The 288,358-nt window shown below is 47.2% G+C and overlaps 5 protein-coding genes, 2 long non-coding RNA genes, 3 other non-coding genes and 1 pseudogene across 40 annotated transcripts; 8 read left to right on the plus strand and 3 right to left on the minus strand.

Annotated features, from left to right (window-relative positions):
- Positions 1–590: 590 nt before the first annotated feature.
- On the plus strand, positions 591–12,230 carry LOC114766403 (glutamine and serine-rich protein 1-like). Its single transcript, XM_028957168.1, is given in 16 exon segments — positions 591–833; positions 4,816–4,916; positions 5,012–5,164; positions 5,252–6,910; positions 6,913–7,919; positions 7,921–8,032; positions 8,035–8,619; positions 8,751–9,007; positions 9,266–9,382; positions 9,498–9,631; positions 9,864–10,066; positions 10,749–10,886; positions 10,980–11,077; positions 11,221–11,367; positions 11,515–11,613; positions 11,714–12,230. Coding segments are annotated over 16 exon segments (5,061 nt in total). The 5' UTR covers positions 591–723; the 3' UTR covers positions 11,855–12,230.
- Positions 12,231–15,982: 3,752 nt separating this feature from the next.
- Positions 15,983–22,229, plus strand: LOC114765925 (DEP domain-containing protein 7-like; annotated as a pseudogene).
- Positions 22,230–22,434: 205 nt separating this feature from the next.
- LOC114765924 (cleavage stimulation factor subunit 3) lies at positions 22,435–34,455 on the minus strand. 2 transcript variants are annotated; one of them, XM_028956454.1, is made up of 21 exons: positions 34,237–34,455; positions 33,317–33,418; positions 33,024–33,119; positions 27,568–27,600; positions 27,208–27,305; positions 27,016–27,082; positions 26,896–26,930; positions 26,685–26,811; positions 26,472–26,549; positions 26,223–26,385; positions 25,860–25,969; positions 25,639–25,755; positions 25,365–25,439; positions 25,115–25,258; positions 24,905–25,007; positions 24,563–24,632; positions 23,991–24,186; positions 23,695–23,845; positions 23,506–23,600; positions 23,219–23,279; positions 22,435–23,126 (listed from the first exon to the last, which is right to left on the minus strand). In XM_028956454.1, exons 1-21 carry the CDS (start codon positions 34,261–34,263, stop codon positions 22,927–22,929), a joined length of 2,148 nt encoding a protein of 715 aa, XP_028812287.1. In that variant the 5' UTR covers positions 34,264–34,455; the 3' UTR covers positions 22,435–22,926. The 2 variants fall into 2 exon arrangements, with proteins under 2 accessions (XP_028812287.1, XP_028812286.1); XM_028956453.1 differs by having other exon boundaries at positions 22,435–23,129.
- A 1,766-nt stretch (positions 34,456–36,221) lies between these two features.
- On the plus strand, positions 36,222–38,569 carry LOC114765801 (40S ribosomal protein S13). Its single transcript, XM_028956257.1, has 6 exons — positions 36,222–36,301; positions 37,207–37,255; positions 37,340–37,418; positions 37,557–37,726; positions 38,056–38,156; positions 38,494–38,569. The coding sequence occupies exons 1-6, from the start codon at positions 36,279–36,281 to the stop codon at positions 38,525–38,527; spliced, it is 456 nt and encodes a 151-aa protein (XP_028812090.1). The 5' UTR covers positions 36,222–36,278; the 3' UTR covers positions 38,528–38,569.
- On the plus strand, positions 36,591–36,813 carry LOC114766466 (small nucleolar RNA SNORA73 family). Its single transcript, XR_003742798.1, has one exon. It is a non-coding gene; the product is annotated as a small nucleolar RNA SNORA73 family (small nucleolar RNA).
- LOC114766463 (small nucleolar RNA SNORA73 family) lies at positions 37,763–37,985 on the plus strand. The gene has a single exon (XR_003742795.1). It is a non-coding gene; the product is annotated as a small nucleolar RNA SNORA73 family (small nucleolar RNA).
- Positions 38,267–38,394, plus strand: LOC114766476 (small nucleolar RNA SNORA19). Its single transcript, XR_003742808.1, has one exon. It is a non-coding gene; the product is annotated as a small nucleolar RNA SNORA19 (small nucleolar RNA).
- A 3,835-nt stretch (positions 38,570–42,404) lies between the features above and the next one.
- LOC114765635 (pleckstrin homology domain-containing family A member 7-like) lies at positions 42,405–140,453 on the plus strand. Of its 18 annotated transcripts, none has more exons than XM_028955880.1 (29): positions 42,405–42,534; positions 42,631–42,707; positions 42,806–42,863; positions 88,935–89,018; positions 97,042–97,153; positions 99,463–99,567; positions 100,518–100,590; positions 101,451–101,551; positions 107,354–107,529; positions 110,776–111,162; positions 114,202–114,736; positions 119,020–119,103; positions 119,548–119,673; positions 120,493–120,546; positions 121,690–121,770; positions 123,731–123,802; positions 125,051–125,131; positions 125,516–125,665; positions 127,927–128,028; positions 128,481–128,646; positions 128,830–128,996; positions 129,358–129,546; positions 130,007–130,112; positions 130,268–130,359; positions 131,316–131,540; positions 134,447–134,623; positions 135,176–135,309; positions 136,812–136,954; positions 139,719–140,453. In XM_028955880.1, the coding sequence occupies exons 1-29, from the start codon at positions 42,452–42,454 to the stop codon at positions 139,739–139,741; spliced, it is 3,963 nt and encodes a 1,320-aa protein (XP_028811713.1). In that variant the 5' UTR covers positions 42,405–42,451; the 3' UTR covers positions 139,742–140,453. The 18 variants fall into 18 exon arrangements, with proteins under 18 accessions (XP_028811713.1, XP_028811710.1, XP_028811711.1 ...); XM_028955877.1 differs by lacking the exon at positions 139,719–140,453 and adding an exon at positions 138,216–138,357 and having other exon boundaries at positions 128,481–128,592; XM_028955878.1 differs by lacking the exon at positions 139,719–140,453 and adding an exon at positions 138,216–138,357 and having other exon boundaries at positions 107,414–107,529.
- LOC114765639 (uncharacterized) lies at positions 109,522–120,638 on the minus strand. The gene is made up of 2 exons (XR_003742693.1): positions 120,508–120,638; positions 109,522–109,845 (listed from the first exon to the last, which is right to left on the minus strand). It is a non-coding gene; the product is annotated as an uncharacterized LOC114765639 (long non-coding RNA).
- Positions 140,454–149,525: 9,072 nt separating the features above from the next.
- Positions 149,526–281,627, plus strand: sox6 (SRY-box transcription factor 6). Of its 12 annotated transcripts, XM_028956128.1 has the most exons (19): positions 149,526–149,618; positions 150,118–150,161; positions 153,757–153,812; positions 170,303–170,376; positions 180,494–180,544; positions 197,488–197,740; positions 200,344–200,557; positions 217,590–217,679; positions 225,857–226,032; positions 227,988–228,056; positions 243,751–243,874; positions 250,006–250,085; positions 259,683–259,832; positions 261,485–261,659; positions 262,106–262,290; positions 270,788–270,893; positions 277,070–277,303; positions 279,153–279,369; positions 280,549–281,627. In XM_028956128.1, the coding sequence occupies exons 5-19, from the start codon at positions 180,510–180,512 to the stop codon at positions 280,859–280,861; spliced, it is 2,421 nt and encodes an 806-aa protein (XP_028811961.1). In that variant the 5' UTR covers positions 149,526–149,618; positions 150,118–150,161; positions 153,757–153,812; positions 170,303–170,376; positions 180,494–180,509; the 3' UTR covers positions 280,862–281,627. The 12 variants fall into 12 exon arrangements, with proteins under 12 accessions (XP_028811961.1, XP_028811963.1, XP_028811962.1 ...); XM_028956130.1 differs by lacking the exon at positions 180,494–180,544 and having other exon boundaries at positions 197,485–197,740; XM_028956129.1 differs by lacking the exon at positions 180,494–180,544.
- On the minus strand, positions 239,820–249,875 carry LOC114765729 (uncharacterized). Of its 2 annotated transcripts, XR_003742706.1 has the most exons (5): positions 249,190–249,875; positions 248,256–248,437; positions 244,846–244,972; positions 243,285–244,019; positions 239,820–240,305 (listed from the first exon to the last, which is right to left on the minus strand). It is a non-coding gene; the product is annotated as an uncharacterized LOC114765729 (long non-coding RNA). The 2 variants fall into 2 exon arrangements; XR_003742705.1 differs by having other exon boundaries at positions 243,285–244,972.
- Positions 281,628–288,358: the final 6,731 nt, after the last annotated feature.

Raw genomic sequence — 288,358 nt, forward strand, 5'->3', positions numbered from 1 at the left:
TGTAAGTCGCTCTGGATAAGGGCGTCTGGTTAATGCTGTAAATTTAAAGGTTTTATGTTAAAAACATACAAGTGTAATATTTGGTTATGTTTGCAATATTTGCATATTGGTTCACTGTATTCTTGCAATACTCTGGTCGCTAAAGCATTTCACCGCTTATCATACCGTGTGTGACTGTGTATGTGACAAGTACATTTCCCATATGCACACAGCGCTGTCGTTCCGCAATTGTCCGACACCTTATTGTGCTTTGTAAAAAAAAAATGGTTGTACTGTCTCCTACATACATGTCCGCCCTGCAGGAGTCGCCTTTTAGCCTCGGCGTGCGTGCGGCGCGTCATTTACGGGCGTCATTGCGGGCGATAGTATTATTTAAAGCGACAGGCCGGCCCGGGGCGCGCTCAGCGGCACCATGACAGAACTCGTCCGGCTCCGGCTGCTCGGAAGTGCATCCTGGGAAACGGTCCAAGAGCCGCGCCAGCACGCGTGCACGACCGAGACGGTGCCCGCGCCCGGAGCCGCGCACGGCGGCGCCCGTCACCGCCAGCCGCCCGTGTCCCGCTAGAAGTCGCCGTCGCGGACCTCGGCGGGACTATTTCTCGCCTCCGCGGTGCGTGGCCCCCGGGAAAATGTGATCGCCGCGGCCGGCCCCCTCGCTTGCATGTGCGGCCGCCTCACAAAGCCGTTTCCGGGACGCGAGTCGCGCCCGGCCGCGATCGGACGATGGACGGGAGCTACCCGAACCCGAGCTTCGCGGACCCGCTGGACCCGGCGCAGCAGCAGCAGCCCGCAGCCTGGGCCTACGAGCGCGGCCCCGCATGCGTGAAGCCAAGGTGAGAGGCGCGGGGGGCGGGCCGCCTTCCCAAGAAAAGTCCGCTGATGGGAGGCCTAGGACGGCGGGACGCGGCGCGACTCCCGCGGCCACGTCGCCGGAGAGAGTGGCGCCCCGGTCCCGGGTCGGGCTCTCGTCGCCGCACTTCCCCACGGGGCTCCGGCTCCCGCTTTAATTCGGCCTCCGAAGAGGGGCCGTGCGGTTGTGTTTTTTTTTTTTTTTTTTTTTTTTGGTGGGGGGGGGGGGTCGCGTCTCTGTGTGGCGCGTGACAGCTCTGCCGGACTGGGACGTAAAAAAAAAAAAAAAAAAAAAACCTGGAACTTTTCTGCGACGAGGCAGCTGCAGTTGCACATTAGCATAGCGGCACCGCAGGCTGTGAAAACGGTGCCATTACTGTGATGGTGCACAACGCACAGTGCTCGGGAATATCCTTAAAATCGTGAAACACTGCAGCACAGCACACGGTGACGCAGTGAAATGTGTCCCCTGCTTTTAACCATCACCCTTGGCGAGCAGCGGGCAGCCATGACAGGCGCCCGGGGAGCAGTGTGTGGGGACGGCGCCTTGCTCAGTGGGGATTCGAACCGGCGACCTTCTGATTAAGCCACCACTACCCCACCAGCACCACCGTCCTGGAAAGTTTCTGGAAATGTAGAAACATCCCGATTTTTGATTAAAAATTTTTTAAAAAAGTCAAAATTCCAGCGTTGATGTGAGATGCAAGTCGCTGCAGTTTAATCAGCAAGTTATTTCCCAACTTCCGGTGGGTCTGTGTTCATCTTCAAATCTCCGCTCTCTCCAGCTACTTTGTGGTGGCATTAATTAACAATAAAACTTGCCCATCTCACGCTGGCACAGGTTTTTCTATTCAAACCCATTCCGTTCCCATTCCGAGATGAATGAAATTTCCACACGGCCCCGTAGTTTAGACCGCGGCACGTTCCAGGATGTCCTGTTAATCCATGTTAACCCCACTTGGTCTCGTTAACTTGCATAGTGTAACTACGGTGAGCCATACGGTGAACCGGCATGCGCGGTTGCCGAGCTCAACCAAGTGGGAGTAAACCGCTCCGCATTTTCCGGATCCCCCTCAAACGGCCTGGCTTACCGAGACCCCCGAGTTGAATACTCAAACTGAGAATTGAGACCGTAACCGGCCCTGAACACGGAAACCCGTAGCAAGCTGACTGCTGGTGGCCCGTGGGATCGGCCAAAGTGCCCCACTCGTTTAGTCCCAGGTCCGTCCTGCAGGAGAACCCCAGCAGGCGTGTGGAGCAGCGTTTAACCCGCCCGTATTCCTCGGGGCAGGACGCTCTTTAGAGAAGCGGGGAAATGCCACGGCGAGCAGACCCGATACGCCCGTAGCTTTTCCATTTCTGGGGGTGTGTGCAACAGCGGGGTACACATTCCATGCAGCTTAACCATCCGCTTTAGTACAGAATAATTTAAAATATGGATATTCCTCTCCCCCTGACCATCACGACCATTTACTTTCCACGTGGTCTATCGGCCTTCTTTTCTTTTGACGAAGTGCGCGGCTTCTCCGGCCCGAATGTTGCACCAAAACTGTAAAAATGTCGCTCTGACGGAGCGGAGCCATTGAACGTTCTAAGTCTGGCTCTTCTGAAACGTTGTCCCGTCATCCTCTTCTGGCGAGCACGTGAATCGCCTGGACAAAATCCCCCTCCAGTTTTATACTGATAGCGCGGCCTCAGAGTAGACATCTTAGGCCTGTAACAGATACCCAACCGACTTGACAAATGGGGTGCTAAAGGTCCCTTATTTCAGGGACATTTCACTCTGTGAGATTATTTAACATTTAATACGACTGGACTGTGTGGTCCTGCAGTGGTTAGAAATGGCGGTAGGTGTAATGTGTGCTTTGGACGTTCTGCTTCGTCATTCAGAGGGCGGCAGGTCAGACGGTCTGATCCGGAACTTCTCCCCTTTTGTTGCCATAAGGGGAAAGGTTACCTCCCGTTTCTTTCCCGCCCCCTCCCCTAAAAATATAAAGCTCCACCGACCATTATGGCTTGAAAATGTCCGAAGCATTGCGGTTGCTCTGTGATTTTTTTTATTTAATTTCCATCCAATGGGCATAAAAAAATAAACAGAAATGCAAAAAATAGTAATAAAATTTGTGATATTTGCACTTTTACTTGTCCTAATATTTAAGATGGGAACTCAGATAATGTGCAACATCATTTAATCTCAACGTATTTAAAAATAACTGCAGGTTTTGCAGACATTTGAAACACCGTTCACTCTTGCGGTGTAAATTTTTTACTAATTTCAATGCAATTCAAGGCAAACGTTATCATAACCCACACAAATGTTACTCTTGGTACTGGCTAACAGCACTCATGTAGCTTTTAGACCAGTGGCATCGCTGTCTCGTGCATCACGTCCTGTGCATCACACCATCTTGGTCATTTTAGTTGCATATGTTGGTATAAACATTATTTTATTGATTGTAGCAAAATTTTGACACCATTATACATCGAAATATTTGGTGCGATAATTTTAGTCCCGTGCATGACTTTATATTGAACTACACAGTAGTAAGGCATGACAAGCACTGCATACGTCACACACCGTTCTGACCACTAGTTATAACAGTACAACAATTAGTAGAACAGTGGTAACCACGATGATTTAAGAAATTCTTAGCAGGGGTAAAGATCAGCCGGCATCGAAATTCACTGCATTGGCCCCCCCTGTGTTTTTGAGAATTGTAATTTGGGATGTGTGCAAACACAGCTAATGGTGTGTCCTGACCATACACGCAACCCGCCGAGGGCTGCCCGGAAACCCGATGCAAATGAATTCGTTACAGCTGTGAATAGTCCCTGGGCGGATGTTAGTATGCTGGCGAGGTATCAAGCTCAGATTGACTATCATTTGCCTCATAAAGAAGGACAACAACAAAAAAAAAAATTTTTTTTTGTTAAATGTATCCCAAGGCCTTCCCTTCCCAAAACATGACCACCACAAATCATTTCACATTTTCTCAGTCCGACCACAGAAATGTGCTGTGAAGAAGAGAGGCAGCTATTGACTGTTTTGTCTCCTCCAACAATAAATTATTTATGCTGTAAACTCTGTTCACGCCCGAGTTATGTCATATTCATAAACCGAAATCAGTACATTGTGCATGAAAGTGCAGGCTGTCGCGGTTCTGCCCCACCTAAACAGCGTTCCGAGAGGAGCCCTCGTTGTTCTCACATGCTAATATTTGCCCTTAATGCTAATAGGATTTAATTGGATTTCGAGAACTGGGCCCGCTGTGAAATATGAAGTACACCAAGTGCAGGTTCTTGGTAGTTCAGACTTTGCAGGTTTTGCCAGGAAGTCCAGACAGACAGAGAAGGTATCTGTTTCAGGGTAAACTGCTGCGTCTGCTGCCCAAACAATTCTATAATGCAGAGGTTTCCTCTCAGTAGATTCTCATCCCACAAATACATCATTTTTAAAAATGAATACTGCGCTACTTGTCTCTAGTGCATTCTGGGATATTTGACTCTGTACGTGTACATTTATAGCACTTTATCTGACGTCCTTATCCAGAGCGACTTGCAATCGGTAGTTACAGGGACAGTCCCTCTGGAGACACTCAGGGTTAAGTGTCTCGCTCAGGGACACAGTGGTGGTAAGTGGGGTTTGAACCTGCGACTTTGTGGTCTTCCAGTTTCATAGGCAGGCGTGTTACCCACTAGGCCACTACCAGGCTTTTTGTAAATCCACACCCGACGCGTCCTCGACAAAGGCAGAGAATCGAAAAACAATTCTGGGTGTTTCATTTGTGCTCGACTGAAGACAAACTTCGTAATGGAGGGGTACTTGGACCAAGACTGATTCACAAGAAAGCAAGTAGAGAGAGAGAGAGAGAGAGAGAACAACATGTATTGAGAAACGCCCCCGAAAAACGTTGTGATGTTGCAAATTTCATTCATGAGATGTTTAAATTCTGTTTTCCTTATTAGTTCCGGTTATGGAGCGACACACCTGGAGACTGAGCTGCTCCAGCGGCAGACCTATGCCTCCAGCCAACTCTCCACGTACACCACCTCACAAACCCCTGCAGGTTCGTACTGATCCAGCTCGTCGGCCGTCTCCAGTCACATTGCATCATCATTCTGGATTCAGTTCTGTTCCACATTGTCCGTTTTCTTTCTCCAGGCCTTTCTGGAGTCTTTGACACCAGCTTGCAGACATCTGGCAGCAACGCTACTGAAACGCCCGTCATGAACTTCCTCTCGGCCATCGAGTCACGAAGCCTTCAGGCTGGCCCTGCAAGTGCTTCTCTTCCCCAGTTTAGGTCATGGCAGACAGGTACAATCAGCAGAATCCTTTTTTCCTTTTTCAGCCAATTGTTTTCTCATAACTACGTCATAAAACGTGTTTTGTTTCATTTTAAAGGTGCAAACTCTTCAAATACAGATCTTTTTCTCGCAGGAGCCTTGCCCTCATCTGGGACATTTCCTACACCTTCTGCTCTGTCATCCTACCAGCACCCCAGCATCTTCTCCACGCGAAGCTTTACGACTTCGCCCGCGTTACCCCTTCAAGATGTCACCTTCAGCAGCTCTAATGGTCTCCTGCCCCCGCAGGACCCTTTACTTCAGATCAAGTCCTCCCAGAGCACTGTGCCTACTGCCCTTGCCTTTGACCGCCTGAGTGCAACCTCCATAGGTCCCGGCCTCCCGCCCCAGTCCTCCACGTATCGCTCGGCCCAGGAGTCCGCCCCCCACCTCCTCCAACCACAGTTCAGCCTGCTGCCGTCTGCCCTGGGCAACCCCCAGCCGGCCCTCCAGCCTTACGGCGCTCCAGCCTTCTCCGGGCCCATGGAGCGAGCGCTTCAGCGCGAATGTAGCGTGATCAAGCACCATCAGCGGCCTTCAAGCACCCAACTGCCTGCAGGCGCGCCGCACCCCCTGCAAACCTTCCTGGCTGGCGAGAGCGGCGTTCCCTTCCCGGCCGAGGCCTCGCGACAGACGTCGGTGCCCTGCAGCCCCGTCGGAGACGCGGCACATCCCATCAACGGTGGACCGCAGCAGACGTCTCTGCAGACTCAGGCCTACCCCTCCTCTGTACCCTCTCCGGGCTTTTCACCCTCCCCTGGGATGAAAGCCAAAGACTGTTCTTCCAGCAACATGGCTCAGCGTTCCAACAAAAGTGCCGAGTCGGAGCCGCGTGCGCAGGCGGGCTCGCCGAAGCCACTGCAGACCTTCTCGTCCCCGGGCCAGAAGCCAAACTCGGCGGCTGCCTCCCAGCCACAGCCGTACGCGCCTGCGCAGATTCCCGATTTGATGTCCATGAGCCCTTCGCACAACTACATCACTTCTCAGAGTCTCTCCGGCACCGTCAGCCACCCGCAGGTGTTCTCCACGGGGCAGACCGAAAAAATGCCTTCTGTCTACAAGTTCTCGTTCGCTGGCCAGTCCGAGAGCGTGACCTCCGCCGGCCTCGCGTACTCGTTGCCTTCGGCGGTGCACGGTGCGGAGTACGGCGCGCAGGTTCAGGGGCTGTGCATGGGGAGCCCCTCTCCGGTCTACTCTCCCGGCCACACTCAGGGTCCACCAAATGCGAGCTACTACGCCGCGGGGCCGGCCGCCGCCGGCGCGTCTCGGAGCTACGCGACAGAACAATCCCTCCCTCCGGCCTCGTCTTTCTCGCCAGCCCGTGCCGGGGTCGAGCCCCTGAAATTCCTGCTTCCTGTTCAGCTGCCTTCTTCCTCCCAAGCCTTACACAGAGGGACGCCATCGGCAGAGTTAAAGCCGGCCTACGGCAAAAGGAAAGAAGATGGGAGCATGTTCCTCGCCAAAGAGGGATGCGGGGAGCTTCCCATTCAGGACGTGCAAGCGTTGCAGAGAGGAACCCTTCAGAGTTCCACTCAGGCTCTTGCTGGTAACGAATCTGGAGGTCAGAACAACGTGGTGTACGTGGTCTCTAAGGCAGATGATCGGTACAACACTCAGAGTGTGATCAGGAGCAACTCCAGATCCGAAGACCATATGATGGGATCTCCCTTAGGGTCCATAAAAGACGAACGTCTCATGCCCACAAATCAGCATGGACAACTAGTAGTAGCAGCGCTCGGGTCGGGCCCGAGCCAAAAAGCTCTTCTGCGCTGATGCAGTCTTCCCACGTCGCCATGAACGCAGAGCAGCTCAAGCCACAATCTCTCCTGCTCAAGGTGCCAGGTTCTCAGCAGCAGAACCATCAAGCACAGACAATCACTATTCAGCAGGACCACAAACAGACAACCCAGGGACAAACCCAGTTTGTCTGCGTCCCAGGTGCCCCAGTCCTCCTTGAACCTTCACAGATGATTGTACTCCAACAGACTTTGCCTCACACAGTCCAAACCTCGAAGGTGACAACTCAAATGCAGCCAGTTCAGTATCTCCAAATGACGAGTGACATCAACCCCCCCACTGTGAGTATTGCGGAGTCCTCCAAGCACAACACGTCCCCAAAAGTCAATTTCAGCCAGACCAGTCAGCATGATGGAAAGCATCACTTTACCCTCGGCTCCATCTGCTTTCCGGACTCCATGCTGATGACGGACGAGAGGACCATCCTGTCCAACGTGGACGACATCCTGGCCGCGACGGTGGCTGCCTGCGGAGTGACGCCGCATGACTTTGTCAAAGCTGCCTCCTCCGAAGGGGAGATGCCTTCACTCGCCAACCCCACGGATTCCAAGTGCCACTTCCAGTCTGCTGAGAGCAGGAACGAACCAACCTTCACCCCTCAGCAAGGGATTATTGCTAATACCCAGACTCTGACTTTGACATTAAACAGTACTCACCTGACGTCAGACATTCAGCATTTTCCCAAAAGTGGAGTTGGGTCGCACCAAGCATATCTATTAGAAAACTTGCATGCACAACACGGGGTGAACAGTATCATCGTCAGCTCCCAACACGAAGTAGACGGACTCACCGCTCAATCGCACGAAACTGGTGACGGGGAAGCTGCAGAAAAGAGTTCTGCGACCCCCAAAAACGTGGCCTCTCTTAGCCCCAGTGACAATAGCGACGGGAGGGTCAGTTCAGACTTCCACCTGACTGGCCAGGAGTATAAACCCAACAGTCATGATGAACCATGTCTCCAAGAGCCAGGAGCAGGTTCCATCCAGTGAAGCCAATGGCATTAAAAAGGAAGATATCCTCCTGCAATGCCCAGCTGATGGCCTGCCAAAGAAAAATCGAGGTCTAAAGGCTCCTCCAGGTTCCCATGTGAAGATGAGAACGGACTTCCTCGGCCCCCGAAGCGAAGTGGCCAAGGGAAGCGGCAGAATGGTAAAGGCAGCGACATCGGTTCATCCTCGGCTTCCGACAGCTGCCAAGATGGCTATCAGCATCAGGAGAGGATACGGCAGAAGATAAAAGAGGTAGAAGAAAAGCAACCGGAGATCAGAACGGGATTCATTGGGTCCTTCTTAGACTTTCTTAAATCAGGTCCAAAGCAAAATTTCTCTTCGCCTCAAATAAGGACACCTAACCGTACACGGAAATCTTCGTCTGTTTCAAAGAAAGCCTCCGGTCTCCTGCCCATGTCTTATAAGCTTCAGCCCCCATTAGCCCCTTTGCCAATGCAGGAAAACCAGCCTCTTAGTTCGACAAGACGCCTGGATGAGGACTTGCAGAAGAACCTGGTGACCCTCCCGTCCTTCTCATCAGATGAAGACGAAGCAGCAGGGAAAAACCAGGCCCTTCAGAATAGCATCACTTCAGCCCTTTCATCTCTAGATGAGCCATCAGACCGGAAGCAAAAGCCAGGTATGGAATTATTAATGACTGATGATGATGATGACTATTTCACACAAACTTCTATTAACAATCAAATTGCATGGCCTAGGTTGTAGATTTCCAGATGAAGCATACTGTGCATTCTCGACTCTTTCACACAGTAGACAGATCAGCAGGTGATTTGCTAAGGCAGCAGCAATACTCAAGCGTGGAACCATCACCCGTGAAGGTGCCTCCGAGGGAAATTTCTGCCGAAGAACTGCTGAAGGACGTTCCTCCTGACCATCTAGCTCTGCAGCTGATGACGGTTGCCATAGAGGGCCTGACTGACGAGGAACTGTCCGACAGCGGAGGGGAGGGGATGTACCGTGAGCGGGACGAGTTTGTGGTGAAAAACGAGGACATTGAAAGCCTGAAGGTAAGCGCTCATATTTAGGGAGCATTATTTTCCCCTTACGTCTGCATTCTTCATCCTTGCCAGACATTTGTTTTCTTTTAGTATCATGACATCGCATACTAAGACGAACCAGACAACGACTTAAAGAATAACCCCACCCCACACAACCCTCTTCCGCATCCAAATTTAGAATGAAGCTTTGTATGGCTAAGCACCATGTCTCAGTTTTGCATGTCTATTTACTCTTATTTACTTTACTTACTCACTGATCCACTGTAGGTGACTTTGAAAGCAGGGTTGGAGCCGCCAGCTATCTGGAAAGTACAAAAGGCACTGCTGCAAAAGTTCATTCCGGAGCTGAGGGACGGCAGACGAGTGTTCTCAGCCACCAACAGTGTGAGTGAAGCTAAGCTTCCAGCTGTATAAAGTGTGTCGTGTCGGATTTAGTCTTTTACATTGTGAAAGTCTGGTTTGGGCAAAATCTGATTTTAGTGTTTTATGCTCGTTTTAGTATTTGGGATACTTTGGAGATGCCAAGACTATGTACCGGAGAGTGTATGTGAAGTTCCTTGACACGGTCAACAAAAGAGAGTATGTCCGCGTCTGCAGCAGGAAACCGAGGTGTAAGCCCATGCACTCCATGAGGTACTGGTTATATTATGCGGATTGATTTTGGAATGTGTTCTTTTAAAACCATGTTTCTGTAAGTAACATCTCTAGCGATGTGTCTGGATGATTACTGGGAATAAGAAAGAAATGTTTGGGGTTTGTTGACTAAAGGAATGGGTCCTGTTAAGAGGCCCTTAAATGCAATTTCTTTATGTGTGTGCTTGTCATGTAAGACCTGTTCATGTTCTCTGTACATTCTTCCCCACAGAGGCTCACAGGCCAAGGCCCTGTTTGGCCACAAGATCCTTCCGGTAAACAGCTCAATCAGACCAGCCTCAAACAAGCTCCTTTCCAAGCTCAAAGCAAAACAGCCAAAGTCCAAGGCAGAGCCGCCACCCAAGAAGAGAAGGAAATGGAAGGAAGCGTTCTCGCCTTCCGACTCATCTCCTGAGGCTTCCAGCGAAGCTGACGGTGAGGGCCTTCATCGCGTTGACTGACTGCATCCATCTTCGAAAGATTGTTGACAAATCACCGATTTACCTTTTGACACCCGTCTTATCCTGACGCCCTGTTACTGATTTTGTAATTCGCTAAACTAAGACAGGACATTCCATTGGCATTTTTTTTCTACCAAACTAAGCTCAATAAAATTGAGCTTATAAATTATTTCTACAGGGGGAAAACCCATTTCCAGGTATTCAACAACATTAACAACTTGTGGTCTGATAAAGGCCATAAATGTAAATGCAAGATTGGCTTTTACAGTCAAGGAAATTACAGATTTATTGCCATTTTCAGTAGAAACAAAACAACGTCTCCCTGGACCTATAAGGTGCTACGTGTGATATGAAAAACTTCAGACTGAAAACATAGTTCGTAGACATCTTTACGTATTCCGCCTTGAGTTAGCACTGCTTACGTGCGTCAAATTCCCAATTTCAAGTCAAGGCTTCATCACGTTGTTTTGCCAGAATGGCTAGGCTAAATTCCTCATGCAAATTGAAGCCGCTGTGCATAGACTTGACCAGTATGCTGATGCATCTTGCCAACTGCCTTGATCCACTGGCTGGCATCAATGTTGGTTCATTTAGATGAATATTAATATAATGTTTATAAGTAGCTTATATTTATGTTTGGCTTTCTTCTGTTTCAGAGTTTACACCCCCTGTTTCCTTTTCTTCACGCTTCCTGAACACCAGAACCATGAAGGAGACCTTCAAGGGCTTTGTGGAGCTTCTGATCAGTGTGACTCTAGATGCAGATGTAATGAGCACGCTGGAGAGGGGAAATGGTGAGAGAGAATTTGATCTGTTGCTGTTGCGTGTTTTTTTTGGTCTTTCTTCTTCCATGCCCGATGTTCAAATGTAGCGTTTTATGATTTTAGACGAGCTGCTGCTGCCTCACATGAAGAGAGTGGATTGCATGATCACCGACAACAGGAGACGCCTGCTGCCCAAGCTCTGTGTGGGACAGCTGTTCAAGGTACGCGGTCTTCTTCTCCCTTCTTTCTTTTCATTACAGATCATAATAAATCGTAATAGTACAGTGCGTGTACGGCATGAGGCACTAGTGGAGGTGCCAAGGTGACAGGCAGGGCTTTGATATTTTCTTGTCCCCACCTGCAGAGCGCGCTGGACACCTTTCCTGAGATTTCAGTGGTGACAGAACTGAAAAAAGATGGCGAGACCCCTGCCTTTAAAGTCTGCTTAAGTGGGAAGGCTTACAACAAAAAAACTATGAAGCCCTCCAAGTCCCCAAGCAAATTACCTTTGGTGAGCAGATCACATCTGTGTGAATGGACGATTATTCCTCGCTTTTTGGGATGAGCACTAACGTGGTTGTGCGTCGCGTGCAAACACTGTTCAGACACTAGGTGGCGTTGCACATTAACACTCTGCTGACACTCTTCATTTGAACAGGAATACACTGTGGATCAGCAGACCAAGACCCGTTGGTTTTCCCTCTATCACTCACTGCAGCATTATAAGTACCACACTTACCTGACGTGTAGGGACGAGGTGAGGCTACATAAATAAGACACCTCTCTCTCTCTCTCTCTCTCTCTCTCTCTCTATATGTGTGTGTGTTTACTCATGAATGTTTTTGCTTTGTACCCAGATTGCCTCTCTGAAGTTGCATGCGCAGGACCTACGGCAGGAGCAGACGGTGCAGATATGCATGAGCAACAGGGCCTGGGTGGAGCGACTCTTTGACCGGTTTGGGGAGCTTCTGACACAAGTGCAGCAGGCCTGCCTGTAGTCATGGGAGCTTCGGACCTGGTCCAGAGAAGAACAGGGCGGGGCTTAATTCATCCCGCTACCATGCATCTTTAAAAGCACTAACAAAGACTGGGGCCAGCGTTGGGGCCCGGAGTGCTGGAGAGCTCTTAACGGTCTGAATATCCAGACTCTAGACAGTTTTTTTTTTTTTTTTTTTTTTTTTTTTATTTAACGTAGTTTGTACGTTACACAGAAATATTTTTACAAGTTAGCTATGAACTGCTTTTATAGTTCGCCTTGTTTCTTAAAATGGTTTTCCTCAACTGATATATTTTTGGATTTCTGTTGATGGACCAGGGATGGTGATACGCATGCACTAGATACAATGCAACTTGCATAGGACTTTGAACACTTCCAATCAGATTTTTTTTTTTCTTTTAGCTGAATGGTTATTATGTGGAGTAGATGTATACATAAATATATGTACAACAATCAATCTTTTTTCTTTTCTTTTTTTTTTGTTACAATTGAGTGCCACATGTGTAAAACTGTACATTTTGTAAAGAGATTCTCTCAAGGAGGAACTTGACATGATAGAGATTACTTACCTTATGTGCTTCATAAACTCTGTTATAACAAATATTATAAATCTGGATATGGAGCTGGTGCAATTCTAATATTACTTTGTAATATTTTATTGTAATAAAATGCAGTTACCTTAACAATTTTCTGCTATAAAAAAAACAATACAATTTTTCTTCTTTCTAAAAGGGTTCGATATTCTTCTTGCGTACATTATATCATGAGAATTGTTTTTTCATTTTATAATATTCTATTTTAAACAAACCTAATGCTGACAGTTTCGGACTAGACATTTACTTTTTATGTGTAGCAGAGTTGCACAGAACAATTATTTTCTGATAGATGAAAAATAAATTTCATACTAAACGAATGCTGGGTTTCCTGTGTGCCTTAGTAAAACCACCACTTTTCTTGTTTTAGACACATGGGGACTTTTTGTTGCTGTCACCATGCATTGATTTGATAAAACATTTATTAACAAAGAATTATCGGAGTATGTTGACATGAGAAAAAATCTAAAGCACCAGAATTTTCAGTATTATTATATGGATTTTGGTTTATATACTCAAGATTATTGTAGGTGTAGTATAATGCAGTAACGTCTATACTGACCCCGTGCATTGCATTGTGTGCAATCATTAGGAAATGTACATAATTTGAATCTGTCCGGCAAGTTCTTTTGGAACATTTATTGAAAATTTGCACGGGTTTGGTGCGAACATTTCAATGTTGAAATGATTGGGGATGCTTTATACATCAAGTAATATGCTTCCTTAATGCTTCCATTTCTATGTGTGTGATGATGTCTGAGACCTTGGCTTAAATTGAATGAAGCCACATCCTGCACACACTGGGAAGGGTGGTGCGCCATGATTTCTTATCAGTGTTGGTGGTGAGATAGATACGCCAAGAAACACCTCTAGTGCGTCAGATGCCATCTTCAGCTTCCTGTTTGGTGACCAGGATGATGCCCTCACAGCATGTTACCTCTGCCCTAAAAACCAGTCTACATCTGGCTTTTATTCTGTTGGTCCTGCATTTTTGTCTCATGCCTGCGGGATGCGCCGTCCCGCCGTTTTACACAATGCAGCCGGCCAAGCCAGCACAACCATCTCAATGACGGACTGTTCAGGGTACAGAAGCCAAGGCCGTGTTCTCTGCAGTCCGAAAGAGTCGGCGGGCTGTTGAATAAAATATGATTGGCGCAGACGACAATGCCGGGAACTTTTCTGCCGCCCGGAACAGAGGCACATCTGTCTTGTGTGTACCCTTGATATAAAAGAGCACTGTCCTCTCTCCTGGGCGGACCAGATTCCGCTGTGCGCATTGCCGGGAGAGCTGGATGTTTGCTCAACGCAGATGTCGGCCGTCGGGAACAAGCTGTATGAATATTGATAATATGCATAGCTGGTCGCCGTAAGTGGGCGTTGCAGTGAGAAGGCCCCTTTGAGATTGGTGAAGTCATGTGCCGCCTTGCTGCCCGGGTGGGGGGGGCCCATAGGCCTCATAGGCCCACGCTTCCCTGACAATTGGCACGCCGGCAGTGAAAAGGTCTCCTTGGGGGTTTACCAGGGCTCCTTTTGCAGGCCCAAAGGATTTTTTTTGGTACTTTTTGTCATGTTTCATTGCAATCCAACTTTTTTTTTTTTTTTACACTCACAGATCAAGTCCTATTGGGGAACAGTTCACAATCTGGTTCGTCAAAAGAACATGAAAAGATCATTTTAATGCCCCATTGTTCCCTCTGAGCAACCACGCTTGACGCTGATAAGCCGTGCCAGGAAATCAATGTGGTGCTTTTTTCTAGGGATAGAGGAATAAACGTAGAGTAAACACTGCTTTGACCTTGCCCGCAGGCTCTCACGTAGGGCTTTGGTATTAACAGCAAAAAAAAAAACCCATCTCTGTGCGCATGACACTAGGCTGCTTTTACGAAACACCCCTATTCCTTATAGCCGAAACGACCACAAGAAAGTGGCAGAACAGGTTGAGCGCGTGCACTGTCACTCTTGCCGAAAGTCTCGTCGCGCTCATTCCGGCTCCATCCGGAAAGTGTTGCGCAGGTAGGCTGGAACCTGAGACACTGACCCGAGAGACACTGAGATGGGGTGAGTCGAGCTCATGTTCCAACTAACACCTGAAATTTTAACCAGTGACATCACAGGCTGATATTATAACACATTGCTCTAATTGCGCATAATATATGAGTTCCTTTGTTTAGTATCTCATCACCAATTGTCTGGCTGGTTTAGACTCTGACCATGACTACACCTTTGGCTGCTTTTTGACCTACTGAGAATTTAAAATAAATCAATATATATATATAATTTTTACGGCATAAAAATTTGCTCTAGACCAACTTCCGTGCCAAAATGTTCATTATTAAGTGTTTACTTTTTTAATGAGCCTAAATTCCCTCTTGGGGTACAAAGACAACCCAACAACCACAATGTAAGTGAAAGTGAAGCGATTGTCATTATGAAACACTGCAGCACAGCACAGGGTAACACAACGAAATGTGTCCTCTGCTTTTAACCATCACCCTTGGTGAGCAGTGGGCAGCCATGACAGGCGCCCGGGGAGCAGTGTGTGGGGACGGTGCTTTGCTCAGTGGCACCTCAGTGGCACCTTGGCGGATTGGGATTCAAACCGGTGACCTCCTGATTTCGGACCCGCTTCCTTAACCGCTAGACCACTGCCCCTCTGCCCCCACAAATAACATAATTTGAAAGGATGATGGTTACTCAGTGTAAAGATAAATGATATAAGACGGTAAATTTTCAATAGTCTTGTTGATGTTACAACTGGTTTGCTAAAGTGTATTGACCCGGCGTATTGTCTATTTTAGTCTTGCAAACTGTCATCTCAGTATAAATTGTATATCGGCATCTTCCAGGATATCATCAACCGTAACTTTAAGCCATAACGCTCCACAAACATGTTCAATGTATGGATACTTGTACCAGTGAGTGTTTTGAGTGGTTGAGCCTGTTGAACGCCAGGAACAATTTGTGATGATGTATTTGGATGATGATGATGAACAACATATAGCCTGCAAAAATCCACTCACAACACCATGCAGCCAGCACACACGTAGGGATTTAATGCTCCGATTTTGAAACATGCAAACACGCCAAACGACCTGCTTTAAATGTCCCCGGAACACAATGGTCCATATCAGCGTTTCTGCTATCAGTGTTTTATGCTTGATAAGGAGAGGCACGCAGGGAAAGAGAGACAGAGGTTAGAGAAATGGCTCTGTAATGGGTGCCTGGAATCTTCATAGGCCTAATGTCTGTATTGAAAAATATATATGAAGCGTGTTGGAGGAATCCGTTTTTTCAGAGTCGCCTCTTTTTACCTTCGCGATGGAGCGATTGATAAGAAATTGTTCAGCATAAACCGCTGTCTCACTTAATCACCGCAAAAGACTCAGATGTCCAACTTTTGAACATGCTTTCTTTGCTACATGTTTTATTTGTAGCATAACCTCAGGTGTGTTATTTCATGGTCCCTTGTCTTTTTTTCATAATGTAAAAAATACAAGGCCAACAAATGACTAGGTGTGTCAAAATTGGATATCCGTGTATCCGTGTAAGTATTAAAATTAAAATGTGAATGAATGAATGAATGCCACATTTGTCCCCATCTTGTGTCCCCACAAGTTTCAGTCCCTCACGCCCCTGGTTTGTCATGCTAATGTGGGCGGGGCGTGTCCCCCCCTCTCTCGCTCTCTTTCTCTCTGACGTCACGCCTCTCTCTCTCTCTCTCTCTGACGTCACGCCTCTCTCCCTCTCTCTCTCCGACGGAATCGCGCGCCCCGCTTCACCTCCACGACCGCTCGCGCGCGCGCGCGCGTCGACGCGATGCACCGACCGCCAGGTACGCAGGGCGCGCTCTTCTTTTTACCTTTTTTGCTTATACCAAAGTCGTCTTGAGTCAAGTAATCTTAATTCATATACGTTAGATTTACGGCATTGATCCAGTAGTGACAGGGACAGGGTTAAGTGTCTTAAGTGTCATCGCTCAGGTGACGCGATGGGAGTAAGTGGGGTTCGAACCTGGGTCTTCTACCATATTGTTTTATTGTTGGCTTTTTCTTTTTTCGCTCGTGTGTAACGTGTTGGTTTTGGCGGTATATTACCACGGGACGGGACGGGACGGGACGGGACGGGTGGGGTGAATCTGCCGAACCTGTCTGTGCACGAAACGCCCCGATTCTGTCTGCTAATGAGCTCCCCCACTGCGGATATTTACACGCGAAATGCTGTCCCCTCGTCCGTCGCTCTCGGCGACATCAGTTTTGTAAAAAAGAAAAAAAAAAAGGCAGATGGTCCCTTAATTGGTTTTAAAGGCTGAAACTCTGGGTCCATTCCGCTCCGCGGGGTACACGAATCGACTTAAAGATAATATATTTTTTTTGCATTAAGACGTTCTTCCCTGGGGCGAATGCCTCGTTTCGTTGCAAAGACAATCGTCTTCAGGGACGCCAGGACATGTTCTGTCAAGGGACAAAAAAAAAAAAAAATCCTTCCCCTGACTCCCCTTCCCAAACCTGGATTGTAGGGTCGGTATTGCTGCTGTAAATCGTCGCCTAATGACTGTGCTAACATTTGCTCTGCGGGCGGCCTTTTATCACATCAGTTTCCTCCTTTCGTCGTCCCCGAACCAAAGTGGCCGGTGCGGTTGTAGAAGTTTTCCCGTTCCACCAAAAAAAAAAAGTTCAAAGATATCATCTGATATTGCTGTTAATCATTTTTTTTTATTTTTTTATTTCTTTATTGCTGTTCGTTACTCGCGGAACAGATCACAAGATGGCTGGAAAACCATTCCGGGCCACCTACATCTGGAGCAGCATCATCACCAACCTTCACGCGGGGTGGAGGTGAAGAGGCGCAGGCACAACCCTGAAGTCCTACCATGACTGCTTCCTGGGCTCCGAGGCCGTGGACGCGGTTGCTGGCCCACATCATCCAGAGCAAGTTCTGCGGCGACGCCGAGGTCCCCCGCGCCAAGGCGGCGCGCCTGTGCCAGGCCCTGATGGACTCGCGGGTGTTCGAGGCCGTCGGCACCAACGTCTTCGGGAAGGAGAAGAAGCGCGCGACGTTCGAGGACAGCAGCTGCAGCCTCTACAGGTTTTTGGACGCGCAGAAGCGCGGCACGGCGAACCCCGACGGCCCTGGACAACGGATACCACACCTCCACCAGCGAAGGGAACGGCGACAGTCCCTCACAGACGAGTGTACGGGCCGCAATTCGAACGTCATCCCACCTCCAGCTCGTGGCCTGTTCTTATAAACATGGGACAATCTCTGCGTGGACTCTTCCACAGCAGTCCAACACGACACACCACCACTCTGCGGACGTCCTGTATAGAAAAATAGGAAATATGGTTCTGCGCACTTTCGTAGAGGTTAAAGCTACATTGTGAGGACTCGTCTCCAGAAACCCTTGATGGCTTGGGCATTTTAATATTTTAAGTCTCATTTATTCGTACCGATGGGTACTGCGGGTGCTCGTCGTGGGTATGAATGCTATGCCGGCTGCCAGGTTCGACCTGACACCAGGAAACTGAGTGTGTTATTAAAACGACTTGGCTTTATCTGTGGATTCACACATTTCAATACGTACGAATTTCACAGCGAAGCTGCAAGTAACGTCCTTTTTTTTGCGCGTGAACCTCTAGGTCCGATGACAAAGTGTATTCAGCCGATTCGCCTGTCAAGACAGACAAGTCTTTAGAGGACGTCCTGGGAAATGTGAACTTGAATTCAACGATTACACCTCAGATGATGAACTTGGGCTTATCACAGGAATGTGAGTACTGTTGACGATATTTTTATAGTAATTATCGTTCTACAGGGTGGGCCATTTATATGGATATATAAACGTCCTGTATGTGGCACATTAGTATATGTGAGGGGGGCAAACTTTTCAAGATGGTGGTGACCATAGTGGCCATTTTCAAGTCGGTCATCTTGGATCCACTTTTGTTTTTTCCAATAGGAAGAGGGTCATGTGACACATCAAATTTTATTGGTAATTTCACAAGAAAAACAATGGTGTGCTTGGTTTTAACGTAACTTTATTCTTTCGTGAGTTATTTACAAGTTTCTGACCACTTATAAAATGTGTTCAATGTCACCAACCATTCCCATTTTATTAAGGTGTATCCATATAAATGGCCCACCCTGTACTACTACTTACCGTTGTCATTATAGTTCGACATTGTCATCGTTGGTGATCATGAAATGAAAAATGATTCACGTTCTTATGATGTGCAGTGGTGGACGAGGTGTGGCGGCAGCAGACGGTGCTGAGGCTGCTGCAGCTGATAGAGCTCCCCCTGCTGGAGAGCCTGCTGGATGGCAAGGAGAGTCCCCGGCCCCCCCTGCACGGCATGGACAGCGACCCCGACCTGCTCTATACCAGCAGCTACGTGGATCGCGAGATCCTCAAAGCCTTCGGTGAAGCCCAGTGAGTGGGCCCGTCTTTGGCCTCAGGGACGGGGTGTTTTGGGTTTCAAAATTTACAGTCTACAGATAATAAGACAGGGATTACATTTTTGTCATTCTTCGGAATTCTTCCAAATAAAGGGCTGCACTCTTCGTCAAAACCTCAAACCTGCCCTATACCCCAGAACAGCCCTCCATAAAATCAGTAACTTTTAGCATAACTGGTAAATTCCATAAAATAATTCCCAGAAACGTAAACAAAAACCCTGGGCTTCTGCCAAATGTAAAAGTTACACAAAACACATTTTAAAAAAATCTCATATTGTTACTCAGTAATTAGCCTGTTTTATGAAATATGATAAAATATGTCCCACAATAATTTGTTTTATTATGCCATATTATGCCAATTCAGCTTTGAAATGTAAAGATGTCTGTGGACAGATTAGGAAATATCTGGCACTATGTCAGTATTTTCAAAGAAGAAAATCATGGGAACACCACTTTTGGCATGCTGGACGGGAGTGAAAGTGAAGTGATTGTCATTGTGATACACAGCAGCACAGCACATGGTGCACACAGTGAATTGTGTCCTCTTCATTTAACCCATCACCCTGAGTGGAAGTAGCCTAGTGGGTAAGACACTTGCCTATGAACCAGAAGACTGCAGAGTCCCACTTCAAATCCCACTTACTACCATTGTGTCCCTGAGCAAGACACTTAACCCTAAGTGTCTCCAGGGGGGACTGTCCCTTTAACTACTGATTGTAAGTCGCTCTGGATAAGGACGTCTGATAAATGCTATAAATGTAAATATAAATGAGTGAGCAGTGGGCGGCCATGACAGGTGCCCGGGGAGCAGTGTGTGGGGATGGTGCTTTGCTCAGTGGCACCTCAGCTCAGGATTCGAACCGGCAACCTTCTGATTACAGGGCCGCTTCCTTAACCACTAGGCCAGTGTCACGCCAATGTTACACATGGTGGACGCCATCTGGCCATAAAGACTGATCAGTCATGCAGAGGTGGATCTAATGGATCTAATCTGACCTAATTCTCCTCTTGCTCCTTTGCACACATTTTGTATCTGTTTTGTGTCTCTCGTACAGTGTTCAGTGTGTTAGTGGGAGCCTAAGTGGTAGTGGCAGCAGTGGTGGCCTGGCGGTTAAGGAAGCGGCCTCGTAATCAGAATGTTGCCGGTTCTAATCCCAAGCCGCCGAGGTGCCACTGAGCAAAGCACTGTCCCCACACACTACTCCCTGGGTGCCTGTCATGGCTGCCCACTGCTCACCAAGGGTGATGGGTTAAATGCAGAGGACACATTTCATTGTGCTGCTGTGTTTCAAAATCATTTCACTGTTATTGTGTCTTATTTTTTTTTTTACAGGGCGGATAACTGGCTTTCGGCTGCGGTCGATTGCCTGGAGTTCCTCCCTGACCAGCTTGTAGTGGATGTGAGCCGAGGGCTGCCGAAATGCTCAGATGAGAGCGACCAATGCAAGCGCTTGATCTACGGCGTGTTGGCGCAGCACTACGGGGAGCCGCAGCACCCGCCTCTGCTCAGCAACCACGTCTTTGACATCCACAGTGGCATTTCTGAGCTGCTGGGTAAGAGTCACGGGCCGTCAGGGGTGGGAAGTGGCTTTACCAATGTTGCTGAGTTACGTGATTCAGGAATGAAGTACACTGAACTGAACATTTTTAGATAGCGCCACCTGCTGGTGTTGTAAGACTTGACTGATTTGAGAACCATTTGTTAGAATGAACCGTTTTAGAATTTCACCAAGCCTGACCCACAGTTAGCATGTCATTGCATGGTCCAAACGTCACTGGGAAGATGCATCACAGCTCCAATGGGAGCACCAGACATTAGCCAACTAAACAAAGCAAGTTTGATCAGCCATTGTGACATTTGTTCAGTTGGCCGCTCTGAACTCCCTTCATCACCAAACATTTGGTGATATTTGGACATCCCAGCCATTGAGCTATTCTGTTCCATGTTATGTAGCCATATTCTCGCATCGAGAGTCCTAGATTGGTGTTTGCTGTAGTATTGTGAGTGTGTAAGTGCCCGTGGTGCCCATGCTGCATCGTGTGTTTAACGCTCTGCAGTGAACGGGAAGCGGGAGCAGGCTCTCGAGGCGCTACAGCTGTGTCTCAAGCTGCAGGACTCCCGCAGCAGGGAGGAGCTGCGAAGGCTGCTGCGCTTCATGGCCACCGCCGCTGACCCGCAGGAGGTCAGAGTTCACAAGGAGGTGAGCGGAGTCTGCCTTTGGACCCACGCAGTCTGTTTGAAGGAGGAGTCGTTTCAGTCGTGCTCTGTGTCCCGTGTGCTGCCGTTTACTTCAGATTGAGAACAGGATGGCTGTGAAGAGGGCGTTCTCCAGCGCAATTGTGTACAGCGCACGGCTTGCCAAGGGAAAGGTGGACCTCATGGTGCTTTTCTTGATGGACAACCACAGTGATGCTTTTAAGGTGTGCCCTGCTTTCCATTGCATGACCACATCAGTCCCTTCACACACAATACTCACTCTGTCTGCCTGAAAATGAATTCTTATTCTTATACACAGCATTGTTTCCCTTTGCTGGCACCCTTGTATGTAGTTCACATTTCTGTCCAGATATGGAATTGTTGTTGAATCATAGATTATCAGTTCTTTTTTTTTTTAACAGATCCCTGGATCATTACACAGGCTTGTTAGTGAAAAGCTGGCCAGCATTATCAAAGGAAAAGATCCCAACTCTGTAACAGGTAGAAAAGTGCTTCACTACTTACCACAAAAAAAAAAAAAAAATCGTTTCCAAGAACAATTGAACATTGTATGTATGATAGTCGAATGGAGACAATAAAAACAGGTCTCTAACAGGTTTCATATGAAACAGTATCCTTTCAAGAGTGACATTCTTTCTCTTGCTTTTAGGTACAACCTTCTGCCAGCGAATCTCAGGTCAGGCGTACACAGAAACGGTTCAAGAGACCACGAAAGAGGAGCTGTGGGCGTTACTGAAGACCATTCACGAGAACGCCAAGCTCTCAGTTAAAGAAAAGAAGCGGCTGCTTGGACAATTCTACAAAGGCCACCCAGAAATCTTTGTGCAGTATTTTGGAACCCGAATAGCAAGTGTTGATGTGTAGACAGAAAGATATTTATTAACCAATGTACATACTGTAAAAAGCAATGTAAATTAATTTTTCATGTGCAAAACATGGAATTGAATATTAACTTTTTTTTCCAATTGTGTGGAATGAATTCAATGTTGGTTAAAGCCTGGATTCAGCAGTAAATATCTGCAAGCGCTTCATCCCATTTTCTCTCTCTGACTTTTACTGATAGTCAGAGGGGGTTGATCATAAAGGTCAAATAAAGCTTTTTTTTCTGATTACAATGTGCTATAGATAACTCTTTAAACGATTAATATGTAAATGTAATGGTATGCATGCAGACTGAACAAGGCAGATTATATTGACATTAACTCTTAGTTTGTATGTGTGTAGCTCTTTAGAGCCTCCTAGTGGTACTACTAGGAAACCCATGCTGAAAAAACAGCAGGTAATAAATAGTCCATTTTTTAGGGTTTTATTGGAGGGAAATGTGTAATCTCCATTTGACTACAAAACAGAATGACAAATACCAGTAATGCACAGGCAAATATGGAATTGTCAAATCAAGGTTCAAGATTAAAAACTTTGTACAGTTTAAGCCACTCAGTTTTTAAAAATAAAACTGTTAAAAAAGGAAAAGAGAAACTCCAGGAAGGAAAAAAAAAATGAGACATGAATCCACAAAAAAACGGCCTCAATCAATTCTGTTTTTTTTTAAAAAGAATCTGCTTACAAGATTTCCAAGACTTCAAATAAGGAAGAACATTCGTTCCTGGCTGTGACGGTCCAGTTGTGTACAAGGGGAGGTGCACCGTTTCACAGAAAATCCACTTGTTTTGGGGGCAAGGCTAGCATTGTAAACCTGTTACAGTGTATGAAAGGGGCGTTTGAGCGTTAATGTCCTCCCATTCGCTCGGGGTCAACAGCAATAAGGGCGCGAGGGTTTCTGTTGGTTTTTGCGAGCATGATCTGGCCTGTTCACCGGATCCTCTTCTGCTGACGTGCCCGGTAGATGTCGTGCACTGGCGGGGCCACGGCTCCCTTGTCCTCCTCTTCATCAGAGTCAGCGTTGGGCCTCTTCAGGGATTTGGTGGCTACTGTGTGGTTCTCCAGCGGGCCGTTGCCCTCCATTGCCATCTCCGGCTGCCTGCCAGTGATGAGTTCCACAGCAGCATCAACTGCTAAGAGGAAACGGGGAACATTTTGAGTTTGGAAAGGCAGGTTAAGGAGGCAGTAGAATTAAACATTGATGGAACATAAAACCACATACTTTCTGGAAGTGTGCATCTCCTAAACGCCTCCATCACCTCATCCACCTGAACAAAGGGACCCTGCAGGGCCATGAAAATACAAAGCAAGAGTCAAAAAATATTTGCCATGCTCTGTGCTTGAATTATAAGATAATGAATTCTTAATTCAGTGGAATCAGGCCATAAACTACACGTGTTGTGTGGAGGGAGGATGGCTGAAGTGAAACATGCTTCACCCCACACACACACACACACACACACACACACACACTGTTAGGAATAGGATGGCAATTTGGTGCATACGGACCATGAAGCAGGTGGGCGGAGGCAGCAGCTTCATAAGAACAACAGCAGCCGGCGGCACAGGGAACACTCCGCCTGGAACAGGGTGCAGTCCTGGAGCTAATGAGAGTGAGGGGAATGATATTAGCATACATTTTTGTTATTGCATGACATTTATTACTTCCTGAAAATCGGCAAGCCGGTTTAAACTCACGGGCCAGATGGCGGGGTTGAAAGGGGATCATTTGATTAGTGTCGGGTTTGGGGTATTCGGGCTTTCGGTCAACTTCGTCCTTCAGTATGGGGACAGTGGGCGTGACCACTGCCTCAGGAATCAGAGCATTCAGTTTGGCACGAGATGCATCCTGGGACAAAAAAAAAAAATACAAAAATCATTAAAAAAAAAAAATACAAAAATTAAGAACACAATGCACAGCACCCACAACCAAAGCCAGTGAGTCAAACCATGAATAAATCTGACCCCACAAGAGGTCAAGACCTGATTCTCACCTTGTAGCCCAGAGCTTTGAGCTCGCTGGGGGAGCATGGGTACAGGTCCATGAACTTGTAGCGGTCCACCAGCAGAGCAGTCTCCTTGCCCTCATACTCGTCCTTGAAAGCGGCAAACCTCCTCCTCTCCACCTTCAGAATACTAGCCAAGTCGCCAATATTGCTCTCAAAGGCGAGGAAACGGGCCCAGATCTCGCTGATGGTGGAACAACCGGTTGAGAAATGTTGCAGAAATGACTCGTTAGAGCGGAGCATGTCAAACTGCATGTCTGTGAGCTACTTTCACGATGAAGTATACACATCACTCTCTATATCCATCTGTCTGTCTGTCTGTATTTGAATCATATGCATTCTTACAGATCTAGATTTGTTCTATTTTTATTTCCACAAAGAACACTTCCTCCCTTTTCAAATTCAGTTTCTATTCAATCTATTAACAGACCGGCCAGACCATCAAGGGCTACTGTGGTTTGAATTGCCCCAGTGCATGGCTCAGTCATATTTAACTCCCGGAACATGAATCACGCATTTGTTTTACGCAATCACCGAACGGAGACAGAAAATTGACCAACCCAGATTTCTCAGGTGATAGGCTGCCCGAAGTGAGAACCCGTTCAAACAGCACTCTTGTGTTGTTGTCCTCTGTAATGGAGCGGGGATAGAAGGCATATAAATCAGTAACGCATTTACCAAGCACTCTGACGACAGATCGCCAGCACTCCAAATAGCAACGTAATGACCTAGCGACCACACAAACGGCCCTCGAACGGATTTGCTCAGAAGGAAGTGCAGATCTGGAGAACATGCTGGATGGTAGTCAAAGTGCAGGGCATGAAAACATGATGGTGGCTTTAACAAGTGAAGATATTCTTCACTTTTACAATGGACAACTAAATTAGACACACAAAGCTCACCATTGAGATGAGAGAGGTAATCGATGTACGCAAGGATGTATTCGGGTATGTCTCCATATTTCTTCAAGCCAAGCTCGAATATCTTGAAGGCCACAGATTTATCCTGCAGAGAAACACAAGAAAGTGGTTTCAGCAGGTTCCATCACACTCACATCCCAATACTCCTTGTACAGCACACTATATTAATAGAACAGAACGGCTGCATGTCACCTTGCTGCAGTAGTACTCCATCAAGGCGGCGGTGACATAGACGTGGTGCCGGGTGCGGGCATCTTCTCTAGCTTTCTTGAAAATTGTGCGGCCCGCCTTAATGCCTTCTGCCCTCCGGGCGAACTTCATGTACTGGATGTAGACCTGAATGGTGAGAAACAAGCATGCGGTTACGGTCGTTTCAGTTTATGTGCACATGATACATATTATGAATAACATTTCAATATGCCAGAATACTCTAGAAACCTACCAGAGTTGGATCAATGTCTTCAATGGCAAGAAGTCTATTATAAATGCTGTGGACCTTCTCATACTTCATTCGGCTCTGCACCATGAATGGGAAACCAATCAAAAACCAACAATACACTTTGGCATACCAGACAGAAAAGACACCCTCTATCTTAGCTTCCTTCTGAAACTGAACTTACAAACAATAATCAGATTTTTGACAAGTTTGTTATTTTTTAGCTACATCTAATAAGCCTCAGGATGCATCCATCCAGTACGGTTATATGAAAGCTCACCTCCTCATAGTCTGCAAATGAGAAGTACAGCAGCATGTTCTTCTTCAGCAAGGTGCCTATGGCCCGCTCATAGATGTTAGCTGCCTCATCACTGAACAGCTTGGCATTGTTCATATCCTGAATAAGACAGACAATGTCTGATGTCATAATGGACATTTAAATGCGACATGACTTTTTTTTTTTTTTTATATTCTGACCCACTGCCCAATGCACACACTCACCCCCTTCTCAGCCAGCAGCTTGCTGGACTGCTCCAGGTACTGAGCAGCTTCGTACCACACGTCAGGGTGATGCCCCAGCACCAGTAGGCACTGTTCATAGGCAAACATTACTGTTGGAAAAAAGCACGGTCAGTATTAGATAATAGATTCTATACAATAATATACAATATTTTATATTGTCATTTTATTTATTACAATAATAAATAAAAGACTTTAATTAGCAGATAAAGTTGATCTAAGCAGTGGAGGCCCTAGCGGGCCATTTCTTCACTGGAACTGGCCCGGTGATTAGTGAACGGAATCCCACGCCACATTAGAGCGTGAACTACAGCAAAGATGACATTTTAATCAAGGTTGCCGGACCTCTCTTGGTGATGAGGGTCTGGTCCTCTGTGCGTAGCGGGTTGCTCTTCTCCCACTGAATGTACTTCTTCCACATCTCCACCTGCTGCGCCTCCTGAGGGGAGTTCTGGGGAGGCACCGAGGGAGCGTTCCTATCCAGGCCCTTCATCACAGTCTCGTACTCCTACAAACGCACAGTCACGCAGAATGAATATGCATTCTTTCATTGTATTTCTGTCATATGGTGTTTAACGGGACCAAAGCACAGACCTTCGCCACTCTCCTGGCATTCATATAGTCCCTGCTTCGATCCTCAATCATCTTTTTGGCCAGATGCACATTGATCCCCTGAAGAGTTCAACAAGTCATTAAAAAAAAATATATATATGGATTTCATAATTTCTTTAGTTCTGGGTTTCCTAGCACAGTTTCATCAAAAATGTTGATCAAAGCTGTAAAACACTTCAGCCAAAGTTGTCGCACCTCTTCATATTTACTGTAGTCCCTCCAGAGCTGTTCGATGTTGATCATCGGGTTAACGCAGCCTCTCTGGTAAACCCGCCGCACCGCTGTGATCCTCTGGTTCTCCGCGTACGAGCCCACAGCCTCGCTGCGGGAGAGAACAGAAACGATCAGCACACCACGATGCATGAAAACAGCTTTCGCGTTGAAACGTGGATATGCAGACACTCACACTCCTTTCAAGAAGTTGATGTAGTCCACCCAGATCTGAGGAAGCGGGACACGGTGAGTGAGGGTGCTTAATTCATCACATACTTAGATGCAGGGAAGAACCTCACTTTTTTCGTTTTACCTGATAAGACATGATCTCCATTCCAATCTTGTCCAGAGCAAAATCATAGGCCTGAGCCATTTTTTCTCTGGGGATCAACAAAGAGTTATTACACAACCGTTTTGTTCGATTTCGAAAAAAAAAAAAAAAAAAAAAAAAAAAAAAGAATAATCATTTTGAAAAAATGGCGTGCACGATGAATTTTAAACACACTTGTAACTGGGCAGCTTTCCTTTGGTTTCTCGGACATAAGACAGATAGCACTTCCACAGGTCAATGTGCAGCACTTTCATCAGGCACCTTTGAAATAACTAGGTTGGAAGAAAACAGAAGGAAAAGGTGGCATTTTCTACACATCTCATGCAGATATTAATGAAGTAGCAGCGCAATAAAGTATTAAGTGCGTATACAGTGTTATTTTAAAGAACTACGTTTGTAAAATGATAACATTCTCTATCTTATTTCCACCATTGAAGTATTATTGGCAACTGTATCTACAGTATCTACAGTCCTTCAGCTGCGTGAAAAAGGGGCAGAAGGTTCCAGATTCACCAATATGTAGAAGCAACTCACCTTCTCAACCTTGTCATAGTTTTTTGCCTTGATCTGCGAACAAATTGCAAATATACTTGTTTGGTTAAAATTGTGCAGGCAAACAATTGTTTTTGTTTTATTTCTTTTATCAAAATGCATGCTCAACAACACTCAACATTGCACCACCCAAACAGATCAACAAAGAGAAGTTCACCCAAACCTTTACAAGCTTTCCATATTATTCTGCAGGGTTTTGGGTTTTTTTGGTTTAGGGGTTAGCCATTATTTAATATTTGTAAGTAAGTGATTCATTTAAGTCTTTCCTGACATCCCAGCTGTAAAGAGTTATTTATGAGGAACGTCCTGAACAATTAGCTCAATGAAAAAGTCCAAAATTTTTTTTTTTTTTTTTAAATGTTGCTGGCCCTTCCAAAGTAATTTTATATTGCGAATTGTGATGCCTTCTGTGTGCCACAATGATTAGTGAAGTGATTCCAAGCAGCCGGCTAAAGGAAATTTTACTTTTCAAAGTTGTGCATGGACACGTTAGTTGAAATTCGTGCACAGCACACACTATGCCAGCTGCATGACAGTAATACACATATGTACATGCTTTATCGCCATATGAGCTGATTTTATCCTTGAACAGTCTCAATCCCTTAACAAATAAAGAATTAATAACATTGTGTCCACTCCTGTGTAGATAAGAATTTCCAACCCATTTTATGGTTTTATGGAACATAAATGTTAAGTGAATTCCATCTTTTTGATACGTAATGTCTTTGGAGATCAGTTGACTTTAATGAACTACTGTCCTTTGTTAGTGAAGTTAGTTCATTATTTTTTGCCCAGTTGCTAAATTATGTCTTGCTCAGTCTTCGTAATTTTTTTTAATTACACAAAACAAAAATGCAGGAGTGCAAAGCGCGGTTTGTGCCTTGAAATGAAGTTGTGTCTTTGAAACACGGGTCGCAGAACTGAGCTTGTCAATATCAACTTAAAACCAATTACCAGCGCAGTGGTTTTAACCCTACTTTTACTCGGAAATTGCCACTTTAGCATAAGGTTATGCCTTACAAATCAATTTCACAACCACCTCGCCCAACTGCATACATAGTCACACAATCAGGAGTGCAGTAAGGTTATGAGGTTGCACAACAAAACTGGGGTTTGCTCTAAAATGTGAAGCAACAGCATGAGAAACAATGATTCAAACTACAGCGCTTCGGACAATAATAAGTTTATTGTTTTACAAACCAAACCATAGACATGAAATTATGCAATCATAAACCAAAATGCTTTCAGCATTTCTTTTATTTGTGACCAAAAAAAAATAAAAATCACAATAAATCAAGAGTTATGTAAGGCATTGCACTAGTTTCAGCAAATTGCCTGCTGTAGATGGGCATGGACATTAAAATGGGAACGGTATCAAATGCTTTTAAACGAAGAAAGGGATTCTCTTTTGGATGCAGAATGGCCACTTGGGCACACTCCAAATACTTCATTTGGAGTATGTTAGCGTGTGAAATTAGGTGAGGCACACACAGATCTACGAGCTTTGTGAAATACAATTGTAAAAAAATTTTTTTTTGCTAAATCCACTGCCATTGTGCAATGAGAGCAGTAAGGTGAAGAGAGACAAGTTGCTGATTGTTGCCCTGAGCAGTAAGAGAATAGTCTGGTTGAAGGGGCAGTGAGGAATTCCAATACAATACACCCTCTTCTCTGGAGGCTGTGGAGGCCATATCACGGTCTTCGTAATTTTGCATGGTAACGTCAAGACATGCCCTGTGGCAGTAGGAAAATCCTCTTAGTGACTAAGAACTCGATGGCTTTGGTTGTTGTAGAGATTTCACTGGGAAATGTCCAAAAAGGTCCCATCCAAGAAAGGGGATTTGAAGTGTTTTCCAATTAGTTAAGGACCATTCTCCCTTACTGCCATATCATATGTTCCAGATAGCAAGGTCTTTTGGTAAACAGTCCTCCCTAGATCAAAGATCAACCACCTAAGAGACTGCCTACTAGAAAAAAGTATCCTAACTGAAAATGGGGGCCACACAAAATGGCAGATTTGCGTTCAAGTTGCCATGCTTCCCATTTGCACATTTTGATAATGTGATTTTGATGTCATGGCTTGCAATTGATCGGTCATGGTGCGCAGAGTAGGAAATATTTAAGGTAACCAATGTCCTCGAAGAACAAAAACAGGGCAGGAAACCACCAAGAGACAATTTAAATCTTTTTGTGAAAAGTAACGTCTTAATAAGCGTAAAGTGGTAGTAGAAAGTAGTGAAAAGGTACAATAAAAGCAAAGCGGTCCAAAGAAAGAGAATCACCAGTGCCACACAGTTTAATCAAGATCAACATTCACCAGAAAGGTCGGTACGTTTTAACTGCTGAAAGTCAAACTACCACACCCAGTAAACACACCGGGAAGCCAAGCTACTCCTGTATGTATATGTTCCACATCACCATATTGCCACTGATCGTAGCAGTCAGACATAAATCAGTCGATAAGACCCTACACTGGGACAAGAAGAGTCAAATGATAAGGCAGTCATTCTCTGTTGAAGACTTTTTGAAGCAATGCAACACTGACTCTCCCAGAGTGCAATGCTCTACATTTCAGTAGAGAAGCGTGCCTGGCGACAGCAAAGTCTCACGGTGTACTCCCAACTCAAAAGTGAATCTGAAACTTCAAATAAAATGAGTGAATTGTAAATTGTAGGGGTGTGTATTGGCAAGGATCTCACGATACGCATCACGATACATGAGCATGACATGATTATATCATGATATTTTACATATTGCGATATTCTACAGTTCATCGGAAAGGTAAAAACAGAACTGAGGTGCTGTTATCGGTCTTCCATGTTTTGCGATTTCACTGCCTGAAATGCTGAGAATTAATCCAAAATACCCAGCTGTACAGCGCCATCTACAGGAGTGGAGGTTGTAGTCTCTGCTGACCTCACATTAGAAAACACTTGACAGCACCACCCCGTGGAGCATGCCTAAGGCGCATGCCTTTGGACAGACAGGAGGAAACTGGAGAACCCAGAAGAAGCCTATTGCCAAACGTAAAGAGTGTGCAAACTCCACACTCAGAATGCCAGGATCCAGATTCAACTTTTATTTTTAGAGGTTTGTGGCCATGAACGCCACGATGTTGCCCAACGAAAAAATTCCCTACAGGCTTCCCAGCTGGTATAAGTGGGGGCTACTCCACACTTGCAGGCTGCATGCCAAATCTGGGTGATGAAAGCAGTCCCTGCAGCCTGAGAAGCAGGCAAATCCACATTAATCAGATCGATTCAACTGAATCTTTGAAGGAATCAACGACTTTTCCTCCTTGGCAATCCCATACATTATTTCGGCGTACATTAAGTGGCATATGTTGGGAGACTGGCATGGGTATCTTGGCACAGCTGGCAAACAAAGAGTCAGTGCTGAAAGGTTTCAGAAGCAGTACACTGCTGAAAAGTGAGGGTGTGGATCAACAGAGGGAAGACTGCCAAGGAAAGGTCATAGTACTTGTGACAGTGTGGTAGGTCCATACTTTTCGTGAAAACAGCAACGACATAACCAAAGAATCATCTAAACAGAAGTGTAATCCATGTTGATCCACAAGACTGAGGGGCAGAGCTTTACTACGGGGGGTTGAGAGAAGATTAGTACACGCACCCTCTAATTCACATAATAAGCACAAGTCAATGGGTTCTAACTCACAGCTGGGGTTCTCCTACCACATGACTGTCTTCCAGCTTGAGTGGGCAGAAACTAGACACAAAAACAGTGCATCTTAACAAAATGCTGAAAAAGATCATATTTTAGAACAAAATGTGTACTCTTCATACATTCACCATCTCCAGACCTGTTAAATGATATGAAGAAGCTGAAGAGGTTTACAAAGGCTTACATTTATTTAGATCCCATCTCTGTGGAAGGTTGTGGAATTGCATTAAAAGTGGGGTTGGCTTATCAATGCTAATTTTACACTTAAACTCATCACGAGGATGCACCTATCCATACAAGCGTTGCATCACTTTTAGATGTAGTACTGTTTGTCATTTATACTATAATGCAGCGTTTTATATATACACTAGTACAATAACTAATACGTTTTATTCCCACTGCATAATGGAAAAAAAGAAAAAAAAGAAAACACACTTCCAAGTTACGGATTAGTTGTTTGTAATTAAACATTTCAGGTACAGTCATTAGCATAACACTACATTTATGGGGAAATTTTAGGTAAAATAATGGGCCGATCTAATCTTCACCCTGTGGCAGCTTCAAAAGCTTGATCAAAATAAACCACAAAATGGAGCTATGGCTACTTCCCGCTGTTACACCATCAAGAGATGATGGTATTTAACGTGTCACAACTCAACCTTGTAGGTAAACCAAAAGTAACCACATAACCACATAACCACAGCGTGCAGATCATAATTTCAGTGCAGCAACTACAGGTAAAGCTGTACACTGCACACTTCAGTTGAGGATTCTTGGCATGGTGAGTAATTACTGCCACATGGGATTTAAAGGAAACAAAAAATATATATATTAAATTCAGGAACAAAAGTATAATGAACCTATTTGTGTATGTAATATCCCCACACCCCAACTGTACTTGATATCAACGTAAATACCTGGAATGGGCAGACACCTAACACATCGCCAGCCTGCCTGGAGTTCCTCACTCACACACAATCATGCGCAAAATGAAAATTATTTTGCGGGAGAAAGAAACGTGTAAGCAGTGCTTGTGAATTACACTTAGCGTTCCCCCAAGCCCATACTACCATTTCCCTAGTTCATTGTGGGGTGGTTAAGATGTGCCAGTGATAATGTACCCAGACCAACCCTTCTCACACCAAAAGTGCACCAGATACTTACCAAAATAGCTGTAGCAAAACTACAAAGTTATTCGGTGTACAACCATTGAATTACAGGCATAACCCAGATGAGTTAAGAACAGAATATGCTACCTTACTCTTAGGTCCATGATGGTTAAAAACCACTTGTTAAAATAAGTAAAAAAATAATAATAATAAAAAAATAAATGCAGCAAATGTGATTGTGTTCTCGCGTGCAAAAAACCCACACACACACAACACAAGGATTCGAAACAAGAAGAGGTTAAATATAATTTCATCAATTGTTTATGAACAAAATGACCTCAAAGAAATGACACAGGAGGCAATAAATTGACACGACAAGTGAATAAAAGGCTAAAGCACTCCAATACTATTAAAATAGTTTTAATGCTGTTGCAGACCAAACATGCAACAATATGCACTTAAACCCCGGAAAAACTGAAGAGCTGGGATTTCGGACGTGGAGGGGAAAAAATTTAATTCTAAAACTGATTCTAGGAACTGACTCCCTGTTTATTTTTGGCAGTTCGGGTCCAATGAAATTCTCGTTGTTGATCTTGTTAGGGTAATGCACATCCATGCAGTAAAATGAACGAAAGAAAGAAAAACCACCTCAGCCTCTATGAACAACTTCCAGAATCTGCCAGAGCTGGGAAACTGGGCGACAAGGCGCTCATAGGTCTTCCTTGCTTTGTCTATAGGCTGGTTCTACAAAAAGGCAGAATGCATGTACACAGACACATTTTTAAAAAAAAAACGAGTGAGTTCAGAATGATTTAATGCAGTAGGCATTGAGATTCACTTCAGGTGACACCCCGCCCAATCGTCCCCCGCCCCACCCTCCATCCCGCCTTGGCCCAGGCAGGTTACCCCGTGTAGAAGAATGCAACCCTGCGTCACTAAACCTGTGCTTCTCGTATCAGAATGCTCCATGCGTCCAGGTCATACGGATTCTCTTCCAACTTCTTCTCTGCCTTTTTCACCTTTTCTGGGATGTACTCTGCAGCCTGCAAAATAAGAAAAATAAACATCACGCTGGGTCAGTCCTCAGTGCATCCAACTCACCAACATCATCCCCACCACCGTATTTTATACAGATGCTTCGACGCTGCAACTAATGTATCGTACCAGGGAGGTAGTAGCCTAGCGGGTAACACACTCGCCTATGAACCAGAAGACCCAGGTTCAAACCCCACTTCCTACCATCGTGTCCCTGAGTGTCTCCAGGGGGGACTGTCCCTGTAACTACTGGATACTCTGGATAAGGGCGTCTGATAAATGCTGTAGACTATGCGTTGTGCTCGTTCAGCAGCAGTAATTGTCTTACTTATGTATAGAAACTGCAACAGAGTGAATCATTAGATTGTATTCATAGTTGGGGGTCCTAGTGAAGCAGAATGGATCACTTCATTCACTAACATGGAAGCACGTTGCAAGTCGCTCTGGATAAGGGCGTCTGCCAAATGGCTTAAATATAAATGTAAATTAAAACCCGGAACGACCAACAATGGGCGGCACAAATTAACATTTATTATCAGAACGACGTTGTGGCGAAATCGGACCAATAACCGTTGGAAAGCTAAAAAAATTTTTTGTGAAATATTAACTTAGTCATGCGGCCGAGCAACCTGCTGCTTCGAAAAACAAGGTCTAAAACCGAGACGATGGGCGTTAAACTACGTCCAAAATGTATTTCTAAACGTTGCACGGCGTATACATATAAATAAAACGACATTACGCCGAATTCGGGACGAAGAGCCACCCTGCCGCAACGCGACCTGACTGCGCGCCGCGGGCCGCACGACGGCGGCTCCGTCCAACTCACCTGGTCGGGCGCTCCCTCCGCGGCCATGATTACACTGAAGGGCTGGGACGTCGACGAGGGGGCCGAGACTACGCCCTCGGCATGTCAGTCGGCGGCGACAGAAGAACAACGGCTGCGGCCAACACGCCTCCCGAGCCTCGACAACTACGAGCCGCTGCTGCTGCTCCTGTTCCTGCTGCTGCCGCTAAAGCTGCTAAAATGGCGGCGCTGCCGCTTCCACCCGCTGCGCCGCGCTTTAAAACATCTCTTCACAGCGCCACCTACCGGCCTGGAAGACTCGATGCCCTTTACTTTCATTGTGCAGTTGCCTGAACAATGGCCGTTTTTCAAGGTGTTATAAATATAATAAAATATTATATATATAGCATATATATGGGGGTGGGGCTGTGGTTAGTAAGAATGGGTGAAACTGAACAAACTATAACTCATTTGCACACCTTCACCCTACCAGTTACACATATTTTATGTTAAAGACGTAAAAGTGTAATACTTGGTTATGTTTGGAATATTTGCATATTGGTTCATTGTTTACTGCCAACATTTGCAATACTGTGGTCTGTAGCAGTTGCAGAAAGCATTTCACTGCACATCATACCGTGTATGACTGTGTATGTGACAAATAAAATTTGAATTTGAATTTGAAATTTGAATTTGAAAACTATTGCACGTTTGCCAAAATCCCAGCTGCCGGATTTTGGGATACCAGTGGGATACTGAGACTGTGGAGAGCTACAGGTACCTTGGTACCAATAAACTGGACTGGACTCACAACTCCAGTGCCCTCTACAGGAAAGGGCAGAACAGGCTTTACCTGCTGCGGAGACTCAGGCCTTTTGGGGTGAAGGGACCACTCTTGAAGTCCTTTTGTGACCCTGAGCAAAAAGAGGCTGACTAGGCTGATCCGGATGGCCAGCTCTGTTCTACACTGTCCTCTGGACACAACGGAGGTGATGAGTGACAGGAGAATAGTGGCTAATCTGTCATCCCTGCTGGACCACATTTCCCACCCCATGCAGGAGAACCTGACAGCACTAAGCAGAGTGCAGCTGCACTCTTCACCCTCCTGCCATCTGGAAAAAGGTACCAAAGCATTCAGGCCCTCACTGCCAGACTCTGCAACAGCTTCATCCCACAGGCCATAAGACACCTGAACACTCTGGGACTTTTAACTCAGTGACTCCACTGACACCAAGACACCGCCGTGAAGGTTTGCAGTGGGCACAAGACCATGTGACCTGAACAATGCAGCAGTGCCGCGTGAGTGCTGGAGAAGGCGAGATGAGCGATACGCTGAGGTCAACATGGTCCCCAGGAGGTGCAACATCAGGCAAGCATCACCAGTCAGCGCATTTGGTTATTGTACATGGCTCAGTCACTGCACGTTCTTATCTCAGAGACATCATAGAACCATAATCATCACCCAGTTCTGCCAGCACACCCCCAACTTTCTGTTCATGGATGATAATGCTCCACCACATCGCGTCAGAATTGTCACAGCTCGACTTCAGCAAGTTGGAGTGCCTCATATGGTACGGCCATCAATGTCCCCTGACCTGAACCCCATAGAGCACGTCTGGGACCAGTTGACGCAGAGACTGAATGAGTGTACCCCACCCCACGTGACCAGGCAGAACTGCGTGTAGCACTTGTGGAAGAGTGGAACGCATTGCCTCGGAACAACATCACCAGGCTAGTGAGGAGCAAGAGGGGTCGCTGCCATTGTGGCAAACGGTGGAAACACCTGTTAGTTTCTTTTATTTGGGTCTATCCTGTTATTGCCTACATTTTTGGGGTAATAAATATTACATACATTCTCATACATTATTAGTAATATCAAAGGGAACATTTACTTATTTCATTAAAATTCAGTAGTGAATTTCAGGACTGTACAGGATTACTTTCAATCTCAATCCCATTTTACTTATTCGGAAACGTTAGCGTTCGCTTGCGCGTTCCTGCGCGACGTCACTTCCCGGTCGACGCCTTACTTCCGCCCGGCCTCGGTCTGGTCTTCCTCTTGCTCTGCTCCGCGGATCGCCATCATGGGTCGCATGCACGCTCCCGGGTAAAGCAGCGTTTCACGGCCGAATTTCGGAGGCTCGGCGTTCTGGGGCCGCCGAGCGCGTTCGTGGCGACGTGGCGTTCGACGCGGCGCCCGACTCAGTGTGCCGGACGCGCGGGGACGCCGGGCTTTTGTACGGCGGCGCGGCCGCCGTCTGCGTCATGGCCGCGGCGCGGCGTGCCACGCTAGCTTAGCTTAGCCTAGCCTGAACGGGAGTTGACGAGCTAGGACGTACTTACTGGGCTCGCCCGCGTGTTAGTTTAGTTTACGGGTCGGTTCTGCTTTGAAATCCCCAACGTGGACACCCTGTGAGGTTGCCCTCGCATGGCTCTGTCTGCGTGGCGTGATGGGAGCTCAGCACCTCGTGCCGTGATGTACAGTCCCGTTCCACGACGTTGGACAGAAGGACGCTCCCCGGCTGCTTTCAGCTGGCGTGGACGTCGCCCTGTATATTCCTACGCTTCCCCAGAGCCTCTGGGCCATGACTGGGGCGGAAAACCATGCAGGGCACAACTCAAAACGTCCTGATATGTCCCACTTCCGACGGCTAATACATTTACAGTATTTATCAGAGCGACTTACAATCAGGGTTAAGTATCTTGCTCAGGGACACAATAACAGTAAGTGGGATTTTGAATCTGGGTTTTCAGGTTCATAGGCGAGTGTGAGTGTTGCCCACTAGGCTACTACCACCCTAATGCCTAGCGGGTAAGGAAGCGGCCCCGTAATCAGAAGGTTGCGGGTTAGAATCCATATCCACCATCCACACACAGCTCCCCGGGCGCCTGTCGTGGCTGCCCACTGCTCAGTGAGGGCGATGGGTTAAAAGCAGAGGACGCGTTTCATTGTTTTCTGTGCTGTGCTGGATAGACCCGGCAGCTGATCTGCTTTGTCGTCCGTGTTTCCAGGAAGGGCTTGTCCCAGTCAGCACTCCCGTACAGGCGCAGTGTGCCCACCGTAAGTTCTCTAATCTCCTTACGTCTTTCATACATCCCTGAATACCGTTCAGCTTATTTATTTATTTATCTTTCCTTCCTGCAGTGGCTTAAACTGACTTCAGATGATGTCAAAGAGCAGATTTTCAAGCTGGCCAAGAAGGGTCTGACCCCCTCTCAGATTGGTAAGATTTAGAATCATCTGCAAGTCATTAGGTTAATAGATCTTTTCGGAGTTGAGGTTCGTTCTGCGTACTAATGTCGACCTTGATGCTAATATAAATGTATGGCCCCTAGTGTCATATTTTTTGTTGGGTTTGTAGGCGTCATCCTGAGGGACTCCCATGGTGTGGCTCAGGTTCGCTTTGTCACCGGAAACAAGATTCTCAGGATCCTGAAGTCCAAGGGTCTGGCCCCTGACCTCCCTGAGGACTTGTACCATCTGATCAAGAAGGCTGTTGCTGTGAGGAAGCACTTGGAAAGGAACAGGAAGGTACGACTGTGAAAGTTACGCTACTGTATTGTTACTCCAACGTGGACACCCTGTGAGGTTGCCCTCGCATGGCTCTGTCTGCGTGGCGTGATGGGAGCTCAGCACCTCGTGCCGTGATGTACAGTCCCGTTCCACGACGTTGGAGAGAAAGACGCTCCCCGGCTGCTTTCAGCTGGTGAGGACGTCGCCCTGTATATTCCTACGCTTCCCCAGAGCCTCTGGGCCATGACTGGGGCGGAAAACCATGCAGGGCACAACTCAAAACCGCAAACGCTCTCAGTGGCTTAGTTAAAACGTTTGAAAGACTGCAAGCGTTTTTCTTTTCCTAGGACAAAGATGCCAAGTTCCGTCTGATTCTTGTTGAGAGCAGGATCCACAGGCTTGCCCGTTACTACAAGACCAAGAGAGTACTGGCGCCCAACTGGAAGTAGTACGTATTGATGCTATTCTGAGAGTTTAGTTTCATGTATTCTCTCTTTATTGCCGTAAAGTGCATATTCCACATATTTCTTTGCCCTGCAGCAGGTCACTCCGTGCCGTTTGCACATTTCATTGTCCCACTTCTTTACCTGTAAGATCTGAGATATTTCTGATGTGCTATAGTAAGTGGAGGTAAATTAGCAGCGTGGCTGTACAGTGTCACCTCTGCCAGTCCCCTTCATACAACCCTCTCGAATGTTGACCTTTTCTGAATCTGCCTCTTCAATTATTTTATTTTTTTTTATTGCTGATTTTAATGGGTTTTTTCCCCCCCTTTTCTCTCACAGCGAATCTTCAACAGCTTCTGCTCTGGTGGCATAAACTTCCATTGCATTTTTCACGAATAAAAGAATATTTGCAGTGGAATGTGTTTTGGTTTTTATTTCACATCATGCAAAGTGGTATGTAGGTCTGTCCTGAAGAGTTCTTTATGTTTAGAGTGTTGTTAAATCAGTAAGTTGCGATGCATCCTCAAGCTGCATTTTACTAGTGAAAAAATCTTGAGCTGCCACCTCCTGGCAGGAACAGAGATTTCCCTCTTAAGTACATTTTACTGCATTTGTCATACTTTTTATTCAGTCACCAACATGTGTTAAACAGACTTTTTTTTTTTTTTTTTTTTCCCCTTTAAATCTTCAAGTCAATACGTACAGCACATATTTGGGTGATTTGAGCATGTAGTTTGTGGAACCGAATTAACTAAAATATAGCATATTTTTACGTGTATTAACACTTACTTACAATAATATTTCCCAGGTGTTTTAATAGTTCATTGTGTGTTTAGGGTTCTTGTAAGGTCATAAGAGTATGAAACACTAGTGTCCAGGTGTGGTTAAATATGTTCACCACTAGAGGCCAGTATTTGAGTAAGTCCCTGCCCACACCTTTCGAACCATGGTGCCTTAATAATTATCCAGATTTAATTAACTTGCCTTCCTAGAGTGTTAAGCAACGGTATTAGACTTCATTAAGCACAAAAGCATGCAGAATAAATGATCTCCGCGTGGTGAAATGTTGAGTAACTCCCTGGTAGCGGACTGACTTCTGCTGGCTGTGAAAGGCGTTCATTATCATGTAAGGACGGTCGCTGGTCCTTCCTGTGTAATGAGTGCATATCCTCCAAAGGTCGGCCTCACCATAACGCCGTTCATTTTCACCTTCGTGAGTGTTCGTATTAATCTTGCCCATCAGTAACGAGTGGACAAGCTTCTGTCAAAGGTCACATTGCCACACTGGGCTCTTTTCCATTTGACTAATAGGCTTATTAAAGTGAAACAATGCTCCACAGAGGCGCTGGCCAGCTAGCCTGATTATTTAATTGCATAAAAGGCACTTCTGTGGGATGGGCAAAAAATGCATTATTAATTGCACATCTGCATAAGATAATGGGCGCACTTCCACGCTGCACCAGCCCTGGGTGGCAAAGTGCAGCGATTAAAGGGAATGGCGACGGGTGGAGAAGGCGGAGAGAGAGGTCCCTGCTGCAGAGTTCTGTCAGGTATCGGCTGCATGCTGCTCCTCTACTAGGAAGGGAGAGTTAACACTGGGTCACCTTGTCTTGCTGCGTCGTGGAGAGGCGGCAATCAACACACACACACACACAGACACTGCGGAGAAGTGGCGTGCGGGACCTGTGTGTGTGCGAGAGAGAGAGAGAGAGGCAGGGCGAGAGGGACACACAAGGAAGGGGGGTTATCAATTAAAAAAAGGTCACACCAAACGATCACACTAATGAAGGGGTAATAACTTGGTGGTTAATTGTTCCATTTCCCGTCGTGCATCTAATCCACCCTCCCTGGTCTGCAGCAGTCGGAATCATCACACGCTGCCTGTGCTGCGTGTGTGAGGTTGTGGTGTTTCTGCAGTGTGGACAGGACAGCTGACAAGACTTTAACACGTGTTCCCGCAGCTTCAGCGGGAACAGAACCCACCTCCCTGCCAAACACCAGGTTTATGATTAAGTGAAGTGATTGTCATTGTGAAACACAGCACACGGTGACACAACGAAACGTGTCCTCTGCTTTTAACCGTCACCCTTGGTGAGCAGTGGGCAGCCATGACCTTGGCGGATCGGGATTTGAACCAGCAACCGTCTGATTATTTTTTTATTTTATTTGAAGTGAAGTGATTGTCACATGTGATACACAGCAGCACAGCACACGGTGCACAGAGTGAAATTTGTCCTCTGCATTTATCGCATCACCCTGAGTGATTACGGGGCTGCTTCCTTAACCGCTAGGCCACCACTGCCCTGGTAAAATTATTACCACAGTAAAAGCAGTAATAACAACATAACTACATCACTGTGTTAAAAAAAAGATACTCCTACTGGTTGTCTTAAGAAAGAAGAAATACGCAGGCCGTTTCATGTCTGTGATGGATGGTCTAGCACGTCTTCTGAGCGACGTTTTTCCTCCCACCGTTTGATGCCCAGATCAACAGGGGGATAAGCGGGAAAAAAAACCCCACAATTTCTTCTCAGAAGGGATTTGCGGTGCATTGAGGTGTGCTGCTGCTTGGAACAAAAAGCATCTCTCTGTATTTACCTTTAAAATGTCAGATAGCATCCCTCCATTTTCAGATGCAGTGGTTCTTTATGTAACACTCGCCTATGAATCGGAAGACCACAAAGTCCCAGGTTCGAACCCCACTTACAATCATCATGTCCCTGAGGAAGACACTTAACCGTGAGTGTCTCCGGTGGGACTGTCCCTGTAAATACTGATTATAAGTCGTTCAGGATAAGGGCTTCTGATAAACGCCATAAATGTAAAATGTTAACGTTTTATAATTATTATTATTTGCTTTCAGTTTCACTTGTGATGAATGATGAATAAACATAAACTGCTGAGTCTAGACTTTTTTTTGGGTACGCAAACAGTTGAAATCTTTGTCTCACGGCATTTATATGAAACCCCCCCCAAAAAAAAAAACGTGTCTCTGACACCAGCTAAATTTACGGACAACATCTGGACAGTCGGAAGCGGGGCATGTGTAATGTCACGCCTGAGAAGGCCTGGTGCTCTTCACACAAGCGGGCCGGAAGGTTCATCTCTCCAGGGAGAGGTTGATGGTACGTGCCGCTTTCAGCATGTCATAAAGAAAACAATAAAACAAACACTCTCTCTCTTTCGCTCTCTCTCTCTCTCTCTCTCTCTCTATATATATATATATAAATATACATTTTTTTTTGCCTCCTGCCTGGGAGTGTTTTCCTTTCCTTTTGTTGTCACCTTGCCCTTGCCCTTCACAGCGTTTTTGTCATTCATCTTCCTGTCCCATCAGTCGTGGCGTCATTCAGGCAGCTCATCGGATCGCGACTGCCTCCGGTCCCTTGCCTTTGTGAGACTTCAGACTTCAAGTGCACCGTGATGCAGTACATATGGAATGCTTCAAAAAAAGAAGCAGCAGCCAGACCGAACACGACAAATCTGCAATGCAGCTACAAACACACACGTGCCTTTGTCTGCGCAACAGCGGCCTTTTTGTTGAGCTTGGCGTGTAGGTTAAATAATTCAAGCGTTCCAAGGATCACACATGGGATATAGACCCCCAATGACTCTAATGGATTCCACGGGGGTCACATATATTTGTGAGAAAACAAGAGAAAACATTCCAAATAACGATTAAATGCATTATTCTGGCCCTTGTTCAGCCATCTCATTGCAAAAATAGAATAAACAGTATTCGCCTCACGTCGCCTATCAGTGGTTTTAATGTTGTGGCTGATTGGCGCCAAGGGTTAGAAACACTTTATTACGTCGAAACCAGACATCCTATTAAAATGTTTGTGGCACAGCGTGCATATTAACAACCCGCGTGGATTATGATTAACCACCGCGCGTTTCCGCGAACGGCGCAACACGTTGCGTCGCGTTGCCATGGTGAGGTGCTCGCGCGCCGCGCGCGACAAAGTTCCGACCTGATCCGAGGGCGGCTACGATCGATAACGAGCCTCGAACCGGGAGCCGGCAGTCCACCGGCCCCGGACGCCCAACAAGCCGCCCGGCGACAATGGCGCGCGTAATTACGCGCCGTGTTCTCTCGCTTTTTTTTTTTCCGTCGGCCGACACCGGGACAAAGGCGGGCGCCGCACTTTCTCCAAGTTTGCTCCTTCCCCTTTAACGCTCAACGCAGCCCTAGCGGTGGGTGTTGGACCGTCGGATTCCCTCCCTGGGAAGTGAGGAGGAGGAGGAGGAGGAGGAGGAGGAGGAGGCAGCCTCGGCTCGCTCCAGACCAGGGATCATGGCGGCTCCGCTCGGCCGGGACACCCTGCCAGACCACTGGTCCTACGGGGTGTGCAGAGATGGCCGCGTGTTCTTCATCAAGTGAGCGCCGCTCCCGTTCCGCGCCACGCGTGGCCCCCCCCCTCGGTCCCGGTAACAGGTGTTTTTTTTCCCCTTCTTTCCCCTCTTCTCTCCCAGCGACAAAACTCGCGGCACCACCTGGCTGCATCCGCGCACCGGGGAGCCTGTCAACTCCGGACACATGATCCGATCCGGTAACGACGAGCCCGCGACCCGGAGTGATGCTCGGTCCCCGCGAACGACGGAGCCCTCACCCCCAACTTCTCTCTCTCTCTCCCCCTGTCCTGTCTAGATCTACCCCGCGGCTGGGAGGAAGGATTTACCGACGAAGGCGCAAGTTACTTTATCAAGTAAGAAAGACTCTCTTTTTTTTAAACCCCGCCCCCCCGGAGTTGTGGAGGGAAACACTGTCGCGTCGCCTCGGTTAAGTGTCTTGCTCAGGGACACAATGGTAGCAAGTGGCATTTGAACCTGGGTCTTCTGGTTCATCGTTATCGAACAGATTCCCATTCCTGCGCACATCTGGGAATTCTGTATCCATCGTGACTCGTGCCCGGTCGCTTGTTGATATCGACCCGCCGTCCACGTGTAATTCTACCGACAAATAAACTACACACCTGTAACGTGATCTGCATGCTCGTCATGATCTGACCTGAAAGACAAAAATAAAGTGTCCCTTTCTTGGCACAGATGTCTGGAAATGGAAGAGTTAAAAAAAAAACGTCCAACATTTCCAACACGTTGTGAGTGTCCTTTTTTTTTTTTTTGGTCGCTGAGCAGCATTTCGCCTCTTGGCACGGGGCGGCTGAATGGTATAGTGAGGTGAGCAGTTCCAGATCGAGGTGAGCCGATAGAATGACGGTGCGAGGGGTCGGGTGGTGGAGAAAGCTGGTGGGCCGCTTTTCCTCCTCTCCGGCTCAGCTTGTAGTCCCAGGAAGGTTTTTTTTTTTCTTTTATATATATATACACACACACACACACACACACATATATATAAAAACTTAGATAACCTTGGCTAAGGGTTTGAGGGTCCAGGGCTGGGTGATAAATCATTGCGAAGTTGTATTGCGATTATGCACATTCACATGGTCCTCAGTTTCAGTATATTCGGCATGGTGAGGCGTCCCACTTATTTAATGAATTGTATTTAATAAACACTTATTAAATACACCAAAGCAAAATATGAATGAATAAACTTATTTTTTCTGGTTTTAACACCAGTGTGAAACTAATCTTATACCTGCCACACAGATCTTGACTATTAAAAGTGAGGTTGTGTGATGTCGGTGTCCTCCAGTGATCATTTGGTGACGAGATCACGGAGAGCCGTGCTAGACACCGTCACCCAGCAGGGGGGCGCTGATGCCGGTTATTACGACTGAACCCCAGTTCGTCCTCACAGGCCAATCACAACCACCGAAACGGGGACCGCGGCACTGGCCAGAGGCTCTTTGATGGAAGCATCGTGGAGATGAAAAGATCCGAATTCGCCAAGCTGGTCACGTGTTGGTGGGCCGCGGTGTCGCGCCCGCCGTCTACCCGTGTAATGGCGGTAATAAAGGGCAGTGCCCAGCAGGGACTGTAGTCCTCGTCCCATTAAAATTCCGCGCAGGACCTTCACGTCTGCCACTTAGCTCCACGTTGTGCCCGCTCTGTGTGTGTGTGTGTGTGTGTGCATGCCGGTGTTTGCCCATGTGAATGTCGGCACGGTGACAGAGATATATGGCACGTTCGCAGACTCAGTTATGGCTGGACCAGGCCTTCCCAGAGCCAGCGCGGCCCAGCACCAAATACGGGTTAAAAATAGCACCGACGTCCGTCTCTTTTTTCATTTTGTCGTGTCTTCTCTATGAAGACCCTCCGTCTCTGTCGTTCACTTTTCTCAGTCACAGTACATTAGCCGGTCGGCGGTTTGCCGTTTTCTGCCACGTTTCACAACCTGTCTGTGTACGCTGTGGGGACGTGGGGACGTGGGCCAGTGGCTGTGGTGGAACAGATGGGTCCCACTGAGACCAAGTGGCGCTAACACTCCACATTACTAACAAACAGATTAAGGCTAACAAGGCACAGTCGCACGAGCCGGGCAGCCCTCCCCCCTTCTGTAGCACAGGAGCCTGCTGGGAAGACATACGTCTTACTGTACTTTTATGGACTGTGAAAATATTGGAAAAACGATCCATCATAATCTGCGATGACGTGTGCCCTCATGCCGAACATTTAAAATCGCTCTTGGTTAGATGTGGACATAAGGGACATTAAGATGAAGCGGCTGTTTTGTAATATGCTCCTCATAACCAGATTTTGCAGTGTTTATCTTTTTTAATTATAGTGTGTGTGTGTGTGTGTGTGTGTGTGTGTGTGTCCTCTGTGTCATCTCCACCAAAAGAGAGAGACTGGACACTCATTTACTGTCTTCTCTCAAGTTGCTTCAAGTTACTTATTTAAATTTTTCGCCAAATAATGGGCCACTTTTAAACAGTGTTTCCTTAACTAACTAATGTCACATCTACAGTAGAAATAATTTGGATTGGTTTGGCTGTTATTTCAATAGGAATGAGTGCAGCTAGAAGCTAAATGTGGTCATTTATATGTGTGTGTGTGTGCATGTATATATAGGGGTGTTAGAAAATATCGATACAGCAATATATTTTACATTTTACAGGGTGATAGTGTATCAATACAGGGATATCAGATAATACATATATTATATATATATATATATATTATTAAATTTTTTTTTTTTTTTGGTATGCAAATTTAGTCCAAAATTTAGTAAAGTTATGTTGTTTTGCCCGAATTTTTTATGTAATGTGATCCACAAAACATCTTGTATATCAGTTCTGTTTTTACATTTTCAGTGAACTATATGTTTGTGTGTGTGTGTGTGTATATATGTTAATGCATGTGTATATGTATGTATGTACATGTATATCAGTAGAAGGCTGGTATAATATCCACCCGCAGCACCCACGTCAGTGTTATACATTCATGTATACAACATTTATTCAGAGAACAGGGACAGTCGCCCTGGAGACACAAGGCACAAGTGTCTTGCTCAGGGACATAATGGTAGTATGTAGGGTTTGAACCTGGGTCTTCTAGTTCATGGGTGGGTGTCTTACCGACTAGGTAACTACTGATTGTAAGTCGCTCTGGATAAGGGCGTCTGATAAATGCTGTAAATGTAGGCTACTAGCACCTTGATACAAGTGTATTACATCTTCTATTAAATTAATTAATTTAGTAAACATTTCTAATTAAATGCCCATATGGATTTCATAAAAATTATTACAAAGTGCTGTGTGTAGATCATGACCTTTCATTTCTGTGGAAAATGCTAATCAATTGAAGCGCTGACCTTTCTGAATGCAGCCGACATTTGTCACACGACTGCTGTGTTAAATGCTCTTCCTAGCGAATGATGGTGAATTTTGAAGTGTTGCAGAAATAGAAAATATGTCACCCACAATGGGCAACCTGCTTCAACAAACGTTATTAAAACGAGCTTATTTGAACCAGCAAACATTAATAAGACGCTTAGCTTTGTTTCAGCAGTTTCGTAACTCAGCGCTGCATCCTGTTGTTGAGTGCTGCACAGTAAGCATTTTTTTTCTGCGTTCTGCTCGGAAGCTGTAGTCATTTTTTGGCCTCGCGCTGAACTCTTGCCCCCCCCGCCCTGAATTGGTTTTTACCATCAGTAGGGTCCCTTCTCCTCAGCTGGAGTATTAAGAGAACGGCAGCAGTCGGCCGGCCCCTCGCTTTGCATATTAACACACCTATTTTGTGACAGTGACGCTCGTCTGTCATTTCGTACCGAAAGCCCGGTGCTGGGTGGGATGCTGGGTCGAGAGGAAAGTGTGTTTTTGGGAATCTGTTGTTGCCGACAGTTTTATAGTGGGCCGCGTGAAGGGGGTCATTGTGCTTCGCTCTTTATTCCACGGGAAGAAGGAACAACAACAGAGCGGCGCGGAGACGTCGTGAAGGCCCAAATGTCAGCGCCGCGGAATAAATCGCTTATCTGCTGCCTAAATGGCTCTGCGGTTCCTGTTTTGGTCGCTGTACATTGTGCCACCGCTGCTTTGTGTCACTGTCAGAGGACGCATGGGACGTACGAGTGAAACAAGACAGCGCAGTGTTATTGGTCCAAGCAGACACACGGTCTGGAGCGTATTTTTGAATTTGCCCGGTGCTGTAACATTTCACGCTGACCCGTGTCAAGTGTTATTAACCCCCATATAAATTAATAATGGATTATTAGGGCAGTGCCACGTTTCGTGGCTCGAGGGGCAAGGAGGCGCAGAAGTGAGGCATCTTCAGAAAAGGGGGTTTATTATAGAAAAGTTTATTATAAAGAAACAGAAACATGGCACAAGGCCCGAAATAAGGAATACAAACCTGAAGGCGCGTGGTATGAAGACCGGGATTCCGGCGTCCACATCAATGTCGCGGCTCCTACTGGGTGCAGCTACACGGCTCGTATGGAGTCCCGGTCCATCAAGCCTAATTGGACCATAATCAGGATCACCCCAGGGTCCCCTGGGCGTCACACTTATTTACTGTGGACTCTGTAGTAGGCATTATTACATGGCATATAGCTTAGACAATGAGCAAGTTTGACTTAACAATAGTAATAATTAGAAAATAATAATAATAATAATAAAGTGCCGGCAATGTGCTCCATGGTTGCACTTATAGTGTTGCAGTAACACTGTTACACAATATTCCAATGTGTGACACTTTGCCTAGATAAATAGGGCTGTGCATTTAACTGATGTTATTGTTTATTATCATTATGCTATCATTTGTGTGTGTTTGTGTGTGTGTGTGTGTGTGTATATGTGTGTGTGTGTGTGTGTGTATATATATATATATATATATACAGACACGCACACACACACATATATATATATATATTCTACAGCTACATTTGTATTTATATTGATATAGCCATATTACTAAAATTTGATTCAGCCATGAATAATTAAGTTTAGTTTAATTTTAGCTCTCTTAATTTAATTTTAGACAGTGGATTAATATGAATAATTATCACATTATCAAGCTCAACATGAATCCAGCAACAGCGAAGCACTGTTATGCGTACATGAGACTTGGCTGTCGCCTTTCTTCCTTGTACGAAAGAAACATTGACATGTTTGGAATCCTATTTGGGAAACTGTAGCCTGTACAGCAAATGCTTTTATTATAACCAAGATGTAATAATGGATATTGAAGTGTGACCATTTGATATGAGGACATTGCAGAGCTCTAACTACACGTTTCCCCAGAAGAAAGGAGGACGGTTCTGAGGAAAGCTGGAAAGCTATTTTTTATGATGCCTCCTCTTCTGGTGTCCAGGTGACAGCCTGCATTCCCTGAATCAACAGCTCTCAGCTAATTTAAGTGATGAATATGGAGTCTGGGGCTTAGTCACTGTCTCCCTATCTCCGGGGCAGAGGATGCTTCAGCGGGAGCTGTGATATTCCAGCGTGCCGAAAGGGTGACATTGAGGACGCCGCGGCTCGACGTTCAAAGGTCGGCAGAGAGCCTGGGGTGAGGCGTTCACGGAACAGCGGTGCCCTGGATCATGAAAGCCTTTGAATGGTAAAAGGAGGCCTGGAAAGCTGAAGGCCGGGTGGCCGCAGCCGGCGGTGCCGTTGCCCGTGGAAGAGGTAAACAGTCAGGGTTCTTTTCAGGGTGCCATCAGTCGGCCGCGCAGCGTTGTCACGCGGATGTTAATTAAAATGGATGTCCTCTCTGTTCACGATTGACTGCAGTGGAGGAACAGGCCCGGGTCCGCGGTTCTGCGCTTCAGCCGATGTTTAAAGGGGAGGATCACCTTCGGAAGGACACACACAGACACACACACACACACGCACACACAACCTACACCCTATGCAGCGGAGCGCAGTGTGAATTCCGGCCTCTGAAATTATAAACAGCGGTGGGCGGTCAGTCCTCCTCCGCAGATTTCTGGTTTCGGGGGGACCCTGCAGCCGCCCACTCTCCTCCTCCGCCCCCCGGACTCTCCAGCGGTCGGGGAACACATGTTGCTGCCGTGACAACAGCCTGTTGCTCGGGCAGCGCGTCGCTGGATCTGAGGGGGCGGGAGCACAAAAGGCCGGATTGTTTGCACAGGGCGCCGTAGTAAAATCACCCTCATTTACATCCCGCCAATGTGGTGATGTCCCGCTCCGGCGGAATTTCACAAGCTGTCTTCGCTCCTCGGCAGCGGCCCTGCGGATATTTGTCTGGCCTCAGTTTTACCCAGAATATATTCAGTTTTGGCCATTTATCAAGTTCTTTTGCATGCCGGTGGATTTAACACAGACTGTAAAAAAAAGAAAAAAGAATTGAGTCTTTCCCTCTCTCTCCCGTTTCCACCTTTTAAGCTCAGGCAGGTGAACAGGCAGCTATAGAAGTCAACGTCCACCGGGACGAGTGCAACTCTATAGCTTCCCGAAGGCACTCGGGCACAATGGCGTCCTACCTGTCAGGACAATGTGCTTTTTGTCTGTCGGCCGTGCATCTCGCAGGACAGGCAGCGGAGGTGTTGGATTTCGGTGAGAATGCGGACCCTCGCGGGCCCGTGACCGGCCGCCTGCGGACGCTCGCAGACCTCAGCTCTCGCCCCTCTCCATCGCAGGAAACATTAGCGGGAGTTCTCCCGAGGTGCCCTAATTGGCTTCGTCTCGCAGGGCGCGGAGATTAGAGATGGAGCGAGTTCGCCGGCACCGTTAATCTGCAGGCCCTGCTAATGGAGAGCTTCATCTGGGAGCACGTGAGGCCGCAGCAGTGCCAGCGCGTCTGCTGTCACTTTGTCTGACCTTTGACCCGTCTTCCCTTCGAAATGTCAACGGGTCGGGGGTCTCTCAGGGAGAATTGTTATATTAAGCCTAACTTCATGGCAAAAAAATTGAAATAATAAGAAGACTAACAAGAAATATATTATAGGCCAGTCATTTTGGCCTACCTTGATATTTAAAAAAAAGAAACTATATCCTCCTCTTTCACAGTTTTTTTACAAGAAATTATTCGAATGTAACTTGACTAGTTTCAAGGGTAATTGAGTTTTGTATCAGTTTCATCAAAACCACACCACTGGTCTTTATGAAAGCAGATTCACAGATTCCCTGCGTGCTTTCGAAAGAACCGTCCCGGCAAGCAGTAAACGGAATGTCGATGTACCGAACACGTGCCTGATATGGCTTATTCAACAAATAATAGTAAATGTCATGTTATTTCAGACCGTCTTGTAATAAGATATTGTAAAGGCAGCTTTTTTTTGGTTGATTTGTTCCCTCCTTTTTAAAACTTGTAGAATTATAGCGTCATTATGGAGTAAACAAGTATGAATCAAAGTTTAAAGGCAGTGTAACTAAGTGAAATATTGTTTGAATGTTGCAGTATGTTATATATAATGGGAAGAATATGATCTGTTGAGGCCGTGTTGAGGAACATAACGTCCTCATAGGTTCTGATCCTATGAACGGCCACGGTGCCATGAGGAGTATTAGGAGAGATGATGAGGAACGTGATGAAGAGCCTGTCACAGATGATCAATCGCCTCAGACCCTCTGTTCTGCACTTCCACATGAGCACAGCACTTCTCTGCTTATTGAGTGTGTGTCCGGTGCTGTGTGTCGATTGTGGTGTGTGTGTGCGACCGTGTGTGTGTGTGTTGAATGTTCAGTACAGCGCGGTGGCTCCTGGGCACCGGTTTTGATGCTGTACTGGGAGGGGAAACAGGATTCTGTTCCGGCTGCTTCCTCTGTCTCTGTGACACACACACACACACACACACACACACACACACACACACACTGCAGAGCTGCTTGTATGCAAGGTGAGATGCAGGTTTTTATGTAGTACATGGTGTTAGAATAGGCTTCTGGCCAGTTTTCATTCCTCAGATGCTCATTTTTCGCGGTTTCCTGGGCTTAGGGACACAAGACTGCCTGAAAATACTGCAATACTGGTAGTTAAGTGGCATAATATTGCATAGAAAGCCATCGCTAACCTGGTGGATTTAAAGATTTGAGGCATTGTGCTATTCCGCTGGGAGAGCTTTAATAATTCAATATCTGCACTAGAATCATTTCCATAGATGCGATTCAAAAAGTTGCAATTTGCACCACTTAGACACTAATCAGTATTCTGATTACTGGATGTGGATTAAACGATGGGAACATTGTAGCTGTTAAATTCAGCTGTAAGTCTGTTTTAAAAATGAAAAACTTCACTGGTTACTAGAAATGCTGAAAACAGTTGAAAACAAATGAACCAATTTAGACTAGATGAGTGTCTGGTACATCATGTTATATTTTAGAGATTCTTTTAACTTTTAAATTATGCTGAACGCTGAATGATAGCGTATGGAGGTTTGTATGGATTTTGAATGTACACAGTGGCATCTGTGTACAGAGAAGCCACTGTGACCTTCACCTGTCCCCCCGCTGCCCACCCACACACTTTTGTGGTCCCCTCTGCCGGAATGATTAGGCTCGGCAAACACTCCTCTAATCTCCCCCCTTTCATGCCAGAGGCCTGTAATCAGTAGATGTGCCCTTCTGCATTGAAGGACGCAGTCTGCCCTCAGCTTTTATGGCACCTCACCGGCTGCGTAAGGGACCACTGCTGCCTCTTTCCGGAAAAGCCTGAGCATCAGTGGTCCAGGCTGGTTTGTTCCAGATTAAGGCTCCTTTTTTTTTTTTTCATTTTATGTGACAGCGCACTCAGTTACATTCTGACGTTTTCAGTCCTTTTTGTTCTAGACGGGACAAAACAATTCTATATTGAATTTTGGGGGTGCTTAGTGGACCTTGGTTCCCCTGGATATGAAACCAGCTTCATCATTATTTGTACCTGTAATTTTAAAAAAAGTGTAAAAAAAAATGATTGGTCTTCTCAGAGTTTAAATTCTATTATTTCCAAATGTCCACTAATCTCCACTAATTAACATAATTCTGTCTGTTACTGTGGTGTCCAGCCATGTGCTGTATTTTAATCTAAGCTGTTATTAAGGAACCTTCGCGGGTGCGAAGGGACTCGGCGCCGTTGAACAGTAATGTTTGCGATATGGATGAACCCAATTGCCTTGTGTGCAAAGGAGCTGGTTTCTTTTAACCTTAACAAAACAACACACACCGGACACGTTCCGTTGTGTCACCGTGTGCTGTGCTGCAGTGTTTCACAGTGACAATCACTTCACTTTCACTTTTCACAAGTAGGAAGCGACGAGCTGAAGGATTCGGAGTCGGGAATCAGTTCGGCGCTGATTAAATGTACCGAGAATCACCTGTCACCGTCTTCCCGTCACGTGACGAGAACTTAATTATGAAGTATTTTTGGTTTTTCAGCGTGTATGTTCATGTTACTTGAACAGGTGTGGCACGCAGAAGAACAATTAGAACTAAAGAACTACAGAACTAGTTTACTAGAACTCTTTTGTCTTTCTGCATGGGCTTTGGAGCTTTGGGATCAGTGTTTCGTCATTTTGGTCCTGGGTCGAATGAGATGTGGATTACATGACTGTGTGTGTGTGTGTCTCAGTGTGTTAACGTTGGCTGTCTGTCGCGGCCAGAAGGGAGCAGGTGTTTGACTGTGGGGGTCTCGTGTGTCTCCTCTTCTCCCCAGGCCTCTGTTCCAGCCCGGCTCGGCGACTGGAATGTGGGATAAAGTGATTATGCAGCATTTTTTTTTTCACCCCCCCCCTCCAGCCCAGGGGGCGGAGCGACAGGTCCTCTCTGTGCCGAGACTCCTTAATGATTTCCTCTGGCTGGGGGGGGGGACGGCAGTGCGCAGTGGAGCCGCAGTGGCCTGGGTCCCTTTCGCCAGAGAAAGGAGCGGGCGGAGAATTCATTACCTGCAGGATGAATCATGCGGCCCCCTGAAGGGCTGTGTGATGCTGTAAATGCACGTACATACACACACACACACACACACACACACACAGAGAGAAGATGGTGCAGTCGTCTCGTTTCTGAGCGCTTGCTCAGTCATGCTGCGCTGTAAATCTGTTCTTGTCCGTGGAACGGAAGCTCTGGGAAGCCTCTGTAAGTGATGAGGCTCGGGCCGCTGAAGACCGCGTTGTTTTAACTCCCGGAGACAAATGAGAACTGGGTGGGAGGCTCGACTGGCCAAACAAAGAGGGGGATTGAGTGGCCGACACAGTGGGCTCCTGTGTGTTGCGTGGGGGGGGGTCAATGTGGCGGACATTCCATCAGATGTTATTTGAATTGTGATATTTAACCCCCCACCCCGGTGGCTTTGGTGACGACACTGACGTTTGTGGGTAAAGATGCGCCCCTTGTAACCATGGTTGAGGCGCAGAATGATAGACCGACCGGCAGAGACAGGACCGTCCCGCCGCGGCGGTGGCGATTCTGACCCCAACATGGGGTCGGGCTGCGGCTGCGTACCGTTCGGCTGCGCGGCCAAGCCGGACGACGAGCGTGAGGGTACGAGGGTGGAGCTGGAGGTCATCGTTGAAGAGAAGGAAGAGACTTTGACAGAGGAGGAAAGGTAAAAACTCACATGGGGAGGAATAGAAAAATTGATAATGACCTCTGAATGACCTCAGGTTGACTTAAGAAGAGCCTGATAAACTTATTCAGATGAAAAATCTGCTGCCAAGTTCAGAAAAAAATTCCAGTTCTGTCTGACCCTCAGCATTGGAAGATGAATATCGAGCGGAGCCTTCCAGGGGTTAACAGCAGGGGGCTTCGCTGGTAAACAATGCGTGTTGTTCTCTACCTCAGACTTTCTACTATTTCGTCTGGATGTGTGGGATTTGGACCATGACTGGAATCCGAGGGTCTGGCCCGCTCGCAGCCGGAGCACAATCTCCATAGGCGATCTCAGCCCCCTCCGCGGAATCTGCTCTCCGTTCACGGAAAAGCTGATTCCCGTTAACGTATTAGAGACTTGCACATGAGACGTTGCAGCTAATGCGGTAATGGCGCCTACCTGAAATGCTGTATTGTAGTCCGCTCTTCTCAGCCTCACACTCTGGGCCGTCGTCTGGAATCTGGACTCCCGGGTTCCGAGATGCGGCCTGAGATATGGGTGGTAAATGAAAGTAGACTGTGCGTCACTGCACCCCAAGGCCTCCGAGAGTTCCAATTTACTCCTCATTTTCCAGCCACTAATGGCTTATCTGGACCAAGCTTTGGGCACAGGGCTTGTTCCTGGAAGCGTCTGAATCATGTCTTTAAAAGTTTCCATAAAAGGTCCGGTGTTACAAAAGACAGGAACGTGAAATGGTATTCAGTTCCATATTCTGATTATTGTTGATGATCTTGAGTGTTAATCTTCTGCACTATCAGCATTCACATCCATATCCATCCATTCCACACACACACACACACACACACACACACACAAGAGGAGACAAGAATGTGTTTAATTACTTTATTCCTCTCTTCTTTTTTTCAAGGTGGTTACAAAGATCAGAGAGTAACTTCTGTTAATCCTTAACACTGGAATATACTGTAATCTCGGGATCTTAAATTATAGGGAACCTAATGGCTACTTGCCGTGTGATGAGTGAGATTGGTGCACACATCAAATTACGGGTGAATTATTGATGGTTATTGTCTGGTGAAATAAGATATGGCGAAAGAGGTCGATGGCGCTATAAAATGATTGGCTCGTGATACACAAATTATTGTGCTAGAAGGAGACAAGCGGCAAGCGCGCGCTCCCATGAGAACATTGGTTCTACGTAGTTTTGATAATCTTGTCTGATTCTTCATAGGTGGCCATTCATTCACCCCCGCACACAAACAACACACACACACACACAGGCCGTTTCAACTTTTCAACATGGGAGAATAACTTGCAGAAGGACAATGAGGGAGCGACGGGAGACAGAACAAAGCAGACGTCAAGTTTTATTGCCGGTCGGCCTGTTTTACTGGAGTTCAAAAGGGTACAGACGTGAAGAGTGAAACTCACTCGACCTGCCTGTACTTTTCTTTTATTTAGTTTTGTTGCTGTACCTTCCGCCTGTTACGCGTCTCTGTATTTTACACTCAGTTTTTATCAATAGAAAAAAGAACAATCTAAATATGTGAATCAATAGTTAACATGTTTTATTAGTATCCAGAACTATACCGACTATAGTAAGTAATTTTTTTTGGTTTCTCAAATCTGTATGCACATAGTGAGGCTATATTCATACTATATCATACATTCTCTTGATTTAAGAATGCAATATGTATAATATTGCAAAATATCTTGATACATATATCATGATAATGAAATGCATTCTCCGTACCGCGATACTGCGCCTGGAAAGGCTCTGTCATGTAGAGTACAGTATATTGTGATATCTGTGCAGATGTAAGCTGCCACGGCCTCACCGGCCGCACTAATTTACGAGTGTGATTATGGCCATGTGACGCATGTTGTCTGTTGCTTTTCCAGGCCCGGCACCGCAGCCCGGGACAAATCTTTAATTCACAGAGACAGGGCCTATCACAGGACAAATGGCCCGAGGCTGCGGCCGTGGCAGTCCCTCGCCTCGCATTAAAGCCCCGTGAAATATCTGTGGCGAGGGGATGAAGTAATCTCTGTCTAAATGAATCAACTGCCAAGATGCTCCCAGCCGGAGTGTGTGTACGCGCAGGCTTGTGCATGTGTGCGTTTGTGTGACAGAGAGATAAATCTATATGCTTGGCTTTGCTGTTCGCAGCTCTTCCAGCAGGGACTGCTGTTGAATCTTTAACGCTCTCGGCTGCCCTTTGTTACATCAGCGGCCCTCCGTCTCTCTCAGCTGCTCTGACGCCTTCATCCTGTGTTCCCTCTCAGCCCTCCAGGTTGCGTTTTCATCTCTGATCATCTCTGATCAGTTCACGTCCCGTTTAGGAACAAAGGCCAATTGATAACCTTTAGGTTTAGTAGGTATGTTTCTTATAGACAACGCTTTCCGAAACATGCTGGGCTGTGGTTTCTATCCCTCCACTGTACTGCATTAAGCCGGGCTACCTTTAATTCAGGGGCCGTCCTGTTAAACAAGGCATTACAGTATTGTTGAGGCAACTGGATTATTAAACTAACTAATTCTTCTAGGCGGGGTTACATTATGGATAGACAAAGCCATGAAATTGTCTGGTATGAAGGGTATGTTGACAGTGTGTAGAGTGTTGTGTAGTATTAGATGACTGGTTTGGCCAGGGTGATGGAAACTGGTTCTGTTTATTTACAGTATTCAAATTGAAGACTAAACTATTGAGAATTATCATTATACAGTGTCTGTATATAGATTTTTTTTCATAAATGACATTGGTGGTAGTAGACAGGGTGGTAGTAGCCTAGTGGGTAACACACTTGCCTATGAACCAGAAGACCCGGGTTCGAATCCCACTTACTACCATTGTGTCCCTGAGCAAGACACTTAACCCTAAATTGCTCCGGGGAGACTGTCCCTGCAACTACTGATTGTAAGTCGCTCTGGATAAGGGCGTCTGTTAAATGCTGTAAATGTAAATGTAAATTGTGGAAATTTCAAATTGGCCCTCAAATATGTCTTCATTGACCCCCTTTTAATGGACTGAATGATTTATGGGTGAACATTGTATTTATTCCCTTTTGTGCAAATTAATCACATCCATTGGAAATGATATGAAATCAGCTGTGTTTGCTACTAATAAGCAAAAACCTAACATTTAGCCAGCGATAAAGTTGAATATCATGTTATCCAACGGTACTCAATAAGATGTACGCCACCTGCTATTGATGAACATCTGGTATATAGGAGCACCCATAGGGTGCCGCATCCATGTCGGCCACTGTAGTCTAGGCTGTTGTAAATCTTTAGTTGTGCTGGTCTGTCACTGATCAGCTACTCTATCCGATCCGGATCCGATCCGGAGACAGTGGTAGAGCACCGGAAAGGTTCGGGTTGTATCCTGAGTGCAAGGTCATCTTTGACTGCTGATCTGCCCAGACGGGTGCGTGGTGAGTGCGGTAACCCGAGACGTCTGAGAGGGTCTCTTCAGCCCTTCCTCCTCATCCTCTTCTTTCCATTACCCTCCTCTTCCTCGGCGAACAGGCCAAGCTGCGCACAAGGCCCGGGAAAGCACTGGGTCACTTGGGAGGAGAACGTGCTGACTGGATTAGTCCAGGTGATGGTGCCGAGGGGGGGTGTTGTGGCACCATGTGGGCTGAAGCAGCACTAATTTCTCCAGCCTGACGGCGCACTCGGCACCGGTGCAGAAGCACTTCAAGGGGAAGTGATCTTTCTGTACGGTTCAGTCCTCGCTCCCTCCTCGGCGTGGCTGAAGCTGACCCCCCTCCAGGATATTTTTGGGCATATGATGCGGTAAAGTTGGCATCCGGCTCCAGACACATTCCTCCGAGGTCTGACTGGATATTTTTTGTGAGGGGGACGTTTTTTTTTTTATCTTTTATCCCAGGGATGGTCCCCTGCCACGAAGAGCAGATCGCACTGGGGGAAGGCATTTGCGGTTGTTTAGAGACATTTCTATAGCTGTCAGCTCTGCTCTACAGCATTTGGGGAGGTAGAGAGAAAGAAAGACAGAGAGAGAGAGAGAGAGCGGACAGATAAAAAACAGACTGGAAGATTCTGTTTTATGTTTTCCCTCCCTGGTGCTCTTGAGTCAGGTAAGAAGTTCTGTAACTTTGTCTCTGATGTTTCTGTTGATTCCTGCACTGATTGTATAATATAGATATGCAACTTTTTGGACACAAAGGACACTTGCCCAACTACATTTTTTATTTTGTCAGGTGTAATAAATGTGTATCTGGAAGTGGCTTTTGATCGGCATGCCTCTCAGGAAAAGGGTCTTTCATCTTTCCTTGGCTCTGTGTGCCGTTCTGAAATGTATCTCCCCTTGGCTGCAGTCCTCTGGCGTTTAAGGCCCGTTTCAGGAATGCGGAGCGGACAGTGTGTGCAGGACGTTATCTGATCCACTGACAGCTCTTAATTTGAAAAGGATGGCTAATGGCTTTTCCAAAAGTAGAGGGTTTTAAAAAGGCGTTCTGGCTTCATGTCAAGCTCTGTCCATGAACAATAGTTTTTTTTCCCATTTCGATACTTGAATATAGAAGTAAACCTGCAAACATTTCTGACGTAGTCAATTGGTGCTGTCGGCTTCTTGTGAGCCATTTTGTGATGGAGAGAGTTTGCGAGATTGGAGTGAGTTTTTTTTCCCACCACAAATTTTGAACTGTTTAGCTTGGCACCTAACATAGAGCTAAGTATGAATTCGAGTATCGAAACCCATTATTAAATTAGACTTGTGGCTAAATTATTGCAGATTATTGGCAGTATTGATTAACTCCATCATCAATGGTACAATGGTACTTATTTTACACATTGCAGCCTCGGATAAGCCTCAAGAGCTCCTACTATTGAGTTCCATTAATATAAGCATGAAAAAAAACTTCCTGTACATTCTCAGGATTACTGTTACAATGATTGAAATATTGTTGACTTTGCAGAACACTCCGGTTACATGTTCCAGTTTGGAGTTTGGGGTGGACTGTGGGTGTTCCTGATTTCCAGACTGTGTGCACCTAAATTGCTCTGTATTAATCCACCCTGGTTGTGTCTTGTCCCTGTCAGGTCATTGTGCCTTTTACCCTGTCCTGTGTGCTATGTGTCCTCTCATGGAATATTCTCCTGTCTGTGTAAGTCATGCAGAGTCACGTGTCCTCTGATTCCTGCTGGGATGGGTCCATGACAAGTATGTTTATTTGTATTTATATTGTTTATTGCTTTATGGCATTAACAGGCCAAATGAACCGTACGACATAAGAACCATACAGCATATCACATCCATTTTTATCCATAGTCATAAGTTGCGCATCATAACAGATAAGCAAATGTTAAAAAGTATGAGCATTTGTGTTAATTTACGAGTTATGCCCACCACATGATGTCACAGGTCAGAGTTCTGTAAAGAGACTTGAGTGCATGCTCTATTTAGTTCTTTGTGTGCTTTTGAATGGATGTGAATGTGAAGTGTGACCGGGCCTTTATTCTCCTTCGGAAAACACATGACTGCCTAGGCTGAAGTACAGGAACACCCAGCTGAAGAGTAAATTCTGAGGGAAATGGCTGGGATGGGGATGGGGAAGCTTGGCTGACTGTGGTGAATAGATGAGATGAAGATGGCTCTTGCTTTTGCCCCATTTGTCAAACGCTGGGACCATGTACTCAGGCAATGCTACTGCATCTGAAATCAAGTTTAGGTGAAGGTCTCCACCTTCTCTCCACCTTTAACAGCCTGGAGGTTGTTAAAGCCTGAACTCCATCATTTATGTGTAAACTCCATCATTTATGTGTTAACATTTGAGGCAGACGATAATCTGCGAAAATTATTAGTTTAACATCAACATTTTGTTCACAGCATCCTATTTATATTCATACAAATTTCCATTTCTTTTGTAAAACATTCATGGACTTCGAAATTGGTGACTATTTTTGAATGAAAACTGACAGATTAATAATGAAGACAAAGATAAATATAGGCATAAGAAAAGCCATAGCAGAAATGAAATATAGTGTAACTACATTAGATTTTCCTCAAGCAATTAAATAAAAAATGAATTAAGTTCAGTCCAGTTTTGCTGCCACATTTCTTTCTTCTTAGATACAAAAAAATATTAATCTATACACACACACACACATATATATATATATATATATATATATATATATATATACACACACACACACACACACACACACACACACACACACGTTAATGATGTGTGGATCACGGTTATATCCACAGGCAAGTCGTTTGGTCAGTGGAATGGGCATAATGTAGTAAAAATTTTAATTTTGATAATAGTTAATGAATGTAATGATATGCCATGTATGAGATCTCCTGTAGCTGGTAATTACACACAGTACTAACTATGGCCAAAGTTGTCAGAGTGTGAATAACAGTGAATTAGCGGCCAAACTAATTTGGTAAGAAGATAATGGCCAACAGCTTGAAGCCCTTTTGCATGGGCGGCCATTATGGCTCCGATGTGCTGCTTTAATGATCTGAACCTTTAATTATCCAATTATGGTTCGGTCAGCTATTAAATTAACTGGACCGACTTTCCCAACCTTGCTTTTCTCATGGTTTCTTCTCCATCTCCATGCTTGGCGACGCTTTGTTTCTCACGGTGTAGTAGTTCGGGAAATGCTTGTGGTGTTTTGGGACCCGCTAGTGAGCTGAATGGATTGACTGGTGGGGATGAGGGTCCGGGGGAAGCCTGTGACCCCGCCTCCTCCACTTCCTCTTTTCCCCATCCCTCTGGGAAGTGGGAGTCATCATTCACCTGCAGCCTCAGGAGTCATCATGTGATGGTGCTGCTATTTGGAGCCGTATGATCAGTGTTTTTCGGCCTGCTGGAGACGTGCCAACACCACCGCTGTTCCCGGCCCAGGCGGGGGGGTGTTCTCCCGCCCTCGCTCGGCTATTTTTCTCTCTCCCTCACTGCTGCAGACCCATCATTGGCAGATCCTCTTACATCATGAGGCTACCGACAGAGCAGTGCGCTTCTGAGCAGGTTCAGGGAGCGTAACCCCGCCCCCTCTTTTTTTCTTGTGTGTGTGCGTGAGAGAGAGTGCGTGTATGGCTTTAAGTGTTGTTATTCTCTCTCTCTCTCTCTCTCTCTCTGTCTCTCTCTCACTGAGCCTGTGGCTTCGCTCATGCCTCTCAGAGGGTTGGGCGCCGGTGGGAAGCGAAGAGGAGCTGGTCAGGTGAGGGAGCGCGTCACTCTGCCCTCCCCTCCGGAGTGGGAGAGTCGGGAGCGGGAAGCACGTTTCAAATGAAAGTCTGGCGGCTGAGGGGAGGACGTCTGCGGCGCTAGAGACAACCGCCGCAGCCATGTGGAACCAGTCGGGCTACTCTGAGTACCTCATCAGCCCTAACCAGCCCTTCTACCGCGTGTCGTACAGGTGTGTATGCCTTGGCCGAACGACCGGCCAGAAGGGCTGGTGCGGTGGGGGTGTCGCTGTATAGGCTGTTTACCGGCTGGCGCAGGGAACTTTGCGGCTGCATTGCCATTGTGCTGTGATGGGTGCTGCCGTGGAACCGGACAATTAAACCAGGCTTTTGATGGAGAGCGGCGCTTCTTGTTTTTCCCGCAGGGCTGTTAATGTTCGTCAGCGGCGCGGTAGTGTGGCGTCCTCGTCTGCGTCTGTTGGTTGGAATACGTGGGTGTGCGCTAGACTTTTTGTCAGCCTGTGTGTGTGTGTGTGTGTGTGTGTGTTGATCTAATGGTATCTGATGTGAGAGGAGTGGTGAGCTGAGGACACACAGCCTGCGCCGGCATCGTCCACAGACTGCGCTTGAACGGATGTATGTGTGTAAATACTTTACCGAGACCAACCCATGAGGTCAGGGGTCACCTGCACATGCCCTGAGAGAACAGTGCGCATTTAGCGTAGTAACCCTCCACATTGTGGCTCATTAATTATGCAAACGTCTGTCATCACGTCTCGTTGGCCCGGTTTTAATCACGCTTGTTTACTTGTTGTGCATGTTTACGGTGAAGTGCTGATTACCTCGGTGCAAAAAAATCTGTTCATGGTTCATTATAGGTCTTAATACAGCACATGTCACTTACTTGCAATTCACCAGCATGTGCAAATTGGCCTGTGTGGTCGTGGAAAAACGAATGTGTTAGAGCGCCTGAAACCGAGCGTTGTGTCCCTCGTTTTTTTTTTTTTGTGAAGTGATTGTCATTGTGAAACACTGCAGCACAGCACACGGTGACACAACGAAATGTGTCATCTGCTTTTAACCATCACCCTTGGTGAGCAGTGGGCAACCATGACAGGCAGTGTGTGGGGACGGTGCTGTGCTCAGTGGCACCTCGGTGGCACCTTTGCAGTTCGGGATTCGAACCTTCCAGTTATGGGTCCGCTTCCTTAATCGCTAGGCCACCACTGCCCCACATCAAGATACTTAACTCCAAATGACTGTCCCTTGCACTAGTGATTCAATCAGTAGCATCAGTAATGTGATTGTCATGATAAATGGAGAGAATATAGCAGTTATGAGTTTGTTGAGTACAGTACATATGTGGCCATGGATGCACCCATGCAGTATCAGCGACTGTTTATTTTAGATCAATTAAATTTGATTTGATTTGATTTGATTCAGATTGTGCAATCATAAAGCACAGTGACCATTACAAGATACGCCCAAACAGAGATAAACTAATAATGAATAATATGATAGTTGGTGCTTTGTCCATCTTTCTTCCGGTGCACCCTGCAGCACCATCAGACACGGTGCCTTGGTGCCTTAGCCGAGCAACTTGCTTGCAATAATAATAAGACTGCAGGTAGGGATATTTTTACAATACTTTCACTAGTTTGCTTGGAAACCATTATGCAGATTATGTAAAAAGTAATATGCTTGTAAAATTATATGGCATATTGTTGGAAAGGTTCGGCATACTTTATTTTATTGCCGTTATCCATTTTTTATGATTGCAGCAGAAGGTCGAAAAGCTTTCTGGTTTTTGACCTGACATTATTTAAGTAGTGCATGTGCAATATATGTCCATTTTTTTTTACAATAAACGAAGACACAATGATAGATTCAAGATTGGTTTATTGTCAGTACAACAGTATACACAGTAAACTGTGTATTGAAATAATGTTTCACACAGACCCCCCCCCCCCCATAGTGCAATCATAAAAAAAAAGAAAAATCTGTGTATATACATAGTTGATTGTAGTGGATTGGAAACATTTTTCATATGTGCCTTGAAACCAGAAACCAGCTCGTGTGGAGTCAGCATGTTCACACAGGCGCAGAGTGTCCCCTCGATATATTCACACCCTCACCCTGTCCAGATCGGTCCCGCTCCTCACGGGCCCGCTGGGACGCGGGGCAGGGTCATCTCTTTGTGCTGAGCTGAATTTAGATATAGCTGCGCCCGTCCCATCCCCTCAGAGGGGAGCTTAAAGGTAAACAGGAACAATACCTTTCATATTGTGTTGCCATGGCATTCCTCCATGAGGCCGAACTCTCAGGAAATCATCTGGATTCCGTTGTGCCGAGGCAGCCCGTGGCTACTTTACAAAACTACAGCACTAGTTATTCTCGCACTATCAGTCATCCTTCATCTTGCCTCTTTTTTGTCAGGGTCCGGCTTACATAAGGCCTTTAACTCTGGCGGTGCCAGAATGCGTTTATGGATTTCCTCTTAAATGGCATCACACCCTCCTTCACTGCAGAGTCATGCTGCCCCACCTCACCCTGAATGAGGCAGATGGGCCTTCAGGCTACGGGCTAATATGGCTTTCAGTTTAATGTGCCGTCTGTGACCTTACGTTGCCGCTAACTTGCGGCCCTTGAGCTGTTGACCGGATTTGGCAGCTCAGGAGGCGGTGACATGCACAGAGGCAATAGTTTTATCTACATTTAAAAATGTTTGTTCATCCAAGCAGACTTCCTTCTAAGGTATGTGGCATGACTTGGTGTAACACATAGGACCTTTATTTTATTGCATTCATCTATTTGACTTTGTAATGGTCATTTTGTGTTTGTACACCATGCATTAAAAAGGGGGTGACCCAAAACAAGGTGCTTCAATGCAAAATATCTGCATCATTCGGAATGTTGTTGATTTCACCAACGATAACTAACAGTGTGCATAATAGTTATGACAATAATGGAACAGAAGGATGCAGTCACTAGAGGATTTTAGAACTTGCATTCTTTATTACCACAGTCAATGGCCTATTTAATTTACATGCAGTGAGCCATAACTGCGCAGCCCCGTTGTCTGATGTAAGCAAAAATGCACCACTGCGTTTAGCGAGCAGCAAGAAATAATGTCGGGCACAGATATGCGTCATTTGTCTTGTTTTCTTCTATTGTTCTTTTATCGCAGGGTTTTTGGTGTCTCCAGCTGTTTGTACGGGATTTAATAGACTGAGAGATGTACCGGCGCCTGTATGAATGATGATTGGATACACCCTCATGCCTTTGCGATTTCAGGATTCAGTCTTAACAATGGCAGTGAAGTGGTGGCCTAGCGGGTAAGGAAACAGTCATGTAATCGGAAGGTTGCAGGTTCGAATCCTGAAACCGTCAAGGCGCCACTGAGCAAAGTACCATCCCCACACACTACTCCCCGGGCGCCTTTCACTGCTCACCAAGGGTGATGTTTAAATACAGCGGACACATTTCGTTGTGTGCACCGTGTGCATTGCTGCAGTGTTTCACAATGACAATCACTTCACTTTCTCTTTCTTAATGGGAAATGTGTAGTGCCCTGCAGTGATTAATGAAAAAAATGTCAATTAATTACAAGAACTGCCTGTTGACATGATTTTCACGAACCTGCTATTGATCAAAAACGTTTATATTATAATGTGGATGAATTCCGATGGGTGGGATCTTAGGTCAATCCTGTGCATCCCAATTGCCATTCTGTACTAAAGTGTGTCTGTGTAGAAAAAACATTAAAATATCATGTTTATATACAGCCTTATGCACCTATCCCCAAATATCATATTAATTATACCTGGTTATATATTATCTCTGTCTCGGAGCTGTGATTATGGGAGCACAGGCCGATAGGCAGTGTTTTCCGACGTGACTGTGACTCAACCAATGATTTCACTCGGGAAAAATGGCGCCGCTGATAGCACCACCAGGTTCCTCCACCCCGTGACTGATGAGCCTGAATCGACCTGTCCTATGTCTGTGACTTCTGAGTGAAGGTCTAATGAAGCGGGCGTCAGGTTGATGGCGGGTTTTTGTTTTTGTCAGTGGGGGTGTGTACCGGCCCAGGCCGCACTGCCTCCAGTGGCTAATGAGAGAGAGAGAGAGAGGGGGGGGGGGCTATCTTGCCCTGATGTGAGTGGCCAGCGCTCACCAATTAGCTGAGGCCACAACATCCTGGAGAGCTGACTCAGGCTCCAGAGAGAGGGAGAGCGGGAAGTGGGAGGAGTCAGTCTGCTTTGCGTCACGCAAGATCCTAAAAATCAGCACCCGTATCTCCACGTCCCTTCTGGGATTAAAAGTGTGTGCCGTGTGTTCTGTATGTAAACAGTCCCCAACCTTGACCTTTCTGAGTAATTATCTCCTCCCTGCAAATTCTATTATTGGTGGATCTGCTGAGAATTAACCGCGCCTGCCTCATTAGGGAAATTTATTGTTGCCTAATCGCAGGTAATTGAGTGTCTGGTGTTGCTGTGTGTCTTACAGAACCTCTGCCCCCTCCAGCCACCCTGAGTCATGTCAGTGTTCTGGTTCCTGTTGAGCCCTGAATGGATCGCCCTGTCTCTTGGTGTGCTGTGAGAGATGTTCACATAAAAAAAGCGACCAGGAATGTTTTACAGTGTGGACATTGTTGAGATGGATTGTCCCTGGATCCGGATTTGTTTTGGCCGAGGGGGCAGCTGGACACCCTTAACAGGACGGGAACTGCCAAAGGGGGATTAACCCTCATAACCCAGCGCGTCCTGCAGTGAGTCGAATTGTAAATCCTCCCTTTCAGTAAATCGCTCGTATGAAAGGTGCAGAGCGTCTCTGGAACATGGTGCAGTGCAAGGCAGGGAGCTCCTTCACGAGGTGAAGAAGACCCAGTCTGGCAGAGAAAGAGGAAAGCACATAGTACAACACCCGGGCTCGGAAAATAATACAGTTGCAGGAGCTGCTAAAGCAGAACTGGCCCCGCTTGTCAGTCACTGCTGCCCTTTGCTGCTCGCTCCCTGCGCTAGAGAATCCCAGCCGACAGCAGTCCCGCGTGTCTCTGTCTCTCACTTTTCTTTCTGGCTCTTCCTCTCACCTTTACCCTTCCTCTATATAGCCTCCGTCTCCATGGGGTCTCTTGCTATATATTTTTCTTTTAATAGAGCTTATGGACCTTTTTATGTACAATGAGGAATTTAAGTGTATGATTCAGAATAACATGCGTAGTGAATATGCTTATTGCATAGAGCTGCACCTTGCAGCACCTTGAAAACAGGGCCTTTAGGGTTTGAGGGAAACGATAGTAGCTTTTATATATATATGGGGATTAGTAGCTTTTATATTTATATATATGGGGATTAATAAATGAAATGAAATGTGGGATAATTCTGTTTTTTATGTGGGCTGTAATGATTTAAATAAATAAAATTCCATTGATGTTTCAAACTGGAGACTAATTCCATAAGATAATAATTAGATGGAATAATAATAATAATGGAATTAGTTATTTATTATTATCTAACACTACATGTGGCAGTATGTACATGTGGCAGGTCATTTACATTTATCACCTTACAGTGTAGTTACAGGGACAGTCCCCACTGGAGACACTCAGGGTCTTGCTCAGGGACACAATGGTAGTAAGTGGGGTTTGAACCTGTGACTTTGTGGTCTTCTGGTTCATAGGCCAGTGTCCGGCCACTACCAGCCTGTTCAGTGGTCACCCCCGAAGCCACAGCCAGGGGAACGCTCTCCTCATGCTCCTCTTAGTTAGTTTCTTAAGTCATGCAGTGAGCTGTTTATTGATCATCATCAGGGATGAATGAACATTCTGCATTTATGGTGGACGTGGTTCTTCTGTGTGGGGTGGACTGTGAGCTTTGGGCGCATGCAGTATGCATGAGTGAATGTTTGCACTGCAGTGCCTCCTTGCTGAAATGTGTTATTGGGAACAACATTTTGTTGTTTGACTGGATGGGAAGCTTAACAGCAGAAATGAGGCTGAGATGTGATGCAGCCCGAAGCCTCTCATCTTCTCTGTCTGCCAGAATCTATCTATCTATCTATCTATCTATCTATCTATCTATCTATCTATCTATCTATCTATCTATCTATCTATCTATCTATCTATCTATCTATCTATCTATCTATCTATCTATCTATCTATCTATCTATCTATCTATCTATCTATCTATCTATCTATCTATCTATCTATCTACTGACATTTTGTACTTATTTGCTATATATAAAATAACCCAAGATCATTTCAAAATTTGTAACATTTTGGCAGAAGTTATGAAAGAAGCTCGATTCCGTGCCTGCTAGATTTAACAGATAATCCAGATGTGAACATATGCAATTTGGCTTAGTATGTGATCATTTATCAAATCAGAGCAGAGTTCGGCAGTCCAACCTCTCCTTAGATGATTCATTTAGCAGAGAAAAGGGAACCTGCGGCAGCAGAATGACTGACAGCCATGCAGAAGACGACTTGTGCTCCTGTGTGGGACTCGGTCTGAAATTATGCAGGTAGGTCAACTCCTGCTGCTGCCGCCGTTCTCCTGTGCTTTTACCAAACATCTGTGGGATGGTTATAGTTGCGCTGGGGAACCTGATCATTTACTGGACGAGCTTTTGTCTAATGGGTTGTGACAGCCTCACCAATTGCAGAACAAAAAGCCTGAGAGCTGAGACGATGGATGGATTGGCTGACGCTGCCTGTCTTTATGTAAAGATCTGCCCCTTTCTTGCCAGATCTCTGTTCACCGCTGCGTGAGATTAAACTGCCTGTTTGATCAAAGCGAAACGCTGACATCTCAGCGATGAACTCCGTGTTCAAAGCTTTCCATCAGCTGTTTGTTGGAGGTTTGTGTGTGATGGTTTATGTGGGTGAATATTATTTTACTTGTACTCTGTCCCACTATGCAGGACCATTATTACTGCATTCAACCTTGCATAAATCTCTTTTATGGCAAAGTGGACCCCTAAAGGGGGGGGTCAGTGATAAATGTAGTTTTTAGCAGCACGCATGTGGGCTTAGGTATGGCCGCTTTTAATACTTTACATGTTGGAATAACCATAATCATTATTGTTATAATAGTGTTCTGTGATTCTGTGATGACACATTTACATTTAATAACACATGAACCCTAACCAAGATTCAGTGTTATATAAGGAAGCACCACCAGATGGAGCTGCCTCATTCTTTTTAGAGCTGTAATCTGGCCAAAAAGGCCAGAATCGCAATGTGAAACGACCCAAGACGACCCGACCTGACCCAAATTTACAACATGGGAAACACAAAATCATCGAATTTAATTTACACAAAGAAAGCATACTTTAGACCAGAAGTTCGTGCTTGCTAGAGATTAATCCCGAACACGACCCGACCAAGATCCAATCAAGGGATCTTGGTATACATTGCGTATAGATTTTATAGGAACCTCTTGTGGTCTTTATAATTATTCTAGTCTCCATATCTGCACCATTAATCATAAAAGATAGGCCACCCAGATTAAATTAGGTTATGCTTTTTCCTTTTTGTGTGTTGGATAAACATGTATTTTGGTTTCGGTTCTGAAAGACAGACCTCCAAAGCCCATTGGTTTGTTTGCTTGTAAAACGCTGAACAAGTCGATTTCTGCATGTACTGCTTGTCTGGATAAAATAATCTGTTGACATGAGTGGGAAAAAAAAAAAATTGTGAGATCTTGTAAGCTTGGAAGCAGCAGTCTGAAGATAATCCTCTCTGCTGTATGGGAACACTGATGACGAGTTGCCTTCACATGCAAGGAGAAATGTCAGATTCATTTTGGCTTTATTTATCATCTGCCGGTGCTGAACTTCTTTCCATAGTCTTCTACTTTTGGTTAGTTTTATAGCTTAAACACTAAAATGCTCCCCTCCCCCTACAAGTTCCCTATGGAGCGGTTTTATTCCATTTATTACATTTTTTACATTTGTAGCATTTCTCAAACGCCCTTATCCAGAGCAACTTACAATAAGTAGGGGCAGTAAAGGGACAGTCCCCCCCTGGAGACACTCAGGGTTAAGTGTCTTGCTCAGGGACACAGTGGTAGTAAGTGGGATTTGAACCTGGGACTTCTGGTTCAAAGGCGAGTGTGTTACCCACTAGGCTACTACCACCCTATATAAAGTATTTATATAAATACTTTAAAGACATCCCATTCAGGCAGCCAAACTCAGTTGAAGGAATGGAATACCTCGCTCTGGAGATGCGATAGGACCCCGTATTTCTGAAAGACTTCAACCCAGTTCACCCATGGACATATTTACTATAATTGTGCTAAAAAAGGATTTAATTTGAGAAGTGAAGTTGATGGAGTGGGTCTTAATGTCTGTAAAGGGCAAGGATCTGGAGGTGAACTGTCAGCAGATTAGTTTTGGCAGTGAAGGGCGATGCGTCGGTCTGCTCTGTTTTCCATTAGCCATTGCCGGTCATTTCCTGTTGTTAAAGATTAATCCAGGTTAATATTCTCAGCTCTGTGTGTGGGGACGGTACCTTCATCAAGGGGACCTCAGTGGCACCTCGGCATTTCGGGATTCGAACCCGCAAGTCCGCCTCTCTCCCGCTAGGCCACCACTGCCTTATGCCAGTTATGGACTGACATAAAGTGCACGTGGGTGAACATGTGCAAACATGGGACACAGACAGTGCAAGAACAGTCAAGAAAAAAAATACTGTTATGTTCTGGCCTTGGTGGGCCAGGCTGGGCCACAGGAAGTCTGTGACCCCTCTGGAATGTCTGACTTCCCATGCGGCCACCGGTCCTGCGGCACGTCAGACTGCGGCCTTTGATGTGCGCTGTGCTGGGATGCATTAGGGCCATGTCGGGGGTTGTGTTTGTTGGATGCCACGTGTCCCCCAAATGCTGACCTGTAGTGACGCGAGATGGAATTCGTCCGCGTTCCTCTGACAAACGGATCTGAGATCAAAGTGTGTGTTTATCCTCTCTCTCTCTCTCTCTCTCTCTCTCTCTCTCTCACGTCCCCTCTCTTTTTACCACAAACTCTTGTAAACACACAACTGAGGGTATCACCACATTGCTGACTATACCTGGGTGTCATCTTGCAGGTCCTCGTCCCCGGTCTCTTCGTCGACGTCCTCTGCTCTTCCTGTTAGTCTTTAGGCTCTGTGGATCTTGCAGAGAAATAAGGGAGCGAGACAAATAGCCACATTTTTTAACAGTGTCCATCAATTTGAGCAGAGAGGCTTCGTAGCCCCTCTGCCAGCTTCACGAAAACGTTCCTTACGGCACCCAGGCCATCGCTTGTACCTGAAGATATTAAAGTGAATGGTCTCTGCATTGCAAGATGTGTCCCTTCACATGCCTCTGTTTTTTTTTTTTCAATGTCAGTCTTCATTTCAAGACACCGGTGATAAGTGCTGCTTACGACTGCAGTTCTGAAAACTGCATAAAACTTTAATGTATAATTTGTTTATTTAACAGTATGTACAGTATGCAAACCTGCAAAAATTCAGCGTTTCTTTTTTGAGGAATTGGGGAAAAACACACACACACACACACACACACACACAGCTGGAGTCGGATTAAAGTGGCCAGGCGCTCTTCACCTACCTTCCAGGCAGTGTTTTCTTGGGGGCTGATCCATTCGATATTCCCGAAGTGATAACAGAACTTTGACCTTCTGTTCTGTTCATTATCCGATACTGTTTAAATCAGGTCAGAGTACCAGAATTTTCCATTCCATTCATTCATCCATTCATTCATTCATTCATTCATTCGGCACCGCTGTTAAAATTGTAAAGATGCAGTATCGGGAAATGCCACAACCGCCGCAAAATAACATTCTTGAAACAAGTGCAAATCTACAAGCCCAGACCATAAACGAGAAGGACGAGGCTTTTAGTCTGTACCCAGGCGAGAGAAAAAACAGTCTTTCCCCCGCTTTTTATAACTGCAAATATAATTGTGGTGGGTGGTTGGATGTAAACAGCTCTCTTTGGCCTTTCTAATCAATATCCATTCACTTCACTTCCTGCAAGTATAACAGGCCCATTGTGTGAAATGGAGGCTTTTCATTGTTCTCCTCGCTCCGTCTTTATCTCGCATCAGTGTTTTGCCAGGTTTCACACATGCACAACACCCACATCACTGTTCTGCGTTCCGTTGCTTAGTTCTGTTTGTCTGTTATTAGGTGCTTAGGGTGCTGAGGGTTCTAAGCGCAGGGTAAAGTCTACAGGCTTTCAGTTCTGGCTCGGCAAACTCATTACAAACCCAAGCGACTGCGGACAGACAAACACGCATACGGTGGCCATTTCCGCCATCATCGTCTCCAGGGGCTGAGCACCAAGACCGGAACCAAGATGGAAAGAAATCCACCTGTTTGTTGTATCTTCATTTTAAGGGAAAAATATTCTGTAAATTATTTGTTAAAGATTTTTCTTTCCAGATATATGAAAAAATCATATATTTAGAGGTTTAACATATATGTTATGAAAAAAAAAATAATGTGAAGGATTGGGTAATTTTAATTTCATTTATGTTTTTGGCTTCCAACACTTACAAAAAGAAGTAAAATTAAACAGCAATGACACCCCCCTTTTGCCACATGACCTTTTTTTCAGTGGTGAAATTACATATAAAAAAATCCTGTTATACAGTTAAAATGTTAAAATTGTTTAAACTGCTCAGTAAAGATAGAACGTTGCAAAAGTCAAAGAGAAATCATTTTAATTTTGGCCAGTATAATAATGATTACCATGATCTTTGCCGCTATTGAGTAGCCCTATGTAAGATTACGTATGTAATGTACCTCCAGTGGAAAGTAGGAAGGGGTATCAGTAGGCCTTTATTGATTGTACTTTAATTGTGTTTGTGATGTATTGTGTTTGTGATATAAATCCATGCTTTTTGCTGTCTGTGAGTCCTGAAGAACTGATGTAACATTTGTGTAAATTACACCTCGTATTGTCATCATGACTGAATATCACTCCTTGCTGTGAAATTAAACTTTACTAATTTCGAAATCAAGTGAGCTTTATTGTCGCTTGAGCTATATACAGGTTAAACAGTACATAGTGAAACGAAACGACCAGGTGCTACATGTAACATTTATATGTAGATGTTACTGACTGACAAAAAGTGCACGTGTGAATATGTAATTGTCATTTCCGCTGGGTCGGGTCTGTGTGTGTGTTTTTCAATGTAATAAATATCCGCGTTTCTCATTTCCCCATCTTGAAGTCTCATTTGGACGACTGTGGTGGTGTGCTGGAGGCCTGGGGGCTTCTGAGGCCTCATTACTCCACAGTCAACTCCAGAGCTCCTCACCGGTTAACAATGCCAGATCACCATGCCTCGTACTTTTCAATTACGCCTCACACGCCTCACAAGATGCAGTGGCTCATCAGACGAGTGGGAATGAGCGGCTTGCTTCTACAGCTTAATTCTTCTGAAATCTGCGTTGTTCCTCAGTTCCTGCATTTAAGGTGGCTTGTAATGGAGTAAAGCGCCAACATTTTTCTTCTTGAGGACACGGGAAATTGTGAGATTGCGGGCGATTGATTCAAGAAAAATATTTTATTGATTGCACAGGTATATGGTGACATACCATGCACAGCACTTGCAGTCTAGCAAAAAAATTTACAACATTGAAAACAATATATACAAACTGAGACTCTAAATGCTCTCTAAAATTTCTGCCAATCCCGTACATTGTTCTCATCCACATCACAACAGATATCTTCCATTGCAATGCAGCGTGGAAAGAACCTCCTAGAATGTTTTATCCAGCTTCTGCTGTTATATCCCCACACGCAACTTCCATGCAAGCAGTTTCATTTGTGTACAGTATGTGGCTTATGCTCATATACCTTCCACCTCCAAGCTGAGATGAACTGGGGGTAGGAACTCCATCAGCATCCTGGGGTAGTTGGCAATCCATTGTCTGATTAGGTTGGGGTGATGGAAACTCACATTACGCCAAATGAACACTTAATGTGGATCCAGTCTCCTCTTCAGTGAGGACCCCATTGTCTGAAATAGCCGCACACCTAGTGATGTTCCCACCCCACTGGCCTGGCACGTCAGCAGTAGCTCTCTGTCCAATCGGATTATGCCCACGTCTTCTTTCTTTGGCCGAGCCAGCCTCATCCATGAACATGAAAATATGTGGTGGTTCACTTGATTCCAGGTCCATTAATACGCCGTATCAAACAATTACCACAGCAAGCGTGATGTAAAATGAATTTTCATTTTGGAGATAATAGAGTCAAATGTGTCAAGGTGAAATCAGCTGTACTGCATGTCGATTTACAATGTTAGGCTATGTACAGTAGTTTACAGTTACAGTATTACTGCACATGTTCAGTCTTACCTGCATATGCTGGTACTGACGTTCATTTACTATTCCTTTCAAATGGTAAATAGTAGAACTGCGTCATACTCTTTTTGGTTTCTCCTTGGCAGCGTCAGTAGTTGAGATGCTGACAGACTGGACGTTCTCAAACGATTCTCATTGTTTTCAGCAATAATGGCAGTTTCCTGGAGTCTTATGGCATTATTTGCTAAATATTCTCTTCCTGTTGAGGAGTGAAAATAGGCCTCTGCCACCTCTTCGAGGAAGTCACAATGTCCTGTGTGTCACAGTAAAATTACAAGACAACCGTAACATGCATACTGTCTATTGTGGACTGTTGTAAATATATGACATACTGTAACATTATAAAGTAATACCCACAAATACAGAGTAAAATTGATTATTTACACTCCTGCTCTATCTGCGAAATGTCTGAACGATCAATCACACCCCAATTTTGGCTGTAACCTTTGACCTGCTTCAGCCATCAAAAGGCCGTGATTTATAACATGGTCCACAACTGTGGCCCTTATTTCATCAGAAACTGACCTAAGTGTTATTTTCTCCTTACACCATGCACCCCTACTCTTCTTGATCTGGGCTGTTGGACCCGTTCATTTTCTTCCATTTTTCCTGCCTTGTCTTTCATGCTTGTCAGCTGCGGGTTCAGGAGCAATTTTAGGGGACTGCTCAGTGAATAATTGCTTGATTGGTCTAAGTCACACATGAAAACAATGTATGGAGTGTAAGAATATGCAAAAAAGGACTACACAATGCATTTTGATCGTCATGACATAAGCAACCGCTGATGCATGATATAGCTGAGAATTGCACATAAGCATCTGCCTGAGTGGTCTAAAGCAATTGCAAAATGACTAAAACACCCTGAAATTGGGTTGTGGGAGTTGAACGAGCAGTTTTGAGAACTGCAATTCTGTTTTGAGAGATGCAGCCAAGCAACTGAGAAAAACTGCAATATTGGATCAAGGTCAGGACTTTATTCTTCTTAAACATTACTTTGGCTGATGCATTGAATCTTAAACCAGATGATCGCACAGACACAAATGATATTGTCCTCAATAAATAAATGAACAACAATAATGTCTTTGTCTAATTTGTTTAGTGAGACAAAATGGTGCACAATCGATCTTGTTCTTTATTCAAACGGAATAAAGTTTGAAGTTACTTTTTTAATCAATTTAATTAATCATGCCTCTTTTGGTCTAAGGCAGTGCTTCTCAATTATTTTCTTACGCCTCCCCATTGGGTCACGCCCCACTGTTTGAGGAGGACTGGTCTAAGGTAAGATTGTTTATAGCTCCTTAATCCATATTTTACAGTTCTTAAATGTGCAGTCTCGAGGCACCAGTACTGTCAGGATTGCCTGCAGCTGGCCTCCACACCTGACTTTAATCCTGACGCCCCATAAATGCCGGAAGTTTCCACCCGTTCGGGGTCGCTGGCATTTTCGTGAACTCGCTGCACGAACTTGACCTAGTTTTGTTTCATGTGTTTTGAGTTCTGGCAATCGCCACACGCCTACGGGTTAGTTTGTGTTTTTTCCCTTTTATTTCCCGTTTTTGGCCACCGCGCCATTGTTTATTTGTATTTGTTTATATATATATGAATAAAACCCCTTCCCAACATGTCAGACCTCTGCGCTTCCTTCCCCCGTAAGTCCGTAGTCGTGACAGAATGCCAGCGACCCCCCCAAAAGCGCAGAGGTGGAAAGCAGAGGAGAAGAAACGCCGCGAAGGACGCAGCCCGGCGCGGCGAACGCGGACGCCAGGGGAGAGACGCGCCGCCCGTTCTGGTGGAGCGTTTTCTCCCCGAGAAGCCGTGGTACGCGGCGCCGCGTGATGACGTCACCCCCGGGAAACTCCGCGAAACCCGGAAGCGACAACGTCGGCGGGTGAGTGGGCGGAGCGAGGACGTTGGCGTCGGCAGCAGCGAGGAAGTGACGTGGGCAGCGAGCGCAGAAGATGCGACCCCCACGATCTTCGGCATGTCGAGCCAAGAACTCTGCGCTCTGCTGGCAAGGCTCCCCGTGGACTGGGACGACACGGACGACGACGAGAGCACGGGAGACGAGAGTTGGGCTCCGCCCATCGCGCCAGTCTGCGATCGTCGCAAGGTCCGTGGGGACCCACGTCACTTCCAGGGGGGTGAGAAGCGGCAACAACAACAACGGCGGCGTTCCTCCAGCGAGGAGGTGGGCAGCCTCCAGCCCGAATGGCCAGAGTACTGCCCATGGGAGCTTATCGCGCCATGGGTCCAGGATGTCCGCAGGGTGGACGACCCTTGGAGTCACCGGTGGGAGGACACGGATGACGAAAGCGATGATGACGTGGATTTTCGGTGGGCGGTCGGTGCCGGGATGGCTCCGCCCAGCGTGCGCGTCCGAGATCATCGCGGCGTCCGTGATGACCCATGTGACTTCCGGGGGTACGAGGTTGACACGGACGACGACCAGGATGACGCCATTTGGGCAGTCGGTGCCGGGATGGCTCCGCCCATCGCGCCCATCCAGGAGCGTCACGAGGTCCGTGGAGACCCACGTCCCTCCCAGCAGTGTGAGGAAAGCTGGTGGAAGAGGGCGACGGGAGGTCGCCAGCCAGCAACTGCGCTGCCGGGACTGCCTCGCAGGGAATCCTCCATTCCTGCTCCAGTCGCCGACCCGCCTTCCCTCTGCCCGGACGTTCCCCAGCAAAATGGCAGCGCAGCACCAGCGTCCACACCTGCTGGAGAAGACGTCCACCCCCCTCCACACCACACACCTACCACCATCTCCAGCGACGTGCCCAGCCCCGTGTGGGACCGCCCAATTGTCCCGGGACCCTTCAGTGGGGCAGCAGACACAGACGAGATCACTACCATCCTCACGTGTCTGACTGGATCAGCATGGGGCTGGAGCACAACCCTCTGGCAGCAGGGAGAGACAGACAGGAGTTTTCGGGACTTCCAACAGAGACTGAGGGCGGAGTTTGATTGGCCTGAGCCAGGGATCGAACTCTGCCCCTCCACCACATCCAGTGCCAGTCAGGATCCGGGGCAAGAAGACCCAGCACTGGTGGGCGACGAGAAGGTCGCTCCTCCCGAGATCCTGGCTGTGCCCCCTGAGGAGGTCCCGGAGAGCCCAGAGAGGGAATCAGACGACCCTCTCTTCTGTCTGTCTCTGTCTGTGTGTGTCTGTGTGGCATATGTGTCCGTATGTCGCCCCCACTTCCCCTCTTTGTGTCCACCAGATGGCGACCCAGCCGCGGAGCCAAACCCCAGGGAGGAGGTTCCTGACCCGAATGTGCTGGTCCAAGGCGAGGTGGACAAGCCCCAAGGTACCCCTAAGTCCAGCCGGGGGGGGTGCTCCCCCAAAGAATTTTTTGGGGGGGTGCAGTTCGGGTTGGGGACTCCTCCTGAGGGGAGGGGAGGTGGGGAAGCGATGGAGCTGGGTCCTCCGGTAGCCAGTGAGGAGGGCGGGGCAGGCATGGGCCTGCGTCTGCCTCCAGAGGGGTGGAGCGCCATAGAGCCCCCGGGTAGGCATGAGGACCCAGCTGGGACAGGCAGGAAGAGGGCCTGCTTGTCCCAACGGACGCAGAAGGGGCTAGCCGGATGGTCTGGCAATGCCCCCCCCTTGGCACCAGGGCCGGGCAGCGAGAGGGGCTGCATAGTCCCAGAAGGCACCAGCCTGGGGTGCCTGGAACAGTCGCCGGAGGCTCTGGGACAATCTCCCTGCGCGGTGCAGGGGGTGACACAAGATGTGTCAGAGGGGACATGTGGAGAAGGCCCACACGTACCCAGATGGATCGGCCCTGATTATTGTGTGCAGGTACGGGAGTCGGGGCCGCCATGCGGGACCACGCCGGGGAGCCAGGCCGAGGGTCCGGGGCCGCCATGCGGGACCACGCCGGGGAGCCAGGCCGAGGGTCCGGGGCCGCCAAGCGGGACCACGCCGGGGAGCCAGGCCGAGGGTCCGGGGCCGCCAAGCGGGACCACGCCGGGGAGCCAGGCCGAGGGGTCCGGGGCCGCCAAGCGGGACCACGCCGGGGAGGCCAGGCCGAGGGTCCGGGGCCGCCAAGCGGACACGCCGGGGAGCCAGGCCGAGGGTCCGGGGCCGCCAAGCGGGACCACGCCGGGGAGCCAGGCGAGGGTCCGGGGCCGCCAAGCGGGACCACGCCGGGGAGCCAGGCCGAGGGTCCGGGGCCGCCACGCCTGACCACGCCGGGGAGCCAGGCCGAGGGACCGGGGCCGCCACGCCTGACCACGCCGGGGAGCCAGGCCGAGGGACCGGGGCCGCCACCGCCTGACCACGCCGGGGTAGCCAGGGCCGAGGGACCGGGGCCGCCACGCCTGACCACGCCGGGGAGCCAGCCCGAGGGACCGGGGCCGCCACGCCTGACCACGCGGGGAGCCAGCCCGAGGGACCGGGTCCTCCAAGGGGAGGATACAGCAGGGCAGGAGCCCTGTGGTTGCCGCCGTCCACCCCGCCGCCTCCACTGATGGTACTGTTGGGGCTCCGAGGACGTAGCCCTTGGAGGGGGGGCTCTGTCAGGATTGCCTGCAGCTGGCCTCCACACCTGACTTTAATCCTGACGCCCCATAAATGCCGGAAGTTTCCACCCGTTCGGGGTCGCTGGCATTTTCGTGAACTCGCTGCACGAACTTGACCTAGTTTTGTTTCATGTGTTTTGAGTTCTGGCAATCGCCACACGCCTACGGGTTAGTTTGTGTTTTTTCCCTTTTATTTCCCGTTTTTGGCCACCGCGCCATTGTTTATTTGTATTTGTTTATATATATATGAATAAAACCCCTTCCCAACATGTCAGACCTCTGCGCTTCCTTCCCCCGTAAGTCCGTAGTCGTGACAAGTACCCTGCAGATCTATTAAACTTGAAATTAATAGAGAACTTTAAAAAGCCTTTAAAAAAAAAACAGAGTAGCCTCCTTTGGGAACTTCTTTTCTTTTTTGTCCTGTATGCTTTTTATTCATTCTTCTGATAATGTTGATGTTGTGGGTATTATTCATTTATTGTGCTAAATTGCTGTACTATGTGATCATTTATTGCTGTCACGGTTCTGCCACCCCCTCCCCACCACCAGCGCAGAAACCATGATGGACTAAAACGGTCATGTTTTGTGTGTGTTTAAGGGAAAAATATCTATCAGTCTGTGTGTGGGGGGGTCCAATATTGCATTGTGTGGTCTTATATGAGTGATGCTGGCCACAAATGCCTTTGCCAAGCAGACGTTGTCTCCATGAGGCATGATGGAATGCTCAGAATGAAGCTGCGACTGGCTGATGCCTGGGGTTGCATCGGCCCACATGAAGTTGACCCCCCACCTCCCACATTCACTGCCAATCACATTGATCGGGTGTGACGAGGCGAATAGGATTTGATGCATTCATCACTTTTCCCCTCATTTTGCAGGAGCCACTCAGTTTTATGTAACGGCTAACTTTCTTTAGCCAAATTGTTGTCTCTATTGATCCCAGGATAAGTGGCTGTGAAAGTCATTTCCATTGTGCTGCATCAGAGACTGTAAAACAGCCGTTGCTTTGATGAACCGCATCAAAGCGTCCTTTATAAATATTTATCAGTGGGCTCATTTGGTGCCAGCGAAGTAGAGGAAGTGCTGATGCCACCATAAGTCCCATCCTTCCACTCCACAAACTCGGCTAGGACCTCAGCCCCTGGATCTCGATCTCGGGAGTCGATAGCTGTTAATTCTGCATCAGCCTCAGCCAACTAGTTTCCAGGGAGCGCGTTATTAATACGTGGCCGCGGAGGAGTGGGGAGGGTTCTTCTGAAGGAACTGCTGAGCACACCGCTGCAGAGCTTTGAACGTGGTCCTCCTCAAACCTGTCCAGTCTGCACTTCATTTCCTCCCCTAAGATCAAATTATTTTTTCAGCCGTGGACGTGCTGATGTACAAACATCATTTTCTATGCTTTGGAGTCAAGACAAACCGGCTGCTTTATGAAAGTCTGTCAAAGGTTTGAAAAGTATAAAAGTGGGAAATGTAATACTCCTGAGAAGGAGACATGAACCAGATCAGTAGATGATGGATCAAGCTATTTATTCTGTATGTGTTCCATGTATCTTGGGCATATATGGGTTCCTTAATATCAATTATTTATGCATGAAACATCTTAATTATTGATAAAATTGAATTAAGCACCACCACAGCAGCTCAGCACATGAATAATAGTTGACGTTCATAAGACTGAGCTGCTGAACACAAGGCAGGAGGGAGGAAGTGCAAGTGAAAAACAAAAAATTATTAATTTTACACAGACCAAAATGAAGACCTCAGACTTGATTGTGCCTGGCACACTCGTTAATGTTTAACCGTTAGCAATTAGCCTGCTGTTCATTAGTAATAAAATGGCTGTTATTGTGGGAGCTAGTCCTGCCCATCTGTAATGTTAACACACAGTGTTATTTGGTCACACTTCTCATGTCACGATACTGAAATTTCAAGCTCAGTTCTGAGGACTTCATAGTACTATTTTCAATAATAATTTTACGAGAATATTCTTAGAATATACAGTACAGGCCAGACACTCCTTCTTATTCAATGTGTTTTCTTTTTTTTCATGACCATTTACGTTGGTAGATTCTCACTGAAGGCATCAAAACTATGAATAAGCATATGTGGAGTTATGTACTTAACAAAAAGTGGAGACCTGACCTCCACAGTCACCGGACCTGAACCCAATCCAGATGGTTTGGGGTGAGCTGGACCGCAGAGTGAAGGCAAAGACGTCAACAAGGCAACCCTCCAATTAAGGGCCCGCTTCCTTACATGCTAGGCCACCACTGACCGTGTGTAGGGGTGTAGGGCGGGGACTCACCAAGGGCGGGTTTCCAGCCCACTGCAGGGTGCAGGCACACACACACACACACTCACACACACCTGTGGACAATGTAGAGTCATCAATTCACCTAGTGTGCTTGCCTTCGGATGGTGGGAGGAAACCGGAAAACCCTGAGGAAACAGAGAAAGTATGCAAACTCTGCATACTAAAAGCCGGAATCGAGCTCACAGGATGCTAACCACCTCCATTGTGTGGCCCTAGTAGCTGTTGTTCAACTGCCTTTTGGCTGCCAGCATCCCTTTCTACCAGAATAATTTGGGTTCTGGCCAGCTAATGTCAGCTATAAAAAATGTACCGAACGTTTATGTTTGTCTGGTTTTGTTTGATTTGGTAATTTCCCTCTTGCTCTCTGTTCCAGATTTTCTTTACTGAAAGGGTGCTGTCTGTGGTGCTGATGCCTTCTTTTTAATGGGTTAATCCGGTCCTCAAGAATTTCAGAGGCCTCTTTGGTGGGGTCGCAGTGTACAATTCCTGAACTCATGGCACCTGTCTGCAATGCATTTTGGGATATTTTTTTTTTGTAGTGAAATTACAGTAATATTTTTTTAATAATGAATTAAAAATCAGAGCCTACTTGTCTTGAAATGGTAGCTGTTTTAAGTTGCGTTTGTTGTGTTGGTCCAGGAGGGACCTATTTTGTCCCTGTCTCCTGCTTAGCCTGCCCCAAACCTTCCTGGCACTGTTGGAGAGGGGTGTCGGTGGGGTAAACGGAGAACGTTGGACGTCCGGCGGTGTAATGCATTGGCTGCCAAGCGTGGTGAACAAACCCGGCCGGCCTCTGTTCTGTCCCAGGACCCCAGTCCTTTCAGACTAATTAGCTTTCTGCTTGTGCGCCCCTGAGCCGCACGGCTCTGCTGACAGCATGCCTGAGTCGTCTGAATGAGAAGTGCTGTGCGATGGCGAGGTGTGTGTGTGTGTGTGTGTATGAGTAAGCATGTCTGCCACGCATCTGTTGTGTCCTTAATCTGTGACCCAGTGCCAGTCCTTGCAGGGCTGTCTTTGTGTCACTCTCTCTTTCTTGGTGGCCAAGCTCCTTCATGCTCTAGGAGCCTCTGCGGTCGTCCGATCCAGGCTGAATACAGACTGCAGCGAAGCAGAGCTGTTGCCCTGAAGGGACCCCGCTCTGATCGAGAGCCAAGGCTGTTATGTTGCTCAACACTAATTCGCACGTCAGTGATGGAGTCTGACATGCAGCAACAGGAAGTGCGCTGCCTGCTGGGAATGCCAAGATGTTGGAATTAATCATTACATTATTAAAGGAAACATTTGACTCATTTGCAAAGTCAAACTAAATCTACTCGGAGAATGAATTAGAAATTTCGTGGACAAGAACGCTTGTGACCAGGGAACACTGTCACCATGAAGTTTGTGGGTGTTGGTGGTCTGCAGCGGTCTTTAGGTGGGTCGTACGCGAACGCAGGCCTTAGAGTTTCTCGGCTCGTCTTCTTCAGACAGTGCGTCCTGGTCTAAATGAAGGATGTGAAACAAAATGAAAGTAGATTCACCAGAACGGGCCGTCCTTTCGCATTGCTGTCGGTCAATCGTAGGAGCTTTTATTGGTGCGCACGGGTCGGTTTGGTCACGCCGACCTCTCCCCATCTGCACAAGCTGTGCTGCACTGTGTGTTCTAACACCATGGTGAGCTTTATCAGCAGTATATCTGCTCTAGAATGGAACTAAGTGGAGTTGCCTTCTCTAGATTCGAGATTGATTTGTCACATACACAGTCACATACAGTGAAACGTACAGACACGTACAGATACTTATTTTGTAAGTACTATCCCCGGTGACTTCAACCCTTTTCCTTTTCCACTTGCGCTAAAGAACTTGGTACTAATTAGCTGTTGCATAGAACCTGCCGTATTAAGTGACGGTGAACCCCAAAATGGCCTGCAGGAGCAGGGTTGTATAGTACTGCACAACCACACAAGGCCTGTTTATGGACACGATATGACCAGGTTGCCTAGCATTACAATTTCACATAGTTCCCATTTACCCCCTTGTAACACACCAGCTTCAACCAGACAATCTGTGTTATTCACTGCAACCTTCTGTCGGTTTAATGGTGCTACAGTACGTGTTCAGGATGTTAAAGATCTGTATTCAGTCCACGTTTGACATTTACATAACAGGGAATGATGCTGCATTATAAAAAAAAAAGATAAAATAAACATAATGACACAGCACAAAATATTTTTTATGTGTGTGTGAGTGTGTGTGTGTGTGTATGTATATATATATATATATATATATATATGTGTATGTCACTCTTTTTTTGTCTCCATTAACAGAATACATTGCTGAATACATTTTCCACAGTGTATTCAGACCTCACTACTTTTTGCCCAACCCTGTGTATATGAATCAAACTTTTCCTTTTGGCTCAGCTGATCGTGTTTCTTATCTGAATAGAGAAATGCAAATATGTTTTTGCGTTCGTTTCCGCGTATTTCATTTTTTCAATCCCACCTTCATTTGCCTTCAACTCCAATTGTTCCTTCTGATGAAGCATCAGTGTCGGTATTTTTTCCTTCCTGCTGGGAAGTGTTGTAATCCGTGGGTGCGTGTCCGTTACAATTTAAACAGCCTTTTGCCACAACTGCACCTTGTCGGTGACCCTGCTGCTAACAGGGAGGAGACACATTCCACCCCCTTCGCCAACAGAGTGCAAAGAGTGAACGTGGACTCTGATTGGCCCGGGCCGGCTCCAAACCCAAGGGCTCCGCCAATCAGCAGCATCCGGGCTATTTAGCCCGGAACGGGACCTGCTTTCCGAGTCATTCTCACACGGACAGGATGCTTGCGCAACAATAGCGCGGCCAGAAAAATATGCTCGAGTAGCGGACGTCTGACAAATGGGCTGACCCGTGCGGGGTGACGAGGGAGCGGAGCTGCCGCCGCGCCGAGTCCTCGCAGAAGGAGAGGACAGGTGAAGAAGAGGGGATTATCTGGGACACCCGAAGCAGGATTCCCTGTCGGTGACTGGACTTGGGCAGACCTAGTTTGTTGGGAGAGGTAAGCGACTGGGTGAGATGAAAAGTTTGGGTCGGCCGTTCCTCCGGGGAGGGGGTGCCGGTTTCCGTCGCCAGGAGCATCTCTGAAACCTGAGGAGAGCGTTGTGGAGGAAACGGAACATGGACTATGTTGATACGTCTAGACGAGGAGAGATCTTTTGAGGGAAAGATGAGCCTCTGGGTATGTGGTTTTGAATTTTTAGCGGCCGATTCGGTTGATAGTCAGGTTTAGTGGTGGCACTTGATGAAGGATGAGCACGAGCCTGTTGTTTGCTGTGTGATTTGGTGCAGCCGAGTGTGTCCGAACCCAGTTCACTTCGAGGGAGGAACTCCACACAGCTGAGAAAATAGGCCGCAATGAAAAATGGCCCGATCGTGCCGCCGGCTTTTTCTCGGAGGAGTACTCCGGATCAACACGCAGCCGGAGTTTGATTCCGCTTCTTATCTGCACCATCACCAGATGCTCCTTTAGTGTTGCCGTGAAGCACGAATCAATGTTCAGAAGTGAACTGTGGTCTTTATATTACGTCCCACTGAGTAGCTGTAAGGGCCTTCTGGTCACATTCATGCAGTGAAGGCACATCGCAACCGCCAATCAGAATCCAAGTTTCATCTGGTGAGAAAAACGTTCTGAAGGGGAACATTATCCCATCAGTTTCACTTGGACTGGTTATTCCAGGCTTTCAGTCTCCAGTCAGAAAGTCAATTACACAAAGTACACAAAGTTTTAATTTGCCAGAAAGATGAATATGTTGTTCAAACTAATTATTTAAATTAGGTTTTGAGGGGGAGTGAGAGAAGAAAAAAACAATTCTTCTTATCATTATTATTACTATTACTACTACTACTACTACTACTACTACTAATAATAAAGTGATGTGAGTTTATATAAGGGCTCGGCGTGTGGAGTTTGCATGCTCTCCCTGTCACCCCAAGGCACGTACGCATCGCAGACTGGTGACTCTGCATTGGCTTTTGGTATGACTGAGTCATGACCCAGTTTAGAATTAAGTGGTTATGGATAGTGAGTGAGTTATAATAATAATAATAATAATAATAATAGTAATAATTGTCACCATTTTAATAATGAGGACAGTTGACTAGACTGTGACTCCGGTGGAACATTTGGGTTTATGGGGACAGCGGTATTCACCCTGTGCGATTCCTCCATCGCGACTCCTGCCACCTGAGACTGGGAGAGAGAGAGAGACGTTACGTAATGCAGGTTAAAGTTCGGCCGCGCTCGCCTTTGTTTGCCCTTCTTATCCTCGCCTGTTGAATTATGAGGAATGTGCCCACCGGTGATCACGTGGTCTCCACCGGCCGCACAAAGCGTCAGCTGGTGCGTGTGAGCCTCGCTGCGCGGCCGATCTGAAGACGCATAAGAACCCGACGAGTGTCACATGCTCCGGCAGGGGGGACATGCTGCAGGGGGGACATGCTGCTCCGTTCAAGAGTGCGATGATGCTCTTTAAATATTTGTGCGGAAGGTTTGCGATGCAGCTTCGGCGGGGGCTCGGCCGAAGGGCACCGCCGCGTGTTTCCGAGCCAGGGGGCCAAGTTTTAATTTGCGGTTTTCTCATTTACATTTACAGCATTTATCAGATGTCCTTATCCAGAGCACCTAACAATCAGTAGTTACAGGGACAGTCCCCCCCTGGAGAAATTTAGGGTTAAGTGTCTTGCTCAGGGACACAATGGAGGTGAGTGGGCTTTGAACCTGGGTCTTCTGGTTAATATGTGAGTGTGTTACCCACTAGGCCACTACCACCCTGATACGATATGTTAGTTGCATCGAGACCGAGCGCTCGGCAGTTATTTATTTTGTCGTCCTTGATAATGTCACGGCGTCGGACGCGGCTGGGGTCCCCTTTCCGGGGAAAATCCGGCACGACGAAACAAACAGCTCCACTGTTTGCCTGTCGCACGCTCGGTTAATGTGCAGAATTCCTTGACAAGTAGTTCGGAAGTAATCCGGCTCGGAAACAAAGCGGCCAAAGAATGCAGATTCCCAATTAACAGTAGAGGGCCAGTTTTTGAGTGAGTGTGTAACTGTGGAGCAAATTACACGCCCTGCATTCTGGATGGAGGCCCAGGCTTAGGACTGTGTATGTGTGTGTGTGTGTGTGTGTTTGTGTGTGTGTGTGGTGGAGGGAGGTGTGTGTTCTGGGTGGTAGTAGCCTAGTGGGGTGGTAGTAGCCTAGTGGGTAACACACTCGCCTATGAACCAGAAGACCCGGGTTCGAATCCCACTTACTACCATTGTGTCCCTGAGCAAGACACTTAACCCTAAATTGCTCCAGGGAGACTGTCCCTGTAACTACTGATTGTAAGTCGCTCTGGATAAGGGCGTCTGATAAATGCTGTAAATGTAAATGTAAATGTTCTGGGTTCATTTAAACACACATAGATACCGGATCATCTTTCCTTGTCTTATCTTTTGGAGTCTCCCCGGCATGTATGTGTGTTTTTGTTTCTACAATGCATAATGCCTAGAGGCTAAGGAAGCGGCCCCATAATCAGAAGGTTGCCGGTTCGAATGCCGATCCGCCGAGGTGCCACCCAGCAAGGCACCGTCCCAACACACTGCTCCCTGGGCGCCTATCATGGCCGCCCACTGCTCACCAAGGGTGATGGTTAAATACAGAGGACACATTTCACCGTGTCACCCTGCGCTGTGATGCAGTATTGCAGAATGACAATCATGTCACTTTCATATAATTAATATATTGAAATGTATAAATACACATATATGATTATTGTTTTTGTCACACAAGCTTTGCACACAAGAATTTCACTCAAATGCATTGTGTATTAGTGTCATGTGATGTGACAATAAAAGTGATTTGATTTTTGTATATACTTTGATGGTTGATCAAATGATGGTGAATGTGGTTCGGTGTGCGGTGTGCGGTGGGCAACGTGCACTCGAATTGAAGAAATGGTGGTAGTAGCTTAGTGTGTGTGTGTGTCTGTGAGTTTCTGTGATGCATGCATGTATTTATATCTTTGAAAAAAAGTCAATACGGCCACACAGTGGCGTGTCAGTGTCACGCCCTCACACCTCCAAGGACATAAGTTTGAATCCCAGCTCCGGCTTGGTGTGTTTGAATGGGCTCCTCCCACCAACCAAAGGCATCAAAAGACATGACATTGGCCATTGGTGTCAGTGAGTGGCGTGCCAATAGTCCCCTCCCTGCACCCAATGATCTGGAGTGAGTGACAAAAACATAATATTTAGTGAACTATTTTAATTCTCAGAAGAATTCTATCAAAAATGAGGAACATCATTGGAAAATTATACCAGATTTTTGACAGTATTGTGTCAATAAACATTAAGAAAAAGTCTAGCATGTCTGAATTTTTTTACTCTATTGCATTGACAGAAGCCTTGAAATCAATTATCTATACATTTTTGATGTCCGCTTTGTTTGAATGTGTGTGTGTGTGCTCACCTATGTAGGTCAAGCAGCGTTGAGGCCTGAATGATTTCCGATCGTTTGTGATATGCAGCAGAAACAGTGAACTTCAGAGAACTTCTGCTCTATAAAACTCTTGTCCTCCTTCTAGCGGCGGCATGCCTAAAAAGGAGGCTGTCATTTACCTGAAGATGCTTCGCTATTAACTTTCCTGTTGTACAAGTTTTCGTGCTGAAATTGCTTTTAACTACAGAGGCAGTGGAGGGTGGAGCTTTGGACATTTCGGTGTCCTGCTTTTGCCATTTATTTTTAGAGCCTCTCTTATGCAAAGCACCTCATAAGGAAACTGAGGTGTTTGAAGGAGCATTGATAAGGAGAAACATAACAGCACGAAAGCCAGATCATACAGTTTTTATCAGTTTTTTGTTCAAAATAGAAGTCAAATCATAATTTAGTTTTGATCTTAAAAGATAATAGAGTAATTGCTAGTGTTTCGCCTTATTATAAATTTTTTTATTTATTATATCTGACTATTTACCCTGGGTCTTTATAAGAGACATTAAGAAATGAGCGTGTTGCATGTAAATAGTTGAATGTTGCATGTTGAGATGGGTGTTATATGGGGGTTAAACACAGTTTAGTGTAGTTGGACGGTTAGGCGCCGTCTCTTTGTTCTCGCTAGTCAGTAAGTAAAAAATGGCCTTTTTGTACTGTTGACTTTGGCTACCAGCTTGCACAGAGCTCTGATTCCAGCTCTGATCACCGAGCGAAGGCTCGCCACGTTATTCAAATGTGCGCATCACACAGCTTTACTGTGTCAAGATTATGTCATTTACACATTTATTAACATCACGGTCAAAGTTGTCCCAACCCCAGACAACCACAACATAATTGCCAGATTTTAGAGTCCGTTTCAACTCCGCACCTCCTCACCATTTTTGCATCTTTCTCGCTAGTCGAAACTCATCACCTGAGCAATCGTTTACCGTGCAAGTGTAAGTGTAAAAACTTCATCTTCAGCTAATGCACCAGCTGGTGGAACGGCAGGCATTGCAGGACGAGTCCAAACGCGAGACGTCATAATTATGACTTTATTTTGGCAATTCTATACTAATACGCAGAATTAGAAAAAAGACCCAACCACCCCCAGCATTGCACCGTGAACCTGCTTTCCGGTTTGGCACATGCTCCATTGAACGGACCGTGCTACTCGCGGCCCCAGAAACCTGGCCCTGTCAGTAGGGTGCGAATTCTGCCCAGGGCCCCGTGGGCGGCCATGCAGTCCAGAGACAAATTGCTCTGTTTGCTGCATGATGGCCCCCAGGGTCGCGGCCACCGCGCACGCCGCCTTCGTTTCTCCAAATCTGCATGGCTGTACGTACTTTTGCACCTTTTCATCCATGTGATGACTGCATGCCGGATATTAGATGTCCCATATGAGATTGTTCGGACGGAAACGATGCCTGTCCTACATGGGTGAGCAGTGAGCACGTATAATTGCGGTTTTTATGTTAAGCGTGCACTTTCGGCCGACCGCGTGTTAAAATGGGTTAGCGGCGCGTGAAGGTTTAAGGGGATATTTTTATAATTCGCTGAAAGATGAGATACAGGTGCTCATTCATCTGCTCTGCGTAACACACTGTACGTGCGAGTCCCTTCAGTTTCTGCTCGTCTAATTGCACCATTGATGAGCCATTAAAACTTGCCAGCGAGGCACTGACAACGGGCAGCATGGGAGATTTTAATGATCCCCATCTCATGCAATGACCAGATTGGCCCAGAATTTCCCATGGGCTGTTGAATTTGACGGTACAGTGTGAGAACAGTCCGCCGTTCGCTCTGTTGATTTACATCTCAAGGTTATGAGAAGCACTAGGGTAGGGCTATTATATAGTGGACAGTTTACTTTGGTACATTTCAAATATGAAGCTGTTCTGAAAGGAAAGCAGCCCTCTTGTATCATGGGTAATGCCAAAAGAATATATGTAAGGTATAGTTCATTCTGAACTCATTTGTTCCTGAGCAACATACAGCAGCAGCTGTTAAGAATGAAAATATTCAAAGAGAGGCATGAGAGGGCATCTATTGTATGCCCCCCCTCCCCCCCATAGTGCAATCATAAAAGAAAAATCTATATGTTTGTACACACTAAACGAAACTATACTAACTAAAACTAAAGCTTAAATGCTGTACAGGTTTCTCTTTAGGAGAAAAGAAGAACTTTTCTGTACAGTGAACAGGACATAACTGGACAACATCATGTAGGAAGTGGATATGTTGGATATTTCAAACAGGGCACACAAGACAAGACAAACATGTGCAAAATGTGAAGGAATGTGCAAAATGAGTTGAGATGTGTAAAAACCAGGTGCATAAGGCTGGAAGTCTATTGTTGTTGAGTTTATCATGTATTAAGTTTTGGTATAAAAAGATTGCTTCAAACTGTTAATTATTTAGGAAGTTGAACAGCATTATTTCAGTGCACTGCGGGGTCATAGTTTGAATTGTAGTGAATAGCCACCAACGAGAGGGACCCACGCTGCCTTTAGAACTGTGGTGGCGCTCCGTTTAAAAAATGATCCATTGTCGTGGCATTAATCACCTGGAGAGCCAGTCTTGACTGGCGGCACGGTTATTCTGTTGTAGTGACATGGGACACGGCCGACAAAAAGCATACCTGGGATGATGAACAATGCCGCGCGATGCCATATTTCATCTTTTTTTTCACCACGAACACACCTCCCGCCCCTCTCTTATTATAGCCGTTGACAGTCCGCTGCTTTAAAACCCTAGTTAAAGCGACGAATGACCCCATGTAATTGAAATCGATAGACTTCCAGGCCTGGCTTGGGATTGTGCTGAGCTTCACACTTTGCCCGGCGTCTCTGGACCCGCTTCAGCCCAATCACACATTCTGCACCCGTCCGGGAAAGTCGGCGGAACTCTCGAAACTTTGTGTGTCCCTGTAGAATGTAGGAAACGTGAGGCTCCAGCTCCGCGTTATTAAAACAGGTAGGATTGATGACCGTGGCGCTAACTCCCTTCTCCTTTGTCTTCTTTTTCTTCCCCTCAACACGATCAGCCACAACCAGAGGACAACGGCATTCCGGCACCCGGTGACTGGGCAGATATCTTCGGAAAACTCAGACTTCTTCCTGCAGGAGCAGTGAGTAGACTCCACCTCTAGGCCACTACGGCTGCAGAATGTTGGAAAGTTCAAGCTGAAGGACAAGAGTGTCGAAACACAACGCTAAAGGAACAGAACAGGCCTGCCTGTAATGAACGTTGATTTATTCACGACTTTCTTGGAAAAGTTCATGCCACGTCCCTTGCGCAGGTGGAGAAATTCGCCTCTTCGGTTGGAGAATTTGGAGAATCCTGTCTGACCAGTTTTTAGCAAGTTATTGCTGTAATTGAATTTATGGTAATGAGCCCGCCGTTAATCACATAAGCGGTTGGCTGTGGACGCAGCCGGAGCTGTAAATCTGCCCCGATGGAGTAAAATAATGATAACGTGGCAGTCACTACTGCCTCTTAGTAGGTAATAAGGACGTCCCTGTCCCTTAGTTGATGGCTCCATATGTAAAGCTGATTGAAGTATGTCCCTCTTTGGTCCTGTGGTGTGACACACTTCCCTGGGACAGTATCAGATAAACTGAGAGGAGATCAGGGTTGGACTCAGGTAACTTGGTGCATGAGAGGTTCCTTCACAGCTGAGAAGGCCTGTGTTCTTCACGCCACGTTGATTGTAGCGCACATTGCTCCTCTGCATGATGGATTGTCGTGCTCTGTGATGGAGATGTGTGTATGACAGGACTGCCGCTCTTGTTTTGGAGGACCGGCTTTGGTCTCTGCTGAATCCCAATTGAGAGTTCGTGCCCCCACCCATCATTGTAATGTTAAGTCTGTGTCATGGGACGTGTCCAAATTGGGAATTGGGCTGGCGGAACAGGTCGGGTTCTTCAGCGTGAAAATGTACGGCAGAAAAGGGTAAATCAAGGAGAAGAATCAGGGACGAAAAAACAAGGAAAAACGCTGACAGCAACAAACCCCAGAGTCACAATGATGAGTTTGTGACGACCAAGATGGCGGCCTGATGATTACCTTTGCCCTTTGCCCTTCTGGTTAGCCATTCCTTGGTTGACTGTGCGCCCCCTGGTGGCATGGTGGTGGTGCCGGAGTCATGACAGTCTGGGATTCTGGCATTAATGGGGGAGAGATTATTCTGAGCTCGGACTTACGTTCCCTGCTGTGATCCAGCTTGTGCTATTACTCGCTAATTCCAGGCAGGTTCTCCGTGGTCTTGCTGTGCTCACAAATGTCTTGCTGCTGCCGCCCTGTTGTCGGAAGAAGGCCGGGTGCGAGGACTCATTACGACCGAAACGTCTGAAAAAGAAGAATGAAAAAGACGGCAACTTTCGTCCTTGCAATCAGACGGTGTGTGACGTGGAACCCTTGATGATCAAAACAAAGCGATGCGGAGATGACAGAGATTGCCTATTAGCATTTCCAGTGCCCATCAAGACCCCTTTTCACCATCGCTTGGGTGGCCAGTGCTGGCAGGTCCTGATTGATCTGGCTCATTAGAGGCTCTGTGTGTGATGGTCCATGCCAGAGGAGGCTAAACCTATGCACTGAGAAGCGAATGCCTACTTCCACCAGTTCAGCCATGCAGTCAGGCTAAATAGCTGTTATAGCATAAAGTACAACAAGGACCTTAATGTATCATTTTAATTTAATCGCATAAGACACTTGTCAATCATCTTGTTTGACATGAGTTTATTTAGCATATGCTCCATTTAATTAAGATTTTACCTTTGTAGTGTGTTATTAACCAATATTAACCGTAGTAGTTATGACACATAGTCAGGTCCATAATGTTTTTTGCCGCTATACACCACCACAGTTGATTTGAAATGAAACTGCAGAAATTCATCTTTAATTTGAGAGAATTTACATTTAAATCAGGTGTATGGTGTAGGAATTACAGTTACAGTTTGTATATGTGAATCGTACTTTTTAAGGGACCAGAAGTAATGGGACGATTGACTGCTCATTGCTTTTGGCTGCTGAGATGTTCCATGACCAGGTGTGTGTCTAATCTAAAAGATTAGAATAGACCTGACTGTATATAGATTTTTTTGTTTAAAGTAATTTACATGCATTTCATGTCTAGGTTCACTTGCACTTGCAGCACACCTACTCATTTATTGTAGAACAAAAGTAAAGACTCAAAACTATGAACCCTGCATGTTAAGTTATTAAGAATATTTTTTGCTGTGATTAAAGCATTTCACACTCTTGGCCCTGGAAGTAGTCTCCATAGAGAAGGCTATGAAAGAAAGTGAACTGATTGCCATTGTGAAACACTGCAGCACAGCACACGGTGCACAAAATGAAATGTGTCCTCTGCTTTTAACCATCACCCTTGGTGAGCAGTCGGAAGCCATGACAGGCGCCTGGAGACAGTGTGTGGGGACAGTGCTTTGCTCAGTGGCACCACAGTGGTACCTTGGCGGGTCAGGATTTGAAACGGCACGCCTTCCTTGTGGGTCCCTCTAGGCCACCACTGCCCCACTGTGTTAAAACGTTTGACCTGTATTCTGTTAGTATACAATCCCATATTTACACAATGTGACATCCGTTCTATTCGTTATTTCTGTACTTGCTTAATGCGTTATCTACCGGCCTGTATCATTGTAGATTAAGCCTCAACATACCCTCGTCTGGGCTCGGCAACAAGAGGACCTACTTCATCAGCGTCACCTCTTAAAGCCTGGAAAGGACTGTGGGTTGATTGAATGGTGGAACAGGCTGCTCTTATCAGGTTTTTGCCATATTGTGAGGCTATTTTTAAATCCAGTCCTGTCTGGCTCGTTGAACTGAAATGTCCCATCCGAATCTCCTCATCGCCACCCACCCACTAGTTTTGAAACTCCCAACAGCTGAGACAGCCGGAATTGTGATCTCAGGGAGGAGCACGCCATCTATGCATTGATGCTCTGACCAGTGGATCAGTTACTCTCTCACTAATTGTTGCCATGACAGGCGGAGCACTGACACCACGGAGACAGACGGAGAGGAGGGTTCCGTCAGGTGTTCCGTCCTGGGACCAGAGCTCAGCACAAAATAAAACCAGCATAGACCAGCAACACTAGCTTGACACTAAATAACCCTGCTGGAGAACGTTTGGTTAGTGTTGCACGTGCCTGGCCTGTTTGACTGCAGTTTGAAAATTCGGTTTTGTTACTCTTGGCCTCTCATAAATGGATTAGGTCATTATGCTTCATTAAGCATTACAAATGACTAATTTGATGGTATATTAATAACGCATGCATCGGTTGCCTAATCATGCACGTGACTGGCAAGGTCAGTATCCAGTATGCACAGTGTTGGTGCTCTATGCTATTTTCCTTGGTGGTGACCTATTCAACAAGTGAAGTGAAGTGATTGTCACATGTGATACACAGCAGCACAGCACACGGTGCACACAGTGAAATTTGTCCTCTGCATTTATCCCATCACCCTGAGTGAGCAGTCGGCAGCCATGACAGGCGCCCGGGGAGCAGTGTGTGGAGACGGTGCTTTTTGCTCAGTGGCACCTCAGTGGCACCTTGTTGGATCGGGATTAGAACCGGCAACCTACGGGGCTGCATCCTTAACCGCTAGGCCACCACTGCCCCCAACTGTCACTGCCACAGCCAACAGCATATATAGTCTTCTATAAATATGATTTTTTTTTTATTGATTGTTTTCCACACCCTCAACTGTAATGACAGCTCTGCTGCATTAAGGATACAACAGTGATTAATTATACTACATTAAGAAGGAAAAAAAATGTAATTTCTATTCAGTGAAATTATCTTGTGATCATTTTTTTATAATATGCATGTTTTAAGTATTTCATCTTAATATATTTTTACATATAATATATTATAGTGGGAGGTGGGAGGATTACAAAATCTTTTTTGATGGCGCGAGATACTGTGAATAACCTCAAGAAAAAAAACAGCTGACACCCCTGACCCCTGGTCGCAGTGGATTTCTAGCCACTGTTGCTTACGGTTGATGCCCATGATGCTGATGATGACAATAATTAGACGGAATTGTTTTATTGAGTTCGAGGCGCTGGAGCAGTGACTTTGTGATAAGCCTGCCTTTCTTGTCGCAGGTTCAATCACGCGCTGCCACGCCAAAGAACTGCTGTGTAGGAGCGAGAGGGAAATGAATCTCCCAGGAGATCCTTTTATGTGGGTGTGAGGAGGTGAAATATCCGCTCTCTTGTTTGCTTGAAGCGCCGCGCCGCCACTGTAAACTGTTGAGGCGGAAGGGGAACGGAGGGTCACGCGACTCTCCGCCCGCGTGGACAAATAATGGCTTTGCCGTCTAACCGCGCTCGCACGCCTCAATATTTACCTCTTGCTGCGGATGTGTGCCCACAGGAGCCCTCTGTCACGGCGCGAGTTGCGCGTTAGGTGCCAGCGATGGAGGATGTGGCGGTGGCCTGGTTGGCCTGCGGCCTGGAACGCTCACAACTCTCCTCCCCAGAGGTGAAACGCGGCCCCGTCGCGCCACTGGAAGTTTTTCCGAGGGTGTGTGTGTGTGCGCGACCCTCGTACCATTAATAATATTCATCATTTTTAAAAGTTGGGCGGAGGCGGAAAACAGGTCTGCGTCCGGAGGTCAGGTTTTGTTCCACTGTGGAGAGTTTCCTGCTGAGCCCCCGCTCAGACCTCTACCGGGAGCCAGGAACTCCGTGCGCTTCACAGGAAAAACACACTGAAAAGCAGGACTTTAATGTCCAGGCTGAACAATGGGGGCTGAATCGCTCGCGCCCGGCCACGTTCCTACTAGCAAGGCAGCGTGAAGAACTCTGGGAGAAAAGAGCCGAGCGGTAAGTTTCAGCCCTTATTCCCTCTGGTGTCGGTTCTGGGCTCTTGTCTTCTGATGGCACGCAGCGGCGGGTGTCACCGTTTACGCCTGTCTGGTCGTTTCCCGCATGAAGACCCTCCACCCTCACGAGACGCTGCGGCGTCACCAGCAGCGCGACGATGCGTCCTACATGACACTTCAGGGGTATTTGTAACGTTCTGCATACCTGAGGACCCGATGTAGGGTTCTAAGCCGGCCCAGGTGTGTTTTCCACAATCATGCAATAGCCCAACGTGTGCCGAGTGACAATCCTGACACGGATTAGCTGGAAGGGTGCGGTGGAAGGGTACTTTAGAAGACCTGCGTCCAGGTTCCCACGCATATTTAACGGGCTTCGCCGCGGTTCAGAGGGACGTCTGGACGAACCCGCCGCATTTCAGGAATGTCACTGCCGCGCGCCGACGGCCTTGTCACCAAGAGGGCTTCCATTACAGCCGCAAATATCTCTCACGCTCGCACACCCGTTTTAGAGACTGCTGCTGGCTCATATTTGGCTCAAGAAGTGTCCGCTGCGCTGCAGACTAACCTTATTATGACAAATACTGACAACACGTCCCCTTTTCAGGTATTTAAAGCTTTAAAAGTATTTAAAGTTTATTCTTTACGACTGCAGATCTCAGGCTGTTGCGGTTTCAATCAAACATTGATTTAATACCGCAGTGGGATTTGACGTGCATGTACCTGTCGGCACACAAGGTCATGTTCTCTCTGCATGCTTTACGGTTTCAAGATGTGCACGTCGTTGAAAAAGATAACAGCCCCCCAAGTTATTATTGCTGTGGCTGGCCTGTATAGTTCATCCTGCGTCTGATTTATGACGCTTATGTTATGATGTCACAGCGTAGCACCCGCCACGGTTTCCTCCGTTTCACCGCGAACCCACAATCAGGGAACTGCACCTCCGTTTTTATTTCATTATTTCAAAATGTACTACCTGTATTCATAAAAAGGTTCAAGGTGGGAAGACACCACAAACTTTTTCACGTTAATTAGTTGTGTGGCGATTCAGTGTCAATAATCGCGAAAAAAGGGTTATTTCACTGGCAACTGGACTTGGCAACCTTGACCACGTTTCGCCCTTACATTCCAGAGGGTAACCGTGACCTGGACGACAGAGAACCTTCACATATCAAATTTAAATTCAAATTTTATTTGTCACATGCATAGTCATACACGGTATGATATGCAGTGAAATGCTTTTTGCAACTGCTACAGACCACAGTATTGCAAATGTTGCAAGTATACAATGAAAACCAATATGCAAATATTGCAAACATAACCAAATATTACACTTTTACGTCTTTAACATAAAATATGTGTAACTGGTTGGGTGAAGGTGTGCAAATGAGTCAAAGACAATGTTTTAAAAAAAAGAGCAGTACAGTAAAAAGCGCAAAGATTATGTGCAAAGTGATAAAAGATGTGCAAAAGAATCGTGAAACTTGTGACACGTGATGAGAACTGCGCGAGTTGCGTGACGTGCAGGCCCGAGCGGCCCGTGTCTGGACCACGTCAAGTCCCAGGAAGCCCGGATGCGCCGCTATGGGCCACGTGACATGTCATAAGCGACATTTGGCAGGTGGCTTCTTTCTTCCAGCACCTGCTCCATGTCAGTTTCCACCTCCTCACGCAAGGTCATCTCATAAATATGGGTGCAGCTTTAGAGATGTAGGTTTGGGAGCTGATTTGTACGTGCTTTTTCTGGGTCACTGAAGGGGCCGAGGAGTGCGGGGCTGATCCGAGCTGCCTTGGCATCGGAGTCCCAGCGGTTTCTTGGCATTTAGTCAAACATCCAGGTATTCATTTATTATTGAAGGAGTATTGAACATGGCACCCTGAGCTGTTTCCGCAGCTTGTCGAGGACGTGGTACCAGCTTTTCCGTAAAACTTTTTCTAACTTTCTAACGAAATGATTTATAGGAGCAAGCGACATTTCCGTCCTGCGGTGGCCTTGGGATTCTTCCTCCGCCTCGCGGTGAATGCAGTCCTTAGCTGGTCTCGCTTGACCCAGGGATCTCCAAACATGTAAATGTGGCACGACAGTTACAGTCCAAAGAGGAACTTGCTCAGGTTGGGTGGCTGGGCTGAGGGCAGAATGTTTGGCATGTCAGAAATGCGCGCGGTTCGTGACACTCGCCCATGTTGCTTTGCAGCGCTTAGCAGGCGGGACTAACGTGGTGTTTACTCACCTCGGCCATTAACATTCCACATTTTTCCCCGCAGCCACTTCATAGGAACTATTTTGGAAAAAGCCCGCAGGTCAAATGTTTGCAAAGACCAGCATGCCAGAATCATAATATACATTCATTTATATTTATGGGTACATTTCATTATAATCCCACGTTTATTTAGTTGTTCATGTAAGTAAAGTAAACTGTGTCTGTGCATATTTACGTGGTGCGGGGTTTTTAGTATTGGATTTGACTTGCTACGCATGAATTGTAAAGATAAACTTTTTTTCCCATTTTTAATGGCTACATATACGCTGTTATTAGTGAATAGGGAGAGTGAAGTTGCTCCAGGGGGACTGTCCCTGCAACTACTGATTGTAAGTCACTCTGGATAAGAGCGTCTGATAAATGCTGTAAATTTAAATGTAAATGTAAATGTAAATGAAGTGATTGTCATTGAGAAACACTGCAGCAGTGAGCAGTGGGCAGCCGTGAACGGTGCGAGCAGTGTGTGGGGACGCTACCTTGATCAAGGGGACCTCAGTGGCCCCTGCTTGGTTTGGGATTTGAACCGTCAACCTTCTGATTAGGGTCCTACAGTTGACACCCCACACACTTTGACCCTTTCTGCACACAAGGAAAAACTCCACTAAAAACTACAAATTAAAAGGGAGAAACTGGTATTTTTGGTATTGTACCTCTTGATGGTTTCACACGCTATGGACCAAGGCTTTTTAAAGTCACCATGTTAAAGTATTCCCAGACTTACTTTACTTGCTGTGTGGAGGAAGGAAAGCATTTCCATTCCAAAGCTTCTGCAAGGTGTCGGATCTTTTCATAAAAACGTATTTGCCTTTTTATAGATTCAGGAAAAGTATTAATTTCTCTGTCATATTTAATACTGAGACGTTCCAGAGTTTTAAAAAATTTTTCCTCTGTGCGTCACGGCGTGGATGTGAATTGCACCATTTCCTGGGGACTTTGATAAAAATACCTTTTATCATCATTTTAAACACTCTGCGATGCCTGCGTAATGTAAAGTGGAGTGTTCTCGCCAGTCACAGATTTCTTTCTTAACCTTTGTAGGATAAACTCACGCATGTCCAAGCCGCCGCCTGAACACTGGTCACCCGGTATGGTCAGCAAGCCTTCCACCGGCATGACGTCATCCACAGTGGACGTCACCTCAGGTTCGAAGGTGAGAGTTCAGCCCTCTGCTGCTTTGCGTCTCGATTTTTTGGGGGACTGATTCCAAATGTTGCTTAGCAACTAGTTTGCTTTGTCATTGAACTTCAAAGAGTAAAGAGCCCTTACCAATCAATAACCAGTTATTCTGCCAGTTAAAGTGTTGCCAGGTTGAGTTGCTTTTTTGACCAGTACAAAATACTTTTATCTGTATCAAAACTGCCATTAATACTTACTGTTCTATCTACCAGTATTGTTCAATACCCAGTCTTACTGTTCAAAAAATACATGAATTAATAGCTAATAATAGCTAATAATTCTGAACTACTCAGATTGGCAAGAAATCATGTAATTTGGCAACATTAACTGTAACTTTACCTTTAACTTTAACTTTGGACGACTTTAACAGCAGTCATTTCTTTAGGCACCAATGTCCTCTTTTCTGCTCAGGAAGCATGGGAACTAATATGAAAATATATTAAAGAACTGAACATTACTGTTTCATATAGATACCTGCAATTCTCCTACTAAATCTGAACGTACAGGATTGTAATACTCTGTAAAGTCAATATGGTTCAAGATATTGCGTTTAATCGTCTGCCACCCTGCATGTCCTGATTAATGGCCGCAGACTGTAATGGGTTAGTGATTTCATTTTCCCACTTGGTTCCTGCGTCCGAAAACTCAATAATGCTGCTGCAGTTTCACCAACCACAGTCCATATTCACTGCCTTGCTGCGGCGACTGCTCCGGATCACGGCATTAAGATCCATCCGATTAAATCTAAGATGTACCTGTCCGAAACGATCATGTTTCACAACTCAGGAAACCTGTGAAACACTGCGGTCCCCATGCTTCCTGTAATCTGTGGATTTATGTTTTAAAAGTGTTCACTGGGTGAGTCTACGGTGATGTGACGTGGGAGAAGATGTCATCTCTCTGGTGTACTGTTGGCATGACAAATATTACAAGCCGGACGAGTGCAACAAGTTCCTGGATATTTTTTTTTTTTAATGCAAATTCTGAATAGGTTACTGAATTCTTCAAGCCTCTCTGACCTTTTAAACGTGAAGCATTTTCAGGCCCATCCTGTCTTCAGCAGGCATCTTCTCTGCCCTTAAAATGGGCGGAGCACACCCTGCACCCCGAGACAGTGTGATGGGTGAGACAGCAGCTCTGCTGAAGCCAGGTTTCTCTGCCAGGTGTGACTGCTGTCCCCTTTTTTGGCACCTCCTGGCCCTGACTGTAGCAGGGACACCATCTGCCAGACGTGCTGGAGGTGTTGGCACCTGGCAGTAAGGAGGTGCTCTCTGAGCCGAGGTTTCAGAGGGTCTTCGGTTTTGGCTGCTTGCGTCCGAGGGCACAGTGTCAGCGCGATATGAGCTTTCCAAGGCTGGATGATCAATCCAGGCCCTGACAGCATCAGTCAGGGTTCGTTTCAAGAAGCACATTTTCACTTCCACCAAGCCGCTGACAATATCAAGACTGAGTCTCCTTAAATCTAATGTACATTTCAACATGCTTGCATCTGCATTAAGGCTATCAGACGTAACATATTAATTTCTGTGATTAATTTTAAATATTTAAGATGTTAAGATACATAAAAGCGAGATTTGATTATTGTACTCCCACTTTTGTCACCAGATGTAGGTACCACATCTCTGTGAGACACACTCATGGTACATATAAACCGGCCATATGCTCCATATGTTGGTTATTTGAGTGGGAAAGACATTAATTATGTCTGGTTGTCATATATGGGTGACTGAATTTTCATCTGGTTCATTGGAAGTACGGTAGATTGGTAGGTAGTTAATATTGCATTTTCTTTCATTACCTGCAGGGTACGGTGGCATTTGAGCACCGCGCCGCATTCTATGCGCTTGACTTTTTTTTTTTTTTTGCTCGAGGCTGTGGGTTTGTATCGAGCGGCAGAGGAGCTTTGGTGAAGTGGGTTTAATGATCACGCTGCAGTGACAGACACTTCCCGAGACAGACGCCGACGTCCCGGAGCCGATCTTTCATTTTGCTCAGCTGAGCGCTTGCTTGTTCCGAGGGGAGGGGGGCCGCACCAACCTCCGCCGCAGTTATGCAGAACTCCTTCCTCTCCGGCCCTCGTACCGCAATACGTCTAAGCGCTTTGGGGACGCCAGAAGCCAGGTTTATGTTTAATGTCCCCGCCCTGTAAAAGCCCATGAAGTGCTGCCGGTGCCTGATGGGCTTCTTTAAATGCAGAGCATGCGTTTACCGTAGAAACGCCGTGGATTGCAGGGGGCGTGCCGGCTGCCTCGCATTTGCTCAGGAGCTGCCTGCTTGTTTCAGGGTTCCAGGGCCATCGGGAAGGTGCACAGTTTTGGAAAGCGGGAGCAGGCCATCAAGAGGAACCCCAACATGCCGGTGGTGGTCAGGGGCTGGCTGTACAAACAGGTGCGTGGTGGGACTTTTCTTCCATAAACGCCTTCATCAACGCATTCCGTTTAAGTTGAGCAATGGAAGCCCGAGCGTAAACTCGGGGGTCCCCCAGTTATGTCAGCGTGATAAACTAGCAATGCAGCGGCCGGGCCATCCAAACGAAACAGTGGGGTTTTTCATTAGCTCGGCGCGCCAGGGCTCCCCACCAATAAAACTGAGTAAAGGATGGGCCTGGTGAGAGCTGCACAGTGTAATTATGCGTATGCCTGTGTGTGCCCCATCTCTGTGGGTGTTTAATAAAGAGCCGAACAGAGCGTTTATTAATGTAGACAAACTGTTCGCAAATGGGTATTAAACTCACTGGCTTTTCAGGGCTTTTGCGTTCTTCATACGGTTCTTATGTCATGGTGCCGACAGATTTGTTGTTATTTTTATGGAAATCCCTTTTGCTCCATTGAACAATTGGCCAGTCATTGTCAAGAGAGAATGCAAAAACTGTAACGGTGGACGTATGAAGAGGCTACACTGAAATGTTCTTTTCTTCGTAGGTGACCTTGATTTATCGCTGCAGAAGAATAAAAGTATAAACTGACAATAGCAGCTTTTGTGCTGTGACTAATTCATGTGCTGATGATGGTGATGATGGTGATACTGGTGATGCTGGTGCTGCGAGGCATTCGGTAAAAAGTGTGAATGTTCTAATCGTGAACTAGGTTATGCCGGGTGGTCATATCTCTGTGAACATCATATTTCCCATTTAAGGTTAGGATGAATGCAGCCAGGCCTGAACAGAGACTGAGCTAGAACAATTGGCGCTAAAACAGAGCAGAGCCGTAATGACATGCATGAAGAGTGTGTTCTTTATTTGTTCCCTGTAAAAAGCCCTGTTCCCCTGCTAATGCCCGTAATTAAAATACAGTTCCAGCCGAGACGAGCTGAAATAACCTATGCGCCATCCCCTCCAGGACAGTTCCGGAATGAGGCTGTGGAAGCGAAAGTGGTTTGTGTTGTCTGACTACTGCCTCTTCTATTACAAAGGTGAGTCACCACGGCAACAGGGACTCCGATTTAATTTGCTGCAATTAAGTCGGTCCGAAGGGCATGTTGTATTGAGCTATGAAATTAGACTCAGGCGTTTTAATACAGTTATCAGTCGCAAACTCAACTTAGGATCGAGACACTTCTTGTGCTTTGATAACCAGAAAAAGCTTCATCACGATTATCAAAATTTCATCAGCATTAATTCAATAAATAAATATAGGAGCTTTTAATTGCAGAAGTTGCACCGGGTGTGTCATACAAGGAAGCACAACGCTATAATTTCTCAATGTAGCTAATGTGTGGTTCATGAAATCTTATCAATGTGCTTACAACCTACATTAAACAAAGGCCACTTCAATGGCTTGGAAAGGTGCTTATTAAGAGCTGGCAAACACTAGAAAAAATCACACACTTAATGACCAGACAACCAGGCTCGCAACTTGATTCTTGATCATGCTGACCATGCACCGCCTGATTTTGGCCACAGTTGTTTTGGAAAAAGCTACTCTACCCATTTTGCTGCTTCTTGTTTGGTTGTGTAACATTTTTGCATATTGATTATGTTGAAATGTCATGGTTGCAAAGGCAGCATAACTCGAAATGTTATGCATGAAAGAAATATCCACTTGGTCCTTCGTGGGCAGTGCACATATTAAAATGATAGTTTCGTTGAAGTGACCAGATTTCGCATTTGAAATGCACATTTAAAATGGTGCGAGAACATAACCTTGAAGAAGCCTTGTAAAGTGGTCGCCACACAAACTACTTCAGCCACTCTATTTTTGAAAGTGTAAAAATGTCACAGCTGGCGATAAGCCGCTGGCTCTGATGGACCCTTTGTGTCTCTCCCTCCACAGACAGCCGAGAGGAGACGGTTTTGGGCAGCATACCCCTTCCCAGCTACGTCATCACTCCGGTCGACCCTGACGACCACATCAGCCGTAAATACGCCTTTAAGGTGGGCCCTTCAGAAAGTGCCATGTTGTTGTCTCAGAGGTTCTATATAGCTCTTTGTTTGCATATATTGTTGGCTGGTCCATTCATGGTCCGGGATGAACATTTCTTCCATGTTCCATCCTTATATATATCAAATTGTGATGGTAAGATCTTATATGTACCCAGTCATGTAAAATCTGAATTCAGTCTGCACGTTTAACCAATTTTTGTCACTGCTGTTTAAACATCTATCAATGTAATAATCATGAACGTGCATAAATTCTCATATTGTCTAATGACGTCTGTGTCCTACACCAGATATAATAACTCGTCAGGCTTGTTGTCATGAGTTTTTGTCCTTTAATGTGATGTCAGTGTTCGGCTCCCTCTGGGCAGGTGTGTGCGGTGGGCTGAGTGTCGTGGGTGTTCTGCTCTGGGTGTATGTGTGTGTGTGTGTTACTGACCTGTTACCATCTCCCACGTGCTGCCTGCGTTGTTGTTGCTGTGTTTACAACTTGTTTATCTGTCTGCTATCTTTCTGCATGCCTGCTCCAAGACCCCTTTCAGAATTAATCAGTAAGGGCGAGGTGCTCATTCTTAAAAATCCAAGAGATTCTCACTCTTTGTAGGTAATTTCCAAGGTAATTTATTTGGTGGAAACTGTCTCCCCCATAATTTTACAAAAATGGATGCATCTGATCACTGCTCATCAGTCAGCAGCAGAGTACACCAGACATTTCCATTTATGGCATTTATCAGATGCCCTTTTCCCGAGCGCCTTACAATCAGTAGTTACAGGGACAGTCCCCCCCTTGGAGACACTCAGGGTTAAGTGTCTTGCTCAGGGACACAGCGGTAGTAAGCGGGGTTTGAACCTGGGTCTTCTGGTTCATATGCGAGTGTGTTACCCACTAGGCCACTACAACCAGCAGAGCCCCTGTTCTGTTCACGCCTCCTGTTTCCCTGGGCCGGCGTAAGAGCATGATAGTTTCTAGGTTCGGTGGGTGGGCATTTCAGTCCCCCAATTCATCCATTTCGGCTCATGTGACGTCAGGAGGTGGCACAGGTGGCGTGGAAGCTGATCTAAGCCGGGTCTGTGTCACCCATTAAAGGCGGCGCGGCTTCCTCCTGAATCCAGGGCGGTTACTGTATTCCACTTCCTGTTGGTTACATGCCAGGTTCGTGCCCTGTCAGCAGTGCCACTGTCAGTATTTGCCCTGTCAGTATTTGAAGCCGTATCCGGAGGGGGTTTAGCGTTTTTTTTTTTTTAGTTTCACTCCCCCTTGAGTGTATGTCTGTATGCGTGCTGGCCTTGTTTTCCGACCTGTCAACACCCTTTTTACTCCAGATACACAGAATACACAATAAAGACTAATAAGATCCCCTGAAGGTGGAGTCAGTTGAAGTCTGACTTTCCTGTTTGGTACGGAGCAATGAGAGGTGATGGGGTTCAACAGTGGGTAGTAACAGAAAAACTATTCATATTCACACAACCAAGCCAAGCATATCCACGCTTTTTTTTTTTATTCAATGCATTCATGCACAAAGTATTGTTTAGGATTCTATGTAGTTTATTTATTTTAAAAAAATGAGATACATTAGCAGCAATGATTCAAATTCCGTGATTTGTTTCGAGCGTATATTAATAGCGCTGTTGAGTTTCGGTCTGATTACGACAAATTCTCTTTTTCGGACTGTGGCCACTATTTCCAATCTGCTGCACAACACGCTAAGCATATGGCTTATTTGAAGTGAAGTGATAGTCATAGTGAAACACTGCAGCACAGCACATGGTGACAGAATGAAACGTGTCCTCTGCTTTTAACCATCGCCCTTGGTGAGCAGTGGGCAGCCATGACAGGCGCCCCCTGGGGAGCAGCGTGTGGGGACGGTGCTTTGCTCAGTGGCACCTCAGTGGCACCTTGGCGGTTCGGGGATTCAAACTGGGGACTCAGGGATTCAAGGCAAGCAAAAGCATACTTAGGATTTCAATGAAATCATAAATGTATTCATAGTGATCTGTATGGCAAAGAGGACAAACTATCTACCCATTTTATGTAAATATCTTTTCATCCATTTACATTTACATTTACAGCATTTATGAGACGCCCTTATCCAGAGCGACTTACAATCAGTAGTTACAGGGACAGTCCCCCTGGAGCAACTTAGGGTTAAGTGTCTTGCTCAGGGACACAATGGTAGTAAGTGGGATTTGAACCTGGGTCTTCTGGTTCATAGGCAAGTGTGTTACCCACTAGGCTACTACCGCCCCATCCAGAGCGTGATCTTCAATGATAGCTTCTCTTATAGCATTGCCGCGCTTAGCGCCAGTTTGAAGGTGGTGCCCTGCGTCTCTTAAACTGTCAGATTTTTCCCTTCGGGTTCTCCTGTTAGGGGTGACAACAGTGGATCAACTGGTCTGGTTGTCCACACAAAGATTTGGATTTGGCTTGGGACTGGCACCAAGAAACACTGTCACATGCGTCCCCAGTAGCTGGGATTAAACTGCCTGATTTGTAATGCACTGTAAAATTATCATTAATTTTGTCTCTTTTTAACTGCTAAAGTTAAAAAAGTGAGCAAAAGATGAAGCCAAGCCCTGGCACCTTACTTCTAACCATCGTGTGTGTGCTGATTCCCTTTGTTTTCTCCTTACTTTTTGTTGACTTGGTGTCTCTGGTTTGTACCGGCAGTTTGAAAGTTATTTATTACCAGCCTCAGAGCTGGCGAAGGTCCGGCAGATAACCATTGACATACAGGCAGTGATCATTAACTTTCTCTTTTCTCTTTCTCTCATTTATTTTGAGTGAGCCAGCGGCCTTCCTCCACCTGTTCGTTCAACTCACTCTGTTTCTCTCATTCCTATTGGCCGATTGCTTCCCCATGCGACCTGGTGTGTGCACTGTCGGAGCGCGTCCATTCCGTCCGGAGGCCTTTCCTGAGACTCTCAGGCACCCTCTTGCATGAATAGGTATTTTACCACACCTCACCATCATCCCAGGACCACCCTCATCCCCATCATCATCCTCAGCACACCTCTCCCGCACTCTTCTGCTGAAAATGCGCATTTTTGGGGGAATGCGCCTCAGCGGTTTTACAGCACGTTTGCATGCCCTAAACGGACCCCAGGTATAGGTGATGTTGGTGTGCTCCACTCAAAATGGAAAGACTATTGATTATAAAGAACAGTATTCAACATGAGTTAAATTGAAATGTATCCCCAAATTGAAACTGGACTACAACGTCACCTCCTGACCACTCATCTGTTTGGTCCCTTCGTAGAAATGTAGAGCCCTGCCCACTTGCAAGCCCTGGCATTGCAATGTTTCATGGCACCAGTTGTTCTCACCCCGATCATCTTTCCACATGTCTCCATAAGCATCTATAGGCTTTTCACATGCTCACTACCATCATTATGATTGGTCATCGTTGAACTGAGCCCTTAAATAGAATACAAATTGAAAAGAAGGGAACAAAGAAATCTTCAGTTTCCACTTATTGAGCATGTGTGCATTCTATTTGTATGAATAGTGTATTTCTATGTCCTGCTAGTAAATGTGAACTGTTCGGGACTATCAGAGGAACGAGGAACGGTGTAGACTGGCCGCAGACTTCTTACAAAGAAAGCTATATTTAGCTCCGTTCTCAGCACAGACAGGCCAGACAATGAAATCATGCTGTGTGGTACAATGAGCGCAAATCGTATCTTGTGAGCACCTTAAAAATAGCCGGGCTGCAGATAATGCTCTGCTGTTCCAGAATGCCGGAATGGTTAGTCTCTGTTGACGGGTTCCGTTCTGCCCACTTCACTGAGGGGCCTTTGTCGTCCTTTTGATCACTTGACATTGGCGAGGGAGTCCGTTTCTATTCGGTGGCGTGTTGCTGCGGCAGCGAGGCTCCTTCACAGCATGCTGGGACAGATCAAGGAAACCAAGCACTTTATTTCCTGGCCTGACAAGTGCAACAACTGCGAGTTTTTGGGACAAGGACACCTGTGAGTACATCAATGTTGGAGCACAGGCTGCTACTCGCTAGCATCACTAGTTTGGACATCGTTCCCTTTGTGGCAGTGTCTGTAAGCGACCAGACTCTTTCGTTTCCCCATTTAAATCCTTGTTGAGTGTGTTTGCTTGGGAACGTTGGGGATGTGTCCCATAGATCTAGTGTTTATAGAGATCTGCAGTGTGTGTGCGCCAGTGTGTCTGCATTAAGGGCAGGGGAAAAGCTCTGGTGTCAGTGGTGTGTGTGTGTGTGTGTTTCTGTTACCATCAATAAATAATTTCAAAACGTTTCCTATATGCAACCTATAATTCTACAAAACAAATTCATTAGGGGGGAAAATATAAAGAAAAAAATATGCACACCCACGCCTGTGTGCATTAGTCTATGTGTCTGTGTATGGTGTGTGTGTGTGTGTGTGTGTGTGTGATTTTGGGCTAAATAAAATATAAATGTTGGTGTCATTGTTGTTGTGTGTGTAAATCTGTGTTGTTTGTGGGCTGCATCTGTGCATTAGCGTGTATGCTGGAGATTATCTGCACGCATATGTACTTGCGTCGTGTCCCCGTGTGTGAAAAATCTGTGTGCGTAGTGTACTGTGTGTATTCTTGTGTGTGTGTGTGTGATTGTGCGCCGCTCCATGCCCCCCCCCCCCCGCACGTCCACTCAGCGCTTTCCTCTGAACGCCTCAGCTGTGTCCTCGCCGGAGCTGCTGCACCAGATTAGCGGGACTGTGCCTTGTCCAAACAGCCATTGTCACTTCCACAGGCCACAGCGCTCCTATAAAACACCTCACAGGCTACAGTGGATAACGGTGAGCCTAGCCCGCGCAGAGCTGATATTTAACTGGCAGTGGGCTATTATTGACACTGCGTGCCACTATGCTGGGGGTCAAACTGGGCTAAGGAGAGGTCAACGGCCCCAGTTTGGGTGGAGCTGGCCGACACAACACACGTCGCGTGGGACCGGGACGATGTAAAGCGCCGAGCTGGGGCTGCGATTAGTCCACTGGTCGGTCTCGTCAGATCTCATGTTCCCCGCCGGAATGGGGCAGATTAGGCCCAGCGGCCCCTGGGTTTGGCAGGGCGGCAGGGTGAGGCCAGCAGCAGGGGGGTCCTGGGTACGAGCTCCCTGTTCTGTGTGTCTGCGTTAGTAATAGATGTGCGCTTGTCCTCTGTTGCTGCAGCTGGTTCGGTTTACAGCGTTGTGCTTCTCCTACTCGTTCCGGGCCGGTCGGTGCATTTCGCTTCCGTGCATTTAAGGCACGATTTTGGGGTTGTGCTCGCAGTGTTATTCGACGAAAGATAAAGGGTTTTGGAAGAAATGAAGCAGTGATGCCTGAACCACAAACCTTGCATGAGCAACTTATAAAATATATTTTAGGAAGAATTGGCTTTGTTTTTCGGCATACTAATTGCCTTCTTTTTGCAATTAGCAGGAAGGATTGAGCGGTTTCCTGCATGGAAAGTCTCCCTCTCTGATCGTTGCACATCGAATGCACTGAATGTGCTGCACCGTACTTAATGAAGCTTACACAATATAATGGATGCTTCGGTCAAACAGTTGCAAGCGCCGTTTTTTTTGCCACGTCTCAACTTTTCCTAACATGTGCAATACAAAAACAGCATAGCTGCACTGCAGCTTGTTTGTGTCATAACTAGTCCGGAGGCTGTACTGAATATGAATGAGACTGGAAGTGGGAAGAGGAAGGGGGGCTTTGTGACGCAGGACGTGTGACGGTGTCGGATCCGAGTCGACCCCTTGGTTGCGTGCGCTCGCTCGCTCACTCGCTCTCACGTCCCCGCATTTTTTCCTCTCTCCACAGGCCACGCACACAGGGATGCGCTCCTACATTTACAATAAGAACTCTGTGATTGGCTCGCAGGCCGAGCACGGCGGCATGAGGACGTACTACTTCAGCGCCGACACCCAGGAGGACATGAACGGATGGATAAAAGCCATGAACCAGGCTGCTCTGATGCAGAGCCATGGGGTCACAAGGTCAGGACATGCATTCGACACGTAGATACGAATTGTATGGTCTTATTTTGAGAATAACGCCAAGTGAAGGGACATTTATCAACAGACATTTGAAAAACTTTCATGCATCAACAGTCAGAAAATTATCCAGATTGTAAAATTTATCCAGATTGAAAACCAAATATGTGTAGTTAGGTGATATGTCTATTCAGTGTTTTATAAGGAACCTCCACTAGAGAAAGCAACCTGAATTTTTAGGTAGTAAGTCAAGTTTGTTGGGCATTTAACAATTTTATGTCGCCCCCTTGTGGTCTCCAAACCACAGTTCCGCAGTTCCAGACTTAACATAAGCCAACTGGAAAAAATTGTCATAAAATAACTCAGCATTTAGAGAAGGAGCTGTAGAAAAATATGGCTGAATGTACAAAACATATGAAACAGATTCTAATTTTTGGACTTTAGGTATTTTTGACCAGCAAGCCGTATTGTTTTCCTGGTACCTACACCGTGTTACACATTTACTTTTTGGTTGGGCATATTTTATTAATTCAGTTGGTGTGAATTGTCTGATCAGCATATTTCCCACTACTTGTATTCAGATAAATAATGTAATAACTTAAAGTGTAAACACTTATGTTAACGCTCATCTGTGATGGAGTGGGGACACTATACTGTGAAGATGTAACACACAGAATGCTTGCATGCACCACTGGTAACTGCAAAGTCAGCTTTATGGGAGGGGTGATTTACATTCCTGGCCATTTTACTGTCTAGAAAACCCTTTCCTCTTCACAGTTGCACTGATTTCAAGGGGGAAGCTCAATGAAAGCAACTGGTCAGCAAACTATGAAATCTAATAAGGTTTACTTTTTATAAAGTGCTTTTCGAAAGCCCTTCAGGATTTGTGGTGAGGCCGGACATTCTCCACGGTTCTGGATGGTTTGAAGAAAGGCTTTAATTAATCTCAGAGAGGCAACCTGATAGACAGAGAGGGGAATTTTATTGCTTTAACTTCCCCTTGTGGTGTCTTAAATTTCCACAGGTGGTGGTGCCTGTTTAGTGGCTCAGACTCTGAAAGAATTATGACATGATAGGTTACTTGTACTACGTTCTTCATGCATTTTAGAACCATTCGGCTCTTCAGGTTGTAGTCTCTGTTGCCCCTGCAGTTCCAACCCTGACCATGATCAGATATTGTATCGAATTTTTTTTTGTGAAGATTCTGCGCAGCCCTTGCAGGTAGTCTGACTTCTGCATCTGCATTGCGTCTCTGCAATGAAACTTCCTTTTCTCCTGGGTGGTTTCTGTTCTGTTCACACACGTATATTGTGTGGGTATTTTACGTTTATGTTGTTTTTGGCATCATGGGCCTGGTAAGCTCTGCGGTACCATGGTATTGGGTACACTGCGGCAGGCTGCCGGCATCTGTAGCCAGCTGAGTGAAGTCCAAACACCCGAGCTCAGCAACAGCCTGGGGCCGAGCCAGCAGAGCCTCCACTCAGCCTCCCCGTGGGCATCGTCGCCGCATATCAAGCAGGCGGCGCGTTTCGTTCGCAGACACAGCCTGGGATGCGTGACCGTTTCCTCTCACCTTAATTCAATTCTGAAATTAATTGTTGTTCGCGGATCAGCCTGGACAGGACAGTGCAGTAGCTGTTGTGCTGTACCACCGTTGGCAGATACTGCTGATCATGTGTCAGCCCTCTCCTTTATTCCGCAGTTCTTGTTTTCATGTATTTTTTACACGTTAGTGCCATCTTGAGGTTGATTGTCTACATAGCAGGTCTTCCTCTGGACCTCAAATCTTGTTTTCAGTCGTCACATGTGGTTATTGATTGATGATTGGCCATATGATATAGCTGAAGGAGGTCTGGAAACACAGGACTGGGTGGGTCGTGAGTTGGAAATAATATTTAAAATATCTCAATATAATTTGACACGTCTGTACAATCGTTTGGATTATGAAGCCAACGTGAATTGCCTTAAGATTAGTTAAATTAATTTTCAGGTAAAAAAAAAAACAACAACTTTTATATTGATCACACTGAAACCACAAACCAGTAACTGTTGGCCACTAATGTAAACTGTGCCGACTGGTTATGACACAGTGAGGCTGATACCTCCTAGTTTAAGCTCTAAAAAAAAGAAAGGAAGTCAATGTGGCTGTTTCTGTGGAGTGTACATGTCCTTGCTGTGTTTGCGTGGATTTCTTCTGGGTTCTCCGGTTTCCTCCTGCCATCCAAAGGCATGGACTGGTGATTGTGTATATTGTCCATAGGTATGAGTGTGTGAGTGAATGGTGTGTTTGTCCCAGGATTGGCTCTGGCACCCATGACCCTGAGTAGAAAGAAAGGAGTGAGTGAGTGAAACCTTGCTGCTGAAACCTTGTCCAAGACCTGCCTTCCAATCTAATCTATTCTTCTCAAAACTTGTCAAAAACAACTGATGCACACTGAAAAGAGCCTCACTATGATGTAGTGACCCATCTGAAAATGAAATATTGTTCATGAAACTTCATATTCTCCGTTTAGCAGTGATGTTTTGCCGTGAAATAATGGCAACACACTACTAAGGTCTAGCAGTGAACATGATTTATAGGGACGCTTTCACGTAACGGCTTATTGAAAACGCTCCTACTCCTGAATTTTAATGTCCTTCTGTAATATCTCATTCGCAGGCATGCCGGCCTGTCAGACTTGATTGGAAAAATTGCCGTGATTCACAAAGATGCGTCTGATATTGGATTAATGGCTGATATTGAAAAATCACGCAACCATATAACTACACATAGATGTTACAGCAGCTCCATTAATTTCTCCGTGGGTGGAGGATATTAATCAGCGGAGTTTGAGGAAGGATGAGCCACCTTGGGATTTTAGTAGAATTTAAGAAAAAAAATGTCAGCGCGTTGGTGTGTGTCTGGCTGAGAGACTCCCAACAGACCGTCTGTCCTTTTCTGTAATGACTTTTAATGAATTGGCCCTTTTTTTTTTTATATAGGCCTCTCACTGCTGCCGGAGTGGAGCGATTCCGTGCGGAGAATCTCCGGCTCAGCCAAATGCCTCAGCGTCCCTTGGTCTCGCGTGTGTTGTGGAACAGGTGTAGAGAGTGTAGGGAGGGAACATGGGAAGTCATTAGTCAGAGCGAGATTAATTAAAATTTGATCTGAGCCGACTGCTGACCAGCGATGGACGCCACACTCTCGGGGAACGGGTCATGTCTCTTGCTCCTGGTTTGATGATCCGTCTCTTCTCCTCCAACCAACAGGGAGGTGGAGAGGCCAGACAAAATTGAGCAGCACGGCGTCCCGCAAACCAATCACATCAACAGCTGCGGCAAGAGCTCCTCCCAGCCCGAAGGTGTCCGCCAATCAGAGAGAGCGGAGGGGTCAGGCCGGGAAGTTGTCCAGGCGCATATGGAGGTGGAAGTGGATGGCCTCTCCATTGAGTCTGCAGCTCCCTCGAGACCCTCCTCCACCCTCCCTGTGCACAGGAACGGGCTCCCTCTTGGAGCCCCGCCCTCCGACCAGAACGGGAATGTGGTGTACAAGCGGGGCCTGGTGCCCCGCACCGACACAGAGAAACACGTGCAGAGGCAGACAGCGCTGGCTCAGGTGGAGCATTGGGTCAAGGTGCAAAAAGGAGATCCTAAAAGGTCAGCAAGACTCTCGCTTTGTAGCACAAACCTCACATGCTGCGGGCTGAAATGAATATGTAAATTTGAATAATTATAGGAATTAATTAACATAATAATGAGCGGCCTCATGTAGATTCATTATACCAAATTCTGGGTAATGTATATGGAAACTGGGCCAGAAATGTTTTCCTGCCATGTTGTAAACCGAAACAAAGAGTGATGAGTAAATATAATTTCTATATTTCTCAAATAAATAATTGTTGCTATAGTTTGAGAATAATATACATTAAAATATCTGGACTTCAAATGCATATCTGTCATGTTACACAGAGTTAATTTAGCAGCTTTTGTGGTAGACGTCTCACAAACCAAAACAAGCCATGTAAAACAACCCCCCCCTCTCTCTCTCTCTCTCTCTCTCTCTCTCTCTCTCTCTCTCTCTCTCTCTCTCTCTATATATATATATATATATATATATATATATATATATATATATATATATATATAAAGAAGAAGAAATTAAAGTTTATAATAAAAGGTTACAATATGAAAACAATAAAAAAAAAATCTGGTCATTTACAGAAGGTCTCATGCTTTACAGCTGTCTACATAGTAAATAGTTTGTTGTGTAATTGCGCCCTCTGCTGGTTGAAAAGGCAGAAACGTCCCAAGCCAGCAAGCACTGCTGTGAATACTAGTGCACAGAATAATTATGAAATTTGGATACACACCAATCAGTCCCAACACCAATCTGTGTAATAAGTTTGGTAAAAACACTTCCAATAAATACATTTCTTTAATATTGTAAGAAAGATTAGAGTTTCTTTCCTTCATTAAGCTGGTGCTTAAGTTTGAGAATTCAGGTTTGGTTTTAACCTTGGTAAATGCTCAGATTTATTGGACTGCCCACACTTTTGAACAGAGTTCCTTTTCCTTTTCATGTTTCAATTGTACAGTGCAGAAATAATGCACAGCACTTGCATAAAATGCATGGAAGCCCCACCTCAGAACTAACAGGACTGCTGCTGTTGTCTTGGTACCATACACTGCCCTCCATAATTATTGACACCCCTGGTTAAGATGTGTTCTTTAGCTTCTGATAAATTCTAAATATAGGACCACAATGAAAAAAGAGGAAAATCCAACCTTTAATTCAAGTGCATTTATTCAGTGGGAAATATCCCACATTAAGAAATAGTTATTTTACATCAATCACGTGTGCCACAATTATTAGCGGCCCTGATGTTAATACTTTGTACAACCCCCTTTTGCCAACAAACAGCACCTAATCTTGTGCTATAATGTTTTTACAACATGGTAGAATACAGAGAGAGGGATCTTCGACCATTCCTCTTTGAACAACCTCTCTGAACAATCAATCATCCAGCAACCTTGTTCCTCTCCTCTGCACTCTCCTCTTCAGCTCACTCCGCAGGTTTTCAATGGGGTCGAGGTCTGGGGACTGAGCTTCATTCTGTGTCTGGTGAACCATTTCTCTGTATTTTGTGGGTCATTATCTTGCTTCATCTTCAAGATTCGTCTTCAGCTTTTGAGCAGAGGCCACCAGACTTTGCTTTAAAATGTCCTGGTATTTCAAAGCAATCATGATGCTTTGCACCCTAAAAGGGTTCCCAGGGAACCACAGCATCACCGATCCTCCCCCATACTTCACAGTGGCCATGAGGTGCTTTTTTGCATACTCATCTTTGTGTGGTCTCATTTGACCAAAGCACACGGTCCCAGTTGAAGCCCCAGTTCCGCTTAGCAAACTCCATACGTTTGCATTTATGATTGTGAGAAATGTTTTTTCCGTGCATGCCTCCCAAACATCTTGATTGCATGATGGTTGTTTTGGAGACTTTGTGACCCCCAAGAGGCTTCCATTTGTTGCAGTCCTTTAAAAGTCAGCTTTGGAGAACTTTTTGTTTCTCTTACCATCCTCATCTTTGTGTGTGGAGGCGAAATAAACTAGTGAAGGTCGACACACAACTGCCTTACTTGAATGGTGTGTTCCCACATTGAAGAGTGGATAAGAGAAATGGCCTCTGTGTCACGTCTTATTTATACCCCAGGGAAACAGGAAGTGATGAAATTCTAATTAAATGCTTCTAGGTGCTCTGATCAACTTTGTAAACTACTGTAGAAATGACAGAAATACTTAAAATACATTTATTTCCTAGGCATTGTTTGGTGTACCAATAATTGTAAAACTATTGATTGTATGAAAATTATTCATATGTTATATCTACGTTGTTAGTCATAGTTAAATTGAATGTAATTTTTTTTCTACAATTTTCAGTGTTAGAGTAAGCTTCTGCAATAACAATTGAATTTATTTGAAGGCTTTTAACACATATTTCCCTGGGGTGCCAATAATCATGGAGGGCAGTGCATGTGGAGTCTGGTTCTTGAGCTTTTTTATAGGCATATAACAGAACTGCTATATTAGGCAGGTGGTTTTAATGTTGTGGATGATCGGAGTATTTTGCACAGTGCTTGCTGTGTTTACACAGAACATAAAAGTGCTTAAAATTTAATAAAATATAATGTTACATATTCCAAACATAGTTAAAGCTGTGTGTCCTGCTTATTTATTTCTGCTGAAGGTTGGTGTTCAAGGTATCAGTGTTTTGGTGTTCAAGGCTAAAATCTCCAGTAATTGTAACATTAAATCCTCAGCAGAGGTGCACATTGATTTTTAAAGGGCTTTCTAGCCGGGCTTAAATATTTGGAGTCAGTTTCTTGCAGACTTCGGTCTGCAGCTCTGACTTTTCACGCCCCCCTTCCATAAAAGCTGCAACGGGGGATCCAAAACATTCTGGAATTTTTCAAGCTCCTGTTTGAGTCGCTGCCATAATTCAGAATTTTTTATGATAACATGCCAATTTATTATTCATGATGTGAATTGTGTATCTTTTTTCTTTTTTACATTATGAAGCCAAAGTTTGTCTGACAGTTTGACAGGGGGGTGTTAAAGTTTCAAGTCCCATGTGCATTTATTCAGCAGTCAAGGCTTTCTGAAAACTGAAAGTGATGGACCTGCCTTTATCCCCTCAGCCACCCGTCCTCCGAGTACACACTGCCGCGCCGAACCCCCCCTCTGCAGCCGAAAGCTGTCCTCGTGGAAGCCTACCAGTCGCTGCCAAAGACCATCTGGCACCCGTCCCTCGGGGGCTCCCCTCCCATCCCCCGCAACCTGCCCAGCGACTATAAGTACGCCCAGGACCGCCTCAGCCACTTCCGGATGTCCACAGACGAGCGGCTGGCCAACCGCGAGGGGATGGTGTGGCAGCTGTACGAATGGCAGCAGCGGCAGCAGTTCCGGCACGGCAGCCCCACCGCGCCCATCTACTCCGGGCCGGACTACGTGGATGCGTCAGCGTTCCGCATGGCCCTGGAGGTGCCCCGCTCCATCTCGGTGCCCCCGTCCCCCTGTGACATTCCCCCACCGGGGCCCCCCTCCAAGTCACTGTCCCCACGCCGGCCACACACCCCGGCCGACAGGGTGACGGTGCGTCCGCTGGACGAGGTGCCCCCGTCAGAGCTTCCAATGGCCTGTTCTCCACGACGCGCCTGCCCTCAGATCTCGAAGGTACCGTCACACTTCACACATTTCAATTACATTTGTAATTGAACTGCCTCTATTATTGCCTACCTGTACCCCCAAAGCTTAACCTCACTAACCAACAAAGTCATATTTTTCATTCAAATATGATTATTATTAGTATTACTAGTATTTTGTCCCTGACAAAAGTCTTGTGGCTTGTGTACAAATTGACCTCAAGTGCCGCTGAAATATATTTCTAATCAAGATTGGCTCATTTTATTCCCAACAACTTTTGTAATAATGTTTCAGTGCAAAACGAAACTGTCAAAAAGTATTTTAATATTCAAAGCTGGTAAAGCCCATCGAGTCAATTTTGGCAAAGACATAAGTGTTGTCGCCTTGTCATATGAGCTTCACATGTGACTAATAATGGATCAATTAGGTCTCAGGGTCTCAGGTGTGTAAAAAAAGAACCCCAGTACACTAGACCTTCAGATCAAAGTGTTGGTTATTAAGAGGCTGAAGACCAGATCCACTGCTGATGTGGAAGACACCTTCAATGTGTCTCAGCATCAAGTATAGAGGATTAAAATAAAAGATTTGAAGAGACTGGAGACGTTTTTGACAAGACCAGGTCAGGCAGACCCCGCAAGACAACTGCTCTAGAGGAACGTTTGTTGGCTCAAAAATCCAAGGCCAGCGCATTTTCCACTGCAGCAGAGCTCCGCGAGACCTGGTCACCTGAAGTCCCTGTGTCAACCAGAACAGTTTGTCGGATTATGTCTCGAAATGGCCTCCATGGTGGAATCAGTGCCCAGAAGCCAGCACTAAACAAAAGACAATTTAAAAACCGTGTGGCATTTGCCAAGGCCCACGGCCTGCTAATAGGATGGATGCTGGAAAAGTGGCAGAAGGTAGAATTTTCCGACAAATTTTCTGTTGAATTACACCACAGTCGCCGTAAATATTGCAGGAGACCTACTGGAGCTCGTGTTGATCTGAGATTCACCCAGAAAACAGTGGCAGAAAAAACATGGTCTGGGGTTTCATCCAGTATGGGGGTGTGCGAGAGATCTGCAGGGTGGAAGGCAACATCAATAGTCTGAAATACCAAGAAATCTTAGCTACCTTTTATATTCCCAACCATAAAAGAGGCCAAATTCTGCAGCAGGATGGTGCTCCATCACATACTTCCATCTCCACATCAAAGTTCCTCAAGGTGAAGAAGATCAAGATGCTCCAGGATTGGCCAGCCCAGTCACCAGACATGAACATCATTGAGCATGTGTGGGGTTGGATGAAAGAGGAAGCATGGAAGACGAAACCAAAGAATATTGATGAACTCTGGGAGGCATGCAAGACTGCTTTCTTCGCTATTCCTGATGACTTCATCAATAAATTGTATGAATCCTTGCGAAACAGAATGGATGCAGTCCTTCAAGCACATGGAAGTCATACAAGATATTAAATTTGGATCTCACAGCACCACTACTGACATATTTTTGCATTTGCAGTAAATTTGTTCAATTTCTGTATAGGCAACAAAACTTTTGTCCTGCCAAAATCTGACCTTTCTGTCTTGATTAAATGATAAATCTTTTTTCAGTGAAACTAATTCATTTCAATGCATTAAACATCATTTGGTAGGGTTTTAGCTTTGCATACGAGCTATTTCTAACACCAATTGATTGATTTAAAGTGAGGTTAATAGCAGGTGTTTCTACAAAATAGATCAGGGACTGTATATTAGTAGACTGTACATATTTATAGAGAAATTCCATGTATTTTTGTGATCCATTTGGTCCAATGCATCCATTTGGTCATTTCATGGTTTAAGAACATTCATTCTGGTGCTCTCCACACACAAATTGTTAATGCAGCAGCATTTTGTATTCTCTCCCTCTCACAGTCACCCACACTCGTTCACACTCTCTCGGTCTCACTTTTTTTTCTTATTCTCACACACTCTCTGTCTCAGACACCTTTTCATTGACTCCCTTTCCCCCCTCATTTCGTTGTGCTTTTCAAAAAATTGTTTTGATCAGTATATGTTGTACGGTAGCAAAATGGGACACCGAGCAGCACTGTGGCGTCACACATCCAATGCGGGGTTATGTGGGTCACGGCTCCGTGTGTGCGGAGAATCCCCCATGTTGGTTCGGGAGAACACCCGTTTCAGTCCACTGTCCAAATGTGTACATGCTCGATGAATTGCAGCCCCAATATTGGCAGTGGGTCTGAGTAAATGAACAGCGCCTGCAATAAATAATAAAAAATTCATTGCTGAATAGCAAATTCAGAAAGGGTTTGTGGGAGATCACTATACTTAGATCTACCCACCAAATAAATTCCATTTTAGTTAAGTTTTTTTTTTTTTTTTTTACTTTTAATATATTTAGAACACAACTTTCCCTAATGGGAGTTGTCCCCCTGGGAGAAGGTGTTGTCTGTCATTGCCAGTCTTGTGGGGTTTCTCACACACCACCGACTGGGATCTTCTCACAGTGGGGTGAGACAGAGTGCCACGCTGCAGAGTGACCGTTGCCGAGTGGAGCTCTCATGGGAAGCCGGGCCTGAGAAACGTCGGCACTGCTCTTTCCCCTCATCTGGCCTTTCATCCGCGCCAGTCACACAGTCCACGCCCTGCGCCTGCTTTCCAGGTGCCCCAGTGAGTGAAAGTGTGTGTGTGTGTGTGTGTGTGTGTGTGTGTGTGTGTGTGTGTGTTCGCCACAACCCCCTCCACATGAGAACCTCCGCTGTGAACCGCACACACTCCGCGCACAGTGCTCACACACACCCATCATCCATCACACACACTCCCCATTCACAAACGCGCTCGAGCAAAGGAAGTGTCACACGCAGTCCCGTCCCACAGAACTTGTGCAAAGTCACTAATTATGTAGCACTTAGGGAGGACACAGAAGAAACGCTCTGAACTGGCGGAACATGAAACTCCCCCCAAACAAAACCGGCCTTATTCAGTTTAGCCTGTAGTTGTCTTTTGGGTGCATCCACCACTTTGGCTGGCGAGCAATTTTTAAAAAAATGTATTTATAATTACTTTTTTTTTTTTTTTTTTTTTTTTACTGTTGCGCTCAGCGGACCTCTGCGAAACATCATTAACGTCTGTGTTATTAGTGGTTGATGCTCCTTGCCAAAGGGCTTCTTAACACCCCATAAACAGGCCCCATCTCAAACATCAGCGCTGGTCTCTTTCTTCTGATCTCACATTTAAATGAAAAACCTATTATGCAGCAAAAAACAGAGCCCTGGGAATAATCGCGCAAACACGCACACATGCAGCTCCTCTTGCTGGTAGCAAACAAATGTTATTTTAGGATAGCAGGTTGGTGCTAATTTATGTGTAGTTAATTAAATCTCTTGTTGTTTGGAGGCCTTTTAAGGGCCAGTGATGGGCTGTAGCGATTTTGTGTGTTAAGCAAAATTGTCAAATCTTCCGAGCCCTGTGGCAGTTGAGATGAGAAGCACACCTTCTGTCTGCAAATAAACAGCAGTCTCTGCTGGAGAAATGTGCAATTATGAACATTAGTTTTGTGCGAAAACTTCCATAACTGACTTCTGGGTCGACTTTGAACTTGAACTCGAAACTGGGAACTTTGGGTTCTTAACAGAAAGTGCAGGGCCTGTGCAAAACATGGTATTCATAAGGAATTTCTCTTTCAAATGTCAATATATTGATCATTGATCCGCTTATTGGAAGCAGTGTTTAGTTTTTAAAATTAACAACATTTAGAAGGACACCACAGTTGATCTTAAAGGTCCCCTATTGTGAAAATTTCACTTTGTGAGATTTTCCTACTGCTCCCCTAAAACATTACGTACCATCGCTACGTACCGTCATGGCTTCCAAATGAGCGAAGAATTGCAGTTGCTCTGTGACTGGATGTAAAAATTAGGTGGTAGGTGGTAGAAGCCTAGTGGGTAACACCCTCGCCTATGAACCAGAAGACCCAGGTTCAAACCCCACTTACTACCATTGTGTCCCTGAGCAAGACACTTCAAGACACTGTAACTACTGTAACTACTGATTGTAAGTCGCTCTGGATAAGGGCTTCTGATAAATGCTGTAAATGTAAAATGTAAATGTGAATTAGCACAAATGTATATTTTTTAGTTCCGTCACGCAAGATATGTCATGAGACCTTTAACAGACAAGCGTCTCCATCTAGTGGTGCTTTCTCATGTAAAAATATATACCAATAAGCCTCCACCAAGGTTTGTCTCTTCAAGTACTGATGCAAAATAATTTTGCTGAATAAAAAAATATAGTGTAGCATTAATCTCATTTTGTTGATTCCACTCCTCAGACTGCACAAATAGAGAGACGATCAATGCCGAACATGGGCTACATCACGCATACAGTCAGCGCCCCAAGCCTGCATGGGAAAACGGTAAGAACCTAACTTTAGTGTAATTATGGACATGTCTGAAGTGTTTACAAGACCCACAGATCAGCCATAACATTAACACTGATATTGAGGGGGCCCTCGTTTTGCCACCAAAGCAGTCCTGAAATGTCCAGGCGTGCACTCCACTGGACCTCTTTTGCCGTCTAACGGGGCTCGACATGTTCACAGGCTCTCTAATAGATCCCACCCACTGCCGGGTGCAGATTGTAGCCCCTGTGTTTGTTGCTAATGTTATGGTCGATCTGTGTATATACGGCACATTGTTTATCAGTGAGAAAATGTCTATTTCTATTTTTGCAAGATGCACATATATGTTTGTAAGGTCCACAGTAACTAAGACAGAGTGGTTGGCAAAATTCGTCTCTGTCGCCGCCCTGGTGACAAGGTTCTTAAGTGCTGTTTCTGCGCTTATTCGCCACCCTGCAGCCGGAAGAGCTGACCCTGCTTCTGGTCCAGCTCAGGAGGCACCAGGCCCAGATGGCTAGTGTTCGCAACGACACGTTCGCCCACCTCCAGCAGCAGAGCAACGGCCTCTCAGGTTACAGCCTGCAGGTCAGGCACCGTAGCTATGACATCAAGAGCCGCCCCACCATCCTTTGCCTGCGAATGCGTCCCATCATTTCTTTTCCTGTCGATTCCAGAGGCCCCTGCTTTTTTTTGGCTGAGCCCCCACTTCATCTGCGTGATTGTTGTGAATCTTGTGTCCTATGGTGCCATGCTGCCTGCTGGCATGGGTAGATGTGACCGGCTCGGACTGTAGGCGTTGATACATGAACCTGTGCCGTGTTCTGATAGCACATGTTCAATGTCTCCTGCAGTCCTGGCCGCAGAATTTCTCTCTTTTTCTTTTTTTTTTTCTTTTTGCCTTTTTTCGCATGCTCCTTTTGGAATGCAATGCACAATACAAATGCGAAATGTTTACATTCATAGCCTCTATATTTATAAAGTTTTGTGAATATTTTAGACAGTATCGATGCAAAATGTCTGTGATGTATGCTGTTAATAGAATGCATGCCTTCCATCGTTGTTTTAAATGAATTAATGATAAAATATGCGGGAACAATAATTTTCATAAGAAAACTATACAAGTTTCTCAAAAGCTTTTGTGGCTGACAGCATTAATGTAATTAATTACGGTCCTCTGTTAACCGTGAGTTATGGCCGTGGCCCTAAATTATGGAAGTTGGGTTGTACGTCTAATCTCGTGAAGTATGCAGGTATATAGCGAATATCCAGTCTCACAGCTGACTGAATCACAAATCGCTTCCAGTGAACTAGAGGTGCAAACACTGTGCAGGCATGGGGCTACCACTACCAGCCTGCATTGCAGCTTCCTGTCATGTGACCTGTCTTTCCATTCCCCATCCAAAGGCAGATGATACTTACCTGCAGCTGAAGAAGGACCTGGAGTATCTAGATCTGAAGGTGGGCCCATTGAAGCTGATCTGTTTCTTCTGCGTTCTTCGTCCTGTTTTCTCTCCTCCTTGTCTTCTCTCCTTCTAGAAGACTTAAGCTGCTCTCCTGCTTTTCCTGTTTAGTAACATGTTCTCCCCCCCCCCCAACAGCATCATATGATTAACCCAGACAATACAAGTTCTAATGTGATATGTGGGTGCATATCATGGAATTGTACAATTTTCTTGAAATGACTTTATATGTACAATTCATTGTGGGTCCACATCTCAATTAGAACAGCTTATGAAACTGAACTTGCTTGATTGTACTGATTTTTTGAGTACTGTGTAAGGGACACATTTTTCCTGGAAGCATGGCTGAAATCAGTGCAATTTGTCAAACTTACCATTGTCCAGGAGGGTATACCACAAAGCACACCCACCCATTGGGCAATCTGAATTAGTAAGAAGAATTATTTAAATTAATATATTGTAATTATAAGACTAGGTTAGATAACTCGGACAAGGAAATGTTATATTTAAGACTCTGAATTGCCATGTTTCTCAGAAAAAAAGCTTAGAAATAACTGTTGTCTACAGTTACGTGAAATTAGTGCATTACAAAAAATGTTGAATTAATTTTGTGGTGTAACCCCCAGATGGTATAAGCTCCTGTTCTGTGTTGCATCTAATGGGATCTGAAGCTCTCATGGCTAAATCCAGTTAAGATAAAAAACTTCATTTCCCATCAGGCAATTTTAACACTAGGGCTGCGCAGTTGATCGATTAAGAATCAATTACAACAAAGACCTTCATAACTACTTGAACTTCAATAAATGCCTGATGGTTCAAACATGAACTCAAACTACATTATTCCTAAATTATTTATCAGTTTTAGTTCATGTTCTAGTACATGCATATTAGTAAATAAATTACAATCTTATAATGATTAACAGTCATTTTGTTACAATTGTGCAGCCCTACTTTTCCTTAGTTCCTTACAAAGGCTTTTGCTAAAAACTTGCTTATGTGAACCACCACTGCAAAATGTGTTGAATATATATGTAAATAGCACCCCAGGCTCAAATATATATTGTTTCTTTTTCTTCTCCAGGCTTCTTTTAACAGGCAAGAAAGTTGTTAGCCAATAACAGCCTTTTCTGTTTTAATACAGATTAATAGCATTGAACCAGCGATTGCGTTCATTCGCAAAGTCTTACAAAACTCCAGTCGAGGTTACAGGTCCGGTCTGAAAGTAAGAACGGTGTGGGTACTGGACGCCGCGCTGCACTGTGTACATCGGTGGTGTTGGGTGTGGCCTTGTTATCCCGGACGAGTCGGCGCTCGTTGTTGTTTTTTGTGGTGTGGCGTAGCGCCCTGTCAGACTAGTGTGCATGCGATTAGCGGCAAATTTACGTTCCGAGCTTCCGTATTTGTGTGTTTCAGTGCTGAAAGTAAGTGCATCGTTTCGATCCAGAGTTTCGACGCATAGTGCACTGCGCATGACTTGCCGTTTATTTGTACGTTTTCTTGTAAGGCTCCTGTTAAGTGTGCTTTGGCCAAATGTATGACCCACCAGTGCAATGCGTTCATTTTATTTATTGTCTAATTTGATCATAACAGTGACAACAATGCAGCTGCTACTGTTTTTAGAGTAAATGCTTAAAAAAGGGCTTTTACCGAGCAAACATGGGATGCAAAGACAGAAATGTATATTTCTGCAGTGCAATGTAAGTAATAGTTCACAGGGAGTGTCTGCAAACATCTAGAAAGAGGACGTAGGGTGAGTGACAGCTGTCAACTGTGCCTGCAGGCTCCTCCCTTTTACACTTTTTTTTCAAAATCAGTTTATTTTTGTGACATTATCAAGCACTCCCAACATTACGCATCTTTCGTAGTGCTGTAAAAACCAGGCACATAGAACACCTTGGTCTCCAAAAATTAATGAGAACAAAGGAACAGGAGACAGGCCAATTGGGTGTGGTCATGAGAAGAAGCCCAGCCAGGCTGAGACACCAATTCTGGTTAACATTGTCATTAGCCATTACCTTATCTGCTGAAAATGCCTGAAAAGACACAGAACCTCAGATGTTCAGCAAAACATCACGGCTGTCAGAGCTGTTAATAATTTATTAATAACTGCTGATGCGCCTCTTAGAAAATGAGCCACACAAATGCAGGAGCCGCTAAAATCCAGCATCCATAATTGTCACGGCATGTGTCTTGGAGAGGTGATAAAATGTGTATCAGTGTTTAAAAAAATCAGTAAGAAAAAAAAAAATCTACACATGAGCACACACATTTTTACACGCCTAAGTGCAAATGAATGGGGCGGGCCCTGTCAATACTTGCAATGTGACTCGAGCGCTATATATACAGCATATACCATATGATAGTCTATTGTAGGAGTGTTACAAAATATCGATACACCAATATATCACAATATTTTATGTGGTGATATTGTATCGATACACTGACATCAAATATCGATATTTTTGTGTCCAGCTGTCCAGCATTTTCTTTAGTGAGGTCCATAGAGATGAGCGTTATCTGAGCATTACTGCTTGGCATTTCAGGCAGAGAAAAATCACAAAACATGACAGACCGATCACAGCATCTTCAAAACATTTTCATTGAACCGTAGAAAATCGCAATATGTACAGTATTACAATATATCATGGAATAGTAAAGAGACAATATCGATGATTACAATATATCATGAATAGAATCATGACCTGTGAATGGTGATGCATATCATATCGGGAGATCCTTGCCAATACACGTCCCTAGTCTATAGTGTCGGGTCGCTCTTATTCTCTTAGATCGTTCCCTCCGCCAGGATCGACTGTTCCATGGAGCTGCTGTAATTCCGGTGGTTACAATCATTCTCACGCGGTTCATTATAATTATGAAAAGTATTGATTTTCTGTCATAATAAAGAGGGTTGTGTCCCTCAATTCACACATGCTACCCCTTTAATAAACAGCTTCCAAAAGGGCTGTAGCCTCTGGCCGTTGTTTCTTTGCCTGGTTGATGTAAAGTAAAAGTCATGTGATTTGGTAAAGCTTGTTGCTAGTAATGCCTTGCCAACTAGAAAAAAAGAATGCAGACAGCTTGATCTGTTTAGCGTGTGTGTCGTTTGTCTTCCTTTTTTTTTTTTTTTTTACGTGTCTGAAAGGCTGTATGAGTGATTTTTGCCTCATCGGGTTCCGTAGGTCACAGGACGTGACACCCTGAAGAAGGCCAGAGCACTGCGCCCTGTGAAGATAGCCGAGAGCGACGTTGATGTGAGTGCGCTGACGTTGTCCTCATCAGAACACGTTTTATCTGAAGTTGTTACAATAACAAGCGAATGCAATTAAAGCTATTAAATAATTCATTTAATTTATAAAATGAATTATAAAGCTTAGTTTTTGGACGGATCCAGCAGGTAGGCCAGTGGGTTAAGGCCGCAATTCTCTGTGAGATTTGGTGGAATCAGCAGCCACGTTGGAAGGTGGAGAACCGGACGTATTTGTCGGGGAAGTACAGAGGGGAATACACAGGGAGTTGGTGTTAAGTAACGGTCGGGATAAACAGAAGCCTGAGACTAAAATAAAGCGGCTGATGGCCTCTGCTGGGACGGCGTGCTCTGCCAGGGATGGGCAAGATTGAGACTATTGACGAGGGCTTTTATTCCGAAGCTCCCAATTTAAAGGGAAAAATACATGCAATGGGAGTTTTATATTTTGAGCTCTTAAATTTTTCAGTTTGATTTTTCTATTCCAGCATTTTTAAGGCCTTTTTTCTTGTGATTGGAGGTAAATAGGATGGAAGCCCTAGCTTTTCATCATTAACATTGTTCCAGTTCAACAATTTATAAGAATTTGCTGGTGAATTTGTCTGAGCGATGAATAATTAATGCTGTTAAAACAACAATATACTGCAGTAAAATAAAAACAACTTAATAATTAATTGAAGAGCTTGATAAATAATGCTCAGAATAAACACTTGCCGGGTTCAGAAAGCCTGTAAACTAGGCAAGCTGTGGAAAAATATTAAACTTATTTACTCTATATACTGTAACCTATTTTCTGTCTTTTTTTTGGAGGGGATGGGGTGGGTGTTGTGTGTTTTTTCTGAAAGCAAATATGCTCCTTGCACAAAATAAACCAGAAGTGGATATTTACAAGAATGAATGTTCGAAGCCTCCCCTAGGGAAGGCGCTACGGGCAAGATGTGTCAGGTTTCTTAACAAAAGGGGGCAGTTGTGGCCTTAAGGAAGTGGCCCCGTAATCAGAAGGTTGCCGGTTCGAATCCCGATCCGCCAAGGTACCACTGAGGTGCCACTGAGCAAAGCACCGTCCCCACACACTGCTCCCCGGACGCCTGTCATGGCTGCCCACTGCTCACTCAGGGTGATGGGTTAACTGCAGAGGACAAATTTCACTGTGTGCACCATGTGCTGTGCTGCTGTGTCTCACATGTGACAATCACTTCACTTTGACTTTGGAAAAGAACCGACTGGCTCTCCTTTTTTTCAATGTTTGCCACAGGTGAAGCTGAGCAGATTATGTGAACAAGACAAGATCCTTCAGGACCTGGAGACAAGGATCTGTACTTTGAAGGAGGACAAGGTACAAAATGGCCATATTATAACCATATTACAACACCAGGACCGCCTTGACATTAGACACTTTTTAAACGTGTTTGAAAACCCACATTGGCATTTAATAGCGACTGATTTTTTTTTTGGACTAAAGCTATTATTTTACACTTTGCTGTATAAATACATTCGACATCTTAAAAAAATGCTAATGTCCTTAAAATGTGTAAAATGGTGACAGTGCTGCTCAGATGCCCATGGACAGATATACAGCAGACAATTCTTCACCTCCATCACTACCATGTTCCCTGTTTGACTGTTTTTTTAATAGGATCAAACAATGGTAGTTGGGTAGCTTACTTGTGACAAGCTATCAGTGGGCCATCCAAACTCCACCTCTTGCTCCTCTTATCAGGACAAGCTGGAGTCGGTGCTGGACGTGTCTCATCAGCAGATGGAGCAGTACCGGGACCAGCCTGCCCACGCTGAGAAGATCGCCTACCAGCAGAGGCTGCTGCAGGAAGATGTGGTACACATCCGTGCTGAGATCTCCCAGGTCTCAACGGTGCGCTCCCCTCTCCACCATTCAGATATAAACTAAAAACTGTACAGGGAGTGCAGAATTATTAGGCAAATGAGTATTTTGTCCACATCATCCTCTTCATGCATGTTGTCTTACTCCAAGCTGTATAGGCTCGAAAGCCTACTACCAATTAAGCATATTAGGTGATCTCTGTATTGAGAAGGGGTGTGGTCTAATGACATCAACACCCTATATCAGGTGTGCATAATTATTAGGCAACTTCCTTTCCTTTGGCAAAATGGGTCAAAAGAAGGACTTGACAGGCTCAGAAAAGTCAAAAATAGTGAGATATCTTGCAGAGGGATGCAGCACTCTTAAAATTGCAAAGCTTCTGAAGCGTGATCATCGAACAATCAAGCATTTCATTCAAAATAGTCAACAGGGTCGCAAGAAGCATGTGGAAAAACCAAGGCGCAGAATAACTGCCCATGAACTGAGAAAAGTCAAGCGTGCAGCTGCCAAGATGCCACTTGCCACCAGTTTGGCCATATTTCAGAGCTGCAACATCACTGGAGTGCCCAAAAGCACAAGGTGTGCAATACTCAGAGACATGGCCAAGGTAAGAAAGGCTGAAAGACGACCACCACTGAACAAGACACACAAGCTGAAACGTCAAGACTGGGCCAAGAAATATCTCAAGACTGATTTTTCTAAGGTTTTATGGACTGATGAAATGAGAGTGAGTCTTGATGGGCCAGATGGATGGGCCCGTGGCTGGATTGGTAAAGGGCAGAGAGCTCCAGTCCGACTCAGACGCCAGCAAGGAGGAGGTGGAGTACTGGTTTGGGCTGGTATCATCAAAGATGAGCTTGTGGGACCTTTTCGGGTTGAGGATGGAGTCAAGCTCAACTCCCAGTCCTACTGCCAGTTTCTGGAAGACACCTTCTTCAAGCAGTGGTACAGGAAGAAGTCTGCATCCTTCAAGAAAAACATGATTTTCATGCAGGACAATGCTCCATCACACGCGTCCAAGTACTCCACAGCGTGGCTGGCAAGAAAGGGTATAAAAGAAGAAAAACTAATGACATGGCCTCCTTGTTCACCTGATCTGAACCCCATTGAGAACCTGTGGTCCATCATCAAATGTGAGTTTTACAAGGAGGGAAAACAGTACACCTCTCTGAACAGTGTCTGGGAGGCTGTGGTTGCTGCTGCACACAATGTTGATGGTGAACAGATCAAAACACTGACAGAATCCATGGATGGCAGGCTTTTGAGTGTCCTTGCAAAGAAAGGTGGCTATATTGGTCGCTGATTTGTTTTTGTTTTGTTTTTGAATGTCAGAAATGTATATTTGTGAATGTGGAGATGTTATATTGGTTTCACTGGTAAAAATAAATAATTGAAATGGGTATATATTTGTTTTTTGTTAAGTTGCCTAATAATTATGCACAGTAATAGTCACCTGCACACACAGATATCCCCTAAAATAGCTAAAAATAAAATCAAACTAAAAACTACTTCCAAAAACATTCAGCTTTGATATGAATGAGTTTTTTGGGTTCATTGAAAACATGGTTGTTGTTCAATAATAAAAATACAACTTGCCTAATAATTCTGCACTCCCTGTATAATGAATACACTAGTATGCTGGACACTGCAGGCCAGGAACATCTCACAAGAGCTGCAATGCATTTGTTCCTGCTTTCAACAATTAACCCTTTAAAGAAACAAATGTTCACTTACATTTACATTTACGGTATTTGTGAGACGCCATAATCCAGAGCGCCTTACATTCAGTAGTTACAGGGACAGTCCCACTGGAGACACTGCTCACCAAGGGTGATGGTTAAAGGCAGAGGACACATTTCGTTTTGTCACCGTGTGCTGTGCTGTGTATCACAATGACAATAACTTCACTGTCACTTACCATCCCCTCGCCACCACTTGTTGCCTGCCCAGTGCTACATGCCTGAAATCCAACACTTTTTACAGAAATGGTAGTTTACTCGGCATCCTCCCTCACGTGGACTTGGGGGCCACCCTCCCCACATCATTTCTGAATTTATTAAGTAAAATCATTCATTAAAGTGATTAGTCATCATATGTGACAGACCACAGCACCCAGTGCACAGAGCACCCAGTGCTCTCTGAAGGTGAAAGTGAAGTGATTGTCATTGTGAAACACTGCAGCACATAAATTATTTTTGGAACTTGTTATCATTTTATGCCACATTGTATTACCCCTAAAATGACCATTAGTTTGTGCGTGTGTGTGTGTGTGTGTGTGTGTGTGTGTGTAGGAGATGGAACATGCCTGGAGTGATTACAGTCAGTTGGAGCAAGACGTTGTCCGGTTACGCTCAGCACTGCAGGAGCAGATGAACCGCAGCGTTCTCTCTCTGGTCTATAACCCACACACACATACACACAAACCATCTTATTGTCCTACATGGACCACAATATGCCTGCGAAGGTCTTGAAAGTCTTACAAAGTGTGGAATTTTGTTTCCCAGACCATTGTGTGAAAGGCATGGAAAGTTTTAGCTACTACTACAATTTTAGAGTCTGTACAATTGCACAGAAGCATTTTTAAATATGTAATATATCAAGAAAAGCAAGAAAACTTGACCAGTTTGCCTAGTCATAAGTGTTCCTTAATTATATCCAATCAAAGCTTGTTGACTGCCTGGGAGTTTAGAATCTCATGACCTCAGCACTCGATGGTCCTTCGTCTCTCTGCATCTCTCTAGTGTACCTTTACTGGCTCTTTGCTGCCTCTGGGTAATATCTGTCACCGCCGCTGTCGGTGTGGGTGACGTCTGAGCGTTACCTGTATCTCGCTGGTGTCCCGCAGCAGGAGAAAGCCCAGCTGAGGAAGGAGCTGTGGCGGATAGAGGACGTGATGGCCGGCCTCAGCTCCAGCAAGGCCAACTACAAAATCACCATCGACTCTGTGCTGAACCCAGGTGAGAGGGAGCCTGTGTCTGCCCTCACCCGCATGCACTGGAGTACAAACAGAGGTACCCCGCCCTGCTCAGCCCCCCAGCCCTGCCGTAGTGTACACAGAGCCACAGTGGGACTGACCCATCGGTGAATGCTGTGTATCTGTGTGTGCATGTGTCTGTCTGTTTAAACGTACTCTGCGTCTATCTGGTTGTGTGGGGTGTGTGTGTGTGTCTGTGTGTTTTTGTCTCCATCCACAGAAAGGAAACTCGTGCCTTCAGTGTCCCTGTCCTCAGTGCCTTCTATCTCTGCAAGCCCTCCAGGGGGGGAGTTGAAGCCCCTCCAGCACAGCACCCACCTCAGCCCGGTGCAGCCTACCCAGCAGCCCCTGCAGCAGTTGCCTGCATCTCTGCACAATGCAAAATGGGTTTGTGCTTTGCGCCAAGTCATTCTGTCAGGCGGCGATAGGCGTGGCAGGGAAAGGAAGCAGGATGCATTCACACAACTTCACCAAGACAAGGGACAAACATACATCAACATGCCAATACATGGAGACATACAATGACCTGGCAAGGACTTGATACAAAAAGACTACTTATAGACATCAGATGAACACACTTTGGAATTTCAGGCATAAAACATGGACACCACAAACCTTTGATTTTTTTTACTTTTTTTTTTTTTTTTTCAAATTCCTTGAAATGCTGTAATTTTGATCCAGTTAATACTGATCATGGGAACCCTGGCCACTGGATCCACCAGTTTACTCCCGTCTCCCATGTCTGCAGGCAGAGGAAGGTGCTCCCCCCAGACCTCCTCTTCCTCACCTCTATAGCCCAGATGAGCACCCCCCCGCCGTGCCCCCCCTGCCCAAAGAAACGTCCGTCATCAGACACACGTCGGTCCGGGGCCTCAAGCGCCAGTCCGACGAGCGGAAGCGGGATCGCGAGATTGGCCAGTACACCAACGGAGACAAGGTGCATCATGGGATATAGCTGGACTTGTGATTATGTCCATTCTATGTAGTCACTGCCTTTTCGGGCTGCATGCATGAGAGTGGAAGGCCCTGTCCACACAAAAACGCTTTTCTCTAAAACGGGGTTTTTAGGTTTCTAAAAAAAACATGCGCGTTATCTAACATGTTGCCATTGTCGCTGTTTAAGGCCGCCCTCCACACCTGTAAGTGGCGCTGTAACTCCCTGGTCTTTTAGCAAAAAAGCCACTTTGCTGTCCACACGGAGATGCGGAAAAGAGGAACTCACTCTGGAACCTTTCTGGTTCCCCTGAAGCGGCGTCTTTAGAGAAAAACGTTTTCTTGTGCGCGGGGCCTCAATTTGATTGGCTCTGGGGAAAAAAAACGACAGAATTGTAATGGCAGGCCACGCCTCCCGTGGGTGAGGCCCGATGTCTAAGCTGCCATGCCCTGCTGGTGCACAGGTGGAGTTGCGAGCGTTTCTGAGTGAGCCGGAGCTGCTCGGGGTGGCCGCTGTTCATGGGGGCGGCGTGGTGGTTGCCAGCGGCTATCAGACCTTACCCAGCAGAGGTAAACACACACACACACACACACACACACACACACACACACAGGCGGTGTTTAATGATTGGTGCCATTGAATTGTGTCTGAGTCTGGTGCACGCACAGATCGTTGGCTTTGCTGAAGTCTGATCTCAGGTTTTGATGATGGCTCCCTCTGCCAGGAATCAGCGGCTCGTCTTCAAGACCGAATCAGTCCACTAGCATTTCGTCTTATGTCACCGTCAGAAGAGGAGCCTCCGCGCCAGCCTTGAAGGTACGTCTGAACCGGAGTGGCAGCTGAGCTCCAGTCAGAAGAGCTCTTGAAGTTTGGAGGGGTGGCAGAAAACTCCCCCAAAGAAAAACACACACACACACACACACACACACAAATAAAAACACTGTCATGGCGTCCTTTTGTAGCGCTGAGAGGAGCTGCGCTGATTAGATGCAGCACCCAGCACAAAACGCTGAGCACACGAGAAACCGGTCGGAGCGATGCTAATGAATTACCGCTTTAATGTTGGCTCTCCCTTCTCCCCCCCCCCCCCTCTCCCCGGACTCCTACACATACAGCATTCTGAAGAAAGGAAGTAACGAACGCACAAGCAGATCATCCGATTCAACTCAGGAAAATGTCTCTTGTCACTGTCACGTTTCGCTCTGTCCACTGTGCAGCCGATGCTTCCTTTTCAACCCACCATCTGCTTTCTTCGCGCGTCGGTATAATGTCTGTACTAGACCTAAATCAGGCGACCATTGAGAACAATAACTGCACTGAATTTACAATCAAATTAATATTATAATTTTATTCTGATCAGGAGAAAAAGCGGAAAGAAAACTGATAAATAAATAGGCATTAGATGATCACTGGTGAACACGGTTAGCATTTTATTAATTGAAATGATATATATATATATATGGGGCAGTGGTGGCCTAGTGGTTAAGGAAGCGGCCCTGTAATCAGAAGGTTGCCGGTTCGATTCCCGATCCGCCAAGGTGCCACTGAGGTGCCACTGAGCAAAGCACCGTCCCCACACACTGCTCCCCGGGCGCTTGTCATGGCTGCCCACTGCTCACTCAGGGTGATGGGTTAAATGCAGAGGACAAATTTCACTGTGTGCATCGTGTGCTGTGCTGCTGCTGCTGTGTATCACATGTGACAATCACTTCACTTTTATATATATCAATGCAAGGGGAATATTGAAGGCCTCTCCATCTCTGTTTGCCCAGGAGAGGCCGAGGAGCGCCGTGGAGCGCCTGTACGCCGCTGATCCGGGGCATCAGCGGTCGGGGCGGATGAGTGCCGACGAGCAGCTGGAAAGGATGAAGCGCCACCAGAAGGCCCTGGTTCGCCAGCGCAAACGCACCCTCAGCCAGGGAGAGCGGCACGTCCCCACGGCCAGCCACTCCCCGTCCTCGTCAGCCCCGCGTCCCGTGTCTGCAGACCTGGGCTCCGTACGTTAGAAACGGTCCACACACACACACACTCACACATACGGACGCTCTTATTAACAGAACTAATACTAGCTCTGTGGAGCACCGTGTGTGACAGCACACACATGCTGGGGGGGTGGAGTTGAGCTGGGGTCAGCAGGTGAAGCAGGTAAGTGTGTATGTGAAAAAAGCTGAGGGAACTGGGGTGTTGAGAGGCAAAATGAAGTTTGTTGTAAAAAAAAAAGAAAGGAAAAGAGAAGAACGAGTGCCAAAACCACAGAGAGTAAAATGATTTGTGCATTGCGTTGCTGAGTGTAATCATATCCAGCACTGTCATAACCCAATTTCTAAAAAAAAAAAAAAAAAGCATCCTGTGTACATTGACTGTTGACTGTGTGGGAAATGGTTTAGTTTGAGGGGCGTGTAATAATTCAGTGCCAGCGGCACCGTGGGGTTTTAGGGGGCAGAGCCTGTGGATCATGGCGGTAGGAGGGGCCAGTTACTGCCCTGTCCCCTAGCTTGCTCACCCAGACGCCTAATGCAGGGCAGTCTTCATGCACTACTGTACCGCTCGGGCCACATAACGCCATCGCCATAACGTGTTTTTAACGTCAAGAAAGCGCTCATAACGCGGCTAACTGTGGCGACTTGATGTGTTTCAGCCTGACCCTCTCACACACTTTCTCTCTTGACTAAAACCGCATTCCAGCCCCAGCTTTCAGACCTCGCTGCAGTGTTTCATTCCAGCCTCACTCTCTCCCCGCATCATGCTCTGCTGTTGCAACTACGGCGTGTTAACACAAAGCCACGCATCGCATCTCCGATTTCTCCTCTGTTTTATTTCATTTAATTTATTTTCACGTGTTGGAAACGCGTTTGAACAACATGCAAGGCATCAGAGTCTATGTTCCTCTCGACTCCTGCTGTAAGCAGAACAGACAGGTACTAATTAGAATTTTTTTTTTAGTATTTTTATTTTTGATCTTTTTAAATACACGATAAGCCTTGAATGTGCCCACCATAGCTTTGTTCATCTAATCAACTTGGCATCTTTTGCTCACCGCAACGAGTACAAGCAGCAGGGGTGTTAATGGCATGGGGACATGCGCATGCGGTATTTTTATTTTATTATTATTATGAATATTATTTTGGCTGCAGACATCTGCATGTCTGTTATGTTACAGACTGTTCATTGCATGGTGAATCTGTGTACGGGGGGTGTTGTTGAGTCTGTACTCTGCCTGCTGTGATGCGTTTGTGGCTTTCTGTTTCGCACAATCAGAGGCTTTGTCTGACATAAATAAATCGTTTTGCTAATAAAGAAATGCTGGAATGTATTCATTTTTATTTTTATTTTCTTTGTTGGGCCAATCTATACATATTTTTATGGTTAAAAAAAAAAAAAAAGGCAGAGTGGTGCAGGGGACCATGAGCGCAAATGAATGAACCACAGCCCTTTTGTACTGTGGGAATGATACACGCTGAGGTCTGAAAGCTGACACACACACATGCACACACACCAAATCTCGGTTGTAATCCTTTGTGGTAAAACATCATTTGTGCGTGAGTTGCCAGTGTTAATTTAACGTAAATTCAAAAGTGTATATATTATAATTCGATAAAACTTATTATACTTCTGTAGTATAGGTATTACATAGTACCATTTTGAGATAATAATAAGGATAATCATCAAATGATCTAGCACCTTTTTTTGTGTTTTTTATTTTTTTACATCAGAGGTGAACTGGTATATATGTGATTTATTATTTTTTTTAGCAATTTAGATTTGGATTTGCTGACAGTTCCTCATAGATTCATAGGTAGATTGTAGATTAGAGGCAGTTGTATTGACAAGTCTATTGCTTAGTCTAAGACTAAGCAATATTGGTGTGATGTCTCTGTATCTCTGGGACTCTTTTCCAAAATATCACTTTAATTTTGCCCAGCTCTGTAATGGAGACTCAGCCACTGATTGTGAAATGGCATTGGTTCATTTTACTGCATTTTCTGACTCATCTCCTGTAGAGTTATCCTTCTGTTTCTACTTTATTCTACACAAAGGCACACGGAAACTAAACGCTGACACAGAGCTGTCTAAACTGAACCCACTGCGGATTTATATACATTATTTAAAGAAAAAAAAAAAACAGCCATACGTGGGTGTCTGGATCCTCGTTCTACAGTTTAATTTCCAGACGGAGAGAGTTTGAAAAGAGCAAAGATTATCTCCTGCAGATGGATCTTACAAAAGGGCTTAGATCTGAAAGAAAGTGCACAAACGTGTATTTGTGTGTGCGTGTGTGAATGTGTGTGTGTGTGTGTACGTGTGTGTGTGTGTGTGTGAAAAACACTGAACAATTACTGCGTCTCTGAACTGCCGTAGGATCTTGAACTCTTGCACATTCAGTCCTTCTGTCTCTTTCTCTCTGTCAAACCCACAAACGTGCGCATGTTGTGAGGTTGTGCAGTGCGTGTTTTCCTGTACTTTCCTGCGAAGATAAAGACCACACCAACCCAGGCGACCTGCTCCGCCTTTCATCTCCATTCGGCCTACACCCCATTTTATTTGCCGCTCGGTGAGAAGTCACATTAGGTCAGAAGCAACGTGCACACCAGCGCGACACAGCAGCTCCGTTTGGGAAAATTAGTTTCATTATAAACGGATGAATGGCGAATTTCTCGACACAAAAAAACAAAATGCCTTTGAATCCCAAGGTCATTAATTTGACAGAGAGGGCTATGGAATATTATAATGACCTTACCCTGTCTATCCGTTAATGATATGAAGCTCTGCAACACAAAAGCGTAGACATCTGTGGCTCTCAATGGTCTAAGAACCAAGCCTGAAGCAGCCCAGTGAGTCCTGTCTGTGTGCTTGTGTGTTTGTGTGTGTGTGTGTGTGTTTGGGTGTACGTGTGACTCCCCAGTGGAAGCGGGAGCAGGAGTTTGACCTGCAGCTGTTAGAGCGGGCGGTTCAGGGCGAGGAGCGGCCGGTGGAGCATCTTGAGAGGCCGCGGTCTCAGTCTGACGAATGGCTGACGCTACGCTCCATGACAGAGCTGGACCTGGAGCCTCTCGACTACCACATCGACCTGAGCCGCGAGGTACGCCGGCCGATCAGCTAGTGAACCCGTACTTAAAATGGGTGTTTCTCAGCCTCACATGATCGGAAGTGGTCTTAACAAGATCCGTTATGTAACTTTAAGGACATTTCTTCAGATTTCTAGATATATACTAGTAGATACATCATATGTTGTTCACTGTAATTGAAATGCAGGGGAGAAAATACACGATTGACATGTATGCAGTTTGAGTCATGTTTACCTTTTTGCTTGTTTTACATTACTGTACAAATGCACATTTACAGAAAGTAAGCATTGAGGCTATTCCATTTACAGCCATGTGGGCAGTGGTGGCCTAGTGGGTAAGGAAGTGGACTCGTAACCGGAAGGGTTGCGGGTTCAAATCCTCAACTGCCAAGGTACACACTGCTCCCCGGGCGCCTTTCATGCCGCTCACTAGGTTATGGGCTGAATGCAGAGGACACGTTCAATAGGTCCCCTATTATGGTGTGTCACTGTGTGCTGTGCTTGCTGTGCATCAAAATGACAATCACTTCTCTTCCACATGTGCTGATGTACATTTTTCCCGCATAGCTGTCTAAACCCAAGAAGGTGGAGATCCCAGAACGCTACATGGATTTGGAGCCAGAGGAGCCTCTCAGCCCTCAGGAGATGGAGGCACGGCATCGCAAGGTGGAGCGAATCAAGAGCATCTTGGCCAAGTCCAGGTGGGACTTGGCTCATTTACATTTACCGCATTTACCAGACGCCCTTATCCAGAGTGACTTGCAATCAGTAGTTACAGGGACAGTCCCCCTGGAGTCACTCAGGGTTAAGTGTCTTGCTCAGGGACACGATGGTAGCAAGTGGGGTTTGAACCTGTGACGAGTGTGTTACTCACTAGGCTACTGCCCACTCCTGGAGTGCTTTTGATTTTCATCTATTTGGGAAGAGGGGGTTTACATACTGCCCACCCATCATGACTCACGTGATTTTCGCAGTCAGTCAGATATTATTATGGTTGCAAGGAACACTTGAGGGAACCTGCAGCACTCCTGACATGCTGCCTTCTTTCAATAATCCTCAGGATTCATAAGAGAAACCAAAAAATTGATTCCCTGACATTTATTCAAATAACCAGTCTGGCTCTCCGCACATTTGACATGGCAAATGCCGGATGCCCATTCTGATGTAACCCTCCCCATTTTTGGGGACCATCACCAAGAAATACACTGTCGCATGCATCCCCAGTGACTGGATTCGGTCCTAAATGTGTAGTCATACAATTTTAAAAAGACGTTTTATGCAATAATCATTAATGCCTTAAAATAATTATTCATAACAATGTGTAAACAAAAAACAAAAAAAGGTCCCCTATTATGAAAATTTCACCTTGTGAGATTATTTAACATCAATACGAGTTCCCCAAGACTTGTCTGGTCTTGCAGTGGCTAGAAATGGTGATGTAAAGAGTGCTTTGGTTATTCTGAGAGCGACAGCTCAGATGATTGGATCTGTAATTTGTACCCTTATGACATTGTACGTGGAAAGGTTACCTCCCCTTTCTCATGTTTTCTCCGCCTAGAGAATTTCCCACCCCTCCTCTGAAAAAGTAGCTCCACCAACCGTCATGGCTTGAAAATGAGCAAAGAATTGCAGTTGCTCGGTGATTGGATGTAAAAATGTTTTTTAATACATATAAATGTATTTTTTAATTCCGTCACACCAGACTCAGTCTAATTTTTTTCAGGAAAAACGCTGACACGACAGCCTGGAAGGCAGGATGTGTTGATTTCCGCAAATGCCTAAGACCGATATAAAAGCAAAAAAAAACATTTCATGATGGGGACCTTTAAGAGCTAAAAATGTATTTTATTGAGACTTAAAGATCCTTTGGTAGGCTGCTCCAAAGGCACAGGTGGTACACACTATTTTTTTGCAACTCAGGCCATATCAGCTTGACCCCTGACCTCTGTTTTTACAGTACATCACCCATTGAGCTCATTACACACAGCAACCAATTTGATTTAGAGAGTAACTGTGCTATTACAGTGCCTGGCTTAGGTCGGAACAGAGGTATTACATATTACATCTTAATAAGAAAAGAATAACCGATTTTGATGCTTGCCATGTGTAACCTGTGTTAAAATAAAATTTTCATGTAGTCCCCATTCATGTATTAAGAAGCTCAAGGAATTTCTAAGGTGTGTGAATATCTCGCTCTGTCCAGTGTCCAGAACATACCACCTCCAGTAGTCATGGACAAGCCTGAGATGACTGACCTGGACTCCGCCCTGCAGGAACAGGAGCGCATCATCACCATGTCCTACGCCCTGGCCTCCGAGGCCTCCATCAAGAGCAAACAGGTGGCAGGTGAGCGCCGCCACCCCTGAATGCACATTGCGCCGCTTATCTAAAATACGGGTTTGTCTAATGTTTAGGCCAGCCTGTAGGCCATTTGGTGTTCCGCATCCAGTTCAACCAAGTTGAGACTCTAGTATGTAGTATTGTACAAAGTTCATTTTATGTAATAAAATTTCGTACAGTTGAATGCAAGCAAGAAGCAGGAGCGGCTCATGTCCTATACTTCTGAGGTAATTTGGCATCATTTAAATCTATAAATCACTACACAATGTGTCGCCTCATTTTGGGTATAGACCCCTTAATGACTCCTTCAACACATATTTTACGATCAGAACGGCTGACAAGCTGCTGTCAATCACCCCTGACTTGGGGCGTCTTACCTGCAAAACTATTTAACTGAGAAGGCCGAGCCGACCGTTTTCAGCTGGTTTATCTTGCACAGGCACCTAAAAACCAGAGAGTGAGCGAGACGGACGGGTTACCAGATTCTGCCCTTCCCAATAACTGAACATTATTCCTTATTAGCGAGGATCTTATGAGCAAAGGCGGCACTAATTGCGAGCCGTGTCAAATCTTTCAGACGGGGGGAGGAATCTCTTGATGAGGCCGTTTTTTTAACGCGCTGATCAATGCGGCAGATGAGAAGTGCTCAGGCCCTGCCCCGCATCCCGTAGCTGCGCTTTGAACATGACTCAGAGGCAGCATAAAAGCGCGCCCGTCCACTTTTCATCTTCCCCGCTCCCTCACTCTCTCATCACCCCCCCCCCTTCACCTTTTCAAACGTGCCAGGCCGCCCCGAACCCCCAGACTTAGCCCACCTGGCGATGACGCGAAGGCCCGTTCCTGGCCTACGCCCACTGCCGCATGCTTATTGCCTAGTGGGTAACACACTCGCCTATGAACCAGAAGACCCGGGTTCGAATCCCACTTACTACCATTGTGTCCCTGAGCAAGACACTTAACCCTAAGTTGCTCCAGGGAGACTGTCCCTGTAAATACTCATTGTAAGTCGCTCTGGATAAGGGCGTCTGATAAATGCTGTAAATGTAAAAAAAAAAAATGTATTGCAACTCTGCCGGAAACCCCAATTTAACACCAGGCAGCTTTAACATCTGAGATGGCGGAGGATTTGTTTCAGGTCTTTTTGTTTAACATTTCATTTTAATTTTAGGGGGACAATGGTGCCGCTGCCCGGCGGTAGTGTGGATTAACGAAACTCACTAACGTCTCTGTCTGCTCCTCCCCTTTCCTCCCTCTCGTCTCTCTCCAGTGCCGTCGCCACCGCAGGCTAACGACCCCACCTCCCCTCCCCCTCCCCCGCCTCCCCCGCCCCTTCCCCCGCCCTCTGCCTCTCAAGCTCCTCCCTCTCCCGTCAGTAATGGATTTCACTACACCTTTGTCTAAAAAAAAAAAAAAAAAAAAAAAAGTAAGGGCACAAACGGTTTGCTTCCCACTTTTCTTTCCCTTCTCTGCATTCTTTGGGCTGCTAATTGTGTGTGTGTGTGTGTGTGTGTGTGTTTTGCCGCCTTGTCAGCCATGTGCATGCTCACTTCTTCGCTGTCATGACTCCACAGCCTGCTGGAGGCGTACTGTACCTGCTGCATTGCATGTGCACGAGTGCGGTGTGTGTGTCTGCGTGTTCCGTAACTGTCGGAGTTTAGCAGTCTACGTGTGAATCGTGTGCATATGGCCTCTGCAAGTGCGCCGCCACCGGCATGCGATCCAAACAAACAATGCCATTGTGTCTAATCGTGTCTAATTAACAAAGCACTTGCTCACCTCGGGTTTCTGCACCTTAAGGGATTTTTTTTTTGGCAGATGTTGCATGCTAATTAAATTTCCCATCTGTGACACCGTAACGGGTTACAGTCTTTAACACTTTTACCCGGGTTTTGCATTCAGAGTCAAGGCTCAGGTTCGTTACTGCAGGCCATATGAATTGGTTGACGTTTTGTGTAAGAACACTCTATTTAAAGCATTCATATGCATATATACAGTAGCTGCTGATTAAATGGATTCTGTATCTGTAGGGTCACGTGACCAAATGATAGGTGGAAGGACATATAGGGGCTGTGAGTTTGTTCATGAAAGGCATAGCAAAGATAAACGGGAGGCCGGTGAAATATATGAATTGTGTAATTATGTAGCGATCATTATGAGCTGCAATATCGCGCTCAAGGCCACCCTACATGTCACCCTGTTGATACGTTTCTGCGGTACGTGGCTGAAGCGGTGCTGCCGCTTCATCACATGCAACCGCATGGTTTAAGGTTACTGAATGAACAAGGCTGTCAGAAGAGATGACGACCAGTGTCTTCCCTCTAAAAGCAAATGCCTGCTAGATTGTGTACGGAAGAATATCGGGAGGTTCAGCTGTTTCATCTGTGGAGATTTCCTGTACGCTGCTGTTATCGGCTTATTTCTTTAAATTAGTTCCCTAACCTGTCTTTATTATCGCTTTACTGGCCTGAATGTAATACGTCCAAAATAATGTCATCTCACATTCACAGTCTAGACAAAAAAAAAACGCAAAAAAGAATCTGTAGGTGGCACCACATTTAGAACATTTCATAATAAGTATATCGCCTTATTCTTGGGGTTGTGTTATATTTGGGCCAATAAAGTATGGTTCTATATCCTGTGTATGATCACAGTTAGACTGTTGTTCGTTAAAAAATGAGAAAAATGACTAAAATGCTTCTTCTTTCACAAGAAGTGCTTTAAGCTCCAATAGCATAAATGGTCATCACCTGCATTTTTGTTTCCTCCTCAGCCAAAGCCGTGTCTGGACATTGAAGTGGTGATGATGTCCGTCCCGCCTGGACCCTCGATGATTGAAAAACGTAGCTTTGCTCTCACACCACCATTCACCCGCCATTAGAGGAACCCTAGTTCACGTTAGACTGGCATCCATTCGGCTGGCTGCGGAGTTCACTTGGCGACGCTTTTCATTTTGTTAACCGAGCTATACGCTGCAATCTATTTTGTACAAGAAGTAGGGCAGGGTGGGAGGGGTTATTAGTGTGGAGACTGCTGTGCATATATTAACAATGTTAATCATATGATAGAAAAGCTGTTTTCTACATGTTATTGCACTTTTAACAGAATACTGTACCATAGCGACGGTGACAATGCGAAGCCAATTTATTTCTCAAGCGGAGGAAGGTTTGCTGTGTCTTGCAGTGTGCTCTGAGTCGAGGTTCTTTTGTTTTGGTTTTTTTTTTTTTTTTGTGACGGAGGATCTAATGAAGCGTAAGGTGAGGTGTTATTCATCTGAGAAGTTACAGGATTGGAAAGACACAAACAGTCATGTGAAATATTGATTGTATTTTTATCTGACTCAGATGATATTCTTACACCAAATCACTTGAAAAGTTATTTTTGTGTATCTAGCACTGCCAGTTTTCCTCTTAGCTTGCCAAAAGGATTTTATTTTTGTTTACGATGCTGGGGAGATGTAACCTTAATAATAACAATATTTTCTGACAAAACTTTGTGGGGAGGTGGGGCCACGGCGTCCTTTTTTTTTTTTTTTAAGAAAGAAAAAAAAACCCATTTAAATAAAAAAACATTAACAAGCTGTCTTGTGTCAAGGATCTTGTAATTCAGTATCATGCTGCAAGAACGTTTTCCAGGACATGGCAGAATGTCTCTGAAAGTTGCTGCTGTGAAGCTGAAAAGACTTTTATCTTTAATCACAAAGGCCACGGCTGAAGCGTTTGGTAAACCGTGGAGAGAAAAAAAAAGAATAGTCATCAGAATAAAAAAAATTATATAACTTTTCATGTTTAAAACACTTTATTTTATTTTTTTCCCCTCTTTCCTGTGTGGTGTAGTAACCTTTCATGGGAGCTTGGTACAAAGGAGGAGTGCGTGGACTCTCGTTGCCGTTGCAACGATTCTTTTTGAACATTTTTATTGATTGCTTTGACCTCTTTACATTTCATTCTAATAGCGGAGTCAAGCAAACAGAGATGAACTTTCAATACAAAAAGAGAGGTGGAGGTGAACAAAAATAGAAAAAAAAAAAAGTTTCTTAGGTTCAAAGGTTCCAAGATTTTAAAAGGCCATTTTTAATTCCAGTCCTCTACCATTATAAAAACACACAATCCATTAATTTTACCCGGCCTTCGTAATGGTTTGTAACAAACCGATTCTGAGACTGATTAAGCACTGATTTTTTCAGACTGTTCCAAAATGTAGGTTCACTTAGCATCGGCTGTAAACGAATGAGAAATTTGCATAAATAGAGAATTAGGACACTATTCTTAAAGTGGTGCTGAGCGTTTATAAGTGGAGGAGCCTGATGATTGACCGATCTCATGCACAAACCTGCAGCACATGATTAAGCATTGTTAAAAGATTTTCTTTCTTATCGCCTTACACTAGCGAACAATCCCCATGTCGCGCTGAGCACCAGTTCGAAAGTAGTGCCCTTAGTTGATGAGTTCGAGTGGCCCGCTGGCTTCACTGATGCATGCACTAATGTCACTTTAAAAGGTTAATTGATGTAATCCTAATTTCTTTTTAACCTCATTTCATGTTTTTTGTTAATAGAAAAGGAGGAAATTTCGAATGAACTCATTTCTAACTTCTAAATTGTAGCATATATGCCACGGTGGCTCTTATATTGAACGTAAAACACATAAACAAATTCATCCCGGTGAACTTCCCAGGGCGGCGCCTCGCCGCACTCTCTTGTGAGGTCTCCATCGTTAACTGGAGGATAATTAGGCTCTCTGCTCCGTGATGTGGTGTTCTTTGAAAGCACCTGTGAGAAGCTGCGCACCACCCGTTGCTCCTCAGTGGGTGCTGCCACATCTGCCTCCGTCCGATTAGTGAAGGAAGTGTGTGTGTGTGTGTGTTGGGGTGTGCGTGTTGTGTGTGCTCGAGCCTGGTGGGCATCAGTCCGATCACATCCGCTTATTTTGCTTATTTGGCAATAAATGGGTTGTTTTCCCTCCTCCTGCAGAAATCCGCCCCTCAGCCTCCACAGGGAATTATGGCATTTCCATTTTATTGACGTTTGGCTGCGAGTTCATATACATTTCTTATTCTACTCTCCGGACTTCAAACAGAATGAAAAAGACCCATTATGCAAATTCCGCCCTGTTCTCTTAAACGAAGCGCATCCATCCCACATTTATTCTTTACAAAGTGTTCCTCGCTGGTTCCAGACACGTTTCCCCAGTACACACCGTTCACTGGCACGTCTGCAACATTCTGCCGTCAACTCACGATTCTCTATACTCTCATTAAGGCCTATGATAATTAAAAGTCCATAATCACCATGGTGTCAGAGGCACTTTTCATCATAGAATGAGTGAGACATACTTACTCAGTCACTCACTCGTTAATTAATTGGTTTAATTATTTGCCATAACAGCACAGTTAGGAGACTTTTTTTTTTTTACAGCTTGCAATAGCTCTTAGCATTATATGGTATGTAATTAAAATGTCTAAATAGCATTTTTGAATCATTGTATATATATTTTTTTGAATTTACATTCTGTAGGCGATGCAAATAGAAAAGCTCTGGCTAGCTGTTCGGAAGGTCCATGTTAATTAGATGAGTTATAATGTTACATTCAAAGAGGCAAGGATGCTCACTGTTTAGTGTCACTGAGTAAAACACCGACACAAGGTTCCCATGTCCAAGCGAAATAATCTCATTGAATGCATTGCTCTAGCCCTTTCTTTTATCCCGCCGTTAATTACCAGAGCTATAGAGGGCGAGTGTAAAGTACATTCAATTTTAAATGTTAAACAAATTTCAAACGACCCAAATTAGTTGGTTATTGAGGTCAAGGTTTACGCCAGTTATAAGGCTCTGGGCCTGGAAGTCCTTGTGACATAAATATTTATAATGCACACGCCACAGGTCCAAGGTTTTGGTCCACCCTCAAAAATAGAAATTGTTTGCTCTTTCAAAACATTACAAATACTTTAAGCAAATGTAAGTGTTATGTACATTTAAGTGAGTAAGTTAAGATTCTGTACAAGTCAAAATCTTCAAAATCACCGCAACCATAGATTCCCTGCATCCTTTCCAGTGATTTTTGGAATCAAGCGAGTGATATATACAGATTGGGTCCTAGTGAATCAAACGAAGAATTTTAATGATGCATATTTTAAAGCACTCTGGATAAGAGCATCTGCCAAATGCTGTCCTTTTCAAGCTGCTAACTCAACTTCAGTGCAATGAAGACACACCTGATATGTCCGACATGACATACTGGTTTACTACCAATTCTAAAGTTATAGTTTTAAACATTCCTTATGCTTTCTGCTATAAAATTTTGAATAGGCGGGCGCTTTGCTTGTATGTATGAGTGTATGTGTGTGACAGAGATGAACAATGAGTTCTTGAGTCACTCATATTTTGCTCAAGGTCTGGCTTACATCAGGCACCAAGGCCTCCTGTTAAAGAGCTGAGACGTATCACGTTACGCTCGGTGGTAGCGGACGCCGTCAGGACGCTCGGGAGGGTGTGGGACTCGGACCCCCAGCGTGAAACCCAACTCCACCCAGGGGACGGGTCCTGAATTCATTAAAGGGCCAACGCTGCCCCCTGACCCCAGAGACCTCTGTGTTCTGTAATGTCGAACAGGTCCAAAGCCTTCAGCGGGGCGGATGGTTCTGATCAGCTCTTCCCGGGCACTTCCACCCTCCGAATAATCAAGCTTTGTTCAGCCCGAGGAACGCACATCCGGAAAAAAAAAGACGCCGATCGATGCTCCAGTCTGAGATCCACTGCCTGCTTAATAAGCCCCGGTCTTCAGGAGGAGAAGAAGATCTGCCGGACTTTTATGTCTCGCATGCAGCTCAATAAATAGACATTTGGAGGCAGGCCGCTTGTGTGTTTAAGTGCGGCGCGAGTTTTTTCCCTCTCCCCTTTACACCTCTCAGGGCCGCAGGGAACCGGGCCGTTTCCACGCTCCGATTGTGCATTCACCTCAGGGAGCCAGGCAGAGCTAATACAAAAGACACTCGGAATTTAAATGGGATCATGTGCTCTTTTATGCCCATTGATTTCTCGGGCCGCACTTTGATAAGGATGACGGTGAATAATTGAGGAGTTCTGTTCGGCATGACCGAAAGTTTCTTTTAAAGTTTCCCCCCCCCCCACGTGTCTGCAGACAGAAGAACGGCTTAAATGCAACTTTTTGCATTTACCGTCTCCATTAACTTCTAATAAGAACACGAGGCAGGCTTTAGCACGCTTCTCTTTTGTGTACTTCCGAAATAATAGCATTTACCGAAGGTTGCCTCTCATTTTATAAATGTTTGATAAGGTTCGAATAGAACAGGAGATCAGACTCGCTCATAAACGATTGCGTTTGCAGGAAACAATAAAACACTTTCATAACCCTTACTGGCGTTTACAATACCTGCGGCGCGTCGGGCTTTTTGTAAACACAAATGAACTAAATGTCCTTGGGCTTTTCATTTGATCCAATGATTCTTTCAGCTTGGGGAGCCTCCAAGCGGCACCTTTCACTTTCAATTAAGGTTAACCAGTGTCTCAGGAATAAAAAAAAAAAAATGCTCCACTCGAATTCCTCGCTGTGTTCCACCAACACTGCAATGTACAAAACGAGCCATTGTGCTCGTAATGAGGCATGCCGTCCACATCCTTGCCGCCATGTGCAACGCAGAGCGTGAATAGGGCCCCGCGTGAATAGGTGAATGCAGGTGAACTTGCGCGATTTGATGGAGGAACCATGACCCCCCGGGCGTATGGAACCGTGCGTATGGCGACGCCGCGATGTATGGCCCATTACACATACCAGATCGGCTGCCTGGAGATGCACAACTTTGCTCTGTACTACCTTTCACTTCTCCGTACTGTGAAGGGCCACGTAGGTGGGTTTCCTCGAAGCACGTCAATCACGCCACGATATCATGGGCTGGAAACTCACACCATTTTCCTGATGCTGCCTGCGGCTCGCTTGGTCATGAAACTTCCCTTGGTCACGAGCCCATCCTGGGACACTGGGCGCCGCCCACGCCAGAGCGCACACACAATTTATTCACACCTACGGTGCCAATCTCAAGTTTTCAAATTTACCCAGTGAAAGTGAAGTGATTGTCATTGTGAAACACTGCAGCACAGCACACGGTGACACAACGAAACGTGTCCTCTGCCTTTAACCATCACTCTTGGTGAGCAGTGGGCAGCCATTCAGGCGCCCGGGGAGCAGTGTGTGGGGACGGTGCTTTGCTCAGTGGCACCTCAGTGGCACCTTGGCGGTGCAGGATCCAATTATGGGTCTGCTGCCTCATCCGCTTGGCCTTTGGAGAAACCGGAGAGCCCGGGGGAAACCCATGCCAATATAGGGAGAGCGTGTAAACTTCACAACAGTGAAGGTGTGAGGCCATGTCGCTAATCGCGATGCCACTTGGTGCACCTCTCGGATTTTTTCGGCAATCTAGCATCTGATAAAATTTGCCCTTATGATCACATTTAACCCTGTAACCCTCAACAATCAGCACCACAGACAGCGCTCATCATTATTCATTAACCAAGTTATTAATGAAACGATCTGGAAGACGTAGGATGGTTGGTTTTAAGAATTGATGTCATTGACGCCATTATAGTATCATATAGTATGATATATTATACAGTATCATTTAGACAATTACTTCCATACACAGAATTATATTTTAATGAACCATTTGATTTGGGAATACGATCCAAGGAATACGATCCGATAATTAAGCCATTCTTTGGATTTTGATGCCATTTGCAAATACACTTAATAGCACGGCACTGAAATATTAATATTCTGTGTGGTTCTGTCATTATGCAATTAAGAGGGATTCCTCGTCTAAACACAATTAATTGCATGCTCCTTGTTAACTTAAAGAGAAAAATTAGATAGATGTGAACAAACATTGAAGCAAGTCGGTGATTTAGGTCAACTAATGAGAACGGGGCGTCCCACTTCACTCCTCCAACTGGGATTAGGATCATTTGCATCTATGCAAATAACGCCTCGGTTAATTACGTAACCTTGTGTTCATTAATAATTAACCGCATTGCTTTTGTGGACAGTGTGCCAATGCTGCCGCGCACGTAGACAATCGTGCTTCATTCTTGTGCAGCTCTGCCGTATGTAGGCAGGAGGTAAAGTCCATCATTGCCGGTGTGCAGATGCTGCTGAAGCCTGACACCAGTGGTAGAGAGTAGGAGTGGAAACACGCACAGTCGTGTTAACAAGGATCCTCGTGGGGCCGAGGTCACAGCAGCTGCTTTTACAGCGCCCTACGGCCAGGAACCTTCTGGAACTGAATATAGCGAAGGAATCATCCCTGCAGAGGCGCTCGCGGTGACCAGGGCACCTATAAAGCGTCACATGATATCAAACATCTTACTTGACAAATGTGAAAGAGGAAATGATGTCTTCATTAATAGATCTCAGAGGGCATGGATAGTACTGGAGAGTGTGGTAACTGTGGCTGAAAGGAGAACGTGGACAATGAATGATCTGAGAAGCCCCTTTGGCCACAGCCTCCTTCCATCTGCCGTAAGACTCTACAACTCCGGCCTCAGACACACACCGACAAAATAACCTGTGCAGAACCTTCTGCTGGTTTGCAGGTGTGGAGGACTATGTGAACAGTCTATGTGCAATCATGTGCATCGCTCTCACCTTGCACCAAATATTATGTGCAAAATTGTATACTGGTATGCTGTCCTCTATATCACGCTAAATTACCCAATTACTGTAATATTTATTGTTATTGCTTCTATTCATATAATGGTTGTTTTCTTTCCACTGATCTTCATTTATTTTGATTTAACTTACTTTATGTGGAGTTTTATTCAGACTTTTTACTATTGTAATTATCTTACTCGCTGTTCTGCAGTCTTGTGTCTCTTTGTGTCTGGGTGATGAGGCAGTCACCACACATTATTCCTCTAGGATAAATAAAGTGGTTCTGATTCTGATTCTGGCTGTTCCTTTTAAAGTTTACTTTATGGGAGTTTTCTTTATATGTAAAGTTGAGGGTCAATAAATTCCAATTAATTCATTATGGGTACATACTAAAGTCACATTGTCATCTACATATGTAAAAAAAATCTAGGAATTTTATCTGAAATCCTTGGCAGATCCATTTTTCTCCAAACTATTACATTTTTCTTGTCTTGCTTGTATGCAAGATTCACTGAAATTCCATATCTGCTCATACATCATTCCATCTCTGTTCATAGTGTCATACTGTCGCACTTTTTTTCTGCTCAACTTTTTGTCAAAATCAACGATTCTCACTGTTTATTTCCTTTCCACTCTTGACTCCCGTGACCCTGTGATATTCTCTACATTTATTCATGATGCGTTGTGTGATATTCAAATGACTCGCATTCTTTCTCTGTAATTAATTTAGAAAATTACAGATGTCTGTTTCACACTGGGGAAGGGAAAAAAAAAGGAATTTAGGTTCCACGTTCAAAGTCGCACATGATTTATCCCGTGGAGTGAATATTTTTACACATCACCCACACAGTGACTGTTTTAATGTGACTCAACTCAATGCTCCCAAACTTTTTTTTGTCGTTCAGTTCTCGTGCCCTGGAATGGTGCAAAGATGCCGAAGCAACGCATTAAAAGTTCATTCGACAGAGCGAGTGGCCCGTGTGTGCACTGTGCTTAATGTTTTGTGAACTGGAGATAATGTCTTGGACCATTCAGCTTCAAACAGCCCAGTGGCTGCTGGAGATCGTAATTTCATTTCAGACATTAAATATGCTGCACACATGTCTCTTCCACAAAGCAATTATCTGTAATTAAACTGGCTACAAAGTCCTGAAATCAACACAAAATGCCATAATGAATTGTTTTTTTCCAACCGCTGACATTTAAATGGTTCCTCCCTCTGTTTCCAGCTGCATAATAAGTTGCAGTTTGTCATTTTCTTTCTTTACAAGTCACTCCAAAACCCAAAACCCGCAATTTCTTTGTTACAGGAATTGTGTGAAGTCTTTTCATTTTTTTTACCTTTTACCTTTATGAAGAAAAATGTGGTATCTTTTCTTCCTGTGTGGTGTTTAATAGTTTCCCAAGTCACATTTCAACTGCATTATCATTTACACCAAAAGGCTAAGGATGCAATTCACGTTAATTGTCTTTTATTACAACTGCCACTTTATTTGACCCACCCCATTGCATGCTGGGCACCTCCTACCTCACAGTGCACAGTGAAAGAATTCAAACCAGGAGAGCTGGGAGGGAGCCCACCAAACTACCCAAACCACTCTACTCCCCCCAGCTCCAGAATAAATATAAAAGGTGCCCGAGCAGCTCGTGCAGAATGCTGTTCAGAAGTATAACAAACGTCTCTCCCTCTGCAGGTGTTGCTGACACTGATCTTTTTCATTTTTTATATCTTGTACCCCCGGCCCCTCCCTGGTGGAACGGTGCACCACCAGGCACCAGACGGAATTTTTTTGTGAAGTGTTGTTTGCCGGTTCCTCGCGTAATCACAACAAATCATAAAGCGCCTGCCATAGTGCGTCTGACAGAAGAGTGCTCCCTAATTAAACATGTGGAACACATGTTAATTTAATGTAACAAAAATGTTGATTTTTTTTTTTTTTTACGCGGCTGGCTCTGAAATATTAATAGAGCCGACGTGCATTTCAGGCCGCATCAAAGCGCGGCGTGGTATGCTAATGCGATGTGTGCTGCCTTTCCCCTAACAAGCCGGACTGGCACGGCCTTTTAGGGCAGGCCTGCGAGGCTTTAACCTGTTCAAACGTGGTCCTAGACCCCATAACGAGATCCTAATGGCCCAAGAGAAGGTCTGTTTATATCATAATAATGCAGCCGGCATCGAGACTCCAGAGAGGGCCTGTGAAGCCACGAAACATCAGTTGCCATTCTCACAAGCGGCTTAATGTAAAATTACAAAGCAAATGCATGCATGAGGGTGTGTTTTTCATCGTTTATTACTCATAAAAAAAAAAACATTTTACTTCGGTATAATTTATGGCTTCATCATCGCATATAAACATAATCTATTTTTTTAATGCAAGAATCGGGGTGGCATCATTTTTTAGTGATAACTTGCTTCATTATTTCAAGAGTAACATTTCGGCTTTAAACAGAATTACTCTTGCAAATTATAACCATGATTTTAAGGAGTCACTTTAGAAACATTTATTGTAAGTGTAAAATAATCAGGGATGTGTATTTTGTTGTATATGGTTAATTTATGTCCGTGTGTATATTTAAATAAAAAAAAAAATATTTTAGATGAGATGCATGCTCGGAATGGACCTCAGACGTGTGGATCCGTCACGAGCGCGACGCACGACGCAGGTACAACCAGCCGCGGCGAGCTGCAGTTCCACATGCCGCCGTGTGGGGGCGTCTGAGCCCCGCACAAGCGATCCTCGGCGCGGCCATTCGTCGCGCCACCGTCACACGCAGCGCTTCGTCTTATCAAGATGCTAAAACATGTTAATAAACAGAGGGCGACGTACTGGGCAAAGGGAAGGAAATTGACGTTATAAAAAAATGGCACGACGACCTGCACACATTGTGAAGTAAAATTAAACGCAAAAAGTATACGAATTAAAAATAATTTGGTGTGTCGGCGTCACGTTGGCGAAGGAAACGGGAAGAATCGTGAAATTCTCTGCGCCGCGGGCTTGTTGAGTGCCAGGGTGAGAAGGGGGCTTTTTCAATCTCGTCTTTACTTGGTTTTATTTAAAAACCGGTCGTTTTTCTAGCTGAGGGACGGCACGGCTGAAAGGCAACTTGAGCCCAAAGCGGAGGTCAGGGTCAACGTGCTCTTCACCGCCGTCCCCGTCCCGCCGTTTTCCACCGAGAGGCCTTCAGAAATCACTTTTATTGAACGGAAAAGATAAAAGCAAAAAGTTCCACGCGTATACGTGTGGGGATTCTAAGGTGCACGAAAACGTGTTGCTTCGTTGCCTTGAATCCAGTGAATCAGACTGAAGATGATGATGATGATGATGATGACGACGACGATGATTTTCTCAGGAACAAAGGGGAATGAGAAAATGGCAAAATGAAAGAGAGTCAAGAGGCAGCGGCGCAGATGTGATGGGCTGTTGTGGAAGGAAGAGTCCCGGTGTCTCTCTCTTTCTCTCTCTCTCTCTCTCTCTAACTCCCTCTCTCTCTCTCTCTCCCACTCTTCAGCCCTGTGTGACTTCAGCATTTCCTTCTGCGTCTCCCCTCTCATTGTAAGTACTTCGTGCTCTTATCAATAATACTCATTATTACGTGGAATTGATTTTTTTTCTTCTTTTTGGGCGTATTATATTAATGTATGTATATATATATTTGTAATAAACGGCGGACCGATCACGTTCCTCTTTCGTGGGATGCGGGACTGTCAGGTTTCAAGGTGCGACTTGGAATAAAATAAAGAGCTGCGAGCTCGTTTGGGAAATTCGCCGGACGGGCTTTTTGATGTATGTATATATATATATATATATAAAATTTTAAATCGCAAATAGAAATCGCGGCTCCGTCTCCGCAGTTTTTTTTTGTTGTCGTTTTGTTTTTATTAAACTTTTCTTTTCGCGTAACTTGTGATCGATTTTTACCTGGAGCTGCATCACAGAACGCCGATTTTATTCATTTTTTTTTAGTCCATGACGAGCGCAGGTGAATAGAGTAATAATAATAAAAAAAGAGAAAGAATCTGTGCTGGAATGCGACCGTCACCTTCTGTCGCGTTTTTGATCGCCCCGTTTCGTCCTTTTGTCATATTAAAAAAAAAATTCTTGGCATTTTTCTTTAAATAGTTTCGGACCAGATTCGAGCTGATTCGCTTCGGCGGCGTTTATTCCGATATTCGCGTCGCGGTTTGCAGTTTCGGGACTTTTATTTCGTCGCCCGGCTGACGGGCTTTTCGTGTTTATTCGGTAACTTTGTTGTATTTTACTTTATTTCATATATGTATATATACGTGTGTGTGTGTGTGTGTTTGTGTGTAATATGTAGAAGAACCGTGAGAGTAGGGAATCGATCAGTCGAGTCCGGTTCGGCTCGGTCCGACTCCCGAAGCACCGTTCATTCTGGAAGAATCCAGAGCGCGTCCCCCCTTCTTCTCCTCATCCTTCCCCGCGTCGCAACTTTTTTTTTTCCGTGGCTGGAACGGTCCTTCTCTCCCCGAATCCGCGGACATTTTCCCGGCATGCACCGGCGCAGTCTCGACATTTACATGTTTTACGCCACTCGGATAAAGGACGTCTTAAAAAAAAAAAAAAGAAAAAAAAAAAAAGAAAAGAAAAGCTGCCCCTCCTCCGTGTCCTCTCCCTCCCTCCCTCCCTCCCTCCCTCCCTCTCTCCTTTTCCTCTCCTTCTCTCTCGCATCTCCGGCGTGGGAGGGGGGAGCCACTCACTTTCTGATGTTGCACGACGGGAAGCGCGACATGGCCGCAGTACCGCGCTGATCGCCGAGACCGACAGACAGCGGGAGCCGCGACGTCACACCGCGGGACGGACAGAGAGAGAGAGAGAGAGAGAGAGAGAGAGAGAGAGAGAGAGAAAGAGACGACAGGCGAACTTCACACCGACCACGGAGATTCTCTCTCTCCGGTCAGGGGGACAGCGACCCCGCCCCGTCCGGCCCGTCATTACCCCGCTCATTAGTATTATTATTAGTATTATTACCGCGCCTCGCGGCGGACAGCAGCGCCCCCGTCTCCACTTCGCTCCAGGTAAAACTCGCTCCTTTCTTTCTCCCTCTCTCCCACCCCGGGAACCTGTTGTGTTCGCGTCTTGTCGGGTTTTTTCTTTCCGCGTCTCTCTCTCTCTCTCTCTCTCCGTTTTTTAAACGCCGCGATCGGTGCGCGTCGCCGCACGTGCGCGTCGTCGCGGGTTTTTATTCCTTTACCGCGCGCGCGCGTGTGTGTGTGTGTGGTTGTCACCGTGATTATCGGACGTCGCGTGTGGTGACAGTCGTGGGGTTTTCTTTTTTTTTAAATTTTATTTTCGCCCCGACCTGGCAACCGTCGCAAAGTTTTACTTTTATTTTCTGTCCGTCCTTTGGCGGCGCCCCGAAAGCGCCGGGGGTGACGCCGCCGCGGGGCCGAGGCCGACACCGCTGGCCGGGACAGGGCTCCCCTTCACGGGCACCGTCCGGACCCGCGACCCGGGGTGGGGGGGAGACGCAGTTTCACTTCTGTCCACACAGGGGTACTCTTCAGCGGCCGGGACGGGGAGGGGGCTCCCCACTTCCACTTCTTCCAGCTCCGCGCACCCCGTCACCGGCGGAGAGGCCCGGGAACAAAGTTTCACCAAAATATATATACATACATGTTTTATTATTTAAAAAAAATCCGCGCAATATGGCAACATAAGCCGCGAAAATCGAGTTTTATTTCCCGTGCGTGGGACCTGCCCGACTCGACATCTCGCTGGAGGTCAGGGGAATTGACCTCGGAAGAATGCGCGCACACACACACACACACACACACACACACACACACACACACACACACACACACACACACACACACAGATACAATTAACCCGACGACACGACGCGCAGCCCGTGGATCCGTCATCGCGGCTACAGACGTTTTATTTATAAGGCTGCGTTTTTTTTTATTTCTTATTCTCACGTGCATTTTATTAATGTATAATAATACCGTGGGAAGGGTCCGCCGTTATACCGTGGGAAGGGTCCGCAGTAAAAGGTGTCGGCCTGTGCGCGCCAGATAGCCCGTCGGGTCGCGGGTGTTTCCTCGATATTTGGCGCCACTCGCGCGCGCAGATAACGCGTCCGTGCCCCTGCTGCGTGGGCGCTGATAACAAATGTATATATATATATATATATATAATATGAAATATATAGATATAATATTAAAAACTTTGAATGCACTCCCCGCGGCGCATTACAAACTCATTTTTTAATTATCATCATCGTTATTATTATTATTTTACATATCATAACGTGCACAGCAAATATTGAAGAGCCCCGTGTCGCTGGAAGGCACCACTTTCTCTCCGAAACTCTTTAACAAAAGCTTTGTTGTTCCGTCGGAGAAGAAGGGGGGGGGGGGGGGGTCGCAATCGGACACCTTAATTAAACCGAGCTTAACTTTTTATTTTTTTATTTTTTCTAATGCCCCCCCCCACCCCCTCCCCCTCCGCTGGAAATAAATATCGCGCCGGCGTGTAAGAATAAACCGGTGTCTAATAATACACTCTTGTCTGAATTGATGAAGGGGTGGGGGGGTGGGGGGGGGGGGTTACGGGGGTACGCTGTCTGAAAAAAACAGCCCCCACCCCACCCCGTTGGTCTCTGTTGGGGACAGAAGCTGATCCCCGCCCTGGCATTCGTGTTTAGCGCAGTTGCTGTTAGCTGCGAGTGGAAGTGCCCTCATAAGGTAAGGCGGGCACCGGAGCCCGGGCGGCGCATGTATAATTAGACCTGCCCGTTCAGCACGTCCGTCCGCGGCGCGTTTAAACCTTATTATTTCATATTACCTCACATGTGGAAATACGCACCTTTTTTAAAAAAAAAAATTCTACCGCGCCTCCGGTTTTTTTTTTAATTTATACCAAGCAATCAAAACTCATTTTTAATTCACAGCCTATATATTCAGTTTATATATATTTATATTTCTGGATGTCGCGTATGGAAAAATTGCATTTCAGCCCGCACCAGAACAACATCTATTTTTTTCATTGTTCAGATTTAGTTCAAGGCCAGCGTTAAATTCCCGTTATAATAATAATAAAAAAAACGCCGCCGCCGCTTTTTAAAAAAAAAAAATTTGCAGGAATTACGAGTGTGTGTGTGTGTGTGTGTGTGTGTGTGCAGGTGGATTTGATCGGGAGTGAAAGCGCGCCGATCCGGAGGAGTGGATCGTGGTGCCGGTAAGTTCCGACCGCTTCTCTTTTCTACTCTCTTCTTTTCTTTTTATTTTCTGACCCCCGCGTAAATGACCCCCCCCCCCCCCGCGAGAAAAAAACGCCAAAACTTTAATCACGTGAGTCTTAGTTTTAAAATAACCACAGGTCACCCCCCCCCACCACCACCTCTGTTACCCACCCATCACCTGCAATATCACAGCTGTGACTGTAATTCTGCCGCCTGTCATTATCTGGATGCTCTGGCAGGGGGTGGTGGTCCAGATTTCTCGCAGGGATTTTTTTAATTTTTTTTTTGGTGCCAGGCGTGCCTGCCGGGGCCGCCACTCCTGTGCCGCGAGCTGTGTGCGTGGCGTCCTGCCGCGGGACGACGGGTCCCGGAGCAGCACGTGTAGGGTGCGTCCCGGCCCGGGGTTCGGGATGGGGACCTTTCGTCAGGAGGGCTGCGACAGGCTGCTCCGTTCGCGCCTCTGAAATGAATTTGCTGCATTTAAGGAAGACGTTGTTCTGATAAACGTGTTTATAGTGCGTGTGAGCTGCGAAATATCTCGCCGGGTCTGAAAGTCTGTGGTTTGTGCGGCAGAATGGTGCATTTTAGAAGGTGACCAGCCATCACGGGGGGAACGAGCGTCCGGAATCCAGCTCGGAGAGGCCTTCCGTTGTAAAATGGTGGCGGCCAAAGTCAGAGTGTGGCACTTCGGTCTGACTGTGTGTGTGTGTGTGTGTGTGTGTGTGTGTGTGCGCCACGCCGGCGGACCACTAATGATAAACAACGCGAGCGAGGTAAACAACAGCAGGTCTGGTAAAGGTAAGGAGAGCGAGGCAGCCGAGTGGGAGGAATGAGGCGGCTAATAAACGCGGCAGCACATGTTGTGACATCTGTCTTTATAAGTGTTAGCTAATTTGCCGCGGAATATCTCGACAATGATCAAAACCGACGGCAACATGTTTATTAGCCCCCCCTTCCCTCCTCTTCCCTCTTCCTCCTTTTGTGGGGAATTTTCTCCGGGATCCCACGCATGCATTATGGAGGAGCCTCCGTCGTTGCGGTGATTAAAAAGTACCTGCGCCGCGGCCTCCCCGGGAAAATGGCCCGGTGTGGAGATGAAAGGCGCCAGGGCATTGTGGGACTTTTCCCGGTGGCCGTCGTACAGGGTGGCAGCGGTCCTCTTTGACCTCGTGCCTGCCTCGTATTCGCAGCCACGCCGTAAGGGGGCAGGATAGCTGGACCTTTAACATCAGTCCTCAGCATTTCTTTCAACGCCGTGAGTAGAAATTAGCCAGCCTGTACTTATCTGCGGCGCATCTGCGGCCCAAATTGCAGGGAAGGGGATAAAAAACCGAAGCAGGATCGGCAACGCGTGCCAGCTTGTGGCGTAAGCGGACAGTTTGGCGTGCGCTTTGACCGCAGTCCCGGCTGCGCGAGGCCTTTACCACGGCCTCGCGTCCAGATCTCTCCCGGCCTGAGGATGGGGACGTCGAGCGGCGCTCTTCGGTTCCCGTGGGATCTTTTGTGAGTGAAGAGGGCACCTCCGTCCCGGCTTGGAGTGGGGCGCCCCCTGTCCAGGGGCAGTGGTGGCCTAGCGGTTAAGGAAGCGGCCCCATAATCAGAAGGTTGCTGGTTCGAATCCCGGTCCGCCATGGTGCCGCTGAGGTGCCACTGAGCAAAGCACCGTCCCCACACACTGCTCCCCGGGCGCCTGTCATGGCTGCCCACTGCTCACCAAGGGTGATGGGTTAAATGCAGAGGACAAATTTCACTGTGTGCACCGTGTGCACTGTGTGCTGTGCTGCTGTGTGTCACATGTGACAATCACTTCACTTTATTTATCTCCTGAAAGCGGGAGGTTATCAACCGCATTGGCGCGAAGACGAGGGGAAAAAAACCAGCCGGAGACATAGCCCACGCTCCCCGGCTCTTTAAAGCACACATAAATATGTAGAATTAATTGGGGGGGCTGGGGGGACCCCGTCTCTGACTTCTGCTGGGGGGTACGTAATCAGCGAAATCAGGTATGGGGGGGCTGCGGCGCGGCTCATTGTATTTTTTTTTTTTTTTTTTTTGGGTGGTGGGGAGGGTTTCGAATCTTTGCGCCGCTACTGATGATGCCGGCGGCCATTTCCATATCAAAGTGGGCCGCTGTGCTGGCTGGCGGTAATTAAAAAGCGTGGCGCGGCCGCGTCTTCCTCCTTCTGTCCCCCCCCCCCGCCCCTCGGGCACCCACACTCGCCCGCCGGAGGCCTGCCGGGACGGCGGGCCGCGCGCTTCTCCAAATACACTTATAATTTTGTACAAATGTTTATGCCATGCCGTGCTCTTTTGCGGAGAGGCTGTCCCTCGGCCAAAACCATTTCAAGACGGGCTTCGGGGTTTTTTTTTTTTGTTGTGTGTGTGCGTGTGTGTGTGTGTGTGTTCTTCCTCCTTTCTTCCTCCTCGCCTCGCTCGTGGCCCCCTCCCTCCACACAGGCGGGCGGAGAAGACTCTCGTCAGGCGGACGCTCACGTCGCCGGGTGGGCCTTGCGATATTTACACGTTATTACCTGTCGTGGCGTCGCGCTTTTCTGCCTCATCCGGCAGGAATGTAAATCCGTAACGTAAATTGTTTGCGATATTTTTAGGGGGCGCGGGAACTTGTGAAATCACAGTTTTTGGGTTGCGGACACCAAGGGCCACCTGGGGGCGGGGACTCTGCCAGAGGTGACACCGCTAGCGGCGTTAACCTCTGCCCCGCGAAGCAAGTCGCGTGGTGCAGCTAACAGGATCAGGGAAAAGACGGTGACACATTTTGTGCAAATGAAAGCATTGAAAAGTAAAAGTTTACCGTACCGCCTACTCATTTCCATGTTGAATGACAAACACAAGGTGCAGTGCTACGAAATCATCTCCATGATATGATGAAGTAAACAGCAAAAATCTCAACAAACCACGAATCTTCCATGTTTGAGGCTTTTAAAAGCCTGTAATGACAGCATTTGACATTCTTGGCCTCTTTCAACCATCTGGCGTTAGACCATGGGGATGGTTCTCCACCAGTCCTGAAGGAGTGCCTACGTTGATGAGCATTCCTATTTAATGAGCATCTCCCGAAGCTGCTCATGATGCTGACAGCAGTGTCTTCTGTTAAAAAGAATATTTTACATTTACGGCACTTATCCAGAGCGACTTACAATCAGTAGTTACAGGGACATTCCCCCCCCGGAGCAATTTAGGGTTAAGTGTCTTGCTCAGGGACACAATGGTAGTAAGTGGGATTTGAACCTGGGTCTTCTGGTTCATAGGCGAGTGTGTTACCCACTAGACTAGTACCACACGTATCCATTTCCTTGACTAGATTCTAAAAAATGGATCCTTCCTCGCAGCCTTCTTGGTTTGATGTTGACATGGTTAGATGTCGGAAGCCCCAAATTCACCTCTGGTGCCACGCCTGCAGGTGCAGCACCAGCCAATCGCGGCGCTCGCCTGAGATCCGATATTAGCCAGTCAGCGCGGGGCCGACAGCCAGCTCAGTCTGACGCGAGACGCGAAATCTGCTGCGTCGCTGCGAGTGAGCCGGCCAATCTGGAGGCTGGACTGGGAAGCCCTTGGCTGACATGGCTTGTCACTGTGTATGTACTCTCTGTGTGTGTGTGTGTGTGTGTGTGTGTTTGCATACACATTCCCCCGGCTCGATCGTCTCCATTCATTGCAAAGCTGTCACCATAAGACAGATCACAAACTTTATTGTGTCTAGAAGTGACTCGCGGGGTCACTAATTGATCTGATGTGATTGGACACCCTGATTTACTGAGCAGTGGAGGAAGTCTGAATTAGCATGCAGCCTTGCGTCCCTCTGCGTCCCTTTTTAATTCTTCCCCACTGCCTACCGCCAGCTTGTAGGGGCGGCGGTGGCCTAGAGAGTAAAGGAAGCCGGACTCATAATTAGAAGGTCCCGGGTTCACGTCCTGAAAAACCCCAGGTGCCACTGGGGTCCCCTTGATCAAGGTACCGTACCCACACGCTGCTCCATTTACACTCACAGAGACTTACAACCAGTATATACAGGGACAGTCCCCCCCTGGAGACACTCGGGGTTAAGTGTCCTGCTCAGGGACACAATGGTAGTAAGTGGGGTTTGAGCCTGGGGCTTTGTGGTCTTCTTGTTCATACGCCCACTAGGCCACTACCACCCTCCCACACAGCACAGGACACATTTTGTTATGTCACTGTGTGCTGTGCTGTGCAGTGCATGTCACAATGACAAAAAACTTCACTTAACACAGTGGGATTCACATGGGGAACATTAATAAATAATTTTTTAAAAATTCATAACTCAATGCTCGCCTTATATTGTTGACATGATATTGTTGATATGAAAGCGAGGAAGAAGAGGAGGGGAAACCTAATTTAAATACATAATTAGAGTCCTACCTTGGCCTCGGCGTGAGTGAATATCGGAGCATGTGACATCGGCTCCCATTTGGAAAAGTGGGAGGGGACCCCTGAAACAGCATGGGAAATTATATGGAAAAGTTGGGGGGACTGGTGCATTAAAGCTAAAATCAGATTACTCCAATTTAGTTTTTTTTTTTTTCTTGGTGCGTGTGGAAAGTCGGGACGCTGAACGCCAAGAACAAATTAAAGTGACAAAAGGCGGCAGGGGCCGGAGGGAGGTGGCGGGGCGGTGGAGGACACGGAATGTTGCGGCTGCTGCGTAGGTCTGACAGCAGTTAAGACCGACATATTTCTCCGCTTCCAAAACCTGCCCCTTTGTTTCCTGGTTTCATGATTATTTACACCGACGCGGAGTTTTTACAGGGTGCTCCGACTTTAGCCTGCGTCATGAGAAAATGGCTTCAGCAGACGCCGCGACCGCAAGCTATCGCTCTCTCTCTCTCTCTCTCTCTCTCTCTCCCCCTTGCTCGCCCGCTCTTTATTTCTCTTTCCCCCCTCTGTCTCTCTTTCAGCAGAGGGAATAAAAGTCGTACAGGAGACTCTAAATACCTGCCAGCCGATGTGTGTTTGTCGTTTGGTCGCATTCCAACAGCACTTGACTCTCTGTAGAGATGGAGATGACTGTGGCTGAAGTGTGTGTGTGTGTGTGTGTGTGTGTGTGTGTGTGTGCAACCAGGTTCCTGACCATGGCTGTGTTATGCCCAGACGTACTGCATTGTACATTTTAGAATGCCATGTGGGAAAAATAGGCCCTGAAATACAACCCCATGGGACCGTAAAAACGTCCAATTTTTTTTACTAATCCTAGTTTCGGTTTGCGGGTTGAGTCTGTTGGTTGGCCTGTTGTGTTCACGACGCTCTGCATGTTAATCAATAATGGATTTTTTTGCCATTTGTTGGATTTTTGCACCGACTTTAATAGGACCATTGTCTCCACCATTTCAGCCGGGTGTCACATGATCACCGAGCTTTCCTCCGCTACGTTTTGCCAGCACATAATAACCACACCGCAGTATAAACACCGCATTGGAAAATATGAACATCTGACTTCGGCCGAAGTGGAAAACAAATCAGAATTAAATTATAACTCATCAGGTTTTTTTTTTTTTCTTCTTCTTCTCTGTGTTTGAGAGAAAAAAGCTTTATAAACGTCTAAAAAAATTGTCACAGTTTACAGAAGTGAAAATAGTCCTGATGTAAGCCGCCACTGAACTCAGTGACTCTATTCAATAAATTGGTTTTATTTCGTATTAAATTGTTGTAAAGCTTTCTTAGACATATTTCATAGACGATTTTTTTTTCTTCGCTCGGTGGGATGGATGGATGGAGAAAAAGTGCTGAAATGGTGGAGAAATCTTGCGGATTTGCCTCCCATGTATTACCCATCATCTGACAATCATAAAGGGTACCAAAACTGGCACACACTCCACGCCCACACACACACACACACACACACACACTCAGAGAGCAGGCTGGGCTGTAAGTGTACAGTAACATAATAAACTGCTATGAGAGCAGCGGCGCGGGAGGGGCGGAGCGGGTCTGGCACGGCTACAGAATCACCAGCGCTTTTCCACTGAGTAGGACAGATCTGCAGCGCGCACACACACACACACACACACACACACACTTTATCCTGCACGCTTGCACATAACCACATAACACACACACACACACACTCAAAAACAACACACACGAACGCGGAGCACACGTGCGGCCCTCAGCCAGCACAGAAGAGGACCTGGAATGATGAGAGAGTAAAAGCGGAGGCCCGGAGGCTTCAGCAGGCAAATGACAGGTTTCTCTTTCAGAGCAGCAGCCGGGCCGCTCGCGCCGCGGCGGCTCTGCGTTCCGCGCCGTTGTTTGTCGTCCTCAGGGACGTATCAGGGACGTAACCAGCTGACTTTGGTCGCTGTTACATATTTATTGTGCCAGGAAACAAAGTAGTGTGTGTGTGTGTGTGTGTGTGTCTGTGTGTGTGTGTGTGTGTGTGTAAGCCGCATAACTGACGGCACACACCAGGCCCTGGGCTGCCGGGCTGCGGTGGGCCGCGGCGGGCTGTCAGTGCAGAGGAACGCTTTGTGTCTTTGGTCAGGGGCGGAGCCGAGGTGGTAGGTGGTGCGGGGAGATGTTCCTCCCCGCGCCGCGCCGAGGCTAAATTTATTGGTCACCATCTGCAGGGTGGAGGAGCGCCGGGCCCCCGTCCAGGCCGTAGAGAGGCTTCTAATTAAAACTTCATCATTAACAACTTGCGGTCGGCAATCATCCCCAACGCTGGGTCTTCCAAGAGGAACATGGAACCAGGGAGGCTGGTTTCCTTGAAGCTGCTGCCGCTGGACGGATTTAGAACGAGGGAGCTCTCTCTCTCTCCCTCTCTCTCTCTCTCTCTCTCTCTCTCCCTCTCTCCTCCTGTCTTTCTTTCTTGGCGTGCAGCGAAAGGCGTCCTGCCTTCTCCACTCAGGTCTAAACAATTACTCGACATCAGAGCAAGCGGTGGCGGCGGCGGCGGCGTGGCCCGCGTAAAGCTCCTGGACGGGTGCCGTTTGCAGGGAACACGTGCGCGTGGCGGTGACTCTGCAATTACGACGGTGTCCGCGCCGCTTTCGTTCCTCCCGGCCTCCGGCGCTTCACAAGGAGGTGGAGAGACCGACAGAGAGGCCTCGGATAAAGCGTCGCGCGAAAAGGGCTTATAATGGTGTAATTACATCCCAGTGATTAAAAAAGGGGAAGTGACTCTGATGATGATGATGATGGGGGTTGGAGGGAGAGGATGAATATTCAAATGCTAGGCAAGCAGAATCACAGTCTTTCTTGTCCTTTTTTTTCCGTGTGTGTGTGTGTGTGTGTGTGTGTAAAGAGTCTGGCAGACTGGCGTGTAACCGCACGTGATGATATCATCTTTACAGCAGATTTCATCTGGGCCCCGTTTTCTGGCCTTTTTTTTTTCCTGCTGTGACTATTGGGCAGAAAATGTGCACAGATACCAGCCCATTATGGTTATCCTCCCAGCTTTTTAAAATGACATTTATTCATTCATTCATTCATTCATTCATTTATTCATTTATTTATTTATTTATTTATTCTCGGTCCTGAGTCCTGTTTGGTGTTCCACTGCGGAGGAATCCGCCGGGCAGATTTAGTGGTGTTTGGAGCTCGCGCGGCGGCACGTTGATTACACAGAAAAAAGGAAGGATGTTCTGCGCTTGACGCTTGTATTCGTACGCTATCAGCCTGGCATGCAGCGCTAAAGCCGGGCCTCGAGAGAGAGAGAGAGAGAGAGAGAGAGAGAGAGAGAGAGAGAGCGGCCGCACCAAGAGGCTCGTCCGTCTTCATGCACTTCAAAGTGTACACTGTCTATGAAGAGCGAGCGAGCGAGTGAGAGAGAGAGAGAGGGGGGGGGTACTATTAGCGCTTATTCTGAAGATGGAGATTAATACTGGCTTCCCCCCTTTTCTTTCTCACCCCGGCCATATATATACTCATGCGCTGAATGATTTCTGTGGACACGCTCTTAAAAGTATGAAATAGGCGAACGCGAGTCTCGCAATTTTACAATTTCACAACCGACTTCCTCTTTAAAATGACGCCGGCCGGCCGGCCGGCCTGCCTGTTACGACCCTTTTTGATTTGTGCGGTGCATGGTTTGCGCTCTGCGAGCTATACATAAAACAGCGCAGATTCCTCTGCATTTACGGCTCAGGCCTGCTTATCTTGGGGGCCTTTCAGCCCCTGGAAGTGTAAGATTTCCAATTCTCTCTAAAAAAAAAAAAAAGTCTTCGTCTTGCGAGGCTTTTATTTGGGCTTTTGCCACCGGTACAAAAAGCGATTGTTACATGGCACCTTTTTTCCTTTCTGAATAAAACCCACACCCACACACACACACACCCACACACACACACACACACACACACACACACACTCATATTTACCTTTACACTTCTGATGCACTTTCAGAGCAGGAATCCTCGTACCCTGAACACAGACCCTCTGACACGTGGCGGCGTCAGGTGGGGCGAGACAATGGGACGTCCTGGGGCCAAATGGACCTTGAATAAAAACATGGCCCCCGCCTCCGTTTTATTTACCTACTGTCACCGCCGGCGTCTGAACGCGTGTAATCTGCCATCTACGCTGAACATCAACAGCTGCCGACGGTTCCGTAGCAAAGCCTAATGGGAACCATGTGTTTGTCTGGTCCAGAGGAAATTAGTGACATTTGACGTGACCCACCTGTCGGCCCTTCGGCGCTGATAGTGGCAGCCTCGCACCGCCGGCATCGCTACGGAGAATCTGGGCCGAGGCGCGCCTTTCATTGAAATTATTACCCCGCCGGAGACGTCTGGCCCGCCGGCCGTCTCCGGTGCGGTTTGCTGGCCGGGGTCTGGAGGTGAGACGCGCTCGGGTTTCACGCGTCTCGTGCCGTGCCGTAACGGGATAAAATAACGGCCTCGCTGTGTTTTGGTTACCCCTCCCCTCGCGCTCCCGAGATGTAAAACGCGGGGGATGTATAGTAGGGCCCGTGATGTAATGTTGTTATTACTGGAGTTACCGGGGTAGGAAAATGGCAGATTATTTTCCAAAAAATCCACTGTGCAAAAGGAGCATTATGTCACAAAAGCTGCGTTGTAGCCAGTTGGGTGTAGTACAGTGTCTGGGATTTTTTGTTCAACCACCTTCTGTGCGCCCCGCCCAAACAGCATTATTCCAATTAACGAAACGTGATATAAATGACGTTAAACGGCAAAAAACAAAAAAAAACTAAATGCCATCGGCCCCGCCCCCTCCCCTTGCTCCGACGCAGTAAAGTGTTTAAAGTGGCTTTTAAATAATAATTTTCACCCCCGCCGCGGCCTGCTGGTCCGGAGTAAGCGCGTTGGCTCCGGCAGATCGCGCCGCTCTGCCGTGTTGTGAGCCGGCCCCAGATCGAGCCACAATAATCTCACCCTCTGCCCCCTGGACCCCGGCTCCCCGGCGCGGCCATGTGACACGTGTAATTTTTCCCAAGCCTCAATTATTGTCGGGATGGATGGCGTTTTTGAAGCCGTCCCCCATGCTACGGGATGTGGCTCTCAGAAGAGGCCAGCTGATTGCCGGGCGCACAATGGCAGGCATCATGGGAAAGGACGTGCATCTAATAGTTAAGTGAAGAACCATGCATCCCCTGTTTCTCGCTAATTGAATTCGGCACTAAAATATGCTGGCAGGAGTCCTTACCTTGTTTGACTTATTTATTGCCTGACTGGAGAGGTAATTTGACCTCCTCATTTCAAAGGGGCTTTTTTTCCTGCAGAAAAAGAGTGTTAAACTCAATTACGTGAGCGATCAGTGACTCAAACACTACATTTGTTTTCTCTGAGGGGGGATACGGAGAGAGGGAGCCGAATGGCTGGAGCACTTCAGCTCTCTCACTCTCTCTCTCTCTCTTCCTGAGGAGGAGGAGGAGGACGCCGGAGAGTGGCCGTGTAGCCTCGGCCACGTCACCGGAGATTTGTGTCCTCGCGTTAAATCATTTCCCTCTCTAGAAAATTAAGATTGCAGAAATATTCTCGTTCTTCTCCTCGCTCGCCCGCCCTCCGCCCCATACCCCTGCGTGCAGTGTTCATTTGCATTCCGACGTGCGGCCATTAATTGTGGGGCTGGAGAGCGGAGGAATGATGGCTGCGATTGTAAATAAAAACCCCCGGGGGTTATAATGTTAATTGTTTGAACGGCTAGAACAGTTGTCTGGGCCTGGCACCGGGCATATGCGGCAATCAGCGTCTGATTTAAATCTCCTAACTGCGCTGTACGAGCAGCTTTTTCCACCGGGGCTCAGAAAACAGAAATATTGTTATGTTTTTTTGTGATTTATAAATTAGATTCCTTAATCTACCACCTTATTTATCTATTTGAATGTGATTTTTTTTTTTTTTTAAATCAACAATTTTTTAAACATAAATGTCTTATGCCTGCCAATCAGCTCAAATGACGAGCGTGTGATTGGCCAAAGAGAGAAGGAGCATGTCTTTATTACGTTAGATCTTTTTTTAGCCGCTTATACTTCCTGGTTAGAATAATAAAGTATGTTCTCATAATGTCATGTTTATTCCTGGCCTACTGATTGCAAGTGGCTTTTAATGGCCATGCAGAGTACACATATTTCAGGAATTGTGCGGGAATAGTGTGGCATAGAACCTTAAATCTCTTAACCTTTGCAAATAGCGGCGGTATATTCGTGAAATTTTACGTTTTTCTTTAATTAAAACACTCTGAGCGAAGGAGTGTGCGCTTGTTTGTTAGATATAAAGCTGTCACTGCACGTTATTCAGTTGTTTGACTGCATTTTTGGTTTGATACCTACGCTCTTGCTTATCGGCCTCCACAAGGCTCATTCTCACAAGGTTCACGACCCGTCACTTCAGACGCCCTCATTTAAATGTTATCTGAACTTTCACGGGGAATGCAAACTGCGGAGATTTCAATTCACTTGCAAATGTAATCTGGTGAAATGGGGGCGGCGGTACAGGCAGCTTTGTGCACAAGAACAACACAAATGAGTGGAGGAGGCTGATGTGCCTTGTTGTATCCTGATCATTTATGGATCAATTGAATCCATTCTGGTTTAATTCACCATATGATTGACTTTCAGCGTGAAGCTGTGGGGAAATATCCACACCGACGCGGGCCCGTTGAACGGCGCTGTCATTTGAATACAGATGCTCGCGGCTCAGACCCCTTCAGAGGAAGTCAGGGGACAATTGCAGGTTGATTATGTTGCTTCTGACAGAAGTTGCAACTCCTTTGTGTGACAGCGATATTTGCATTTAAATGCTTATTGTCGGCATCTAAAGCTTAACAACTCTGATTTTCATGATTGGCGTCTGGTTTGTTTTTCTAAAAAAAAAAAAAAAAAAAACTAACAGAAATAAATAAAAAGATAAATGATTTGCGAGAGAAATTGACAGGAAATTATATATTTTTTCTCTCTCCAAGGTCGGTGTGAAATCAATAGATAAATTGGCAATTTGGGATGCGTTGTTGTGCCGCTTTGGGTGATTATCGCAGCTTTCAATTTGAAATCCTCTCCTGTATTCCTTTTTGTCTGAGCCTTTCCGACATTTTGCTCACAACATGCTGGATTCGCGCACATTCCGGCTGCCGTTCGCTGTGTGTGTGTGTGTGCACGTTCTGAGCAGTAGATGCGTGTGCATGTTTTTATGTGTGTAGTCTTTTTTACTGATACTGTATGTGTGTGCATGCGTGTCCTGACCAGTAATGTATTAAATGTGTGTTTATATACAGTATGTGTGTATTTTAGTGCTGTAGTGAGTGTGCGTGTGCGCTAGTGTGATATCGGTGTCTATTATTTTTATAATGTGATTCTCTGCAACGATGGTGAATTTAGTGTTATTGTGCGTTATGTGCTCACTCATCATTGACAGTGTGTTACCGTGTGTGTGTTAATGGAATTTTGTGTGTCTGATGATGTGTGTTACCTGTGTGTGTGTGTGTGTGTGTGTGTGAGTAGCAGAGTGATGCACCCGCTGGTTCCCCGGCCTCGAGCGCTTTGTCCTGCAGCACTCAGCACGTCCGCCTCCTCGGGGGAACGCCGGAGCTCTCCAGTGTCGCCACACAAAGCTGAGGGTTTTCACAGAGGTGTTAAAAACTTCCATTTATGCATTCCCTGGACAAAAAAAAAAAAATAATAAAAAAATAGTACCGTGCCCATTTGAGTCCGGCGGCAACACAGGCAGACATTGTGGCCACGCTTCTCCGGACCTCATTTCACAGACTCTAAAAACCAGTATGTGGCGAACAGGATTTCAGGAGCTAAAGTGCCCCGCGAGAGGCTGGTGATAAGACGGGGAGACGGCGCCGCTCGGTAAACTAGAAGATGAGGTCCCGGAAAAATAAACACATTACCTGAGAGAGGAGTAGGCCCGTTTTCATAAGCCTGTTGTGTATATATTTATATAGATATATATATTTCAGAAAAGAAGAAGAAGAAGAAGAAGAAAAAAGCGCTTATAAAGGGGAATATGTTGCAGGGGAATATTTTGCAGCGAACACAAGATTAGTCGGAGACAAAAAAGACGAGTGCATCCTCCGCTCGGGGTCTGGTGGGCGTGCGGTATTCTAATAAGCGGGTGAGGAATGTAGGAGTCGGCATCAAACGGAATTGACAAGGCACCCAGCACGTTCCCCCTAACCAAAGATCCTCGGGTTTCTTCTGTTATCCGTGCTGCTTAATTTATTCCTTTTTTTTCCCGATGAACGTAATAATTTCTGGAATCGTTTCTTATTTATTTATTTATTTTTGTGTGCGATGGGGAGCTCGGAGGAGAAGCGATCCTCCCGTGGCGATCCTGCTCTGCAGCCGCCGGCCGGGCGGCTTTCTCCCTCTGCCGCGCTCACAGCCGCAAATAACGGCATGACACGCCGGATTTGGCTTTCAAGGGAAGGCCGCCGCTCTTTGTGACGCAGGAAGTCTGTTCCGACGGGCCGCTGCAGGGCACCGGCGGGCTGTAAAACTGTCAGCCAGTCGGCCAATCATCCACAGTTTACCTGTTCCCCTTCTCTCCCGTCCCCTCTCTCCTTCCCACCACATTCCAACATTCCCGTATCTTCTGCCTGGAAAAGACAAGCGAAAGGAGCGAACACCAAATCACGTTTCATCGGCATAGCCTAGTAGGGTCGGGAATCCCTGATGGATTCGGACGGTGGCATCAAAACAAATTTGATAAAAATTATTATTATTAATATTATTTTTTAAACCCAGTGCCGACAAAATGCACTGCAGGGAACGACAGACAATCCGAAACAATAAGTTATGGATACGCTGACCACGCTGCCAGTTGTGTGCGATACGGTGAACTAGATATTTTATCACATTGTAATTTAAAGTTCAGTGCAATAAATGTTACAGGAGGACAGAATTTCATAGCTTTACCTCGTTTGGTGTGTGCGAGTGTGTGTGTGTGTGTGTGTGTGTGTGCGTTTCTAAGTCGGCGTGTGTGTGTGGTTGGAGCTTTCGCTTTCACCGCCGCTCACCTCTTTGCTTTCGCCTTCACTTCCCTCCCCCATGAAGCCCCCCCACCGTCCCACCTCTCGCCGCCGCCCCTTTTTACCTCCTGCTGCTGCCCCCCCCCCCTCCTTTTCTTGGTGTGGTCTGACGATGGTAAAGGCCCACTTACACGGCTTCATTTTTACCCCCGCCCGCCCCCCGCCCTCGCCTGCGCCGCGCCCGGGCTGCCTCCGCCGAGATAACCCTGAGCCTTTTACCAGGTGGGGGCGGCCCGCTGATGGGGGAGATTGCGTCCTTTTGTGGAAATAACTAACCTCGGCAGAATCCCCCACTCTCCCTTTAACATGTCCGGGCTCGAGGGAGCAAAAGGTGGGAAAGGCACAGGGCGGCGTTTATTCGTGCCACCGGAGCGGGATAATGGCCGGGCTGAGGCTGGTGCTATCAGGCGGCCGCCATGGCGCTTCCCGGGGAGGCGGGGGAACTCGATTCGCCGCCCCCCCCCCCCTCCCGGCCTCTCAGATAAACAAATACCGTTTCTGACGTGCATCACTGCTGTCTTGCTCCTCAGATGAACAGAACACACACACACACACACACAGTCAGTCCAAGCTCATGTGGCCCAGTGTGTGTGTGTGTGTGTGCGTGTGTGTGCGCTTATTGATTTGGAGCCACCGTCATATGATAGCCAAAGACACAGCGTTCTGTTATGCGGTGGCTAATTTCATCAGCCCGGACCCCCCTACCGTACGCGAACACATGGCGGGAGCCTGGCGGTTCGCAGGACGTCAGAGCCCCTTCTTGAAGGATGCCTTCACTTCCTGTCGGGGACCTCCCGAGGCCACGTGTTTTAAGTGCTTTTCACCCCCCGCAGATCAATGCGGGGCCCTCGAACGGTGATGAGATGCGCGCGCGAGCGTATTATGCGGCAGGCCTCCCGACTGTCCTCGCGGGGCTTCGTCGGAATTAGCCGTTTGGCCGGTAATTTGCTCGGTGGCTGCGGTCCTACAGGAGTGTGGCCAGCTGCTCTTGCAGTGTATTCCTGTGTATTTCTTTGTGTGTGTGTGTGTGTGAGTGTGTAATAGCATTTCTACGCCACTAACCATTTTTGTTACAATCCGAGAAAAAAAAAAAAAAAAAAAAAAGCCGCAGCATTAATTGTGGACACAATGATTCGGCAATAAAACTGTTGGGAAAGTAATAAAAAAAAAAAAACGAGCCTGGAGTTGATTGGAATCCTCTGTAATGGGTCCATGATCTGCTAATTAGAGGCGGGGGGGGGGGGGGGGGCGCCTGTCCGATGGGAGCCGGCGCTGCGGCTAATCCGGAGCCGGGAGAACCCCACTTACAGAGGGCACCGGCGCCCGGCTCCGGGCCTCGTTGTGACTGCTGGATTGTTTCTGCAACATCATCCTTATTATCTTATTATTCCCAATCAAACACGTTCACGTATTCGTTTCTCTCGCCCTTCTCTTCCCGAACGATTAGCCTGAACAAGGCATGAATATGAAACGGCAGACATTCCGCCCGCTCGTCACTTTCGCCCGTTTTTCTCAATTAGCGTCGAATTATAAATTCCGGCGCTTGTTAATTTCTACCCCCTGCAATTAAAACAGCTCCCATTTATTAAGGCGCACCAGGAATTAGGCGGCTGTTACGCGTCTCACAAAGCGGAGAGGCGTTTACAGAATTACCAGCCAGTTAGTGGGAGCGTGTGTGAATTCGGGCTTTTCGTCTTTGTAGCGTGTGTGTGTGTGTGTGTGTGTGTGTGTGTGTGTGTGTGTGTGTGCGAGGACAGTGCTTGTGGGTCCATTCAACGTTCTGGAGGCGTATTAACGCCGCTCATTCAGCCGAGGGCCGGGGTCTCCCCGACGCCCTCTCACCTCCCGAGCTCAAGGCCGCTTCATTCACGCCGGTCGGCGGCGTCCCCTTCCCCGTAAACCCGCTCGGCTACGCTCTTCTCCCTCCGCGTTCGCTTTAATCCGCCGCTCCCCTCTTTAAAAGGCGGTGCAGCCGTTCGGTCGGCGGCTCCTCGCTTCGCCACTGGGGTCCTGTGCACCGAGTCGCAGATCAATTAGCCCTGACCTTAAAAAGCCCCGTCCGGGTTTAATTGGCGGCGCCGAGGAAGGGTAATTGTATAAATCAGATGTTAATAAGATCCCGGCTTGTTGTGGAAAGACATAATAATGTGTGGAAATGAACATCAATGAGCTTTGTGCCGCCACGCCGGTCCTCTCCCTTCTTCCTCGGCCGCGTTAATTCCCCCCCTTTTAACTTGTGCCGAGGTGGAAATATATTTATGTATGTATTTTTATTTTTAGTTATTTTTTTGCTGGAGCGGGGCCGGATAATGGCGAAAAAAAAAAAAGAAAAAGTCAACCGCTTGTCTGCATTTCCCCCCCCTGGTTTTATTTGCCGGACTTCAAGAGACGCGCGGTAACTACCGGAGCGTGTTGCTAAATAAATCATTAGCAGGCCGCGGTGTTCGGCGCGAGAGGGAGTGTGTGTGTGTGTGTGTGACGGAGAGAGCGGGAGAAGCGAGAGAGGGAGAAATTAAATAAAACCTCTTTATGTGAAAGCCATTTATTAGCCGAATCAAACAGCGCGGGGACAGATTAATGAGGTAGCGGAGGAGTGAATTCTAAACATTGTCTGGGGCCGAGTCCCGCGGGGGGGGGGGGCTGCTTTACTTCACTCGCCGTTTGCCTGACAGCGGCCCTCGTGTCCGGATTCCGCCCTCCCTCGTCATCGCTCGGATGAATAATACGGGAGCGGCGCGTATAGAAATGTACGGGGACGTCGACTCTTTCAGGGCCTCTTGAAGGCCAACAGGTCAAGTTCGCCGCTTTGATGAGCCGCAGCCGCGAAACGTTCGGCCGCTTCCTTCGCGACCGCTTCGCTCGCTGCTTGACCCGCTTGACATCTGTGATATTTGCGCTTTTGTTCTAGGACGAGTGTGCGACCTGTACGTGACCGCGTACGTTCGCGCGTTTACCCTGGTATACCGGCAGCCCTTGTGACACGTCTGTGTTTCTGTTCTTCTCTCTCTCTCTTTCACCGCAGGTCACGTTCATGAGTTCAAAATCACGTCGCCAGTGATCGCTGGGAATCCGGGGATTGAGTTTTTTTCCGTTTTCGTAAGTACGGACGTTCCCTCGTTCTTTCCCATCTCTGCTTTGTTAGTGAGCCTGAGTGCCCGCTCTCTCCCTCCTTACCGTGCCTTTCAAACACACACACACACACACACACACACACACACACACACACACGCCACATACTTGTAAACGGCCGTTAGCGGGATGGCGTCACGGCGGTTGCTATGGGAACGTGCGGGCCACTGGGTATTTTTTCCCCGGCAGATGACTTGTCATTCTTGTGTGTGACATTTACGGGACTGTTAATATCCAGGATCCCTTTCTCGGCTGATGCCGGGGCCTCGTTTAACAGTGTGTAAAAACGGTGAAATATGGCCCAATATCCATACATGCCGCTTGTATAACTTAAAGAAAGGGGGCTTATCAATGGCAGCTGATTTAGGGCCGGCGCTAGTTGGTTTGTATTATCTAAATATTTTAATCTCTGGCCCGGGCCCTCGGGCTCGCGCGGTATTCCCGTTTTCCTTCGGCACCTAAATCTTGCCGCACACAGAGCGCTTTTTGATTCTATTCTCTATGCAAATGCGGACGGTGTTAGGGGTGGTTTATGGTGGATCGGCCCTTCAATAAGCACATTCAGGGCAATGAAGAAAGGCGCCTTTTTCCAGGCGCCTGGCGCAGCGTACGGCTGGCGACAATATGACCTGAACGGCTGTGTTTATTCCACCAGGTTCGGAATAAAGATCGTATCTAAGGTAAGGCGGAGGGGGGGTGTTACTCCAGCTAATGTTAAGCAAATATATATACATATATAAAAAGTTTGGTTTTGTATTAATCTGATTCCAAATGTCACCTGGAGTCACCGTGCGCAGGACGGGGTTACATTAAGGCGCGCGGGTCCTGAATAATGAGGCCAGGCGCCGTCGACGCCAGATCCCAACTCAAAGTTCAGGGCCACCGAGCTAACGTTGGCGCTGTGATCCCTCGTCATTTCAACTCAAATATTGTCCCGGGTGCGATGGCTCAGCGCGCCTGCTTTCTGCTGCGCTTGTGTGTGTGTGTGTGTGTGTGTGTGTCAGGGTGGATGAGGACGAGGTTAAATAACGGACGGTGATTACTACCTTTGTGCACTCGGCTTGTCAGCCACGTTGTGGCTTTTGTTATGGTGAACGCAGCGTGTGAGCGGGTCGGCTGTAACAGTAAGTGTGAAATAAGGGGGTAATAACAGCCCTTGTGTTGCCTGTATTAGGTGAAATGGCTGGACCGATAGTACACAAGAATGTTGAATATCGGCACATAAAATAGCAGGATGTTACAAATTGGTTACTTCATGCCCAAATCTGAGCGTAAATTCTTAGTTGTGTATTATAAAATGCTATTTAAAATGTTTAAAATCCAAATTCATTTATATGTTTAGCTAATATTGTCGTTAACCCCTTGATACGCTGCGAAAGTGAAGCGATTGCCATTGTGAAACACGGCAGCACAGCACACGGTGCACACAGCAAAACGTGTCCTCTGCATTTAACCGTCACCCTTGGTGAGCGGTGGGCAGCCACGACAGGCGCCCGGGGAGCAGTGTGTGGGACCTCAGTGGCACCTGGGCTGACGGGGCCGCTTCCTTAACCGCTAGGCCACCACTGCCCGTCTGAACGCGCTAATGGTCGTGTGAAGGCGGAGTCTGCGTCACGTAGCAGTTAGAGGGGGGTCTCTGCTCGTTCCGCCCAGGGGCGGGGCCAGGCCGTGGCTGGCGAACACAGGCATTAGCATTGATAAGTCCCAGGTCCGGGCCTCTATTTTGGGAATGAAACGGTTATTGTTGGATTGGAAAGTGCTGCCTGCCGATGGTCAACATCGGCCCGGGACCGGTGGGCCGGGCAACAGTGTGCGCCTTGTTAAACTGGGGATCAAGTCAAGTCAAGCTTTATTCATAAAGAGCGCTTAAGCCGCTGGGGCGTACGTACCAAAGTGGCGTACACGCGCATTTTAAAGGACCAACCATACTTGGAAATATATTTCAAGGCACGGCCTCCCCTTGAGCCAGCGACCACGTCGTCTTGGCTGTGCTGTGCGTTGTCACTACGCACCACGTACTTCGCCGAGTGGTACGTACCGCAAACACGCCGCTTGTTAGGCCCGGGCGGTACCTAACAAAAGAATTTCCGACAGAACTGCGCGAAACTTTCCGCGGCCGGAATGTTATTTTAAAGCTGTCGGGTCGAGTTAGGAAGAAGCTCCTCGCGCGGTCCCGCGGGCCGCGGGCGCAGCGCGAAACCCTGTCTTGTCCGGTTTAGAGCCCGGGGTTGTGACGCTCGCTGGCGCACCCGACCCCCGGCGCGCCCATCAGCCAGGCCTCGCGCGCTCATTAATCTAAATTCTTTCACGACTGTAATCTGCATGTTTAATTAATCATAAAACGAGGTGGTGGGTAATTTGCAGGGCGCCGCGTTTGAATGGCTGCCTCATTTGGAAGACACCTGAGTATACGGCAGCCCTCCCCGGACGGGCAGAATGCGCTCTTTGTCAGCCCCGTCCATTCATCACATCAAAGCGAAAGGGGCGCGCAGTCATTTTGAATTTCGATGATGTCTGCGTTGACGTCCCCGGAGGGGGCGCATTGGTCTCGAGGAGTCATCTGGATGAGAAATATCACTCTGGGCCATAATGAAAACGAATAACCTTCGGGGTGGCCGCGTCCCCTCCCCCGGCCGTTCACCAAATGCTGCGGCCCACTCGGAGATGACCCCCTCCTTCATTATTGTCAACGGCGTTGTCGGCATTTTAATTTCATCAACCACTTACTGAACGTCCCCCCGCCCCGTCCCTTTCTACGGCTTCAAAGGAGCAGATTTCATCACTTTGAATTTAGAATAAGATTTAATTGGTGAAAACCCGATTACATCGTAACGAAAGAAATTCTTGAAACTCTCCGTGGAAACGTCTGAAAACGGAGGGATCGAGCGCGGTCGCCGTAGTAAACGTAGTAACCGGATGGTAGTAGCCTAGTGGGTAACACACTCGCCTGTGAACCAGAAGACCCGGGTTCGAATCCCACTTACTACCATTGTGTCCCTGAGCAAGACACTTAACCCTAAGTTGCTCCAGGGGGATTGTCCCTGTAACTACTGATTGTAAGTCGCTCTGGATAAATGCTGTAAATGTAAATGTTCGGCGGCCTCTCACGTTCCTTCCACTTCGTCTGGGGTCCCGTACGCAGGTGCGGGGCCTCAAGTCCCCCCCCACCATACATCTCCGTTTATATGCTGATCCACGCGCTGTTTAACCTGCTGCTCTGTCGGCTCGGTTTAGTCTGAAAAGACCGCGGTGGAGCCGTCGATCATCCGACGCTCGGCGCTCTCCTCCACGCCGGCTCACCTTCCCGCGACCTAACATAGTAGCAACAGGCCTCGTTCACCGGGGGCCGCGACCTCTGCCAATGTTTATTAGATATGTGGCCCTTTTGATGTCCCGACGTGCTTTATTTAATCTCCCAAAGAATAAAACCTAATATAGACTTGGCCGTCTTCCTCAAGGTGCAGACGGCGGCGGGGAGGAAGACGTCCCGCGCTATATACGGCCGTGCACCGCGTCCAGGAGCGAATCATCAATCTCCGCACTTCGCCCGCCGCGCCGAGCAATGCATAACTAAGAGTCCTGTGAAAGGAATTAATGATTTCAACCATGAACTTCTCTCACCAAACGCCATGAATTCTGTCCCGCCCATGATGTGCGCGGGCGAAACCGCGCCGCCGCGTCGAGTGTAGCCGGTTAATTGATCCACAAATTATTTAAAGTTTTGCGAGGCCCACGGGAGTGCTCGGCTCTAATGATGGCCGTTTTCCGAGGAGTTTAGAAACTCTTTCCTCCCACCTCTGCATTGGGGCTGTAATAAGGGAAGAGGATTAATCAGCACTCATCTGAGGCGGGAATGCCACGCCCCTCCCCGGAGGCGGGAATGCCGCGGCCTTCACAATGATTCCAGAACGTGGCATCACGTTCACATATTTCTTCCTGCCATACGAGGAACAAAAAAGGATTAAAAAAAAAATAAAAAATCACACTCACCACATTGTGGAATATTATGGGTTTTTATTTATTTTTATTTATATAATTGTTAAAAATATTTGCATTTAAAAAATTGCCACTGTTACACACTGATACATATTCATATCATTTTTTCAAACTGTGTACTGCACAGCTGACAAAGATTTTTTTAACATGACGAAACCAGGACCATGTGCCCTTCAATATTTGTTTTAAGATGAAACTGGAAACCTTCCTGGGAACTTGTGACAATCAAACATAAATTTCCACGCAAAATAAATCTTAACAACGTACAATTTTTTTTTAGTCTCATTATTGTCCTTACTTTGAAAATATTTGTATGTAACTTTTGCCAATTCCGTAATGGGAAACTTAGAAGTTTCCCGTGGTAGAGATGTGTTTATGTTGGCCTGGGTGCGTGGCGGGCAGAGGCCTCGTGTATCGGAGACACTTGCACAAGCTCGTCTGATCGCACCGCTGATAAAGAGGAAGAGAACACGGGATAATAAAAAAAAAAAACGGCTTCTGTTTGTCTTTTTTTTTCCCTCCGCCGTGTGTGAAAATCACATCACGCCGAAGGTTTAGGTTTCATTCACGAGCCTGCGGCTTAAGTGGCTGCAGTAGCAGTTCGGAGTCAAAAGCAACTTAAACCCAATTGAATTTGTGAGGCGGAAGAAAAAAATGTGCTTCACCGCGGGCAAATCTGCTATTCTTTACCCTATGGCAGGCTGCTTTTTTTTTGTCTCTGTTTGAAAGAAATATATATTTATAGGTTAAACCTGAATTTAAAGCATTTTGGGGGTCTGTGTTCCTCTAAATGTTACCAAATGTGGCCCCTGGTACAAAAAAAATCGCATCGGGGTGAATGCGAAGCGTCCGGCCTGGACAGAGTGTGTAATGCCATTACGTCGCAGCTTCGTTTAATCGCGGCGACGCGCCTGGAAAGTTAAAAACACTGGAAGGAGCCGGGTGTTAGGGTGGAGGTGTTTACCGCGTGATCCAGCTCTGGCACAATTTGCTCTGACTGGACACCTTTGTTTGTTATACAGTATGTACATCATGTTCGAACCGAGTGATAGAAAGGATTCTCAGTGTAGACAGTGTATTTAGCGCGATGCATCGACTATATTGCAAATAGCTGTTAGTAATGCAAATACAATGTTAAAAGCCTATATTGCAATATACATTAAAGCTGGCAATGGTCGCAAGGGTCTAAGACCTGGGATTTTTTTATTGTCCTTCTGAAACTGTAAGACATGGAGGAAAGGAAGTTCTCATAATAAATAATAGATTATATAGTCATTAGTGATTGTAAAGTGAATAAGAAAAGACAACATTAGTACTGAGCTTGACTGGCCCAGATTCCATGTTTTGTGCCATTTCGCAGTATATATAACAGGATAGCAGCTGAAGCGTTGGGGTTCAAGGGCTGGGGCGGGGTAGGTGATTCTGGTTAAATGGTTGGACGTTGCATGGGTCAGGCGGGGCGTCGGCGTCTGGGCAGCATCGCTCCATCTCCGGCTAAGTGGCTGCATCCCTCCATCAAGATGCCTCTAATCTGAGCCCCATTAGCAGGCGCCTGTCATTCAGACACACGGTGTCGGTCTGATTTAAATAAAATGAAATGAAGATAGTTGTTTCTGGTCCCCTGGCTTCACTCATTGCCATAAACATATGCTCCGTGCCCTGCTTCTTCCCATCTTATTTATGACTTTAATTTGTTGTGTGGGCTGCGCTCGAAATCAAATTTAATACAATCCTCCCAGGGACCCTGTCATATAATAACATGGTAATTTCTGTGTATCCTTTTGAAAAATGAGGAAATTAATTCTTCCTGACATGTTCTAATTATTCCAGTGTGAACGGCAAAAAAAAAAAAAACCCAGAAGCCCCCCCCCCACATCGTCGTCGGTGCAAACGGCTGCCGCCGGTCGCCAAGGTGCTAATGCTGACCAGCAGTGCGTTTAATGTGAAACATGAGCAGACACCTTTCAACACACCTTCCTAATGTCGGAGCGCTTCACACAGATTAATTCCCTCCTCATCCGCCAGCTTTGACTCGAGGGGGTTGGGGGTGGGCTATGAGTTGGGACACTAGGCGTTATTAGTTAAAGCGTAGTTGTGTGAAACAGGCCCACCCTGTCTACTCAACTGACGGCTCGCGGACGTGGGGGCCGGGGGGGGCACTGTCAGAAAAAAACGCTATTTCGCACATCCTGCCGCTGAATTTGCGAGGTTTGAAATGCTAATGAAATTAGACTGTCATCAGCCAGTCCTGAACCGGTGATTTTTAATCCCACCGTCAAGCTCTCAGGACGGCTTGGGCGTCACTGCGGCCTTGGGCTCCTGTGGCTCCCGACACTGACCTCTTCATCCAGCCAGACACGTTGATGAAATGGCACGTTTACCCTCCCAGGCGCCTGACATTTACACGTTGCTTGATCTTAGTACAGTACAGCGCAAACTTTTACACCCTTTCACATGAAAAATCGTTAATTTTGCAATTAAGCGGGACGATTCTGTTACGTAATTGTGCCAAACAAGACCAAAATCGTGAACCAAAGATCCATTTGAAGAAGACAGTTTCCCGATATACAGTCTGATCTCATTATGGTATCAGTGCACTTGTACTTAACTTGTACTTAGTCAATAATACATGGGATTTGTTTGAGGACATTTTTGTTCGAAGTGCTAAATAAAGCGTAAAACCCACCAAGGGGTATTTTTACACCCCCCAGTAGTGGAGAGATTCATTTCTTTATTGGGACCGCACACCTTTCCCGGTCCCTTTCCTCCACCGACTCACAGGGACCCTGTCATCATTCTTCCCCTCCTGCGATCATTGATTCATGAATCGCTTGAAATTAAGACACCACAGTTGTTCCCGGGTAATTTTCGGAACGACGGTGCAATTACGAGGCCGTTGCTCGGTTTTATGTTGAAATAAACGCCGGCGCTGCGCAGGGAGAGGGTGTTTGCCCTGCCCCGGGGCCCGGCTCGACCGATACGATTGAGGAAGAATGGGAAGATGTGAATTGGAAGTATTTATAGTCTCTGTGCTGAAAAATCATTAGAAGGAAAACCCAACAAATTAAAACCTCCCACCGGCGCAAACCTCGTGGCCCCGAGCTGCCATTGGGCGGTCAGGTGCCTTGTAGTCGGCAGCGCATATCACGTAATTACACAGGGCGTTTTATTGGCGCATTTCATCACCCCGGTCCCCCATGTGGACATGAGGGGTCAACGGTGGGTCAGCCCCGATTATGCACAATACTGCATAATAACCATTTGTGTTCAAATGAATGTCGGCACGTTCTTTTGCCAATTTCTGCTAGCAATTGCGTGGACGGGAGTATTATAACGTTTGTGATTTTCCCGTTGTTGTTCCGCGTGGAACATTGTGTGACGGCGGAGGGAAAATAAAGCGAGCGCGCGGTGAACCTCTGGGTCGGGTTGAAACCGCGGCGCTGTAATTGATTTGGTGTGTCGAGCGCCCCTCGCTGCGGGGAGAACAGGGAGCTCGGGAACGGTGGCGTCACGCTCGCCCGAGAAGAGGAGCGCTTTGTAGTCTGCGGGCGGCTCGGGGTCCCTGCCCTTCGCCGAGCGGGGAGGCGTTGACACGGTCCGATGTGCTCGGGGGATCATGGGTGCCATCCCGGCGCTGGGCGTCGCCTCCGCGGAAGGCCCCACCTATCCGGGACCGTCCAGAACCCCCACACTCCCCTCCACGTTCTTGTCTTTTGGGGGGAGGTGTGTGCGCGCGTGTGTGTGTGTGTGTGTGTGTGTGTGTGTGTGTGTGGAGTGTTAACTTCCTGCGGCTGATGGAGACGCGGGGAGGCCGCGGCGCATGCCAGCGCCCGCACGGCTGCAGAGGGGAAATTCATTTTCGGCCGTCAATTTGACAGAAAGTTTGGAAGTGTGTGCGAGGGACGTGTGTGGGGTTGTGTTAATCGCTGGCTTGTTGTCCATATGGTTCTGCTTTAATGGGGCACATTTGTTGCAGATGGTGGGAGAGCTGCCTGGCTGGATGGCGGCAGCTTTTGGCAGCAGAGGATTCCTCGAACGAAAGCGCTAGGCTGCCTTGCAACCAAAAGGGAGACGAAACATCGCCCTTGAAATGCATCCCGTCCTTAAACTCAAAATGATTGTGATTTTTTTTTTTTTTTTTTAAACTCTCGCCCCAGGCGCCGCCGCCCCTTCTCGACTCGAGTGTGCAGAGAGGCGCTGCTCCTCTGTCACTTTTTCCTTCCCTCCGACTCCAAAACCACACCGTCGTCCTGGCCGCAGCCCCGTTGTCTCCACCGACCGCACGCAGGAGCCCGGCGAAGGGCGCTGGGCCTGTGTCTTTATCCGCTGCCTGAGACACGGGCCGGTTCGATGGTTTCTGTGTGTGTGTGTGTGTGTGTGTGTGTGTGCGCGTTTTTGACACTCCCTCGATGTCGTGAGGAATCACGCATGGCCGGCTCCTGCAGCGTTTCGACTGCTGTTTTCTCGCATTGTCACCGGTGCGGGGGAGCCGGCCCCGTTCCCGGCGAGAAAACTCTCAGCTCCGGCCCCTCGGGGGCCTCTCGGGCTCCCGAGGCCCCGGAGTGGCCGCTAAGTGGCGGCCGGGCCTGAAAGGCGCGGCGTCCTTGGTCCGCGGATCACTCTTTCCACTCCCTCAGAGGCTTTGTGTCCAAAGTGGCGCCTGAACACCCGGCCGGAGAGATGAGTTCAGGCAGAAGGGAGCGGCGGGGGAAAGAAAGAGCGAAGTGAGGCGGGAGGGAGGGAGGGAGGGAGGGTGGCAAATCGTGCCCGTGTCACAAAAAGCGAAAGCATTTAGGGCCGAGCCTCCGGCTGTCTGGGGCTGTGTGTTATTTATGAAGACGAGTGCGAGGGAGAGGGCCGGGAAGCGGGGGAAAACACTAATTAGTTCCAGCACTTTCTGCAGCGCCGCTACCGAGCTGTGCATTCAGGAGCGCGCGGACGTTTGATGCCGGCGCGTCGTCGTGTGACGCTCTGATGCCACTCTGATGCCACTCCGCCAGCGATTTGTCATAATTAACTGTGACGAAGTCGGACTGTGAGTCCTGTTTGTCAGTTTAAGCCAGATGTCGGCCATTGATAGGTGCTGCTTGCACTTCGATAATTCACTCAGGCTTTTATCGTGTGAAAAGTGGTAAATTGCACCGCCGCATGCTGTGCAATGCTGTAACGCACGCATGTTCATTGCAACATTGCATGCAGTTCGAGCTGCCTTTGCCCAAATCAGGCATGCGGTTTTTTGGGGCGGTAGCTAGTTGGTCTTACATACCATATGGAATAAAAAAAACACAATATTCAACACCGCAGGGGACCAAATCAGCAAAGTTTGTGATATTTGATCATAATTCTGCAGTTTCTGCTATTTGATCATTAGCTCTTCTTTCTTTCTTTCTTTTTTTTTTTTTTAATCTCTCAGTAGATTGTGTTCAGAATCCTCATTTCTGATTGGTCGTTAACGATGCATTATCACCTTTCAGAGTTAATGATCCAGCCATAAGGGGACTGAACCGTCTATGTAACCATAGTAACGAGCTGAAGCAGCAGTAGGTGTGGGTATACGGTAGCGTACTTCAACCAGGGCCTCATTGTGGATTTACATTGGCTGTATATTATTGGGTGTCCCTCTATTGTCTGTCTGGGGAAGAGGGGGGTAAAGAAGAGTGGATTTTTCCAAAACACGCTCTGGAGGGCTGGGGTGACATTTCGGAATGACCTGCCATTGCCCCTTGTCCCCTCGTCCCTTCTTCACTGGGTGTTTTTCAGTGCCGGGGGGGTTGCTTCCAGAAGCCAATGTGGCCCCCGCCACACATGGGCAGCAGCTGGACCACCGGGCACCTCCCGGGCTCCGCAACGAGCCGCAGGGAGGGGCCGCTCCCGATCCGGTAATAACAGCGTAGCATCAGATCAGCCCTTTAAACCGCCGCACCAGCGGCCGCTCTTCCGAACGGGGACTATATTTAACGTTTTGCAGCGAGGATCTGGTTCCTGTCCCTTCCGGCAGTAAACCTGTGTGCGGCGTGTGTTTGTGTGTGTTTTTATGTGCCTGAGTGTGTGTTGTTTAAATTGGTTCTCTGTGTATTTCTCCTACCAGAACCCCAAATGCTGACATGGAGGGCTTTCTACGTAGCAGCTTTTTAATGAGGTTAGTTACTTTCCATTGTACCGCAGGGGGTCAGGGGTCAAACTCATCTGTCCTATCACAGCAACCAGCATTCCCACAAGTGTGTGTGTGTGTGTGTGTGTGTGTGTGCATGTGTTTTATGTGCAAGTGTGAGTGTAAGTGTACGCCCTACGACTGTGTACTGTGAGTCCCGGCATGCCGGCAGTGCTTACACCCCCAGTCACTCCGATTTGGACCACGGGCGGAGGGCTCCGACTCCGCCCTTCTGCATGGGACCCCCCCCCCCCCCCCCCCCCGTGTGTCTTCTCCCGACGCGCGCCGCCCCCCTACAGGTCGGGCCGGGCCGATTTAGCCGCTTCCTGTTTCCTTGTTTGTGTTGGTTCGCTCGAGCGCAAAGTCGAAAGTGACTCAGGATGCCATTTTCTCAGCTCCCTCCTGCTCCACCCGTGACTTTAATTAAGAATTTGTGCTGTAAATAGTGCTGGTTGCGTTCGCCATTGACTCTCCTTGCGAACCGGCGCTTCGACGCTCGTGGCGCCCTAATTAGCGATCTCTCATTACAGGCAATGGCAACATCTGCCTTTCAAAGCCGCTGTCGGCCAAACTTTACTAAAGCTAATGAACCCTCTTTGATTTTTTTCTCCTCCTCAAATGGTCATTTATTTGATTAAATTACCAGCGTGTGTTTTTTCGCCCCTTTAAAAACTCTTGGAACCCGGACAAATATAAGGACATTAGAACAAATTTTAGCTCCCTTTTGACCACAAATATGCCATCAATGCTTTTAAATTATGCTCACTTTCACACCGCAATACTTTACCGTCGTTTTGCCGGCCTGGTCGCGGGATTTACATTTTAATTAGCGCGTGGAACACGTGTTCTTGGCCACTGCGCCGCTCCAGCGGAACGTGCTGCGTGCGGCCCTTACAGTGCAGAGACGGGAGATTACGCAGACCCCGCAATCCCCGCAGAAATGAGTTTAAATTCGGCGTTGTCATCTTTACGCTGAGCGGCGTGTAATGTAGCGGGGTCTTTATGAGCCGCGCGGGGGGATTACTGCCAGCACGCTGCCTTCCCCTGCCACTAAAGCCACTTGTTGAGGGAAGCCCAGTTATACGGATAGAAACGGGTTCCGGATCCGGACCGTAATATGACTGCAATGTTTTCGGAAATAATTTGTGTGCAAAACTTCCCATCACCATATCAAACCTGCCAAGTAAATGTACTAAACACACAACTTATTTGACTCAGTTTGGACCCATGTAGGCTAAAAAATGATTATACAATATTGATTTAAGCGTTTATACTGTTTGCATGCCATTCTGTAAGGAAAAAAACGTGGCTTATTGATAATAAATTCAAGGGTCGGGCCCTGAACAAGCGAACACGGCGACAGCGCTGTGATTAACCAGGGCAAACATATTGTTTCGACCCCTAAGCCACATCCTTCTGTCAGCGTCATGAGATCCCTGGCGGAGGTGGGGGCAGGGGAGGCGTCGACAATCAGGCCGAGATTAAAGGCCGGCTTTGCCCTTTTGCTTAGCTGGAGCTCACTGTGTCCTGGTGGGCGAGAGAAAGAGCCAGAAAGAGAGAGAGAGAGAGAGAGAGAGAGAGATGGTGCGAGGTCTTTAGCATCATTTATTAGCCTGCTCTGCATCGACTGAGGAACCTCCGTCAAGTACAATTACTCTGCACACAATACCGGTATTCTTTCTGCATAATTCCCAGTTAGCACAGATTCTTTTTTTTTTTTTTTTTCCCGCTACAGATGAGTGAAGCTGAACACACTGAGCAATGTGCAGCTGTCCGACGGGACGCTTCTCAATCGGCTAGAAAAAAAAACCGAATCATCCCGCCGTACCCCGCGATGAGTCAGTGCTTTTGTTATGAGTCGATAGGTAGGTGTCGTGTGCGTGTGTGTGTGCGAGCGAGTGTGAAAAAAAAAATTCTTCTTCGCACTTGTAAGCTTCTGCCGTTGTCATTTTGAAAGACACCGGAGGGAAAAGGGGGAAGTGGTGCGCTTTCACACGTCTAGTAAGAACGGCGACAGTTTGTTTGGAAGGCGCAGTTCACCTTTGCACGCCGCTGCCGCTTCCACAACACGGGCCTTTGCTCGTGTTTTATTGAAAGCTCGCGTGTTATATTAATGTTTTTTTTTATTTTATTTTATTGCCGGCGTCGAGACAAACCTCCACAGCAGAAGTATGTACGATTGACGGGGGTTTGAAGTAGCGAGATGCAAATTGGATGAACGTGACGGGGCGAGAGTTTAAAGACAGGAAGAGAGTGATGGTTGTAGGGGAGAGGGGTAGAGAGACAATAGCAGAGTGCAGAGCGAGAGAGCAGACCCTGCCTTAATTTTCTCTTACTCTCTGAGTAGAAAAGCTGAACCTGATTCAGATTTATTCAGCCTGGTTGGAGTTCACCTCCAGTTATTTACATTTACAGCATTTACTTATCCAGAGCGACTTACAATCAGTAGTTACAGGGACAGTCCCCCCCCTGGAGCAACTCAGGGTTAAGTGTCTTGCTCAGGGACACAGTGGTAGTAAGGGGGATTTCAACCTGGGTTTTCTGGTTCATAGGCGAGTGTGTTACCCACTAGGCTACTACCACACCTACACCTATTAGTTTGTTTGCCCCAATTTAGAGACATATCAAGCCGGATTCTAGAGTTCTTGCTCATGCCGTGACTGTGTCAGGGTCTACCATTACCCTATTAAAGGAGCTCTGTGAAATGAACCGGATCTCCTCTCTGGGCCACCTCCACCCAAGCGGCGTCCCGGTGCGGCTTCACCCCTCTCGCCGCGTGAGCGCAGCGGCCTAACGCAGCCGGCTGCCCATTTCTGCCGAGAAAGAAAAGAAGAAAGAGAGAAAGGACGAGTGAGAGGGTTGGAGTGAAAGGCCTCCCCCTCCCCTCGGAAAAAAAGAAAAAAGAAAAGGCCAGACAGTTGTCTTCATCCAGTCCCCTTTTGAGCAAATCAGCGGTCTATCAAGGACCTTCTATGCAGACAATTCAGCAAAGGCCCTGCATGGCAGCAAAGACCAATCATTATGGGGGCCATTCTTTGGCGCTTTATTTTTCAAGTCGCACGACAATAGGTTGTTGATTGTGTGGACAACACCGGAACAATTACGCTCTCTGTTTTGGTGTCAGGGCAGCATTTTTATGTCTGATCCTCAATAATGGCCTCATTATCGTTATTCTTAGTCCCGGCCTGAAGAGCGGGAATAGTCGCCCGCGGTACGTCATTATTTTGCAAATTTCGATTAGCTCATCATGTTGTCTGTGCGACTCGAATGGCGGCTAATTACGGCCGGAGTGCCGCGCCGCCGCACCTCCGGCTCCGGAGTTAAAAGGTGGCACTTGGTTGGCCAATAATACAGAGAAAGGTGGTAAAAAGAAGGATTAGAGCTATTGCCATAGTAACTCCAACTTCCATCTGCGGGGGAACAATGGACTTGTGTTCCTGCACCACCTTGGTATATATAAAAAAAAAAAAAAAAAGCGAGAGAAAGGGAGAGCCGGGGCTCTGAAAGGACAAGACCCCCTTTTTAACAACAAAGTCGAATCCCGGTCTAATAGGCCCTTTGGTGCGAGTTGTTAGCCGAAACTGCCGGGGAATCGCGCGATGAGGGGGTCAACGCACCGGCCAAGGACGGCCAAAGGTCGCCGTCCTCCTTTTTACAATAGCAGTTTGTTTCGCACTTCCACTTGTTTTCGGCCCGGCCGAGACAGACGAGGGCCGTATGGCGGTTCTTTGAAACACGCTGGAGGGGAAGAAGCGTAAAGGCTGGGGGTGGGGGTGGGGGTTTCAGTTCGGCGGCGTGGGGGAACCCCACTTGTTCCTAACCGACTCTGAACAAACACGGAGCAGATTTATGCCGGAGATTTGGAAGAAAAATAACTTTGCCAATTAGACGGAGCTGTCAGACGCTGTCTGGATGTCCTCCAGCCGCCCCCCACCCCTTCGCCTCTGGGCGGAGGGGCGAAAACGCCTTTCTTCACTTCTCTATTCATCTCTGGCACCTCAACACACACACACACACACACCTGGTCCTCCACAACCGATACAAAAGACTTGGTGTCTTCACCTGATTTTTCAGCACTTTTTTTTTATCTCCACCCATATATATGGCAAGTGATCGCGGTTAAAGCAAGGAAATACTTTTATAAAAATGTTTTATTTCCTTTGAGACGCCAGCGCTCTTCTTTCAGCTGCATTAACCTTGAGACGCAGTCGCGTAATTACTGTGGACGGGGTAAATTTTAAGTTCTTTTTTAAAAAAATGCAAACAAGCAGCGAGAAAAAGGAACCCAGGACCCGTTCAGGGCCAGCATGGTCCGTCTGAAGTGCTTGCTGACTGTGATCTATGGTCCCGCTGGATGTGCGGCCCCCCTTTATTTTACCTCCCTTATTGCAGCTGGAATATATCCGCTCATATTAAGCTAATTTATGGTGCGGGCCGGCGGAACAGCGATTCGGGTTAATGAATTTGGCATTACTAATTAACTGTTATTGAGCGCTGAGGATGTATCCAGCAGATGGGAGGAGACGTATCCCACACCGTGCCGTAGCTGCAGATGTTACCTGCTCAGATTCTTCATCAGCCGTTTGTGGGCCTTGGACTTAAAAAAAACGTAAAAAAAAATCTGGGCAGGACGAGAGGAGAGGACATCCGTCATTCCTGACGCTAAGAAATAGAACTCAAATCATAGAACGTGTGGGTCCAATAAGCATGATGTGATTTATTTTATTGCCAGTTTTTGCCCAGTTAAACTATCCACCCTCATAACGTACTCACGATCAGACACGCAGGTGCCATCCCGGCGCAGAAAACAGAAGGTGACGGTATAAATATTAAAAAAATTCAATTGACCGTCAATCATGTCACATCATTGAAAAGCAGCGTTAGGGTCACTGAACAGACAGGGTGGTAGTAGCCTAGCGGGTAACACACTCGCCTGTGAAACAGAAGACCCAGGATCAAATCCCACTTACTACCATTGTGTCCCCGAGCAAGACACTTAACTGTAAGTTGCTCCAGGGGGGGGACTGTCCCTGTAACTACTGATTGTAAGTTGCTCTGGACAAGGGCGTCTGATAGGAACTCTGGAATTCTGGGAAGCATTTGGGCCCTGTTAGCCTGGCAGTCATCGCTCTCTCTCGTTTTCCCAACTCTCTTTTTCACCCGCCCTCGCCATCTTTCTGTCTCTTCCCCCCATTTCCCTTGTTCCTGTCCTCGTTCACACTTCAGCCTGAAGTACTTCCTCCCATTTCCTCCCTGTCTCTCTCTCTCTCTCTCTCTCTCTCTCCCCAAGGCTGACGCTCTCACGGTGAGCCAAGCCTTTCAATTTAGATTTCAATTATCATGTTAGTTTTGTGATTAGACTTCTGTCCTCCAGGAATCAGACCCCCCCCCCCCAACCCCCCTCTCCCTTCCCTCCCCCTCTTCCCCCCGCAATCAGATAGGATCTGATGAATTGCGCGCGTAATTGCGGAAGTTATTGAATATGCAGATCGCTGATGACTCTCGGCGAGCTGTTCTTAGTGCATTAACTCTAACTGTTTGCAACAAGAGGGGCCCGGTGAGGAGAGCCACTCGGCTAATGAGAGCGAGGGCCAGTGGATGCCATTAGTCAGGGATAATAGCAGCCGCGAAAGGGAGGGGAACTCAATTAAAAATCACACAGTCACATTACGGACCCGCTTGTTTCTTACTCGGTGTGTGTGTGAGTGTGTGTGTGTGGGGGGGGGTGCTTGCAGATGCTGCAGCTGTCTCTCAGAGTGGGTGGAGCTCAGAGGGAGAGAGTGACCGCACTGTGCTCGCGCCCCACCTTTCACACGCCCGCCCACCTCACGTCGTTCCTGTACGTCGTGGGTGAGGTTATGTGATTTTGATCGGCAATACCTGATAAACGCCGAATAGCATGCTAGAGTCGCTGGCAACATACGACCAATGAGAGCACAGCGTACAGGGTCACAGAAAGGGGCGCTTCTAGCATATCTTCTCCTGACAGAACAGTGTGTTGGAGACCAGGCAGACCAGTTGGAGGTGAAAGGTCATGTGATGTGAACCCTTGTGACCAGAAAGTGTGAACTGTACGGTTGGGCTTGTCGGTCTTCAGGGGAAGAGGGAAGGTGGCACTGGTGACATTTTTATTCTTTGCTAACGTGGTGCGGAAAGGCGCCCGGGGGGCTGCACATATTCACCCCGCTTTCAGCCGCGGTGTTTCAGCCGCCCACAACGACACAATCGCTCCCCTTCTCCTCCGCGAACTGGTCCAGAAACCTGCCCGGTTCCTGGACTGCCACCGCGGTGACGCGTCTCAGGGAATTTCAGTGGCCATGGAATTCCGGCCCTCCGCCGAACCTCCCAGCCACAGCGTTCCTGACTGCATCCCCGCCCTGCTCGCCGTAATCCAACAACGCGCTCACTAAACGCCGCGCTTGTCTTACAAACCCCGGGAAGTTTTTCTCCCGGTAACACGCTGCTCGGCATTGTATCCCTCTAAACGTCTGGCTGTTAAATATTTACGCTGGAACTGTTGACGGCGGAGTTAAAGAGGGGCGGCCATCTGCTGCCATTACGCATTCATATCGCTGAATAAAACGCCTTGTTTGCTCGCTCTTTAAAAGCACGCCACGTTTATCAATTATATAAGTCGCAGCGCTAGTGGCGGTGGTGGCGTCGGGATCATGAAAGAAACATCCAGAACAGCCGTAAAGAAAGTTTGGTCTCCCGGCGTCGGATGGGCAGACGAGGGCCATGAAACGGTAATCAAAGCCGCCGACTGAATTGTGCTCTGCACAGTGCGGCATCTGCAGCGCTGAGTTATTTATCTCCTCCACGTTGGATGGTTTTCGTACAAAAAACGAAACGAAACAAATGCATTCGTATAACATTCATTTCATTGGTAAAATAATCATTATAATAGCAATTCACCCTTGTTTGTAGACGATGCGTGATTCCAGTCAAACAACGTGAACATTTACATTTACATTTACATCATTTACCAGACGCCCTTATCCAGAGCGACTTACAATCAGTAGTTACAGGGACAGTCCCCCCCTGGAGCCACTTAGGGTTAAGTGTCTTGCTCAGGGACACAATGGTAGTAAGTGGGATTCGAACCCGGGTCTTCTGGTTCATAGGCGAGTGTGTTACCAACTAGCCTACTACCATCCGAACGTTTAATTCGTTTCAGATAAAGGAGTGTTTGCCCTTCGGTGCGTTCGGTGTTGTGTAAGAACGTGAAAGGGGTCAGATGGAGTCCGACCTGAGACTTGTCTTACTGTCTTAAAGGGACAGTAAATGCTTAAATAAACGCTCAGACTCACAGTATCTCTGGCATCTGCCATTGTATCTGCCGGAATCTGCCGTCTCTTTAGGAGACCTAGGCCGTGGCGTGGGCGGTGCTTTGCGAACTTTTGTGGGGCTGATGCCGCAGGTGACGGTGGCAGCCCGGCAGCAGGGATTAACTTGTGACCCCCTTTCTGGAGCACAAAGCGAACGGTGTCAGAGGTTGTGTGTGTGTGTGTGTGTGTGTGTCGGTCAGCTTAGCGCAGGAAGGCTTTAGCGCCCCGGACCCGTGGCCACTGTACCGGCTCCATATATATTATTAGGTTAATAGGATCGGACTTGTTTATACCAACTGTTAGCTTAGTGGCAGGTCATGAAGGCGGCTTAAACTTGGTTAATAGGCTTTTATTTCCTTCTTCTTCTCCCCCTGCAATGTAGCGGACTGTCAACACACACACACACACAACACACACACACACTCTGGTGCGACCTGCGATGGCGGAGCATTCGTGCTGGCCATGGTCCTGCAGTGTTTGAGCACCTTGATAAGTCGCGCGTTGCGAAAGGCGACCTTTGTCAGCCGGGGCTATTGTTTGCCGACCGGTTGGCCACTTTGCGGGCTGTGAAAGACACATCTGCTCAGATGGAGGAGAGGGGGAGAGAAAGTGAAGAGAGGAGAAACACACACACACACACACACACACACACTGCACAAATATTTGTCTGGCCTTCACCAGCCATTTTCTCTCGTCTGTTTGCTTTGGTTATTTAAGTCTATTTGAGTCGACCAGAGACAATGTTACCAGAGACCATGACACTGTCCTCTGTTCTTTTTTCCAATAATGCACCTTGTCGAGCGCGCCGCGTCCTTTTTTTCCCCGTTTATCAAAGTCTTAAATCTGTCACGCTGCAGTTTTTCGATATTGATTTTCTATTTAATAACAGCTAGTGTATTACATGACCCGAACAGAATTAGGTAATGGCCATTATTTTCGCGAAAACCGTGGCGCTCTCATTGTTTGCTCTTTGGCAGCGGCGGGGCTTGTAAGGTTCCCTCAAAGGCCCTCTGGAACGGTCCACCTCCAGCCGAAGCTCCTGTTTGTTTAATATGCTTTTGATTGATTTAGCGATCAAGGCCCCAAATCTGACCGCGGCGACTGCAGCCGGGAAAAAAACAAAGGCGCTCTTTGTGTTGGCGCACGGGAGGGCCAAATGGTGGGGCCGTTTGAGATTACGTGATTATTTCATATTGGGCTCCTCCAACCTCCCCTTCACGACTGTGGTACACGGGGTGGGTGGGGGGTGGGGGGGCTGCGGTGTTTTGGGGCGACCACAACAGAGCCCCCCGAGACGCGACCAGAATGGCGTGGACGGCGGCCAGAGGCGGACGGGGGGGGGGGGAAGAACGACCTCGTCACACACTTGTGGCTTTTTAAGAAAGCAATTTAGTAAATGATTTCATCCTGAGACCTTGTCATGATGCATGCGCCCGCACCGCGAGTGCCAGGAAAAACAAACAGATAAATAAAGGACAGGAGACGGCGGCGGGTGGAACAAAGGGGGGGGGGGGGGGGGGACCTGACGGAGGTGTTACGGGCCGGGCTGCCTCTCGTTTCAAATATTTTCCACTTTGTCGAGAACATTTCCGAGAGGTTAGTGTGCCTTTTCATCCGGACGACAGGCCCGGATGGTTAACAACAGGCGGGTGAGACATTTTCTGTACCGGTCAGCGTCTAAACCTGACCGCTTCTTTCTTTCTTTCTTTCTTTCTTTCCTTCATCCTTCCTTCCTTTCTTTCTCGTTCCCACCCGACCGTGTCTGTCAGCTTCCTGGTTTTATTAGAGGCCCGAGCAAAAAAAGCCAGCCTTGCGTTGCTGGAACAAGGCTTCTGCATGTCTCATGTGAGCCAAATTTTGGGGCAATTACTTACATCAGCGGCCGAGAGGTCCCCCCCGCCCTCCGTCTCCCGCCCTTTCCCTCCGCCTCCTGTCCCGTGTCAATCTCCACGGCAACTTTTTAACAGACGCGGGTCTGTTAACCCACCACTTCATTTTATTTTTTCTTATTCGGACCCTCTTCCCCCGACCGGGCTGTCACTTCTCCACACGCCGTCGACCGCGCTTTCCACACGACGGTGGCAAACGCATCGCTCCTCGGTGCTGGGAATTGGCAATCAGTGTCAGTTTTTCTGACATAATAGGGCTTAATCATAAATCTGTGAGGTGTGGCCCGTGGCAGCCCCTCAGCTCATTTTTTTATTAAAAAAAGAAAAAGAAACATAGCCTCATCCGGGTGGAGCGAACGAACGAACTGTACCCCCCTTCCGATTTTCCCACTGACGCGTCGCCACGAACCCCCTCTCCTCTTCCTCCTCTTTCCCATCATCCTCCTCTCCCCTAAGAAGAGTCAAAAGACGGAGGCAGCGCTGTGGTGCCCGGCATCCTTGCCAGTTCAGACAAAGGCGAAAAGAACGAGGGGGGGTGCTGGGGGGGGGAATAAGGGGCGGGGCCTGCGGTAAGTAACGTCGTGTTGTCCGCCCAGCCCCGAGAATAGCGCGGCTTAATCAGCGCAGCGCTGAAGGTAATTTCCTCCCGCTTCCCTCGCCTCAACGCAGTCCATTTATGAGATGCGAATGCGAAAGAGGAGGGGAGGAGGAAACAAAAACTCCTTTTCTTCTCGTTCCGACTGCTGCAAACTTTCCAATTCGGGTGACAGGCGCTGGCGGGCGCTTCCCTATTTTGGGAAAAAAAGAGAAAGGAAGAAAAAGAAAGAAAGGAATTAGGAGAAAACAGGCCACTGTGCGCTGACATTCCAGATGTCCAATGCGGTGGCTGCACCAGCTCGACTCTTTTTTTTTTTCTTCTGGCCACCGGCTGCCAACGATGACCTCATGAGGGCCCGTCTGAGGACTGAGGGCGCTCAGTTCTCCCGCCGCTCGCCATTATGGCCTCTTCCTTTCACAATCCGCCGAGTGACTCCGCTGTCCCCCGGCTCCCCGCCTTCGGCCCGTCCGCGTAAATTTACTCCTCCATAATTAGCCATTGTTCCCACTTTTGGACGAGTCGGCCATTCGAGTCTCTCACTCCAGGGCCCGCTGTCTTTTATCCCTCTCCTCTCCTGACCCCGCCTCCTGCTTATATTCTCATTGTATCTCTCCTCTGAAACGGAGGAAAAAAAAACCTGTCACCCGCCTTCCTCCGCCCGCCTCCCCAGTGCCAGCTTCTCCTCAGCGCCCGAGACCCCGAGAGCGTCAGAAAAGGCCCGAGTGGCGAGGTTGTTTACGGACCCTGTTCTATAAAAAGGCTCCGCCCACCCCCGCCAACACCACATTTCATCTGTCAGAGCTCATCCAACAGTGCTTGGTTATTTTTTTTTTTATGAAAAAAAAAAAAGACCCAGGTTTCACGGGCAGGAGAATTCGCTATTATATCTTCCTGCCAAATTCCGATCTCTGTTTTCCTTCCCCCTGCGCTCACAAAGGGCTCATAACTTACTGTCAACCGTGGGGCCAACCACAAAGCCCCACTGTAGCTCAGCAAACAGGCAGAGCCGGCCGACGGTGGGACCGGCTGTAAAGTTTGCTTAACTGCAGTGGCAGTGACAGAAGGCACTTTGGGAACGGCGTCCCCCCAGAAGGCCCGGAGCTCCTCGCCGCACTCGAAGAGGGAAACCAGAGTGAGCGGGAGAGTGAGAGTGTGTGAGAGAGAGAGAGAGAGAGGGAGGGAGAGGGAGGGAAGGAAGAGGGGGGGGAGAAAAAAAAAAACTGAACGGCTCTATTCTTGTCTGTGAATGCGCTCGGCGACTCGGTGTGCGTGTGTGTTTAAGGCAGAGCGCCGCGCCGAGCGGCAGACTCTCCGGCAGCGGCGTGCGTGCGCGCGTGTGTCTCTCCGCTCCTCGCCGGCTCCTGTTGGATGAGTGTGTGTGTGTCGAGCGGCAGCGTGCTGAGACCACGCGCTCCCGGCGCTCCGTGGATCTGAGGGGGTGGCATGCCATCCAGCTCCGAAGCCGCCAGCCGCGGGTACCGAAGAGGGACGGCGGCCTTGCCGCCCAATCACCTCCCAGCGTGAGTGTTTATTGACCTCTGGAGCGCTCTCACCGAGCGAGTGTGTGTGTGTGTGTGTGTGTGTGTGAGAGAGAGAGTCTCAGCTCGTAAGTGTTTGTTAAAGTGAAACTCTCCAAACAGGATATTATTTCTAGTAATTTACTGGGCCGAGTAATTATCCGCAATCCGGCTCGTATCTAAAGGGCCCTTCCGAGGTGGCGGGTGCCGTTCTTTTTTCCCCCGAGTGCGGCACTTTTAAACAGCGCTCGAAAGCCCCGGCTTTTTAACCGAATTACCGTCATGGAGGGGAGGGGTGGGGCGGGAAGAAGAAGAAGAAGAAGAAGAAGAAGTGGAGTCGTAATTGAGTTGACGTTCCGAGGGGGCAAGGTCAACATTTATGGATGAACAATTTAAACAAATTAATTTGGACAACTTTCAAGGTGGCTTATCGGGGTTTATGCCGCTCACTCGAGCCATTTGACATATTTTAATGTCATTAGCCCTGATTGCTTTGTCCACTCTACTCCCCGTGCATTAAATCAACCCCCCCAACTTATTAAATATTAGGACAGTATTCACTGAGACCAAGGCTGCATTTGTCTTCCTTGCGAATTTCCTCTTGTTCCGCCTTAATTTTCCCCGGGAAGTGCTAAGTGTGGGAATAAGGAGTCGCTCTCTATTGATTTTCATTTACTCGGGCCCCGCGTAGGCAGTTGGCAGCGACGGGCCGCTGTGCGGTGGGGTAGCGTGTCGAGCGGAACGGGGGTGGGGCCGCCTGACTCCTCGGTGGGATCTACAATGCAAAGCGATAATTTAATTGTGTTAAACGTCTTGGGGCTCCGCGCGGTAATTTTTTTTTTTGTTGATTCTGTTAGCACTCAGGTAGCAGGGCCTCATTATGCTGGGTGAGGACCCAGAGGAAGACAACCCTGCCCCCTCCCCGTCCTCACCTCTGCTAAATGAGCTTTTGTGTATTAACATGCACACGTATTAATTATCAATATTATATGCTCCCAAGTCTCTTTTTTTTTTTCTAGCCTGATGAGTGTATTTGAAAAAAATTAAATGAAATTCACCTTTCCCCCCTATAAATAAGGAAGACCAAGTGGTCCTGTCACATTGACTCAATGCGGTGAAATTTGAATCAGTGGGAGTGAGCTTTGTTTTTCTTACCTGCTGCTTTTTTGGTCTTTCTTTTTGTTTGTTTTCATAATTTTATTAAAAAATAAATGCTATATTCATTGCATGGTTTTAAAATCATTACGAATACAGAACTCAAGAATCCTTAAGAAGACAGAACCATCGTAAAGAAAACCCCGTCTTTTTTCCCCCCTCCGTGTTGTAATTCGCTGGCCTGCACCAGTTGTGTAAGTTTTTGCTGTAGAAGTGTGTTTTGTTAAACTTGTTCTGACGTTGTTGATTTAACACTGTTCCAATAGATTATTCCCGGTGCACTTTAGCATGCATGGGTTGGCATGTTCTCATGTGCTAAAGCGTGTGTGCGGCGTAACCCATGGAAACCCACGTCTATGAAGCAGCATTTGGCGTTTTTCAGATTTCCCATGGTTAAGTATTTTAACAATGGTCCTCTTGTGCAAATTTTTTATTTAATTTTTTTCTGACAGGGGTTTATTTGATTATTCCTCTGCCTGCCTCCATACACTACATATATTTTTAGCCTGTGCGGTGTTGCTGAGGAGGAAAGAAAAGCAGGATAATATTTTCCTCTTTGACGGACTGGTGTTTTAGCAGGGCTGGGAGTATGATAGTCAGGGTGTGTGTGTGTGTGTGTGTGTGTGTGTGTGTTTAGGGGCTTGGAAGGCTGCAGAGGGGAGTTGGCTGACGGCGCTTGCTGGCTGCCACAGTTCCGCGCTTATTGCCATTGTCTATAAAAGGTCATCAGTGCAAAAGAGCCTGAGAGGCAGCGCTGGTGACGGCGGCGGAGCAGGAAACGGGATATCCACAGACACATGGCCCCAGTCATAAGACCTTTGAGGCAAGGCAGCCGGGCCGGGGCCTCCAACCCTAACCAATTAAACAGAGGTTGTTGCGTGATGAAACCGTATCAGCGACAACAATTCATGACTCAAAGCATTCCGGGCCACATGATCTGCGGCTCCGAGAACTGAACTCCCTAATCCCTATAAATGAAGTGCAATATTGTCAGCTATATATAGGCCTTTTTCTCAGCTAACACCCTCCCGCCCACCGCAGTCTCATGCATATTCGGGGGGGGGGGGGGCGATTTTTTTTTTTCTCCAAATCTCACTATATTTTGCTTACACACTCTGGTGCATTTGTCGACCACTCTGGCCTGTTGGCTGCCCATTGTTGAGGTGTGATCAGGCATGCCGAACGCCATAAAACGCTGCAAATGCTGCGAAAATCCTCATCAGATCCTTATCTTTCTTTGTGTTGGACACACTCATCCAACATCGTGCCTTATTCCATTTTCCTTTCGAGTTAAATGGCGGCGTGCTTGTTTACTGGAGACCCCCGGGTCCCCGGTCCTGGTTGAACAGGTCGTATTTTACACCCTCTATACTGGGGGCGGCAATGACACATGAACCAAGACTGAAATCGCAACCCAAATTCTCCACGGCACACATGTCCCTTACAGACGCGGCCTGATCTGATACTTTACCAGCACAACAAAACTCTTTATTTTTTTTATTCTGTTTTCTATTCTGTTTCAAAAAAAAAAAGAATCTCTGAACTTTTGCTAAACTTGATTGATTGAGCGAATGATTGAGCTATTCGGAAAACACGCGTTTGCTCCACCCCCAAAATAAGTTCAAGTGGATTCGGAGTGTCGTTACACCCCTGCGATACGCTGTGACGCCCGCATCACTCGCCACGTGGAACAATCACCCTACACTCCGTCAAGCACCGGGGCAAGAGGCTTTTCATGCAGGAGACGCGGGCAAAGGGGCGGGAGCTGCTCGTCCGGAGCCACCCTCCCAGCTCTCGTGATGAATTATTAACTCCGACTGACAAATACTGTTACGGTGCACCCCCCCCCCCCCACCCCCCCCCCCCACGAAGAGAAGATCTGTTGCATCTTCTAACAAGATCGCTGTAGACACATGTTACAGGAGGATGGAGCCTCCCCTCTCTCTCCCTCTCTCTCTCTCTCTATCATGCCTCAGCGGTTTGACTGATGGCTGGAGACTGGGCTAAAAGTGCCGGCGAGACTGAATATTTCAGAGGTAAAATAATACCGCTTGATTTACTGTGTCATACAAAAGGAGTGCTTTGTTCCGACGACGGCGGACGTCGCGAGGGCGGCCGCGGCCCTTTGGCTGCATGAATAAAAAATGTGGCGGGATACGCCGCCACGTACGCACCTCCCTGTAGCCTCTCCCAACACACACACACACACCCACACACACACTCACATGCACCCGGAGCTGAACTTTGCTCCGAATTTAGATTTTCAATTGATGCTCCTAATTAGGAGACAGTTTTCCAATTGGATGTAATTGCAGGGAACAATTAATTGGCTGATTAAAACTTTAGTGGCGGGCGACATGCGAGTGCGATTGACAGGCGTGGCCATTGTCCGCTGCGCTTTGGAACATGCGTGTACCTGCCGTCGTCCCAGCATCTCTGCACCCACGTAACGAAGGGTGCGTAAGAGTTCGTAGAGCGAACGCCAGGCGGCTAAAGGGTTCGGCCACGTGTGCGAATGCATGGCACACTCGACCTGAGGCCGATCCAACCTGACAGCGCCGCGGCAATCCGCACATCGAGCCGCGGAGGCCATTCAGCGCGTGAGCAGATTATCCCACCGTTCGGTGTTAAAATAATCTCTCCCGGTGTCAAATTTGTTCCCGACCTCCAACCGAAAACCTGGCAAGCGCCTCCGTTACCCAGCGGCCCCCTGTCTATCTCCCAGCATGCTCGTGGGTTAGAGGAAGGAGCGACCTACAACACCACGTGACCACCGTGTTTGCCATTTAGTTGCTTCGGTGAAGCTCTCTGAAAGGCCACGGTGTGTCACGGCCACACATACTTCTGTTTTTACCAATGGATTCCCAAGTTCGGAGAAAGCAGTCAGACAGGGGAGTGGGGAGGGGCAGGGGAAATGAGGGATTATGGGTAAAAATGCACCGACCCGCTCTCTCTCGGCCCTTCAGATCAATAGGAGCACCATACGATTCTGTTATTAATACCAAGTGCATAATTAGATTAGCTTCCTCTGTATGAAACACATTCAGGGGGACTCAGCGTGAGAGCTTTATTAATTGCAAGAAAGGAGGAATTAGCTGATAAAAAAACTGAAAAACTGCACGAGCCACAAGTTATGCTGTTAAAAAAAAAAAAAAAAAAATCCCATTTACATCGGAATAAACTGCATCACGTTTCTTTTTTTCTTCTTCGCCTTTCAAGCACCTGATATGTCAAGCGCTCTCTTCAGCTGAATACTAATGAAAGTTTGTGACAGATTTGTACATTTCGTCCTTTTCTACAGCGATTAATCCCACATTCTGTAATCAGGATATTTTGCTGGGAGAAATACTGTAAAAAAATAATAATCATAATAATGATTTGCTAATTTGGAGAAAAATTAAAGTCTGCTGCTGGTTTTTAATGCTTTCTGGCTCAATGGCTCCTTTTCATGAATTTGTCATTGGTGTTGGTCATGTTGCGTTTTACCTTTTTTCCCTTGGATAAATTGCTCACACTTTTATTAATATCAATATCTACAAGCCAGACTTCATTACAACCTGAAAGGTGCCAGTGTTTATTCAATTTGTGGGAAATTTACATGATTTCTTTGGCCACATTTGGCTCTGATGCGGCTAAAGCGTTTGATGAAGAGAAGCACAAATTTGCTCCTGTGTGTGTGTGCGCGTGTGTGTGTGTGTGCGCACACTGGTGCTTTAATGAGAGTGTGTTATGTGGTGCGCTAACCCTCTTAGCGCAGTAATCGTGTTGAGGGTGGAGGAGCGGCCCTGCCCCAGGCACCGCTCCAGCCGTAGCTCAACACGTCCATTTACATTAAACAAAGGATTAAGCGGGACCCCTGTGCCCTTAACCCCCCTCAGCCACGCAGATAGCCATTGATAGGATCCTACAAACTTTTGATACGCCTCCAACCCCGGGGTCATCCGGGAACGGCACGCAGGAAAGCGTCCAGCGGCAATGTGCTCGTTGCTCACCAGTTTGGCAAGGATGGCCGAACAGAGTGGCATTGTCTCAATTCCCATTTCCATAAAACTCAGAGCCAGGAATATTCATGTGTGTCTCCGTGTGTGTGTCTACATCGGGCTTGTTTAATGTTCTCATGAAGGGCACTTTTCCCCTCCTCTGTATCCAATTAATCAACTAATTAATAATCTTATAACATTTACAATTACATTTATGGCATTTATCAGATGCCCTTATCCAGAGCGACTTACAATCAGTAGTCACAGGGACAGTCCCCCCCGGAGACACTCAGGGTTAAGTGTCTTGCTCAAGGACACAATGGTAGTACGTAAGATTTGAACCTGGGTCGTCTGGTTCATAGATGAGGGTCTTGCCCACTAGACCACTACCACCATAAGAAGTATATGTCTGATTTTATTGCTCAACAGGTTCTATTTCTCTGTCATTTGTTCTCTTCTAGCAGAATTATGTCTTCCAAGCAAGCCACCTCTCCGTTCGCCTCTGCCCCTGATGGAGAGGACATGATGAGCCAGGACCGGCTGGCCTGGGAAAAGGAGGAAAGTGCCGCTGTCGCCACCTCCGATGGCCTGGCCACACCCCAGCTGCCCCTCCACAACCTGCTGCACAGCAAACCCCACCCCGAGGAGCTCCCGCCAATCAGCAGCGTCCCTTCCGAGGCCGACTGGGACACCCTGGTGTCCGCCCAGGAACACATGGTGAGAGCCCGGCCCTTGTGATGCCATGCGTGTGCATGTCAATATAAGGGTTCAGGTTTCGGGTAATTTGCACTGCGTGGAGAGGGGTTGACCATCCAGTTCTCTGCCACTCATTTTTGTTCTGTTGTGGTTCTCGACACACCTAAATCAGAACTCTGTTTCCCGTCCAATGCGCATCCTTCAACCCATCAAAACCTCAAACTCCCACAAAGAACCCATATGAACCCCCTGTGGAGTAAAAAGAGTCTTCAAGGCCCCAAAACATTGATGCAGCATAATTAGCATCCAAAAAGTGCCGTGACTCCTAGTACTTGGGAGCTGTGGGGTGTAGTGGTTCCCTCCAATTTTAAGACCTTAATTCACAGAACACAGAATCACCTCAAAAACTTTCACAAAAAAAAAAAAAGCCTCTGCCTGCAACTCCCCAGCCCAGAGGATTCGCCTCCCAAGGACACTGGCCTAACACAGCCCTGGAACAATCTCAATGAAGACTTAAGACCTTGCGTTGTGCCAAGCACTTGTCTTTGAAGTTCTAAGCCCTCGCAAGTGTCTGGAGATCCTCCCCTATAAAGGAGCCGGGAGAACAACGTATTGGGTTGCATTTCACGTCAAGCAGATTTTATGAATCTATAAATAGAAGGACAATGTAACAGAGGGAGGGAGGGAAAAGTCCTTGAGAGGGAGTGTGTGTGTGAGCGTATAGGCCAGTTCTCCAGCGGCCCCCGTCTCCCTTTGCTGGAGATCCCGGCAGACCACAGGGCAGTGGGCCCAACGCTGTCCTGACAGCCTCTTATTGTCTCTGGTGAAGTGGGGATTCTCCACACCCGCCGCCCGCTTACCCTTCATGGCTGCATAGCCCCGAAACCCAGCATGCCCTCCCACTCTCTGCAGCCAGGCCTTTTAACCCCCAGACGCTTCAGTCTTCAACTTTAACATAATACCCGGGGCTCACATAACTTCGAGTTGTACAGTATGTGAAGGCTTCAGGAATTAATTACATGGCAAGTCAGCTCCTTCAGGATTTCTCAAGTTTGCAATTGCAACAATTAAACCGTGTTCATTCATATCAACCTTGAAATGAGTGGAATTAGATGAAATGGCAAAGTTAGTCATCATGTGGTTATGTACGTATTGCTTTAGATGACTTGCCATGTTTTAAAATTTAAAAGATTGAAATGCTTTCATGAATATTTCGAATATGAATCCTTTTGCCGACTGGACACATCTTGCACTGGACATACACACTCAGGATTAGCAGGTAGTGCAGATTGTATTTACTACTATAAACAATGCTTATTCTCAGTAATTCTTAATATTATTTAAAACAATCCCCCAAAACAGCCTATGATGTGTGTGTATGTAAGTGATATTATAGGTCTATGAGGCAGGTGCTTGTGGGGCTGAAGCGACCTCGCCTTCCTATTCTTCCTATTTTTTAAATGGATGCATGTGAATGCGTAGCTCACGTAGCTCAGGTGGCCTGCCTTTGCAGACCTTCTGATTGGAGACGCTCTCCATTGGCAAGAACAGAGACGTTTAAAAGGTAATGATCCTAATAGAGAAAGAAAGGAAGAAAATTCTTGGCACAATCAGCGCACATTCTCTTCGTATAATGACTGAAACCTTATGAAAAGTTAATTCTGCTTGTTTGATCTTTCGAGTGCAAATGCTGGAGCTTCATTTGCATATGTTAATTTGACTTGTCATTCGAGTCATGAAGTGTCTCTTTTGTGCTTCAGTGTCAGACAATTCTGTCTGGTCCAATGTTTTGTTAAAAAGTCTTATTTGAAATGATATTTGGTGATTTTTTTTCATTACAAATGAACGTCTGTGTGCTGAATCGCGGTTCCATGTTTAATGAGGTTGTTGTAAGGTGTAGCGAGGGTTGGGTAAACGTGAGGAGAACAGAAAGAGGAGGAGGGCTGGGAACGTTGCCTGGGTTGATTACCTGACTCTATGTCGTTGCCATGCTTATGTGTGGGCTGTGCCCTCCATCTGTGCCAGGAGATTAGCCAGAGTGCCCGTGGGCACCACCCTGGGCCCCAAGGACCTCCACGCAGACTCTCCTGCAGCATGAACTCCCACAGTTTCCAAACCCATCCCCGCCATTCAGGTCCCAGCATTCCGGGTGCTTATGGGGATTAGTGTTCCCCATGCTCCGCATCCCTCTCCATCCCACACCGTTCCTGGCATTCCCGCTCCACCTAGTCCCTGCTTCTCCTCACAGTTATCTTACTGAGCCCATGGGGCGGAGTCAGGGTTCTTTACTGAAGGAGCAGTTGTTCAGGAGGGACTGAAGATTTACAAGGCCCGCGAGGAGCATACAATCCTAATGCCCGGCCTGGAACGTCTGCAGCTCCAGCCACGTCTCCGCTTCAGGAAGTGACCTGCACCGTTCTAGCAGACAGTGATTTCTCGTCCAACCTGCTGAATCACACACACTGCCATGTCCAAGTCAAACATGGCCCAGTGCGACCAATGGGAGGCTTTTGATGGTTTTAAATAATACTGTAGGCTGAAGAGCAGACTCAACACAAACAGGGAAGGAGGACAATTGAAAATGAACTAATCCCGCTTTTCCCCCCTGACTGCTTTTCCAATAGGAATCTGACAGCAATAAAGTATGTTCCCTGTACTCCTCCTTCCGGAATAACTCTACCTCTCCGCACAAGCCAGAGGAGGGGGCCCGGGAGCGTGGAGACCTGCTGAGCACCTCCGCGTTCGGAACGCCAGAGCGCCGCAAAGGAAGCCTGGCCGACGTGGTGGACACCCTGAAACAGAAGAAGCTGGAGGAGATGACAAAGACAGAGCAAGACGGTAGGAGGAGTCACTCTGTGTGTGTGTGTGTGTGTGTGTGTGTGTGTATATGTGTGTGTCTTCCAAGGAAAAGTCCTTTTTTTAGATTCCCATTTGATTAAATTGATAAAAAAAATGTATTCATGAGGATTAAAAAATAATTGTTGATCAACATGTATTTAATTAGACATAGGTAGTAATGCATTTAAAGCCGTATGAAATGTGGATGCAAGGTCCCTACAATTACAAGTCTCAGTGAAGGAGAGGGGGTATAATATGCCTTACTGAGTTGTGTGTGTGTGTGTGTGCAACAGAATAAAGAGTGTTTGGCTGCCCATTTGTGGGTTTGTATGTGAATTGCTGTTTTTTTTTACTGTTCTGTACTTGAACGAGAGCCCTGGAACCATCAGACAGTCATACACACACACACACACACACACACACACACACACACACACATTAATACAGCCATATACCCTGGGTAGACTGACGTGGCCATATTTCTAGTTTGTTCTGAATCTTTTCCAGTGTGACAAAGAGTGGGTGGCACTGCTCGGCTTTAAGTGTGGTCTCCGGGCGATGCCAAGCTAAACTCGCAGGCCATAAAACACACGCCAGCGACCCAGACGCCAGGAACGTTACCTTTTTATTCTTCCACACAGACTTCAGTATTCATCTGCCCCAACAGCCAGTGCCCTGCAGCCAAGACTGCCATGCATTCACGGCTTCTGATGACAAATCAATAAATAAGGGGTGGACCAACCAAACAAAAATTGGACAAGAATTCTACAATATTATTTAGTTTATAATTTAGGTTGTGAGAGTAGTAGTAGTAGTCATGACCACACCCAGCGCCATGGTACATCAAGAGCCAAACCCCCCCCCTGAAAAACAGCTCCGTTTGTAATTAGCACTGTAGCCATATAATGTAGTGAGATGTACAGCACTGAGCCGCTCCCACCCCTGGGCATCTGCGTCTTGCTTACTGTCTGGGGAGCTTTTAGCTTAAGCACTTTGTCTGACTTTAAAACAGACCATTTTTCGCTCTAATGTTTCCCCCCCTTCCCTTGATTTTTATTTTTTGTGGTTGTACATTATTCTGGATTTCCTTTTGGCATATAAAATCTCACATATTTGATATTCCAGAAAGTTTTTTTTTTTTTTTACTGTTTATTGTGTTCTCACATGGGGTTGATAAAGTTCTGTTTTTTTGTTATATTTTAGAACCACGGTAGCTTACCTTTTTTTTTTTTTTTTTTGTGTGTATGCATTGGCTGGTTGTGTCGGTGTGAGACCTCTCTCTGCCATTTTGGATCCCGTCTGGATCTCCTCCACCCTGCCCTCTGTGGCAGAGGCCTTATGCTAATGAGACCCAGCTGGTGAGGTCGGTTGCCGCCGTAATTTAAACGGTCAAGTGCAGCTCGTAATCCTGCGCCGTATGTTTAGTGCCGGGGAAGAGAGGGTGCTCCAGCGACCCCGTACAGCTGTTTTAATCTTCCCTTAATAATAGACACGCCGCTCCGCTCATGCCCGCCGCATCGCGCCACCCAAATAAACTCCCCTGTCGGAGGAAATTAGTTTCAGAGTGCCGAGTGCGGAGCGACACGAGAGGCCCGAGCGCCGTCCTGCGGGCTGAGCTCTACTCCACGGGAATGAAGCGATTTGACGTCCTCGAGGGCGTCGGGCTCTTCGCTCTCTCTGGCGGCTCGAGTTCTGCTACATCACACGCTCTGCTCCTCGCGACGTTGGCCTGGCTGTGGAAGTGTGCGAACCCTGAAGCGTCCGGATTAACCCATTGCCGGAATCCCCAACCATTCCAGAGCCATGTGTTGCTTTAACGACACGCCTAATGTGAAACAAAGCCCGCACGGTCTAAAAATATTGCTTATCTGAGCCCGACGTTCGGGGAGCAACTGCGGGCCCTAATCCTCCGTGCTCTGTTCCGCTGTCTTGGACCGGCGTTGTCTTGAGGACTCGCGCTTGGCATCTGCTCTCGGCGTTTTAAACGTCGCAGGAGCCGCAATGCTTCCAGGAGCTACGCAATCAGGCCCCGTAATCAGAAGGTTGCCGGTTCGAATCCCGATCCGCCGAGGTGCCACTGAGCAAAGCACCGTCCCCACACGCTGCTCCCCGGGCGCCTGCAATGGCTGCCCGCTGCCCACCAAGGGTGGTGGTTAAAAGCAGGGGACACGTTTCACTGTATGCACCGTGTGCTGTGCTGCTGTGTATCACAATGACAATCACTCCACTTCCTTCTATCATCCGCCAAGCAGGCGTCTGAATTGGGCCACCATTTTGTGTTGTGTTGGGCCGATAGGTGAGCTGTAGCACAGGCCTGAGGACACAGCGCAGCCCTAATAGATGATGACAGAGGTTTCCTCGCAGTGAACCCGGCCCCTGACATCCCCCCCCCCCCCCCCCCCCCCCCCCCCCCCCCCGGCCGAGCTCTTAATTAAATGTGTATCGCCGGCTGCCGTCCGCTGCTTTCAAATTGAATCAGAGCGTATTAGAGCCGGCCGGCGGAGGCCCGCTCAGCCAGACCGCCGTCTCCCTGCTCCCTCTGTGAACCCCCCCCCCCCCGCCTGCCACCCACCATCGAACACCCCAACCCATAACCCCCGCCGCCACCCCCATCGCTCCTCTCCTCTTACAGGTCCTTAAAGTGCTCTGAGTGCTTGTGACCACTGTAATGAATGAAAGGGCCGTGGGCTCAGCGAGCCGCTGCATTAGGCTGAATAGTCACCTTCGCCGTAAAAAGCTCCGCTGGACACAGTCACCGGGAGGGCTAACGATTGTGTCCGCTGTTTATTTACTGCGCATTGTAAATGCATTATTTATGGAGCGCTCCCCGGACAGCACTTGTTAAGAGTTAAAAATGTCAGCATTACGCCAAAAAAAAAAAAAAAAAAAAAACGAAAAGGAAAACTGCACGTCATTATACAGATTCAAGGTGACTTTGTTCACATTCACAAGCAATTATGCCTGTAATGCACCAAGATAGGCAAAGTGTGACTTCGTAATGATTCATTTATGACCTTCTGTTTTATAAGACAATTATTAAGCGGTATGTCAAATTGATGTTGGCAACATGGTCGGCCATTTTGGCTCATCTAAAACAAAGCAGCGTTTTAACTCTGTTTAGTGCGCCGAAGTGCTGGAGATGCATGGGATGAGACCCTCCAGCAACATTTTGCTGGCTCCCGCTGTCCAGCCTTCGATGGGACGTTCCCTTTGCCAAGTCGTGGTCGGTGGTCTTCTGCTGCCAGGAGTGGTTCTGGCTGCCGGTCGGAGATTGTTATCTAATAATCCACATCTGAAATCTGGCATGTCTTGGTCCCGTTGACAGTGTGGCAGAGAATCAGAGGATGGGGGTCAGAGTTTATGGCGTTTTTTTACATTTTATTTTATTTTGGAAAGAGTCAAGCTGGTTTCCAGATCCTGTTAAAACTTTGAGGTTGACCCCGAAAGGCTTGTGCCAAGGATCGGCTCACCACCAGTATCCATCTTTGTGTGGAAGGTGTCAAGACAATTTTTTGTTTGTGGCAGCAGTTTGCTTTCTGCGATTCGCTCTGCTTGGATTCTGCATAATTGTCTGGGCTGTTCGTCCAGCATGTGAGCATATAAAGATATGCCGAGTGTGCCTCGGAGGAACAGGTGGGCAGGGGTGTCCTGTCCAGAATGAAATACACCCCCCTCGACGACCTGGGGGCCCCGAGAGGCCGGGAACAGTTGTTAATGTGACAGGGCGAGGACTTTCTCCCAGCCGGTAACCCTAACCCTCCTGGGTGGAGAAGAGAGAGAGCGAGGGGAAAAGTAAAAAAGAAAAGAGACAGTCAGCATGGAAGTGGCGGGCAGGTTGGTGGTTGGATCACACCTGGAGCAGGATCCTGCGAGCTGATGGTTTTAATACTCTTCATTGGTTCAGTGTGTGTATGTGTATGTGTGTGTGTGTGTGTGTGTGTGTGCGCTGGTCGCTGACGGGTACTATGGGGTATTCTCCACACCATGAGCTCATCCTCAAATGGGGGAGTGGGATATTTTAAGAGCCCTCCTGTCAGAACACACACAGCTCAACAGCAGGTGAGCGCTCTCCCGCCTCAGAGAAATGTGCTGTGAGCAGTAAAGAGCGGCGCATGCAGCTGTGTGTGTGTGTGTGTGTGTGTGTGTGCGCACGCACACTCGAAATGGGCGTTTTCCCCCCCGGTGTTGGCATCACCTGGCCATTGTGTTGCATGGAGGTGGAAAAACCATCTTAATAGGTATTTATTGCCTTTCCACAAAAAAAAGGAAAATAAATGTCACCCATATTCTGGTGTTTTTTCCCTCTGCTTTCTGTATAACAAATCCCAATTTCTGACAACTTTTACAATGTTGAACACAACTGACCAATCTATGAAATAACACATGAGGTTATATAGTAAAAAAAACAAACATATATAATATATATAGTGAGAGAGAGAGTCAGAGAGAGAGCAAAATGGTTCATGTTTTAGACTCTCGGCCAACTTAAGTTAGACCATAGGGATGGTTTCCCAGCAGCCCTGGAAGAGCTCCTATGTGAGAAGCTGTTAGAACATTGTAAATGCTGCCAGGTTCAGTGACCGGTGCTGCACCTACATAATTAACGTTGTGTGCAGGTATCAGCCAATTAGCTGCTCCTGTTCTCAACCTTCCAATTTAATTTAATCTCCCCTTTCTCCCACGTTCATTATCGGCCATCATTATCCGGGTGGCGGGGTGACACGTGCCACCCTCCTGCCGGACAAGAGCTTCAGGCTTTAGGGTCAGCGCTGTTGAACTCGACAGTGGAAGTCCCGGCCTCACTAATCCAATTTAAAAACTCCACTGTATAAACCCCACTTGAAATCATCCGTGGGTAATATGCGTGTCCCTATTTTTGGGGGCGGGGGCAGGAGGGGTAATTAACGTGCTTAAGCGCACTGCACCCGAGCGGCGCGGCGTTTCAGTTGTTGTTTTTTCACAACTCGGTTTAAAAAAGGTTGCTGCTGAAGCGAGACGCCAAGGGACAGACTTCCTCTCGCCGCATCCCGCCGCATCCCGCCTAATTAATACCCAGCTTTGTTATAATGATGTGTGGCCCCGGTCCTTGACTCCATGCATATAAGATGAGGCTGGAGGTCCCGCCCAGCCCCCTTTCTTCCCCCGTCTCTTGGCCACCAGGACCCGTTCCGAACCTGAGCTTTGGAGGAGCACTTCAAACACTCCGTCCACCAGTCCCTCCGGCGGCACGCAGCACTGGCCAAACATCAGTCGTGCCCCCACCCCCCCCGGCTCTATCCCCAGCTCCTTTCTTCTCCAGCGCGCCCCCCTAATAATGCAGGTCTGGCCGCCGTTGACCACGCCAGCAACCTGTCTGTCTGGGTAAGCGTGATGAGTTTAATTAGGACATGTGTTAAACTGCATGTGTGAACATACGATGGCCCCGGCGCTTGCCCCCCCCCCCCCCCCACTCGTGGTCTCTATGGTCTGTCACTTTTGTTTGAATAGGTAATGTGGAAGCTGAGGAGACGCGAGTTGGAAACGCTTGTTAGGACGCATGATCAAAAGCGGCGCGCTGCCTTCTGCCAATCAAACCTCTTGTCACCCTGTGAAGCAGAAGTTAAATAGATTTTTTTTTTCTTTCTCTCTCTGTTTCGTTTTTCTTTATTTCCTCCATGGCTGTTCGCCGTGGGCAGTCTGCCAGGCCTGACATGGAAACGTATATTTTTACTTATTTATTTATCCTCGGCCTGCCACTCCAAGACACCCTGGTCTGCCCTGCTGTTGGGCCTCAGAAAGACATGAGGGGCTGGATTTTGACAAAACGCTGGAAAGCAAGACACACACACACACACATACACACATTTGATTTTACATCTCGGTGAGACCTTAAAAATGTGTTAAGTGTGAGTATGATTATGAGTACCAGTAATACATATTCAGAATACTTGTTTCATTTTAGGCAATATTTACAGATATTTTTTTAAAAGATAATGTGTTGAGAAAAAAACATGCTCAAAGGTGGTTGTGGATGGTTATTATCTTCCTATTGTATATAAAACCTGTGAAGATGTTACTGCGTACAAGGTTGTGTTGAAGTGCTAATATGCATGACAATCAGTAATGAATAATATTAATGTTGATATTTAATTCATGACTACACTTCTAAAATGTATTTTGTATGTACTCTAAAAGTATTCTGAATAACATACTGCTTTATGCATTCTAAACAAGAACATGACTGATGGCATGTATGCCATTAATTTAATATTCAGTCATCACTAGTATTTTCCCTAACGTGCATAACGTATTAACAAAATGTGAAAAACGGCTTCTAAAACTGATGCCCATATGAAAATGGTAGTAAGTGGGGTTTTTAACCTGCAACTTTGTGGGCGTCTAGGCTTGGTTACATTTTCTTGGAGGTCACTGGAATAATTTTTTTTTTCTGGGCTTCTGAGGGCTATTCTGACTGATCTTTTGCCTTCTGGACCAATGGTGTGTATCTCTCCGTCTCTCGTGCTCTCTCTCTCTCTTTCTCTCTTCGGATGACAAAACAAGCAGCTGCCGCCTCTTCTTCAATTTGCCATTCTTCACGTCTGGATCACCTTCCCTCGTCTCATATTCCGATTAGTCAACAGTAGCAACTGCTGCTGAGCATTCCGGGAGCCATCTTCTCCGGGGCTCAGCTGTTGACTCTGCGCCACCCCCCCCCCCCCCCCCTCTTTCCCTCCCCCAACAACCACTATCCACCTCCGACCCCCCCCAACCCACCCACCTACAAGCCCTATGTGTCTGAACACACGCACAACGCCACCATTGTGCTGCCCTCTGTCCCGGGCGCTGGTGCCCCCTCTGTCCAGGAGGAAGCGGGTGCCTCGAGGAGACAAATCGCAGCCAAGCGCCGAACAGAGGCCTGTTTGTCCCTCAACATAGGTGCATGGCGTCCACAAGTGTGAGAGGGACGCGCTCGTCTCGTGGTTCCTTGCAGTGGAACGCCACTCCCGATATGTATGCCCATGTCGACTGTCCCTGCCGGGGGGGTGGGGGTGGTTTCATGAGAAGGTGCTAAACCGAGTGGACGGGGGGGTATATGGTTTCGGTTTTAATTACTTCTCCATTTTATGTGCCCCCCCCCTCCATCCCACCCTCCCCGTGTTTGGATTAGTACATTGAGAGGGGCGAAACGCTGACGCACAAGAAAGCGAGGAGCCATTAATGCTCCTAAATCTGTCATTGTGCGATGGCGCTCCACAAGTGGAAATATCCGACGCCCTTACGTAGATTAAAACGCCAGCGTCCCCCGTGTGATGTCCCCGTTCTGTCCGAGGTGGTAATGTCAGGGGTGGCTGGCTGTTCTGTGTTTATCGGAGGTTATACCAGGGGGATATTCTACCCCCACCCACAGCCATTCAGGCTCTCCCTTTAGGGATCACTGTCCCCTCTTCCATGGCGTCAAGTTCCCAGGCGCTCAGTGCACATAACTGGACAAAAGAGCCGGTGTCATCTGACCGAGATCAAAATAGTGTCGATGTAAGCCACACCGCGGCCGCAGACGGCCCCCTCCTCCCGATAATGATTTCAGGCCGCGCAGAACGTCCACCGCGCTGTCCCACGATGCTCTCGAGACACAACAGAGATTCCCGCATCTTCATTGTCCTCCGGTCCTCACCTTCCGAGCAACGCAAGAACGCAAATTTTTCTGGAAACATTCAGAGAAGCCGCCGCTCTTTTTTTTCTTCTTCCCTTTTCGCCCCCACGGTCTCGTTCAATGGCGCTTCGCTCGTGCCAAGAGGCGAGATGAGCATGTCAGAAGATACAGATAGAAACATGTTTTATTGCGTCGCCAGGCTGGAGTGCTAATGATTATAATTATTCGACGAAGGCCATTTCTCTTTGGGAGTGGCCCCCCTCATATAATTTTAAGTCGGCGAAGGTCGAGTGGTTAATGTGCCTGAGACCCTGTCATCCAGCTTGTGTCGTGAAGTTCCAATGATAGGTTGGAGCTATGGGTTTGGATCGTAATTAATGGTGGCGGCATTCGGATTTTTTTTCTTTTTCTCTTTTCGGAACTCCAGCGCCACTTATCATAATGCTGCAATTAGCGATTTGGGTGCCGGCGCACTTCAGCGTTAGCGTGTCCTGTTATTTTTTTTTTTTTAACCGAGAAAGTGAGGTGTTCACGGAGCGATGTCCGGCATTCCCTCAGCGCGGAGCGCTTTTCGCAGCTCCATATCCGAGCGAGAGAGTAGGGGACCGAGCCGCTTTCAGTGGAAAATGCGACGTTGCGGAACAATGGCGCATTGAGCTGCCCGGCTGTGGAGGCAGCGGACTGAACTCCGTAACCGTTTGGAGCTAAATACCATGATGGATAAACCTTAATAATGTTATAATAATGTTATAATAATGTTATAATAATTGTGCGGATGAATTACAGATGGCGTTGTTGACTCCTTGCTCCGGCCTCCTTGCGTCTCGGCTCGTGGTCTGGCTTCGTTGTGCGTCAGGAGGAACGGTAGCCGGCGGTCTGGAGCACGCGTGGATACGGGCCTACATGCGAACGGCGGCGTGGTGGAGCGCGGAGGATGGCGGCCGGCGGCTAAAAATAGCGACCTTTGGACCGTGCGTGTGTGAGTGAGCGGTGAACTCTGGCACGGGTAAACAGAGCTCGCTGCACACGGCCATAAACATCTTTAATTGCCGTGGCGTAAAAAAAAAAAAAAAAAAAAAAGAAATGCGGGAATGTCAGGAATGGCAGGAGCAAATGGGCCCCTGCTTAATTAGACAAACGAATGACGAAGGAAGCCGATTCTCCCCTTTTAGAATTCCCCGGAAACGCTAACGTCCGCCTGCCTGCTGTACAAACAGCCTTTAAGGGCGATTATTAATTCCCACTAATTCCCAGCTCACCGAGCGTGTTCCTTGCGCGTACGTTGGGCCATTTCCTCCGCTTGAGGTGCCATCCTCACGAAACGGGGCAGTGCGTTTAAATCCTTGCCACGTAGTTGCACAGGACGAGAAAAAAAAAAAAAAAAAAGATTCTCTCAAGCACATCGAAGTTGCCGGGCGTTTACGATGAAATAAAGTTTGGGCCACTCTGCCAGACACTTGGCTTCATAGCAAATTTTAATCTATTCATGTGGATCCTATTAGTCCCTTTTTGTCCTTGCAGAGTCTCAGGCACCCATTAATTTAGTAAATCACTGCGAACAGCCATGATCACGGCACGCGGCATTATCCACACATTTCTATTAATTTAGCATAGATGAATAAACGCGAATGTTTTGCAGAACTGATTAGCACAAGAGTTTATATCTGACAGTTAGATTGCAGGGTGCCCAACAAAAATGGCTGTTCTGCAAGGTACCCAGTAATTTAATTCTTGTGCGAAATTATTATAATTTATTACAGTGTGTGGGCCCTAATGATTACCGACATCAAATGGAAATTATAAATTAAAATTAAGTCCACATATCTCGGCTGATACTCATTTTCAGGTGTAGAAGCCCTCATCAGCGCCACGTGAAGTTTGATAAGACGCCTCCTTTCTGTCTTGCGTTTTTTTTTTTTTAAGACTTATTATTATTTTTTTTTATTAATTTACTTATTTTCTCATTGCATGTGAAAAGTAACACGTTGCACGCGGCGTATTTGTGTTTAAGGCCTTTTTTTCCTTCTTTTCTACGGTCGAAATCCATGGTCGATACATAGGGTTATTTGAGGCAGGGAAAGAGGTCACATTTAATGGCATTAAATGGTCCTGGTTCTTCGAAGTGACCTTGTGTGCTCGGAGACGCTTCTGCTGCTTCTGCTGCTGCTGCTGCTGCTGCTCCTCTCCTTCCAGCTGCACACATGGCATCCATCGGGGCACAATCACGCACAGTCCCAACACCTCGGGCTCGGACATATGTTGAGTTTTATTTCATTCTTCTGACATTAATCCCATTCACCAGCTGTTCTGCCAGCTGCCACTCTCCATCTTAAGAGGAGATTGCAGTTTTGGGGGCTCTGAGTGTGGGCTTATCTTGGCTCCTCATCTCTGCTTGCTAAGTTTTGATTGGATGTTGATTTCTCTCCCTCGCTGCCTCTTCTCTCTTCTGCCCTGCTTCCTCCTCTCAAGGTTTCTTGAGTTCCATACCTCCTCACCATTTCCTTTTTTTTTTCTTCTTCTTCCCCGGTGACACTGGTGACACTGCTGGATGGGGGTCTGATTCTGGCCAGTGGCATGCAAATTCTGATACGGGGACAGGGTTGCTCTCCAGTTCAAACTGAATAATATAATATATTATTCAGTTTATTTATTTTATGAACGATAATCTGTAATTGCGGGACTGGGGCTGATCTGAAGACAGGGGACCCACCTGCATTGATCAGCGCCCCCCTCCCTGCCTTTAATAATTCACAGCTGATTGCCACTCTGGCCTGCAGTAAAATGGTTCGAGGGAGGTCATGGGCTGCCCCCGCTGAGGAGGTGAAGCCTCCCGGGAGCCATTAATTCATATACGCTTGATGGACACGTGTCCCGTTTTAAGCGAGGTCACGGCCCGCTGCGGCCGCGTGGATGCGGGAGGCCGACGCCATCGCTTACCTCAGTGACACACTCTCAACCCGTCCGCCCCGTGGCTCATCCCGTCCGACCTTAATCCTGCGCTGCTTGCCAACCGGTGTCTGTGTTTGTGTGTGTACGCGAGGAACCTCGGTTCATCGAGCCTCCGCACGCCCGGACCCGCCAAATGTCAATAGCAAAATCTCTTGCTTTTAAAAACTCAAAATTCCCCGCTTTTCTCATTGCATTGTTCCTGCTTGTTTAGCTCTGTTTTTATGTTTAAAGGCCCCTGATTGCATACAGTCGGCGGAAGAAAAGTCTCTCTATTTATAGCCGGCTGTTGACAAGCCAAAATGGCTGCCGGGGCTTAGGAGGAGCCTACAGGTGATGAACAGCGATGCTCACTAAGTGGAATAATGAATAGTATTAGGTGTCAATTAAATCAAGCTTTCCCTGGGTGCAGGTGCTCCACAATGTACTGACACATCTCAAGGAGCCGAGCCTCTTCAACCATGCATGCCAACGGCCGCATTTGCATATTAAAGAGCCGAAATTATTTAACTGAAGGAAAAAGTCTTCTGGAAATGATAGAGGTTATTAAAACTGTTGACAAGGAGGGAAGGTAATTGCCTGAAAATGAGCGACGACGCGCTGTTGTACACAGAAAGTGTTGTGTTCTTTTTTTTTTCTTCTTCTTCTTCTTCTTCTTTTTTTGCCTTCCCTTTGAGCGAATGCATTGTGCTCTTTTGCCCGGGTGTGTAACCTATTACATTTAGATTGCTCCCTGGCAATTAGTGCCTTTTTTGTGCTCACTTCAATAACGGCATGATTATGGAGACTCCAGGAGCATCTTTTTGCGTCGTTTTTTTTTTTTCTCTCTCTCTCCCCCCATCGCCGCATCCAACAGCTGTTGTCTCTGGGACTGCCGACGATATGACAAAACATGTTTTCTTGTGTCGTTTCACTTTCCCGTCGCCTCCTTGTAATTATTACGGTTCTATTTTCCATGGTGATGGCGGCTTGTTTCTCCGGCTCTGTGATTAAGACATTCAGAAGATTCTCCTGAGTTTGTGCCGCTCCTAAGTCTTCTCCGAGTCTGCGACTCCGCTTTCACTTTTCATCGCAGTGAATGGAGACTACGGATTGGCCCAAAAAAAAAAAAAAAAAAAAAAAAAAAGCTACCCTTCATGCCAATTCACTGGCACGTCCGCTATTGTGTACAATCATCAAGATGAACCGGAGATCTGTGCACCGAACCTTGGGTAAAAATTGGAATTATTCCATGGAAAACACAGAAGATTTGACAGATTTGTCAAAAAGGGGTTTTACTTGATTTTTCCAAACCTGCTGTCCCTTCGCTAATAATATTTGCAGTTCTGTTAATTAATACCAAATTTGCCTGAATACACAATGAATAACAGAATAACTCGCATTTTTTTTTTTTTAATAAAATCATATTTTTGGCATTGTGTTTTCTCGAATAGACTTTAGCTGTATTTTAATATTTATAGAACTGCCGCACAAGCGGGATGGGATCAGGACACTTCCCAGGCAGTGGTCCAGTGATCCTGGCCTGTACAGGAGAGGAAATCACTTTTACGGTCCGTGTCAGCTGATCATTGATTCGGTAATTACACGTTTCCCTGTGGGGCCGACAGACTGATAAATTGACCCCACTTTTACTCCTCTTTTCACCGAGAGATCTCTCATTCCCTCTTTCTTTCCAGCCTTTTTCCCCTGGATCACTCTGATTACGCAGCACTCGTGTTGGAAGAGAGAGGGAAGCGCGGGGAAAACGCGAGGCGAGGCGGGGGTCACGGGTTGGGCGGGCGGGGCCTTCGCGATGAGGGAGATGGGGTCGGGGGGGGCGCCGGGAAGAGCCCCTTCCTTTTCGGGGAGATTGCGGTGGCCGCGCCAGGCCCCGCTGGCAGATGTGCTGGCACTGGGCCACTGGGCACGGCTCATTGGGACGAGGGAGCGCTTGGAGAAAACCGCATCCTCGCTAGTGTTCAGGCCTGCCATCCTATGGCTCCATATAGATTTCGCTTTAAAGAATTATTATTATTATTTTTTGGTCCATGCCAGCGTATCAGACCAACTTCTCCGCCACGTTCCGGCATCACATGTGGCAGTAATAGATTTTTGGCCGGTTGTCCGACAGCAGTCGCGAATGTCCTTTTGACTTTAGATAACAGCGCGGCCTAAATGGTTTAGAGGGTGTATCTTTATTTTACGGACCATTTCAAATTCAAATTGACGAGATTCGATTCGCCCATTAACGTATTTATCTGCCGCGCTGTGCCGTTTGAAGCCAACTGCGATGATGCCCTGATTGAAGCGCTCCGCCGGCGGTGGCCATAAAAGTTTAAACGAGTTAAGGACTCCGAGGCCTGGCACATCTGAGACGGTTTACAGCGGACCGCCACCCCATTCATTAATGGGGATTTATTTGTTCGTATGCGTCGTAAAAACCCTAATTGGGTTTAGGCAAAAAAAAAAAAAAAGAGAAAAACGCGTCTCCTCATGCTGGAGGTTCTCACCTGCGCCGTGGCGGTTCGCGTTAGACACGGAATCCGGTTAGTTTGGCACCGGCTGGTGACATCGTTTTTGTCTCTCTATTTCTTTGTCCTTATCAGTGGATCTCGATCTGTCTCTACGGCAGGTGTCTATAAAGATGATGGTTGCCGCCGCCGCGCCGACAAGCTGTGTACCAGAGATGGCGAGGCCGATGGCGGTGAAACGGATCGCGCCGTTTACCTGCGATACCTGCGCGACTGTAATGTGGCGTTCGCCGGTAATCCTCTTGTTTTGACAAGGCCGGCCCCTGGTGGTGCGGCGTGGGGGCTTGAGGGCGGCCGCGTCTCTGCCCGTTCCGAGAGGCCCGGGGCCTCGGCCAGAGTCCTGTCTCCCCGGGAGGGTGGCGCGGCATTGGAGGGAGCTGGTGGCGGTCCAGTGGGGACCGGGCAGCCTCAGGGGCCCGGCGCTTCGGCTGTCTGCCACACAGACCTTGGGAAAATGTAAATAAGAGGCCGATAACGGCTATTGTTGTCATTCCATTCTCTTCCCGGCAGAGTCGGTTCCCTTCCACTTTATATCGCGGTGGGGGGGAACTGGGATTCTTTATTTATCTGTTCACAGTCTTCCTCTCTTCCCGACCTCGTGGAGTAAGAAGGGTTTTTTTAATTCTCTCTTCCAGGTTCCTGTCTTCAGACTGGCCATGCAAATGACTTTTACTGTACAAAGTATACAGATTTGGAGCCCCATTTTAGAAATAGGGGATACAGCTGTCTGTCTGTGTGTGTGTGTGTGTGTGTGTGTGTATGCTCTAAAATGAGAGGCGCCCTCACGTTGATCCTAAGCAGAGTTTCGGCTGACATTTTTAAATTCTCTAGAGAAAATGAAGTGGAATCTTAAAAATTGTGTTTGGGGAGGGGGTGGGGTGGGCAGCGTTCTCGTATTCTTTATAAGGATATTTGGAAGAGCCCAGACAGCGGCTCATTAACTCAACGCGTTCTTTAAGGAACTTGCGTTCGGAGGGCAATAATTCAGCTCGACTCCACTCCGTGTTTGTCTTGCAAAGTTACTTTATGCCCAGGATGTTTTTCGCTTAGGTACGAACGAGTCTTCCAAAAAAAAAAAAGGAAAAAGGTAGAGTGCTTCTCGGGCACATTCCAGCTCCAGGGTGTGTGCCGGTGGAGGCTGGGCAGGCGGTGTCAGGTCCAGGGTGGATGAGGAGGTGCGGGGGAGTGGAGGAGGAGCAGGAGCGCCTTTCTCAGGGGAGGAGGATGGAGCAGAATGGGAGCTGGCACCGCATTATCTCCAACAGTTGGTGCATTCCTTAATGATCAAGTGCTGGAGGAGCATCTGTGCTGTGTGTGCGTGTGTGTGTGTGTGTGTGTGAACGAGTGACTCTGTGCATGTCGACGCATGTCAGTGTGTTTTTCCCTGTGACTGAGTGCATGTATCAATGCACATATGTGTTTTTGACTCCATAATGAATATTCATTGTTAATGTATGAGTGTAAATCTTTTTATATAAAAGTATAGGTTTGTATGTGTGTGTGTGTGTGTTTTTTTTTCAAGGGTTAAGAATGTGTGTCCGGCTGCTGTTTGTTGTCAGTCACTGATGTGACGTATTGTCACTGAGTGTGTGTGTGTGTGTTTGATCTGGGGGAGTGTGTAGAGGAAGACTTTCACAGGAAGCACTTTCACTCTACGCGGGAAGCTGCCACACACACACACACTGGGTCACTCTCTCATGAGGTTACGGAAACAAACTGTGTGTGTTTCAGGACTGGAGAGTCAATAACGCAGAAACAATGTTAGACCGACCTAAACTGGGAACGTCCTGCCGCTTCCGGCTGGTGCGGCCGAGGAAGTTTAGATGCCAAACAAATTCCCAGCTCCGTCTGATCTTCCCCCCGCCTCCCGCCTTCACTTTTCTCAGAAGCTGTGGGGCGTTAATCGTACGGCCCGGTGCCGTTACGATTCACTACAGACGCACCGACAAACCACATACTGCGACAATAGGCTGGCAGATAACCCACAATGCAACAGTACCGGAAAAAAGGAAGGAAATAAAACACAGGACCTTTGTTAAACTTTCTCAGAAACCGTAATCGACTTTGGGCACGGAATGTTCTCAAGCCGCCAGGGCCTCATGACAATTACAATACCTCGAGACACAAAAGGAATCTCTCAAGTCAATCTGGACACTTGCGCGCTTATGAATCGTCCTCTTTTGTTTGGTCAAAGTGTGTGTACAGACGAGCCATTGTCACATGAGAGCCGGCCGCCTGAGGGTGTTTTGGTGGAGTGTAAGAGCGAGCTTGTGCCGGCGACCCCTGGCCTCTTTTCTTGCCACCCTTCTCATCAGTTGCCTTCGGAGGGGCGGGTTTGAGCGAAAGGACGAAAGCCTCACCTGGGGCAGAGCCGGCGGGCTATTTGATGAAGTTCGTGTTCGGCCCGCGGTGCATGCTGGGAGACGGGCTGACCTCCGCGCGAGGCGCCCTGGCCCGGCGAGCCGGGTGTTCTTTATCAGGGGAGTCCAGCGACAGCGCGCCGGATTCCAGCCATTCCTCGGCTGATTCATTGTCTGCCGGACAAATGTTAATTGTTTTTCATCATCGCTTTTTCCGCGGGAGGCGGAGGAGCCGAAGGAGGCCGTTTCACCCTCCCCTCCGGCCCCGCCCCTTCACTGCGGCCCTGCCCGCCACCCTTTTCTCCTTAATGTCTCTTTGTAGTGTCTCAACCCCCCCCCCCCACCCCCGTCACTTAGCACCGTGGCACACTGACCCGGGGGAGACGGTCGGCCTCGTCTCACATTAGACCGGATGTGTGACCGTCCTCTCTTGTGCGAGACTGAAAAAGACGTTTAAAAAGAAAGAAGACTACTCGAGTTTTATAACCTTTAACGATCCACATCCCACCTGGCTAAAGGCTGCAGCGTCACTCCAACAATTTCCTTTATTTACCTTGCGGCGCTGCTCGCCGACACGCTCCCTGTTTACTTTCATCTCCGCCGTGTTTATTTTATAGAAAATGAATTCCTTCTCGTTTTTGACCTTTATAAATTTTTCTCTGCGCCCTGAGCTGCACTTTTATGGAGTCGGTGATTATAATGTAGGGCCGCGTGTGTGTGTGTGTGTGTGTGTGTGTGAGCCCGCTGCCAGTGGGGATTTATTGTGCAGCGGCAGGCCTGGCTAATTCAAAACGTATGTTCTGCAATTACCCCGTGTGCTGCCAGGCCCACTTTCCTCTCATGTGTTCTGCCCCAGAATCACTCGTCAAATGTTTCAAATCAAAGACCCTCATGAGTTCAGTGTGCAAATATATGAACAGCACTGTGCAAAAGTTTTGGTCAATGAGTGAAACTAATTTCAGCTTTTTCATCTTCCCAAAAAGTGACTAAAAGTAAAAAAAAAAAAGTGAACATGTCGATAGTGTTGATGTTGAAATGTAGAGATGTGGTAGAAGAACTGGGTGTCGGTCTCTCCCGACAACATTATATTGCTGGTCGGAGAACAATATTAGAACAGTCTCCTTCTCTACAGACATCGTGCTATTGTTTCATGAAAACAAGGAAAGTCTGCAAGAAACGGTTTGGGCAAATCAATATTTGATCAGTGTTCGACACGCAGGGTTTTTTTTTCCCCATTACGTTGCTTGCAGCTTAGATAAGCAGTGGTTTCATTTTCACTGGTTTGCATTGGTGCTTAAGACTTTTGCACAGTGCTGTATTTCAGCCTGTCAACATTTATGTCCTCATTGAGCAGAACGCCATGTAATGATTTTTGTGGAAATTTCTCAGTATAGGCTCAACTAGCTGTGTGGTGTGTTATTAGAGTTCTAGAATTGATTCATTATTGGCTGATAACATCACACTTGGAACTAAGTAGTGTAACTTTGGATGATTTATGCGTTTTTTTCTTCGCTTTAGCCATAGCCGTGAGATCTGTAAATGTATGTCCCATGTGGTTTTAAGCGGCCCCTCCCCTTCCCTTTCAGAATCCTCCTGCATGGAAAAGCTCCTTTCTAAAGACTGGAAGGAGAAGATGGAGAGACTAAACACAAGCGACCTTCTGGGAGAAATAAAAGGTGAGTTTGCATGCAGCGGTCACCCCGTCCCCTGTCCTGGCCCCTGCAACGTAGCATAATGGGAAAACCACGATTGATACCAGGGCTTTGGATTTCCTCTCCGTGCTCGTTTTCTCTGGTGTAGGGATTCCTCTCCCTATAGTTTCCTCTTCTCGGCGAATGTCCTTCTCACCCTGTATCGTCCCCAGGATGCCGTCCAAATCTCTGTCTCGAAGGTGGGCTTCGAGTCGGACCCGCCCGGTTCTCCCCCCCGAGTTTCGGGTCTTTGCACCAACTGTTACAGAAAAGCAGTGTTTACGCAGCCGAGGAGGGCGGGGCTCCATATCTCTGCCTCATCCTTCATTCGCTCCTCGCAGGCCTTCAGCAAACCCAAACAACGGAAACCGTCCACCGCCGCTTATTTGTTTCCTCCTCCCCTTTTCGCCGCTTAATCAGCCCATCATCCCGTCGCGCGCGGTAAAACGATAAATTACCGATGCCCCAGCGTTTAATTATCGGATTGATTTACTCTGTTTGCTATGACGGGAGAGAGAGAGAGAGAGAGAGAGAGAGAGAGAGAGGGAGAAGGGAGGAAGGAGAAAAAAAAAAAAAGAAAAACGAATAAGTGTATTCATCAGCAATAACCTTAATGAACCCAAATGTAAATCACGCTGCGCCCCGCTAAACTAGATTCATTGTATCTGCCCCGGTGTACGCCACCGTAGATCAAAGTGCAGCGGATAAAATGTTCAAAATGATTTAGCCTTTTGAAAGCGGATTTTTTTAAATTACAGGCGCACTCTTTTTTTTTTTTTTTTACGCGTGATTAATTGGAGCGGTGAGGTCACGCGGAGGAACAGGTAGGAAGGCAGATAGCATCCGGCGCGGCCCTCCGCCGCCGCCGCCGAGGCCGGGGTCCGCGCCCCGACTCGCAAACAGCAATCCGTGTTTTTTTTCACGTCGCACCGGCAGCCGGAGGTTTTTAATTAGCACGCCATTTCATATGACTGCAGACGTTTCAAAGGGCTGCTTTGTGCTCCGCGGTACAAATGTCTCTTTCGCGCGTTTGAAGTCGGCCTCATGTAAATACGGGCAATTAAAAGGAAGCTCAGGGTTGGAGACACACAAGGTCTGCTTAATTAAAGCACTAACAAAGGCGCCAAGCGCAAAACACCTTCTGATTAAGATCTAAAGTGTCATGGAGAATCAGAGGCCGCATTAATTGTTGGGTTAAAGATCGATGCAAAGGCCGCGCTGGAAATTAACGGCGGATAAAGGCCGCCTCGCGGACTAAAGAGGGGCCCGCTGGCGGCGCGGCCTTGCCGGCTCAGGGGCCGGAAGCACCGTGCGTCTCGCTACAAGAGGCAGGAATTTCCGGGCCCTCTTTCCGGAAGCCGGCGCGGCTGCCGCCGCGGCGCTTCACGTGTCCCTCACCTCGCGGGCCGGCCAGGTCGTGTCAGGATGGGAGGACAATGGGCCTCGGCACCCTCCGACGAGCGCCGCATTCTTTCAGATCGCTTGTGTTGGAACTTGCCCGAAAGCGCACAACTGCAGAGCAATAATTGCGGCGCGCACAACAGAAAACGGCTTTGGAGGTTTTCTTCCGAGTTGAACTTGGGAAAATTCGGTAAAAAAAAAAAAAAAAAAACAACCTCACATCTAGTTTGAAGAGATGGAGTGAAGCTCGCGCCGCTGTGATATAGGGTTACCGCCGCAGGTTGAGGGCCGATCGCTTTTCGCCCGCAGACGCGCGGCGGCAATTGTTTGTTTTCGTACCTGGGTTTAGCTGTCAGTCAGGAGGAACAGCGGGGCGGGAGATGAGATCTCGCCAACAAAACCGCAGCGCCGGAGAGGCAGGCTGTCTGGAGCCACGCCAAGCCACAGCGCTGCGCAGACCTGGGGCCGCGAGACAGACGGGACGGCCTGATAACGCCGAACAGGAACTCGTAGGAACTTCTGATTTCGGCTGAATGGTTTTTATGGCCGTTAACAACTTTATAGCGCAGAGCAGAAAGACGCGGGTGAATATTTTGGCTACGGCCTCTTCAACCGCACTACACCACCCGCAGAGGCAGATTTATACAAACCGTATACTATTACATATCGCCTTACTATATTCTATGAGGTTTAAACGAATTATATTGAAACATTGGTACACATCCATGTGCGCCTCTCATATACAGTTCTGTGCCAATATTTTATCGTGAAAGCTCTTTATCTAGAATAACAAAAAACAAATGTCAAATACTGATCAATTATTACTCAATATTTACTTTAAAAAAAGACATTATGGAGCTTGTTCCAATCCAATATTCATTTTCCACATGCTTACAGGAGTTTGATAGAAAGCTACCTCAGGCCACTTTGCTCTTTCAATTATTATAATTTTTTCCAGAAGACAAAACAGCCAAAAGGCATCTGACCATTGTGCTACTCTTCAAAAAATGGAAGCTGCAACTTCAGGCACTCAACAAAAAAAAAAAAAAAAAAATCTCCCACTCTCCTAATCAATTTGTTGCTGCCGCCCGGGTTCTGCGCGGAGGAAGCCCGTGATGGAAGTCCTGTGGCCGACTGATAAGTGGAAGCTCCTTAAGAGCAGAGTGGCAGGAGTCCTACCTGGCCTGGCTTTCCCAGTCCGCACAGAGCTGGGATTGTTGCGGCAGCGGGACCCACTTGAAACCGCGATTATTCAATTTACCGTTCAGCCTTATTCCTAACGTCTCCAGTAAGGCCGAGGCCGAACGCGCAGGGAGGTATATAACCACAGACGTATCCAGAATCACCATGTCCAGATATAAGTGTACTACAGTTTTTCTTTTCTCAAACCACCAATAAGCGCAGAAGGATCAACATTCTGTGACTTTAAAAAATGGAATATAACCTGTGACAGCACACGGTGTTGAGAAGTGACAAGTGTGACGGCGCTTGAGGGTTTTTTTTTTTTTTTGGCGAAACGTGTTTGCGTGTGAAGAGGTGTCCACCCCCGACATAGAAACGTTGTTCGCGCGTTCAGGGATGGGCTGGGGGATGGGTGGCGTCGCACCTTCCAGCCTATCTACAATATTCCTCCCTTCCACTCAACCCGCCCGCCCCCGCCCCGCCCCGGCCGGAGAACTGCGGTGGTTTGCATTTTTCTCCCCCAACGCCTCAATAGTCGACTGTGTGCCCTGTGAGTGCAGGTGAAATATGAGCCTCAGTAAATTATTATTTCTCCGCCGCGCATTTGCGAGATGAACGAGGAGGTGAGAGCCGGCGCTCCCCTAATGAATTGAGGAATTTAGCTTGTGGCACTCGGAGCAGAAAGGCACACCTTGTCTTCTGGGGAGCATGCTCTCTCTCCCCTCGCCCCTCTCCGCACTGAAGGAGAGCTATTGAAAGCCGTGTGTGTGTGTGTGTGTGTGTGTGTGTTTGCGTGCGTGTCTTCTTCAGTGCCGCGCCTCTGATCAGGGCTCGGGTCGGCCAAGCGAACTTAAACCCACAAACGCCCAGCGGCGGAAAAACAGACACGCACGGTGTGCGGAAAACACACACACTGAGGTGAGCGTTCAAACGTTTTAATTAGGAGGGCCGTAACGTCAAATTCGGGGGGTTCAGGCCCTACTCACTGCGTGGATTGGAGAGTCGGTAGCAGTGTTCTCATTGCCTTGTGAGGTGCATAACTACAGCAATATTTCACAAATTGACAAAAGGACTCCGTTACCATTCCGTGATGTAAAGTCCCAATACGGATTTCTCCTGCTTTGTTTGGAATGGCGAATTTCTATTAGCGATTGCAATTTGGAAGTTACTGAAAGTTGGAGTCCCAGCAGATGTGAACATTTTCAGGCGCTCTCCTGCCCCCTGAAGAGTGCGCCTGCCCACGGTCAGAGCCTGAATGGCGGCCAGCTGTGGCGTTTCCGATGCTGCCGCCGTTCGCAAAACAGGAAGAGGGTCATGGTGTTGTCAAGCCCGCCACGGTGAACCCAGTGACACGCCGCGCTCGGCCCCCCGCCACCCAAGGCTGCCTTAATCGCACTTTTCGCCGCTTCACTCAATGCCAAACTCCAGATAGCGAGGGCGAGCAGTCTCCACCTAATCACCCGCTCCTCTCGGCGCGGCGAGATGAGGTTTCCCCTTCAGTGAAGATCCTCGCCGGTGATATCTGCTCGCGTCCGGCCCATATACGTCCGCTGGAGCTCTTTGATGAAGTGCCTCGTTTGATGGCGGCGAGTTGGAGTGAGCGCTGCGAGTCTCGCATTATCGTAATTGCTCTGTAGAGCGGCTCTTAAGGTACCATTAGATTATTAGTTGACATTAACACGCGCCCACCGGCATCGCAAATATGAAGTGTGCTTCTGTTTAATAACCTTTTTGTTGACTTTGCGCGTCAATAATCCGGAGCGAAGTCGACCTCGGATAAATAAACAAGTTTGAAAAGAAGACGAAGAAGAAGATGAAGTGGAAGTAGTGGCAGAGTGAAGAACGCTTCGCATAACCCTGCAAGTTTTTACGGTTCCGTACGCCGCTGGTGGCTGGTGATTAGCGCGGTTTATTTTGTCGTGACGGTTGGAGGCCAGGTAGAACAGATGTTGCTTGTTTTGTCTCAGTTCAAGCGGAAAAACCAAAACCAAAAAAACCCGTCTTGCCGAGGGCCGTATCGCTCCAAAATTATGGATCTTGTTCAATTATAATGCTACATATTTGATGAACGATTGCGCACTCTCTGGAATATTCTGGTGCGTTCGCATTGATCCCGAATTATGGTCTGATTGCCGCTGGAGGCGAAGTTCATGGCTTTAAAAATATTGAAGACGACTCTTCGTATTTGTACTTTTGCACTCTTTGTGTGGACGGAGGCCGTGAACTGCGTGCGCGATGGACACGCGCGCACCTTTTCCATGACGTCTTCCGGTCCCAGCGCGCAGGGCGCGTCAGCTATGCGCTGCGTGATTCTGGACGCAGGGAGACACAAGCGGCGCTTTATAGAGGCTCTTAATTTACTTAGAGCGGACGGGCGCATCCACAATAGCCGACTGACGCAGAGACAAAGAAATTCCAGTGTTCTGACGTTTCAAAAAGCAGGGAGGGAGCAAGAATAAGGGGGGGGGGGTCATTCAGTTTTAGTCATAATGGTTCAGCTGTCCAAAGCAAAGGGAGGGAAGAGAATAGGGCGCCTTGTGATTCTTTCTCTCACCCACCACCCCACCCCTCCACACATCACCCTTTTCTCCTTTTTTTTTTTGTGCCTGAATCTTTTATCTCTGTTATTCACTTGGGACTCTTCAAAGTAACAGGCTGCCTTCTCTTCCCGGGTGCTGGACTTGGAACCCAAATTAGGGCCTGCTTGATTAGATGTCGGGGTTGTGTTGGGACGTGGGGGGGGGGGGGTTTGCTGGGGAATGGCGGTGGGACAGAACAAATCGTGACCCTACAAAGTGTCTTTCATCCATGGGCCCCTTGCTTTCAGCAGTACATTGGCGGTGCCACTTATTCATTATGGTTTTTCTCTTTTAGACGAGGTATTACCCATCATGCCACTGGTGGCAAAAGAACAACATGAAAGTAAAATGGCCGATTCTGTAACATCACTCCGGCTTAAAAGCAGCCGCAGGGAACGTAGATCCGAGGAGACACCTTTACAGCAGAGTCCAGCCCGGCTGTTAAGAGTCATGCAATATGCAAGAATGGCTCCTTTTTCAGGACGGCCCGGTCAGACCTGAGCTGGTCCAGGAAAACTTTTTTAACACTGCGCACTGTACCTTCCTCAATTACTGAATAGAGCAAGGTGGGCAGCACTTCTCAATGACATTTTTTTATTTTTAAACATTTTTTTGTTCATATTATCTGGTCTGAGGTCCTCTTTAAAGCCTCAGTTAGAGAAAACAACACTGAATGCCTCTCTATGAATCAGTAGAAAAGGAGGCATGAAGAAACGAGAGGGACAGACTTGCCATTTTCTTAATGCGGAGGGGCAGCCTGGGCTCGGCACAATGCAGTTGAGGCGGCAAAACAATGGGCTCTCTGTTAGCATTCAGTTAGTGTTTGTGCAGACCATCGCTCCCCATGCAGGGCCTCTGGGTTACAGCTCACGGGGTCCCTCTGTGGACCTCGAGATGGTCACAGCTCCTGTAAGACAGTTTAACACACGGTGGGGCACAGTACACACCTGACACACACACACGCGTAGCCAGACAGACGCTACACCCTCCCTCACCTTTACACAGACACAAACAGGAGACTCCACCCCTCCTTTGGAACCTTTATTTTCTACATTTCCCTGGACCAGCTTTCAGATAATATGTTATTATGTGAGATTTAACCCATAGGAACCACTTTAAATGTTCAGCAGCCTTCCCTTCAACTTGAAGCCTTAACTTCTGGTGCAGTCATGTGACAGTGTGTGAACTGGTGATCACATGATGTCACTGTAAACATGGCTTCAAAACTAACTACTAACTACTAAAACTTACAGAAGTTAACCAGGTGACGGGGAACATAAATGGTAAAACTGGTTATGGTTAACCTAAGGGTTACATTTACTGACATCACACGTTCTGTTCAGCCTTTAGACACGTATTGCATAGGGTTGCAATTCCATTTTCTCAGTTTACTTGTGGGAGAAAACGTCATGCAAAAAAAAAAAAAAAAAACTGAAAGATGAGATTATCATCATGTCCCGGCTGAAGTGCCCTCCTGCGGATGACAGCATTGAGTCCAGATGTTGGTACACAGACACCCCGGGGGGAGAAGGAAATAAAGGAAAGGGGTGGAGCTAGCGAGGCATTGGAGGTGGAGCGGAGGGTCCCCGCCCTAAAAAAAAAAAAAAAAAAAAAAAAAAAAACGCCACACCCCTCCCCCTCACCTCCCTCAGAGGGGTCAGAGACAGCGCCCATGCAGCCCGCCAGGGGCAGTAAATGTGGCCCTTCATCGTCTGGAGCCAAAGGTTAATAAAATCGGTGCCGAATGTATCAATTTTACAGATAAGCCATTCACAACAAGTGTAGCCGGCCTGAATAAGAAGTCAATTCAGCCCTCAGAAAAACCACATGCGGCCACGGTGAATGGCCGCTTTTAGGCGCCTTTTCTGAGCAGGATAAATGGAGAATTGCGCCTCTCTTCCATCGCCGCGGCTTGGGGGCTGCCAGTAAATTGCTCTGAATGGGGGCTGGAGGTTGACAGGCCCTATTAAGACAAACGGCCGTCCTCTTCGGAGAGATAAAATAAATCAGGTGTTTAGTCAAATTAAAATAGTTGAACTGGAGCAGGGGGCCCCTGGGAGCCCCTGCGCCGAACCAAAGACAGATGTGGCCAGAGGACGCAGGAAGACACCCAGGAAGCAGTTTAACAGCGCCTGGCGGAGAGCCAGGAGCACTGTACTGTTTTTTTGTTTTTTTTTCTTTTGCTCGTCTCCGTCTCCCGCTCGCCGTCATCCGGCCTCCCGTCCCGCCCGTCTCTGGCCATTACGCCAGCGGGGTATAAGTCAGTGGGAGGATCACTTAGCATTGATTAGGCGGAGGGATGCGTGGCGCTGCTGACGCTGTGCGCCGGAGAGGAGGGGAGGGTGAGCCGAAGTGAGGGCAGTCGTTAGAGACACGGTGGCATCACATTAGCTGGCGTGAGTGAGGAATTGTGACAAAATCAGAAAAAGATGCCACTGCGCACATATTCGCTATGCATTTGTCCCTTATTGTTTGTCACTGAACTGTCACCTCCCCTACCTTCACCTAATGTCAAACCTGTCCCTTCGTCATCGTCAAGAAAGCTGTGAGTCTGGCTAATGAAGTCAGTTCGCCCAGGAATTGGAATTATGACTTGCATTCCTAAACTTGCATTTCTATTGTAAAGTCGTGTCAAATTAATCTGATATACTTTAAAGAGGTGCAAAGAGACTGTGTCACTTTTGGTTAATGTCGTGTTCATCGCCATATGTTTTGCATCTAGTTTTTTGATATGCCTTTTGAAATCTGTAACTGAGCACACTTTCTATTCATAAATGACCATTTGCAGGTTATTTGAAACGTACTACGACAGTAATCCATCTTGGCTGATTAAACTCGCCAAATTGTCTCAATAATTAACCCCATAACAGCTCAGGCATCAGTACCACAGACAGCTCCACCTCTGTATCATTCAGTTACACACGGGTCCTTCAGATCGTAATGGAGTTCCGCTATGCGAAGGTGTAAACGTGACCTGTGACCTCTCTCCTGGCCGTGCAGCAGGGACGCCGGAGAGCCTGGCAGAGAAGGAGCGGCAGCTGTCCACCATGATCACGCAGCTCATCAGCCTGAGAGAGCAGCTCCTGGCCGCGCACGACGAGCAGAAGAAGCTGGCCGCCTCGCAGATGGAGAAGCAGCGTCAGCAAATGGAGCTGGCCCGCCAGCAGCAGGAGCAGGTGAAGAGAGTGTTTGAACGTGTGATGCCGCATATGTGTTTTTAATGTCTTTGCATGTTGTCTTGTGTCTGTGTGTGTGTGTGTGTGTGTGTGCTCGTAGCTGTCAGTCTGTCTGGTTCTCACCTGTTTCCTCGCACCCCGTCACACTTGCTCCCCTCACGCCACGCCATTTCACATGCACCGTCAAATCGCACTTTAATCCTCCCCGACTTCCAGGCAGGATTATCAGTCCGGTACTAAATGATTAAAACCGTTTAGCCATTTATGAGGACCTTTTTTTTTTTATTTTGTGTCCATATTTCAGACATATAAAGTGCAGTCATTTCGTTGTAATTAAATGTGCAATTTTTGATTTAGACTCGTAAAAATAGTAAAAAAAAAACTAAACTTAAAGACTTCATCTGTGATTTAAATGTCACATGAATGGCAGAAGCCCTTGTAAATAGATCCCTCTCATATCAATCCCCGCATTAAATCAGCAGCACAAATCAAGCAAATGAGGCATATTGTACAAATCAGCAAATTAACACAGTCCATGAAGCGCTTTAATGTCAGGAAGCGAATAAGGAAAAGATCTGTCCACATCCCTAATGTTTTATTACTAGCACGCGGCCCTAATTGCCTCCAATAAATAATTCAAAGTAATAGTCTCTGCAGTCAAGCCCGTCCTGTTTACCTGCGCGGACAGGCGCAGTGCGTCATGCGCCGGTGGCATTCGCGCCGTGGTGGTGGCGGCTGGTGGCACTTCATCTCCGGCTTTATGGGGACGGCCTGTGCATTGTATGCTTAAATGGTTTTTATAAATAGCAATTGTGCCCATCTAACGTCTCAGGATGTGCGACTGTAAATGTCTTAATGGCGGTGAAAATGAGGGAAAGCGGCGGGCAGGAGCCCCAATCCAGAGTTGGGAAGTCGCTCAGGCATCCAGACACGACACAGTAATTAACTGTTGACACTCATGAAGCCGCCCGCACAAATTAATCCTGACACATTTGCAGACGAGCGATATCTTACAGCGAAACACTTTGTAATTATATTTGAAAATGAAAATTAAATGACACTTAAAACTAGGTTGTCATACTCACTGAGGCGAGGCTGCAGTCGGATGGGGAGGAGTGGCTGGGGTTTTATGGGTGGGGGGCGGCCACACACCCCCTCACAGGCGCCTCCACTGTAAACATGCCCATATGATGATTTCCACTTTCTTTATTTCTATAATGCATAAAAACATACGTTACGTGTATTGGTATCCATTTACAGCATACATGCTGTATCCATTTACAGCATTTATCAGACGCCCTTATCCAGAGCGACTGACAATCAGTAGTTACAGGGACAGTTCCCCCCCTGGAGACACTCAGGGTTAAGTGTCTTGCCCAGGGACACAATGGTAGTAAGTGGGATTTGAACCTGGGTCTTCTGGTTCATAGGCGAGTGTGTTACCCACTAGGCTACTACCACCCCAGACTTGAAATCTTGTAATAATTATAACAATAATCAATTTTTTTTTTACTATTGCTGGTCATGCATGTTCTTCTTTTTACCAAGTGACCGTGTGTGATGTTTATAAGGAAAAAAATATTTTGACGTTCTATTATTTTTCCATTGAAACATAATTTCCTGATTTCTTTCTTTCTGACCCACGAAACTCCAAAGATAATAGAAAGTGCTGCCTTGCCCTGATGTGTTAAGCAGGCGATGAAAACATTTTGAGATGATTCTAGTCTCCCTGGTGTGCGGTGGAGGGGTCGGAGGTCAGGCAGGCTGTGGTTTAGAGCTGCTGTTTACTCTTCCACATGCCCTTCAACCCTCTGTGCAACAGAGCTGGCCAGGCTGCGCAGCCTTGTGGGTCGGGGGAAAGAAAACAGGTTCTGCAGACAAAGCAGTAGATGAGTTGAGGAAAACAAACAGACCGTGTTCCTCATCTGGGGTCTCTTGTGTTCTGGGTTCTGCAGATCGCCCGGCAGCAGCAGCAGCTCCTGCAGCAGCAGCACAAGATCAACCTTCTCCAGCAGCAGATTCAGGTTCGTGAACACTTCTTGCCTGTCTGTCTGTCAGGCTTATGTAAAAGAAAAGCACACAAAACGGCCTCTCTCTCTGTCTCACACACACACACACACACACACACACACGCACACAGACAGCTTATTTACACTCTCAACCTTATTCACTCACCTAAACGTACATGCACACACAATCAATGCATTTACTCACTCTCTCTCTCTCACACACACTTACAAACTCACTTTCTCATACACCCACATGTTTACTCACATAATTACTCGCATTACTGACATAAAGTTAGTAATTCCACACACACACATGCATATGTCAGCCATTCATTCATTCACATACACACTCATGACCTTATATAAACACAGCCTATACAAACACACACAGGCACATTCAGTACAGTACAGTCACATTACAGTAACTCTTAATACTTCTAATGCTTGTAGATCTCAAACCGCTCTGTTTGATGAGTAAGTACGATAAAAAAATGTTAGCAGAAGGCGTAAGCGAGACGATGGATTTTTATGAAGAATTTGAATAAATGGTATTTGTATCACCATTCATTTTGGACCGCCCACAATCTCAACACAACACACACACATTAGCTCACACACACTGATCAGAAACAGTTGTCTTCTGTCGCTTCTTTACACGGCTTCAGTTTCTGCTTCCGCTCGTCAACTTTTCGTTGCTTCCTCTGTCTTCCCCCATCATAAATATTAGTCATCACGCAGTTGCATGATAATTGGCTGCTCATAATTGAGGGTGGGGGAGGGTGCTGGTGAATGGAAGAGAATAATTAGCACTTCCTAATTAAAATAATGCAGAGAGGGGCCGGGCGAAGTCTCGCAACACCTAGCGCGGAGCGCGTTAGCATGTTGGCGGCAAAGCGCCTCCGGGTCCCAGACATGAAAGGGCGCGGTAAACGCCTCTGAAATCGCATTGTCCCCGCTGAGTTGTGCCGAGGACAGGAATCACATTCACCACCAAGGCGATTCCAAATTCAGCCCGGCTGTTCCCACAGTCCTCGCTCTGACCCGCCGTTGCGTAAATCCCGCCCTTCCGCAAATATTTATCCGACTCCGTGAGCAAATTTGTGTGTGTGCGTGTGTGTGTGTGTGTGTGTGTATATGTGTTTTTTTTGTTCATACTGTTCAGAGGCATGCTTTATAGGTGCACTTAAGAATAGGTTTGGATCGTGTTGACCTGAGCGTGAAAACACGCACCGACTGCCTTCCCTCCCTCCGATGTGGATTGTGTTCATTCTCCGGCCCCACAAGTAATTATGGGAGATGAAAAAATGTAAATGGAGGAGGAGGAGGAGGAGGAAGCAGCAGAATTCACACGAGACACAAATGAAGAGAAATTTAACAAGGGCGCCATAAATAAACATGACATATTTGCACAGAAAGACGGAAAGCAGCAGGGGAAGGATGTGAAGAAAGGGAAGAAGAATGAGAGTGCCAGTTCACTGTGTGTGATTGTGTGTGTGTGTGTGTTGGTGCTGCGCTGCTTTCTTGTGAGTAAGGTTTTTTTCTCCTGGACCACCCATGCTGCGTGGTGGACGTACACAAGCTGCCATGGCGGGCGGGCGGTGGGCAGTGGTCAGGGTCAGCCCACGCGTCATCCCCGCTTTGAAAGCCAAGGGCACAGGGCGCGGCTCGTGCCAGCAGAATCCGTCTTTTCTCTCCCTCCCTCCATCCCTCCCTCCCTCTCACACCCAGTGGAGACAGGTACGGCACTCTCCACCTCCACTCCTCCATAGTGCAGCTCCTCCTGGCACAGCAAAACACACACACGCACGCGTAAGATATAGAAAGCCCTCCAAACGCTCACGATGGACTCCCCCAGTGCGTCAGCGTCTGATAATCAGCGCAGGTTTGCATGATTTGTCATTTTATTACTCATCAGCAGAAATTAACTGAACAAACAGTGACCATCTATCCCGGGAGAGTCCTGAAGGGTCGCAGAGAACTCCTCTCGTAAAACTCCCTGTAGCCGCCTCATCTGCACGGGCATGGGATGGGCACGGTGAAACCAGTCTGCATTACTCGTCACCAAAGTGGAGTTTAGACCCAGACCGATAACAGTCTCTACGTGAACCTCCCAGCTGTCCAGGAGTGTGGGCGACATTAGAGTCCTGTTGCTGAGCTACTGGTGTAGAGAATGGGGCCCTATGGTGGAGCCACTACAGCCGAGATCCTGATCCGGCGATGGAGGTGCTGCAATAGACAATTTGATAAATTTGGTCAAGCTGCTATAATAAAGAATAGGGTCCTGTGGTAGAGGTTCTGTAATAGAGAATTCAGTTCTGTGGTAGAGGTTCTGTAATAGAGAATTCAGTTCTGTGGTAGAGGTTCTGTAATAGAGAATTCAGTTCTGTGGTAGAGGTTCTGTAATAGAGAATAGGGTTCAGTGGTGGAGGTTCTATAATAGAGAATTCAGTTCTGTGGTAGAGGTGTGGTAATTATTCTCCCATAGTGGAGGCTCTGTATATAGAATAGGGTTTTATGGTGGAGGTGCTGATCTGAGAGCAGACAGGTCTACATAATGATGATTCTGTATCTTTCTGTGTCTAAAATGCCTTACAATCCCGATCCTCTGGAGTCATCTGCTTGGCTCCAGTATCACTTCCTGTTCACAATTAAACAAAAGCAATTCACTCCATCTGTCTCCTAATCACCCCCCACCCGCTAAACTCTTCGACCAGGAACACAGAACAACTCCAACAACAAGGTTTAGCATGTCCAGAATGTCCCACTTTCTCCAATTTTTCTTTTTCTTGAGATTCTCAGATGTTTATCCCAGTAGACTCTGTTTCCTCCTTGTCTCATTACATTTTCTCCCCTTGTGACCCAGTTTTTACGGCATCTTCAGGAGTGCCGACCAGTCGTAAAAAAGCCAAAAAGCGGAGAGAAAAGAGTGTGTAGCTTTCATTAGCGCGTGCTTTTAAAAAAAAAAAAGGGGGGGGGGTGAAAAAATTCCTTTTAATATACAACAGCTTTGGCTTAATTAGTACTCCAAACCAGCTCTCAGCCTTCACATTATTGATGATCATGCAACCGATCAAATCAGCAGTCGCGGTAAATCAGGGGCCCAAAAGCTGAGCTGTAACCGCACACCCCTTACCGGCGCGCCGCTGCACTCACGTGTAGCGAGAGAAGGCTCTAGAATGACTCCACATCAGATGGAATGTCTTTTTCCACACTGCTTTTCTCTACTTCTTTCATCCTTTCAGCGATTGAGTGTTTGTCCTTCGGGATCACAATGTCACTTGTTTTAAGATAGCAGATGTTTTGATTGCGGCGTTAGGAGCTTATCAGAAGTTCAAGCCCAAGGCTTTCCTTTCTTTTTTCCCTCGATCGTTCCCTACCCCCCCCCCGCTCTCCATTTTTCACTCCTCTTCTTTTTTTTTCCAGCCCTATTCAGCCCCATGCCTGTTGTTTGGTTTCATAATGCAACTAATTCCATCCTGGGAGAGGATTACTCTTGGCCAGGTTCAAGTGCCGACTTCATTAAAGATTGGACAAGAAGGCTTGCGACAAAAAAAAATTCTGATCTGATGGCAAAAAAAAAAAAAAAACCCAGCCGCTGATCCGAGCTCCGCCCCCCTCTCTCCGGTCCACCTCGGAATTGATCACCTGGCTCCTGATCAGGCCCTGTCTTCCTGCCCCCTCCAATAGCGACACATCTCAGCGGCGGAGGGGAAGGCCGCCCCTCTCACGCAGCTTTTCTAATTATAGCGGCCCTACATGGCTGGACGGCATATGTTAGCAACACGAGCAGTAGTCTATGAAATGAGTTCATAAAAAAAACGCCACCGACGCTGCTGACTGGAGGTGTTTCTTAAAAACGTGTGAAAATCAAATCTAGTTTCATTCCTTTTCAAATGGAGAAAGACACGTTTAGAATTGCGCTCATCTGTGTGTATTCGTGCTATTTTGAGATATTTGAATTACATGATAAGATACTATTTTTTATACAATTATGCTCTCACACGTAATCACTAGTCTAATTAGAACACTTACTACAAATTCTGTATTTTTGTGAGTCTAAACCGTCAGAAGTGACCAAAACAGAACATGATCCATGACAATGAAGTACATGATTTGAGACACGGCAACTGTTCGGAGCACACCCTGCCATTTTTTACTCTTTGGTGTGTAGCTGCGGCCCCCCTCGGTGACCCTGGCCATTTTGGGAGAGAGGTGCCTGCACCGGGTTGTGTTGTGCCAGTGTGAGCCTTTTTCTCCAGGGGGTGTGGACAGGTGTGAAGGCCCGGCCTGAACTGGGGTGCCCTCCGCGTTGGAGGTTGGCGTCGTGCCGGACGTTCTGCATGTGGAGGCCGGTGTGACATGCTGCATTACACACACACACACACACACACACACACACATACATGGGTTATTCTCTGTTGTTTGCTTGACTTGTAGAGACTTTAAATTAAACCCGAGTTTTGGCATTCATCATACCTCATCTATGATTGGACCTGCTTACATTTCATCACGCCGGGCTCCTCGGCGATATTGCGGTGATTGGGCACAGAATGAGCGCCTTGTTCATTAGCAGACGCACATCAGTGGTGCACAAGGTCCATTGTTGTCCCATGTCTTTGGATCCTGTGTGTTTTAATTAAACAGCTTTAAACACTCTGTCATTGCGCAGGTCTGGTTCCACTTATCCGCCCCTCCCTCTGCTGCTCTCTGAGCGACCTCCACGTGGCCGCTTTCCGGTGCGACCACCTCAGCCCCCCTCCCTGACCACCAGCTGGATCATACAAGCTTCTTACATACAAACACACACACACACACACTTACAATCCTTACCGTGCACAAGCAGAAACACAAACTCACACATTCTACTCATATTTCACATTCTACACACACAACACACACATGTGGAGGTATGGACGAGTCCACTTGTCCAATAGTCTTATTTTGGGCATCAGATAAACAGCACGCACACAGCCAATCATCTTACCCCAAGTTTGGCTCAACTTGTTCATTCAAAACTCGAACATGCTGGTGGCACATCGGTGTTTTTAGGAGACAACCTCTAAGAAGAAGACTAGGACTAAAAGGAGCAGGATGGAAAACAAATGCCGTGCACTCATTTATCAACGCCACAAACAACGCCATTTTTTTGTTGCCCTTCACATGAAGTGCGTGAAGACATTTCACTTCAGTCTGATGCATAGGCTTGAGGTGTAACACACACTGTGCAAAGATTTTACTATAATCTTTGAATTTTGGAACTTGATTGAGGCACCAGTTTACTTGCAAAGATGGACTTTTGTCTTTGATTCATATGTAGGTGTGATGCGCTTTATTCACTTAACCAGCTTCTGTTGGTGCCTCCGGCTCTTTCGAGTCTCGTGGATGAGTGTCTCCTTGCCCAGTGTGAGACCCACATTCCTGACGGGCTGTAGGAAAGTGCCACTACCGTAGTTGAAACGGCAACTGTTGTCAGTGTGCACTTCAAAGGAGGGGAAAGGTTTCCTCACATGTGGTTTTAAATGGTGTGGAGGAACAGCGGGGGATTTCTAAGGGTTAAATGGTAATAGCTGCTCACAGTTCCCAGATTAAAGATGCGATTTAATTAGACTCTGCCGATGCTAACCGCCTCGATTGCAGCCCCAGACTCTTGTAATGTGAGCAACAGACTGTACAACGACATGCTGGAAGACGGTGTAACAGTGTGTGTGTGTGTGTGTGTGTGTGTGTGTGTGTGTGTGCGTTTATGAGCATTTAAGTGAATGCATTTGTCTGTGTTTATACAATACATCGGCCTGCATGTGTTATAGTCTAAATGCAATTTACTTTATTTGGCTATTCGTGCATGTGCCGATCCGCTGTTATCTGTACCAAATTTACAGCAACAACACCAACAACATTTATTTCTTATATAGCCCAAAATCACATACTGTATGTCTCAATGGGCTTTGACAGGCCCTACAGTTGACACCCCCCACACTTGACCCTTCTGCACACAAGGAAAAACTCCACACAAAAAAAACTCTAGGAGAGAGAAAAAAAGAGAGGAAGAAACCTTGGGAAGGAGTGATACAGAGAGGGACCCCCTTCCAGGGTAGAGTGAGCCTGCAAATGGTGTCAGTGCAGGGTTGGATATGATATAATGATAAGTCCTACAGGCCACGGGCCAGTCTGATTCAGAGTATATGGGGCCTGGGGGCCCGGCTTTGTTCCGCTGGACTGACAGACACACGTCTGTAGGTCATCTGGACTCAGTGGGACTCTGATGTCTCTCATGTGTGTGCCCCAATTTTGCCCCAAGGTGTCCGAGGCCAGCCAAGCTGCAGCTATTTCAATTAAAGGGTTAAGCAGTCACAGGTTTCCGTCAAACATTGTATTGATCAATCACCCATTTTTTTTTGTATTATTGTTCTGTTTTGTGTCCTAGGAGCCTTTCAGCATACCAGTGTAGCAGAGCATTTGATTGCATAACGCGTGCAGAGAATTTCGGTGCTTGCGCCCATCTAGCAGTGTTGCAACGCAGTGATAGAATCCACCAGAGAACAGCATTTAAAAAAAAAAAAAAAGCCCTAATTATACACACAGCCCTTTGTGCATCTCATATTTGTTATGGAAGAAAGTAACAATCTCCCTCCTCCCCACCCTCAGCTTACACTCAAACGCTTCCTCCCCACGGAGTCCACAGCGATCAGTTTTGGTCTCGACGTGTTTGTGCCGCCGCTCGCGCCCAGTCTAATCTCGGCCCGTGCGCGAGCTAATGACTGCAGCCCTGTCTGCGCCCCCCGGACCCCTTCTTTAACAAATGAACAGATGATTAAAGGGTTATTTAGTGTGCGCTTTTGGCGCGATAAATTTCCGAAGAAAGCCAGAATAATTTGGAGTTCTGTCGGAGATAAATGCACCGATGGGGAACCGAACAAAGCTAATTTGTCTCGGGATGGAGGCCTCTGTTGTTTCTCAAGAACACAAATGAACTTTCATGTGCGTTTTTTTTCTCTTTTTTTTCCTCATTTATTTATTCACAGACAGAACGCGCCAGAAAATTGGCTTTGTTAGGACGAGCTTCTCACCAATTAGCACCGCACGCTCCTAACGGCGGCGAGTCAGCGGGACCGAAGAGTGAGCGTTTCGGCGCCTGCCTCCGCTCGCCATGTCCTCGATTTAAAGACACTGTTAGCTGATGAGGATCCCTACACGCAAGAGTGAAGATAAAAGAACGCAGTGACCTGACTCATTAGCCTCCTCTGATTTAATATATTGACACACGGATACAAATAATTCCATTTAGCGCTCTCTGTTAGGGGGAGGAGGGATCAATTTAATTAGTTATGAAATGTGACTTCTTGTCAGGAAGCAGAAGAAACGCTGACGTTAAATAAATCCATGTGCGGTTTGAACAATAAAGCTTTCGGGGGGCAACTGTTAAAACTTAATGATGCACAAAAACGGACTTAATAGATACCGCCCCGCCGATGACCATGATGCGTTTGAAATTAAGCTAAGTGGATGAGCGGGGAGTGGTAATGTCGCCGGCCTGTTTAAACAAATTCGTACATTAGGAATATAAACAGTCACGTCTGGCTGAGTGGCCGCCATCGGCAGCTTAGCGCTTCCAGGGCTAATGGTGGCTCTCGACGCGCTAATCGCCGCAGCATCGCTTAGCGTCCACTTTCCTACGAGTCCCGCCGCGGGGGCCGCCCTAAGAGCGAGAGGGTCCAAGAGACGTGTTGGCGTGTTTATCCTGACACTGGTGGGAAGTGGAGGGGAGGGGGGGTCCTGGCAAGAACAATGGCAATATGCTGGGGCCACTTACAGGCCGGGCTAGCGTCCTGCAGTCCCGTTTAACAAAGTCGTGCTTATATGGACCTCCAGAACGCAGCGGGCCTTCGGCGTAGACAAACACTGGCAGATTATTAATGTTAATTGCGAGTCGAGGCCCTCGCGGCGCCACAACGACACCTCGGCGGCTAAGCTGCGCTAATGAAGAGACTCCGTCTTGAGGAGGGCTGTCACATGAACAGTTCTAATGTGTGAAGTCACACCTGAGTCGCTCTTAAACGAGTTACCTGAGGGGATTTTAAACAAGCTCTGGGAGACGGTGATGTACGCCCGCCAAGCCCGCCGCCCACGCCGGCGATAACAGTAATTAATGGAGCGCAGGATTAGCCGAGCCGCACTCCTTCACGTCTAATTGTGCGTTGTGGAGAAAAAAAAAAATTGCATCGGCCTCATCACGACCGAGCGCGGCAGTTTATGACAGTATGGAGGCAATCTGTGCTCTATTATTCCTGCCGGCACCGAGCGGGGGGGGGGGACGACGGAGCACCGGCGGCTGGCGTGAAGCGGCATTTTGTTCCCTCCCCTGCCTTTAAATACACGTTGAATATCATCAAGGGGGCACCTGTTTAGGCTCGAGCCGCCACAATCAGCCCTCACAATCCCTCCTTGATCAGGGCGGCCGGCCTATACTTAGCTCCCATTGTGCGGCGGCTCCGGAGGGAAAATATCATTTTGGCGGAGAACACATCCTCCAGTGTGGTGTTGACTTAGCTTCCCCACTCCCTCCCGCTCCGCCCTGTGTTTTCCCTGCTAATGTTGTGCAAACTGTTTTGTCTTTACGTTGGCTTTTACGTGGCCCATGCGCCTCCAGAGCCGGCCCGGGACACACACACACACACACAGGAGGACGGGGGACCGTTAATGGGGTCTACTGTGTCGGCCAGCCAGCAGTTAGAAAGGGGGCCCGTGTTTTCTTAGGGCCAGGGTGGCAAAAGCAAAGCATTGAGCCCATGGTAGCAGGGCCCAAAAAAAGGGCCTTTTTGTTTTCGGGGCGGAGGAGAGTCCAACCATTCCCCATGGAACACAATGAATGGACCGTTTTGTCCTGCGCCGTTTTTCATAGACACGGAATTGTTTTTTTTCCCCCTCTCTTTTTCTCTCTCTCTTTCCCCCCGTTTTTTTAATAATTATTCTTGCCCGTCACTGGGTGTGCACATGACATTTGAGCGTGTTTTAAAGTCTCAACACACTCATGTGTCTGCAATAAAGCCCCCGTCCTTCCCCCGTAACAATCTCGCTTTCTGTCAGACAACAGAGTGGCCTCTGTTGTTCTCGCAAGTCCGAGCAGCTGGCAGTCAATTGTGAGGACAGTGGCTCAGTCTGTCCTCGGACGACAGGAAGGAGGGAAATGCTCTCTGAGCCTCTCTGGACGGCGGCTTTATTAGATTACGGGTGGTCTGACTTTGCCGCACACTTCCAGCTTCGGATGCACAATATTTCCTAGTTAACTTCTCGCCTAGATAGCCTGGGCAATAATTAGAAGCAAAACTTGACTTTTTAATTGACGGTTGGTATCTGTGTCTTTCTGTGACTGATTCTGGAGTGTAAAGGATTTTCAGCGTAGTTAATGTGAAATCCCATGCCTTGCTTTTGTCGCAGCAACGGAGATTCGCTGCATCAACCTTTGGGAATAACAGCGCCAAGTGTGCCGAGGGAATGTGCACTGAAGACACACCTAATACGCCATCGGGGCCAAACAACGTGCTACAGCAGTTTATAAAATCAATAGTTTTAAGTATTTCTAATGCTTAGTGACTGGGGCCAAATCTGACCTGTATTTGCATTACGCAGAAGCTATGACGACTTCTGCAGTTGCTCCTGGTGGCCTCGTGGCTATTGTCAATGCCCTGCCATCGCCCGCCCCTCTCTGTGTGTATATACGTCGGCTGTGTATAAGAATAATGATGTTGGTCTCAGGCTCAGTGGGTGCCTTGTTTATGTCGGCACTCGCCTCCCCTCATTACCCATGCTGTTTGAGAGGGTCCCCATGGGCCTTGCCAGTTTACTGCGAACCTTTTTTAATTTTATGGCCAGACCCCGGACGAATATTTTTTTTTATCCCCAGTCGCTTCCGACCGGCTCGGCCACTAAAGTGCATTCTTCCACGTGGATCAAGGTGTGCCGAACAAACGATGAGAGGTGAGAGGAGGAGAGACGGAAGACGAGTAAGGAAGAAAAGGAGACGATATGCACCGCATGAAACACTCAGCACTGAGCGCTGAGGCCTAAGGCTTATCTTTGATATTTTATATTCAGTACAAACCTAATTGGCTGAAATATTTACAATCTTAAATTACTTTTTTTTTTTTTTTTTTTTTTTTTCATTTGCTCTTTGAGGCTCTCCTGCAAAATTCGCCTTGAGTACACATCTCTGTTGAATCCACATTGATCACGTTTCAGAGGGGTTCTCCACGGAGAGACACACACATACACACTCCTTTATTCTCCACCAATCAACTAATTTACTCTGCGTCAGCAACATTCTCCAGCTTCGCTTGTGCACCTTCTTCACGTCTCCTGTCGGACTGCTACAGGTGTGCAGGGGCTCCGGAACGACTCTTCTGCTGGAATATATCAGCAAAGTCGATTTCGGTGGGTTCCAGCTGAACCGACTTTTTGGGTGGGTTGGCATGGGGGGGTTGTCCTGCTTTTAAACAGCCCGGGGCCTAATATAGACATATTGGGGTGGCCGCTGTCCAAGAGCGCTTGTTTTACTGTGTAAGGAATTAGTGGAACAAGAAGTCATCATCGGTTATTCCTCCAGACGGCCGAGCTCGGCGCAGTGTCTGGTTTCTGTGCACCTCGCCCCTCGCGCAAACGTCCGCTGGTTTTTTTTTTTTTTTTTTTTTGGGGGGGGGGTGTTGGCGGCCTAAACACTCCCGTCTGCGCTGTCCGCTGCTTGTTTAAAATGTCTGTTTAACGGGATTACGTCGGCGTGTGCGCGCGCGAGTGTGTGTGTGTCTCCGAGCGCAGATGTTAATCTGCTACCTGTCAGGGGAAAAAATGGCATGTTTTTTTCGGCAGTCGATAAGCCTGAGAGGCATGGGGGGGGGGGGGGTGTAGTTAGAGGTGAAGGTGGGGAGGCGAACTCAAAACCTCGGCCAGACAAAGGGGCTTTGTGGCCTGACCTGTAGCTCCGGAGCTGGACGGGTCCTGCTGTTTACCCTCAGAACTGTGGGGAACAATGCGTTTAGTCTGCCGGGTCCTTAATGCCTGACCCGCATCAGCGGCCAGCCGGATGGGGGGGGGCGCCGGGATCAAAGTCCGGCTCAGGAGTATCGACCTGCGCGGCTGATTGTCATCGGGGAGCAGGTCGGCGGGCAGCGGAGCAGAATATCTGGGACTTTGATAACAGTGAGCTGCTCTGTGTGTGTGTGTGTGTGTGTGTGTGTGTGTTGTACAGACAGTGTGGGGGCAGTGTGTTTATGAACAAGTGTGAGTGTGTGCGAGTTTGTGCGTGTGCTCTAGCATGTGGTCGGGTAAGTGGTGGGGCAGTGGTGGCCTAGCGGTTAAGGAAGCGGCCCCGTAATCCGAAGGTTGCCGGTTCGAATCCCGATCCGCCAAGGTGCCACTGAGCTGCCACTGAGCAAAGCACCGTCCCCACACACTGCTCCCCGGGCGCCTTTCATGCCTGCCCACTGCTCACTCAGGGTGATGGGTTAAATGCAGAGGACAAATTTCACTGTGTGCACCGTGTGCTGTGTATCACATGTGACAATCACTTCACTTTTTTTCTTTTTGAGTCTTCCTGTATTTACCTTTTATAACCTTTACAACCATATTGATTGAAATTTCACTTATTTAAAATGCTGGTATACATTTTATTTTAAAAATGTCATTTTTAATAAGACATATGTTACAAATGTGACATTTTTATTTCCTGACAAAGTGATACAAATATCCAATGTGTGATATCAAAGGCCCAGCAGCTCCTCTGTTCTTTTTGACTTGCTTTAGTGTTACACAGCAACACATGTGTATTTGTGTGTGTGTGTGACGTGTCGATATAGCCGTCTCTTCTTTACATCTGTATTTATTTCCTCCGCACCTGCCGCTGTGTATTTGGGGTCTTTGGGTTGATGTCTTTGTTTACCTGCTTTGACTGGAAGCTCTTTCTCTGTAGTCTCTGGAGTACAGAAACACATTCTTTCACGCACACCTGACACTCTCCCACACTCTGGCACAGACAGATGTGCTGCGGCTTAAATAAGAGGCAGATTAAAACAGAAGCCCCCTTCCCAGCCTCGCGCTCTATCTGATCATGTCAGCGCTGAAGGCATGTGGACGTGTCGGAACAGCTCCTCCTGCTCCTTCATGAAAAGTGAAAGCGGCGCCGGTCCCAGAGTGATGCTAACCGAGGATCCGGCTCCATTTTGGAGTTCAGCTGAACAGGGGTCTAGCCGCAGTCAGGACGTCTTGGGGGGGCTCCTGTTGGAAGAAGAAGAAGAGAATTTGAAAAAAAAACAAAAAAAACAACATCTTAAAAGACACCGAGGAGGATGGGTGCTGACAGGGACCCTATTGAGCGCGGTAATGGCTTGTACATCTCCATTTCCCCTCCACCCGTGTGACGGCCGGGCCAGGGCCATCAGGACAGAAGCGGAGAGGAGTGAAAAGGGGTTAAAAAAAAGACCCTCAATAACACAAGCAGACAGATATAGACATCCACACGACTCGCACCAGCATCAGCCACTCCACAGCGGCCAGTCCCGGTATCCCCGAATCCTCCCTGTCCCTCGATCTCGGTATTTTTTTTTTTTACTGCTGATGCCAACATTTCCTCTAACAACATTGATTAATCCATACGCCTGCATTTAACCCTCGTTCTCTCCCTTCGCCCCTTTTCCTTGTGGCATTTAAACCCTTGCATCTGTGCCGTGCTCCACATTGTGTACATTTAGCTCCTTGGTGGAAACGTTGAGAAAATGTGCGTCAGCGCCTTCAACGAATTGAAAAGGAGCCGTGACTCATGTTGCAGGCGGCGCGGCGCGGCTCGCGCGGCCTTCGTGCAGGTCATGTGATTGGATGCAATGGTGCAACCCCCGCCCCCACCCCTCCTCCCCCGTCGCTCCTGGTCCAGAGAGCCGGTGCGGACTGGGGTCTCTGCCAGAGCTCCTTGTGACTGATTGCTACAGATGCTCTTCCTCAAGTATTCCGAGTGAGATCCTTAACATGGGGGGAGGGAGGGGTGTCTCTTTGGGGACAAACAATAGCACCTGTTCCTCATAAGACGCGACCGTTCATGTATCTTTAATGAAGCTCGGGGGCAGATGGCACGAAATGGCATTATCCCGTACTTAGCCGGGCTATGACAAAAGGGGAGCGGTGCCAGGGGCAACAATAGGCCGCATTTTTTTTACGGGGAGCCGGAAAAGGGGATGGTGAACCCCCCTCAGATACCCCACTCACATCTGCTGCACTTCATTCTCTCACACTCCTGAAGATCACCCCGCAAATGGAAATATGCTGGGCATGCAGCCGGCTGGCAGATGAACTCGAAGAGGGTTACACAATTACACACACACACACACACACACACACACACAGCATGCACTAATCATATTCTTACACATTTTATATAAAGCTATTATTATTATCATCATAATTAAATAATGAACATACTGTAATTGATCAACTTAATCATAAATAAATACATAATACAACCATGATAATAATACAGTGGCATGAGCTGAATAAACTAAAATTGCTGATACAGATGAGCTTTGACGATCCCTTTCATTTATCCAATCCATCTACTGTGCAGTAGCAGGCACTTTAATTCCATTCTCGGCCCATCAGCAGTCGAAGCGGCCCTGCCGGTGCAAATCTTTAAATCCATAAGTGCATTGTCAGGGCAGGCGGTGTGTCGAGGAGCGCTAACCTCCACCATTTACCCTGTTGCAGAGTCCATGCTTCCATTAACCCTACTCGGACAAATCAGCATTTGGATCTCATCAACGTTCCAAAATGTGAATAAATTCATACCCTTCTCATAATTTTTTTCACATAGTTGTGTACTTAACCACCTTGTTTTTATGATTTCACAATTAAAATCAGAGCTGGACGTTAATTATGAAGCAGTAGGAATGGAGAGGAAATTTAGCACAGCAGCTTGTAGCGCCGCTCGGGAAGACTCGTGTTGCGCAGGACGGTTTAATCATAATCATGTATGTGACTGACCCTCGCTGACCCTTCTGGCAAAGAGCACCATAAACGTTGCACACATGTAAATTGCATCTGAAAACACACACACACACACACACACACAGCGATGTCCAGCCCTGATTCTTTTGGTTAATTTTTTATTTTTGTCGTTCGCACATTGTCCACAAGAGTTTTTAGTGCAGAACCCCCCCCCCCCCCATGTAATTTGGAAGTCCTTTAATAGACCATTTACTTTTGTCATGGCGCAGCACATTTGAAGTAATACGTTTCAGATTACAGGAAAAAACACAGAGACTGACGCAATTCTTCTCTCTGTCGTTCTTTTTCCTGGGGCGCTTGTGGCAGTTGCACTTTCCCCAAAAAAGCTCAGTGGACAGAAAGTCTGGATTCGTATTCATTCGGCCCGGCAGAAAAACTAATCGGTGTTACGGGGTGCTGAAGACGGGTTTAGTACCTGGGGAGGGAATACGCTGCGTGGGTCAGTTAGCCGGCGTGGGTGGGGCTGGGGAAATGTGGCTATCACTTGCAAGATCTGGGAGCAAATCGTGGAGCGAGCGGGAGGGGGGTTGTGGAGAGGGAAATAATAATAAAACGGCCTTCGCTCCGAGCAGGTTGATTTCATGCCCCAGTGCCGAGGCAGTAATTGCGCCCAGACCTGCTCTTTTTTTTTATTTTTTTTTTTTTATGCGGGTTGATTTTAAGAGGGACAAATGGAGAAAACGTTGGGCAGAGTGTTTATTTTGGGGGTGGGGGTGGTGAACTTTACCGACCCGTTTACCGGGCCGGGCCCCCACGGGACCCGGGCCTGCGTTGCGGGGCCGAGGCCGTCGCGGGGCCCACGGTAGCGCTGCTGGAGTCTGTCAGAGGTGGGCAGGAAGGGGGAGATGACAGCCAGATTGGGGCCTGCCTCACGTCCCTGCACCGGGGCTTCACCCAGCACCCCTCTGGAAATCAGAAAACCGCACAAAAACACACACACACACACTCTTACACACACACACACATGCACAGATGGGCAGTTTTCCCGCTTCTTTAACCACTGGGGCTCAGACGCTGTAAATTTCCGGCCTTTTATCGTCTGTATAAATGATCTCCCGAAATTACGAGACAGCAGCAGTATATCTGCCAGGGTCCCTGGCTGTCACCCCCCAAACGGGCCACGTTGGTCCCGGTCGCCCCGCACAGCACGAGCGGAGCCGAGGAGACACGACCTCAAATCATCGCCGGTGACGAGAATCTCACCTGTTCTGTGCACCGCCGCTGTCGTCTGTTTTCATTCCTGTTCCGTAGCGTTTTATCCTTCCGTATTCTGAGCGCTCTGGCAGACGCCTTGAATAGAGATTTGGCCCGAAGTGGAGTACATCTCTCTGATTGATGGCCCCCACAGCGGCCGTGGCCGCTTTGGCTTTGCGACGGCGTGTTTATTTTTTGCCGTTGTTGCCAGTTTAGAGACGGTGGCTTTCCAGCATTTCCCACATTCTACTTTTCTCAGGGAAAGAAAGGTGAAGTTACCGTGTGGAGGAGACATAATGGTTGCTGATCCGCTGCGGATCAGGTGGGGTGGAGCGGGGGCGCGCACGTCTCTTTGATGTGATAATGCGCGATTGGCCGGGATTAAGGCCGGCGCAGGTATTGTGGCCGCGTCCGTCGGAGGCTGCTGTCAGGGTGCGTTAGGCCGGCGTCTGATCTCTGCGCTTTCTGTCTCCAGCAGGTCCAGGGTCACATGCCTCCGCTCATGATCCCCATTTTTCCACACGACCAGCGCACTCTGGCTGCGGCCGCCGCCGCCCAACAGGGATTCCTGTTCCCACCGGGAATGTCGTACAAGCCAGGTAAGAGTCTGTTCAGCGTCTGCCTCGCCTCTCCTGCATCAGTCATCTCTCCTTTTCATCTCTGGTTCTGTTCCTGTCTTCTCTCTGCGTCTCACTCCTTCTTGAACTCTTTATCTTTCTTAGATCTTTTGTCTTTTACCTCTGGCTAAAACACACACACACACACTTAAAACTCTCTCTGGCTCATATGCAAGACTTTACATCTCAACATCGACAACTCAAACTCAACTTTATTGACACTGTTAAGCAAATGGCACTGGCGCAGCTCTAAAGCAAACAGCGTCACAATATAAAGAGGGAACAATGAAAAACTGAGAAGCGATGGAATCGGATCTGCCAGGCGGGTTATCAGGAGTGGCTGAATGGAGACGGAATCGTTTGTCTGTCAGCGGGATTAGCCCCGTCACGATTAAAGGACGCCATCGGCCGCGCAAACAATAATTACGGTAACAATGGAGCGCAGCGCTAATATTTACAGCGGCGCCTCTTTATGAAACGCAACACAAACAGAACCTTTGGCCATGACCCCGCCGGGGTTTTACGCGTCTCCCTCACAGCCATGCAGATGATTCCTCACACTTGGTTCACTCCACTCTGTTCTCATCTAAGAAGATAATCCAATGCGGCCCCCGGTCTGGACGGACCGTCCAGGCAGGAATGTTGCGTTAAAATTCTCAGACTCTCAAAAATATAATTGCCTTTGAGGATCAAGATACGAATGATGGGGTTAATCTTAAAAAACCGGGATCAAAAGGTCGGTGCATTGTGAAAGGCGTCAGTGTCACTTGCCCACCAGTCATTGGTCATGTGACAATCCATCCTCCCCTCTCTCTCATTCTCTTTTTTTTTTTTTTTTACTGTATTTATTCTTATTAGTACAGTTCCTATATCTTCCCCCCTTAGCGTCTTTGTGTATTTCCATTCCTGTGTTCTGTGGGGCCAGTCGTCACATTGACGCTGTCCCCACTCACCTGCTCCTGAGCCCACGCACGATGAATGCGATGAATCGCGTCACCTTGGAATGGAGAAATGCTGCCATTCAGCTTCAAGGTGGCCACGGCCATCGGACAATGGGTCTGGATGCAGGAGTCCAGGAATCTAAACAGAAAGTTGATGTCAAAATGAAAACACTTTAATTGCCATCTTGGAATGTTACAAGGCTGTTGAGATAACACTGACATGCATTCATTTAAAAAGCTATTATTTCAGAAGAACTATAATAGACTTGGGTCATGTTCACTAATGTCATACCAAGTATTACTTCAGGATTAATAGAAATAAACAGATAAAAACAAGAAAGGACCGCTTGAGAGTTTTCAATATTTTGAAGTGGAGGAACTAACTACCCACTCAGTCCTTTTTGTTGGCGTGTAATTATTTTTGACACCCAGAAGATGACCTTTGATGATGTTTTATAAACAAAGTTTAAAGAGGTACGAGCCTGTAGCAATGATTGACAGCTCTCACACACCCTACTTCCTCATTCTAGACTGTTGTTGTGCAGTGTTGTACAGGACTGATTCTGCCCACAAAACTGCCAAAACGTTCTGATAATTATTAACATACTTAAATATGGGTCCATGAACACAGCATTTTTTTAAAAAATATATCATAATCTGGCAACGCTGAGTTCAGAGTCCTGACTTCCTGTGGGGTTCCATTTTGTGTACGTTGCGCATACCTACACCGTCAGCCAACATCACAAACATCCCTGTTATAATAATCTCAGGAACCATCACCCTATTTTACCCATTACCCTAACATGCAGAGAGATGATCAGCACTTTTCCTTTTAAACTAGTCACTCTTTCTTCTGTGAATGTCCCCAGGCTAGTTCATAATGGCAACATCATTTTTTGATGTCGTGCCTATAGGAAAATGTTTGCTGTTTATTAATTAAACGATATTGTGTACCAGTTATTACTCTCGCGTCCAGGGGATTCTGTATTTGGGAAGGTAAGTTTAAAAAGCCCCTCAGCGTGAGGCTGGTTTCCCCCCGTAGGGATGCAAGGTGCCGTGCTCTCAGGGCCGTTACCTCCCCTACCTGTCCCAGCATGCCTCCGCTCCTTTTGTGTGTTCGCTGGGATGGGGGAAGAGAGCAAGAATTTTCTCCTCACGCAAGCATTCCATATGCAAACAACAAATTTTCAGGAAATTGCTACAACATGCAGCCTGACTCCCTGCCAGGCCGGTTACCCGCATGCACCGAGCACGTCTCCCTATTGTTCTCCCTAAAGAGAGGTACATTCCACTCGCACCCCTTGTAATTAAAAATTAAAGCCAATTCCTGCCCACGGGTGTGCTGGATCAAGCCGCCCCGATCCCGAGCCGACGCTCCGTTGTCTCTCTCTTATCTCCTCCGTGCCATTGACTATCGGCCGCGAAGGGGCTGAAAACGCACAGGCGAGGGTTTTCCCCCCTCTGGCTGAGCCGTCTATTGACACATCAGTAGGCCGCTGGGAAATGACACGCTGCAGGATCAGTGAGCGGAGAAGAGAGAGATGTCAGAGAGGAGAATTTATGTCCTCGGCGCTCGGCGGGGAAAGCCCTGGACTCCCTTTGTCTGCTCCCGCAGAAAACTACATTTGTTGTCAGCACCTCATCAAACACAGCGAGAACAGAGCAGCGAGAGCAGATGAGCGGGAGAGGTTGGTTTTAAAAAAAAAAAAAAAAAGAATAAAAAAAAGGCTGAGCAGTCAGCAGGTGAGCCACAGAACATTACAGGGTGTGGTAGAGCAGCTAATAAATTAACTATAAAGCCGGGGATGAAAAAAGAAAGTCAGCTATTCCGGAATTGCGGAGGCATGACAGACTGAACAAAGAGCCTGAGGGGATTCTTCAGCCAGTTTGATTTTTTTATATGTTTGACACAGAAAGTGTTTTAGTACAAATACCGGGAGTTATAATGGAAGCCCGGGCGCTGGTCGCTTTCCGCTGCATTATGCATGAGTTTGTAAAGCGAAGAGAGAGAAAACGATGAACAGCTTGGCCCTTGCATGCGGTGTCTCCCCGAAACACAATCCCCGATCGGATGATCCAGGCCACGTAAAGCCAGGAGCTCCGCGGTGTCCCCGGCACTCAGCGGAGATAAGTGCCTCGCTTACCCGTCGCCCTGCGGAGCTGTACCGCGGCCTCAGTCCACACACACACTGTGCTCAATGATCTAGCCCCCCATTGGCCAGGGGCTGTGTCCGTTGGTCATCTTTTATGCAGAGTGCCGCTGTGGCACCCCCCCCATCCGTGTACATTGACTGTAATGGGTCCGCAGAACGACTCCTTAGCCACTGGCTGTTTTACGTTGGGATGAGGCTACAATGCCTTATTGACTTCCCACCGCAGGAGCCTACGATTAGCTGCCAATAAATCTCCTTAGCCCTCCGTTTGGGATCATGCCACGTTTGTATGGGTACGGATGGAAAAATCAACTTTTCCAGTTCATTGTCACCAAGAACAAACATTAATTTCCCTGTTCAAGGGCTGTGTTAGTGTATTTCTGGACCCTGCAAAAAACAAACAAAACAAACAAACAAATAAATAAATACTTGAACTGTCAATAAATTAAAAACGCTAATTCATTTATTACAAATTTCACTCACTAAAATGCATCAGACCGGGAGTGTCGTAGAGATGACCTGGACATTTTTAAATAAAACACCCTGCATTCTGTGAGCATAAATAAAATGGAAATATAATTTTGTGCAAATAACTTTGGTTGTCTCAATAGTTCAGTAGGACATCTTTTATTTCCGTTAAAGAGTTGATTCAGATGATATACCTAAAAACGTAGTGATTCGTGTATCATATGGTAATGAAAAAAAATGCCCATAAGCAGGCGTGCCATTCAATAATAGCGATTAACATGTTTTTTTTGACAGCCCTACAAAAAAAATATTTTCCTCGTTCAATTGACTACAAATATGGCAATTGACAAACTCATTCTAATATTTTGGTCCCCATCACAGACACTGTCCATTTTAGAAGATCTAGAAGACCATGTCTGAGGCAGAATAAATTTGAAGCTGTTGCCCTTGGCATCAGGTGGCCTGAGACTGAGTGCCTCCCAAATAACTCTTCCCTCACTCTCCTCCACCTCTTCATTAAGCCGGCTTGCGCTCTCTGTTTTTTTCAAGCACCAGCTGTAGTGCCCGCCCTTTGCCAATCGGATGGTCCTTTTCTCATGAAGAGGGTCAGTGCCAAGATGGCAGCCCCGGACATAACTAGCCTTGCCATTGCAGCTTGATACATGGACCCAAATAGAGTGCAGAACAGTGAGAACCATCAGGCTTCAGACCAAATCTAAGGATCAAATTAGGGTTTTTCTGCTTTTATGTTTATCTAAAACCAACCTTTAAGTGTAGGACTAGCATGTTTTGTATTCTTACCATTATAGAGACTTTCCTATTTAACCTGCTGGATTACTGAGGGCCTGGGGATCCGGTGTCCCCCGGGTCTTTTTGGCAGCCAGTGTCTAAACACAGTCACCTTTGGAGGCCACAGAGTGTCTTTTGAACCAGCCCGCAGCCTGGAGACCTGCCCAGTCTGCCTGACGTGATTCCCTGCAGCCCTGTCACCCAGGGTCCCAGGATTCCCAGGGGTTGAAAAAAACTTGTTAGAAGAAGAGAAATAAGAATAGATGAAGAAGAGGGGACATGCTGGACAGGAACGACCCTCCCTCCTCTCTCTCATAGCACTGTATGAAAGTCACATCAATTGTGAGCTTCATGTCTCCCCCTCTTGGGCGTGATGGAGGTTTCAATATCCAGAATGTTTCACAATGTGCTGCATTGGACAAAATTGGAATGTGTTACAGCGAGAAAGTTAAAAAGAGAGGGAATTCACGTTTTCCCTCCATACATGTGTTTTAATAAATCTATATGTTTGTGCTGGAAAACGTGGACATTTTCTTTCTCACCCTAAATCATTCTTCTCTTTCTCTCTGAACATTATAATCAACTATCTCAATTCAGAGAAAATGCCATTTCTAAGTAATGTTACACTCACATTTACCTGTTGGCTGCAGGAATGCTATTATGGATTTTATTTAAATAATACAAAAGACCACTATTGAAAAAAATTATACAAAAATATCCGTCTGCATTCCATCTCCTAAATGTAATCTGTGTGATATAGGAAGATGCATCTAAAACACCAAAAAATGTGGCCAGAAAAAATTCCTGAATAAATAAACAAATACATACATAAAGGATTCTGATTCTTTTGTTTTTGTTCTTGACAGCATTTGTAATTCCCTTTTTGTTCTTTCATTCTTTTTGTTTCATTTTTTAACCCATTTGGTTCCTCAAGGAGCCTCCTTACCAAAGATGTTTCCCCCTTGTCTTCGCTTTCCTTCCCTCTCTTCGCCCGTCTCTTGTTTTAAAACCCCACAGAATACCGTTTAACAAGCTCCCTGAAGGATCCGTGTTTGATTGCTTGCCGTTCTTGTTTGACACGATGAGATAAGGGAGTGCTTAAGTCTGCTGTTGTTTGGGCTTCGTTTTCATTGCACTGTTGATGAATGTGATCTGTAGATAAAAAAATGTGTCTTTCCTAATCTCGGCTGTGTGTTTCTAAGCACTTACTTGTTCCAACCAGTTTTTGTGGCGCTGTGCTCCTCACCTGTGCCAAGACTCTCACTCAGAGACAGACAATGTGCACGTTGGACAATAGCAGGGCACGTCTGCAGGCCTGTGAAGAGAACACGCCGCTTCCCCTGTTCTAATAACACGTAAACACCGCAGACGTTCAGCAACGCTTTTAACCGCTTCTAACTTGCCGGCTCGCACACCACACGCTTGTTTTTACGAAACACCAAAGCCCTTGAGCGCAGAGCGAGAGAGGAGGGGAGCAAGGAAAGTGACAGGGAGACGACAGGGGCGAAGACGAGGCCGAAGGAGAGAGGAGAGACGGGAGAGGAGGGGAAAAGGCAGGAGGAGAGACGCTCCTCAGTAATCCCGCTCTGCTCTGCCCAGCTGAGCCTTTTGTTGGTGCAGATGTTTGGGCCGGGTGCCGAGGCGGCGGGAGGGGGGGGGGATAGGCAGGCTCGGGGGGGGACCGTGTTGGCACTTGCCTGGCTGCCGTTGGGGCCGCTCATTGTCTCAACCTGTGCCGTATTGTTCTCTCTTCCCCCGACAGGTGATAACTACCCGGTGCAGTTCATTCCATCCACAATTGCAGCTGCCACCGCGTCAGGACTCAACCCTCTGCAGCTTCAGGTATGTACAGAAAAAAAAAAAAAAAAAAAAAGGTAGAAAAGAATGTGGCGGCCGGCTGCCAAGCCCTCAGCAAAGCGCTGCGAACCAGCTGTATGCTAAGTAACGAGCCGCACGCTAAATAGCACTGCGAGCCGGAGGATTCGCCAGCGCTCTCCCCCGAAACACGAGCCTGCAGTCACTTGCGAGATGGCAGATATATACGACGGTAATGGTTATGGTGGAGGACATAGGCCCGCCCACTCAACATCAGCCCTATGACATGCTGATCACATGATCCCGTGCGACTTTTGGGTCTTCTTGCCAGATACGGATGTCGTCACTAAGTTAGGACAATAAAAGCTGGAAATGATAAAATACTGACCTTTGGTATGAAACAGGTCCAAACTGTTACATAGATTGGTGTGGCACATTTATTTAGCTGAAAACCATTGATTGTTGAACAGGCATATCAGGCTGGAGGGGTTAAGCACAAGTTATCGCCAATCTGCTGTGATAGAGGCAATTACAACCAGCAGACATTTTGAGAGAGCCGCGTATCGTTTATTTAAAAATTAAAAAGAGGCGTGATGCGCATCATGGGAAGCAGAGTGATATTGAGACTGAGAATGCTGGGACAGGTTCCAGCAGCCTCCAGGCTCCTGCTGTGGAGTTCTCAGGGATTGGTTGTACTCGTCAGTCAGAGGCTTCAGTTGTAGATGCTTATCTGCATTCTCATTACCGCCCTACTCATCACCACTTTTTTGTTTCCAAAATTGACAGCATGGTTTCCCTCGGATCGCATTTGCATAACAAACATGCCGACCCTCAGGATTACGCTACTGTCATTGTTCTTGGCGCCTCGCTGCAGAACTATCAGAAGCATGAATTGGATGTGCAGGATGAAAAATACACTGCCCCCCCAAAAAAATAAAGGGACCACACAATTAGACACCCTAGATCTGAATGAATGAAATATTCTTATTAAATGTGCTGACAACAAAGTCACACAAAAATTCAAATAAAATTTATCAGCCCATGCAGGTCTGGATTTGGAGTCACACTCAAAATTAAAGTGGAAAAACACACTAGAGGCTGATCCAACTTTGATGTAATGTCCTTAAAAGGCTCAGTAGTGTGTGGCCTCCACATGGATGGTCTCCTGAGGGATCTCCTCCCAGGCCCGGACTAAAACATCCACCAACTCAGTCTGTGGACAGTCTATGGTGCAACGTGGCATTGGTGGATGGAGCGAGACATGATGTCCCAGATGTGCTCAGTTGGATTCAGGTCTGGGGAAATGCCACCCCACACCATTACGGACCCACTGCCAAACCGGTCATGGTGGAGGAGGTTGCAGGCAGCAGAACGTTCTCCATACCGTCTCCATACTCCAGTCATGTTTGTCTCATGTGCTTAGTGTGAACCTGCTTTCTTCTGTGAAGAGCACGGGACGAATTTGCCAGTCTTGCCGTTCTCTGGCAAATGCAAAACGTGCTGTAAGCACAGACACATCAAACCTTCTTGCCTCAGCTCGCATTGATGGGCCATCCTGGATGAGCTGCACTACCTGAGCCACTTGTGTGGGTTGTAGACTCCGTCTCAGGCTACCACTAGAGTGAAAGCGCCACCAGCATTCAAAAGTGACTAGAACATCAGCCAGAAAGGATAAGAACTGAGAAGTGGTCTGTGGTCACCACCTGCAGGACCACGCCTTTATTGGGGACATCCTGCTAATTGCCTATATTTTCCGCCTGTTGTTGGAAATCCCTTTATTTTTTTTGAGCCGTTTAGTTAAGAGCTGACACAATCCAAGTAGGGTTGAAGCAACAAAGCAGCGTCCTTCTTAAGTGAAGGAACAGGTCTTCAGATGTTCTGCTTTTGTGAATGCGGTTGTTTTGTCAACAGCCTGGATAAGTAGTCGATAGCCGTTGGACATTAAGCTCTCTTGCACTGAGATTCCAGGGAAAAGAAAAAAAAAAGGGAAAACACAAGAGAGAAAGAATCTTTTTTTCCTTTCTTGCTGATACCCAAGCTCAGTTTGTCCTTCAGAACCTTATCACCGTTAGCATTAATGAGCCTTGGCAAGTCCTGACAATGCTGCAGCTGGGACTGGAAAGGTCTCCTTTATCACCGTGGCTATGGGAAGAACAATCGCGAATGGGGAAGGTGTGGGATGGGTTTGCTCATGCACCTGATGATTAGTGCGTTTGTGTGTGTGTGTGTGTGTGTGCGTGCATTTTAAAAGTGATTCATTTCCTGTTGGCGTGTGTATGTTGAAGACGATTACTGAAGAGGATTTATGGTTTTGCACGTTCCATTTTTTTCTTTTCGGATTTTTTTTTTTTGCATTTATCAAGACTTTTGCAAGCAGCTGTGTGAGTGTATGTGTGTGTGGTGTTTGGCGGAGTTCCTTTAACTGGGAATGATGGCATGACTCAAGCCTGCGGGGTCTATTTATAGAGGCTTGCCGGGTCAATCAGAGGCTGGGATAGTCGTATATCTGTAGGGAAGGGGCTCCAGCCATTAATTCTGATAATGTGTTTAACCCTGGGAATGGGCTAAAACACGGCCCCCTAGACCATGACTTGGCTGACCTTTCTGGAACACAGTAAACAAAAAGAGGTGCATTCCCATTAATTGAAGTCTACCCGCCTGCCTTATACTTCGCCTCGCCGGCTGCTATTTACCCTGCGCAGAGTCTCCCTTAAAACAGCAAGGCTAGTTAAACATGCCCTTTACTCTGGCACCGGGATCACCGTGTCATGTGACCGCTGCGGCTTCCTCTACAAAAAAGCGCCACGGAGTGGGATGATTAAAACATAATATCATGCCGGAGATGGAGATGATTAAATCCGCGCTTGGCCGCGGTGGTGATAGCGTTAGCGCTAGCTCGCTTTTGGAAGGTTCGCGGTGTTTGGAGATGCACGGAACCAGGGACAAAGGGGGGCGGGGGCACAAAACAACCTTTTGAAACAAAGAACAACCGACAGGCAGAATGGAAACGTGGAAATATTTCGTATTTATTATTTTTGTACCGGCCCAGCCTCCCAGGTCGTTGTTAATGAGCGGTGTTTGTGGAAGGGCAGCGAGACGTGCGGGGCACTCGGAGCGTGATTGATCAGTAATGGGTTCGCCAGCGTGAGCTCGCCGTTCACGCCTCGGCGAGCAACGCCGACCCCTCACCTGCCGCGGGGCCTTACTTCCTGTGCCAAGGGATCCGCCCACCCAGGCGCACCATTGGCTTGGCGTGTCTCTCTAATTAAAATATCTCCCTGCCTGTCATCATCCTGGCAAGGTATCATTTTAAGCCATTTACACCTCCTCGATTGTGAAAATACACGGACCTTAAAATAGTTGCCGGTGTCGGTGGAGCTAATTTCCACAATGCAGCGGCAGTAATGTGCTCAACCAGCCTTCCTTCATGTAGGCCACGCACACCCCTCACGTAGGCTCCACCTGTCATATCTGCCGATGGTGGGCGAAGTAAAGCACCGACAACCCACCCTCGTCTCTCCACCGTCGCGGCAAAAAAAAGGTCTGTGGCTTCTGGTCGGCTCGACTCTCGCTCCTTGCGGTCGGAGCGTAATTTGCTTATCCGAGGGGGGTGGCGGAGCGTGACAGAGGCTCCCGTTGTCACCTTCTCACTCCCACACGTTTGCGTGGTAATTTCGGCCCGCGCCTCTCCCCCCCCCGACAGATTGTTCCACGTCCGCGGCTAACAGCGGAGCAGGATGCGCTGCCCGTCTTTATTAACCCTCATTCACTGGCAGTGCGAGGCGGCGGAAGACCCTGGGAACAATGGCCCCGCTCTGGACCGCCCCTCGCCTTATTAGAACTGACACCTCTCACGCCGGCTCGGAAATTGCGCTCGGGGCGCAAAACCGGCACTCGGGCCTTTTCCTGAGACGAGAGCCGGACTAAAGCAAATTATACTAATTCCACAAAAGAATGCTGCCATTCCTCTCGGCCCTGTTTCCTCCATCTGGATTGGCACTTAATTCGCTGGTCTGCAAGATCACCTTGCATCAATTGCACCGAGAAAAACAATTTCCTTAAAGCCATTCTCCGTCTTGATATATTGTTTGCCCGTTTTAAAGGGTGGGGGCTATAAACAAATCCGAGGCGAGCGCCGAGAGAAGTCTGCTTTTCATCATGGAAAGCAGAATTTCGGGCTTAAGCAGTTTTAAAGTAAGCATCATTGGATAAAGCCAAACATCTGCGTCCTCCCTCGATCGGAATAGGGTAGAGGGCCACACGGTGCCGACTGCTGGTTACCCCGTCCCTTAGCGAACACGTATCTGCGCTCTTCCTTCCCAGCAGTATTTGTGTCTCTGCATCTCCGTCTCCTCTTGCGTTGCCTTTTCTTCCACTAAATTGCCCATTCCTGCCACATCCTTATGCCCACAAAAAAAAAAAAAAGGCCAGGACATTAAAATTGCTCAAGTGGTGACCGTACACTACCATTACTGTCCGTGTTGGAGGAGCCTGACACCGGGTAAACATCCTTCAGCGCCTGTCGGCGAGGACATGAAAGGCAACGAGAAAAAAGGACACGTGTGTAGGGGGGTGGCCGCTGGAAGAGAGCTCCTTTTCGGAGCTGGAGTGATGGAAGACGACCCGGCAAGAGCCGAGAGCCCTCAGCCGGAGAGAAACGTGGCATTATCTTTTGTTTGGATGCAAATGGCTCAATGCTCCGGATGTGTAGAAGTAGACCAGAGGCCCTTGCCTTCACTTACAACAAGTGTATATATAGAGAGAGAGATAGATAGATAGATATAGATATAGCTATATATATATATATATATATATATATATATATATATATATATATATATATATATATAGAGAGAGAGAGAGAGAGAGAGAGAGAGAGAGAGAGATAGATAGATAGATATAGCTATATATATATATATATATATATATATATATATATATAGAGAGAGAGAGAGAGAGAGAGAGAGAGAGAGAGAGAGAAAACAGCTGTTTATTGTGACGGAGAAGTCAGGAGGAGCGTAGGTTTTACCCTTCAGAGAGGAAGAAAGGTGGATGGCTGGAGGGACGCTTTGGAGAAAACAGAGACAGATGGACTAATCTGATGAAAAACCAAAGCGAACAGCTTCAAAACGCTGCCTCTGGCCGGCAAAATGAGGAGAGCAGCTCTGAATGAGCTCTGTGGGTCTGGGACGGGGGTAGGGAGCAAGTCCGTGGGGTCCTTAACAAGTCTGTCCAGAATCTGCCTGCAAGAGTCAGACTGACCTCAAAAGAGCACCGGATCTGGCCTGAGAAGGGCCGTATTGGTTAGAGAGAGAGAGAGAGCGAGAGAGAGATGTGAAGATGAGTGGGGAGGGAAGGAGGGAGGGAGGTAGGGAGCAGGTTTCTGCGCCAGCAGATGAAACAGATGTTGGGCCATACTGGAAAGCATCGGCGCAGTGCACCAGGGCGCAGCCTCTCTCTTCTCGACATCTGGCCTGGCCTGGGTCATCCTGCCCGCCCAGGGCACAGAGCCCGGACAAGCCACGTGGCAAACAGGGCCTGGCGCTGCGCTGCCTGCTAAACGCCCAAGGCACAGAGGCAGGCTCCCCACGCCAACGCCCGGCTCTGCTAATGCAGAGGTGACGTACGTGAGAGTACGGGGACAATGTGGCTCAGTGAAAGATCCACGCGCCGCACCCATCCGTCCATCCATCCTCACTCGTTTGTCAGGTCCTGCTGCCCCCATCTCCATACGGCTGGTCCTGAGGCTAGAGAAGGGGACGAGGGTGGGGAGGAGGAGGGAGGGGAGCAATGCGGGATCACAGCTGCGAGGGCTTCGGCTGTCCAAAATCTGCCACTGCATTTCGCGGCATCTGCCACGCGCCGATCTGCCCGCCTCCACCGCATCTTCTTCATTTCCACGTCCCCCCCTTCAACTTCCGATCCCAGCGTGCCGTGAGCCACGGCGCAGCGCTCAGTTCTCATTAGTTATTCGTTATATATATATGTCACCAGAGGCTGGTTAATGACTTTCTGATTGGAACCAGTGAATAGTGGTATACGGAGGTGGGGCAGAGGCTTTTGCCGGGCGTCAGCAGAAGTTTCCACAGTGACGCGAGGATAATGTTGTAGCACGCAGAAAAAAAACAAAAAAAAAACAAAGTTAGCCTGGCCATTTGACCCGGCCGGCCTCGAGAGAGCTAACTTTTTATTAGCACAGGCTAACAGGTTGACCTCGGGCCGGGCCATACGTACAGAACCCAAGCGCTCCGGGATGGACTCTGGCCCCTATGGGAGAAAGGGGGAATGGAGGGAGAAGGTATTAGGTAAAGAGTGTGTGTGTGTGTGTGTGTGTGTGTTTAATCTGGCCCTTCTCTCTGACTAAGCTGTATTGCAGTGAGTCATTTAATGCTCAAGTGGACAAAGGTATTAGCCCAGTCAGTGGGCTGGAGCGGCGCAGCTTCAGAAATCACCCAGCTGCTGTCGCACTCGCTCTCCTCCAGCGTCCTCGACAACAAAATACGAAGCTTCTTATATTAGAAATTAGAGGCTGTGTTCAAACACGCACATGAAGACGATGTCTCCTGATGAGCTGAACGTATAAATTAAACGCGGAACGTCTGGTATATTTGGTCCTGTCTGCTGAATTATTCGATTTGTTTGCTCTTATTAGAATAATAGGCCTTTTCAGGGTGCTACATGAAATGTAAATGTTAGATTTACTAGTTTGCCATTCAGAATGCTTAAATTAAATCAGATAATCTATCGCGATATTTCATTTGGTAGCATTTGTGGTTCAGATTTTTCTTCTTTGAGCCCACAGATAACCAGCAAGCGTTAACGTCTTTGTACGTTAATTTTTGCAAACCGTAAATGTACTGCATCTTATGTAGTGATGTGGAGATCTTAGTTGCTCTGTTCATTAAAGCTAATTGCCATTTTATAAGTGATAAATATTCATATGTTATTAATATGTTTTTGCATATTCCCGGCCAATTTTTTACATATCTGCATGTTCTGTATTCTGTCTGGCTGGAGTGACCCATTTTAGTCACCCTGACTCTAAAGTGCAGAGATGTGCTCAGGAATGAGGGATCGGCGGAGAACGGCGAGAGCGAGAAGGAGAGAGGGTGGGGGTTTGACCCCTCTTGCGGAGGTGGGGCAGGATGCCAGCTCAGCCCAGCGTCTGGTCCCTCCGTAGCCATTGACTTTCAGCATGACCCTCATTACCGGCCACACCTTCTGCCGTCCTGCAAGATGGTGGAGAGGAGAGGGAGCCGGCCGACCCGCGAGGAGATGCCTCGGAGAGTCGGGCAGATGCCCTTCAGTCAGGGACTGGAACATGTGTCTACCTCTGGGACAGCATCTGTCAGGGCTGCCAGGGCGTCTTCTTCCTCCTCTTCTCCCTCTTCTTCTCCTTCTTTTTATTTTTATGCAACCCTCTCATTTCCTGCTGCTTAAACCTTATTACAGACACGTTAAAAGCGCTTTGCTGGATGAAAAAGGTGAGAAGCGTGTTAAGTGTCTCCGCTTCCTGTCTGTCCTTGATGTCTGACAGGGGTTTGCATGTCACACCTCCGCTTCCTGTCCCTCTGATTGTATTTATTGTTCTTTCTGTCGGAGGGGCGCGCAGCACGGGCTAGCATTACCCTTCAGCCCCTTTGGCGGCGACCCGCTAATCAGGCCTCACAAAAGGCTGCCTCGCTGGCTCCAATTTGAAGCAAAAACCCAATTATTCTCTTTTTCCGGAACAATAAAGTTCTTCCCACACAAGGTCGGGGTCTGCGCCCATCTAGACCATTTTAACAAACATCTGTCCAGCAGACGCGTCGCCGCAGTCCCACTCCAACCCTCCCCTCCTATAATGAAAGACCACAGCAAACTGTCAGTCATAAATAATAACTAACTATGCGTAAATTGTGCCGAATTACCTGAATTGGTAAATGTTCTTTTCTTTCTTTTTTTTTTTTTTTTGGGCCTTTTTGTTTTTTCGAGAGGGTATAAAGGGTGTCTTTATGCTGTTGCTATCACTGTGGGAACCCAATCAGACTGTCATTTCCGCAGCTGATGTCCTGTTGTTTGTCCGGCTCCCCCTGGAATAGTGATCCTATTGTGTTGCACCAATGGGCGAGCGATAAAGTTTCATGTCAGGGAGAGAGCGTGCGTATTTACTGCACTGATGTGCCACCGTGTGAAAAGCCAGGGCTTCTTCACTCCAAACTGTGCTATTAATTCTGTGCATTTTCAAACCTGCTTAACAAATGCTATTATTAGGTATTCCATACTGTAGTTGAATAGTTTGTTCTGATTGGTTCCTGTTATTCTTAATTCACTTTGAACAGGGGAGGGGGGGTTCTTCTTTTATCCGTGTTTAAATTGGGGGTCTACGCAATTTTCATTTATTCAGTGTTGAAATGCATACATTTTGGAGAATGTCCATAGTATAAGCAATATAGTTGACTATGACTGCTTTTGGTTGTATCGACGCAGCTTTTAAATGCTTAGTATGCTATTTATGCTGTTCTGCTTACATGTTCGCTGAACGCTATTAGGCTTTAGCTCTTGTGTTGAGGATTTTAATTTATGTGCCACTTACTCAAGTGAGGTCACAGAGGGCACAGCCTGTTTAGTTCAACCCTCCTACTTAAGGCTGGAGACAAAAGCATTAAACAGTTTAACCATTTACCTGCGGCACCGATCAGTGCCAGTGTGGGGGTGACTACTGTGTTCGGGCTGGAAGCCCACGAGGGAACAAAGCGCAACTGTTTTCCAACTCGCCCTGCCGGGCTGACATCTGAAATGGGTTATCAGCTCGTTGCTAGAGGTTCAGTTATAAAATAATAACTCACGGCACTTTATGGGTTATGATATATGGAGGATATGTCGTCAGTGAAATGGAAAAATCTCCGCTTGGCACGTGCCTTGTGATCCACCCAGTAGAAGAAACCCACACGCTCACACACACACAAATCATGTTGAGGACCTCCCTTTTCCTGTGGCAATTAATGATTGACATTCGGAGTCCTGCTAGTCATTTAAACCATATGCCGGCTGTGTGCGTCCGCTACGTCACCAGCAAAGCCACCGACTCCAGGCCAGTGAAAACAAGCTTCACGGTGATTTCAGGGTCTACAGATTTCAACCTTTTAATAAAAAGAGCGAGACTGAAACCCACTTTGAGTGTCGCTCTAGTCACTCATTACTGGAGCTCCTGGAAGGGAAGGGGCTACCAAAAAAAAAAAAAGAAGTGCGTAAGTAAAGTTCTCCTGTGGAAGAGCGTTAGGAAATGAGATATGAGAGCCGTCTGGAACGGCAGGCTGAGAACTTGTGTGATGAGAGGAAAAATCCGAGTCCAAGCCTCTTGTATTAAAGCCATCTCCGTGTGGGTTTTTCAGCCTTCTGTCTCTCGCTCTCTCCCTGGATTCAGACGCAGCCTTTGATATACAGTTAAGATCTTTGATGGAACTTCTGTGCCAGGATGGAAAGACAGGGAAGAGGAGAGAGAGAGAGAGAGAGAGAGAAGAAAAAGAGAGTGGAGTGGAGGCTGGTGGGGGGTAGAAGTGAAAAGGGAAAAAAAAAAGGGGGGGAGGCTTTGAATGGTGGCTGGCTTTGGATGTTAACGCCTTGTGGGTTTCCTCCTTGCAGCAACTGTACGCCGCCCAGTTGGCCAGCATGCAGGTCTCTCCTGGAGCCAAGATGCCGCCGCTGCCCCAGCCCCCCAGCTCTGGGGGGCCGCTCTCCCCCACCGGCCTGAAGAACGACAAGAGGTCCTCAAGCCCCATCGCTCAAGTCAAGGTAGGGCTTCCTCCTCCCCCTCCCGTTCCTCCGCGGCTCGGCCGAGTGGTGCTTGACCCGGTCCGCTGGGCCGGGCGGGTCCAGAAAAACCAGTGGCGGTAGCCCCAGCGTTCGCGGGCCACGCCCCCCTCAACCAGAACCCTGTGGGCAGGGTTAGAACTTTGCCCAGAGAGCAATTTTTGGAACACGAGGTCTACAAAGAACAGCATTACATCACATGAGCGCCTCTCTCACACGGTCATGCTGGTGAAAATCATGATGACTCTCTTTGGTTTCCCTAAATGGGGTGAACGACGGGAGTTCTCATCAAAAGCGCGATGGCTGGGCTCGACATGTCTTCTGTTCGGAGCACAGGCCGTTTATGTCATCCTTCTTATTTTTACCGCTCTCAACTCTTTAGTTCTCTCGGAGGGGCTGTAATGCGAAACACGTGCACATTTGGAAAAGTTTAGTTTAATATGACAATAGGAGTGAGTGTAAATCATGTCGCTGGGCAGCGGCACGTTGCAGGGCTGCTGTGCTCTTCAGGCGCTCCGCTGCGTGGGACAGACGAGCGCTCCTCTGGCTCCGTACGTCCCACAATGCCCTGGGCGCCCCATCTACATCGCGAGCCCACAGCTCTCTCAACATCGGCCCGGGGTGGGAGTCTGTGGCAATTAATTTCAGCCCAAAGGAAACAATAATAAATAAATCTGACACACATGCTCTCAGAGCACCACTTCAGGCAGCGTCAAAAACAGGGGCTTGTGGGTATATGTGAGGAATTCTGCGGCGTCGGATCCATATGCAGATATCTTTTTTGCTTAATTAGATTAGTGGTGTGTTTGGTTTGTCGACTTTCGAGCTTAATTGAATGACAAACTGTTATTGGCAGTGTGGTATGAAGACCTTGAGGCAGACTTGTGTGCGCGCTGTGCCATCTGTTTGGACAAATAAGTACTCAGGCTCCAAATGAGCTTCGGTGAAAAGGCATCTTCTTGTAAACATCCGTGAGCCACGCCGAGTGTGCGAGAAAGAGAGCGAGAGAGAGTTAAATTGACTTTATCGCCACCGAGGCTCATAAAGAAGGATGCTCATTAACCATGATCATTTCTGACTGATTTTTGTGCGTGCATCCATGCATTAATAAATAAATAGATAAATAAATAAACACACTTGCGTACAAAAAAAAAACTTCGCCAGGCCAGGGGTTTGAGCCCACTGTTTGATTTTGTGAAAATGCTGCTCAAAGTTGCATACAATAAAATGTAAGAAATACTCAAATTGCAAATAATTGCATACAAATTGTTATATTTCAGTCCAAATCAGTTGCATTTATCGGTTTGCCTGTGGTTTGAAATAAATGCAGATCATTATTTAACATCGTAGGACTAGGCGGGTATTTGCTCTTTTCGAAGAGCTTCTATAACTTGTGGAGAAGGGCGTGGTGATAAATGTCATCATGAGACGTGGGCTCGAGCGAACAGGTACGCCGATAGAGCTGTAAAGAGCGCAGGGACGAGCCTTAATTAATCAGAACAAACGCGCGGCGACAGCGAGGCAGACGAATGAGACCTCCGTCCTCCCGGTTCCGTTAGGAGTTGAGTAATTAGCTGCCCGAGACAGGAATAGAGAGAGAAGGGTCCTCTGAACGTCTGTTCCTCGACCCACAGGAGGAAGGAACGCAGCCCCTCAACCTCTCCGCCCGGCCCAAGACGGCCGAGCCGGTCAAGTCCCCGACGTCCCCCACGCACAGCCTGTTCCCCGGCAGCAAGAACAGCCCCAACAGCCTGTCCACCAAGAGCGGCATCCCCAGCCCCATTGGGATGGGCCGCGGCTCCTCTCTGGGTGAGAGACCCCTCGACAGTCCCAAAAAAAACCCACAACTTTTTACACATGAATACACTTTTTAATTTAGTTCTTCAAGTCCTTTTACTGCTGCTGCATGTGGAAACCCTTGATCTTTAACTGGCGTCGCTCTTCACCTCTCTGGGAGTGCGAGAGTTACCTCACACAATCTGTTTACAGTATACAGAAATACACATGTTCTCAGACCGCACACACACACACACACACACACACACACACACACAGAGTGGGAGCGATTTGGAGCTCCAGCAGTGCTTCCTTTTTCTGACACTGCTATAAGAGATGTGCTTATTTCCTGTCTGTGTGTGTGTTATATGTGATAAAATATAAATATAACAATATAAAAACCCAGTAGTTGCATTATTTAGCAACTAGGACTCAAACTGTACTGTGAAACAGGTGATAACATCTGTCCCCACCTGCAGACATCCTGTCCAGCCTGAACTCCACGGCACTGTTTGGGGACCAGGACGCGGTGATGAAGGCCATCCAGGAGGCGAGGAAGATGCGGGAGCAGATCCAGAGGGAGCAGCTGCAGCACCAGCAGCAAGGCATGGAGGCCAAGCTGTCAGCCCTCAGCAGCCTGGGCCTGAACAATGGCAGAGACAAGGTAGGGCTTCCCGTCCCCACCTCTCCCTCCTCCCCATTCTCACCTCTTGTGTCCGTCCCTCACATTTCCTGTTTCTTTCAGCCGCCCGGCTCTCCATTAATCGTCCCTTTCTTTGTCAGTGTGTTATTTACGCCGTCGCTCTCCCTCTCGTTGTCCTCCGTTTAACATAATCTCCTTCTATCGCTCTGTTTTGTGTCTCTGACGCGCTGACATGCCCATTCAGTCTGATTTCCCACTTACTGTATTTGCACCGTTGGTACCATTGTCCTCTGAAAACTCTGAGCCACTTTCCAATTTCTTTGAGTGGTGCACGTTGAACCAAGGCTAGAAAAGTGCTTCTCTTCAATTCAGTCTATTTAACGAAAAAAAAAAAAAACTTTTTAAAACCAATTTAGAGACCAGTTTTTATCGGCCTTTGATGGGGATCCAGAGGAGGTTTTTTTTTTTTTTTGATTGGCACCGGCTTGGCAGACGGTGCGGCGGCTGGGGGTTGGTGGTGCAGGAGGTGCGAGTAAGAGCAGCAGATCGCGGCGCATTGGGGGGGGGGGTTGCACCGGTGGTCCTGCACCGGACCCGCACCGAGGGGGTCCAAACTGTGATGTCCCTGCCCAATTAAGGCGAGCCCGCCGCCTCTGGTGTGGCACAGGCCGCTTTGTACCGGGAGCAAACAGACTCGGAGGGATTCCCTTTAAAAATATCTTCAATCGATGAGTCAATCAAGGGCCGAGAAGGAAAAAAAAAAAAAAAACCAAGAAGCCTCACCAGCTCCCATCCGGTGGATGCCACATTGCCAGTTGGCCACGAAAGGCAACCAGGAGCTGGGAGCATCAGCTCATGAATATTTCAGCGGCGGGTACTTTTAAACCAGGCGTCTTCAACTAGGTCAATGTATACGTGGGAAAAAGTAGACGAGCGTATCTATGTTAATTTTTTTTTTTTTTAAAGTTAGAAGTAAGCGAGGGAGGCGGGGCTTGGGGTGTGCGGGGACGCACTTGACAGACCACAGTCCCTGTCGAGACACGCCGATGCTGCCGATGTCAAATTAGCAGCGTCTGAGAGTCCAAACAATATAAGCCGCAGGATGGGAACCTTCACTAAATCAAAGGTCTCTCTTTAGTTTGGCAATTACCGAAACCCCTCCTCCTCCGTTGCGTCCTGGCTTTTGTCGTACAGTCAGGTTAATTCCCCTCACTGTCGACTGGATGTTCCGGGATTTTTGTGTTACTTTTTCCTTCTTTTTGTTCTCCGCTCCATGAAGGTGTGGAATGTGGACGTGTCCCCGCCTCGTCCCTCCTCCACCTCCTGTTGTTCACGCACGACGTGGCCCCCCAAATGCCTTGCCGGGGTTGACTTGTGGTCAGACGAACGGGAGAATGTGTCGATACACGACCTGGCCGCGCCTCGCGAAACAATGGCAGCGAAGGCGTGGCCGCTTTCAACAAGTCCCGAGCTCACCTACGTCGCCATTGTTCCCGGCAGCTAGAGCTTAACGCCGCTTTTATTTTTTTATTTTCTCTTCCTTGTCTTCTTTTTCTCCTCTTCTTTCTTTTTACCTTCGCTCTGCTGCTCTTTTGTCTGGCCCCGCGTTGTCTCCGGCGGGATGGGGACGTCTTGTGTTCAAGCGTCCCTGGCTCTGGCGAGCTTTGTTCGAGAGATCTGGCGATCGCTCTGGCCATCACTCATCGGCGCTATTCTCTCCGTCCCGAGGGGCGACTTAAGCAAGAGCATTTACACCCCATTTCTTTTTCTTTTTTTTTTTTATCTGCTCGGAGGTAATTCTGGGAAAACCGTCCTGGCCCTGACAGGGCCGAAGGAGGAGGAACAACAAATAATAATTAGGCGGCGTTATCACTATGAAAGAATGACTGGTATGTTTGGGTTATCGTGTTGCCATGGGCAACCGGACACGTCGTAAAAGTACTCCCTCTTTTTTTTTTTTTTTAAGTCAATCAGCCATCATTCTCTTTTCCGATTCACAGCATTGTGTGTGAGCTGAGCTGTGCAAGCTGACTAAAGCAAGTGGCTTTTTACTCTTGACAACTATTTTAACGTAGTTATTTACCTTTATATCAATTCATGAAGATATTTTTATCTTCACAATTGAATTGAAATTGAGTTAGAAGTGTCAGGGACGGTTGCCCTCTCCGGTCAGGAGCGGCCAGCGGTATTTCAGACTGGGCCGGCGTCGGTGCGATCCGGCGGTCCGGAGGGGTCTAAATGTTCCAGATAAAAGCTTTCACTTTGGTCAGTTTCAGAATATTAATATTTCAGCGCGGCTCCTCACCTGACATAAATACAGCGGGCCGCTTTAATAGCCCACTCCGGGCCGGCTGTTTGGAAGTTTATCACGGTGAAAGCCCACCCCGAGATTCTGGAGAGGTAACATAAATGGGATTAAGGAGAGGTTAAAATCATCTGCCGGAGCTGCAGTGGGGGGATATTAAATATTGATTTATTCCCGCGTAACGACCGCGCGGCGGAGCGGGCCTAAGTGCTGCTCACAGATGGATCAATTCATCTGTTAATACAAAGTGTGTCCGAGGAGCACAATGGAGTGACCCGCGTCTCCTCTCCCTCCCGCTCGCTCGGTGGTGTTGTTTCTTCGTCGCCGTACGTCCCTGTCCCTTCGTCCTTCTCCGCTCCCATCACACATTTTCACCGTCCCCCACTTCTCCCCTTTACTTTCCGCGGGAGCTGCGTGCTGAAATATTCATGCTTTAGCATGTTTCCTTCCTTTTATTTATTTGTCCTTTTCTACTGTGCCCCACCAGAGAAAGAAAAGCTTTTTGCCGGGCCCCCCCGAACAATTTGCTCGTCTGAAATATTTACCGAATGTATTATTGTCTGCGGAGGGCAAAACTGCTTTATTTCATTATTCATTCACCTTTCAGGCGCTTTTATCCGCGGCGGCGCGGAGTGGGCCTGGTCGTGCGCCTGGTCGCGCGCCCTGCGGTCCATTTGTTACGCGGAGGTGGAAGCGAGGCTGCTGGGACCGACCAGCATTTTATACGGATCTCACCCGCACCAGTATTGATATTTCCATTTTCCTGTACACACCGACGTTAGAAACTGCAGTGCATTTGGGTATTTTAGAATATGTGAATATTGATATATTGATATTTCCGTCCCACGTGCCGTGTTTCTGATAGCGGACGCGACTAAGGGGGTGGGGTGGGGGGGGTGCTCTGCAGGGCATAAACTGCGTTCTTCTTTGCTGACACCTGCCAAATTGGAATCAAAGGGTGAAAGGCCAGTGTATTAACCTATTGAACTGCTCCCTACACACACACACACACACACACACACACCTTGGCTGTCTGCATTATTGATGAGAGAGCATTCACATCCCTCACATGCTGCAGTCCAACGTCTGAGAATATTCAAATGGAGCTTCGCTGGCGCCCCTCAAAATCCTGACTCTTAACCTTTTGGATGTGGAGTTAGAGTGTGAACCCCACCCCACCCCGCCCCGCACCCTTACTGTCTGTTACAGCCCCATTCAAGCAAGCCCTTACAAAGCCTGGGAGCATAATCTTGTCTGGTCTGCAGCCCTGGAAGCAATTTTCTGCTCCTTTTCTGCTGCTGTCTTGGAAATTGCCAGCCCGGGATTTTTTTTTTTTGGCCGCAAAGTAAATTCTGCCATGCAGGGGCCCGGCCGTCCAAATTTGATTATTCCCTTGCACTCAGACGCTGCCGGTGGCCAGCAAGTGCCATTGTTCCATGCCGCTCACATTAGTGCTCCGTCCAATTGTTCATATCTGCCAGAAGAATAAAAATAGACAGGGCCCCTGAAAAAGAGGGCGGCTTGAATGTGTGCGGGCAGAGGGCCCGGGCCACATCTGAAACAACGGCATCGGCTTTCCTCCCCGGCACGACACGAGAGCTGCACCCCATTGAAGGCCTTCGCTTTTTCCACCGCCGCCGCGCAAGACCCGCCGCTGCCAGGGAACCGCGGCCATCCGTAAAAACGCAACAGGCTCCCCGAGTTCCAGTTCCAGACCTGCCTTGGCGCGTCACTTTCGGATCACACAGCGCTGAGAACGGGGGCCACGACGGGTCACTTATGTGCGGCTACATCGGGACAGAAGCCACAAAGCTGGATGAATAAAAGGGCCCTGTTTTTTTTGCGTCACGCGGCGGAGATTGTCTGTTTTTTTTTTTTTTCTTTCTCCGTTCCGCCATTGTAAGTAGATGGTGCGATAAGAGGTTGCCGAGCAGTTTAGGGTCATTTAGAACCGGAAACCCATAAAGAGGCATGAGCAAATGGTCCTCGCGCAGCGTGGAATAAAGGCAGCGCCAGTTGAACTGCCCCGAGGCGGCAAAATATGAAACGCATCATTGCTAATCGAGTTCGGAGGTCACTCAACAATTCAGTGTTAAAAACTGGTCGCACCCAGAGCCCGGATTTGTTACTTCAAATCTTTCACTATATCACCGTCGAGCATTTACCTTATCCAGATAAGGTCAATTCTCTGTCCCCACACAAGGCCCCGCTGTCCCCGTGCGTATTACGAAATATGACGTATCTATCTAGCTGCCATTAAATGAACCAAAATAAATCAATTAATAACTAAAGCCCCAAGTTCAGCGCGTGGAGACGCCGCTGCCCCCAATATTGTCATATGCTAATGAGACAAACCTCCAAATGCCTTGAACCATCCGTTAACGTCAGTGAGACGCGGGACAGCGAGCCGTCCGCCCCGTCACACAACTGCATGGACTTGAAGGGCACGGCACGACCCCCCGCCCACCGTCGGAGGTGCTGGGGGCCCAGAAAGCGGCAGGCGCTGAGAGCACGCCGGGCTGGTGGAGCGCCGCACCACATTAAAGGCGCCCAGAGCTCACCGCACAACTGGATGTGCTTAAGACCTAAACGCTTCGAAACTACCAACTACTGGAGAGCCGAGAATTATAAATAACATCGCAATTGGTTAGGGGGGGGAATTAGAAACAGATGAGGCGAAGGAGGGGACGTGGGGCGAAAGGGCCGATCCTGGGGGAGACCGGAGGTCTCAGAAGTCGTACGTGGAGTCTGGACGGAGGAACGAGGCACAGAGAACCTCCATTATCCTCCTGGCTGTCAGGTGTGTGTTCTGGACCCGAGTCATCAACACTCACTTACCGTGGCGATATGTCTTCCCCCCCCCGTCCCTTCTCCGCCGGGACATTAGTGCCATGCACCTGTGTAGCGGGAAAGCAAATCGCAAGAGCGAAGCGCCTCGCCTTCAATCTCTCCTTTTGTTCGTCCCGGCTGACGGCCGACCTCCCGAAACAGCTCGAGCTATTTCAGCGCCGCTACGGACAACGGGAACAATCCAACGCCACATGGTCCCGTCTATTTCCAAGCGGGAGGAAGGACGTCAGTAGCTCGAGGCGCGATGCCTTAAATACAGGGTTAGGCAGGCAGCACAATGCCGAGGGCCCGCTCCTGCCCCCGCCGGCCCAAAATACGGCCCTCCGGCACATGCTCTGCGGCCGGGCCGATTAAAACCTCCTCGGCGCTGGCGCGGGATGAGATGGCCCCCGCCGCAGCTCCGCCGAGCGAAACGTGACCGGCCCGGACCGGGAAGAGGGACGGGGAGTGGATGGGATTATTGCGGGTGTCTTTTTTCCACTTCAGCTTGGAGCGCTCGTCTGTAATTTTAGATGTGGGTTTTTTTTTTTTTTTTTGCTTCGAAGGCTGCATGCTGAACTCATTTGAGGGAAGGGCCCCGCCGCTCGCCCGACTTCGCCGCTGCAGTGGGCGTGCACCGCAACATCGCTGCATTGTTTTTTGCCCCGATTGTCCATTCTGTTTCTCTCTGTTCCCACCCTGTCATCATTTCATCGACTTCTCAGTGCTGGCACGAGGCGGGGAGGCGTTCTCGCCGCCTCCCCAGTCGTAATGTGCATTATAAATATCCTTTATAGCGAGATGGTTACTGCAAGCTGTTGGTGAGCATCTCTCAGCCCCCGTCCCAGCATGGCGTCCGTCCTTTACTGCTCTTCTGTGGCAGAGTGATCAGTAAAAATTTAATGACACCATAAAATAATAAAAATGCCATTAATTTATCACAGCACTTCTTGTGAGGGGTAGTGAAGTAACATTATTTCCCCTCAACATTTTCAATCCCTTTAGAAAAAACAGGCCTAAATATAAATTATCTCCATAACTTTTACTCTAATACTAATGCGCAGAGATAAATTACACCGGTTAGAACCAATAAGTATATGAAGTGCGGCGTATAAAACTTAAAGGAGTCTCTCGTCGTTATTTCACCAAAGCCGCGTAATTACTAAGAAAGCCGGGGTGCTCGGGTCTGATGAAGGCCGCGCCGGACACTCGGGTGCTGTAATATTGGGGCTCCACTGGAGCCGGTCCCACACGAGCACAGCGATGATGTGGCTTAATGAGGGACGTTTGGGGGGGGGGGGGGACGCTTTATTAATGAAAGTCACTGACGGATGGCTGTTGTTCTCCGCCCTCCTTTGCTCGGCCTGGAGTTTAATGATCATGAGTTTATAAAAGGAGATGATGGATCAGAGGGGTCCGGGTCGGAGCGAAGGCGGGACCAGCTGGCCAATTTATTTGCGAGGAAACTCGGCCCCACCTGCATGCGCACAACACTCCAACGCTCTTTGGGTCCATTCGGGCTTTCCATTCGTCGCCCCCGCAACCCCCCCCCACCTTCATCCTGCTAATCGCACATCCGTCAACGTGTCATCGGGGCCGCTAGCCTCTTTCATTAACTGCAATAACGTGGCCTGGTGATGAATACTGCAACGCGGGACGATTCGCGCGGCGTGCGACGCTCCGTCTCATTTCCACGAGACCCCCCCCTCCCTTGCTCCCGCGGGGGACGTGAGCGTACATCATAATTAGAAAACACTTAAGAAAGCAGAGCCCTGTGAGACAGGCGGTGTCTAATGACAGGCCGTAAGCAGGTACTGGTTAATTGTACATCAGAAGCACTCAGGTGATCATAAATAATGATTGTTCCTCCGAGCGTGATGCTATATCACTCTGCCTCTCCTTTTTTACCCCCTAAATAAAAAAAAAAAAAGGAGATCAGGCTCCACTCAATGACTTTTAAATCAAAAGTCGAGATGGCTTTGATTCACTTTTTCAGCGAAAAAGCGACGGCTGCATCTAAATGCACAACTATTTATTGGCGAGTTGTTAAACGGAAATAAATGCTGCGTACCAGACGCCTTCCGTTGGGCTTCCGTTGTCATAAAAGGCTGTAGACAGTTCAAGCTCCCGCGCTCGACTCGACTCGACTACCGGCGGCCCCCCCCAGTGGGAGGACCGTCAGAAAACCAACACGGCGAGGCAAGAAAACAGCGGGGCTGAAAGATTAATGCGCGTGTGTGTGGTGTCGATGTCTGCGCGTGTGGCGGGGGAGCTGTTGGCCATTGCGTCCGCAGCCCACCTGAGTGTCTCGGCAAACAGCGCGTGTGATGGGCGTCCTCAGGACAGGAGTGAAGAAAGAGACAGCCAGAGAGAGAGAGAGCGGTGAAGGGGACATGGTGGGGGGTGGGGGACGAAGAATGAAAGCGAAGGGAGGACCAAACCGTACACCTTTGGCAACACTCACAAAAACAAATGCTCCCTTCGTGGCCCGGCGCTCCTGCTTTTAGGGGAGGGGGGGCGGGCGTTGGAGATTATTTGTATCATGCTGAGTCAAAGTGTCCGTCTCCTACTTCGGTCTTTACAGCCGGAGCCGGTCCTGCGCTAATGCCCCGCGCATTCACTGCCGAACTAGGTCATTTAACAATGGGCCGAGCCGCGGTCGGCACTCTCCCCCTGCATAATACATTAAGTGTAATGTGCGGGGACCATTCACAGGCCCACCCGAAAGCTGTTATTTTATTCCGTAAATGCACACGGACATGACATTTACCATTGTCACCGAGCACTTGAATGACAGGGTTTCATTGTGTGTCAAGTACAACATGATGCCAAGTTTAATCTGAGCATAAAGCGACACGACAAAAGGGAAAACACGGCGCGCTCTTTTAAAGCACGAACCCTGAATAAATGATAGGCAGCGAGCTCTGGGCGCCGGAGACTCGGAGGCGGGGGGGGGGCCCTCTGGAACAGATTACGGGGGGGGGGGGCGGGAGGAAAAACACAATCTCAGCTCAGGATGCGAGAGGTCTCCCGGCTCCATTGTGCCCGAGAAGACGTCTCGGTGTGCCGCTTCGAGTCCTTTTCACTGCGGAGAGACTTTTAATGTTTTCTTACACTTGTGTTTTCAATTCGCCGTGGATAATGGGCCGGGGCCAAATAAAGACATGATAAAAAAGAAAAAAAGACACTATTTCATGCTGAAAAAGTCGTGTCGGAACACACTAGATTACCAGTCTGTGATATTGTACATTGCTTTTATGGAATGTAAATGTGTTCCTGAAATGAAAAAGCCTTGTGTGTGTGTGTGTGTGTGTGTGTGTGTCTCTGTGCATTTGTGGAGTGTGTGAGTAAGCAGTGTGTTGTTTTCTCTTTCGTTTCTTTCAGGAGAGGTCCCACTTTGAGAACCTCGGGCACCCCCTCGGAAAACTTGGCGAGGATGGGAAGATGGGCCACAGAGTCATCGACCTCACCAGACCAGAGGATCTAGATGGTGAGCTAATCCCCCAGAGGAAAAAAGAAGTTATTTATTATATTTAAAAGTAATAGTGTATTTCTAATAAACCTGAACACACATGAGGAATCCACAGACTGAGTATGTATTAATTAGATATCAGGGTAAGTGGATAACCTAGCAGGAGAGGAAATTGACCCGTAATCGGAAGGTTGTCGGTTCGAATCCCAAGCCGCCAAAGGTGCCACTGAGGTGCCACTGAGCAAAGCACCGTCCCCACACACTGCTCCCCGGGCGCCTGTCATGGCCGCCCACTGCTCACCAAGGGTGACGGTTAAAACCAGAGGACACGTTTTGTCGTGTCACCGTGTGACTTCACTTTCTTTTTTTCACTGTTAAGTGACTCAAATTGAATTTTACCAATCCTCCACAAAGTAAAAACTGGACATTTTTAAATAATTCAATTATTATGTCTTTTAAATACATTCAATTTAAGGGGTAGGATTGGGTTAAAACCTAGAAGATTCATTTAACATAGCGTTATTAATACTAGGCTTATGATACAGCTGCTACAGTAGGTGTGTAAAAAATGTAGGAAACAATGTGTGTGTGTGTGTGTGTGTGTGTGTGTGTGCACTTTGAAACTGCTGGCAGAGCCAGTCAGGCTGCACCGTTACGGCATTTGAAGGTTTTCGCAGCTCAGTGTGCAGAGCCTGGTGTCTGCGGGACAAATCTGGCCCTCCTCCATGCCGGCCCTGCCGCTGCTACCCCGCCGCTTGTTTCGGGTCTCTGGTGCGAAGGTGTGAACTCTCACAGCGCCGACCCGGCGGAGCGCCATGACCCCCAGACGGTAGCAGGGAGCACCGCGTTAAGTATTTGTCCCAGTTTTCCAAGCCACTTCAGGATGCTTAAAGTTTTGAAGAGAGACTTTAGGCATTTTTTCCAGCTGAAGATGAATATTTCTCATGACAATGATGATATCAGATGAAAAACTTGTGCTTTGTGAGTAGTAGGGAAAAGCAGCTCTTTGCAGAAATAATAGGATCTGCTTTCACACAGACTTGTTTACAAGCCCGTCAAGATCATACATGATTTATGCCCGGGCTGCTTTCACATGAAAATGTGTAGAGTAAATAGAGGATTTGGAATTCAGTTTGTTGCTCTGCTGGGATCTTCCTCGACTCTGGCCACGCCGGAGTCGGATCCACCCTGCCTCCGTCTCGGCCCCCGGTCCGCGCTGACCGCTGGGAAAACTTCTCCCGTGGCAGTGCCGGCGGCAGCGGCCGTCCCACCGTGCCGACGGATTAGGGGGCCGTGGAGGGTTCCCGTCCCAAAGGCCGGGGGTGGGGTTGCGGTGGACAGACGCCAAGGCCCTATGCGTAGCTCACCAGGCTGGCCGCTGCCCCGTCTCGCTCCACAAATATATCTGTCTGCGACTGCCCATGTGAACCCACATAAAAATGAAATGCTTTTAAAAACCCGAATGTGTTTACGAGTCCGAAAAAGATGAAAGGTGTTTACGTTGGAGAGTAACTCTCTCTTATGAATTATGCTTTTGGCCAATAAAAGAACTGATGATGAGAACATAGAATTCCGCAGCATTCTGAAATATCCAAGGTCATCTCTAACAGTAGAAGAGTAGAATATTATGGTTCCTATACCACTTAATAAAGGCATTGTACAGTATAACAATGTTTAATAACATAAATACTGTATACTTGCAATATTTGCAATACTGTGGTCTATAGCAGTTGCTGAAGCGTTTCACTGCATATCATACCGTGTATGACTATGTATGTGACAAATAAAATTTGAATTTGAATATACTAATATACATTCTTATATTGAGGTTAAATTTATGCATGGGGCACATGGTAAATTGTTATTGTTAATCGTATTGCTATTTGTTATACTGTTATATAGTATAATATATATCATTATTTTTAGACATATTGCTGTGCATGTTAGTATAATCCACTGTACATAATATTATAATTTCTTTTCCACTCTAAATGAACGAAACTGCAGAAGTGCAGAATGTTCCGCCATCACGCCAAGAGCGTCTGTAAAGGCCTTTTCCCAACGCATAGAAGCTGCGCATTGTAAAGGGGTTCGTAGCAAAGCCGTCCACCGTGGCCTCGGCTGCCCGTGTTTAGGCCGCTTAAACTAATGTCTGTCAACCATCCGGCAACCGAGTGAACTGCCGGCAGCTTTCTAACGACGGAAAACAGCGTCCGCGCGCAGAATCAGACAGAATGTCCTCCGCTTTCCTACGAGAAAGCCGCGAGCCACATGCATCACTCGCCCGCAGAGTCATTAGGTCTTTTTAAGCTCAGATGAGAAACATTAAGAAATACCACAGGCGGCTTGAGCGCGAGTCCCTTTGTGCGCTTCCCGTATGGCGGCGCAGAAGAAGTAATGCCCGACTCGCCGAGGGTCTTAACAGAACAAAGAGGACGGTGAGAGATTCCCCGGGCAGGAAACCGAGCTAATCCAAATGCACCCCGCATCCGACAGTATCAGCCTGGTGAAGAAAAGCAGGGACTGATAAGCGTCGAATGGCCGAACGCCTCCGTGGCGGATTTCCCCGTCGCCGGGCCCACTCTGTTCGCGTATTACGTCCACAGAGCTCCCACAGATTCATTAGGAGGTCAATCTAGATATTTAAAATGACAGCGATGTATTTGATGTGCTAGGTGTGTATCTGATAAAGCATCTAGAAATCTGGGATCTATAAGCAGACGGGAACGTGAAACTGATTGTTTGTGTATGAATGGTGGGAAGGAGAAAGCAGAGGAACTGCACCCAGCAGCTTGTGTCAGCCCGGGTCATGTTGGCTCATTCCTGCAGTACACAGTGTCACGTCAAGAGAGGAATTTAACATGCCCTCTAAAAACAGAATGGCATCCAAGGTGAAGAGCCGACGACTAAAGCACTAGCTGGCGCAGGTGGAGACATGTCAGCGGCACATCGCTACGAGCGCGGAGACACGCGTTGGGGAGTGGGGTGGGTTGTGTACGGATGTGCATCCAACAGAACTTCAGTGGCGGAGCACAAAGCTCGAAGAAAAGCGGCAGAATTTGTAATGGGTCCGTTTGCGTGAACGAGAGTGCGGACCGTATGGTTTTATCTTTTGCAGAAGGCGCGTTACCCACGATCCCCTGGGCCTGACAGGCTTGCGTGATTGTTGCCTGTTCACCTGAGCAGATCCTTCAGGTCAGATTCTTGCATGACAGAGTGTGTGTGCTCCAGAACAAAGCAAGGAAGGAGGGAACGGAGAGAAAGAGGGGGAGAGAGAGAGCGAGAGAGAGAGAGATTTAGCCCCTTGGCTCTACTCGAGTCCGGGCGTGTCCCTCGCAGGTGTAATGACTCCCGCTCTGCCTCTCATCCCGTCTTCATGACCCCCACAAATTAAATGAGGATTCGCATCGCACTTCATCACGTCAGAACCCGGCACTCATAAATCACAATAAAGCCCATTAAAAGCCCCCCCTCCCCCGGGTGTCTTTTCTCGCGCACACCCAGGGGAGCGACTCGCGGCGTCACTAAACACCTGCATTTATTTACACTACCTGACAGCCGCCCCCCCCCCAAAAAAAATAAAAAACCTGAATTAATGCTCATTTGTAAATGTTGCAGGCAGGTTGGGTTTTTTAATGAGCGGTAACAATGGGAGGAACCCAGCAGTAAAAACGGGGACACTCAAAATGGCATGTTTTGGAGGCAGGGCGACACCGGTGGCAGAAGGGCATGATGTTTGCAGAAGGGCATGAGACGTTTTTTTCGATATGGAGTTGCCCAGCCAACACAGGAAGTGACCCTGTCGCGGTGTCACATTCACACGATTCTTCGATGCCAGCATGAGGAGATGCACTGAACACAGCAGGGAAGTAATTTATAGGTAGACGCAAATCTCGAATGTATTTTACCATAAGCACACATTGAGGCTCAATATTCTGTGTCGGCAGAGTGGGCGTATTTACATAAATTGCTTGAGAATAGGTTTCTTATTTAAGCATGTTGGAAGTCAGAGAATATAAAATATGTCAGTAAATCTTTGAATGACAGGTATTTGCCAGGACTGGGTAGGGGACTCTCTGTGTTGATCACATTGCCATGTAACTACCATATGTGTGAAATGACAGTAGTATGTATATATGTATATATGAACAGTGCTCAATTTTTTTCCCGCAATATCAATTTTTTTCATTGTAATATGCATAGACGAACAGTGGTGCGTCATGGTGCTTCTGCAATTTTTGTAAAATTCCACTGTATCCAGATTAGGCTCCACCCCCTGGGAGACACCCAGTCTTGGCTGTGCAGCCAGCTGGACGTAGTCGCTATTCTGACGCTGTCATTTGTTTGCTTGCTACTTGCCCACGTTAGCACCGGGCGCGTACGATTCTAACCTTTGGCCGAACGTGTTTCTGCCAGTATATAAATCGCTGAATCAACGTCACCGGGGGGAAAAGTAATGGCACGGGCAGGACACGCAGCAGCCCCCACCCCGCAGGCAGACAGTGGCTGTCGTGTGGGAACGAGCGCTCCGCTGCCAGCGTAATGGATGCCTTCATCTGGGCCCCAGCCGTCAGCAGATTGCCCTGCTGTTGATGGATACTGTCGGCCCCGACGCCATACTACATTTCATTGCACAATAAACATGGCTGTCACAAGTCAGACGAAGTGAGATCCATTCATCCTGCTCTGGTGGCCGCGTGCTAAATGAAATTAATGTACTGGGGGCTGGGGTTCGCGGGGGCGCACGAAGAGGATTGTATTATCCGCCTGGTATCTTGACAATGACAGGGGCGGAGCTAGCGTCATGAAATGCATTCCCGGTGGCGCGGGACGTGTCAGAGAGAGAGAGAGAGAGGAGATATGATTTTATTGTTGTGGAGCCGTGATGCAGCATGACGGCGGGTGAGCAAGTCGAGGGCCGCTAACTGGCCAGATAAAGGAAGGCCTCGGTGGCTCATAAACGTGTCGGCTGCGGCTGTTAAACGGGCGCTGGGCGGAGAGCATGTTCGCGCCGCCGGAGCCCAGCAGAGCCTCCTGCTGGTCAGCTGGACCCCAGGTTTCGGGACCCCCCCCCGAGCACTCTAGCCCATAGTGGCCGACTTCAGCACCACGTCTGTATGTAGACGGTAGAGTAGCATTAAAAAAAAAACATCACAAAAATATTGTCTGCTCGTCCTTCTGCCGCTAAAGCGTCTTATTGACTCGTTTATTTATTAATTTTTCAGAATGAACAGTGCGTAATATTTTAATTGCAGTGATGCTCGGAGCTCTGCCACTCGTTAAGACTTCATGAAGTATAAATACGTAGTTGCACGAGTTGAAATGATAAAGACACCAAAACCAGGTGAAGAGTGCCAAGAAGAAGAGCGAAGGTCTTAATGAATACCATCACATGTGGGTGATGAAATATTCATGCCATTCCAAGCTTTCTTATCCAGTTTTTGGATCATTAAAGATGTATCGGAGCATATGGAAAGCTTTTTTTTTTTTTCTTGCGAGTGTGTGTGTGTGTGTGTGTGTGTGTGTGTGTTTGTTTTATTTTTCAAGCCTTGTTTATCAACATGTTTTTGTTTGTTTAAATATTCATACAGCTTTTATTTAATTCTTTCACATCTTACATATAAAAGCGAGCAAATGTGCACGAGAACAGAAATCAGTTTCACTCTGCTGTAAAGTTAAATACAGAAACTCCAATCTCTCGTGCTGATTCTCAATGGCCTGATTGAGAAGCAGTGTGTGTGTGAGAGAGAGAGAGAGAGAGAGAGAGTGTGTGTGTGTGTGCTCCCAAAAAACAGCAACATAAAGAATGGTGTTTAGTAGGACGCCGGCACAGATAATTCCACTCCATTTTTTTTCACGAACAGCTATATTTACTATTTAGATTGTAATTATTGGACTTTACATTGAAACATTATTCCAACTGTCAGCTTGGAACATTTGGGTCAAATATAGACACAGACAAAATATTTAACCACCATTTTTGTCAAGGTCATCCTTTCTTGATTTGGGAAAGATTCTGCTCTCATGAGACGGTAGTTAAAAAAAAATAATGTCTACTTATAATGTCTACTTGTTTTTCATTGGCTGAACTAGAATTTTACGCTGGTTGTGTTTAAAGGCCAGTTCATAGCTCCTCCACTTCGACTGCCTCTTATGAAGGTGAACGTAAAAGTTAATTTCTCCTCTTTTTCCAGGGGCTAAAGAACTGAACGGCTCCGCAGACAAACCGCAACAGTATTACTGCTGGCCAACAGGAGGCGCCAGCACTGCCGAGGCGCGGGTCTTCAGGGAAACCCGAGGAAGGAACAATAACGAGCCGCACATCAAACGGCCCATGAACGCCTTCATGGTGTGGGCCAAGGATGAGCGCCGCAAAATCCTGCAGGCCTTCCCAGACATGCACAACTCCAACATCAGCAAAATCCTGGGTAAGACAAAAGCCCACCCAACCAATCAAGCATCCAAAGCCTGCATTTCCGTCTCATTCGGGATGCTAGCATGTTCCAGCATAAGCGGACCACGCCACAATGGAATTCCAACATCACCAGTGTTTTAAACAGGCTTTCGACAGCAACTTTTGAAGTAGCTCGTGTCTTTTGAAATCGCTTGGGTATTGTGGGTATTACTGTAACGATGAGTGCAAAAGTTTTATCTGGGCTGAGTACTCATGGCTAAATATAAACCCGAAACACCAAGACACAATCTAATCATATAATAACCAATTATGTATACAGTCTATTAGGGCTGTATATTGTTTTTATAAATTAAAGTAATTAGTTGCACGTTTTGAAATGAATTAATCGTGATTAATTGCGATTAATCGGGATTACTTGCGATAATGCAAGTACAACAAGACACAATTGTTGGAAAGAGGTTAAGACACAGAGTGATGGGCGTGGCATTTTTATTTTTTATCTTAAGGTCTGACTAGCATGACCAAAAATGCTGTACACTGCATGTCACTTGGTACTGGGTTTGTTTAAATATTTTCATCTAGTCCCATCGACTGTCTGTGCGACTGCAGCCACGTGAATAAAAATTAATACATTTTAATAAGAGTAATAGAAAAGCCCACCGAAGCCCTTTAATACAGCTGCACGTAAACGGCATGCGATTTAGCTCTTGGCAATAGCGATAAATGCGCAGTGTTTAAAGGCCGCGTGTTAATAAGGGGAAGAAACAGAACGCCATTGAGGGAAACACTGAAACTCTGTGGGGCTGGGTGGGAGGCCAGAGGGTCCGAGCTGGAGGCTGGAATACTGGGCCTGTGTGTTGGAGACGCAAGAGTCCGACCTGTCAAGCTCCCGAGCTGGTTCAATGATGCTTTATGCTCTTCCATGAATTAAAAAAAAATACATATTTATTTCACTGTCGGTACTGAGGCATGTGTGAAGAGTGCAGGGCTGCACACTGAGCGATCGTTTCAACATATCCAAAATGCGTGGGTTTTTTAAAAGCACACTGGCAGAGGCCATCAAAATACCAATTTTTAAAATTAAATAAATACCCCCTACGTGCACATCGGTGGGTAGATACCTTAAAAACAGACTTTTGCCGACATGACGGAACGCCCGGCTGCTCCACCAGTTCTATTAGATGGATTTAATGGCCGTCACGCGGCAGTGTTTGTCATGAAAAATGACGGGGCTAAATGGGTCTCGTCCCCTTAGTGTTCAGGGCCTATAGATCACAGCTACTAAAAGTCCCGTCAGCCACGGGACTCGGTCAGGACCGTGGATATTTACTGTTCCATCAACAGCATTAACACAGCACCTGCACTCGAGGCAAATAATAGTGTAAAACAGGAGAATTTGCCCCTAAAATGGTAAAAACAGGGCATGTTTGGTATGAAAGAGACGATTATAACAGATAGTATGTCATGTCTGTTGACGCCGCCATGTTATTATCAGAAAAGAAAAAGAGGACCAGCACTGGAGGGACCGAGGAGACACAAACAGAGTGGTTTAAATGTGATATTACAGGAAAACCTTCGAGAACAGGTTTGTTCACATTTTTGGATGCTTGTGTGCTGAAGCAATCAAGCATCTGGCAACACGGCGCTACGCCTGTATTTGTGATGTATTGACTGGAGGGGGGTTTAAAGTGTCCAGAATGAGGAAGTATGGTGCGTGAAGTAGGGTGTGTCGTTATAGCGGCTCCGTTTTTTTAGGATTTATTTCTTGATGAGCCAGCATTGAACATGGCCCCAATAAGCCTCTACAACTTACATTTGCTATCCTGACAGCCCTGTTTTCTCTCTGCTTGGCCCGTCTACAGGCTCCCGCTGGAAGTCGATGACCAACCAGGAGAAGCAGCCGTACTACGAGGAGCAGGCGCGCCTCAGCAAAATCCATCTGGAGAAATACCCCAACTACAAGTACAAACCCCGGCCCAAGCGCACCTGCATCATCGACGGCAAGAAGCTGCGCATCGGCGAGTACAAACAGATGATGCGGTCGCGCAGGCAGGAGATGAGGCAGTTCTTCACTGTGGGGTAGGTGCACAGTGAAGAACGCCAGAGAGATAGCACAGGAACACACACACACACACACCATTACACGTAAACAGAGTTATACAAACTAACACCCGTGCTCAAACATGTTCCACACACACACACACACACACACACACTGTCTGTAGAACAGAAGAGAGAACCTGTCTGGATTTGGAGCCAGACCTGTAATCAATAAACCATCATCCCTTTGACTACAACACCTATGAACCATTTATTCACATTACACAAGCACGTTTACACTCACATTAGATACCATTTTCACGTTTCCCATCCCTTAAGGATATCTGACTCTCATAAACACCCTTCTAATCACTTTTCCCTCGAGTGTGTGCTAATAGCAGTGCTTCAGATCTGGACAATTGTGGAGTGCAAACAGAGGAACGGGACGCTGGCATTGTTAGAGGATATAAAAGTTAAGTGTGTGTGTAGGCCGCGCTGCAGGGCAGCGATCTGGACCGGAGCGCGGTAATTTACTGCGTGTGGTCGGGGGGGGGCGTTCGCTCCAGGTGTTCCCGCCTCGGCCCCCCGAAGAAATACGACCGCTGGAGTATCAATCACCTTAGCGAAAGAACAAAAAAAAAATAACCAAGAGAGAAAAGAGTACAAACCGGTCTTTCAGCCACCAATTGACTTTACCACCAAAAAAACAAGCCAGAGGTATAATTTCTCGACTGTAAAGAAGAAGAAAAAAAATTTTGTTCCACCATAACTGCCCCTCAAATCATTTTCACAGAACCTCTGGCTGTGAACGTGCCTCTTCAGAGAACACTAAAGTCAGAGCTTTCGGGTTTTTAAGTGGCTAAATTAAAGAACCTTGTCTGTCGACAAGGGCTTTGTTTGCTCTCGACATTCTTTCCATTCCCAAACTCCCAGAGGCTGTAATTGTTTTCCTTGATGCGTGATAAACATGTCATCTTTACGTCAAAAGCATAATCTGCGCTCATTTTTAGGAGAGTAAGAACTGCAGTTAAACTGTCAAGAGGTTCCAGTGGAAAGTATTAACGCCTCTTTTTTTCTGTCTTTCTTTCTTTCTTTCTTTCTTTCTTTCTTTCTTTCTTTCTTTCTTTCTTTCTTTCTTTCTTTCTTTCTTTCTTTCTTTCTTTCTCAATCCTTCCCTCCATCCCTCCTACCTGCCCTGGCCTCCTGGCTCTCTCACAGGCAGCAGCCACAGACACAGATCCCCATCAGCACCAGCGCGGGCGTGGTCTACCCTGGAGCCATAAGCATGGCGACCACCACGCCCTCCCCCCACATGACGTCGGACTGCTCCAGCACCTCGGCCAGCCCCGAGCCCACCATCCCCGTCATCCAGAGCACCTTCGGCATGAAGCTGGAGCCCGGTGCCATGGTAACCAGCGACACAGTGAACGGGGAGGACGAGATGGACATGTATGATGACATGTATGAGGACGAGCCCAAATCGGACTACAGTAGCGAGAACGAGACGCAGGAGCCGGTCAGTGCCAACTGAGGCAGCCAAAAAACGTACATCTGCTGGAGCGAGAGAAGCCCTGCAGGAGGAAAGACCAGACAGAACTGCAGAACAAACGAGAAAAAGAAGAACCTCTTTCTGACAAGCTCTGTCAGGGCCTGCATGCATACGTGGCTCCCACAGAAACAGCTATTGGTCTTAAATGTTTCTTAAAAAAAAGTGTGAAGCAGTTTGATTGTGTTCATTTTGGCTTTTTTATTATTATTATTATTATTATAATTATTTCATTGTTTCTTTTTTTTGTGTTTTGCTGATGGACATTTAAGCAATTAGCGTATTGCCTGAAAAAATTACAGGACTTGAAATGTAACGTTTGATATGAATCCATATCTCTCACAGTCTTATATAATTTTTTTTTTCCTAAACATGTATGATTTTTTTTTTTTTTTTACTTTTTATTAGCTTACATTACTGTTTATGATGGGGGTTTATATTCTCACTCAGGTATGCTGTGCCAGCTAACAGCTAGTGAATGTTTTTAATCTGATTTCAAACAAGGAAGAGGAAAAATATTAGAACATTTTATTTAAAGAGAAAACCTTTAGCTCCTTAACGTCCTCAAATGCGAGAACAGAGAGAAGGCATCAAACTCCCTTTTATTATTAGTAGTATTATTATTATTGATTTCTGATGTGCCAAACATTTCATAAGCTTCGTTCACGTAAATATTGGAATTATGTTTAGTCTTAATGGAGAATGCATCATGGACAATCTTTGGACCCCCCCCCCCCCCCCCCCCCCCCCCCCCCCCAATACCCCAGTCTGCACTCTCCTCTACAGAAAAGCACTCAGGAATCTGGAGGATCGTTTTTTTTTTTTTTTGCTTTCAGATCGCCTCCGAGTATTCTGCTACATCTTCAGTAACATTTCTTCTCTCTGCGAATCTAATGCAGTGATCACCAGAAGCGGGCACCCTCACAGTCCCACGCGCTGATCTCCAATTCAGTCTTACACACTTAAGTTCTTAATCAGAGTGATTGTAATCAGTCCAGAAAGCCCAGGGGCCAAAACCAGCGTCCAATCCGCAGACTTGGACCGGCTGCAGAAGGCAGCTTTGGTGGCATTACAATCGTAAATTGCTGTTGTACAATATGCACAGTACATTTTCTTTAAACACTTTAGCCCCTGCCAGGGCACGAAGTATAAGGTCCTTAAGTCTCCGGGACATTGTAAATCTTAATTGACACAAGAAAGTCTTAAAGCGGAGCATGGCCTGTGGGTCCGTGCGCTGCGCTCCTCATTAATGAGTCTTAAGAAAAGCTCTGGTTTATCTGGGCGCACTGGGCCCAGTTGCATAGAGAGCAGGTGAAGGGAACAAAGTTGCTTCTAATAACGAATAACAGCACTTAATCTCTCAATATGCAGCAGGCGTCCGTCCCGCCTGCCCCGCTGCCAAATGCGCTCCAGACCCCGAGAGCAGTAATGCACTTCTCTGTCAAACAGAAATATATCTGATACGTCTCCATGTGCTGGACGAGATGTGAAGGTTACAGGGACATCAGTTTTATTTTTAGATCCCCTTGTCTCAAACGAAAAGAAACAATATTTAAATAAAGAAATAATATATAATATTATTAGTTGAATTTAGAATTGCTGGGATGGTTTAAAATGCGTCTATTTAAAAATATAAATGACATGAATAGCTCTAATAGAAGGACAGCCAAGAGACAAGCAGCAGTCAGCCACTAGTTGCTGCTTCGTGTCTGCTGAGCCCCTCCATGGGGGCCAAAAGGTTTAACCCCACCTTCATCTCCCCGGTGCCCGGGCCCCAGACTTGGACCCGGACCCAGGAGAGCACCATCTGGCACCGAGAGCACGGCCGCGCCCGAGAACAGGAAACAATGCGGGCCGTTTTTTTTTTTTTTTTTTTCCAGTTTTTATTGTGCCCCTCCATCAAAGCTCGGGGTGAAAAGGCCGCGGCCGAGAGCAGGCATGAGGTGCTGCCGAGCAGATGGAACAAGTGCATCAAGCTGTGGGGGATTATTAAAATGACTTACGAGTCGCTAGCATCCCAAATACAGCATTATTAATGCATGAATCCTGCCATTTTCTTTCGTGCCCTTGAACCTGGCCATCCTATAATTAACGCCAAGGTGTTGGTATAGAAACGCCCGCCGCTTATCCACACGGGTGATGCTGGTCACTGCATTAGATGACTGCATAAGTCTTCTTTTATTAAAATAATTTTTGAAAAGGTACAGAGAACGGATATATGCTGGATGGAGCTTTTTTTTTTCCTACTTGCAATGCTGAATTTAGCTCGTTTGCTGTTCATCCCCATCAATTTCAAAATGATTCTCATTAGGGTTTTTTTCAAATATATATATGGTACAGTGTCCGACAGGATTTATCCCAAGTCCAGACTTCCCTGAAAAACAAGCTGTCTCTTTTCCTACAGGCCAACCTGTCTTGTTGAAAGCTGTCACTTCTGTGTGCTGGAGGATCGGTGGATTTGTACGTGATTTGTAGATATTTTCATGACCATGCCAAACCAATTCAGTAGGCTGATGGACAACGACAAAAAAAAAGGACTGTTCTTGGAACTGAAACTTGATTGCGCTTGTATAACAAAAAAAGAAAAAAGATTTAAAAAAAAAAAAAAAAGACAAGAAAAAAAAGAGAGAAATTGAATTCTCACACAGAGACAATGTTTTCGTAAGTGTTATAAGCACTGGATATAAATTGTATTTTTATCAATTCTGACTAATGTGAAGCTGTTGTACGAGAAGAAAAAAAAATGACATGAACAAAAAGTCATCTGTTTGAACTCATGGGCGGTTGCCAGATTTGAGTCTTATTTCTGTCTATTTGTTTTTTTTTGTGTGTGTTTATTTATGCAAAGACACGTGATGAACGAACACTCATTTTTAGCTCCAGGGCTGCCTAGTGGACAGTGAGGAGTTGACATTGACATTGACAGAAGGCTCGCAAATTGACTGGTCAACTGAGAAACGCCGGACTTCAGTATCACATTTTATTAGTCGCATATGTTTGTGTTGTATATTGTATTTGAAGCTATATAGTTCATATAGACATTTTATTGTATTTATTAGCCATTGTTGGCTCTAAAATGTGTCAGTAGAAAATAATAAAAGGACAATCAGAGAAAAATATATAATAAAAAAAACAATTGACATTTGAAACAGAATTGGAGCTTAAAACAAAGTTTCCTGATTTTTTCTTTCTTTGTTTTGGAGTCAAATTCACCATCTCATCATAGAGTTTTATTGTACATATAACATAGGAATAGAGAATTCTATTTTTGTTCATGAATACCTAGTGAAGTATAAGTTATGTTTTTTTTTTCTTGTTTTCTGCATTGTGTATGTTAGTCCTTGTTAGAAAACGAATCAGACACGTCGCTGTACCTCACATAGATGCTGAATCCATGTCCCTGAGAAATGAGCAGTATTTGAGCTGTAGCGGACACAGCCGGGCAACTCGCTTGCTTGCGTGTCAGTGACATCAGTATAAATGTAGAAATTCACACTGTTGGATGGTGCAATTCAATTTTTAATATAAACCTTGCATGCAAGCACATTAACGCGTCTCTTCTGGATAAAAGAGGTATTCTGTGCTCATGGTGTTTTAAAAGCCAACCTTAGGATTGAATACAATTAAATTCATGTGGCATAAAATTACACTAAAATGTATTTGCATGGGCACATTTCTAAAGAATACAGAGTCAAAGATACAAGAGTTAAAAAAACGGTAAAAAAAAAAAAAGAAAGAAAAGGCAAGTGAGGTTTCTTGTGAGAGATTTCTTAGTACCTGCAGAGTTTACTTATGTGTATTAGCGGTCCTTTTTGGTCCATTGTGTTTTTAAATAGTTGGATAAAATCCATCCAGCAGCAATTTGGCCTACTTGACGTTTCCTTGTTTTCATCATTGTCACTGCCATATAGAGCATTAAGCGAGCAGACACTACGAGACATGACTTACCTTACTGTAACTGTTTTATTTTTTTCTGTTCTGTAAGTCGTGCGATTGTTCTCTCTTAATTTAATTGGCACAATTCACTGACATGCTGGACTGACTTGCTGCTGTTCAGAGGACTTGCTGTCAGGGACAACTTCACAGGCTGTTGTCAATGGTACTCTGCTTCTGTAGATATTTGTTCTTTTTTAAATCGTGCTTGTTAAGGCAACACTGTGTGTTCAGCTCTTCGTTTGCTGCGGTCACAGTTGTCCTGATTCCCGCTGACAGCCTGATTACATGTCTTCTTCCCATTTGTTCCTATGTTTCTTTGTTTGTTTGCATAGAGACCGGTTTCTTGGCTGGTACCTAGGCCCATGGCGGGTATTGATCGGGCGTTAGATATGATGAAATAGTGTTTGTTGCTGCTTTTAAAAGTTTTAAGTCTAAAAATGTAAATAATTTATCATAATATCTTGTACAGTCCAGTGTAAAGTTTTAATTGAACTTAAAAAGAGGTTGCCATCACATTTGTGTTCACATGTTCTTTATAAAGTACAAAAGACAGCTATTTGCTATGGATATTATTGTTTAAAAAAAATTAAAGAAAAAAAGGTACTAAAAATAATTTCTTTTTGGGGGATTTTTTTTTTTTTTTTTTTTGCTTGGCTTCGATATGTAAACCAGCAAGTCATTGGTTTCCATGTGCAGTATTGACGTGAGGTAAACTAAAGGTTTAATAATTCTACAGTGCTATGTTTGGAGACCAGTATTCTGTTTTGGTAGTATTAATATATGAGGCAAAATATACCAGATTTGGGTGTGTGTAGGCACCTCAGTGGTGTATACAAATATCTAGGTTGTTCTACCCCACAGGACGCATTTTGGCATTTTGTAATGTAACACCATCTTTCTACAGTACGTGTATTCATTTGCTGTAACTTGGCCAAGGTGGGTGTTACGACCTGGTTACGCTCATTTACCTCAAGAGTATCCAATTTTTCTGTACAAAAAAAAGAGAGAGAGTGAGTGAGAAAAAAATCACACACACACACATACACACACACACACACACAAAAAAAATCCCACCATCACTCCATCTTTTGTACTGCTGTTGACACTTACAAATTAAAGAGACATTTTGTTTTACGACACCGGTGTACGTCTCATTTCATCACGAGTGCCTGGTGCAGTTTTACAGGGTAAGGCCGGTGTGTGTTGGGTTTCACATAAACGTGAAATAATTCAGAGTCATCTGTGCCATTTATAAACGCTGTCAGAATATCATTATTTAAAGACTATTTCAGAATATCATTAGTTAAAGATTCTATTTAAAGACTATTTCTTATTACATATTTATACCAATGTTTAATGAGAACAATATGTTCAGTCTTTAAGCAAACTGGATGTCAATAGAAACTATATATATATATATATATATATATATATACACACACACACATATATATATATACACATACATATATATATATATACACACACACACACACACACACATACACACACACATATATAAATAATATATTAACACACAAACTACACATGTACAACATATAAAATATATATTGTGACAGCACATTTTGAGTATTTAGCTAAATAGAATGGAAACCATGGCACAAATAAATAATAAATTGGTGCAGAATGGATACTTACTAATTATTGCATAATTGACAAATCATAATTTAAAAAGTTTGAAGTGCACGTAACACCCCTCCACGCTCAGAGTTGTGGCTTCTGTTGGGCCTTCTAGACTTTCCTTCTGATTTAGAGCTTTGTGAAGTGTATTGTCACATGCTGAACCTTAATGAACAGTCCATCACTGCCAGCTTTGCACATTAAAACAGGGTGCAGTACGACAGTATTATTAGATCATTTTTTTAATCAGTTACAGAACAAGTATTGTGGAGTATTTCAGCATTTTCATTCACAGGAGAAAAAAAAGGTGAGAGGCGTGTTTATCGCTCACCCGCGGCACCAGAACTGGCTGTTAACTGGATCTGCTCGAACATCTGCTACCGTGGACCTGGGAGAAACGGCGCTCCAGAGAGAGAAAGAGAGAGAGAGACGCAGACTTTTCTTTTCCTGTCTTAACTTCTGCTTGCCACGGCGCGGGAAAAAAAAAAAAAAAAAGAACCGCTCTGGAACAGGAGTAGTTCGAAAACATTTTGGAAAAAGCATTTCATGCGCGCCCCTTTGTTCTCTTCATCAATCATTTTGCGTCCTCTGCCAGAAAACGCCTGTAAGCTCCTATCCCCGGTGCATGTGTAAAAACCACATTTTAACTGTGTGTGTGTGTGTGTGTGTGTGTGTGTGTGTGTGTGTGTGTGTTACAGACGCCTGTGTCAGCTTTCTAAGACTGCTGCGCTCTGCCGTAGCTGGAAAATTAGACACATACTGCTGCACAGTAAATCTTTCTCTAATTCACAAAGCTTGCGTTACAAATCACTAGCCTGCGGGGGGAAAAAGCTCTTGCTTTGGTGTGTGTGTGTGTGTGTGTGTGTGTGTGTGTGTGCATTCAAGCCCCTTTTGGGAGTAAAGGGGCTCTGAACCCCCTGGCGGTCATCTTGTAACGTTGGTGTGCGTAATGAGTCTACCTGCATGTTTTTGGAAGAAGGACCGGGGCGACAGCGCGGGCGCTACGAACGCCGGGCGGCCCCTGACAGTTAACCTCCCGGGCCCGCGGGGTCGCAGCCGCTCCCCTATCTGACTTTCTCATTACGTCCGACTCGCGCCTTTATCGAGCAGGCTTCGGTGGGCCCGAGGCAGCCGGGAAGGGCGGACGTCCCGTAGTTCCACGGCATCTGCATTTTCTGCACTTCCGCTTCGCTCGCGCGCGATATTTATTTATTCGAACACTGCGGTGATTTTCAAACCCCGACTCCCCCTGATAAGAACGCAGCCGAGCGAGCGAGCCAGTTCATTTCTGATTTTGTGCTCGATTGCGGGGTATTTAAGCTGTCTGATAAGAGGAGCAATTTCCGTAAGACAGACAGCGACGGAGAAAGTGGCTTTTAGCGGAATGCCTCCAAATCTGCGGCTCTCTTTTGTGCGCCGTCTGTTTGCAGGATGGAGTGTCAGGACATCCTGAGGAGGCGGCGGGCTATTGGACATGCGTACATATGTAAAGATGGCTCAGGCCCAGAGCCATTTTTTAATCCTTGGAGGTGAAGGACTTAAGGAATCTTGCTAATTTCACAGATGGTTTAAAATAGATTAGTGCGGCGTACCAGCACCCGGAGATGCGTGGACCCACCAGGCACCTTGTTCCTCTGCCAAAACTCTTCTCCTGGACTCGGAGGTGCCTTCCAAAAGTCCTGCAAGGTTAAAACTCAAACTTCTGCACCCCCGAAGCAAGCGTCTGCTCGGCGGCGCGTGGTCTTCGTCTTGGTGTAGCTCGGGGCGACTCGCCGCTGCAGCAGAATTCTGGGTTCTGAGTTTCACTGTGCTTCTACAGATTTACGTTTACCACTAACAATCGGTACTTTTACCACTAGGCTACTACCACCCTACCACGCGAGATCATCATCAATTTCTAAACTT

The sequence above is a fragment of the Denticeps clupeoides genome, chromosome 16 (genome assembly GCF_900700375.1).
Source record: "Denticeps clupeoides chromosome 16, fDenClu1.1, whole genome shotgun sequence".
NCBI lineage: Eukaryota > Metazoa > Chordata > Actinopteri > Clupeiformes > Denticipitidae > Denticeps > Denticeps clupeoides.

What these genes read in the sequence shown, in the direction of transcription:
- LOC114765924 (XM_028956453.1), bottom strand. Translation starts at nt 34,263, where the DNA reads ATGGCCGCGGAGGGAGCGCCCGACCAG. An exon ending in ATGCCAGGAGAGTGGCGAAG is followed by an intron (nt 26,386 to 26,471) that starts GTCTGTGCTTTG and finishes GTGCGTTTGTAG; the next exon opens with GAGTACGAGACTGTGATGAA. An exon ending in AGCTGCTGGCTGAGAAGGGG is followed by an intron (nt 25,756 to 25,859) that starts GTGAGTGTGTGC and finishes TGTCTTATTCAG; the next exon opens with GATATGAACAATGCCAAGCT.
- LOC114765801 (XM_028956257.1), top strand. Translation starts at nt 36,279, where the DNA reads ATGGGTCGCATGCACGCTCCCGG. An exon ending in TCTGACCCCCTCTCAGATTG is followed by an intron (nt 37,419 to 37,556) that starts GTAAGATTTAGA and finishes TTGGGTTTGTAG; the next exon opens with GCGTCATCCTGAGGGACTCC. An exon ending in ACTTGGAAAGGAACAGGAAG is followed by an intron (nt 37,727 to 38,055) that starts GTACGACTGTGA and finishes TTCTTTTCCTAG; the next exon opens with GACAAAGATGCCAAGTTCCG.
- LOC114765635 (XM_028955876.1), top strand. Translation starts at nt 52,844, where the DNA reads ATGATAGACCGACCGGCAGAGACAGGACCGTCCCGCCGCGGCGGTGGC. An exon ending in ACTTTGACAGAGGAGGAAAG is followed by an intron (nt 53,035 to 88,934) that starts GTAAAAACTCAC and finishes CAACACGATCAG; the next exon opens with CCACAACCAGAGGACAACGG. An exon ending in TCTCAGGTTACAGCCTGCAG is followed by an intron (nt 119,674 to 120,492) that starts GTCAGGCACCGT and finishes CCCCATCCAAAG; the next exon opens with GCAGATGATACTTACCTGCA.
- sox6 (XM_028956124.1), top strand. Translation starts at nt 191,815, where the DNA reads ATGCCATCCAGCTCCGAAGCCGCCAGCCGCGGGTACCGAAGAGGGACG. An exon ending in GCCCCATCGCTCAAGTCAAG is followed by an intron (nt 259,833 to 261,484) that starts GTAGGGCTTCCT and finishes CTCGACCCACAG; the next exon opens with GAGGAAGGAACGCAGCCCCT. An exon ending in GGGCCGCGGCTCCTCTCTGG is followed by an intron (nt 261,660 to 262,105) that starts GTGAGAGACCCC and finishes CCCCACCTGCAG; the next exon opens with ACATCCTGTCCAGCCTGAAC.